This window comes from Lutra lutra, chromosome 5, assembly GCF_902655055.1.
Source record: "Lutra lutra chromosome 5, mLutLut1.2, whole genome shotgun sequence".
Taxonomy (NCBI): Eukaryota; Metazoa; Chordata; class Mammalia; order Carnivora; family Mustelidae; genus Lutra; species Lutra lutra.
In genome coordinates, this window is record NC_062282.1 from 439,901 (window position 1) to 706,221 (window position 266,321).

Genomic DNA, 266,321 nt, shown 5'->3' on the forward strand with positions numbered 1-266,321 from the left:
ACTACTTCTGTCTCCCTGGGGATTTTCCTTTCTGCGGCCATCGTCCTCTGGATCTGTGCCACTGCACTGTCCCCAGGAGAAAAGTTGGGTTGTGCATCCTTCCCTGCTCTCGGAGAATCTAGGACAGGTTGTAATTCTCTCTTCTCTGAATGGTTGGTGGAACTTGCTGAGGAAGTCCGTTGTGCCTGGAGTTTTCTTTGTGGGAAACCTTTGACTGTCAGTTCGATGGGATTTATGGCTAAAGGTTGTGGCAGAGCCTGTTCCCCCAGAGCACCCATCTGCTCCCTCCGTTGGCCAGCAACCCCCCACCCAGCTGGTTTGAGGCTGCGTGACTCGTTCTGAGTGGAACAAAGAGGAGCTGCTGTGCCACTGGGGGGGGGCTGCCCTCCCCTTGACGGCCTTGCTGGTGGCGTCACAAACCAGCAGGCCTGTTTCTCTTCTTTTGGAAGAGATCCCTCCTTGACCTTGGCTAGACTCCATAAAGTAAGAAATAAATCTCATTGTGTCCAGCCGCTGAAGTTTTGGGGGGTTTCTACGTAGTAGTTACTTACCTAAGTCACAGGACAGTGCATACTTTCCATTTCTTCTTGAGTTTTCGTAAGGTCTCTATCACCAAGATTTTGTTCATATTGCCTGATTTTCAAATGTTTGGGTATAGCAATCTTTTCATGCATTTTAGTGGCTTCAGCATTTGGGGTCCTATCCCTGGGGCAGAGGCGCAGGGCGGTCATCCCTTAAGCAAGACCTTGCCGTTCAGGGAAAGGGATGCAGGCGAGAGATGGCTCTGCCTCAGCTCCCGAGCCGGGGCACACCGGGGCGGCCCTAGCCGGTGATGGCACAGGCGGGACCCGAGGGCCAGCTGCAGGGTTCCCATGGCGCAGACGAGGCTCGGTGTGCGTCGTCCCGTCCCAGCAGCCTGTGTCCCTGCGCTCGGTCACGTGCTCTCACTTCCTTTCGTGTATTGCAGCTTCTGTCCCTTCGTATCTTCGCTGAAATTATGGACACATTCGGCTTTAAAACATCACCTGATCCCTTCTGTTCTGCTGTTCTGTTCTGCGGGATCAGCTGCCGTCCTGCACAGGCGTGTGTCATTCTGTTTCTTCTGTGACCGCACCCTCTCTGCTGTCGCCTTGGCCGGTGATTTTGCTCACCGTGCTCACCTCTCTGGGACTGGAAGCCGCGCGCTCTTTCTGGTGCCTTGTCACGGCGTGAGGCGCCTGTCCGGTCAGGACCGCTGCCCTCCCTGGACAGCCCCTCTGGTCTGCGTAGGACGCTTGTCCAGCGTTGGAGTGAAATCTTTGTTCCCACGGCAAGCACTTCCTTACACTGTTCGTCTGGATTTACTGCTTGTTCTCCAGACACTCCATCTGGGGTCGTGTTCCCTCTGCACCTAGGATTTCTGCTAAGGTCTGCTGGTGGAAATCCCCGTGTTGTGGTCTTAGAATGCCTTTATCTTCCTGTTTTGAAAACTGCTTCACTGATCTGAGGACCTCATTCCTGGCCCCGGGGCTGCTGTGGTCGTGTGCGAGGTGCCTGTGCCCCGCCCACCCACCCAGGGTCCGCGCCCCACCGGTGCGGGGGTCAGACCACGCCTGCTCGGCCCTGCGGCCCCTCCCAGGGCCCTCTGTGTTAAGTGTCAGTACCCGGGTGCGACTGCCGGCAAAGAGTGCGCTCGAGGGCAACAGAGATCCACATTTCAACACCTTTATTCATCACTTTACCGATTGGACACACAATGTTAACAGCAGCGAACACAGGAGGAGAAATAATGCAGACAGACAGGAGCTGTTTCACTAAAGGTTTGCAAGCCAGGCGTTGACAGCAGCTCTGACAGGTGACACCGTGCCTCGCTCTGGGGAGGGAGAGGAGGGCCACCCCGATGCCACAGACACTCCTGGTGAGTGCGGCTCTTAGATGCCCGCGGACGTGCCTTTCTGAGTCAGGACACCCACGACAGGGACACTACTTACCATTGCGCTGATAAAGTGACACACTCAGAACTCCCTAATGGTAACAAAACAGTGTAAAAATATAGTGCGTATATATATAAATTCATTTCCCTTTCCTGAAAAAAACTTCGTACAAACTAGTAGTATACGATCCCTTTCAAGTTTCCTTTGTTGTTTGGCTTGATTTGGTTTTTCAAGAGTCTAAAGGGAGAGAGGAAGGATCTCAAAGGTCAGGGTGACCACTGCCCAGCCCTGCCTGGGGCCACGCAGTTCACACGCCTGTGGACAAGGGCCACACCCTGAACCACCCAGTTCCGCCAAGTGTTCAGTAGTAAATCAGAGGTGGGGGGCTAATCAGGGTCAGTGTTTTAAGGACATCCTATTCTATCGGTAACTTCACAGTACAGCTGAATTGTCAACCTGGCCTGCATGGGACAGGTGACGATGGGGGGTCCGGTGTGGTGCGGGCTGCAGGACAGGGGAGCTGGGCTGGGTCCCCAGGGCAGGGCCAGCACATGCTTTCCCCATAAAGGGCCAGATGGTGAAGATGTTGGGTTTCCTCCCCACCGCCTGGGGTGGCACAGAAGCAGCCACACTCCGTGCCTGAGCACGGGGGAGTCCAGGGGCTGGGAAGGGGGCACCAGCCTCTGCCATTGCCACAGCCCCTGTCCCCCGAGCGGTCTGAGCGGCGCCCGTGGCCTGTGCTGAGCTCCGGCCATGGGCCGTGCAGGCAGAGCAGCACAGACCGGGTGCCGGGGCAGCGCACCTTCTCCACGTCCCTGTCCCCTGGCTTCTCGCATCTGATCCGATCTCATCTGCCTCAAGCTCAGGACTGAGGATGGTAGAGGTGTCAAAATACTCCAGTATAAATATATACCTTTTGCTACAACATTCCAAACGTGCGTGGTTTGAAGTGCATTTGGGCCAAGCTAACTGTCTTACTGACCGCCGCCTGGTTGCCTGCCCCAGCACGTTCAACAGCGACGAGCCAGTACTCGGCGTGGTGAGCCTCCCGACACGGAGACGTCGCCCAGTCCCCTGGACAGAACGTGCCGTGTGTCCTGCTCCGAGCTGTCCTTTCTTCACAGAGGGACGTGGGGTTTTTAGGGGGCCATGGTTAGTAGAAGCATAAAAACATGCAGTAAAGACACACACCCTGCGTGTTCTCGCTACTCAGACCCCGACGGGGGCGCGTGCGTGTGTGCAGTGTGGCCCCAGCACAGGTTCTGTGCCCCAGGGCCACGCAGTGCAGGGACGGACAGCGTGGGTGATTTCGAGCCAATGGAATGGTGACTCCTGAAGCCTCGGGACAGAGTCTTTCCCGCCTCTCCCTCCTGCCTAACATGGGGCGGGGGGCCATGCTGGGGGAGGGTGCTGTCTGAGGAGCCCCGGGGTCGGGACGGGCAGGGGGCTGGCGAGACCCCAGCACCTGTGTGGCCAGCCGGGCCACGGTGCCGGGGGGTGGGGGGAAGCTGTGTGCACTTGGTTCTCCCTCAAGCCCAAAGGGAAGGCGCTGTTGGAACAGTCAGGAACGCGCCTGGGAACGTCCGTCAGAAGTGAGCCACTGGTCTCCCATCAGGCCGCTGCGTACCGCTAGGCCGCGGCACTGGTTTATGGTATAAATGGGGCCTCCCGCTGGGGGGCGGGCACCGTGGCAGGGTCCCCGGGGACAGCTCTGTGGCTTCTTTTGTTTGGACCGCAGTCTCCCGGGGTGCTCTGCCTGGAGACCTGACTCGCCGAGAGGGGCCAAGGGGACAGCCACTCCCTCTACAGGCAGCGGCACGGGGACCCCCCTCCCTTGGCTCACCGCGGGGTGTGCACACCGTGGGGGCCAAGGTCTTGCTGGATTCCCACGTCACCAACTGTGACAGTGGGGACTCGGCTGCTGATGGGCAGGAGGAGGAGCCCCACGCCCCTGGTGCTCGGTGCTCCCAGCTCGGTGCCTCATGGGGCCCGGAGGGGAGGCCTGCTCCACAACCACGAAGGAAAACCCCTTCGGCTCTGGACACGGAGCTTTCTGGTTTGTGATACGCTTGCTGTGGAGAAACCCGTGTTGCGTTCACAGTTGCCTGCAGGTGCATTTCCCACGCTCTCCTCGCCTCTGGGTCCTCAAAAGGGTCCAGCCTGGGGGAGGAGGGGGGGGGCGGGCCCAGGGTGGGGGTCCCGTGTCCTGTCTGCTGCTCCCTCCCCCAGCACGCACGCAGTCCTGCCTTCCCGCCGCGGCGTGGAGGCCTTGCCAGGCAGCTCAGGATCCCCGGGGCAGAAAGTGGACAGCGGTGCGATGGGTTTTACAAGTGACTCGGAGCTTTGGCAAGTCCCTGATCCCCGGGGGGAAGCTGCTGGCGAGGCCACTGCCAACTCCGGGCGGAGGCCCTGCCAGGGGTCTGAGGGGAGGCCCACGCGCAAGGAGCCTGGTGGAGGGGCCGTGCTGGATGGGAGCGGGGGGACCGTCTCCAGCTCCAGCAGTGACCATCGTGCCTGTGGCGCCACGGTGCTGGTCTTTTCAGCTGGCTGCCCCGGGCATGTGACAGCGGTGGGGCAGGTGGGCTCCGGAAGCCTCTCCCTCCGTCGGCTGCGGCCTTTCCCAGGACCAGTGCCAGGACCGCACAGCCCCACCAGTCACTCGCGGGCTTGGCTGCACTTATGCAAAGGGACACGTCCCTGTGGGGCCACCGTGACAGGAGCCCCAGTCCTCTGCCCTCGATAGCCTCACGGAGAAAGCAAATTCCAGCAACACTGTGGGCCTCCGGGCCCTCCCCTGGCCTGGCTGTTGAGTGGTTTTCAGCCCTTGCAGGGTTGGGAGAGGCCAGGGAGAACTCGCGGTGGCGGCGGGGTCCCGGCAGCTGGCGCTGGGTGCTAGCGAAGAGGGAGCAGCCACGCGGACCCGCAGCCCCGGGGCACCACGTGCGGGGCAGGCCCCGGGCCGAAGACCCCCGCCCCTGCCAGCAGAGCGCCTGCGCGGGAAGCCTCAGCCCGCAGCGGCCCCCGACCCGGAGACGTGGACGGCAGGAGAGGGGCAGCTCCAGGGCACTCCCGGTCTTCCCTGCTGTGCTGAGAATCAACACGTTTCTTATTTCTTCCTCGAAAAGCGCAACGAGCGAGTCGCCTTGCTGCAGTTTGCGTCTTGACATCCTCGGGCGCCCACTCCAAACCGCGCCTTTGGTCCACTGAGGAGCCTCCCGCCGGCTCCCGTCCCCCCTTGCCCACCAGCCCTGGTTACGCGACGTGGGTGTGCGAGCACGTGGGTGTGTGTTTGCAGGCGCGTGTGTGCACGTACAAGCACGTGTCCCGCCTCCCCACGCCCGCACGGTCCTGTTCTGGGCTCACTTCATTCTCGGTGCGGTTAGTGAGTTAGCTCTTGCCGCCCTGGAGGCTCCTGGGAGGGGTCTGCAGGCCAGGCCGTCGGCACCACCTCTGACAGGGTCTGTCCCATTCACCCCCGTGGCCCACCGGCACCTGGACAGTGTCCCTTTGGCCTGTAAGCCGGGTGGCCAGTGTGGTCTGTTCCCGGGAGACACTGGAAAAGGCCACGTGTTGATGGCCAGCACTGGACGAGGCAGGTGAGTTACAAAAGGCCGTGAGTTCAGGGGCCCCACCTGGGGGTCAGGGAGAAGTGCGCCGGCCCCCAGGCAGGGGGAGGCCTGGGTGTCACCCCACAGCCACCCGGGCCCCAGACTCCTGAGTTCTGACCGGGGAGCACAGGAATGTAATGAAGTGTGAGGTGGTGAAGGCCTCGGCGGGAGGGGCCGCTCCTGGGCTGGCTACTTGCCCCCCTGCACCTTCTGGTCGTAGGTGCCCGCGTGCTTGTACCCCGACACGTAGCCTGACTCGTCCACCAGGTCCACACGGCCTGCCTTGCCCTTGCCCCGGCCCGACGGGTCGAAGCGCTCCTTGTGGGAGCCCGTGAACTTGGTCGTGTCTGTGAGCCGAGATACGGTGGGTGACGAGATGGCTTTCTGCAAAGGGGGAGAGTGGGGCACGCCCAGGTGAGCCCCGGGGGCTGAGGCCGTGGGCCGCTGCATCGGCCCGCCCCCGGGGATGAACGCTTCCGCCCTCAGACCCCACACCCTGAGGGCTGTGCTCCCCCGGGGAGTCCCTGCCAGCCGTGCTCACCGTCACCCCTGAGATGACAGGGGACTTGCCCTCGATGAGCCTGTGCACCTCGCGGACAGCCTCCTCGCTGCTCTTGTCTTTGAATCTCTTCTTGGAGAGCTCTTCCAGCGCCTCCTTGAACTGCTCGAACGTGATGGTCCGGCAGGACTTCCCTCTGAGGGAGAGAGCACTCAGGGCCGGCCAGGACCGCTCCCCTCCACGGGGCACAGCCCTGCCCAGCAGCGCCCCGCGAACCTGCTGACCTCGGGGAACCCCGGCCCTTCCTGGGGACCTGGTGATGTCGGGGGGGCCCCTCCCCCATCCAGGGGCCTGGTGACATCGGGGAACCCCCATCCAGGGCCCCACTGACATCGGGGAGCCCCCGCCTCTCTCCCATAGCGGAAATCGTGTGCACCGTAAAAATACAGAATCTGCCCCTCCCCCTCCCTGTGGTGCACTGTTTATGCCCGACAGCCGGTCGCCATGGCAACCGCACCAAATATAAGTTGTCTTGGAAAAAGTTTCAAGGAGCCACATCCTTTATGAACGACTGACGTCAAAACAGACCTGCCATCTGGTTCTCAAACGGGGCGTGTGGCGTCCACCCGACGCAGGAGGGACAGTCAGGGCACGACGTGCTTGGCACCTGAACCATAACAGGGGCCAAGTCCTGCCTGGGGCCGTGACCACGCAGGGATGGGGTGGGGGGGGGAGGCGCCTCCCCAGGACACCCAGTGACGTGGGCTCAGGGCCTGGCTCTGACTCGCAGGACCCCCAAGGCCCCTGCCTGGAAGCCGCTCGGGGCCAGGCCAGGGCCACCCCCCTGAGGGGCACAAAGGGGAGCTGGGGGCAGGTGCAGCCATGTTGGTCCCCCCGCAGTGGGCCATTCACGAGATCACATAAGGCTTCTGAACTGCCTCCGCGTTTTGACAGTTTTAGCTAAAAACCACGTTTGCTACTCCCAACTGGCTTTCCCGTGCTGACCCATTCAGAGAGGTCCCGTGCAGGCGGCTCCCCACAGACACCCTGTCCACCCTGTCCTCCCTGACACCCTGTCAAGCAGCGTGCTGGGTGGGACGGCCCCATAGTACCCGGCAGGCGGCTCTGCAGAGGGCCCAGAACAGCCAAGAGCAGGCTGAGGGACTGAGAGCCACAGCCCCAGGACACAGCCACACGGGGGTTCCCAAAGAGGAGCAAAGACCGTCCGGTGGGGGACGACAGCTGGCCGCCCAGCTCTGAGCGGTGCCTTGCAGCCGCTAGCCCTGGGTTCATCCTAGATCCTAAACTACGCTTCCCTGAGTACCTCAGAGAACAACTCTGACCTCGGGGGAGGCAGAGATTTCTGAGAAATACCACCAAAACAGTCCATAAAAGAAAAAAGGAATTGGAATTCGTCAAAATTTTGAAAACCATGTCTTTCGTTCCAAGGCCAGCCACAGACCAGGGGGAAACGTACACACACACCAGAAAAAGACACCCCTTCAGGCTCAGCAGCAGGAAAACCCAGTACAAAATCCAAGCGGATTCCGAGCCACGTTGTGCAGGAAGATGCCAGCGGCGGGCCCCACTGCGAGCCCCACTGCGAGCCCCACTGCGAGCCCCACTGCGAGCCGGCCGCCGGGGAGAGCTGCCGTGAGGCCCCCCGAACGCCCGCCGGCCGGCCGCCAGGACCAAAGCAGTGACAGCGCGAGGCTGCGGGCCACCAGGTGCTCGGACACCGCTGTTGGGGTTCTGCAGTCCTGGCCCCCATGCCCCACACCTGGGCCCTGTGTGGGAGAAGCCACCCGGAGACCCAGGCGAACTACATAGCTGGGGTCTGAAGGCACGCACGGGGGCTCGCGGGCCCATGACACGGGATGTGCTGACTGGTGACCCACAGTCTGGAAGGGCACAGCCCTGGCTGTGACCTCACAGCAGGGTCTGGGGACCTGGTGGACGCGGGGCTTCCTCAAGTCCAGCAGTGGGTGGTGGGTTCTGCTCCCAGAGCAGTCAGCCTCTGAGCAAACTGGCCCGGGCCGCACGGTCCCCAGAGCTGCTGCCCGCACAGAGAACCCCGCGTGCCCTGGCTGAGGCCCTGTTTGTTTGTCCTGGGCCATCCAAGGCGCTCCCGTCTCCCATTCACACCCTGCCCGGGTCGCATGTGGGGGCCTGGCCGCCGGAGCACACAGCCCTCTCTGGGCCCCGCGGCACCAGGCGCCACCAGTGTGAGTCACTGGGGCCGGGGGCGGGGGGCATGGCTCACGGGGGCTCCCGTCAGAGGCCACATTCAGAGCTGGTGGACTTGCAGGCCTACGGCTGTCTTGCCACTCCACCTGGCTGGGCTGGGTGTCCCCAAGTGTCCCCACCGTGGCTGCCCCACAGGGAGTTCTCCCCAGGGGCCCCAGTGCCCTCCTGCAGAGCGCTGTCCCCAGCAAGTTCTAGAATGACAATGCCTGTCTCTTCCCCAGAGACACTGATCACATCACACGCTCTCTGGACACAGAGTGATCCTGTTCTCCGGAGCTCACACAACTAGAGGGTGTCCCCACAATGAACCCCCCTCCTCCCGGCTCCAGCCCGGCCGGCCAGCACCCTGCTGGAAAGCCAGCCTAGGAGTAACAGGGTCACTGGTCATAACAAGGCCCTGTGAGCTGGGGTTTCACTTGGCTTCCCCAGCCCTGTGTCCCCCAGGCCTCCAGACCTAACTCCGGGTGGGCAGGGGGCTGGACCCTGCCAGTACCAGAGGTAACCCAGGAACACCAAGGGCATCAGGGAGCCAGGCAGGGGACCAGTGCAGTCCTCCAAAGATAGATGCATGTGCAGGCCACCCGGGCCAACACCGGGAAGGCTCCCGAGCTTTGGGCCACCACCTCCTCACCAGCACCTCTGCAAACTGGGACCGAGGGCCCTCCTGGGGGCACCTCTCTGATCGGCGGCTGGGTCATCACAGGCAGCGGGCCGCTCAGGGTTGGGAGAAAGCTGCTAGGTCTCCTTGCCCCCCCGAGCAGCAAAGCCAGGGCCCTGTCCGGACCCGTCCGGACAGCCACCTGGCGGGCCTGGATGCCAGTGGGAATCCACTCCAGGCCCTGATGAAGTCCGTGGGAAGAAGGGGCCTCTGAGATGCTCCCAGCAGGGGTCAGGGGAGCCGGGGGAGCTTCGCTGTGCAGGTGGCCTAGAGCAGCTCCCAGGCCAGGTGCTCCAGGGGGACCACCGATGGCAGTCAGACCCTCCTGGCACACAGTGGTTCCCTCGCTCTGGCCCCGGGCTCCCCCTGCCACTGACGACCATGATGCTGGGGGTCTGTAGGGGCATGTGCAGGCCCTGAACCTGCCTAAAGGGGCAGCTGTGGCCCCAACTCTGCATTCCCTCTCCCCAGGTAGGCAAAACCACCCTAGCGTCCCCCGAACGTTGTGCTTTCTTCGTGCGGGTGCCTGGGGCTGGGCTTGCCCTGGGAGGGCGGCTCCCCCACCCCACCCACTCCTAACTGCCATCCTGGCTGTGGCGGGGCAGGAGGGGGTGCGGGGGGCTGAGGGGACAGCTGCACCGAGGCCACTAAGCCATTTCTGGTGTTTGGGGAAGGTCATCCTCTTAGAAGGCCGTCATGCACTGGGACCCAGCACCCTCATCAACCTGGAGAGGGAGCTGTGGGCCAGGAACTCCCTGATTCCTGTTCTCTGTGGCCTTGACCCTCGACCACAGACGCGCCAGGCCACCCACTGCAGGGGCTCGTACTGCCCCTGGGGCCACGAGAGGGCCCCACAGAGGAGGACTGGACCAGACGGCTGCTCTGACCTCCCCGCTGACCCTGAATGCCCCCTAGCCTGTCAGGAGGAGCCCAGGGCAGGAAAGGCCCAATGTGGCGGAGGCCCTGAGCAGACGCGGCGTGGGTGAGGGTTAGCTCTGTCCCTGGCCATCGTCTCGACATCATGACACACCAGCTCTGCCAGCTCTCCCCTGTGGGCACACCCAGCCCACCATCGTGCTGTCCTGGGGGGGCCTCTCCGCAGGTGCTGGACGGCGGGGGACGGCGTCTGTGCTCTAGGCCGAAGGCTCAGGTCTGCTGTCCCAGCTCCCTGCCTGAGACGGTTCCCACCGTGTCCTGGCAGGGGCATGGGGTGTGTGGCAAGAAGGGAGAAGGTCGGTGGCAGACGGGCCCCAGGGAACCCACCCAGCCTCCTTCTCCCTAACCGGTTCAGGCGCCGGCTCTGTGTCCCTCCATGAACCCACAGCACCCAGCAAACAGGCGTGTGTGTGGCCAGGAGAGGCTGCAGCAGGGACGCCCACCACGCCCTGTGCCCTTGGGCCAGGCCTCTCCACCTGTGCCTGGCTGCGAGCACGCAGGCAGGATGGGAGGGGGCACATCGTGGTGGGGACCCGTCTGTCGGGACGTTCCCGCTGTGCACGCCGAGGCTGGGCTAATTAGTATCTCAGACGGACGGGCTGTGGCTCTGGCCGGGCGGGCGCAGAAGCCTTTGTCTCGGTAACAATAGTGACAACAGTGTTCTGTCAGGACCACGCGGAGCTGCGAGAAACTCCACCACATGGTAACATCAAAACAAACAAGGGCCGCCATGGCGACCGGCCCCAAACAGAGCCCGCAGGGCCCGGCCGCGCCGCCCGCGCCGCCATGGCGACCGCCCGCAAACAGAGAGAGGGCGCCCCTCCACCGGCCTGGCCGTCCTGCTTCTGTGGCTCCCATGAGGCAAAGGCCCTTCTGCCGTGGCTGCCACTTGGAAAAACCGTGGCCCGAGACCCCACAGCCCAGGACACGCCCGTCCCCGCCCCACACCGCCGTCCTCACAAGGCCAGACAAAACCAGTTTTTAACAGGCTCCTCGAGGCCTCCCAGTGTCCTCCGGCCCATCCCTCGGGACCCCGCTATTTCCCCCTCAGGGACGAGGGCATGGGTCCCCCACCGCGTGCTCCAAGCTGACCAGCAAGCCCATCCGGGCAAGGGCCCGGGCCTGCCCCCTGGGAGGGGCCCCCGTGGCTGTCGCAACTCAGGGTGGCCAGGTCCTGACCTTGTGGGCTCGGGCCACCACGGCCCGCTCACCAGACCGCTTCCCCTGCCGGGAGCTGAGACAGAGACACCGGGGTCCCAGGCAGCCCCGTGCTCCGCATTAGGGAGCCCGCTGTGCCCAGGAGCCAGGGGCCAAGCCTCACCCAGGACGGGAAGAGCAACCAGATGGGCTCCCTTCCTGGTGCTCACACGAGTGATGCCAGTGCCCCACGGGGGCTACCAGGACCCCATCCCCCTGCCTCGGTGCTGGGCTGCCCGTGCCTGCTGCACACAGGGTCTTGGGGCCTGTCCGGAGCACCTGTCCTTGGAATGAGCCATCTCCCACCACCTGTGGGGAGCCTGAGTTTCACCTGAGAGTGCGTGTGCAGCCCATCTGTGCACACATGCGTGAGCTCTGACTGCAGGTCCGCACACGTGTGCAAATGCCTGCACGCGGCGGCCTGGAGGAAGGAGAGAAAGGTGATGGGAGGAAGAGTCGCCATCACCTGTCCCCAGTGGGTCAACAGGCAGACGGCCACCAAGGCTGTGGGAAAGGTGAGCCACCGTGGACGTGCCACTGCCTGCCTCCTTCCCAGCCCTTCTGGAACCTTCCCCAAAGGACATGGCTCTGAGGTTCCTCTGCTCCCGGGTCAGCTCATGCCTCCGGGATGCACAGGGTTTCCCAAGGCCGATGCTCAAGGCCTGGAGGACATGCCCAGGAAAGGGAGTGGGGAGACCCTGTGGGGCCCTCATAGGAGCTCCTGTGGCCTCCCCCCTGCCTGCAGCGTCAGCCCATCTGCTCTGCCCGCGGACGCCTGCAGGGGATCTGGCCACTCTCCCTTCCCTCACCGGGCTGGTGTGTGGGGCACGTCTGCTCTGCTGAGTGAGCTCTGGGCCACCGACGCTTCCGACGCAGCCACAGGCTCTGGGCTGGCCCTTGGGGTCGGCTGGTGGCGGCACCACACGCCCGAGGCTGGCTGGGCTGCCTGGACCGTCCCCAGGGAACCACACGGCAGAGCTGGTTCCCATTCGTTAGCGAGGACAGCCCACCAGACACCCCGGTGCACCTCTGGAGCTGCTCGGCTGAGGACTCCAGCCAGACCCCGTACCCTGCTGCCCAGAGGACCTCCACAGTCTCCCAGCAGACCCCTTGGTCACAAGCCTGGGGCCTCAGGGGCAGCAAATGTGGAAATCCTCGGCTGGGGCCACCGAGAGCTGGTCCCTGCAGGCTGCCAGACCGGTGCCTGGGGTGGGGGTGAGGAGACGCAGGCTCCATGTGGCTCCCTGGTCCCCAAAGGTCCCGAGGCCCCCTACTCGGAGACGCAGGAAAGGACAGGATGCAGCCCCCACCAGGCCCCCGCCCCTCCTGGGAATGTCCTTGACCACGAGGCCACACCCCACAGAGACTCCTAGGGTTTGGCCCCTCTGCTCCCATGTCCTGGGGCCCCTGCTCTATGGGGGTGACCCCACGGGTCCAGGCCAACTCGGCTGAGCAGCACACCACTCTTCATCTCCTGAGGCAGCCTGTCACTGAGCAGAGACTAGCAGAGGTTAGGGACCCACATTCCCGGTGTGTGGGGTGCAGGCAGGCTGGGCCTCTGTAAGAAGGGGACAGCATAAGTTGGGGGGAGCAGGTCTGCAAGCAGGGCTGAGACGGGCTGCTGAACCCCACATGGAGCCCAGGATGCACGGAGTCAGTGGGACCTGAGTGTCCAGTCGGGGACACACGTGGGGTCTGATCTATCCACACTCACTCCTCCACGGGCTGTGTCTTCAGCCTCCGCAGGTGAGTGTGCAGGGAGGGGGTGGACACTGACTGGACTCTTGGGCCCAGACGGCACCACGTGAATGCCTAGTCATGGGAGTGCTCTGTCCTGTGCAGAGCTGTCCAGATTTGGGGACCACGTCCCATCTGCACGAAGTCTGCACAGGCCAAGGAGCTGAGGAGGGACCCCAGAGGTCTGGAGAGCCCACCTGCCCTCTGCATGGGCCCTGCCCCCTGGACCGAGCAGACGTCAGCAGATGGAGGGGTCGGACAGCCGGGCCTGCACTGTTGGCCTAACACCTTCCCCTGGGCTCCTGGGACCTCAGCCTGGTCCCGGTGATGAAGCCTCTACCTTGGGCCCCACAGCAACCACAGAGCGGCTCTTCCCCCCTCCAGTGTCACCCCCCTTCTCACCTCTGCCCACCTGTACCCGCCTCACCTCCTCCCCCACCTGCACCCCTTCACCTCCTCCCCCACCTGCACCCGCCTCACCTCCTCCCCTACCTGTGCCCCACCTTTCCATTCCTCTCTGACCATGGGCCTTGGGAGTGGAGGGCTCACTAGAATCTGGGATCCCACAGCTATGGTGTCCTTAGGGACTCTGCTTGGACTGGACATCTGACTGGTTCCACCTCTTCCCCAGGACCAAAAAAGTCAAGTCCCCTCTGCCTGGTGAGTGCTCTGCACCACTGGGTCCTAACAGGTGACTTTCTGGGGCTGCCCGCAGGGCTACTGCACCCTGTGTAGCTCCACAGTGCCTGATGGCGACGGCAGCACCCCCGGGCCTTGGGTCAGCCCGGGAAGTCAGGGACACTGCTCCTGGGATGGAGGCACACTGGTGTCTGGTGACAGAGTCACGACCACTGGGGACACGGAGGGAGGAAGCCATCCATGGCTGAGTGCACGGAGGGGCCCAGCCATCAGTGGGCGGTGGGGGGCACGGGGGCGTCCTGCGGAAGGTGCCCAGCTGACAGCGATACCCTGACCGAGATGGCCACGCTCAGAAACAGGCTGAAAGCTATTTTCCAACGACGGGCAGCAGACAGCAGCACAAGTTAGGTAGCCCCCAGGGCGCTGTTCCTCCTCTCAGGGAGGTCGTGACGTTTGCAGGACACAAGGCGCCCAGCGGTGATGCCGGACGTGCTCCCAGCACCCGGGACAAGGGACAAGGGACAAAGGACGAAGGATGGCCCGCACACGCCGGAAGCACGTGGGCGCGCCGACGCCAACCGCTCTGTCTGCGGCGCCCGAGCCCTGGGCGCAAGGGGCCCGCACAGCCCACCGCGCACGCACCCCCGGAGCAGCCCACACCGGCCGGCGCAGCGGCCCCCGGGCAGTGCCCCCGACCCGGCACCCCGGCCTCTTACCCCGAGAAGGGGGCTCGAGCACCTCCTCATGCCGGCTGCGAGGGGTCCCGAGAGCAGGCCTGGGTGGCACTTACTTGATTTTGCTGAAGACGATGTCCACGTCTGTGACGGTCACGTTCCTCCCGTCGATGACCTGGCAGTCCTTGCACAGCTTCGACCAATTCTTGCCGTGCATCTCCCTCCCGGTGGCCCTGGTGTCCCCGTGCACGGCAAAGCGCCGGAAGGCCTCCTCCAGGGCGCTGAGCTCCGGCGCCGCGGCAGCCGCCCCCTCACCGGCCCCCTCCGACTCCAGCGACAGCCTCTTGGCTGCCCTGTCCTTTGCGGGGTCCCCTGGGGACTTGGGGGGTGTCTTGTTGGCGGCCTTGGCAGACTTGGCCTTGCTGTCGGCCATGTTGCTGGAGGAGGGGGGAGAGGAGAAAGGAGTCACCACGCTTCTGCCGGGCCACATGTGTCAGGAGGGGCACCCGGGATGTGGCGGCGGCCCTCAGAAGGGGGCAGAGATGCCACCAGAGGGGCTGTCCCCAAACAGCACAAGCCCTCCACGACAGCCCAGCCACCCGTGGGGCTCAGGTCCCTCCTGTTGCTCCCTTGCCAGCCACCACGTCACTGAGCCCTCCGTGCAATGACACCTTTCCTGGGGTACCCACCACGTGATGAGGAGGGGGACCCAGAACCCGTCGCCACCACCTCAGTGGGGCCCCTGGGTGGGGACCGCATGTGCAAGGGAAGCCACCCAAGAGGCCCCCGTCAGGACCTCAGCAGAGCCTGCCCTAACCTGCCCATGAGTCTCTGCTTTTGTGGGGCCTCTGATCCCCAAAGCCGGGCAGATCCCTGGGGACCACACAGGCTATGCTGCCCCTCCCACGTGTCCCAGCCAGTGGCTCCTGTCCCCGCAGCCCCCGATTCCCAAGCCTCACAAAAGTGTGCCCCTGAGTCTCCAGAAGCCACTTCCCAGAGGAGCTGTGGGTGGCCGTCCCTGCCTCGGGGGGCTCAACAAAGGGGGACAAGCCCTCGGGTTCAGGCAGACTCCAGGGCAGACAGCAGCGCTGGGGACAGCAAGCACACGCACAAGTCCGCAGTTCACGGGGGCCGCGCAACCCCGTCCCTCGCCGCTCCAAACCTGAGTCCTCAGCACCGGCTTGCCCAGCAGAAGCTGGGACCAGCACCAGGGGCTGGGGTGGCCAGGCAGACAGCGTTCGCACAATCCGCCACCCTCAGCAAGGCCCGCGCAGCTCAGCCGCTGCACTGAACATTTTCTAGGCCCCCTGTGGCCCTGCCGTGCCCCTGCCCCAGGAGCAAAGCTTGAACCACTGGTGAGAAAACTGGGAACAGCGCAGACGGGGCGGCACCAGCAGGAGAGTCGCGCCCGCACGCATGCCTGTCCGCGCGGGGCAGGGAGCACCAGCCCTCCCAGGGACCCAGGACAAAGGCGGGGACACCCAGTCGTCTCCAGTGTTATCGCTGACACCATTTCTTTGTCGGAAACAGGAGCTTCTTGGGGCTGAGGTGGGAGGGCTCACATCCTGTGTGTTCTTTTCTATCCTTTGATAAATCTACGTGCTATTTCGAAAATGAGATAATAATGATAAAATTCGTTTTTAAAAATCCTGAGGGCTTCTGCAGAGGCCTGCTGGAATACGGAGCTGTCCAGAGAGGCCCTGCTGATCCCAGGATGGCAGCCTGTCCCCACAGGAAGGCCTTCCCTGCAGGCACGGACCTCCCCATCAGCCCGGAGCCCAGGAGACGCAAATCAGCCCACAGCGGGAGTAGAGGCCCATCCACTGTGACCAGGGGTGGCCAGGGACCATTCTGGCTGGCCAAAGACTGGGCAGTCCGAATGTCCTGCCCTTTCCCTCGATGTGAGGGTTTGCAGTAGCTCCAGAACACCCCGGGAGCTCCTGTGCCCAGACACCCCCTCCCTGTGGATTTCTGGAGTCTCTCTCTTTGGTCTCACCTGCTTTCCTGGGATGGGTATGAATTTGGGGGGAAGGAGGAGGAGAGAGTGAGCACAGAGCTGGGGTCCATAGTGCATAGAGGCTCCCAGACACCAAGGGACGCGCCTGGAAAGCGCCCCAAGCATCGTCAGCATCAGGCCCACAACAGGCCAGCTGAGCTCCCTTGGGCCCCCTCTGCTGTTGGGCTCAGGGGTCCCAGGCAGCAGGGCAGGGGTAGCGGTAGTGGGTGAAGGGGGCCCTGCAGAAGAGCAGGAGGGGGAGGAAACCAGGGTGGTGCACTGTGAGTCCAGTACGAGCCGTCCCCCCTCGGCCAGAGGGCTCGGGAGCAGGTAGCTGAGAGAGCACGCGCGAGGTGTGGGGACGGACTGTGTTACTGGATTTGCATTTTCGGAGAGGCCCTGCCAAGGTGGAATTACAGAGCTGGCTGGGAGGAGGGCCCAAAGGGCCACCCCTGCCCATGGCCCCACACAGACTTCAACACACCTGACCCCAGTGTCCACCAGACTTCAGGATTATACCCCTGCCAGGAAAGGCTGTCTCTCAGACACCGTGTGTCCTCCCCAGCCCAAAACCCCTCCGGAGCCATCTAGGCTCCAAAGAAGCCATGGGCCCCATGCCAAGGGCCCTACTTCCAAAATGAACTGGGTTCCATTTCAGAATGACTCTCCCTGGCAAGCTCCTTAAGACTCGACCACCATGTGACGCTAAACTTACAGAAAAGGTTATATAGGACAGACCCTGAAAAGCCACTATCAGCCAGCACATGGACATCAGCACACAGAGCCCCAACTAGGAGCATTGGAAATCCCTGTTAGTGATATGCCTGCAACAGGGCCAGGTGTGCGTGTGAGCGGAGCCAGGTGTGCCTATGAGCGGCGACACGTGTTTCTGTGAGCAAGATCAGGTGTGCGTGTGAGCGGGGTCAGGTGTGCGTGTGAGCGAGATCAGATATGCGTGTGAACAGGACCAGGTGTGCCTGTGAGCGGGACCAGGTGTGCCTGTGAGTGGCGACTCGTGTTTCTGTGAGCCGGGTCAGGTGTGCGTGTGAGCAGGCCCTGCAGGTAACCTGCACCTACCCTGGGAATGGGGCCCAGGGATGGCAGCGGACTGGGGCAAGGTGGAGGCCAGCAGGATGCACGTGTCTGGGAAGCTGGACAGGCCTCAGAGAGGCACAGAGCTCACCCAGGACCCCTGTCCCCTGCCCCCAACATACCGCTGGCCCTGTCACCCTCCCTGGGCACTGGAGGACCCCTCCACTGAGCCCCTCTTGCTGGGAACCTCTGGTGGTGGGTAAAGTGGTACCAACCAGCCTCCCATGGACCCTCTGGGGAAATGCTGGCCCTTCCTCCCTGCCCATCCTCCCCTGGCGCTGCTCTGAGGCCCCCCGGCTCTAGCCCCAACCTGCACCTCCAGACCTCCGGAAACTCAGTACCCACGTCTCTGAAGGGGCCAACGCTGCCTCAGTCACAGCCACGCAGCCTGTGACGTCTGCTGGCAGGACGAGCCAAGGTGGCAGAGACGGTGGGCGAGGGACGAGAACCAGTGTCCTTGGGAAATACCCTGCAGTCACAGCATCTGGGTTCCATGAGAAACCCCAAAGAGGCCAAACATTGTTTGCTCACTGGGCTGGGGTGTCCTTTGGACCTGTGCACTTCCTGGCGAATTCCTGACCTGAGTGGGGCACGGTGATTCAGAGACCTGTGGGCCTGGGTGGGAGCTGCTCCCCATGAAAGCTCCCTGGTCGCACACCGCCCCCGCCCCAGCAGCTGGAAGGTTAACCTCTTCCACTCGAGGCAAAGCGCCAACCCCTCTGGGCGCCCGGGAGTCTGTGGGACGCGCTCTGCTGCAAACTGAGTTGAGAAACAGGCTCTGGCTCCAGCAGACACCACAGGCCCTGCGCGGGGAAAGGATTCCCAGGGGTGGGAGCATCAGAAGGAAGCTTCTGGAAGTCACTCGGGGTCTCCCTGAGCTCCTGCTCAGGGTCCCTGGTCTTCAGGCCCCTGGGGTCCATCCCCTCCATGCTGCCCCAATCTTCACACCAGGGCCTGGCCCAGGGGGAGCAGTGGGTGCAGAAGCCCCAGAGTACAGCGGGGACCGCTGACGGGACCCCGAGGCCCAGGGTCCTGACCGAGATCCCGTTTCTGTGTGAGAAACCTCGAAGGCCCCGGGAACGCGCATCCCTGCGGACCGGAGAAAGCTGGCTCAGAGCAGCACAGGCATGCGCCTGGGGACGGGCAGAGCGGAGGGCACCCGTGAGGAGGCTCTGGCTGCTGGAGGCCCCTTACTGGACGCCGCCAGATGCTCCGGGTTGCCCCCGAGGCTGTGAACAAAGCGCACAGACGGAAAAGAATGAGACTTGGAGGGGAGGAGTGTGTCCTCCCTGCTCCTCGAGCTTCCCTGGCAGGCTGCGTGTGATGCCGGCGGGCGGGGCACCAAGGCTCCCGGGACCGCGCGCGCTCCAGAATGTTCCACGGGGCTCGCCTTTCACCAGCGCCCAGGCCCCAGCATCAGGGTCTCGAGCTCTATCTCCCCCAGTGCTGCTGCCCTGAGGGGGATGAGGCCAGCAAGGCCTGGTCCCATCCCCGCGCCGCGTCTGCGGCCCCATCTCTGAGGGCCCTTGCGCACAACACGGCCCTCTGGCAAGCGTGCACACTTTCTTTCATAAGTGGCTGCCTGCTCCATGGCTGCCTTGGACACTCGATGTGAATGACCACTCGTCCCAGCTGAGGGCGGTGCCAGGTGGTGAGAGCCTTCCCGGGGCGGACAAAGCGGCCTTTCTGAGCTGCACAGCCCCGCCGGCCACCCCCGCCGGCCACCCGGGACAGACAGGAATCCCACTGTGTGCAGAGTACAGTCCTGAGACCCCGGCACGGCCCCTCTCAGCCCAGTGCGGGAGCCGACCCCACCCAGGGCTGTGCGAGCAGGACATACGCAGGCCCCGGGGCCCATCACCTCAGGCCACTGGTCCACACAGGCCCCTAAGCCAGGCATCCCCGAGAGCCACAGGTCATGGCTGCCCCGAGGAGTAAAGCCCACGCCCCGCTGCTCCCCGTCCAAAGACCAGGAGTCAGGCGCCGCAAGCCCAACACCTGGGGCCAGGGGCCCATCCTGGCTGTCCTGCAGCAAGGTCACTGGGGGACCCCCATCTTGGACCTGTGGAGCTGCTGTCCAGCTGGGGTGGCGGGGACAGGCTGTGGGACGACCAGCACAAGGGGCCAGGAAACTGGGACGGGGGCCCAGGACAGGAGGTGCACTCTCCAAAAGACAGCCTCGGGGGACAGGTACCTTTCCAGTAGGGGAAACTGAGGAAGGCCAGAGCTGCTGTGGGGCAAGGGCATTTCATCCCCATCCACCCAGCCACAGGGCCCCTGGGTCGCCTTTCCCTTCCCCATGATAGCAGGACATTCTCTGGCCACCATAAAGTCAGGGATTTGGGGGGGACCTGCTCAGGCAGAGCCCCCACTTCCCTCAACAAGTTTTCCAGGGGATCCGAGAACACCAGTGCCCAGGAGTGTGCACGGAGCACGTCTGCATGTGGGTCGAGACAACGAAGCATGTGGGGCGAAGAGAGAGCCCCCAGGGGAGACGCGGTTGGAGGGGCGCCGCAGAACACCCCATTCCCGAGAGAGGGCCTCAGAACCAAAGACAGCGAGCAGCAGGCTGGGCCCACGGCCCACCGGTTCGCGGCAGTGAGGTCCCCAGAGCCACCCCAGACCACCGCCCAGACCAGGATGAGAACTGACCTGATTCCCAGGCTCACCGTCTGGGCTGCACTTCCCCGAAAAGCTCTCCTACGACGCTCCCACAACAGGGCACCCGGCACAAGGCCATGCCAGAACCGAGCACACGGGCCACGCTACCCACGCTGCACACGCTGGCCTCGGCGCTTGGATTGAACCTCTAGACAGGGGCCTACCTGGCAGGAGGGAGGGCACTTCTGGCCGCTGAGGCCTCTGTCCGACCCTCAGCATGCCACCCGGCCAGCGCCTGTGGGACCCGGATGCCAGGTACGCTCCCTACGCAGAGGGCAAGCGTGGTGGGGTGAGTGGTGAGCCCCCGAAAGGCATGTCCGCACCCCAGAGCCTGTGAGGGTGACCCTGTTTGCAGGGGTCAGGAGGCCAGAGACCTCCAGTCGGGGTCTGGACTCCCTGGGGGGCCCTGAATCCAGCAACACATGTTCTTGGAGGAGGAGAGACAGACACGAGTCCTCGCGATGGCTGAGCCACAGGCCCAGGGACGGACCTCTGGGCCCTGGGGTGGGGGTGGGGGGCAGAAGAGGAGGGAAGGACCCTTCCCTCGACCCTCTGGACGGAGCATGGCCCTGCCCACCTGGATCTCAGGCTTCTGGCCCCAGAACTGAGCCAGGATATGTGTCTGTGTCACAGCTGCCCCAGGGCCCTCACACGGCCCGCCCGAGCGGAAGAAGCAGCCCTCACAGACAGCCACCCTGGAGGAGAAGGGCCAGCGCTGGCGGCCGGCTCCAGGGCCCCCAGAGGCTGGGCCCCCAGTGGGGAACGGCCGTGGGACGCCGGCCTGCTGAGAGGCCCATCTCAGCCCCAAGCTGGAGGACCCTGGGCAGAGGGGGAGGTGGTGGCCCCCAAGCCTGTGGGTTTAGGGGAGGCTTACAGCTCCGTGGGGCCCGGCCTGCACAGCCCTCCTGCAGGGGTGAGGCAGCCGGGCCGGAGGGGCCGGGGGCCGGAGTCCGCTCACACCGAGGAACATCCACGAAGCTGCAGATATAAAAACTTCTCTTCAAGATCCTGAACGAAACAGTAACCAAAGTAGCCAAGGAATGCGCTCAGCCGTCAGAAGGCTCCGCGCTCCACAGTCGAGCGGGGCCTCGAGACCAGCTCCGGGGAGGACCCGCCGCGCACGGGAGTGCAGGCCGGGCGGCCGGTGGCCTCAGCGCGGGCTCGCGGCGCAGGTCCTCCGGCAGCGAAGGAGGCAGCGCGTCCGTGTGCGGGAAGGGGAGCCTGCGGGCGGCTGGATGCGGGCTCTCGGAGGAGCGCCTGCGAGCTTCTCTCGGGTCGGAGCTGGGCCGCGTCCGCGTCCGGGACAGGACAGGCCGGGCCGCCGCAGCTTCCGGACGCACAGGGGGCGCACGGGGTCCGCTGCCCTCCGCGTGGCCGCGCAGACGGGCCGTGCAGCGCGTTCGATAACGAGCCGGTTAAAATACGGCGAAGGCGCACCGGGTCCTACAGGACGCGCAGGACGTCGTGGGACACGCTGCGGCCGGGCGGAGCCGAGGGTCCGAGCGGCGGCTTTGAAACGGGGCCTGGAACCCAATGACAGAAAGACGTCCCCGTCGCTAAGCTCGGCACCGTTTTCACTCAACCCAGACGTGAGATTGCACGATGCTCCCGCCAGGGCCTCCAGGCGAAGGGCTGGGGACACACGGGTCATGAGGCAAGAACGATACGGGCTCCACAGGCGGTGAGACGGGAGGGAAAGCTCTGGGAACGAGGTCGGCGTCCTCCGGGGCTGGGCGGGGACTCGCCGACGGGATGGGACCAGCGCACACGGGCCGGCCCAGGTGGCCAAGTGGGACCCCAGGCCGGCGTCAGGCCAGTGAGGGGCGTGAAGGGCCGACGCGTTCGGAGACCGACGCGCCAAGGCACTGGACGGCCTCGGGGCACGGGAAGGTCCATCAGCGGCCACTCGGAGGTCCCTGCCCTCGCGAACGCCACCAGCTTGAGACCAAGAACTTCCGCTCATCCGCAAACATCACGGGGGTAGAAATAATGCGGGGCCGGAGCAGAGGCCGGTCAGGAGTAGCCAGCCCGGGCCTGTCTCCCGAAACTCTGAAGGACCCCCCAGCTCAGTAAGGAAAAGACACGGGCCAGGTCCCCCGGTCAGGCCCTTCCCGCGGGGTTGCTGCCAAGGAGGGAAAGCCCTGGGAAGAGCAGGCCAGCCAGGGGCCAGCGGATGCCCACCACAGGCCACAGGCCACAGGCCACAGCAGCACCCAAGGCCGAGAGGCACAGGGTCGGAAGCAGGGACGGCACAGCCAGTCTCAAGCACCAAGAAATCATCTCCCACCCCCGAGCCCCCCGCCTCGAGCCAGCACTAGCTGGCACCCTAGCTGCCGGCACCACAGCACACAGCCCCACGATGGAGACTTGGCTTCCCTGCTTCTCTCTTGGGGCAGGTGAACCTTCTGGAAAGATCCCACACAGAGACGGGCAGCCTGGCACTGGTGGTCCTGCCCGGACAGCAGACCCCAGCCACCGTCAGGGAACGGAGGCCACCGTCCACACCAAGTCCTGCAGGGTGGCAGATCTGGTGGCAAACCAAACATCGTCCCTGTCTTAGCCCCCTGGTTTGGGGACAGTCCGTTGTCCAGCATTAAATGCCTAGAGCGGGGCTGAGGGTCGGTGTGAGCCTCGAAGCACACGCACTCAGCAGCATGTACACCTGCACCGAGAAGGGGGCGTGAACGGGCTTCACACAGACAGCTCGGACCCAGGGCCACAGGGTCAGCCTGGAGGAGCACCCACGTCATATCGACTCAGGGGCCACACCCACACACCACGCCCCACAACCTGCCCGCCCAGCTGACCCGTCCCAGATGCAGATGGGACACTGGGGCGCATGAGGCCGCCGTGGGGTCATCGGAGGGCTCTGGAGGCTGTGTGGCCTCCCCACTGTGTGGGCTGTGTGGGAACCCCACAGAGTTCCCCAAGCGGAGGCAGCGTCTGCTCCCCTGATACCTGCCAGGTGCTCCGCAGCCGTGCAGTCACGTGGGTGTGACAGGACGGGGTCTGGGGAAGCGTGGCCCAGGGCAGGAACTCACTCAGAGCCTGCAGGGAGCGCAGCACTTATGCCAAAAATCAGAGACACAGGCACACTGGCGACACGCTGGGGACATGCACCAACACATAGGACATACTGGGCACATGATAGGGACACGCTGGGAACACATGAGGACACATGGGGACCCACTATGGACATGCCAGGAACATATGGGAGACATGTCAGGACATGCTGGGGACATACAAGGGACACATGGGGGACATGTGGGAATATACAGAAACATGCTGGGGACACGTGAGAGTGCCGCACCACAGAAGCAGGAGGAGAAGAGGAAAAGGCTCCAAGTGGTTTTAATGTCTAGGCTTGAAAAAGGTAAAAACCTGTCTTTCCTTGCCATAAACCTAATTTAAAAAAAGAGGAAGGCGGGAGGAAAGTGCTCCTGGGAGGAGAGGCGCAGGCTCTGGACGAGGGCCGGGAAGACGAGTCAGAAACTGTCACTTTTCACACTCTGTGGAAGACCCTCCTCTTTTCAGCGAAGAGGGTCCTGTTTGGACGGCAACTTACAACCCACGGGAGCCGCAGTAGGGTCCCTTGCTTGGGGGGGGGGGGGCGTTGGCAACTGGCACCTGCAACCAGACTGACTTGGGTCGGATGAGCCCTGGAGACAGCAGCCCGGCTCCCATGGGGAGCTGCCCTTCCCTATTCTGCCAGCCCCTGGGTTGGTGGCTCCGGTGGACGCGGCACTCAGTGCCAGACCAGGGCGCCAGGCTGGGCGGAGGAGGACCTGACACTTCAAGGCGCAGGAGGGCCCCCTGCCCTACGGCCCCAGGATCCCCAGATGGCACCTCCCGCGTGCTCCTCCTGCCTCCCTGGCCACATCACTGGCTATAAATAGGTCTGGCTCCCAGGCAGCACTGCCTCTCCCAGAGGAAGCTTTTAATTCTCAGCCTCTCCTGCCGGCAGCGCTCCGCTGCCCTGAGGACAGTCTGGCTGCTAAAAGCCTCCGCTTACATGTCAGCAGTGATGAATGATTTCAGTTTCTTAAGAAATTCTCCCGTGATCTGCCCATTATCCACCGTGAGAATTATAACCTCGTATGCAGCCACAAGTTATTTACTGCACGTTGGAAGCATCCAGGAAGATGAGAACATGGCCAGCGCCGCTTCCTCTGATGTCCATCGCTTCGTTCCTCCGGCCCACGCAGAGCCATTCTACGCAGTGGTACCCGAGTCAGGGAGCGCCCTGGCAATCACCAGAGCCACAGGGCCTTTCCCCAGGAGCGCGCACAGACCCTCTGCTTTCAGCAGACGCGCCCAGGAAATTCAGCAGCGCCCTGCCCCCCACCCCGGCACCCCTCAGGGAGCCGTGTGATTTGGACCATGTGATGGGAGCAGCGGCTGGTACCAGAGCCCAGAGCCGGGGTCATGGAATCCAGTTTAACGCCCCCCCCACCTCGTCAAGGCTGGCTGCTCACGGCCCCACCCCCACTTCCGGCCTGTTCCAAGCTCCCCCGCCCCCAATCACTCCATCCCCTATGGTCCCTGCTCTCGGGATTCGGGTCAGCCTTTACCAATCACCTCCCAGGAACCGGGGGCTGGCCTGGCTGGTGCAGAGGCCCCCCCACCGCACCCGCGGGGTCCTCCCTGAGAGCTTGGCCGAGGGGCGCGCGGGGAGGCTGCAGAGTGTGACCGCGAGCCGGGTCCTGTTCCCGCCAGGTGAACGAGCGCATGAGCGCGCAGACGGGCGACGGCAGGGCCAGCTGGCCCAGAAAGGTGCCCGACGGCCGCAGACGCAAAACGCCTGTCAAAATGCGCACGACCGGGCTGTGCGGCACGGATTTTCCTGCGCCCTCCCCCCCACCCCATTTCGGGGCTACGTTTGCGGCCGTGAAGCCGCAGGATCAAGGGCTTCTCCGCCTTCCCCGGAGGCCGGCCCCGCTCCCCAGCGCCGCGGAGGCCTCGGTCGGTCGTGCCCGCGCCGGGAGCCCCTCCTCGAAGCGTCCGCGTTTGCGCAGCGCAGGCCCGACGCGCTCACCTGCGGCGCGGACGGGGGCGCGGACCGGGGCGCGGACCCCGCGAGCGGCGGACCCAACGACGGGCCCGGGTCTCCCCGAGTTCGCGCCGCAAGACGGTGGCCCCTCACACCTCTCAGCCCCGAGTCCCCGCCCTGTCGCGGCCGGCAGACCCCGGGCCTGGGCAGCGGCAGACGCGGTCCCCGAAGCCGGACGCGGAGGGCTCGGGCGGCGGCGGGGAAGGGGCTGCGAGGGGCGTCTTCGCCGCGCGAGCCCGACGCCGGGGGAGGCCGCGGCACCTGCGCCCGCCGCCCGCGCCCTCCGCGCCCCCAGACCCACGCCCCCGCCTCCAACCCCGGGCGCACGCGCACCGCGGGGAAGCCCAGGACCGGGGTCGCACTGACGCACCGAGGCCGCAGCCGGGAGGGGGCGCGGCGGGCGCAGGTGGCAGGCGCGGCGGGGCGGCGGCGGGGCGGCGGCGGGGGAGGGGGTGTCCTGCGCCCGGCGCCCCGGACCGAGCCCAGCGGACCCTTACCTCGGAGACGCGGCCACTGCAGCGGGCGCCTCGCGACTCGGCCGCGCGCGACCGGGTGTCCGGCGTGTGCCCGCGCCCCCGCAGCCCCGGGCCCGCCAGCCCCGCCCTGCCGCCCCCGCAGCCCCGCCCCCTCCCCGCCCCGCGCGCTCATCGGCCCGCCCCCAGCCCGGCCCTCCCCGCACGCTCATTGGCCCGCCTCGGCCCCTCTCGGGCTCCCGCCCCGCCCCCGCCCAGCCCTGCCCAGCCCCGCCCGTCCCGGGGAGCGCGCAGAGTGCGCGGAGGCCGGTTCGCGCGCCGCCTCTGCCTTACAAGGCCCGCGCGGCGCAGGGGCGTGGGAACCCCGGGGGTGGGAGGCGGGCTGGGGGCGGGGGGCTGGGGGCGGCAGCCCCTGCCCCTCCCGGAAGCCCGGAGGCCGGCCCTCACTCCTGCGGCCCGCGGCGCGCGCGTGGACCGGCCTGCGGGTGGGGCTGCGGACGCGGGCGTCTCCGCGGGGACTCTCGGGCCGGGGGGCGGGGGTTGGTGCTGGGACCTCGCCCACCGCGCTCAGGTCGGGGCGCGCAGTGGGCCACGCCCTGGGGCTTGGGGGCCTCGGGAACGTGCGGCCCGCGCCTGGGTGGGGTCGGGCGGTGCCGAGCACCCGGCGCTGGACACCGGGCGCCACCGAGCCGCCTTCCCCGAGCACGAGTCGCGGCTGCGTCCCCAGCCCGGCCTTGAGGCCTCGTGCTCCTCGGCTCCTGGTGGGCCTCGGCTGGTGAGCTCGGGGGCAGCGGCCATCCTGAAATCCTCTTCCAGTTTCTCTTTCTCTTTCCCAGCCGACACCTGCGTTCCTTCCCGGCCAGGCAGGCTCCGTCCAGTGACGGCAGGGGTGTCCCTGTCTGTGCCCTGGGGGACCCCCTCCAGCGCAGAAGCCCAGCCTGGGCGTGGGGGTTGACTTTAAGGTCACTTCCAGCTTCACTGCTGAGCTTCCCTCGGACCTGTCCAAGGGACCACTACCCCAGCGTCTGCCCCCTCCTCCTGATGGCAGACCCCACCCTCGCCGGCACCCATTCCGGGCTAGGCCCTCCCTCTCCCAGCTACAGAGACCCCTCCACACTCCACAGGCACACCCCCCGCCCGGCCCCACAGGCTCTGCCTGGCTCTCAGATGGGGGTTCGGAGCCCGTAGGAGTGCAGCTCTGGGTTGCAGCTCCCGTTCCAGCCAGGTCACACACAGCGCCTGCCAAGACAGCAGAGCAGACTGCAGCGCGGCACCGGAGAAGGGGTCCCATGGCTGCAGAGAAGGGGTGCTGGGGCTGGCTCTCCAGCAGACCATTGGCCCATCAGGTGGGGGGACACTGAGAGCTAGGGACAGGCAGCCCTTGGTGGCCCAGCCCCATCCCATCCCCACAAATGTCCTGAGTCCCACATGCCTCCTGTCAATCCCTCTGGTTTCTACTGCTCCAAACTGCTGGAAGACAGGTCTGTCCAGGGGTCTGCTTCCCAAGACTCGGGGCTCTGTCCGTTCAGGCTGGGCTGGCCACACGTCTGTGTCCCACTCAGCCCTCAGCACTGCCTTCCCCGGGCTGTCGTAACTCAAAGTGCAAGGGAAGGAGGGAAAAGCGGCACAGTCCCACGATTGTCATGTTAGCTACCAGCGCCTGCTGAGTCCACTGTGCGAACCCAGCACCCACGCCAACACAAACACAGTGCAGCTGGCCAGCGGAGGTGAGCTTCAGGCCTTAAGAGCAAAAATGCTGAAGGTTCATGTTCTTTGGGGTGGAAAGGCAAAGTGTGGGGTGATGGGCAGAGCACTGGGGAACCCCCAGGAGCAGCCGGGCAGAGCCACAGCCCTGCCCCTATATCGCAGGCTGGCCTGGCACCCTGCTTCTGGGCCAGTCCGTGGCCAGAGCTGGGCTTGCGGTCTGTCCCATTCCTGGACTTTTACTGGCTGTCCGCAAATGAAATTTTTTGAGCTCACAGGTGTGCTGCTCTCTGAAACCCGTGCAGCGCTCACTGACAAAATCACTGAGGAGTGGCGGAGAAGGTCTTCACAAGTCAGGAGCTCCCCACCGCATAGAATTGCACCCTGGTCCAAGGGTCACCAGGCCCCTCCTCCAGCCGTGGCTGCTGGGCCAGTGCGCCCTTTGTCGGGGATGCTGCTGCCCTGGGCTCCGGCCCACCAGTGACTCGGGCGGCCTCCGTCTGCCCTCCAGTTGTTAAAACCCGACTCTCAGTTGGCAGGAAAGCGTTCGCGCACCTGTGTGGTGGCCGCAAAGGCATAGTCCGCAGCCCGGAGTCATATGCATTCGTGGGGTGCTGTGCTTGTCCCCGGGGCTGCTGGAACAAAGGGCCACACACTGGCAGCCGAAATCCTCTCCATTCTGGGGCCAGAAGTCCAAAGTCCAGGTGTGGGCAGAGCTGTACCTCCTGCGGAAGGGGGCAAGGCCGTCCTGTTTCCTGCAGTGGCTGGGGCTCCTGGCCTCCAGGCTCGGCCTCTGTCTTCGCACGGCCTCCTCCTTCATGGCTCACTGGCTTAGGGTCCACCTGGATACCCCTGCGTGCTCTCTAAATGTATCCGCACAGGCCCTTCCTCTCTCTAGGGGAGATCTGAGTTTCAAGGGGCCGTGATTTGCAGGGGCGGCCTCCCCGCAGCACAGGGGCTCTTCCTAGCTCTCCTAGGGGTGGCCCAGCAGCCACAGCAGGTCATTGGGAGACCAGTTGTCCTGGATCCCCAGGGAAGTTTTGTGGCATGCAGTCGGGAGAACCAAGGACGGGACCGCTGCCCCCACGTGGGCATGCTGGGCTGGCGTGGGTTCTGCTGGGCTGGTGTCTCCGCGCCTCAGCCACCACAGTCCCATCTGGCTGTCATGGGCTCTGGGTCCTGGGTCTCTGCCCCTGAAGGAGGTCGAGGGCCTCTGTGTGCAGGGAGAGGGACATCACAGTGTCCTTATTTCTGGAACCCGAGCACATCCTCTTGGTGAAAATGTGTCCTCGACCGCAGGCTGTCTGAGTCCCATCCCCGCAGTCTCCCTGCTATGGGAAGTCCGTGCGTGGAGTGAAGGCTGCACTCAGGTAGCAATGGGGGGAACTCCTGGACCCCCAAACCACGACTGGGATGCCGTGCGTCTCCCCCGCCCCGCAGGCCGCCAAGCGCTGTGGGAGCTCTCCCTCACCGCCGGCTCCCTGGCCCCACTCAGAGCGCGTGCGGTCTCCCCACAGACGAGCTTTGCCGGGCCTTCCCGTTTACGCCGCTCAACCGTGGGGAATGGCCCTTAACCCAAATGAGACCAAATGGAGCCAAAATGACCCTGCATGGCTGAGGCAGCTGGCACCCAGGAGCTGGGGGACGACCGCTGGCCTGTTCTGGGCGTCTCAGGGCTGCCCAATGGGCCCCGCTTGGGCGGGGAGTCTTCCTCAGACGGGCGGCCCCTCCAGTGTCAGTTGCGTCAGGCTCTGCTCACATGCTGGGGACAGGCGTCCCGGTCAGGGCTGGCTGCACATATGGGACCCTGTCAAAATTCAAATTCGGGCCCTTGTACAAAAATTAGTAAGGCTCTCAGGAGGGCAACAGTGCAGTGTCCAGCAGGGCTCAGGGCCTTCCAGCAGCCCCAAGTGCACACAGTCCCAACAGCTGTCCCGCTGTCAGCCGCTCTTGGGACGGAGGAGCTCACCCAGGGGTGCCCAGTGACATCGGGCAGGTACCCACAGCCGGTGTGTGAAGCTTACCTCAGAAAGTTGTTTTGGCTTGGAATTTATCCTTACGATCGTTAAACTGGGGATAAAGTCTTATTTATTCCCTAATTTTTATTCAAATGAGATTTTATTCAAATAAGATTTTTAGGACTTGAGGTCTGTCACTGATTTTGCTTGTAAGAAAACTCCAGAGGCACCAGCCCGCCAAGCAGGGGTGAAGGCACGCCACGTCACCTTGGGCTGGGGTTCCTTGAGTCTGAACTCCCCACCCCCCACCCCTGCACTAGCCTACAGAGCTAACCCAGCGATGGGCCACATGGGCGGTGACAGATGCTGGGGTCTTCCTGGGGGCGTGTGGCCACTGAAACTGGCTACATGTGGCTGCGTATTGTGCTCTGTATGTCCACCTGTGCCTGCCTTCTCTTCTTTCTCCCAGTCCTGCGGGCGGACGTTCTGGCACCGAATGCGCCCAGCTCAAACAAGGGCAGACCCCCGCAGGACAATCCTGCCCCCCAAGTCACCGTGAGAGGCAGCTATAATGGGTGCACCGAGGTAGGTGCCTCTGTGAAGGAGGCAGCTTTCTGTCAGGCCCCTCTGGGAGGTCATAGGGGTGCACGAGCAAGTGAAGACAACAGCCCGTTCGCCACCGTGGAGGTCAGAGCCTGTTGGGGAGCTCCTTCCCTGCGCGTGTGAAAACCTTCAAGAAGACGCTGGTGGCAGCAGCTGTGGCTTCACAGATTCCAGGACCAAGGGGGCCGCAGGATCCCAGGACGCTGGCATCAGGGGCAGCTCCTACTTGGTCATAAAACCATCCCCTAGTACAGTCCAGATCTTCCCCAAATTAATCTAAGCGAGTGTTCCGTGGACACAGCGATCCCCGTGCAGGTTCCACAGTCTGCGCAAGACTGTGGCTGCTGTGCCCTCAGTTCTGAACACAGCTGTCCCCTCAAGAATGGTCATCACTTCCCCGCCACTCGCAGGGCGGGGTGCCTCTCCACCATCTGGTGACTCAGCGGCTGAGCCTTCGAAGGTCCATCCACTCTGCTCCTGCAACTGCATTTCCAACTTTGGGCAGCAGCATCGAACACGGCAGATTGTCACAGAACACATTTTTGTGTTGAGGTGAAGTGACAGGAATTAGGTGTGCTCTCACGTGGAGCAAGGCTTGCAAAACGCTGGGCGTCAGGCAGCAGAGCCCAGGACCCTGAGGGGCGGGATCCCCACCAATCGCCTGGGTAGTGACCGAGTGCTATGCGGGGAGGGGACCCAGGCAGAGCCTGGCGGTCGCCCCGGGCGAGCAAACAGAGTTGAGAGACTCTCTTTGTCTCTCCGGGAGAGAGAACTCACGGAACAGAGTCCAAAAGAGGACAGGACCCAGAGATCTGCAGAAGCCCCACAGCCCCGCGAGCATACAGCTGGGTCCAGTCAGCGCGCAGGTGGGGAGAACCGTGAGGCTGGACGGGAGCCACAACCCTGCCCGGGGATGCACCCACGGTTACAGGGTATGCCTGTGGCCGCTGAGCAGAAGGCTCTGCCTCCGGGGGCACTGGGTGAGGCCACAGGGGAAGGAGGTGGGCTCAAGGCTGGTCATGAGCCCCAGCCAAGGCGCAGAGATCAAACTTCTAAAATAATTGCATCTCTGAATACATTTCAAGAACATTGAGAAGAATAGAGAAAAATTCAGCATCCCCAAAGGTAAATGTAAGGATTCCTGGTGTCCACGGAGAACTATCAGGGTGCCAAGACACAGGAAAGTAAGACGCGTGTGACAAGTGGTCGGTCGTCTGGAACTGAGCCAGTCCTGCACCAGGCATGAGCACAACCTCATAACTGCTTCCCACGGGGTCCGAAAGTTACACGGAGACGGGAGTCACAGCAGCACCCCAGGTGGAGTCTGTAAGGTTGTGAACTCCGGCGTGTGAGATGGAAAATGCGCCAAGTGGGTCAACGGCAGATGAGACATGAATGGGGGGAAACAGCTGAAATTGTCCGGAGAGAAACAGGGAACAGAGACTGAACAATCAACCACCAGTGTCTGTGGGAACAGCCCAACGTATGTTTAATGGGAGTCCCCCCAAAAGAGGAGGAGATACTGGGGGCAGGGGTTCAGAAAAAGTGTTAGAAAAATAATGGTTAAGGCATTTCCAAATTTGATGTAAACTCTAACCCACAGAGGCAGGAGGCTCGAGGAGACTCAAGCACCAGGACCCCCGTGCAGACGGCAGCGGTCACAAGCGGGAATACGGCCGCAGCTGGGGGCCAGGCGCCGTGTGCGAGGGCTGCGGGCCGGGCGCAGTGGCAGGCCCGTGGGTGGCCCATGGGTGGCCCGTGGGTGGCCGAGAGGTGGGATCTGCTGAGGCAGCATGGGGTGGCACACACGGTGTTACGAGAATAGGTCACGTAACCAAGGACACCATGCGTGTCCTAGAAAGTGAGCCCAGGGCCCTGCAGACGTCCCACGAATCAGGCTTATTACTCGTCCAAATCTGTTTTCCCTCTGTGTAACCCAGCGGCCTACTAGGAAGCCGGGAAGGGTGCGTTTTGCATTTCTCCCCACGGCTTCTGACCAGACGCTTCACACGCCTCCCTCCTTTCTTGTTCGACGTCGTGGTGCTGCAGGCTTGTCATCTAGAAACATGGTTCTTGCTCTTTTTCCTACATACAGCGTTGCGGGGCGTGTAAGTCTAGGAGGACAGCTGTTTATTTCCCGCCCTTCCTTCCTTACCGCTGGGGAGTCTGCCCGCTGTCCGCTGTCCCCGCCGGTTGTCTTTCATTCTGGTTGTATTTAAGGGCAAACCGCCGCAGGGGCACTGCCTCCCCTACTGGACGGCGAGTGTGGGTCTCTTACTCTGAGCTTCTGCTCCCTTGCATCCATGTCTTTGTGCCTCCTGGGCGATCCTGGTACCAGAGTGTGTCCCTTCTCACATTCCTTGTCCCCCGGACTCCAGCTGGACGCATCTGAGGTCTGTCTGTCGTGATGGGGACATGGGAGCAGAGGCAGGGGGGTTCCCATGGGTCAGCTACATGGCATGTGGCTGCCTGGAGACACCTCACAGGTGGGCGGTCCTGGGGAGCAGGTTGAGTTAGCACGGGGTGCCTGTTGGAGGAATCTGTTAGGGTCCGTGATCAAAGGAACAAGACTGATATAAAGTGAAAATCAAACAAAGCTTTATTTCACACCAAGCGTCAAAAATCAAACTGACTGGTAGGGGCCGTCTCTTACGAAGAGACGACGATGACCCCATCAAGGTCACTCCCAAGAAGGCCCCTCTGCATGAGGCCACTCCAGACGAGGCCACTCCCAGGATGAGGCCACTGTTGATGAGGTCGCTCCCCAGACAGGGCTGCTCCCCGGACAAGGCTGCTCCCAAAAAGAGGCCACTCTGGAGGAAGCCGCTTCCAGGACGAGGCCTCTCCTGACGATGAGGCGGCGATGACGACAGCGACGATGACAAGGAGGACAACAACCCCGATGACACAGACTCTGCTCCCCACGACGCCACTCTGACAAGGCTGCTCCCCAGAGGAGGCCGCCGCTCCGGACAAAGCCGCTCGCCGACGAGGCCACACCCCAGACGAGGCTGCTCCAGACGAGGCGACTCGACGACAAGGCCGCTCCCCGGAATAATGACGCTCTAGCGAGGCCCCTCGAGGCAGGGCCACCATTCCAGGTGTCGAGGCCGCTCAGGGCGGGGCCGAGGCTCGAGGCGGCAAGGCCGCTGGGGGCGGTGAGGCCGCTCACGGCGGGGCCGCTCCTCTGTGACGGCGAGGCTACTGGCGGCGGGACCGCAGGCGGCTCTCACAGCTCTGACAGCTCCTCCTTCTGCCTCCAACGGCCTCGCAGACCAACCTTTATAGGGGTGGTTTAGCCCCGCCCACACACCGGTGGCCAACTGAGTTTCAATTCACCCTCGTGGATATGCGCGTGCCCCACTGATTGGACGTCTTCATCCGGCCTGGCCCGGCCCTACATCCAGGGTTTACAAGTAAGCTCCTCTGGGAGGGGCAGGCCCTTACAGAACCGAGGTGTGGAAGGTAAAGGAGCCTGCACCCGAGCACACCTCCTCCAGGAAGCCTGCCCGTGGTGGTGTGGCATGGGGCCCGCAGGTTCAGACTGGAGCCACAGCAAACTGCTCAGCGAAACAGGTGGCCGCCACGGGGCCCACAGAGGGTCACTGCCCATGGCAGGCCTGACTCAGGCGAGCACCACCCCCCCAGGGGTGGGAATGGGCTTGGGAGCCAGTTCTGCAGCCCCAGACCCAGGCCTCATGCACACGGGCCTCGAGGGGCCAGCGCCAGACTGCTCAGATTGGGGTGGGGGTGGGGGTTGGCCACAAATCCTCCCCATCCCCCCCAAAAAGCCACCTAAAGCCCAAGAATGTAAAGTTTACCAGGACTGACTTAAAGTTGATTGCCAATAAAATTAATTTCTATTATTTGCTATAATATAATTCCTAAGTTCTGAAGAGTATCCTTAAAAACTGCTTAAGTTCCTGACAGTTAACTTTGCTCATCATCCCAAGAGAAAACAGCACCCCAGGCCTGTTTCAAGTCCCAGCACAACCCGGGGGGCTTGTTGGGGAAACCATCACAGCTCTCGGCACGTGGCTGCCCCTCCCAGCCAGATACAGGTCTCTGGGAAAGCTGCCCATGTGGCTCCGCTTCCCCTCCCTGCCCTGACTCCCTTCCCGCCCTCTGCGGGAAGCCAGGCCACAGGCTCCCCTGGGGTCTGCGTGGACAGGGGATTACTCTGGGACCTTCGGGACCTCAGAGGATGTGCCGCTCTCTGAGTGCAGCAGTGAGCCCCTGCCGGGCCGTCAGGTGTCATGATCTCAGGCTTCCCCAGGAGGATGCAGGGAGACCCCAGCCTCTCCCTGAGCCACGGACAGGCCCTCAGCCGGGCTGGATGGCACAGTGCTGGCCTCTGCCACCTCCGGTGTCCCCTCCAGAGACTGGCGATCCTGGAGATGGTATGGGCCCGCTCCCAGCTCATCGGTGAACATGGCAGCCATGCCACCCTGGGCCTGGGGGCTCCCTGGGCAGGCGTCCCCCCAGGACAGCAGATTTTGGCCTCCGCACAGCAGCGAGTACGAGAGTATGAGGTTCTGCAGGTCTGACTCCCAGGCTGGGGTCTCCAACGAGGGGGGCTGCTGGGTAGAGCCATTGGCCAGTGTGCGCTCCTGCGTGGGCTCCTGTGTGGGCTCCGGGGTTCCTGCAGAGCAAAGGAAGCCAAGTGAACGCTGGGGGCAGGTGCGTGGAGGGCCCGCCCTTCCGGTGCAGCAGGGAGCAGGCAGCCCTTCGCCAGGATGGCCGAGGTGGGGCAGCCGGTGCAGCGAGTCCTGACCTCTCGCCGGGCGGCGGTGGGGGGGTGGGCTGCACAGGACCCCTGCACACAAAGCTCATGAGTGCCCTCCTCCCCAGCGAGGCTCCCTCCTGCTCGCCCCCGCTGCACGATGAGGGGCTGCCAGGGCTGGGCAGGACCGCAGATGCCCACACAGGGCATCTTCCATGAGAAACATCCCACCTGTGGGACCGTGCGGAGCGCACAGGTGCACATCCACAAGAATCCAAGACGAGGACCTCGTAGGCCAGGGGCCCCTGTGTGTCCCACAGACAAACATGCGGGCGGCTTTCCCTCCATTCCCGCGGGAGCCGGGTGCTCCCCTCCCCCAAGCCTGACCTCGTCCCGTCGCTGCCTCGTGGGGGCGTCCCCAGAGGGCCTCCCGTTGGGGACATCTCAGTGGCTCGCACCAGCACCATCCCGGGCCCAGCCTCGCATTCCTGGCAGGACCGACTCCTGCGCCCCTGACGGGACATCAGGCCACCACACGTGTTGCAGCCGAAGCTCCCCGACGACAGGACAGCTGTGCTCTCTTCCTGTTTGCGGCTTCTGGGCCCCCTTCCGTGAGCTGCCCCTTCAGCGCTGGTCATTTGTTTTTCTCATGGGGTCGCTCTGGACACTGGTCCTGTGTCAGTTATGGACACGACTCACAAACATGTCTCTGGCTTTGGGCGCGACCCTTCACTTTCCGATGGCTCCTGACTACCCAGAAGTCCCTCATTTCCACGTGAACTCACGTCTTCCTGTGGGGTTGATGCCTTCCAGAATATCTCACGTAACAAACCCTCAGACACCAGGAGGACATCGAGCTACTCCCCAATATCATCTTCCAGTTTTCACAGCTGTCCCTTCCCGCACACATCTTCAGGCCACGTGAGATCCATTTGTGTAAACAGTAAGAGGAAGGGCTCGAACGCCGTCCGTGCTCTCCCCACGTGGCACCAAACCTTCCAGCAACATCTATGAGCGCCCTGCCCCGGTGCCTCCAGCCACCTCTGCCAGGAGCTGAGCGTCTGCACGGATGAGCTCGAGGCTTGGAAGCCTCCACGCTGGCCCCGTGGGGACCCCGGGACGGCGGTCAGGCCGGCTTTCATCAACAAGCTTCCCAGAAGCGGCGCAGCTCGCCGACCTGAACGGCCCTTCTTCTCAGGGCTCTTGGCGATTCCCGACCCCTGGCGATTCCGCACACATTTCGGCAGCAGCGTCTCCAGCGGGCGCCCAGCCCCACCGTGTCCACTCCGTGAGTGGGTCCGCGTCCGCCTGCCTTCGGGCTCCTCGGAGGGTCCTAAGTCGGGCCCGTCTCTGCAAGTCTTGCGTGTCTCCTGCTCGGTCTCTTCCTGGGGACCTCACTTCTGAAACACCGTTGAAAATGGCCCGTTCTCACTCCCTAGCACTCCTTCCTGATGTAGAAACGCCTACTCCCCCTTCGCCCCAAGATGCGCACCAGCGGGAGGACAGCCCCCCACGCGGAGGTTTCCTCGGGATGAGTGAGGTTGACGATCCCCCCTGGAAGGGGCTCTGTCTTGAGTCACCGGATGTTGGAAAACCCGCCTTCTCTTTGCCTCTGGTGTTTGCTGGTTGACCGACGACCTATCTAGAAGATGACCTGCTGCCCCCCGGCTCCCAGACTCCAAGAGCCGCACCTCCGTAAACACCTCCCCCACCCCGCCCCCCCGCCCCAGGACCCCAGTCCCCGCGTGGACCCCAGCCCCGCCTTGCTCATGGTCGTCCACGTTCTGCTCCTGCCTTCGTGTGCCGGGTGACCCCCAGCTGTGGGCTGAAGGTCACAGGACCCGGCTGATGGATGATGGGCCGCGGACCCTCGGCGAACGGGTGAGCCTCAGTGGCGCTCAGTTTTCTTCCACTCGTTCTCAGATATGCTCGTCACCTAGACGACAGTTTTCACTTGTTTCACTTTGCCTTTTGTCCCCAAAACAATGACCACAGTTACTTTGCGATTGGCCCGCGAGCCGGGCACCCTCGTGTGTCTGGCTCTGCTGCGGCCTTGGCTTTCCCGAGGGCACCACCGTGTGCAGGGGAAAGGGCTCCTTTCTTCCTTGCTCCCGGCACCGGCGATGACAGGTCCAGAATCGCCCCAAGTGAACCCACAGTCTGAGGAGTTTGGGGGAGTCTGTCCTTCCAAGCCATTGGCAGAGGATTTTCTCGGCTCCTCTCACCCTGAGGTTTGAGATGGCTGATTACTCTGGCATCCCACGGGGATGGAGAATGGGGTTCCTTCTGGCTCGCCGCCACGATGTGACTATAGCCATCATTACGGCTAAGTTCTAGGCCTCCCGTTCTGGCTGTGCTCTGGGCTTGGTCATCTCTGTCCCTCCTGGAACGCTGTGAAAATCAAGCCCCCCAGGGAAGAGTGCCCATGGGGTCTCCTCTGGGTTTCTCTTTGCCTCTGTCCCTGGCCTGAGGACCCCTGGCCTCTCCACTGTCCCCGAGCCCCCACACCCCGCCGTGCGGTGTGCGCACCCCCAACGGTATAGTCCGAACAGGTGCGGGACCTGCGGCCCAGGGGCCCCGTCACACACAACACCTGTTTGTAATTCATGATCCTTAAGTCCAACTTGAGTCCTTCTGGAATCACATCGAGATCAAGCCACCCTCTCAGCCTCCTGTTCTGGAAACAGGAGCCGCTGACTCGCTGCCATGGGCATGGTGAAGGGCGGGCCGTCTCAGGCCTGGGGCTCTGAAGGGAGGCGTTGCCTGGGCGAGGGTTTCTTGCACGAGGAGACGCCATTTCGGGAGCACTGTGCAAGGATCCCACATGCGAACAACGATACCCCCGGCAGACAGCGTGGGTGGCCGGGCGGAACCTCCGCAGGTCATGCTGGGCCTTCGGCTTCGACTGGCCATGGGCTTCGCTCTGCGTGCCTGTTAGCAGACAGGCGGCCGCCGCTCCTCCGGGCCATGGCTCAGACTGGCAGCCACACGTCCACTGGGGCTCCGGCCCCACCGTGCGGCCTGCGGCCTTGCGGCACGCGGGGCAGGTGGCAGTTGAGCATGGGACCCTGTCTGCAGACCCTCTCCGTGAGCTCAAGCTTGTCTTCTGTGTCACTGACAACACAGTGTCCCAGCCCCCCCATTGCTGATTTCTCCCTTTTTATCTCCCCATGGGAAATCTTTAACTCTAGAGCATGAACTGCGTAGACCCCCACACCCAGGCTGTGAGGTGCCTCACCTTCCTCCTGCTCAGGCGGCCTCGGGTCTCACTGCAGACCCTCTGAGACCTGCGGGGAGAGGAGTGACAGGGAATAAGGATGCAGCTCTTGTCACGCTGCCAGAGTTCTGCCCCGGCGGGCTCCAGGACGCAGCCCAGCACCTTGCCACCTGGGTCCGGAGCACTCACTGCAGTGGGGGGCTGCTGAGCAGACCCCATGGTAGGAATGTCGGCTTCTCCCTCTGCACGCACATCATAATGGAGACAAGTAGTGTCTGATGAGTGGGAAGGTCTCATGGGGGCTGAGGGGGCCCACTTGGACCCCCAGCATGAGGAAGGGGTGACAAGGACACAGCCCAGGCCACCCCTTGCCTGGCGCCTTCCCCTCACAACTCTGATTGCTGGTGGCAAGTCCTGGTGACCCAGGAGCCCCGAGCGTCTTCACATCACCTCCTGAAAGCAGGAAGCATATTCCTTGTCCTGGTGCTGCCAGGCTGGGCAAGAGGTGACTTATCACCCCATTCCGTGGGCTGGCCTATGGTGGGGGGGCACAGGTCTCGCCAAGGGGCCAGGGACGGCGCTCATCCTAACGCTCAGGGCTGCATGTGGCAGGGACCAGGCACTGGGGCTCTGCACAATCTCCCCTTGGAGGTGCTGACAGACCCCACGGACAGATGTTTCTGGGACACTTCTAAATCGGGAGCCTTCCGGAGCCAGCACTTGAGAATTATGGTGAAGATACAAACTGATGCTTGGATGAGTAAAGACACAGCTTTATAAGAAACAGAAGGGAAGCCCTTATAGATGAAGACCAACCATCCCTGAAGAGGAGGAGGGGGACGGGAACAGACTGTGGAACACCAAGGTTTGAGGAGCTGTCGGGGCAGAGAGGCCCCCGGGATCCACCTAGAGGCAGTGATGAGGGCTGAGCGGGGTCAGGGCTCTGACGGGTCACTGGGGGCCCCACAGGCTAAGCAGCCAGGTGGGTGGCTGCTGCCATCAAACTTCCCAGTCCACAGGTGACAGGAGGGCATCCACCCAAGATGGCTGCGGAATGGGCAGCAATCCCAGTAGAGGGGACAGGGATCAGGAAGCCAAGGTGACTGAGGTATTACTGAAAATATAAGGATTACACTATTGGTTTAAAATGAAAGCAACACCAACACAGAGCTGGGCAGTGGGATGGTGAAGGGCCACAGGCTAGAGATTTGTGGGGAGCGTGGTGACGACTGTGTCGGTGCAAACATCAGCGGCCTTCACCAGAGGACACAGTGCCAGTGCAGGACGCACGAGGGACCCAACCTCCTCGGAAGGAACCACGATGCTCGGGGAGCCATCAGGACCAACTCTTCCAGACTCTGGAACTGGACCAGAACTGTGACAACATGCAGCACCAGGGAAGGGATGCTACCCGTGCCTCCTAAGTGAGCGGTGTGTGCAAGCCATCAGCCACCCACCCTCAGTCCCCCTGTGGCTGCTGGAGGACAGCCCTTGTTCCTGGAGCAGTGAATGTCTGGGAGCCCGCAGGAACTCTGTACTCCAAAACTTGGGCGAGGTGCCTTTTGGTTGGTCTCTTCATGTCCTTGGGGGCCTGCTCGGTGTTCTCTTGTCCTGGCCACTTTGGCAGCAGTAGCTCCCTTCGGGTGCATCTACTGGAACATTTACTCCCCCTATTTGCAGCCTGAAGTTTAAGGAAATTACTGGCTGACCACAAGATACTCAGAGAAACTTCACAACGGGCAATACAGACTTAGTAGCATCACAATCTGATAATCCAAACACCAACAATCCCGAAGCAGTGGGAGAATCTGGTGTCCAGATTTGCCACATTATAATACTCAGAATATCCAATTCTCAACAAAAAAATAATAAAACAGACAAAGAAATAGGAAAATATGGCCCATTCAAAGGAGAAAAAGAATTTGGCAGAACTTGCCAGAAAAAGCCCAGACATTTAATAGTCAAGAATATTATATCAGCTGTCTTAAACATGCTCAATGAGCCAAGGCAAAGAATGAAAGGAAATCGGGAAAATACTGAATAAATAAAAAGTATATCAATAAAGAGATAGGAACTACAAAAAGGAACCAAACAGAAATTCTACCACTGATAAGTGTGAAATTAAAAATTCACTAGTGGAGATCATCACATTTGAGCAGAAGAAAGGGTCAGTGAGCTCGAAGAGAACTGAAATTATCCAGTCTGGGGACCAGGGAGAGAATGGAATGAAGGAACATGAACAGTGCCTGGTTATTTAAGGTCCCAAAGGAGAAGAGAGGGGGCAGAGGGAAAAATATCTGAAGAAACGCTTGCTACATGCTTCCCAAATGTGATGGAAGGTATGGATCTACACATCCAAGATGCTCAACTAAGTCCAAGCAGGAAAAACTCAGAAGGGTTTGTCCAGAGGAGGTGCAGCACTGCTGGACTCTCAGAAACCCAAGAGAGGACTCTGGAAGCAGAGAGAGAGAAATTATTTGTCTTGTAGAAGGAGCCTTGATAAGATCAACGACTGTGTTCCCATCAGAAATCAGGGAAGCCAGAGGGCACATTTAAAGTCCTGTAAGGAAAACAAAATATGCCAACCAAGAATTTTAAATATAACAAAATGATCTTTTGAGGATAAAGGAGAAATTAAAACATTCTTAGATAAACAAAAGCTGAGAGAATTCAGGACCCACAGACCTTCTCTATTAGAAATACTAAAGGGAGCTTTTGGGGCTAAAATGGAGGCTTTACACAGTAGAAGAGATAAAGAACTGGTAAAGACAACCACACAGGTTAATAAATGAGCCAGGATTGTTGTACTGGGAGTTTGTAGCTCCTCCTCTTCTCTGTGTGATTTAAAAGACATATGCATAGGACAATAATTATAAATCTCTCCTAATAGGCGCACAATGTGTAAAGATGTAATCTGTGACATTAGCGATATGGAGGGAAAGGGATGGAGATGTACAGGACTGGAGTATTTGTATGGTATTGAAATTGAGTTGGTATGATTCAACCTGGACTCTTATAAATTTAAGATGTTAATTATAATCCCCAATATAATCAGTAAGAAGACAACTAAAAAATATAAGAAGGAAAGAAGACAGGTATAAAAATGAAACAGTATGCAAATTCAACTAAATACAAAAAAGGAAGTAGTGAAAGCATTGTGGAATAAAAAAAAATGAGGCATACAGAAAACAGATTACGGGGGAAAAGAGGGTCCACTCAATGTTTAGTGAATGGAGCTGGGATAACAGAAACCCACATGGGAGAGAGGAAGCTGGATCCCTACCTCACACCAACCACACCAGTGAACCATAGAGAACACACGTCTCAAAATTCAATGCTGAAAACTTGTAGTAGAAAGTACAGATGACTCTCTTAGATGCTTGGGTTAAAGGTCAATCAAGACCAGAAAGCGTTATCATAATGCATAACACATAACTCACATATACGTGTGAATATATTGAAAGCTATGGCTCTGGCTCATCAAACGTCTGGTTAAAGTAAGCATGGAGTCAAGTTGCTCTGTAACACTCTATCTGTAATGCAACCAGCTAATGAGGGGTTTGTATTAAGAATATATAAAGAATGCAAACAAATCCTATAAGAAAAGCAGAAAGGGCTGGACAGAAAACTGGGCCAAGGACAAGAGCAAGCACTTCCCGTGGGGGGAAACCTACATGGGAAACTCACATTCAGCACCGTCAGTCATGGGGGAAAGTCTGGGACAGACCGGAAGCCACCGGCCGGCACCACTGGATTTGTGGCCCCAGGTGTTGAGGAGGATATGGACCAACTGGGTTTCATATACGCTTCTGTGGGAGTGCAGACTGTGCACCCTATTTAGAAAAGGCCCTGGCCTTATCACGCAGACTTGCTGCTGGTTAGAGACCCGAGCAGGGGCGTCCATCCTGCATGCCCACAGCAGAGGGGATGAGCGAGTGTGGGGCGAGAAGCATCACAGAAGGAAGGCAACTGGACCCAGCAGCACAGACACGGAATGACCATCTAGACTACTAAGCAGTGAATGAAAAGATGATTCCCCAAATTCCAAACATCACAGACACACTGTGTCCCTTCTGTGAAATAAAGAGCAGCCGATGAATTGCATGTGTGTATTTTCTAGGAACAGGAATGATCTTGAAACGCAGAAGTAAGCAGAAACACAAGAACAGAGAGCGCGGCTGCAGATACAGACCTGGTTGGTGCTTCATCTGACACCAAAGATAGAATACGGAGCAAATATAGAAAGCAGGTCATGCATAGATCAGCGATGAGTCTGTGTCCCAGACGAGATCATGATTCATATGCACCAAGGTCTAAGGCATTGGGGTGGGCTAGTGCTTACTGAGCACCAGGCCAGGCTGAGCACCGAGGAGCAGTGCTCACTGCCCCTCACCGAGTCCTTGCTTGTCTTGCTCTGGGAAGTGACAGCCATACGTCCTAACCTCCTGGAGACCCAGGGACTCGGCGTCGGGGGGTAAGAGACTTACTCTGGGGTGCGGAACCAGTAATGTCTCCACACCAGAAGGGCCCAAAGTCCAAGCTCACCTTAGGGGGCCCATTCCTTTGTAAGCACTCTGCGGAGAGCTACAGGTCTGGGGTCACCCACAGAGAGGTGGGCCTGGCGTGAAGCAGGGCACACAGAGTGTGGGATCAGATGTGAGTTCTGGACCAAGCCTGATGTGAGGAGAAGGTCCCAGGCTGGACTGGGGTATGGACTCAGTGACCATGCATGGACATCTGAGGTCGGGGTCTGAGTTCCCTTGGTTGGGAGCAAGCTCGCTGAGCTCAAAGCCAAGGGTTCAAGAGCATTGTCCTAACCCTTAGGCCTCCCTGGCTGGGGGGCAACATCCTTGGTGCCTTGGAGCACGAGTGCAATCAGTCTTCAGAATACAATGCAGACCCCAGCTGTGGGGGACCCAAGCCCTGAGGCGGGCTCTCACCCCTACATCTGAGCTGGGTCATCAGCAGCCCTGGGCTCACCTTCAGTGACAGGGTGCTCCCGGGGCCAGCGGTGGTGGTGGCAGAGCTCACACCTGAGGACCTAGACAGCGACAGGAGCACCTTCCGCCTGGGTCTGCTAGGGCGGGACAGGAAGGAGAAACACGTCACCGAGGAGGCCTTCACCCTGTGGGTGAGCGCACGGGGTGAGCAGGACGTCCCCCTGCTAGGGTCCCCTGTTGTCTGTGGTCTCAAGAACAGGCAGAGCCTGGGAGGCTGTTGGAGGGCCTGGGGCAGTCAGGCCGGAGGCTCCCGTGGGGAGCGCCCTACACTTCCACCGCTAGCAGAAAAGGAAAACCGAGTCCTTGCGTGAAAAGCCTTTAACACCGGACAGAAGGAGCTTTGTCCGTGGGGCAGGTCCTCCTGACTCATGTTCATTCTGTCTGGCCGGTTTCCACACAGTCCAAGAACTGAGTATCCCCAACAGAGAAACAAACCCGCAGGTCCGTCAGACCATCAGGAGGAGACTCTGCACGACCTTCTACCAACACGTGGCCACGATGGGTGCCCCCCAAGGCCCTGGGTGAGCGTGTCCTCCACCGGCCTGGCCTCTAGCCCCGAGACCACACCGGCTATGGCCGATGAGGCCCAAGGAGCAGGGTCGGGGGTGGAGGGGGGTCTCCAGTGCCGACTGGTCTCCTGGATCCAAACCGTTAAGTCACCACAGAAACATTCAGCACAACAAGAAAGGACTAATAGTGTTCTAGTTGCCCCGGAGCCAGGGCTGCCGGGCTGGGACACAGGAAGCCAGCTGGGTACAGGACGACGCCGGGCACCCTGACCATCCAGGGGATCTCAGGGGCCCCCGGGGAACCTGGACCAGTTCCCATGGGCACCATGTGTGGGTCTGTCTTCCGAGCAAGAGGGCAGCCTCCCTCACGTCCCCTCCAGTATCCTGTCCTCATCCCTGTCCACGTCCCCAGCATGGCCTGCTGACTCCATCAGCACCATGCCCCTCATGGTCCCAGCAAGGCCCCCCACAGAAGGCAGGGCCAGGGCCATGGCAGCAGGGGTGTGGGAGAGCAGGGGGCAGTGCAGGGGAAGGGGCGGGTGCTTCCCTGGGGGCTGCCTCTCCCACACCCTGCTCCGCAGGTGGGGGCCATGCCAGGGTCGAGGGGGTCCAGAGCGAGGCCTGTGTGTCTCTGTGTTTGGTGGGTGAGAGTCAAGGAAATGCCTTGTCCTTTTTAATTTTATTTTAAATTGCATTCGATGGCGCTGGAGGAAGGACTCGAGATCTCCAGACCAGCCAGGATGGTGTTTCCCAGCGCTGTCCCCTCAAGGACAAAGGGAGCCCGTGCTCGTGGTGGGCTCGGGTGAGTGGTGTAGAGAGACCCAGCCCTCACTGACAGTCGCAGCGCAACCCTCTCCTGTTGGCTCACTATTGCAGGGAAGGGTGACCTGTCCTGCTGCAGTTGGTCAAGGGGACAGAAGTCCCCTGATCTCACCCTTTAAAACGTGTGCTGGAAACCAGGCCACAGTCTGTCCAGGGCCACTTTCCGTGCCTGCGGCACAGAGGGTCGAAAGGCCATGTGCCCCCGGGGGCCTATGTGCGCAGCTGCGGGTGCTGACTTCACAGCCCCGCAAAGACCAAGGGCCAAAGGACAAGCCCTAACTTGGCCCAGTGCCATGGCAACACGGCAAGGGCCTGCGCCCTCCACCCGCTGCCCCTGCTCACTCGGGAAGAACAGCGGACCCCACTGGGGCTTGCCACCAGCTCTCATCGCAAGGGACGACACCAAGGAGCGCCGCCTTAACTCTCCATGTGAAGCCAGTGCGATGAGTGGCCCAAGAGGCTGTCCACGCCCATGACCTCGGGGACACAGTGTTGTCCCCCAATCCATGACCACAGCACCATGAGGTCTTCCACCAGAGCCTGTTGCCCTCAGGAACGGCGGGTCAGACGGGCACGCGGCTGTTTTTCAGTCAGAAGAAACCATCCGGGACGCTCGCACACTTACCCAAGGGCAGGGGACGTCAGCTTGCTGTCCGAGTCCTGTGAGGGTGTAAATGATGATTTGCGACATGAGAAACAGAGGAGTGCTTGACGCAGAGCTCACTCTCAAAACCCAAGTCATCAGAAGCTCATTTTGGGTCCAGGGAAGGGGTCAGCACAGGAGAGCGCCTCCCTCCCCGCCCTGGGCCCCCGCCTCACTCTGAGCCCTCCTGCCTCTCACCCGGCGCCCCGACACCTGGGAACCCTGAGTGCGCCCACGTTGGCGATGGGGTTCGTACGGAGGGAAATGTTAAGTGAGGTCACCGGGTGGCCCTGACCCTGGTGATGGGTCTGCGTGTGAGGCGACAGCGGCAGGGACGGAGGTGCACAGAGAAAGGGCTCTTTGAGGACGCGGGTGGGGCATGGAGGACAGAGGCATCAGAAGGACCCAACCTTCACAACACCTGGGTCTCTGGCTTCCAGCCTCCAGACTGGGAGATCTGAGATTTGTCACTTAAGGCACCATCTGTGTCTGCGGCGACAGACACGACTCTGTTGGTCAGCACTGACGGGCTCTGACAGCCTTGTGCCGCCGTCACTCTAGTGGGGGCAGGGCCCTCCTGCGGTGGCTGCCGCCTGCTTTCCCGCACCTGCCATGATGCTGAACACCGTTTCACCTGGGTTTGTTTAACTCTGAGCCAGGCTTTTGATGAAGTCCAATGCACCATGTTTCCTTTTCCTTCTTTTTAAATTGTAAAACAATTTTAAATATTATTTCATATATTTTCACTCTAAGAATCAGGTGAATATACCTAACCCGTTGCAAAATAGAGAAAACTGAAACTTACCCAGAGTTCCATCATCCGAATGCATTTCTCAGCATTTCCTGTCAATCTTTATTGCCCCATTTGTAGGATTTGTTTTTGTTTTATACAATTGTAAATTTGCCATAAATGTAATTTCATACTGCTTTTCCCCACTTATTATATCATAAGCATTTAAACAGTGTTATTAGAGAGGCACCTGGGGGGCTCCGTCGGTGGAGCCTCTGCCTTCGGCTCAGGTCATGATCTCAGGGTCCTGGGTGGGGCTCCTGCCCAGCGGCGAGTCGGCTTGGCCCTCTTCCCTTCCCCGCTTGCGAGTTCTCTCCCTCTCCCTCTCAAGTCAGCAATAAAATCTTTTGAAGAACTCATTACATAGTTTCCACAGCCAGACTCTCCAGCGGCTGCATTATCTTTCCAAGTCACACATTCAGCCTATGCTGCTTAATGACTCACTTGACTTTGTATTTTTTGATTGTTACAGATTTTTGGTTATTATAAACAATGTGATAGTAAACACCTCTGCATAAAGCTTTGCCCACATTTATTTTTTTTTATTAACATATAATGTGTCATTTGTCCCAGGGGTACAGGTCTGTGATCCACCAGTCTTACACATTTCACAACACTTGCTATAGCACATACCTTCCTCAATGTCCATCACCCCGCCACCCCATCCCTAACCCCAGCCCCCAGCAACTCTCCATTTGTTTCCTGAGATTAAGAGTCTCTTGTGCTTTGTCTCTCTCTCTCTAGTTTCATCTTGTTTCATTTTCCCCTCCCTTCCCCCATGATCCTCTGTCTTCTCAAATTCCTCATATCAGTGACACTTGTCTTTCTCTGATTGACTTATTTCACTCAGCCTAATACCCTCTAGTTCTATCCATGTTGTTGCAAATGGCAAGATTTCATTTCTTTTGATGGCTGCATAGTATTCCACTGTGTATATACACCACATCTTCTTTATCCATTCACCTGTTGATGGACATCTAGGTTCTTTCCATAGTTTGGCTATTGTAGACATTGCTGCTATAAACATTCGGGTGCACGTGCCCCTTCGGATCACTACGTTTGTATCTTTAGGGTAAATACCCAGTAGTGCGATTGCTGGGTCATAGGGTAGTTCTATTTTCAGCTTTTTGAGGAACCTCCATGCTGTTTTCCAGAGTGGTTGCTCCAGCTTGCATTCCCACCAACAGTGTAGGAGGGTTCCCCTTTCTCCGCATCCTTGCCAGCATCTGTCATTTCCTGACTTGTTAATTTTAGCCATTCTGACTGGTGTGAGGTGATATCTCATGGTGGTTTTGATTTGTATTTCCCTGATGCCGAGTGATGTGGAGCACTTTTTCATGTGTCTGTTGGCCATCTGGATGTTTTCTTTGCAGAAACATCTGTTCATGTCCTCTGCCCACTTCTTGATTGGATTATTTGTTCTTTGGGTGTTGAGTTTGCTAAGCTCTTTATAGATTTTAGATACGAGCCCTTTATCTGATATGTTGTTTGCAAATATCTTCTTCCATTCTGTCAGCTCTTTTGGTTTTGTTAACTGTTTCCTTTGCTGTGCGAAACCTTTTGATCTTGATAAAATCCCAATAGTTCATTTTTGCCCTTGCTTCCCTTGCCTTTGGTGATATTCCTAGGAAGATGTTGCTGCCTGTGTTCTCTTCAAGGATTTTGATGGATCTCTTTCTCACATTGAGGTCTTTCATCCATTTTGAGTTTATTTTTGTGTGTGGTATAAGGAAATGGCCCGGTTTCATTCTTCTTTGCATGTGGTCTTCCAATGTTCCCAACACCATTTATTGAAGAGGCTGTCTTGGACATTCTTTCCTGCTTTGTTGAAGATGAGTTGACCATAGAGTTGAGGGTCTATTTCTGGGCTCTCTATTCTGTTCCATTGATCTACGTGCCTGTTTTTGTTCCAGTGCCATGCTGTCTTGATGATGACAGCTTTGTAATAGAGCTTGAAGTCTGGAATTGTGATGCCACCAACTTTGATTTTCTTTTTCAACATTTTTCTGGCTATTCAGGTCTTTTCTGGTTCCATACAAATTTTAGGATTATTTGTTCCATTTCTGTGACAAAAGTTGATTGTACTTTGATAGGGATTGCGTTAAATGTGTAGATCTCTCTAGGTAGCATAGACATTTTCCCAATATACGTTCTTCCAATCCATAAGCATGGAATGTTTTTTCCATTTCTTTGTGTCTTCCTCGATTTCTTTCATAAGAACATTATAGTTTTCTGAGTACAGATTCTTTGCCTTGTTGGTTAGGTTTATTCCTAGGTATCTTATGGTTTTGGGTGTAATTGTAAATGGGATCGACTCCTTAATTTCTCTTTCTTCTGTCTTGTTGTTGGTGTATAGAAATGCAACCGATTTCTGTGCATTGATTTTATATCCTGACACTTTACTGAATTCCTATATGAGTTCTAGCAGATTTGGAGTGGAGTCTTTTGGGTTTTCCACAGAAAGTATATCATCTGCAAAGAGTGAGAGTCTGACTTCTTCTTTGCCAATTTGGATGCCTATTATTTGTTTTTGTTGTCTGATTGCTGAAGCTAGGACTTCTAGTACTATGTTGAATAGCAGTGGTGATAACGGACATCCCTGCCGTGTTCCTGACCTTAGGGGAAAAGCTCTCAGTTTTTCCCCATTGAGAATGATATTCACAGTGGGTTTTTCATAGATGGCTTTGATAATATTGAGGTATGGTCCCTCTATCCCTATGCTGTGAAGAGTTTTGATCAAGAAAGGAGGCTGTACTTTGTCAGGTGCTTTTCTGCATCTGTTGAGAGTATCATATGGTTCTTGTTCTTTCTTTTATTAATGTGTTGTATCTCATTGATTTGTGGATGTTGAACCAAGCTTTCAGCCCTGGAATAAATCCCACTTGGCCGTGGTGAATAATCCTTTTAATGTACTGTTGGATCCTATTGGCTAGTGTTTTGGTGAGGATGTTTGCATCCATGTTCATCAGGGATATTGGTCTGTAATTCTTGTTTTTGATGGGATCTTTGTCTGCTTTTGGGATCAAGGTAATGCTGGACTCATAAAATGAGTTTGGAAGTTTTCCTCCCATTTCTATTTTTTTTGAACAATTTCAGAAGAATAGGTATTAATTCTTCTTTAAATGTTTGGTAGAATTCCCCTGGGAAGCCATCTGGCCTGGGTTCTTGTTTTTTGGGAGATTTTTCATTACTGCTTCAATTTCCTTCCTGGATCTGTTCAGTTTTCTATTTCTTCCTGGTTCATTTTTGGTAGTTTATACATTTCTAGGAATGTATCTATTTCTTCCAAATTGTCTAATTTGTTGGCATATAGTTTCTTATATGTTCTTATAATTGTTTGTAATTCTTTGATGTTGGTTGTGATCTTTCCTCTTTCATTCATGATTTTATTAATTTGGCTCCTTTCTCTTTTCTTTTGGATAAGTCTGGCCAGGGGTTTATCAACCTTATTAATTCTTTCAAAGAACCAGCTCCTAGTTTCATTGATTTGTTCTACTGTTTTGGGTTTTTTTTTGTTTGTTTGTTTTTTTTTTTGTTTCTATTTCATTGATTTCTGCTCTGATCTTTATGATTTCTCTTCTCTTACTGGGTTTAGACTTTCTTTGGTGTTCTTTCTCCAGCTCCTTTAGGTGTAGGGTTAGGTTGTGTACTTGAGACCTTTCTTGTTTCTTGAGAAAGGCTTGTATCACTATATACTTTCCTCTCATGACCGCCTTTACTGTGTCCCAAAGATTTTGAACCATTGTGTTTTCATTAACATTTGTTTCCATGAATTTTTTCAATTCTTCTTTAATTTCCTGGCTGACCCATTCATTCCTTAGTAGGAGGCTCTTTAGCCTCCATGTATTTGGGTTCTTTCCAATTTTCCTCTTGTGATTAAGTTCAAGTTTCAAAGCATTGTGGTCCAAAAATATTCAGGGAATGATTCCAGTCTTTTGGTACCAGTTGAGACTTGATTTGTGACCCAAGATGTGACCTGTTCTGGAGAATGTTCCATGTGTGCTAGAGAAGAAGGTGTGTTCTGTTGCTTTGGGATGGAATGTTCTGAATATATCTGTGATGTCCGTCTGGTCTGCTTTCCCCACATTTATAATTGACTCCTTCAGGTAATAATATTAAACAACTGAGTGGTTCCTAAGTTATCTTCATTTAATCCTTACAAAATCCTTATAGGGAGATAATTTTGTTGTCTCCTTTAGAGGAGGAAACCAGCACAGACAAATTAGGTTCCCTGCTTAAGGTTACAGGCAGAGCCAGGTTGAATCCAGGAAGCCTGCATTCTCAGGAGCACAATTCCTGGGTCAAAAGCTCATTAACAGATTTACCCAAAGGAAGACTTTTAAAAATAAACCTATCATCATGTACATCATGGCAACTGCACATCAAATTTGCTAAGAGAGTAGATCTTAAGCATTCTCACACATACCTACAGGAAAGGTAACTAGGTGAGACGATGATGTGTTAATTTGACATTTCACAATAATTACATATACCATATTTTTCTTTAGTAGATAGTGCTTTTTGTATCATATCAAAGAAAACTTTGCCTAACACAAAATCACAATTTATCATTTCTCCTAGAACTTTTTAAGTTTTACCTCCTAAATTCAGGTGTATGATCAGTTTTGAGTTACTTACATAGGTGAAGTATGGTATTAAGTTATTTTTATTTCAAGGTGGGTATCTAGTTGTTTCAATACCATCTGTTGAAAGTATCATTTCTCCCTAATGAATTGTCTTGGCACCTTTGTTTAAAATCAATTGACCATAAACGTAAAGGCTTATTTCTAGAATTTTTATTCTATTCCACTGACTTGTCTATCCTTATGCTAGTACTACACTGTCCTGATTCCTGTAGGTTTTCAGTAATTTTGAAGTCAGTGTTGTACAATTCTTGCAATTTTGTTCTCTTTTCAACATTGTTCTGGCTACTCCAGGTCCTCTGAATTTCCATACACATTTCATGATCAACATGTTGGTTTCCTTTTTAAAAAATAGACCCTCTTGGATTTTTTACTCCAGTTTTGTTAAGTTTATTATTTTTAATGTCACTGTTAATGGAATACTTAATATTGCCTTCAATTTAATTTTTGCCAAATATAGAACTATCATTGAACTTGCTATTTTTTTTAATAAGACAAAGTCAAAAGAGATTTTTTGGAGCAGAAGAGAGAGAACGAGAGAGAGGAGGGCAAAGGGAGAGGGAGAAAGAGAATCTTAATCAGGCTGCAAACCCAGTGAGGAGCCTGATTCAGGGCTCAATCTGACAACCCTGAGATCATGACCTGAGCCGAAATTGAGGGCAGATGCTTAACAGACTGACCCACCCAGGCACCCCAAAAGAGATTTATTTTTTAACAACTGTTTCCATTCCAGAAAACGGTAAATTACATACATTTCTAGTTCAACCAACGCAACTGAAAAGTTTCGACTTTGACCACAGCTGAAATGATTTGCTGTAGAGATGGCTGGAGGCACACGGAGGTTCCTAGAGCCAGGTGGGGACAGTAACGGATTTCAGATGTGTTCTGAATAACACTGAAGATAAATGTCCTGCAGCTTAGTGGAGAGCTCTTCAGCTGCTTCTTACAAAGCTATTTTATTACCAGTAGTTTCTTGCTTTGTTTTGTTTTAGAACCATGTTGTCTGTGATTAACACAGTTTAACTTTTTATTCTTTATTCCTTTTTTCATTTTATTTCACTGGTTGGAACTTTAGTATGATGTTAGATAAAAGTAGTGAGTGTGGACATCCTTGCCTTGTTCCCAGTCATAAGAGGGATAGTATTCAGTCTTTCTCCAGGAAATGCATTGTATTTCATAGCTGTTCATTGTCAGAATGAAAATCTTTTCACTTCATTCCTAATTTGCTGAGAATATTTTTTTTACCATGAACGAGAGTTTCTTTTTTTTTTTTTTAGATTTTTATTTGTTTATTTGACAGAGAAACACAGAGAGAGGGAACATAGGCAGGGAGAGTAGGAGAGGGAGAATCAGACTTCCCACCAAGCAGGGAGCCTGATGCGGGGCCGATCCTAAGACCCTGGGATCATGACCTGAGCCAAAGGCAGACACCTAACGACTAAGCCATCCAGGTGCTCCTGAACGAGAGTTTCTTACTGGCAACTCCTTTTTCTGAATTGACATCATTATATTATTATTGTCCTTCACTGTTAATATTTTGTTTAAGATCTACTGGTCTTCACATAGCCATGGTACTTAACTGTGTTGCTAGATATGGTTTGCTAATATTTACTCAATGGTTTCTGTCTATATTTTCTTGAAGGATCTTGCTTCATTGTATTCTTTTGTGATGACATTGTCTTGTTTTGGTATCAGGTTGAAACTGGCCTCACAGAACGGGTTTCCCTTCCTCTGTTTTTGAGAGAGCTTGTGTACAACTGTTGTTATTTTTTAATTAGAATAAAAATTTAGAATTCAACAGTGTAGCCACCAGGGCTGGGGATTCTCTATTTTTATTTGTTTAGGCTTGCTAATCTGTACAAACTGACTGAAAAGGGAACTACCTTTCTTAAGTGAGAATGCATTTTTCAACTTTGGAAGATTTAGAATTAAGTGTACAAATGTTTAAGAAACCCAAGCCCATGCTGTCACTACTGTTGTATTAGAAAGCCCTATATTCATATTTGGTATTTACCTTCTTGGATGACAAAGAGAATGTGTCCTCCTGGGTGTGAGGGGGTAGGGTTTGAGTTATTGAGGTCTCAAAGCTCTGCCCACAGTTAGGAGGTGAGCCCAGCCTTATCCAATCTTTGGCATCAAAGTGGAAATGATGGTCTGTCTCAGATAATCCGCAAAGGGGTTAAATGTGATGAGGGATGACAAGTGTCCAGAAGGGTGGCCATGAATGGTCAGGGCTGCCTTGGATACCTGAGACAGGATGGGGATAAGATGTCCCTGAGACTGCTCTACCATGCATTCTGGAGGGGAGCTCGAGAGCCAGACTTGGGAGAAGAGGGCTTGAGCACATTCATCTGGACACACACTACAGCTAGGTGGGCCACGCTGTCAGTACCTGCCTAGTCATCGTGACTTTGCTTCTTGAACACTGTCCTTCCTGCCACTCAGAAGAAGCTGTGTGGCACCCACCACCCAAGAAGGGATGGTAGGGTGGGATGCCAATGGAATGGAACGAAGTGCCACCATGGTCTCCAGGTATGGCAGGAGGCTGGATGGGAGTGTCGGGGAGGGGTCATGCCACATTGTGTTGGCCATGGTTTAAGCTGACACTTGGCCAGTCACACCCAGTCCCCACTGAAGACCGGCCTCCAGCATCTCCCACATGGAACTCTGAGTCCCGGCTGCTAACGAACAGAGCGGGCTGTGTATGTTGACCTGGGAAAGCAGCAGGGGAGCCCTCGCTGTGGGAGGATTGCTGGGATCCTCGGGGACAGGCCAGAAGTCTGCCAGGAGCTGGCTGCAGTGCTGGTTGCAGATGTCTACACTCATCACAGCACACGTGATGCTTCTGTTCCAGTCACACCCACGTTTCGATCATGTTTCTCTACTCAAACACGTGCCCCACAATTTAGAACTTTTGTGTCTTCACCTTACTTCCCTTATACTGTCCCTGTCGGAGCTGCATCCCTAAGAACGCTGTAAATACTTTAAACCAGACAACCCTGCCCTCCCCTCAGTTGTTGTGGGGAGGCTTAGACCCTCCGTTGGCTCTCCCCCCTGTATTTGAGGCTCATGCATGGCCGTCCCTCACCTACCGTTGGCCACAAGTTCTCTGGGAACACGGTACTGGACAGCTGATGGGAGAGCATATCCGACAGCAGGAGCTCCTTGGACTTCACTCTGGTGGGATGGGGCAGGAGAAAGGGGAGACACACGTCAGCAAGAAAGGAAAGGCAGACAGCTGCTGACAGCCGCAGGCCACAGCATGCCGCGGGCCCCTTACTGTGGTTTCCCCTTCTTCCACAGCCTGCAGGCCTGCTGCGCGCTGGGAGACCCCCCGCCCCCTGAAAGGAGGGGCTGCACCAGCAGCAGGGACTCTGAACGAGGACGGGCAGGTGGTGCTGTGTGTCCTGGACCTCCACCACCATGCCAGGAGGATGCGGAACTACATAGGAGGGCCGGCTGAGGGCCCTCCGAGACACGAGGAAGAATGATTTGGAGACATCCAGCCTGGCACCATGACTTGCAGGCTGAAGGGGACAGTGTGACTTCTCACAAATTCTGTCAGTGTCCCAAAGGAGCCTACAAGTGCATTCCTCTCCAGCACCTCCCGGCATGAACGCAACCGCAGCCACACATTGACTGTTGTCCCGCGAGACTCAGGGCCCCAGTGTCACTGTCCTGAGCCTATGATGTGGAACAGGCGTCTGGAGCCCCTGCTCGGGCTCACTGACTGGGCGGCTGCAGGATGGGCCCCGGCGAGGGCTGGTGGGATGGAGGTCCTGCACAGTTCTGGAAGCTTAGCTTCAGATGTGTGGCCCCCTCCCCTCTCTATTTCTCCGTCTGGTCAGTTCTGTGGGGCCGCCTGTGGAATGTGCTCCGGCAGGCACATGGCCCAGAAGGAATTGTGCGAATGAGACAGGCCGATGGCTACCCCCAGAGAGTGAAGCTTCGGTAAGCCCGACCCCGAGCTTCCTCTAAAATGAGCCTGCGATTAACGTCGGTTATGGAGTTATGACTCCATCAGCACCCACAGCTGCTTACACACAGCTCTGAGCATCAAGAGGTGTAGACAGCAGGGTCTGCAGGCGCGGGCTCCGGTCTGCGCAGTGGGCGTGACCTGAAGGCTGCGGGCACACCCAGGCCCCCACCGGCCCCATCCAGCACGAAGTCCCTGTTACCCTAGAAATGCTTCCCGCCGCAGAGAACGGCTGCCCAGGTGTTAGCGCTTGCCACCTCCAGGGGTCCGTAAGGCCACCTGTGCTCCCTGACATGTTAGTGATCCCCTCCCCCAAGTCTCCCAGCTTTCGGGGCACAGAGGCCAAACTGTGTCCAAGCAAGAAGATCCCAGTGGTGAGAAGCAGGGTACACCTTCCAGATGGGACAGTGAATTTGGGGTGCTTCCTTTTAACACGATGAACCTCACAATACACGGAATTTTAAAGCAGGCCCCTAAGGAGGTAAACAACAGGTTTATAATTTTTTAAAAGAAAAAGTTATGTGTGTGATGCACACGGAGACACTCTACGTGGGAGACTCGAAATGCACCAGTCAAAACGCCAGCGGCGCACACTGGCGGGCAGAGGGAGGAAAGACTTCCGTCCGTACACTGCGCATATTTATAAGTTCCAAATTTTCTAAAGTAAGTACTCAATAAGGTGGCAATCTGAAAAATTTTTAAGGTGGAAATTTATGATCCTGGTGCACTAATTTTCAATTATTCTTGCTGGAAAGGGACAAAATAGGAAATGTGGAGAGACAGAAGGAGAAAATTGCCATCCGCAAGCCAAGGAGAGAGCCCGACAGGCCCCTGACCCTGTCTACCCCGTGATTTCAGGCTCCGGCCCCCAGAACAGTGAGACCACACAGTCTGGTGGCTTATGCCCCTGACTTTGTGGCCCTTTGGGGCAACAGCCCTGTGAACTAAGACACTCACTGGAATGGGAGCACATTTCCTGTGTCTCAGTGACTTTTCACAGCAGCACAGTCCTGTGTGCAGACAGTGCGTGTTCTACAATGAGTAGTAGCCTTGACTGTGACCTTCACCATGGGCCACTTTCTGCCTTTGTGATTTCATGTGTGTGTGTGTGTGTGCACGCGTGCGGTGCTCCAGGGCTCTCGGGAGCAACATGAAACCAGGTATTAAGAGCCGTCCTAAGGAGGCTCGGACTCAACTCCCCACGTGTCCTCTGACCGACATAATCAGTGAGCTCTGACTTCCGCCTGTCCGTTCAGAAGTTAACGGTGTGGACGGACTGGAGAACAAGGTGGTAAATCCGGGTTAGTGTTGAGTGCGACGATGTACACATTATTTAAAAATATCCCATCAGAGATGAATTACCTTCCAAAGTCATTTGAGTTACGAAGAGCAGGCGGCCCACATTCACACACATCAAACGACTCTGGCGAGTGTACAACGTACCTCTGTGCGGATGGGCTCTGGCTGCTGCTGTCTGTGTGCTGCGTGAATGAAAATGAACAAAAGGGGGAAGTCGTTGATACTCACGTTCTTTCAGAAAATCCAGTCCATTTTTAGTCAGTGGGGAGTGACCCTGTGTCAGAGACTAGGACGGTCCCCCAGAGGGACAGCACCCCTCCTCCCACACCCACCCCGTGAGCACAGGCAGCCGCGGTCCTCTTTGGTGAGAGCCCGGGAACGGGACCGCTGGTCAAACGGTAAGAGCAGAGTCCAAGTCTTAAGAAACGGCCAAGCTGCTCTCTGAAGTGGCATCACTTTCCGGTTCCCTTGTGTCTTCCAACTGCTGCCCCTCGGCTTCTGCTTCTCAGCGTCCTGCCGGCGCTCAGTGCCATCAGCCTTTCCCACTGGGTCCTGCTAACTGGCAGGGCTGTGGCGTGGATTCGCATTTTCCGAATGGTAAACGACGTGGAACTCCTTTTCAGGTGTTTATTTGCCTCCCATATATCCTGTTTGGTGGAGTGTATTAAAATCTCTTCCCCATTTCAAAAGTGGGGCTGTTTTAAGGAAGACATCCAGATGGCCAACAGACACATGAGAAAGTGCTCCACATCACTGGGCATCAGGAAATACAAATCCAAACCACCATGAGGTCCCACCTCACACCAGTCAGAAGGGCTGAAATTAACCAGTCAGGAAATGACAGATGCTGGCGAGGACGCAGAGAAAGGGGAACCTCCTACACTGTTGGTGGGAATGCAAGCTGGTGCAACCACTCTGGAAAACAGCTTGGAGGTTCCTCAAAATGTTGAAAATAGGGGTGCCTGGTGGTTAAGCATCAGCCTTCAGCACCGGTCATGATCCCAGGGTCCCAGGATGGAGCCCCTCAATGGGCTCCCTGCTCAGCCGAGAGCCTGCCTCTCCCTCTCCCACTCCCCCGCTTGTGTCCCCTGAGTGTGTCTCTCTCTGTCAAATAAATAAATAAAATCTTTTTTTTTTTAAGTTGAAAATAGGGTGCCTCGGTGACTCAGTGGGTTAAAACCTCTGCCTTCGGTTCAGGTCACGATCTCAGGGTCCTGGGATCAAGCCCTGTATTCGGGCTCTCTGCTCAGCGGGAAGCCTGCTTCCCCCTCTCTCTGCCTGCCTCTCTGCCTACTTGTGATCTCTGTCCTTCAAATAAATAAATAAAATCTTTTTTTTTTTTAAAGTTGAAAATAGAGCTATCTTATGACCCAGCAATTGTACTACTGGGTACTTACCCCAAAGATACAAACGTAGTGATCCCAAGGGACACGTGCACCTCAATGTTTCTAGCAGCGATGTCCACAATAGCCAAACTATGGAAAGAACCTAGATGTCCATCAACAGACGAATGGATAAAGAAGATGTGGTATATATACACAATGGAATACTATGCAGCCATCAAAAGAAATGGAATCTTGCTGTTTGCGACGACGTGGATGGAACTACAGGGTATTAGACTGAGTGAAATAAGTCAATCAGAGAAAGACAATTATCATATAATCTCTCTGATATGAGGAATTTGAGAGGCAGGGCCGGGGGCTTGGGGGCAAGGGAGGGAATAAATGAAACAAGATGGGATGCGGAGGAGACAAGCCTCTCATAAGAGACTCTTGATCTCAGGAAACAAACTGAGGGTTGCAGAGGGGGTTAGGGACAAGGTGGCTGGGGGATGGACATGGGGGAAGTTATGTGCTATGGTGAGTGCTGTGAATTGTGTAAGCCTGACAATTCACAGACCTGTACCCCTGGGGCAAATAATGCATTAGATGTTAATTTTAAAGATGGGGCTGTTTTCCTTACTCAGTTTTGAGAGTTCTTTATATATATTCTGGATGTAAGTATGTGGCTGGCAAATATTTATTCCACCTGTGACTTAACGTTTTCTGTTTTCGTAATGGTGACTTTCAAAGAGCAAATGCTTTATTTTTTATGAAGTCCAATTTTTCATTTTTTTGCTGAGTAGTGTTTTGGTATCCTATTAAAGAAAACTTTGCCTCACTCAAGGTCACAAAGAGCTTACTCTGTTTTCTTCCTAAAGTGTTAAAGTTTACCTCTTAAATTCAGGTCTATGACTGAGTTGGAGTTATGTGTGTGTGTGTGTGTGTGTGTGTGTGTGTGTGTGTGTGTGTGTGTGTGGTATGAAATAGGGTATTGTGCTCTTTTTTTTTTTTTGCACCTGGTTATCCAGTTGTTCCAGCACTGTTTATCAAAAATACTCTCATTTCTCCCTCCATTGAATTGCCCTTCTTCCTCTGTTCAACATCTGCCGCTCAGGTTTTATTTTGGGAGTTTCTACTCTGTTCCACTGGTTCATACATCTAGCTTCATGCCAGACCCACACTGTCCTGATTCCTGTAGCTTGGTCATAGATTTCTTTTTAATAAAATGTTCTGGGGTTTTTTTTTTAAGATTTTATTTATTTATTTGACAGACAGAGATCACAAGTAGACAGAGAGGCAGGCAGAGAGAGAAGGGGAAGCAGGCTCCCTGCTGAGCAGAGAGCCCAAAGTGGGGCTCGATCCCAGGACCCCGGGATCATGACCTGAGCCGAAGGCAGAGGCCGAACCCACAGAGCCACTTGGGCACCCCCGGTCATAAATTTTTAAGGCAAGTTGTGTGAGTCCTCCTATTTGCTGCTTCTTTTTCCAAATTATCTTGGCCACTCTAAGTCCTCTGAATTTCGATATATATTTTAGAATTGGCTTGATATTTCCTTTAAAAAAGCTTGCTAGAAATTCAGTAGGGATCACAGTAAATCTGTAGGTCAGTTTAGGGGAAATTTGCTCTCATGATAATGTTCTGTTCTCCAGTCCATGAGTATTCTAAATCTTTCTGTTTACGTAGATTGTGTTCGATCTCCCTCAATAGTTTGTAGCTCTAAGTATACAGATTTGGCTCTTGTTTTATTACCTTATTTTTATTATCTTCAATGTTATTTCACATGGAATGGTTTTCTTATTATCATTTTCAGATTCTTCATTGCTAGTTTACAGAAATATAATTGAGATTTTTGTATCTATTTTGTATCCTACCACCTTATGGAGCGATCTTATTTCTTTTTTTCCCATCATCTTATTTCCACCAGACTTTTTTTTACAGATTTGCTAGAAGCATGTTCCATGCAAATAAATATGTTTCATTTTGAAATCTATGTCTTTCATTTATATTTCTTGCTGTGTTGTATTGGCTGGAACTTCAGTGAAACGTCAAATAGAAGTTTGAAGTGGACATTCTTGCTTTTGTCCCAATCTTAAGGGGAAAATATTCAGAATGAATGAAGTGTGAATTAGTTACAAGATTCATTAGGCGCTCTTTACCAGATTATGGGCATTTCCCACGCCCCCGGGTGTGGAATCATTTTTGTCATATATAGATGTGTTATCACGTCAAATAGATTTTTCTGGTTGACCAATATGCTCACATGTTTAAAGTTCTTTGTTTTATTAATATGCTTATTACATTCATTTATTTTCAGATGTTAAACCAGCCTTGCATTCCTGGAATAAACTTCAATTAGTAATGGTATATAATCCTGTTTCTCTGTAACTACATTTGGTTTGATAATATTTCGTTAAAGATATTTGCCTCTATATTCACGAATGCTTCCAGCTCATGCTATTCCTCCTCTCTGGGAATGACACTGTCTGGCATTGATGTCATGCACTGACACCACAGAGAACTGGGAAGTGCTGCTTCCTTCTCTGGTCCTGGTCCTGAAGGTCTGTGCATGACTGCTGTTATTTTCTTCTTAAAATATCAGGTAGAATTTATCAATTTATTAGGACCTGAAATCTTCGTGAGAAACTTAAATTAGCGGTTGTCTTTGTTATACGTCTATTCAAATTTTCTATTTCTTTTTGAATGTCAACTAAGTAGAATGATAACTCCCTTTCTTAAGAAGGCATGTTTCAACCTTGGGATGTTTTAAGTATAGAAAAATTTAAGAGACCCAAGCCTATTATGTTACCATTTGTGTAGTAAAAAGTCATTGTGCATATTTGATATTCTATGTTCTTGAATGCTGACAAGAAATTGTCCTGCTAGGAGTGGGACAGAACAAGATATCAGCTCTCCGAGTCTTAAATGTCTATGTGCATCTAGGAGGTGAGGTTGGCCTGATTCTATCTTGTTGGATGCCAAATAGAAATAAGGAATTTGTGTCTGGGAGAATCTTTTGTGGGATTTAACATAATGATCAATGGCAAGTGGCTGTCACTGTGGCAGCCACATGGTCAGGGCTGGAAGCCAGTGTCACATGGGACAGTCCCAGGCAAATCGGGACAGAGGGTCACCCTGGTTTTAATGGCACCAAAGAAAAGTCTGTAGCCATCTGCTCATGGCTTGGGGTGAGGGTCGGCTCTTAGTGGCTGAGTCCGGGGTGGGGGAGAGGCTGGGCACATGATAGTTTCCACTAAATGTGTTTCCAAACTTCCAGCAGGTGAGCAACAAGGAAAATGACTTCGTTGACAATATCACTGTTACTAAAGGTGGGTTTCAACACCTTCCTACTTCGAAATTATTACAAGGAGCCCTCCCTCTGATGCCCTACAGGGACTGTGGTGAGACGGAACTCCTCCCACAGAGAATGTAAAGTCACCTGTGACCTACAAAAGTCAGCATAGCCACAAATCCTGTTTTAAAATAACCCACCAGGAGGAGTCAAGATGGCGGAGAAGTAGCAGCTGAGACTACTTCAGGTAGTGGGAGATCAGCTAGATAGCTTATCTAAAGATTGCAAACACCTACAAATCCAACGGGAGATTGAAGAGAAGAAGAACAGCAATTCTAGAAACAGAAAATCAACCACTATCTGAAAGGTAGGACTGGCGGAGAAGTGAATCCAAAGTGACTGGAAGATAGACTGCAGGGGGAGGGGCCAGCTCCCGGCGAGCGGCGGAGCAACGGAGCACAAAATCGGGACTTTTAAAAGCCTGTTCCGCTGAGGGACATCGCTCCAGAGGCTTAACTGGGGTGAAGCCCAGGTGGGGTCAGCGCGGCCTCAGGTCCCGCAGGGTCGCAGAAGGATCGGGGGTGTCTGAGTGTCGCAGAGCTTACCGGTATTAGAACGGGGAAGCCGGCTACAGAGACAGAGCCGAGGAGTGACTCTCAGCTCGGGGTTACCTTGAACCGGTCGCAGGCTCGGTCAGGTCGGAGCGCGGCCGGAGGCCAGGGTGACGGGAGTAATTGGGCGCTGTTCTCTAAGGGCACACTGAGGAGTGGGGCCCCGGGCTCTCGGCTCCTCCGGGCCAGAGACTGGGAGGCCGCCATCTTTATTCCGGTCTTCCAGACTCTACGGAAAGCGCTCAGGGAACAAAAGCTCCCGAAAGCAAACCCAGCAAACCCGAGCGGATGACTCAGCCCGGCCCAGGGTAAGGGCGGTGCAACTCCGCCTGGGGCAAAGACGCTTGAGAATCACTACAACAGGCCCCTCCCCCAGATCAGCAAGAAACCCAGCCAGGACCAAGTTCACCTACCAAGGAGTGCAGTTTCAATACCAAGGAGAGCGGCGGAATTCCAGAGGAGGAGAAAACAAAGCACGGAACTCATGGCTTTCTCCCCATGATTCTTTAGCCTTGCAGTTAATTTAATTTTTTTTTCTTTTTCAATTTTTTTTCTCTTCTTCTGCTAAATTTTTTTTAACTTTTACCGTTTTCTTTTTTAATGTTTTTTAAATAGTTTATCTAATATATATATATTTTTTTCCTTTTTATATTTTTTCTTTATCGACTTTCTTTTTTTAATAGTTTCTTTTTTTTTTTCTTTCTGAACTCCTTTTTATCCGCTTTCTCGCCCCTCACGATTTGGGATCTCTTCTGATTTGGCTAAAGCATATTTTCCTGGGGTTGTTGCCACCCTTTTAGTATTTTACTTGCTCCTTCATATACTCTTATCTGGACAAAATGACAAGGCGGAAAAATTCACAACAAAAAAAAGAACAAGAAGCAGTACCAAAGGCTAGGGACCTAATCAATACAGATATTGGTAACATGTCTGATATAGAGTTCAGAATGACGATTCTCAAGGTTCTAGCCGGGCTTGGAAAAGGCATGGAAGATATTAAAGCAACCCTCTCGGGAGATATAAAAGCCCTTTCTGGAGAAATAAAAGAACTAAATTCTAACCAAGTTGAAATCAAAAAAGCTATTAATGAGGTGCAATAAAAAATGGAGGCTCTCACTGCTAGGATAAATGAGGCAGAAGAAAGAATTTGTGATACAGAAGACCAAATGACAGAGAATAAAGAAGCTGAGCAAAAGAGGGACAAACAGCTACTGGACCATGAGGGGAGAATTCGAGACATAAGTGACACCATAAGACGAAACAACATTAGAATAATTGGGATTCCAGAAGAAAGGAAACAGAGAGGGGAGCAGAAGGTATGTTGGAGAGAATTATTGGAGAGAATTTCCCCAATATGGCAAAGGGAACAAGCATCAAAATCCAGGAGGTTCAGAGAACCCCCCTCAAAATCAATAAGAATAGGTCCACACCCCGTCACCTAATAGTAAAATTTACAAGTCTTAGTGACAAAGAAAAGATCCTGAAAGCAGCCCGGGAAAAGAAGTCTGTAACGTACAATGGTAAAAATATTAGATTGGCAGCGGACTTATCCACAGAGACCTGGCAGGCCAGAAAGAGCTGGCATGATATATTCAGGGTACTAAATGAGAAAAACATGCAGCCAAGAATACTATATCCAGCTAGGCTATCATTGAAAATAGAAGGAGAGATTAAAAGCTTCCAGGACAAACAAAAACTGAAAGAATTTGCAAAAACCAAACCAGCTCTACAGGAAATATTGAAAGGGGTCCTCTAAGCAAAGAGAGACCCTCAAAGTAGTAGATCAGAAAGAAACAGAGACAATATACAATAACAGTCACCTTACAGGCAATACAATGGCACTAAATTCATATCTCTCAATACTTACCCTGAATGTTAATGGGCTAAATGCCCCAATCAAAAGACACAGGGTTTCAGAATGGATAAAAAAACAAAACCCATCTATATGTTGCCTACAAGAAACTCATCTTAAACCCGAAGACACCTCCAGGTTTAAAGTGAGGGGGTGGAAAAGAATTTACCATGCTAATGGACATCAGAAGAAAGCATGAGTGGCAATCCTTATATCAGATCAATTAGATTTTAAGCCAAAGACTATAATAAGAGATGAGGAAGGACACTATATCATACTCAAAGGAACTGTCCAACAAGAAGATCCAACAATTTTAAATATCTATGCCCCTAACGTGGGAGCAGCCAACTATATAAACCAATTAATAACAAAATCAAAGAAACACATCGACAAGAATACAATAATAGTAGGGGATTTTAACACTCCCCTCACTGAAATGGACAGATCATCCAAGCAAAAGATCAACAAGGAAATCAAGGCCTTAAATGACACACTGGACCAGATGGACATCACAGATCTATTCAGAACATTTCAGTGCACATGGAACATTCTCCAGAATAGATCACATTCTTGGTCCTAAATCAAGTCTCAACCGGTATCAAAAGATTGGGATCATTCCCTGCATATTTTCAGACCACAATGCTCTGAAGCTAGAACTCAATAACAAGAGGAAATTTGGAAAGAACCCAAATACATGGAGACTAAACAGCATCCTTCTAAAGAATGAATGGGTCAACCAGGAAAATAAAGAAGAATTGAAAAAATTTATGGAAACAAATGATAATGAAAACACAACGGTTCAGAATCTGTGGGACACAACAAAGGCAGTCCTGAGAGGAAAATATATAGCGGTACAAGCCTTTCTCAAGAAATAAGAAAGGTCTCAGGTACACAACCTAACCCTACACCTAAAGGAGCTGGAGAAAGAACAAGAAAGAAACCCTAAACCCAGCAGGAGAAGAGAAATCATAAAGATCAGAGCAGAAATCAATGAAATAGAAACAAACAAACAAACAAAAAAAACCAATAGAACAAATCAACGCAACTAGGAGCTGGTTCTTTGAAAGAATTAATAAGATTGATAAACCCCTGGCCAGACTTATCAAAAAGAAAAGAGAAAGGACCCAAATAAATAAAATCATGAATGAAAGAGGAGAGATCACAACGAACACCAAAGAAATACAGACAATTATAAGAACATACTATGAGCAACTCTACGCCAACAAATTTGACCATCTGGAAGAAATTGATGCATTCCTAGAGACATATAAAATACCACAACTGAACCAGGAAGAAATAGAAAGCCTGAACAGACCCATAACCAGTAAGGAGATTGAAACAGTCATCAAAAATCTCCAAACAAACAAAAGCCCAGGGCCAGATGGCTTCCCAGGGGAATTCTACCAAACATTTAAAGAAGAACTAATTCCTATTCTCCTGAAACTGTTCCAAAAAATAGAAATGGAAGGAAAACTTCCAAACTCATTTTATGAGGCCAGCATCACCTTGATCCCAAAACCAGACAAGGATCCCATCAAAAAAGAGAACTACAGACCAATATCCTTGATGAACACAGATGCAAAAATTCTCGCCAAAATACTAGCCAATAGGATTCAACAGTACATTAAAAGGATTATTCACCACGACCAAGTGGGATTTATTCCAGTGCTGCAAGGTTGGTTCAACATCCGCAAATCAATCAATGTGATACAACACATTAATAAAAGAAAGAACAAGAACCATATGATACTCTCCATAGATGCTGAAAAAGCATATGACAAAGTACAGCATCCCTTCCTGATCAAAACTCTACAAAGTGTAGGGATAGAGGGCATATACCTCAATATTTTCAAAGCCATCTATGAAAAACCCACCACGAATATCATTCTCAATGGAGAAAAACTGAAAGCTTTTCCGCTAAGGTCAGGAACACGACAGGGATGTCCGTTATCACCACTGCTATTCAACATAGTACTAGAAGTCCTAGCCTCAGCAATCAGACAACAAAAGGAAATTAAAGGCATCCAAATCGGCAAAGAAGAAGTCAAACTATCACTCTTTGCAGATGATATGATACTATATCTGGAAAACCCAAAAGACTCCACTCCAAAACTGCTAGAACTTGTACAGGAATTCAGTAAAGTGTCAGGATATAAAATCAATGCACAGAAATCAGTTGCATTTCTCTACACCAACAACAAGACAGAAGAAAGAGAAATTAAGGAGTCCATCCCATTTACAATTGCACCCAAAACTATAAGATACCTAGGAATAAACCTAACCAAAGAGAGTAAGAATCTATACACAGAAAACTATAAAGTACTCATGAAAGAATTTGAGGAAGACACAAAGAAATGGAAAAATGTTCCATGCTCCTGGATTGGAAGAATAAATATTGTGAAAATGTCTATGCTACCTAAAGCAATCTACACATTTAATGCAATTCCTATCAAAGTACCATCCATTTTTTTCAAAGAAATGGAACAAATAATCCTAAAATTTATATGGAACCAGAAAAGACCTCGAATAGCCAAAGGAATATTGAAAAAGAAAGCCAAAGTTGGTGGCATCACAATTCCGGACTTCAAGCTCTATTACAAAGCTGTCATCATCAAGACAGCATGGTACTGGCACAAAAACAGACACATAGATCAATGGAACAGAATAGAGAGCCCAGAAATGGACCCTCAACTCTATGGTCAACTCATCTTCGACAAAGCAGGAAAGAATGTCCAATGGAAAAAAGACAGCCTCTTCAATAAATGGTGCTGGGAAAATTGGACAGCCACATGCAGAAAAATGAAATTGGATCATTTCCTTACACCACACACGAAAATAGACTCAAAATGGATGAAGGATCTCAATGTGAGAAAGAAATCCATCAAAATCCTTAAGGAGAACACAGGCAGCAACCTCTTCGACCTCAGCCGCAGCAACATCTTCCTAGGAACATCACCAAAGGCAAGGGAAGCAAGGGCAAAAATGAACTATTGGGATTTCATCAAGATCAAAAGCTTTTGCACAGCAAAGGAAACAGTTAACAAAACCAAAAGACAACTGAGAGAATGGGAGAAGATATTTGCAAATGACATATCAGATGAAGGGCTAGTGTCCAAAATCTATAAAGAACTTAGCAAACTCAACATCCAAAGAACAAATAATCCAATCAAGAAATGGGCAGAGGACATGAACAGACATTTCTGCAAAGAAGACATCCAGATGGCCAACAGACACATGAAAAAGTGCTCCACATCACTCGGCATTAGGGAAATACAAATCAAAACCACCATGAGATATCACCTCACACCAGTCAGAATGGCTAAAATTAACAAGTCAGGAAATGACAGATGCTGGCGAGGATGCGGAGAAAGGAGAACCCTCCTACACTGTTGGTGGGAATGCAAGCTGGAGCAGCCACTCTGGAAAACAGCATGGAGGTTCCTCAAAAAGCTGAAAATAGAACTACCCTATGACCCAGCAATCGCACTACTGGGTATTTACCCTAAAGATACAAACGTAGTGATCCGAAGGGGCACGTGCACCCGAATGTTTATAGCAGCCATGTCTACAATAGCCAAACTATGGAAAGAACCTAGATGTCCATCAACAGACGAATGGATAAAGATGTGGTGTGTATATACACAGTGGAATACTATGCAGCCATCAAAAGAAATGAAATCTTGCCATTTGCAACAACATGGATAGAACTAGAGGGTATCATGCTTAGTGAAATAAGTCAATCTGCAAAAGACAACTATCATATGATCTCCCTGATACGAGGGAGAGGAGATGCAACATGGGGGGTTAAGGGGGTAGGAGAAGAGTAAATGAAACAAGATGGGATTGGGAGGGAGACAAACCATAAGTGACTCTTAATCTTACAAAACAAACTGAGGGTTGATGGGGGGAGGGGGATTGGGAGAGGGGGGGGTGGGGTTATGGATATTGGGGAGGGTATGTGCTATGGTGAGTGCTGTGAAGTGTGTAAACCTGGTGATTCGCAGACCTGTGCCCCTGGGGATAAAAATATATGTTTATAAAAAATAAAATTTAAAAAAAGAAAAAATAATAAAAAATAAAAATAAAATAACCCACCAGAAACTCCCAGACAGCTGTAGAAAGTGGATCCAAAAGGAAGCGGCCCTACTGCCCTGATTCTGTGAAGAGCAGATGCCCCCCCACCCCTTACTCCATGTCTCTTTCCTACAGTGACTCCCTAACATTTTTCAATGAAAATTTTCAAAGATCTATAAAAGTTGAAAGGATTGTACAAGAATGCCCAAATACTCAACACGAGGTTCTACCACTGTTAAAGTTTTGCTGTATATTTTTTAACCCTATGATTATCCATCCATCATTGTACATCCCGTGTGCTCCAAAGCCTGTCAGATGCAGACAGCAGCACCTTCAGTAAAGCGCAGTAGATCACAGTTTTAGCAAACCCATTTTTGTACTGCGTTTCTCTCTCTCTCTCTCTCACACACACACACACACACAATACAAGACCCACACTTAAGAACATTTTCTGTCCTTCGCTTTTTCTTCTCCTTCCCTCCCTACCTTTGCTCCCATGTGAGCTGCACCCCTGGGGACCAAGCAAATGCTTCAAATCAGTCAAAGAAGCCATTCCAAGCACTTTCTGTCCGCATTCCCGGGGAAGCCAGAGACCCTCCTTTTGGCTCTCCTCCTTGATTCAGACCCCCTGCCCTGTGGCTCTGAGCTCACCTTTAGCATCAGGGAGCCCTCTGGGTGGATGGCAGTGGTGGAACAGGGACTCGGGCACTTTTGGAGTAGCTGGGGATCCTTGTGTTCTTCTCTGCAGGGATGAGGCAAAAGGAAGGAAAGACTCCTCTCAGCAAAGAAGGGCCCTGCGTTGGGCAGTGAGTTCAGAGAGCGCCCCTGAGGCTGCCCAATGCCATTCACTCGCCATTATTGTGACGCCCTCATCTGCAAAGCCTCTGAGCCAGCAGCTCTTGGGAGGTTGTCTGTGTGCTCTGGGGTCGACTACACAATGTGAGGAACCCTGTAGCTCCACCGGTAGAGGTCTATAAGCGCTTGCCAGCGAGAGGCCACAGAGCCACTCCTCTTACTGTGGTGCCCCACCCTGGACCCCTGCGTTCATGAGCCTGTGGGGGGTGGGCAGCAGGGCTGAGTTATGAGTGGACAAAGGATGGGCCTTGGAGCCCACAGCATTCCAGGCTCCTTTGTTGCAGCAGCTCTAGAAAATGAATGCAGGAGATGGTCCTTGGTTATCCAAGTATGTCCAGTGTAATCTCATGAACCCTTACAAGTAGAGAAATGAGGAAGAGGAGGAAGTCCAAGAGATCTGAAGTATGAGAAGAGCAGACCCCTGTTACCAACTAGAGACCGAGGGGCAATATGGAAACTGTGGGAAAACAACAAATCTGCATTCTGAATCGGCCTAGAAGAAATTCTTCCCCATTCCCTCCAGAAAGGAAAGCTGACCTGGTGAACCGTGACAGCGCCTCCAGAGGCACCAGGCATGGACCCCACTGCACTTGCCCAGGCAAGTGATCCATGCACACATGGAGATAATGAGTCTTGCTTTAAGCCACTGGATTTGTAGATATTCGTCATGCAGCAACAGAACATTGATACAAACCACTTGATGGACATTAGCTGAGTGGAACACCCGAGAAATTAGGCAAGAGAGGTCTTTATACATATGATCCTACCTCCACAGCAGATAAACAATCCAGAAGAAATACTCCCAATAAATTGATCTTAACGACTATTAGAGAAAAGCACTTGAGAAAGTCCTTCACAAAGTTCTAGAAGGCCCCAAATATACCAGCAATCAACATCGTGTCATGCCGCTAGCGTTCTCTGAAGGTTTCATTTTTGGATTGGCATCAGGTCAAGGGATTTAAACACACTCCTTGATCTCCAGGAACTGACACCCTGACACACTACAGCAGGCTTTGTCTGGAATATAAGGCCGGTGGTGTCCGGGCAGGGACTCCTCGTGGTCAGGTTCCCCTAGGGACACTTCTTCGGTAGAGAAAGGCTGCTGCTCCACGCTGCCCGGCGCCCCGAAGTCCGCCCGACCCTTCTGCAACAAGGGGCCTTGCAGCAGGACCGTTAGCTCCTTCTCCAGTTGGAGAGGACAACACTGGGTGGGAAATAAACATTCCAGAAACGAGGAATATGGTTCCTCCCAATGACAGAATAACTTCTATTCATAAAACCCGTTTCTTTTTCTTTTGACCATTGGGATGGTACATGGAATTTTTTTAAAGGGCTTCTGAAGAGTTGCACAATGTGATTACGACTTCTAAAGACACATCAGTGTGTGCGAGACTCACGAAAGCGCTCGAGAACGTCACTCGGAAGACACTGCTCGGAGCGCCAGCCCCTGCCTGGCTCGCCGCACCCCGACTTCCGCGGGTCCCCGGCCCCCGCCCCTCCGGGACGCGAGCGCCTCTCCGCACCGGCTTCCGGCCCGCTCCCCCGCGGGAGACCGATTTCCGGCTCGGGGCGCCGCGCTGCGACCCCGTGACCCCGGGGCCTCGCGCCTGCTCCCGTCCGGGGAACGCTTCGGGTTGCCCCACTTCGACCTCCGCGTGTCTCGGAAGCGCACGAAGCGGTTCTAGGGTTCGTGCGGGAAAGTAAAGCGGGAACGAGTCGTCCAGAGCCACGGAGAGCGAGCGGCAGGGGGCGGGGGCGCGGCGGGCGGGGGTCGCGGGGCTGCCGGAAGCGGGTCTCCCCGGGGAGCGGCCGGAAGCGGGTCTCCCCGGGGAGCGGCCGGAAGCGGGTCTCCCCGGGGAGCGGCCGGAAGCGGGTCTCCCCGGGGAGCGGCCGGAAGCGGGTCTCCCCGGGGAGCGGGGCCGCCGCGCCCTTGCTGGGCGGTGAACCGGCAGCGCCCCGCCCCCGGGAGCACAGACGGACGCGCAGTGAGGGTCGCGCAGTGAGGGTCGCGCAGTGAGGGACGCGCAGTGAGGGTCGCGCAGTGAGGGTCGCGCAGTGAGGGACGCGCAGTGAGGGTCGCGCAGTGAGGGTCGCGGGAGCCCAGCCGAGGGCGCGGCTCAGCGCGGCAGAGACTCCGCCAGCGCGCGGAGGGCGTCCGTGCAGCTCGGGGGAAGGTAGTTTTCCAGCAGGCGGGACGGCCCCGGCGCCGGCGGCCTCTGCTCGCGGCGGGCGACAAACCAGAGTAACAAAACGGCAGAGGAGCGGACGCTCGCACAGAGTTCGAGTCGGTGGCTAGTTAATCCTGGGCGGTGGGACTTCGGAGGCTGCTGCTCCCGAGAAGTGTCGCACTGGGGGCGGCACTCTCGTTACTCGAGGACCCGTGTGTTCCCTTCTAGGGTCAGAAGGGTCCCTTCTAGGGTTAGGTCAGAAACTGGGGGTGGGGTGGCTGACGCAAATGGTAAGTGTGGGTTTTACTTTTTCAGAGATTTTATTTGACACCGAGAAGGAGCAAAAGCAGGGGAGCAGCAGACTCCCCACTGAGCAGGGAGCACCATGTGGGACTCGATCCCAGGACCCCTAGATCATGACGTGAGCCGAGGCTGCTGCTTAATGGACGGAGCCACCCACACCCCCCCAGATTCTACTTTCTAAGAAAATGACAAGCTGCTTCTCAGAGCGACCTAATTGGACTCCCCACCAGCGAGGTGTGATCTCGGCAGCCTCCCCGCCCTGGCTCCTGTTCGTCCTGGGCACAGCCGGTCTAGTGTTGTAATGGTCCCTGCGCACCGTCTTTTCGTGGGCTTATTTGTCACCCATCGGCCCTCCTCAGTGAAGAGTTGGTTCAAATCTTTTGCCCATTTAAAAAATTAAAGCACTGGATCATTATCGAAAGTTCTTTATATATTCTGGACACAGTTACATGATTTATAAGTATTTCATTTATGTCTGTGGCTTATATTTTCATTTTCTGAATGGTGACCTTTAGAAAAGCAAATGTTTTTAATTTTTATGAGAAGCAGGTGCAGAAATATGTGGGCCTCAAAGGAGTCAGCCCTGCTGGCTTGATTCTATAGATAGTGAATGTAGAGATGATGTAACACACACGCACGCACACTGCATCGCACACCATGCAGACTCATATACAGTCAGTCAGAGGACTGTGCCAACACACAAAGCACTGTGCTTGAGAAGTCCCAGCTACAAGGTGACCCTGGGCATTCTCCCAGGCCTAGATAATAGGAGTGGTGAAGGAGGGGGCACCTCGGTACCTTTGGGAGTCTCGTTTGGATGGACAGCTCTTCCTTCTCTGCTGCAGCTCTTGGAGTCTGTTGCTGGCGGCCCTGTGTCATGTAGTCAAACGTGCTCAGCTTCTTGGCCACTAGAGAGGAGAGTGAAGGAAACACACAGTTATGATTACACAAGCAAGCAGGGTGGCCCACGTGCCACAACCTGGCCTTCCAGGGCTCCCCCAGGGTGCTGGGAGCTGCTTCTTAACCTGGAACACTGGGGGCTGCTGGATGGCCACTCCAGAGCTCGTCTCGCCTGTGGGCAGCAGATAGCAGTTCCTTATACCCCCAAGGCCTGGGGCCCCCCCACCCTGGGAGCAGCTGCCCTGCCTCCCTCCCAGGCCTCCAGAGTCCATGTGGACTGACACTGAGGGCTGTGTCCGGTATCGTGGCAGTGGCACCTGAGGCTGCTGAAAGGACACCTGCGAGCTGTTTCGTGAAACGGGCTCTGGGTCCTTCAGCCACGCACCTCAGGGGAGGTGCCCAACTTCCCATTACCCTTTTCCTAAAACCAACAAACAGGACAGATGGTTTCTATTTATTTCCGGAAAGTGAGAAAGGCCACCCACAGAAGCCTGTTTGCAGCTCGAGGAGCAGGCGGAGGGCGGGCCGCTCCCCACGCCCTGTGGAGCCCCCAGAGGCTGCTTCCCAGGTGGGGTGAGTGGGGCAGAGCAGAGTCCATCTCCTTTCCTGGTGCTTTGTGCAAGCACTTCTGCTTTTGTCTGCTTTGGCTTCTCTCTCTCAAGTCCTCCTGGCCCTTACTGCATTCTTCACACTCCCTCAGAACCTGCGTCGGTTTGAGGGTACAGAGCCGCACTTGGCTACCTGCTAATGAAAACTCTCGTCCCTTCACCTGGATTTGCCCAGCCACCATCGCCATCGGAGGGTAAGCACACGCCATGGGTCTCCCAGAGCTCATGCTCCTGAGCTTTGTGGCACACTTCCATCTGACAGGAACAAGAGGAGAGGCAGTCGAGGAAGCAAGGCCAGAGCACAGTGTGCACCGAGTGTCCCTCGTGTTCGCTCTGGCCTTAGTAGGCTCTAGCGTGGGAGCTCAGAGCCACTGTCCTTCGGGAGGCTCTCCCCAACCTGTGTGAAGGTGGCGTTCCCTAACCCCTGCCGCTGGCACTCCCGCATCTGCGCGTCTTTCTGGGAGAGCTTGCCCTCACCAGCATTCCCACTCCTCCTCCTGTGCTGCAGACTCATCTGGGTGTCCTTTTCCCAAGCTTCCAAGTGGAGCATCTAGCTGCTAGCCCCCAGGCCCCCCACCTCAGGGCATTCATGTGGTCCCATCCTCTGGAGAGCAGGCTGACCCCAGTGCCTCGCAGAAGAGGTGATGGGGTGTCACTCCCATGACTGCGCTACAAAAGACTGGCTCTGCCTTGCTCCTTCTCTTGCCTGCTCCGGTGAAGCCTGCTGCCCTGTCGGACGCTCTGTCGAGCTGGAGCATCCACACAACAAGGAATGGCAGGAGGCACTGGCTACCAACACACAAGGAGCCAAGGTCAGGAGCTGACCTGCCACTGCCCTGCTGATGACCCTAGAAGTGGATTGTCCCGTCAGATGAGACCGCAGCCCCTCCTGGCATGTGATGGGACAAGGGACCCATAGAAACTGCCAGGAACTAAGACTGTTGTCTCAAGCACCTACATTTTGGGGTAATTTTACTGTGCCTACAAGAGCTAATATCCCCACTTTGTTCTGGAGGTCTGTTCTCTGATGTCCAAATCCCCTATCCGCAACACCTTGAGCCCTAAGCTCAGTGTGCTTCTCCCTTCCGGGGGTCTCCTGTGCACGCCACCATAGTGAGTATGGCACCACCTCGCTCCGGGTGCCTGAGCTAGAGCCTGTTGCTCCCTGTCCCCAGATTGCAGGTGACCAGGAGCCCTGTGGACTTGTCCTTCAGTCTTGCATCTGTCCATCCTGATTGGCTGCAGCAGGCTTCTGGACCTGCCCAACTAGCCACCTGCTAGCTATCATGTATGCTGTGACTGTGTCCCCAAATGCACCCCGTCCCCTTGGCCAGTGTGTGGAAGCTTTAAGAAGGGCCTGGGTCGATCTGGCCCCGGCTCCACAGAAGACACAAGGATATTCCCTGCACCAGACCGACTCCAGCAGCTGCACAGGGCCCACCGGTGCTGGCCTTTCCCACATCCAGACCACAGAGCGTCATCTACATTCAAGGAAGGGCTTCATGGGGTGCAGACGTCCTGTCCCTGTGCCAGGGAGCAGTGGAGCCACAGCATGCAATGCCATGTGGACACCAGAAAACCACCCGTCTCCCTGCGGCAAGGTTGGCCAGCAGAGACTCCGGCCCTGCTCGGCTGTTTCTCATTGTTAGGATTTGGTGCTTTTCTAAATCCCCTGTTCTTTTTTCAAAGTGCCCTGTTCCTGCCTCAGATTCCACTCCTTTATCTCTGAACCTTCTAACTCGAGGTCTCTGCAGGTCTCAGAACACAACCAGCCCTGCCGTCCCTCGAGGGGTGTCTCTTCTCATCTTGTCTTTTGTGCTCCTCTCTGGCAGCGGCCAGCTGAGCCATCATCTGCCTTGGCACAGGTAGACATACGGGCTGGGACACGTACTTAGATACAGATGGAAGACAAGCAGGTGCCCCAGCAGCAGGAGGCCGATGACGTCCAACAGCAGCACCAACACCCCAATGCCCAGGACCACAGGGGTCTTCACCTTTACAGGGAAAAGGGGGAGGAACAGCAGCCAGGTGTTCTCGTTGGAGACCTCTGTGGAGGCAAGGGAGACACGCACGATGTCTGGCACCCAGGGCATGGCTGCGCCTCTCCTCAGGAGACAGAGCGCGGTGGCAGGAGGAGGAAACCAGCCCCAGGGAGCCCCTCTTCCTCACCCGGGTGTGTGCCCTGCCTTACCTAAGTGCCATTGCAGCTCTCTTCCATCCCACTTTATGGGGCTGGAGGAGGGGGACCGAGTGTCCAGGTCCCAGAGCCCGGCCCCGTGCCCGGCCCCCACACCCAACCTGCCCATCAGCCAGATCCTCGTCGGTCCTTGCCAGACTGTCCCCACCCTCAACCAGCCAGGCTCTCTCTCCCAGAGACCCTGAAGGCCGCAGCCAGCACCTCGGGGCATTTCCAGAGCATGGCCGCCTGCACTGCAAAATTAAGTGTAAGGAAAGCGCTGAGGGATCTGCAGGCAGGCCCAAGATGGAATTCCGGCTGAAATGCCCTGACTCCGGGCCCTTGTGTGGAGCCCCAAAATGTGGCGGCCAGGCCTGCTGTGCTGCGTCACTGCAGGCCTTGGGGGCTGCAGAGCCATGTGCGTGGAGCTGGCCGACCCCACGCTTGTCCCCTCAGCTGGAGATGTTTCGATGACTTCCCACCAATGACAGCAAAGTGTCCCAGGGAACTGGCGGTTATGCAGCCCCGTGGAATCTTCCGGAACAGCACACCCAGATCATCGCCTCATTCCTCAGGCATTCTCACATGTAGCTGGTCCCAGTGTGGTTCCAGAGCCAGCAGGTCCCAGAGAGAAGCCAGGGTCACTTGGCCTCTGTGCACCTGCTGCGGCCACAGAGGCTGCTGGGCTCCGGCAGTCACCCCACCGTCTGTCCCCACAGCTCACTGCAGCACGGCCCGGCTAATGCCCAGGACGGGAGGCCATAAGGAAACGCGCCAAGGTGCTGCTGGGGGCACTTGGCTGCACAGAGGTTGCCGCTCTCCAGGTGCGAGCCACGTTTTGGAGCATGGAGGGGCACTGAGAGACCCCGTGGTGGGGAGGGCCTTCACGTGGAACCCCCGTGCCCAGCCTTGACTGCTCTGGAGGCTGCACGTGGAGACTACTGGGAAAGCTGGCAGACGGGGGGCTCCCACCGGCTGTGCACAGAGCCTGAGCCGCCGGTCTGCTGAGTGGGGACCAGCCTTGCCGAGGCCCCGCTGCTCCGCTGTTCCACAAAAAGGACCCAGATGCGTTTCCAGGCAGAGGCAGATCAGACAATCCATGCCGCAAGGGCTCGGCTCTGCCAGGGGCTGTGTGGGGCCTCGGGGCGAGGGTGCACGGGGCACAGTGCCCCCAGGAAGAGGCGCAGGGCAGCTGGGCTCTGGGCTGGACGGCAGCAGGAGCCCTCCAACAGCACAGGCTCCGGAGAAGGGAGATCGGGGTCATCACTGGCCCCGTGGGCTGGCTGGCCACTCACTTCCCCGGGAGGAGGGCGCTGTCCAGACCTGCTCCGGAGCCCGAGGCTGGGCCTTGCAGAGATGTTAGAGCCCGGGCAGAGTGGGGGGTCCTGGAATGTTCTGAGCTGAGTGACAAGGTCCTCTGTTCTGCTCTACGTGCTGGGCCACGATGAGCTCTGGAGAGAGGCCTGGGCTGAGACAGGCAGCCTTGGTCTGCGCCCTAAAGGCTTAGGTCCCCCAACACTCCAGACAGATGCAGGTGGTCCACTGGGGGACCTTCATCAGTATCCGGGCCGCTGTGGCCCATGGCCACACACTGGCCAGGTCAGACAACAGAGATGCTGTGTGGAGGTCAGGGTGTGGTGGGTCCCAGCTCCCTCCAAGGCTGTGGGGGACAATCTGTCCTGAATCCTCCAGCTCCTGGGGCTCCAGCCACCCCTGGGCTGTGGCTGTGTCCCTCCAGTCTCATAAAGATGTTCTCAACAGACCCAGCGCCCCTCCGCACACACTCCTGGGTACTCAGTGATCATTTCAAGATCCTTTCCCCAGGTAAGGTCACAGTCATGGGTCTGGGGGTGAGATCATGGATGTATCTTTGAGGCCACATCCAACCTCACATCTGTTCCTAAGGCTGGGCTCCTGCCCCCACTTAGCAGAGACCTGCAGCCATATATCACCCAGAACCCATCCCTGGGCAGCCCTGCCCTCCCCAACCCTACCCTGCTCCCCACCCAGACCAACTGCAGGGCACCGGGGAGGAGGGCTCCCCTCCAATGCCTGGGGCGACCTGGGAGCACAGCCCCCAAGCAGCCGGCACCCGCGGGTCCCGCACCTCCTCCTGGTGTTGGGGGCCGCTGCTCTCCTACCCGGCCACGCCGCTCACCCAGCTGGGGGCAGGCCGGGCTGGCGTCCCCCCGGAAGGAAGGCTTTTACCCCAAAGATGGCTGGAGGTACAAGCTAACACTTGCGAGTGACCCAAGAGGGAGCAACGTCACAGAGGAGATGCTGTGTACTTTTGTAGCAGGGGTGCGTGCGGAGCTCCGCCGGGTCGATGAAGAACTGGATAGAGACGTAGAGCAGGACGGCCATGAGGCAGAGCAGCCCGGCCAAGGCGGAAGCCACGGAGAGGAAGAAGTACCTGCGGGAGAGGCAGGGTCAGTGCTGGGTGCAGGGCCGAAGACCCGCAGCCAGAAAGCACAGCAAGTGGTGCGGGGTGGCCTGGCCCTGAACCCAGGACCCTGCCTTCTCCCGTCTCCTGCCCGAGCCCAATGGGAGCTCTCCGGGGGATACCGCCACTTTGCGGCCGTCCTGACGGCACCTCCATTTCCTGTGCCTTGGGATCCTCACATGTGCCCCCTTGAGCCCCCGCAAGGTGGAGAGGAGGGGCCGCCTGGCTCACAGCAGGGACACAGAGGCTCTGGGCCCCGTGGGGCGGGCACCGGATCCCACCACAGCACGGCCACCACTCCCGGCAGTCACAGAACTGCGGAAAGTGAGCCTCGTGGCCTCAGCCTGGAGTTGGGGTCGTGACGGCTGCTGCTGAACAGAACTAGGTGTGGACACACGGTGGGGTCCTAGCACTGTCCTCCATCGAGGCCATCCCGTTGGTTCGGGAGGCCGGTGGGGTGCACAAGACAGGTGCCAGGCCGGGTCTGGTTCGTGGTGGCTGAGCTCCACGCGCCCTGGGCCTGGCTTTGTGCTTTGCCATCAGACTGAAATCACTCCTGCCCCCCTTGCCTGTGCTCAAAAGACCCTGAGAATGGTCCGTCCGTCCAGAACATAAACTGTGGTGGGCATTCTTGGAATTTGCTCCCACAGTCTTCCCGAGGGCTTTCTGCTCTCGTGACCTTAGAGGAAACCACTCCTTTAACGTTTTCGGCCTCAATGTTTTCTTCAGCTAAAATTCTGTTGATCCCATGATGCTTTTCCAGAACTTCTGGAGGGCTTTTACACACCTCTTTAGGTGGAGAGCTAAAACGTGGGCACTCCCACAGGGTCGGCTAGATGTGGAGCATGGCCCAGGGGTCCAGGGGAGATGCCGTCGCATTGTGGCCCCTCACTCAGTTCCCTGAAGGGCGTCTCCTGTGCGATCCCACGCAGGCCCAGCCTCCTGGGTGTCCCTAAGCTGTAGGGGACACAGGCCTGGCCCCACACCTGGTTCTGGTCTCCAGGGAGCCCTGGCAGGCGGTGAGTTTGCCCCACACAGGAAGCCCCTAGGCCGTCCGATCGGGCCATCAGCTGGCCAGCTGCAGCCCTCCCACTGGGCTGGGGGCCAGAGCCCGTCCCGCCAACGTTCAGGACACGAAATATGGCTTCCTCGCCTGACTCCCGCGTCTGCAGAGCCCCGGCCCCCAACCCAGCACTTTCTCCGTGAGGACCTGCTTTGCTGGTTATGCTTTGCCGTCTTTTTTTGATAAACAAAGGGACAGGAGGGACTCTGGGGCAGATGCAGATAGACAGTGGCCCCATGCTCCCCCCACCTCTCCCCTCACCACCATGCTCCTTCCGCGGGAGGCAGCCTCTCCTTGTTGTGCACTGGGCACCTGCTCCCCCCCACCCCAGGCCAACACTGTCCACTGGATGCCGGGATGGCTTCCACGGCTCCCCCATGGTCAAGGGGCTTCTCGGCCCACAGGGACCCCCTCAGCCTGTTGCTCCCGGGCCCCGTCAGGACCCCTGAGCTCCAGCCCGTGTGCCTCGGTCCTCCTCCGTGGCAGGGCCTCCCCTCTCCCAACGGCTGAACCTCAAGGGGACCAGCTCACGGCCGCAAGGCCTTAAGGATGTGTGTTCAGGGCGAGAAGAGAGCCCTGCTAGTGTGAACAGGAGCTACCCTACCCTGGAGGGCCAGAGGCTCCTCTTTTGCAGGGAGGAGGCGGGACGGGGGCTCCCAGGCACCCCTAGTCACCGAATGCTGATTGGGCGTCTCTAATTAGGAGAGCTTTACAGCTCCTTCTGCTCCTTCTGGCCTGAGCCAGCCGTGCACTTCTCAGGTGGTCTTCCCACTCCGAGACGGGTGCACACGGCTCGTCGGCAGGGGGTGGCGGGTACGCAGGGGACCCCCTTGGCAGCCACATCACCAGCCAGCGAAGGCCAGTGTGAACGAGCATGGGGAGCGCCGCTCCTCTCCTGGCCATGCAGAGCCCAGGCTCCAGCCGCGGGCTCCTGCTGACACTCACAGGCCCTGGCCCTGAGCCCGACCCGGCCTGGACGCTTGCTCCCAGGGCAGCCCAGTCCCGTGCTCTGTGCTCGGATGGCATCCCTGGGAGGAGGCGGCCGCGCCAGGCCAGCACCTCAAAACCCCGCAGCTCCACCCCTGCCCCTCTGCAGGGCTGGGACCTCTCACAGCCCCCAGTGGGGGACCGAGGGGGCAGCGTGTGAGCCCCTGCAGCCTGCGGCCCGCGTGCTCACCCTGTGAGCCCCCCCCCGCCTGCAGGAGGGCTCTCCTGGGGCCCTGCCCCCCGCAAGCCCCCGCGGCCGCTCACCAGTAGTTCCTGCCCCCGACACAGTTGTTGAGCCACTTGCAGTGGTGGTCGAAGCCCGAGACGCACTTGTTGCACGCGCTGCAGTGCTTGGCCTTCGGGCTCCTGAGAGGGCGAACGTGGGAGCATCAGCCTGCCGGCAGCGCCTGAGGGAGGGAGGTGCGGTCCGCACCCCCGTCCGCCTGCAGGGGAGAGGCAGGGAGCACGGAGGACCGGGCCCCAGAGGGATGGCGTTCCCTGGCCACGCCTGCTACAGGTGCTCCAGCTTGGAGGCTGGTTTCGGACCCCACCCTGAGCCACGGGCCTCCCGCCCAGGCTGCCCACGGAAGCCACGACTAGCCCGGGCAGAGATCTGCTCGGCGAGGGGCCCAGCGCGTCCGAGAGCCACTGCTCCACGTTCAAGGACAGCAGCGCCGGCCAGCAGCCTGGGAACAGGCATGTCCTCCACAGGCCGGCCACCGCGCTGGGCAGGGGACCGTTGGCCCCACCCGCGCCCACACCCGGGCACGCACACGGTGACCTCACACAGGTGGCAGTACTGGTCCTGGATCACATGTGCGTGTTTGGACCGGTCGAAGGTGGGCACAGGCTCCGAGTAGTTCTCCTTGCGCCGGACGTTGGGCTCGGCCGGGTCGATCGAAACTGCGAGCAGGTGGACGGAGAAGTGCAGAAAGAAGAGCCCGCCGGTCACCTGGGGCAAGCGCGTCAAGGAGCGCGGCTGGGCCTGGTCCCCACCCAGGGCGGCTGCTGGCCAGCGCCGTGGGAGCAGAGTGCTGGGCTGAGAGCCGGGTTCCAGCACTGGCCCAACTCACACCCCCCGCGGTCGACGGAGTGTGCCTGTTCCTTCCTCCACGACGGACACTCGCACTGGAGAGGGGATTTCCAGCAGAAGTGGGCCCTGGGGGCACCTGCCAGTGACCTGAACGTGCAGCGCGGGGGGTGCCCATGCTGGGTGCTAAAGGAGGCGTGGGGGCTTTTCAGACAGCTGGGAGAGCATGTGTGGGGTCATCCAGAAACAAGGATGGGGAGGGAGGGCTCCCACACCCAGTCCCCGTGCGACGCGGGGCTGCCCTGTCCGCCTCCGTCTGCTCTCGGCTTCCCCGCCCCAGCCCCTCGGGCTCTCCAGCACCCACTCCCTCCATGGTGCCCAGGGTGAAACCAGGCCCTGGGACCTCATCCTCTCCTCCTCCTCCACCTCGGGACCAACACACTGTCCCCATGGAAACCAAACAGAAGCGGGGGAGGCCGCCTCCCTGTCCGCCCTGCCCTGCTTCCCTGGCCGGCTCTCGGCTCAGGGCTCCAGGCCGGGCTCCAGGGTGTGGTTCGGGAAATGGCCGGCCGTGGGCACCCGGCTCTGCCATGATTTGGAGGGGAGGAGCGGGGGCTCTGAGCAGGGGGCGGAGGTCATAACTCTGTCCTGCAAAGCTCCCGTGGGATCCTTCTCAGGCTCTGCCCCTCTTGTGATCTGGGGTCAGCCACCCAGCTGGCAGCGGTTCCGACCTGCTCGTGGGCCTGTGGCCACAAAGGCCGCTGCACCACAACCCCGGGCGGGAGGCTGCTTCTGGCCAGACCTGCTCGTTGGCCCTTTTCCTCTAGCCTCAGCGCCAGTGTAGACACAGGACTCTGATGCCCGCTGTGGGCATGGAGGCGAAGGGGAGCCAGGCCTGCTGGGCGAGCGTCACTGTCAGGGGGATGGGTAAGGATGAGCGGGGGGTGGGCAGTCAGACCAGGAAGCTGGTTCCCAAGCCGGGGGCAGGTGGAGGGGTGGCTGAGAACTTCCCCTAGTGGGGAAGGGACTGACCAGATCCCTCAGGGCCATGGAGAGGAGGGAGTGACACTGGGACACTTCATGTAGCCACCGGACCCTGCAGGGCTGGCTAGGGCGTGGGCCTCCCCTGCTCCAAGGCTGAGCCGACAACGGCCTGTTCCATGCAGGGCGTGAATCAGCGAGGGCGGGGTTGGGGGGGCAGTGGCGGGGCCAGACTTCATGGTCACAGTTGGAGACAACTGCTGGCGTGCCTGCCCCCTGCACCTGCTCCCTGAAGCCCGAGGCGCTGGCCAGACCCTAGGCATGTTCGTGTGGTTACCGGGGCAACAGGAGGCTGCCGGAGCAGCGGGCGCAGGACAGTCTGACGCTGCAGGGGGTCCAGCTGCTGGCCCAGGTGCGGGCCCCTTCCTCCGCCTGCCTCAGAAACGGGTGGGCAAGGTGCCGGGGAGGGAGCACAGGAGGGCAGTCGGCAAGGCCAGGGCTGGGATGTCCTTGAAGTCCTTTGCCCCCACAGCTACACAGGGCTTGCACAAGACCACCGCCGGGGACACAGTGTGGGGACAGCACGGCTCGTACTCTGACCCTCCAAGTGCAGGTGCCCGAGGCCCCTAACCCGAGCCACTGGGCCAGCCACATGGAGCTGCCTGCCGCTGATTCCCCCAGATGTCCCAACCCCGCAGGTGCTCCTAGAACCTGCCTACCAGGAGCCAGGGGGTGCGGCTTCCAGCCCCCCCGTGCGGTAGGCTAAGTCCCCCCACAGCCCCCTGAACACGAGGCTTTCCAAGCAAAAACACAGCCCACCAGCTTGTCTGACCTACTGCCTCCCAGCGCTCAAGCCGGTGACCCCAGGTAAGTCATGGGAATGACACGGACCAGCAGAAGGCGACCGCACTCTGCCTGGCCACTCGCTGGGTCAGCTCCTCACTCCCGGTGTCAGTGAGCACGGGCTGAGCACCGAGAGTGTCATGGGCGGTGCCACGCTCACTTTCAAGCGCCATCGCCTGAGTGTCTGGGGCTCCAGTGAGTGACAGGTCGTAAGAGCGGGATAGGAGGTCCCACTGTTGGCGAGCGGGAGGCCCTGGCCCGGAGGCCTCAGTCCCCTAGCAACAGTCTCTGTTTGGTAAAGTGGCAGCGGCGCCAGCCCGGACACACGCCCTCCCGTCCTTCCGGTTCTGCTGCAGTTAGTGAGGCGCACCCCTGAGCCCCCGCTGCCCCAGGCACGTCCGCCTCACGCCCGCACTGGACTCAGAGCAGGATGTCACCGCAGGGTCCCAGCCACAACACAGGCCCCCGGACCGCGTGGAGTGCCGTCCGACGCCCAGCCCTCTGCACAGTGGACCCTATGGGTGGCCCTGCTTCCTTCCCTCTGCAGTATGGGGGGAGCTCAGACCCCCAGGGTCGGCCAAGGCCTGCGGCGGGCTGGGCTGTCTTCCGGAAGCCGCGACCCCACCCAGCCTCCGCCTGGGTCCAGGCCCGTCCCTGCAGACACGAAGGACCGCGGCGCCCCCCAGTGGCCAGAGCGCAGGCCTCTACCGCAGGCCTGGGGCAGGGCCCCGTGTTGCCCGCTCCACTCCTGTGAACCAGACACGCTGGGGGCCCCGCAGGCGGAGGTCAGCCCGGTCAGGGCCCCTGACACGGAGACACGGGTGGCCCTGGGATCCGCAACCCACAGAGTAAGGTGTGAGGAGGGATCAAGGCCGATGTTGCTGGTGGCTGGGGGGTAGGGCGAACACAGCACTGGCAGCTCCCGGACCCTCCCCCGCGGCGTCTTTGTGACAGCCCCGTGTGCATCCACGTCCCCAGCGTCTGCCCACCCAGCCTGGAGCTGCTCTGGTGACACACTGGCAGCCTCCTCTCAGGGCCGCCATGGGACTGGCGGCCTCCACCATGGCCTGTGTGGTGGGTCCTAGCGGCCGGCAGCCTCCCTGTCTGCAGGTCCAGCCACTGCCCACCGGCAAGGGCCCAAACAAGAAAGAAGGGGGACGAGCAGCTGAAGACGGGCCATTGTCACCATGAGTGTCCCCTGAAAACACCCCTTGGGTCCCCGGCGTGCCTCTCCCACCCAGCCGCTGGGATCCAGTGCACAGCGGACATGCAAACGTCCCCGGGAGACAGGCTGCGGGCCCTGAGCCGGGTGGGCTGCTCGAATGCGACAGAAAGGCTTCTTCCCAAGCATCTGCTTGTGCGGCCCGGTGCGTGGCTGACGCGGGACCGAGCCCGTTTGTGTTTGCAGGTCTGTCCTGGCCGTGTGGCTCCTTCACGTCCTCAGGGCTCTCCGCCCCACCCCGGGGTCCCTCTGCCCCTCGCCACCGGGAGCGTTCTCCCTGAACAGACGGAGGGCAAGTCTTGCTTTTAGCTGGGATCCCTCTCCCGTGAGCTGCACGGGAGCACACGGAGGGATCCGTCGGTGCTGTGGCCACGGGGGCTCTCTGGGGTGAGGGAGGTCAGAGGGCAAGATGCCGCACCCGTGGGCGACTGGGAGCACAGGATGGAGTGGCAGGGGGGCCCAGAGGGCACATGTGGCCCCTGGGAGCTCCCCTTGGACACATTAAAGGATACACCGTAGGCGACGTCCTTCCAGTCCCATGGCAGGAAGGGGATGAAGATGCCAAAGTTGGCGACGGCCAGGATGAGGACCGTGACCCAGGCCACCGCCTGGAAGGAGTGCAGGGGCCTCGACCAGCCATTCACTCGGGACCTGTTGGGGGGCGAGGGCCGCTTGCCCCCTGCTTCCGGGACGACCCGTCTCCAGCTCCTGCCGCACAAATCCATCTACAAGACGGGAGGAGGGCCAGACAGGTGTGCATGGACTCCTCCCGCAGCTGCATGGCAAGGGGGCCCCGGGTGGTCCACCTCTGGGGGCAGGTGGCGGGTGGAGGACCCTCCAGGGTCCCAGGGGAATCCTGCGTCTGTCCAGCCCACAGCAGAGAGACAACTGCACTAACACTCTTGAGCGTGTGCAGCCCACATGGCAGAGGACCCAGGAGAGGCATCCACCCCGACCCCAGTGTGGCTGTGGCCGTGGCCGTGGTCGCCTCCAGGGATGGGCACGGGCTTTGTTTACAGATGGACTTGGACTCAGGAGGAGACCCATCACAGGCAGGAAGGAGACCCCCATCAGGAGGCCCTCATTGCCGGGGAAACACAGGAAAAGTCTGCAGGAAAAGCAGACCTTTGCTTCGGTGACCAGGTGACGCTTCTATGTGCCTGAAATCCTCTGAGAATCTTTCTACGATTTTCCCTTAAGGACAGAACAAGATCCCACATTCCCAGAGAACCGCACTGCTCTCACTGCAGGGTGGAGACCTGCGGGCCAGCGGGTTTCCGGGGCCTCCAGGAGCTCCGGGCCACCAGGGTTGAGGGGAGGGGCTGGGAGGGAGTGGCGGCCACTTCTGGCCAGGCGGAGGGCGGAGGGAATGGGCGAGAGACCCATCACAGCCATGGGAGGCGGAGCCCTGAGGGTCCTGGGGACGTCGCCGCATGAGGGCAGATTTCGGCTGCTCTCCACAGGCTGGCCACTCCTTTCTCAGGATGTGGGGCCAGGAGGGGCTTCCCTAGTCAGTGAGACCCCCAGGGGCCCACAGAGAGCATTCCCCATGGACAGCAAGACCAGCACACTGGGACTGGGGCAGGGACCTGCGCTGCCACGTGATTCCCATATTGTTCCCAAAGCAACACTCAGATGCGAGCGAGAACCAACAGAAAGGGAGCGGGAGTCAGATCCAGGGCATGCGCGGACCTTGGGACAGGGAGGCCGGATCGAGGGCACGCAAGGACCTTGGGAGGGGGAGGCGAACCAGTGACACGAAGGAAGAAATCCTAACTGATGGTGCAACAGAGGTATAGAACTTATCTTGTGGAAGGAGCAAGACATGAGGACGGAGGTCAGACCCAGGGCCACCTGCACTGGCCAGGATGAGCACAGCCCCCCATCCTGCAGGGGTTCCCAGGACGGAAATGTCACCATGACCTGTGGGGAAGCCCCAAATTCAACAGCCACAGGAATTCGTGAAATTTAAACAAGCGACTCCTGAGGTTCTGAGAGAAGTCTGAACCGAAACAGTTCCAGCCAAGGGTCTCAAGAGCGCGGGGACTGAGCGCGAGGCCTGCAGGGACATGGGTCCCCACTCCTCAAAGGGCTCTGAGAAGCTCCCCGCATCACACCCGCAAGTGCCCCAGAGAAGCAGGGAGGCGCCAAGGGCCGGACCCCACGGCGGACACACGCATCCGGGTTATGGCACAGGCGTGAGGATGGCGCACGTGAGGCATCACCCCGGGGCCCTGCGCGGGGCACCCACTTCCCCACAGTCACAGGAGCTGCGGGGCAGGTGGGGCGGATGGGGGTCCTGGGGAGAGACCACGTGGGGGCCACGGGGCAGCTTCACCCTGGCCCCTCCCGTGGCAGGCCTTGGCTCACACACCCCCGTTCACGGACACCGCGTGGTCCCTCACCCGCTCTGCAGTGCGAACCTTCTTAGCTCCTGGGGGTCACGTCAGTTCTAACCCACAACCAAACCCCGGCTCCCGACAAACGTGACGCTTCCGGTCTCCTGGGGTGGAATGGGCACGGTTCACACGGGCTCCGCGTGTGCAGACACCACCGTGCCGACACGCACACGCCACGTGTGACACCACACGTGACACCACAGCACGCACAGAAGCGTGCACCGCACCGCGCAGCCCGCAGGCACACGGGGGTTCTGGACTTCGCCTCCTCGGCCTTCCTTGGGCTCTTCCCTGGGCTTGGAGCTGCGTCCCCTACCCCCGCTCACAGCCCTTTCTTGCCTTCTGCACCTGTCCCAGTGTCACCCTCTGGGTGACCTCCCTAACGCCCCCGTCCAGTCTGAACCGGGCCCTCACCGACTCCTTCTGTAAATGCCATTAACGAGCCCCTCGCCTTGGTCTGCAGGAAGCGAACGCCGTCCTCCACTACTGTGCAGACGTGGCCGTGGGCTCGGGCAGGGCCTGGGTCCCTTTCAGCCCCAGCGGGGGCCCTGGCGTTTGTTTTGGGTCATGCCTAAGGGTTCTAGCAAGACGTGTGGGTGCCTCGATGCTCCTGGACAGCGCGGCCACCGCTACATGTCCAGCGCAAGCAGGGCCAACCTGTAGGAGCTACATGTGGGCGCCGCTATCCCGGACGACGGAGGCAGGAGGCAGGGGCTGGAACCACCGTCTCTCCATGTCCTACCTGTTCCCCTGCGCTCCCTAGAACACAGAGTCCTGGGTGCCCCCACCTGGGCACACGTGACCCCCTGAACCCCGTCACCCGACACAGGTCCTCACAGCTCCCCAGTCACTGTTTTGCTCTCCCACTTGGGGTGCGCCGAGGTTATGCCTACCTCCCTGGTTGCCACAGCAGCAATGGAACCCACTGGCCCAGGCCACACAGAAAAGCACGGGCCCCTCTCTTGGCTCAGACCCTCGTGAGGACCCCTGGTTGCCACGGCAGCAATGGAACCCACGAAGGTGCCTCACAAAGCTAGGGCTGGCCTCCCAGAGCCCCGCTGCCTGCTGGGGGGAGGGGACGGGGTGCAGAGAAGGCATGGGGGCCCCTGAGAGGCCAGGCCACCAGCCAGGAGTCCGTCTACACAGTCCCAAGCTCTGACTACACTGCCACCCACGGCAGGCCCTCGGTAGCCAGCGCAAGGCTCCTGGCCCCCCAACCTCCTGCTTCAGCGGCCGGGTCATCGATCTCACAGGTCCTCAAGACACCTGACCTGTTGGCCTGTCTGCTCCGGGGACCCAGGCTGGCACACTCCATCCAGGTTGGGAGGGATGGCAGCATCCGGAGTCTGCCCCTCAGTGGCCAGAGGACCAGAGTGGGAGACAAGGAGGGGGTGAGGGGCACGTGGACAGGGTGCCAGAGGGGGTCTCTCCCGAGGATGGCTCAGCACCCCCTTCCCTGCCTCTCCCTCAGGGTCTCAACGGTCCAGCGCAGGAGATCTCCAGGCCCATTTAGGTCCAAGGACCCCCATGTGGCCTTCTCAGATCCCGATACCCTCCTTGGTTGGGGGAACAGCAGAGGCTCCCCTGTCCCCAGAATCACACGCCTCCCTGAGGAAGCCAGCCCAGCCGGACGGGCTGAGCCGCCTCCCAAGCGCACCGTGTGTGGCACCTGTGGTGGCCGGGGATGTGCCTCCCATGGGGCAGCTGGGCCAGGCCCAAGAGAAACCAGTGGGCAGGAGCTCGGGGCCGGTTTGGAGGGAAGCTTTACCACGTAACATGCAGCCAGGAGAGCCCTCCCAGGGAGCCTGAGGACCTCTCTGCGGGGCAGGGAGCTGGGCCACGAGGCTGAAGCCAAGGCTACTTCTGGTCTGGGTCTGCTCACCCGTTCCCCCAGCCCAGCATGTCCCAGGAGATCTCAAGAACCAAAGCCTCCATTGTGGGTGACAGGACCCTGGTCCTGGCAGCCTTGTCTGACCACAGGAGCACCGGAGGAGATGGGGCCCGACACGGGGGCCCCGTGGAGTGAGGGGGCCAGAGGCCGGGAGCCGGCAGTGGGAAGTGTGTCGGCAACGAGGCTGCAGGCCCTGCTCCTGGTGCGCCGCTCAAGCCGCGAGGTACGGTCTTCACCTCGGAGAGCTTTTCGGGAAACGATGATGAGCGACCTCTCTGCCTCCCGCCCAGAACTCGCTTCTCCAGACACCCCTGTGTACAGGCCGCCCCGTGCCGGGGGCCTGTGTGCCCCCCCAGCTCAGCAGACCCTGAACCAGGCCGCTGCGGGGCGGGGCTGGGAGGTGCTAGCCCAGGGCACCCCAAGACTACAGGCAGCGGGGGCCTCCTGGTCAACCCAGGGCCGTGACCACCGCAGCCACTCACATCTCCGAGAAACGACCTTCCCTCAGAGACCCCTCTGCTCCGTGAAAATAACTTCAGAACCTGCAAACGTTAGCATCTGTTCGCCACAAAAACACTGAGAAGACAAAACCAGAGCCTGCGGAGCCCCAGCCCCTGCCCGGGGCAACCAGGACCTGCCCCACGCACGGTGTGTCCAGAAAGTCAGGACACATGTGCCACGGGGCTTCCCGAAGCCCGTGATCCCACGTGCACACGCCAGAGACGCCGCCTCCTGGAAGGCCAAGCCCGCGAGCGAGGCAGAGTGTAGGATAGGTGGGCGCAGGCGCTCACATGCGCTGATACGCGCACACACGTGCTCACACACACACACACACGCACTGACAAACGTGCTCACACGCACACGCACTGACATAAACGTGCTCACACGTGCACACACAGACACCAGACACACAGCACACACACAGCGCACACGCACTGACATAAACGTGCCTGCTCGTGCTCACAGGAGGACCCGCGTGCATGATCAAAGGCACCTATGCGCCCGCACGAGCACACACCCCAACACGGGCATAAACTCCCCCCGTCGCTGGTCTTGCTTTGAGTATAGCTTTCAGCAGAGAAAGAGCAGGACAAGCCCCAGCATACGGCGCCAACCCCACAGATCACCTCCCCACAGCGTGGCAACAGTGTGGGTGAGGGGCCGGGGTCCTGCTGTTCGATCTGTGGCTAACGCCTGGTCAGTGTGGCTCTCGGGGACGCTCCTGCTACCCTGGGCATCTGCTCAGTATTCTGACCTCCGTGCGCATCTGTGGTTCTGACTGGGATCCCGCTGGATTCCTGGAGCAGAGAGCTCAGTGACAGGACCCAAGCCCCAGGACCCCTTTCGTAGCCAGCAGCAGCCTGAGCCCGGGCAGGGTCCATGGCAAGGGCAGGGGCCCCTGGGCCCATAACGACACACTCCGCATAGAAGAACTTCAAAACCGCTGTGCTGCGGGGAGGAGGCCACGGAGCGGGAGAGCCCACCACACGGGGTTCCGGGCAGGAAGTTCACGGGAAACAGAAGTGCAGCGCTTACTGGGGGCTGCTGGGGGCTGCTCTCGGGGACAGGCTTTGCTTTCGGGCCAAGAGAAATACTCCCCAGTTAACAGAAGCGCCGGCTGCCAACACTGCCAGGGCACCAAACCACTCGGGTGCACACCTGAAGGCGGCCGGTGGCTAATTTTACGTCTCGTGAAGTTTCTTGAGATCCTTGGCCAGAGGGACCTCCTGTCCTGAGACGCCGCCCTGGTCCTCCCTTCCGCGGGCTCGTGTCTTCTGAGCGGCAGCCGCTGGCTCTCAGGAGGCCGTGCCCAGGGTGCAAGCGTCCCCAGCCTCCCAGGCCCAACTGCCCGTCTGCGGCTCCGGCCTGCGGGCAGGAGGCAGCGGCGTCTCCAGCTACGGGCACAACTGCTGAGGCCCTCGAGGCAGAGAGCTCTCCCTTCGGGTGGGTCTGGGGCTCTGGGCCTCATCCTGTCTCAGCAGGTCCTGCAAACAGGTGCCGTGTCCACGTCGGAGGCATGGTCGGGAACCGCAGTGGAGGGCCACGGAGAGGCAGGGGTTCAGCAGGGCAAGTCCAGCCCCAGAAATCGGGGCCACGCCCTGCCCACAACCTCACCTGAGAGGAGTCCACGCCAAGGTGGGGAAGAGAGATCCCCCTCCTGACGTCCTGGCAGCCGGGGCACTGAGGGCAGGCCTGCAGCCTGCGGGGGTGTAGGCTCCGTCCCCCCTCACTCCTCGGCCAGCCCTGCCACGGCTGCTGCCTGACACTGGCTTGTGTGACGCTGTGCTCCCTCCCACCGACGGCCACGAGGAGCCCTGCTCACCCAGCAGGCAGTGGTGCCGTGGGCTGGGGCACGTCTCAGGCACACACACACCCTCTCTCCCAGGACAGACTCCGCCCCAGGACGGAACAGAGCCCCCAGTCTGGTTTTCAAAAAAGGGACATAAGCAGAAGTAATGCGGGTGGGTGAGGCGAGACGTTGCGGGGGCAGGCCCGGGCCAGACGCAGAGGAAAGGGGGACGTCAGCATCACAAACGGACATGGTCGAACTCTTGTGACAAAGGCTTCGCTACAAGGCCACCCAGAGACGATACTCAGGGCGCTACTGGCAAGTGCATGCAAACCCTCGGTCCTTTATTGAGTCCTCTGTGTTCTGCAAATGTAAACACGCATCCAGTCAACACAACCGGAATAAAAAGGTCTCCGACACAGCCCGTGGCCGTGTGGCCCTCCAGCAGAAGGCAGGCTTTGCCCAGCACAGGAACCAGCAGCGCGGGGCCTGTCCCAGGCCAGGAGGGCGCTGCCCTCCGTGACCTCCTTCGGAGACGCAGCGGTGTGGGGGGCGGGGCAGAGAACACGCAGGAACCCTGCCACAGGCACGTCTGCTTCCCAAGGGGCTTCTGGGAAGGGCGCTGGGGCAGACAGCGCCCCATGGGCGGACCAACAGCTCAAAGCTCAGACACACACGGGCTCGGCCCCACCTGGCCACGCACTGTGTGACCTCCACTGTTCAGGACTCCCGGGGCGATGCAGACACACTGGGTCCGTGCACGGCCGACATGATACCGGAGATGACCCCCCACATGCCAAAAGGGACAAAATCAAAGTCTTTGTCTCAAGGCAAAAACTCAGTTACATGCAAATAAAAAAATTTAAAAAACGGAAGACTATCCACAAGGCTAGCTCTTTGCGGAAGCCGCAGCCTCTGGAGACTGAAGGAATTCGTACGGGTCGTGGGTCACCTCCGGCTGCTCCCCGACACTGAGGCGAGAAGGGCTTCCTGCAAGTGTGGGAAAGACGGGGCTCACGAGGGGTCCGCACGCATGCTTCAGACGCGGCTGAAAACGTGTCCTCGCTACTGCGGTCAGCCCGAGCTGCCTCCTCCCAGGGTCCAGGCCACCCCCTCACCTCCCCGGCCTGTCAGCTACATCTGTAGCTGATAAGCACCCCCTAACCGCCCAAAGTCAAGAGGGGCTCTGCACAGTCAGTGCCAGAATCAGAAAACCGGAACCGTAGCACAGGCTGCTCACTGAGCAAATTCAAAATGTCAGGGAGCAACACCTGGTCCCCTTCCTGGAGGAGCCAAAATCCCGCAGGGTCCGTGCACCGACCACCCTGTCACCCATGGAAGAGAGAGCCCCAGGCCAGGGAAGGTCACCTGCTCTCCCCAAATCAGGGTCCTAGAGGAACAAAACACTTTTCAACACCCCATTTTAGGACTAAAAACGGGAACAGCAGGAAAAAACAAACATCTCCAAACTTGAATTCAAGCATCTGGGCCCTCATTCTGCCCCAAGGGCCTTGGGATGTGGCCAGCTGGGGCGGCTCCTGACACAGGGACGGCCAGCATCTTATGGCTAAGACCTGCAACGCCTAACAGAGTGACCCTCATGCAGCCGCCTGGCGAGGGAGACGTTATCTCAGAACCCCAGGGGCCAGGGGGCGTCCTGGAGAGGGAGCAGGGCCCACAGAGTCCTGGGGGCTGGACACGCAGCTCTGAAGTGCCCAGATTGCCGGCGGCCTGCCCTTCTCCCAGGTGCCGCCGGATGCTGGGGCCTGGGGCCACCTTACCCAGGTGGTGCTGGTCCCTGTCGGAGGGGGAGGTGTTGGACAGGGAGCTGAGGTTGGAGGACGGCCGGGAGCCCCCGCGCTCTGCCTGTGCCTCGTGCAGATCCTGCAGAAGCTTCGCTGTCTCGTCCAAGTTCAGGTGGCCGTCATCGGCGTCCAGCTCCTTCTTCACCTTCCCTGTGCAAACAGGCAAACGGACGTCAGGCACCCAGTGGCCCGGCCAGCGCTGCACGCCGGCCCAGTGTCTCCCTCACTGCTCCGCACGCGCAAGAGGAGAGACGACATGCGCAACGATGGGGAACACAAGGAAGCTCGGAGGACAAGGCACGATGCCCGGAGTGGACAAGACTCCAGAGAGCTGTCGTCCCACCGGTGTAAACAACCAGAGGCAAGACAGTGTGTGCTCGAGGCCGGGACAGGGCACGGGCCAGAGCCAGCGGGGACCGGGCTGTGGCAGGCTGAGAGCTGGTGAAGATGGGCTGCCTGGCGAGCTCCCGGGTCCAGGCCGAGACGGACCTGTGTGTAGACGGTGGGGCACAACCTGGCCCGGGAGTTCCCACAGGTCCGTAACCATCCACGGACTAAGTCTGCAGGAAGCTGCGGCCCGCGGGGAGGCTATGCCCTCCGCACTGACTGTGGCTCGGGACCACCCTGAGAACACGCAAGCAAAACACGGACAGGGTCCCACGGCTCCATGCTGCACACGGGCTGTCAGACGAGACCCAGCACACTCCAAGGCGTGCGAGCCAACACCGCGCTGATGGCTGAGCTCTGGTCTGCGGGGAGGGGGACGTCCCGAGGACGGCGGCCAGGCTCCTGGAAGCAAGGGCATCAGCCCCGTGCCCCCGGGGACCGCCCTGCAGACCAGGGTAGCACCAGGGACAAGAACACAGGGTACGCTTGCTCCCGCCCGACGACGTGAGCACGCCCAACGCAACGTACCCAGGGAGCCGAGCGCGGAGATGTCCAGAGAGGCGTCCGAGTAGGACTTCATCGACATGAAGTCCAGGACGGAGCCGCCGTCACCCAGCGAGTCCCCAGCCTGCGGGAGACAAGTGAACCAAGCAGAAGAGGAGAAACGTCACCGAGCAGGAGTTAACACCAGCCACGGAGCCCGCGGGAGCGCCTGGAGCTCCCGTGTCTGCAGCCCAGGGTGGGACAGGCCTGCTCTGCCATATCCACGCCAGGAGGCCAGCCAGACCACGCTGTCCAGTCCACACTGCAGCCCACGACCACTGGGGGTGAGCTCAGGACTGGGTGCCACTGAGGGACCGTGTGGCAGGCCCCGACAACAGGGAGGTGCCCGCGGCTACTTCTTAGGACCGCACCTGACGGCATGGCGGCCGCCCAGCCAGTCTGTCCTTTGTCCTCCTGCGGCCGCCCCAGGCCCTCCCGACCCTGTCCTGTGTCGAGTCCCTGCTCTGCACCATCACAGAAACAGCGCGTGCTGCCCGAGACCTACTCCCCAGCACGCGCAGACCGTCCGTGCCCGTCTGCTGCTCAAGATGCTGGGACGGGACCGCCAGGACCGCCACCATACGGCTGCTTTTTTAAAATGAACACACTTCACTGGCGTCTGCCAAGTCACACTCTGACCTTGGCGCGGGATCCTGTCACTGCTGGAGTTACTGTGCAGCGACAGCACGCTGCCCGCCACAGCCCGGGGGGCAGTTTCTTCACCGCACGGTTACAGAGCGGGAAGCCCGCATCACGGCAGAGGCAGACGTCTGTGGGCCTGGCTCGTGCAGGCCCATTTCCCACGCCCCCCAGTCCCCCTCCACTCCCCAGAACTTGAAGGCTCACACGGGGTCCCCACAAGCCTGGACAGCAGGGACAGGTGTCCACCTCCACCCAGCGCCTCACAGGGACACGGGGAAGGGGGAAGCTGCGGCTCCTGCTACTGAGCAAGGAAGGGGTCACCAGACCTGAGCCCTCTCCTGTCAGACTGTCTGGGGCTGGTGTGAGCCCTCTCCCGTCAGACTGCCTGCTCGGGGCATGAGCCCCCTTCGGCTGGGCTGTCTTGGCCAGGTGACCCGGGAATTCGCTGCTTTCTCGACTTTCACAAGAGCCCTCCCTCCGAGCCCTGACACTAACTTCTCTTGCCAGGAAGCATACGGTGACGACTCCGGGCACCAACACAGAGCACGGCGGCGGCCAGACACCAGCGGTGAGCACTACCGTCCCGCCACCGTCCCACCGATACCACCCCGCTCGGCAAGCACACACGGGGGCTTGGCGCTGTTTGCCCTCCTGCTCAGGGCCCAGCACACGGCCCTTGGGGGACAACCACCCCCCAGCTACGACTTTCAAGGTTATCACGGGTTGACCTGATGGCCCTAAAACACAAGGCAACTTGGAACTTTCAAAAACCACCTGAAAACAGCTGGTTTGCTCACAACTCATTTCTCTAGAAACCACACAGCCACAGCCCCCCACACAGCCCAAGAGGCATGCCGGAGGCCAGAGGCCCGTGGCCGCCCCGCAGGAGATACCCGGGGCCCAGCTCCCCATCCGCCGGCTCTGCGTCCTTGCTACGTGCGGAGGTCTGCGCTCCGAGGTGGCGTCGGGAAGGACGAGGGCGCTGGAATCCGTCTCCGTGTACAGGTGTAAGCAGGGAGAGCAGCACGCGTGTGCGCTTGCAGAGTCGGCCGGGGCCCCGAGGGGATGGCAGCGCCGCCACGGGTGCCGTGAGGGCTGCGGGCGCCGGGGGAGCGCAGGGAGATGAGGCGGAGGCCGCCCCCCACCGGGAGAGCCGCCCAGCAGCAGGCTGCTACCTGAGGCTTGGCGGTGGAGGGGACCGGGGCGTGGAGCTCCCGGCACAAGGGACAGCCTCCGGGGCGGGAGGCCCCTGCTGAATGCTCCCGGGTTGTGTGGGCGGAGGCGCCACTGGGACACAGAGGGAGGGAGTGCTGGGCTCCCGGCTCAAGATGGCCTAGAGCACAGACACCACACGGGACCCGGGCTCCCAGCTGCGGCACGTCTGCCTGACCCACAGACCCTGAGCGGGGAGCTCTGCTGCCCTCAGGTATGGCCACACTGAGGGACGCACCCACAGGGGAGACAGCACGCCGCCCTCGCCGCCCTGTCACTCAATGAGCCCTGCCTCTGGGCACCTGCCACACCTCCCAAGAGCGCGCCCTCTGTCCCCCAGGGCAGAGAGCCTCTGTGACCCAGGCCCCACAGCCCGTCCAGAGGCCCGGCGCGCCAGCTCTGACACCGGGGCTGCGTTCAGAGCCCGCTGTCAACAGGCTCGCTCCCAGTCCCTCCCAAAGGAGAGGCAAAATGGGGAAAACGAGGCCGGACCCCAATGAAGTTCCCTCAGATCCCCGAGTCCTGGGGGCGCCCTGAGGACGCGCATCCGCCAGGCTGGCCTCACTGCCGGGTGTGCGGAGCACAGGCACGCGGCTGACAGCCCCCAGGACCCGCCGCACCGGAAACGAAGCCTGCTGCCCGCGCGACAGGCCCCGGTGGAGGCAGAGCCCCCAGGCGGCCACAGCTCCGCGGCGACTGTGTGTGGCCTGGAGGAGCCGTGCTGCGGCTTTCCACCTGTCACCCGAGCCACCAAGAACCGAGGGCAGAGCAGACTACCACCTAATGGGTTTCTCAGGAAACGCCGCACGCCCCTCCTCTCAGCGACCCCCGTGTCAGGGGCTGAACGTGACCGCTGCCCAGAGACGCTCACGCTTGGGTTCTCACTCACCTGTCCGTACAACCCACCTTCACGTCGTCTGGAGGCTTCGCCGGAACGTTCCGCCTCTGTAAATCAAAACAGGTTAGAAGTCAGTTTTTCCAGAACGTTTTATAAAGAACAATGCATCTGTGACACGTACACACAAGTGAACCACAAACAGTTTATTCGCTGCTGCCGGGGACGTCCCTGTGACGCTCCCGCCGTGCCGCGAATCGGAGCTGGGCCGTGCCCGCGTCCATGGAGCAGAGACGGAGCAGCCAACGTGCACCGTGGGGGGCCGATGCCCACAACCCCCGCTGAGACCCCCGGTGGGCTGAGGGCCCCGGGCATACCCTGCACGGACGGAGAGCAAGGGAGAGCGCAGCCCACCTGCTCCTGCGGTGCCGGACAGCTTCCAACAGTCAAATCCAACACCGTACCCTGTGTCTCCGGGACAACACGGGAGACACGGCAGGCCTAGCGGTCTGAGCAGTACCACCTCCGACGGCCGGGCTACGGGGCCATGCACCCTTCTCCTCAGGTGCACAACACCGAGAGGCTGACGCTGGAACCCAACTGTGTGACCACAGCCCGAGCGGGACCCAAAGTCACCTGGGGCCACAACCATGGGGCCACAACCTGTGGGGGACACCCGGCCACATGTGACCCTGTGTGGCAAGCACAAGCCCAACCTCACTGTCCTACAATCTGGCAGGAGCATCACCTTCTGAACGGCCTGGCTGCGTGCGCCGGCTACGAAAGCGTTCGGCAGGCGGACTCGCGCATCCGAGACCTCTGCTTCGTGCCGACGCTTTGGAAGCCGGCACGGCACTGTGTCTGACTTCAGCAGGACAGTAAGTATCGCCACTATCCGAGTGTCCCGCTCCAAGCAGCACAGAGCACAAAGACAGCTCAGACACCGTGCCCAGGGCCAGCCCCGGGACCAGCTTCCAGACCGCAGTGCAGGACAGCCCCCGAGCACTGGGGCACACCGCGGAGAACAGCGAGCGTTCACGGGCCGGTGGGGCCGAGTCTGGACGGGGGACACTGCTCCCAGCAGGGGCTCCACAAATCCGGGGGGGATAAACCCAACGGACCCTAACCCGTGCACACGCAGACGGGTCCCCGTGGGGCCGGGCACGCATGGGGACACACGGCCCAATTCCACCCACCAGAGCAAAGCCCTCAACGAAGCTGGGGGAGACCCCAGAAGGGCCATTCCTTAGCATCAGGGCCAAACTCACCCAACTTCAAGGCCACCAAAACCCGCCCTGACAAAGCTTAAAAACAAACCCCAAGAGATGAGGTGACTCACAAGGACTCCGCCAAAACGGGCACCGGTGGTCTTTAACGGACCACGACAAAGCCAGCACCAGCCTTGCCCAGCAGCGACAGGACGTGGTCACAGGCCGAAGTCTAACTCTCTGCAGCCAACGAAAGTTAACGTCCGCGCACAACTGACGGTAACGTATCTCGGACTAAAACATTTTTTACTTTGACGTATGATCCGGATAAACCCAAGAAGTACTTTCGCGTTTCATTTTCTGTTCCGGCCGCTACAGTTATGCTCGTGGCTCACGTTCCCAGCACATCCGCGTTCCAATGAGCCGCAATAAGGCTCGCACCAGCCGCTCGTGGCTGCCGGCTGCTCGGTCGGCACAGCCCGCACCGCACGTTCAACAGCGCGGCCCCCAGAACCCGACCGCCGCCTGCAGAGGGAAACCCGCTGTCGCGAACGCAGAAGTGACAGAGGGGAGAGCGGACGACCTGAGAGGCCGCCGTGGGAAGCATTAGAAATCGGTCCAAAGACCGAGAGGAGATCAGGAGCACAGAGCCAAGTGCGGACGCAAGAAAGTCCCAGGCAGAGCGAAGACGAATGCAGCCCCAGATGAGAGGTTCCCGGGCAACAGGAGATGTGGACGTGGCCCTTACCACGTCACGTGACTGGAACCACGGCTCCGGAACCCAACTCCAAAGGAGGGAGATGAGTGACAAGGAACAGAGCGTTCCAGACGCAGAATGGGTCAGGACCGCTAGCACCTGTGCGGACATGCTGGACAGATGACGGACGTGGGCTGTGGGCAGAAACGGCGTTTGAGGAAATAACGGACAAACGCCTCCTGATCTGACGGAAACCGCACGCAGACAGGCGCGAGAAGCTGGGCAGCCGGTGGGCGGAGTGCACAGAACGGCACGAGCCACGAGCCGCCGCACGGCGCTCCACGGGCTCCAGTCGAGAAGCATCCACGACGGGTCCGTCAACTTCCTCCAGAGGCCCGAAGAGCAAACACGCAGGGCCTCGCGGGCCACGTAAGGTCTGTAGCACACCCCTCTTTTGTTTACAGCCTTTAAGGAAAGTAGAACACGCGAAGCTCACAGGCCCACGTCTGCCGATCCCCGATGGGCCCAGAGGACAGGGGACAAGCGGAGAGCAGATGAAAAGGCCACAGACACTTCGGACACTGCGCTCAGGCACCTTCTCAAGTGGCCGGGAAGATGCCCCTGTGATGCCAGACCCAGGGAAGACGGACTCCAAAGATACAGGAAAAGTAAAGACGTTTTCCGGATAATAAGAAGCTGAGTGAATTCACCGTCAGCCACGTCTACAACAGAAGACACATTGCTAAAGAAGGTTCTTAGACGAAGGAAAATGACAGCAGACGGAGACAACTCGGGCATATGTGAAGTTCTCACGGCTGCCAGAAACCGCAAACGCACGGTCAACAGAAACAACTTTTTTTGTTTTCAAGTTTTTCTGAAAGAAAGTTAAGTGCTTACAGCAAAAACCATGAAAATAAAGAACGAGCAAGGGCAGGATGGCGTCAGTCCAGACGGGATCCTGCGATGGCAGCGGCGCCAAGGATGAGCGCCGAGGGCACGTGCGTGCCCAGCATGGGGGCCGGCGCGGCGCACCCACCTGCCTCAGCTGGAAGAGCAGTCGCGAGTGGTCCCCACCGGTGATCTGGTCCAGCAGGTCGTCCACCAGTTTCCTGCTGTAGCTCCCAGCGTCCTTCACAAACTCCTGCAGGCTGGAAGGGCCGGGAGGGGACACCGTCAAACGGGCGCTACGTGCTGCAGCCTCCCACTCCTCTCACCGGCGTCGGTAGTCCTGGGCCCAGCGCCTGCCCGGGCAGCCCAGCCCTCAGACGCGGCCCCGCGGCGAGCCTGACCGGGAGCGGCACACCTCCCGGACAGTTTCGGGGAGGGGTCGGGGAGTCTTCATCAGACCTTTAACGTGGCCCATGACCCAAAAAGGTTAAAAGCATCTCAAAAGAAGATTATTTCTGAACACCGCAAACAACTGTGTACACGCATCCAGCGGACCCTTAACCGCGTGGGGCGCGGGGCACGGGCCCCACAGCTGAACTCCGTGCGTAACTCCCGAGCCCCGGGTTACCCGGAGCAGCCGACTGCGGATGCGGACACGGACGGACCCGGACCGGCCTCCTGCGCGCAGCGCCCGCGCTCCCACAACGAAGCCGAGGGCCGGAGAGCAGGACCAGAGGGAAAGCGGCTTACGGAGCCGCAGCAGGGTGCCCAGAGGAAACGCCCCGCACGGAAGCAGACGCGCACCACTGAGAGCCGCTCGAGGGTCAACAGGTGTCTTGCGCCATTTCCTGGAAGGAGCATAACTTTATCTCTTTTTTTTTGTTTGGATTTAAAAACCTCAGTCGATTGAGGAGAGGTGCTCGCCGCGGGGAAGGAGGACAGGCGTGAGAGCAGGTCCCTGCTCGTACGGCCTGGAGCTCGTTTCGATGTTTCGGTCACGTGAGTGCTGAAGAAAATAAGTAAATAAAACCTAAATGTTTCAAAAGGAGGCAGAGAAGAAACGCCGAAGTCCTAGCATCCAAGCCTGGGCAAAGGCTCCGCAGGGCTCCCAGCTGCCCGAGCGTCACGCCGCCCGAGTCTCCACCAGCCGCGTTTGAGAAGGAACCATCGAGCAGAGGTGTGCAGGGACAGGACGCAGCTGGAACCCTCAGGCGTGGTCTGCATGTGCCCGGGAACAGCGCCCACGGGGAGGCGACATGGGGACGCCAGCAGCAGTGTGGTCTGCCCGCCTCCCCGCACTGACCACATGACTGTGACTGTCGCCATCTGGCACCAGAGTCCAGATGTGTTCCGGGAGCAGGCGCTGGAGAAGGCCACCACAGTCTGGGCACCCTGTGCCACCCGAACGGCAGGCGGCTGTCGTCCCCAGAGGGCTGTGACAGGGCAGTGGCATGAAGGAGAGGACCACCACTCAGGACGCTGTCCTCGACTACAACACATGCCCTCCTGCGTTTTCCACTTCTACTCTGATCTCACGAAAACCTGGTCAGGCACTCCCTGTGGTGAGGACCAGCGATTTTTAAAACAGACTGTACTGTTTCAGATCACACAAAACCCTAACACGGAAAAAGTCCATTTCTTAGAGGTCGGCAGAACTTCACTTTCCTCCTGGACAATCACAAAAATTCTGTAAGCGTCACCCACTTCTCCCTGGCACGCAGAGCAGCCAGTACACCCGAGAACGGTCCTACAAACACAGTCCTGTGTCTCCGGTCTGAAAAGCACGTCTCAGCCACTGTGAGGGACCGACTGTGGCCCATTCTCCTTACGCTGGACTCCGGCCCCAGAACCTCAGAACGTGACTGTGTCCAGACCCAGCGCCTTGAGGAGGTGATAAGTCAGAGTGAGTTCTTCAAGGACAGCCCTGACCCGTCCTAACTGGTGTCTTTAAACGAAGCGGACAGCAGGACACAAACTCACCCAGAAAGATGGCCACATGAGGACTCAGGAAACCATGGCGTCCACACACCAAGGACAGGCCTTAGGAGAACCCAGCCTGCCCGCGCTTGGCTCTCAGACCGCCAGCGCCCAGGGCCACCACACGGTAGTGCCTGGCCCTCCAGCCATCAGGCCCGTGGGGCTTTGTTCCAGTGGCCCAAGCAGACCCACACAGCATGTAGCTGCGTCGTAACAAAGTCACAAATTCCACGTGACATGCACAGCACAGGTCACGCGGACTCTCGTCCTCCTCTACGCTACAGCCCCAGTCGTCACCAGCTTCCAGTGCCGGCCGTCACCTGAGTTTCAGGGTCAGCCTGCCACGGCCCCGAGGTGTGTGGGAGACCGCTCGGAGAGCTCGGCTGCTCGGACCTGCTGCTGGCGGCCGTGACCCCCCACGCGCAGAGAGACTGCCCGCCTGGCACTGGGGGCCGCCCCCGCCACGCCAGCCCTGCTCACCTCAGCGCACACTGCACGCCCGTCTCGTCTCCGTAGGCAGAGTAAAGCAGCTCGGTTTCATCCGATTTCAAGTCTCCGAATACTGAGTTGTGCGTCGACAGTGCGGTGGTGGCACTGGACAAAAACGTCACTGAGAGCACAAGAGGGAGAGCACAGGACGTGAGATGCCCCCAGCACGAGAGACGCCCCGAGGCTGCGCACCCCCTGCCCGGCCGTCCCGTGCCGCTTCCTGTGCGCAGCTGCCAAGCCCTGCCACACCCTCACATCACAGTGCAGGAAGCCGTCTGCGTTCTGCAGGGGCGTGGGCACCAGGCTCCCGTTCCACCGCAGACGGCGCTGGGGACGGAGCCTGCAGAGGGATGCAGGCACCCACCGAGGGCACGTCAAGGGGGTCAGAAGGTCTACGTGCCCTGAGGGAGGCATCGCTGGCACCCGCACGTGAAGTCAGGGCTCGAGAAGGGTGCTGCGGGGGAGCACTCCCGGCCTCTCCCCACTCAGGGCCAGGAGGACCACAGCATGACCAGGAAACACCCCGGACATGGCCAGCTGTCCCCCGGGAACGAAACGGCTGCTTGCCCTGACACACCCCAACTCGCGAGCTGGCCACCACCGTCTGCCAGACAGAGGCAGACACCTGCACGCCAGTGCCGTGTCCCTCCCCAATGTGCCCCCCATGCCCACGGTCACTGCCTATGCGCCCCCGCGTGCCACCACCCGGCGCCAGCGCGGCAGCCCCCGCTCTCTTCCTCTCCCCTCCCTGCAGGTGACCTGCACTTGGCCGCTCCTTCAGAGCCGGCGCGCGGCCCTAAGCACAGCGGAGGGGGAAGGTCTTGGGGGAGGACTCCGGGCGCACACCCCACCCCTACCTGCCCACCGCACTCACCTTTGCCCCTTCTCTCGTCTTTGAAGCCCAGCGTGGTGAAGCCGGGGAGCAGCTTGCTGGAGAGCGAGCTCAGGTCCACGGGGTGGGTCTCCTCCTCTGCAAAGGGGACCAGGCTGTGAACGGGCAGCTCGGGGCAGCTCCCGGCCCCCGAAGTGCCACACGAGGGCACATGACGGAGCACAGGGAATCTCCACAAAGACCCGCTAAAACTAAAATTACAGAAGCCACTACAAGTCTCAAACCTTCACTTCCTCTCTCCAAGCTAGGAGTGACCGGCCCGTCTGTCCTCTTACAAAGAATAATGGCACTCGTGTCACCAGAGGCGGCAGGTGGCCAGCGGGCACACGGGGTACCCGTCGGAGAAGGCTAAGCGAACGGGCCTCCCCAGCGCCGCACGAAAGGACGCCACCAGGGGCCCCAGGTCGGGGGAGAGGTCCCACCCCCAGGAGGCTGGGAACAATGGGGAGTATTTTGTTCTCCTCTGTGTGTGAAAAACGTGTCCCTGTGCAAGTGAGCTTGGCTTTAATTCAAAGCACGAGCCTCCGAGGCACTTTCCTGAGCCAGAGGAGTGTACAGCGCTGCTTGCACAGCACAGAGAGCCCCGCACCGCTGAACGGGTCCATCTGTGTCTCCTTCAAGGTCTGCCTTAACATGACTACCGAACGGGCTATTCCCTCTAGAGCTCCCTCATGCCGGGGACGGCCGGGCAGAGGAGCTCCGACCAGGACTTCTGCCCCCATGGACGATGGCCTGCTGTCCGTCTATCACGCACAGGCCGCGTCAAGGGGCATGAACAGGAGCATGAAACCAGACGGGGCCACACTCTGCCAGGAAGACGCTCAGGCCACGAGGCTCTAAAACCCCCAGCGGTGCAGAGACCAAGAGCAGCGCGCAGCTCGGAGACGCCCAGCAGCGCAGGGGACCACGCACCGTCGGCGTCCGGCTCGGCCGTGTTGACCACGCTGTAGAGCAGGCCACCGTCCCCGTTCTTCCTCAGGTAGCCCATCTGCAAGAAAGCGCAGCTGAGCGCCGCCCCAGCAGCAGCCCGCGGCTGTGGCTGCCACGGAAACGCCAACCAAATGAAGGCCCTCCGGCCCAACCCACCCGGGAGGATGCCCGAAGGCGCAAAGGTCCTGGCCTCCCCGCGGAAAGGCTCCAGAGGCCCATCTCCTCCCGCCCGGACGTCCTGTCAGACCCGACCCGTGTGCAGGATGAACTCAGGCTTCCTGGGACCCTTCTAAAGGCGCCTCTGCAACCGGAGGCTGGACCCAGAGACAAGTGCTTTACGAGACATCACAACTGGAACCAGAGGAGTGGGAACGAGACCCTGGTCACCCGGGTCGCCAAGGGCCATGTCAGGGCACAGCCTGGAGGCTCTCTAAACCACGAGGGGCTCAGTTCCACTTCGAGACCGTGCACCGAGCAAGAGCACTTCTCCTCCGCAGGCCCCCAGGGAGGTGCCGGAAGAGGGGCCCCTGCGTGTCCGTGTGGGCACGTGTGGGGAACGAGGGGAGGGCAGCCTTTGGGCTGGCGTGAGTGCAGGGCCGGGAGGGGAAGGGAGGCGGGGCTGGCCAGGTTTCTCGCTGCGCCATTCCAACAGTGAAAGGAAGAAGAGCGAGGTGGACGCAGTACCAGGGCACTGGCGGTGTAGGTGTGGACACACGCTTCTGGCCAGTACACACAGATCAGCACGGGGTCTTCCCGACCCCACAGAGGGCCCCACCGAGACCCCAGGGCTGGGCACTACAGGGGTGCAGACCGGCGGGCCCAGCAGCACAGCATCGTGAGCTACACACACAACTCCAACCTCCACACCAGCAAGGCTTAAAGGCAGTACAGAAAAACCGACCTCAACGGTCTTACGTAACGTCAGCGCTCCGAGTTCTTTGTGCACCACTCAACGTGCGTTTTAAAAACTTTGCATGGGAAAAAGGACGTGCACCTAACGGTTCTCACACACGACACGTGCTGACAGAAGACTGGACGTGCCGGCTCAAGAGACAGGCACCAGGGTTAACGTCCCTCTGGCCTTGGTGTCACAACTACCCGGTCTGAAACTTCACGCAGCGCCGTCGCCGTCTCTACTGGGCCTGCGGGTCTGTTGCTGCAGCAGAGGGTGCTCAGAGGACAGTGGGACCCCGCCCTGAGGCCCAACAGCTGCTGGGATGGCTCCCACGGCCCAGGCCTAGGGCACATGGAACCCCTGGGCACTGCAGCGACGGGAGCAACCGGGAGAAGGTCCCTGCTGCAGCGCAGAAGCCTGGCGGGCCCAGCCTCCACCAGCGGCGACCACCCCTCCAAAGGGTGAGGCCATCCACGGGTGTCCACACACGAAACACGGCTTCTGGAAGGGTCCTGTCTTTGAGGTGCCCCTGGAGGCCCCCTCCCCCGAGGAGATGAAGCCAGGGCCTGGAGCCAACACGACCCTGTAACGCCCGCCGCATCAGCAGGACGCAGCCCCACCCGGCCCTCCTGCCGCTACCTTGCCCCCTGGGAGGAGCCTGCTGACCCTGTCCCGAGCCTCGTCGGCCGCGTGTTCCGCCAAGGCCAGCACGTGCTCCTCCGCGGTGCTGTCGGTCAGGCTGCAGGCATTTCCTTCCGGCTCGAACATGCAGCTACGAAGGCAGGAACAGCGCACGAGTCACCAGGAGGCCGGGGTACGCACTGCTCCCGCCTCCCTGGGGCCAGGCCCTCAGCCTCAAGGCCACCAGGGGCTGGCGGCACGAAGCACACCTTAGCCCTGTCCTTTTGGCACACCAGACGCGTCTGCTAAGGGCAAGACGAATCCAAATGGTCACGAGGCGTGCCTCGCCTGCAGTCACTCTAAGAGCCACTCGATGGGTCTTACTACCTGCCCAGAAGCTCGCAGACCTACAATGTCACTTGAGGCACCGTCAGAAAAAGGGGCAGAACTGTGTGGAGGGCACAGCACCCACATCCAGTGTGAGCGAGGGACGCAGGCCGTGAGGCCCAGGAACATCCCAGGCCTTCAGCACGTGGGCACGAGCCCCCCGTGAGGGAGTTCTGTGCTGCCGTCAAGAGTTGGTGGGCGTAGCACAGAAGAGTGGCCTCTCCTGTGGAAGATTCTAGAATCAAACGGAGAGACCCCTTCCATGGTGCGGTGGGAGCAAACCCCGCCTGGGGACCCCGAGGCTACAAGAAGGCCCTCCCTCCGGCCTGGGTGTACAGCTGCAGGAACAGGGGCTGGGGGGGTACGATGAGAAAGCGGCTCCAGCGCCACACTCAGCCTGCCCGACGCAGCACGGCTAAGTCCCAGGCCAGGGACAGCCAGGCCAGGCCACCAGCATGCATCCTGCACGGGAGCGAGCCTCTTGGGAGTGAAAGGCCAACAGTTATTCACAAATGACACGCACGTGGGAAGAGCTGTGGCCAGACAGGCTCCCGCGACACACCTAGGACCGAGAGCATGTGGGGCGGCGGGGCCATCCCGCCTCTGGCACGTTATGTCCAGCAGCCTGACAGTGACTCTCCGGCAGGACAAGTCCAAGCTGGTCCAGGCTGCTTACCGACCGCCTGGGGACACCTGAGGCGACAGCTGCCCCAGGCCCCGGGGGACTGTGCACTCCCCCAGAGGCCGCGCCCGCTGCTCCAAGGCCACGGGCTCCGGCACGGGCTGCCCCTCGCCTGCCGTCCCGAGGCACGTGTCCCTCGCACCGCGCAGCACGCTTCTCTTCACCTGATGACCTCTCTACTCGGCCTTTTGGATTTCCTGGCAGTCTCTACTTGCACGGGCGTCACCTCGGGCACGGGCTCCTCGACGGCGGGGTCTTCGCTGCCCAGAAGAGCTGCCTGCTGGGAGAAATCCACGTCCTGCATAAACGGCGCGCTGCGCTTCAGAGCCAGCAGCCGCTCCTGCGATCAGAAAGGACAGAGCGGCAGGGCTTAGCCTCGCTGCCCGCCAGGGCGCTAGGACGAGGGGCGGGGTGGGGGGCCGCAGCCTCACCTGGCCTGACGGCTGACGCCGCCGCGCTACTGTGGGGGGGTGGGGGGGCGGGTCACACCACAGGTGCGGCCGACTGGCCGGGAGCGCCTGAGGCTGGCCGAGGGCACAGGCCTGAGGGCACGGGGGCCGCGCCTCACCTATAGGCTCATCAGGCACAAGACACTGGTCCTAGACGCGTGACGCATGCGACCTGGCTGGTGGGACAGATCTGGGAAGCCACGCCGGACGGCAACGTCCCGTCCGGATTCAGCGGGCAGCCACGTGAAACAAATCACGGGCCGGCTGCAATCCAGTGAGACAAGTGCCCAGGCTCAGGTCGACAGATCCAGAACTTTCCACCAACCCTACAGGAGAGCTTACAGCTGGATCGTGAGCAGGAGCAGAGGGGGAGTGCCTGGAGGGGAGGGTGGCCTGGGACGTCTACGCTAGAGCAGAGGGGTCCACACCGCGGCCAGGGACGGACGGATGGAAGCGGGTCGTTCACTGGGGGTGAGGTTCTGTTCAGACATAAGAGCGCAGAGGAGAACGCTCGTTTCTGTGGCTCCGCGCCTCCGAGGGCTTCTTACTTTGCTCATCATCTTAAAGCCCGCGTGAAGGATCTTCTTGGCTAACTTGTAATACACGGTGTCTGGTCTGTTGTAGGTCATGGCGTTATCACACATCAGCTTAAAATCTGCCTGAAAAAGAAAAAAAATCGGGGACGCCTGGGTGGCTCAGTTGTTTAAGCAGCTGCCTTCGGCTCAGGTCATGATCCCAGCGTCCTGGGATCGAGTCCCACATCGGGCTCCTTGCTTGGCGGCGAGCCTGCTTCTCCCTCTGCCTCTGCCTGCCACTCTGTCTGCCTGTGCTCGCTCTCGCTTCTCTATGACAAATAAATAAATAAAAATCTTTAAAAAAAAAAAAAAAGAAAGAAAAAGAAAAAAAATCGTATCCATCCAATTCGAAACGCCGCCAAGACATAAACTGGATTCCTGTCAAGAGGCTAAAAGTGAGGGCAGAGCACCTGGGGGGCTCGGGGGTTAAGCCGCTGCCTTCAGCTCAGGTCATGATCTCGGGGTCCTGGGATCGAGCCCCACATCGGGCTCTCTGCTCAGCGGGGAGCCTGCTTCTCCTTCTCTCCCTCTCTCTCTGCCTCTGCCTCTCTGCCTGCTTGTGATCTGTCAAGTGAATAAGTAAAATCTTAAAAAAGAGGCTAAAAATGAGTGCGAAACAACTAGATTAGGCTCTTCGGTTTAACAAGTGGTTTCTACACCTTCAAAAACGTTCCTAATTATTCACTGGTCTTTCCCCGCAAACAGTGAGGCGCCAAGCCCCGCATCCTCCTGAGCGCGACACACCCATGCCGCGAGGGCAGGGCGGCCCCCGCTCTCCCATCCCCCGCTCTCCCGCTTTGGGAGGAACTCGGATGCAAACGGGAAGGAGAACTGACAGCCGCGTTCTTCCAGTTAAGGCCAAGGGACGAGCTGAGACCCAAGCAGTCGTGTCCTCCAGCTCTGGGAGTTCTGCGCGGAGTCCCGCATCTTGCCTCCGGGAACTGCTCCGGAGGCGCCCGAGCAAACACTTCCGCCCAACAAGGCGACTCTTACTGAACCCCTGATGCTAGAAGTGACCTTCAGGGTTTTGTCACCAAACTACACTCGGCATGCACCTGTCACAGACGAGTCCGCCGTCGGGCCAGGCGATACAGCGCGAACTCTCCTGGCACTTCCCGAGCCCTAGCACCAGCCCCACGCCAAGGTCTCCAGGGCTGGGCCTGAGGCCGTGAAGCCCCCGTCCTTCGCTGGCCCCGAGGTACCAGTCATGAGGACACAGGGGAGGGAGGGGACGCGGCTCACATCCAGGACGGTCACTGGGCAGCAGACCGAACTGGGACCCGAGCTAGTGAAGCGGAAGGCTTGTGGGCTGCCACGAGCCATCTGCCCTGGGGGCAGCACCGGGCGCTCTGGAGGAAGCCGCACCCCACGCCACACCCTTGAGAGTGGGCTGCTGCCACAGCTCGCCAAACCCTGTCACGACAGCAGGACGTGAACGTAAAAGAGCCAAGCCTTCCAAATTTAACCAAAACTCGGAAACCTGACGCCCGTTCCTCAATGACGACTGCCAAAGCGGTCGAGCGCTCACGTTATCCACGCCCTCCGCGTTTCAAAGCCAAGACGCGTTTCTACGTCAGAGGTGGTAGCGAGAAACAGATTTAAGAACTGCATACTCAGCTGCTGCGAGGATTTATTACTCAAAAACAAATTAAATTCCCAACTGCTGCAAGATAAAACTAAAAATTAGGAAACCGTGTTTCTAGAAATGCCCAGTCTGAATCGGACCAAATCAACACACTCCGGCCTGACCCAGCGTGTTCCCGTGGCCGCGTACGGTCGGGCTTCCGGAAAACACAGAGGACACTTCAGCCAGCCCATTCCCCCAGTGCCGCGCGGGTGACCTCAGCCCAAATGCACCGGCGCCCACAGAACCTCGACCGCAGAGAGCGAAGGCGGACGGAGTTCACCGGGCGTCGGCGCGCACAGCCTCACCGCAGCCGTTTCGGGAGCTGAGACTGTTTACCTTAAATTCTGTGACCGACTTGTACTCGTTGGCCCCAATCTTGTCCTTCATCGTGCCGAAATCCATGGGGTGTTTTATTATCATGGAGTAACCAGGCGCAATCGCATCCGTGACCGGAAAAGCAAAAAATCCGTGAGGATCTTTCCTGAAAACACAAACAGCTTTATTCAAATTGCGAAAACCATAAATCTCGACTTCCAAAAAATACGAAACCCCGCACAGCAGACGTCCCACACCTCTCGGGGTTTTAACCCGCCACCTTAAAGATAAAAGCAAAACCTACGCGCCCCAGAGCTGCGGAATTTTGGAGAACTGACCACGCCCCAGCCGCCGTCCTGCCTGCAGCTAGGACACCCGTATCGTGGCAGCCTTGACCCGCCCGCGCTGACTGGCCGCCGGGGCTCTCCCTGCGCACCTCCCGCGCGTGCCTGCCCGCCCCCCACACTGGGCGAGTGTCCGCTTCACAGCCGCGGGGGCAGCAGCAGGGCTGGGGAAGACGGCCCCGAGCGACGCTTTACCTCTGGAGCTGGCGCAGGAAGTGCTCCAGCAGCTGCCGGATGGGCGTGCTCTCCTGCTCCGCTGGCGACACAAGATAGGGACGGTCGGGAGACTGCCGCGCCCGTCACTGCAGAGCGCCCCCCCACGGTGTGTCTCCAGCGGCTCCACATCGCACGGTGTTTCGAGTTCCAACAAGACTGGGAACAAGGATCCACCAGACCCAGGCCCGGCCCCAGGAAGCCCAGCGGGGTGGGAAAGGACCTCCTCGTCAGCATCCGTCCCAGAATCCCCTCGGAGCACCGGCACCCTCAGCACGACAACAGGGATGACCGCTCATCGGCCTGGACCGTCCAGGTCACCGCCGGGCCCGGCACGTTGCAGACGAGAACTAAGGCTTGGGACACAGGAGGAGCTTCACCCATTATCCTCTGGAGACTCCTAACGCTCTGGTCACGCCGGCTGCTCACCTGTGAACCAGGCACAGCAGCACACACGGCCCTGGGGTTCCCGGGAGCGCGGGTGCTAACTGCCGCTGCGCCCGAGTGAAAACGCGGATTCCAGTGAATGCAGTGAACCCCGATGCCTGCGTAGGTTTTGTTCTCTCGGCTGGGGCTACGCGTGGGACCTTCCTGCCTGCCACCCACCGAGGGCCACACCCAGCCCCTGACAGCCTGGGTGCTCGAAGGAACCAGGGCTCCGTGGGAAGATGGCTGGTCCCAGGCCTGAAGCACAGAAGTGCAGATCTCAAGTGGGTCCTCGACGGCAACAGTGACCAGGACAGATGTGAACATCCGCTGTTCAGACGCGCGGGAGGGAGGCACTGCACGTGACCTCAAACGAGGGGTCACTCAGACTGAGCTCACGGGGGCCGGCGACTGTCCACATCCCGCAGACGCGTTCATCCAGCGAACGGTTTCACGCCTGACCTTCTCTGTGCCCCACCATGCCTAGAGGCCCCGAGTCCACCACAGCAATGACCTGCACAGGGGACGGGGCCTGCCAGAACGCAGCAGCCCCCACAATGACTGCAGCACACGGCCCCCCAATGCTCGGTAGTCGACCCCAAAGTCGAGGAAAGAAACGCCTCAGAAACTACCTCCCGTCGGCACCTCCTGTGTGGGAGCCCCAGAGAAGTGACCGCACAGACCACAGGGTCCCAAGCATTTCGGACCCCTTCCTCTGGTGGAGCTGCCGCAGCCCTCGCGACCTCTGACGCCCCCATGAGCTCCACTGTCCTCCCCTCCACGCTGAGCTCAGGGGTCTAAAGAGGAGCGCCCCGGGGAGCGGGAGCTGGAGCCGGCCAGGCCCTGCGCCAGGAGCCCGAAGGGGACAGCGAGAACTCAGGCCCCGCGCCGCCTCACGCTGAAGGCACAGCATCCCCTCCTCCCCGTGCTCCTCCCCAGAGGCCGCAGGCCTGCACCAGCCCCGCGGCACGGAGGTAAGCGGAGGCTCGGGAAAGCCTCCCCAGCACCACACTCACCCGCCTGGGTCCGGCAGGCGCGCACGGGCCGGTCGGGGGGCGGCTCCACCTCCACCTTCTTCCCCGGATCAAAGTCATCGGCCTCGCCCTCCGTGTCCCCGTGCTCCTTCTCCCGCTTCCGCTTCTTCTCCTCCTGTGAGGCAGGGTCAGGGGCGAGAGCCACGCGAGCAGCTGGAGACGCGTCCCCCGCAACTGATGCGGCGCACGTCTCACCGCAGGCTGGCGCTTCAGCGGCCACCCCAGGGCTCAGGCCAGAGCCGAGGCCCAGAGAACGGGAAACAAAGCACAGGACCTCCGGGTCTGCCTCCCGCCGCCAACAGAAGCCCCTCCCGCGCCCCCAGCACTTGCCACCTGCCCTGCAGGGGCTGGGGCCAGCAGGAGCCCACGACCCCCACCCCACCTTCCTCTTCCTTCTCTCTTCCTCATCGAGATGCTTCTCCTTCTCCGCTTTCTTCTTCTTCTTCTTCTTCTTTTCTCTGTGCCGCTCGCGCTCGTGGTCTGACCTGTCGTCGTAGTAACTGGAGTCGTGCCCAGACCCCGAGAGCTCCGTCACTTCACTTCCTCCGACTTTGAGGACCAGCTTCAGGGGCTTCTCCAGGGGCTTGTCTGTGTAATCTGCCGACAGAGACGTCCGGGCGTGCTCGGGCTGCGCACGCCGCTACCTCCCCTGAGCTGCGTTGGGCAGGGCCGGCCCCCCACGCGGGTGTGACCCCACGCAGGTGTGACCAGGAGAACGTCCAGGCCCCGGGAGGCGGAGGGACTGGCCGGGCTAAGGCAGCAGGCAGCGGGAGGGCGGAACCGTCCAGGAGAGAGGACGGGAGGACAACCCGGCAGGCCCAAGTGCTCTCCCCGCTCCACGCGGCATCGGCCTCAGGGAGGCCTAGAGGAAAGCAGCGGGAAGGACCAAAGCGGGACCGGGACCCAGGAGCCCGATGCCCCATCCCTAAGCTGCCGGTGGGCTCACCCTGCAGCAGCCGCAGGCGTCCCCCCCATGAGCCCGCGGCTGCAGGGGCGCGCGAGCAGCAGGCGCGCAGAGAGGCCACTACCGAACCCTCCAAGTCCCGACAAGCCGCGGAGCTGCTCAGCTCCTTCCTTCCGGACACAAGACACAGCGGACGCCGCGAAGCCCTGCACCCCTGCCCGGGGCCCCAGCCGCGGATCTCGGGACCCTGGTGCCCGGGACACACAATCCCCCCCGCAAGCCCGGGACCCTCCCCCGACCCCACCCCCCGCGAGCCCCCGACCCTCTCCCGGGCCGCCCGCCGCCTCACCCTCGTAGGACGAGCGCCACTCGGTCTTGTGCTTCTTGTGCTTCTTGCCCATGGCGGCGCGAGGCCGGGGCCGGGGCGCGGGGCCGAGGGCAGCAGCGGGCCGGGCCGGAGCGTGGCCGCCGCCCCCGCGGCCCTGGCTCGCCGCCCGCCTTGCCCCGCGGAGGTCGCCGCACCGCGCCGGAAGCAGGCGCCGCGGCCGGAAGTCGCCCCGGCCGGAAGTCGCCTCACCCCGCCGCGCCGGCGCGCAGCGCTTCCGGGTCAGGGGGCGGCGCGCGGCACTTTCGAGCGCGGGCGGGCGAGCGGGAGCGGAAGGCGGGATCGGCCCGGGCGGCGGCAGGGGCGGCGGCAGCGGCGGCGGCGCGGGGCGCGAGGAGGCGGCGGCGGCCACGCTCCGGCCGGGTCCCCGCGGCTCCCGGCGGCGGCGGCGGCGCCATGGACGAGGCCGTGGGCGACCTGAAGCAGGCGCTACCGTGCGTGGCCGAGGCGCCGACCGTGCACGTGGAGGTGCACCAGCGCGGCGGCAGGTGAGCGCCGGGGCGGGGGCCGGTGGCCGCGGCGGCTCGCCACGCCCGACGGGAGCCGCGGGGGGAGATCCTCCCGGAGCTGCCTGCCTCCGGGGCACGGTCCGGGTCGCCGAGGGTCGCAGGGAGGAGGGAGCCGGGGTCCCAGGGCCAGCGAGGGTCCTGGAAGTCTCCGTGCCGCCCTGAGAGCCTCAGGGTTTCCCCAGGAGCGTCCAAGGCCTCGGGCTCCTGCGCCAGGACCTCCCGGGCTCTGTGGGGGGGGGGGGGGGGGTTGTCCTTCCGCTCAGGGTCGTCAGAGTCCGGGTGCCGGCCCACCGTCCCGCCCGGTCCCCGGTGCCCAGTCCATGCCCGGTCCTGAGTGTCCGTCTGCCGGCCCCATGTCCCCACCGGTCCCGGCACTGTGGGTGCTGACTCAGCCTCCAGGCCTGGTCCCGGGCACCGGGAGTGCTGATCCACCTTCTGGTCAGCTGGCGGAGCGGGCGCCATTGCTGCGGCGCGGTCTGGGGCAGCTCGGGCTGCAGTCCCGCGCCCATCTGAGCGTTGGTCTTCCCGTCCGCTGTCCCAGCACCGCGAAGAAGGAAGACATAAAGCAGAGCGTCCGGAAGCTGCTCAACAGACATAACATCGTGTTTGGAGACTACACGTGGACCGAGTTCGACGAGCCTTTTCTGACCAGGAACGTGCAGTCCGTGGCCATCGTTGACACGGAGTTGAAGGCGAAAGACCCACAGGTACTGGTCCACCGTGCGGAGGGCTCCTGGCTGGCTCCGTCCGTGGCGTGCGCGGTCTTGACCTCGGGTTCCTGGGTGCGCTCGCGCCGCACGTTGGGAGCAGACTTTGCCTCCGAGAACGCACGGAAGCGAAGACGCATCTTGGACGTGTACCTGCTGCTTTGCTGGTCTGTGGTCGGAAACGGCCGGCTTGCCTGTTGGCTTGTCAGACGGGCAGCGGCTCTAGGAAAGGCCAGGGGCTGCGAGTAGACGCGCCCGCGTCCGGGCGCCCGCGGCACAGTTGGGGGACGGAGGGAAGCAGAGGCCGGCTGTAGGCAGTGGGGTGGTGGGCTCTGCTGCTGAGAGTCCCCTGCCCGCTCCCCGCTCTTGAGGTCGGCGACTGGCGTGCTCCAGGAGCGGAGGGCCATAGAGGCAGGGGTGCGGCTGCAGAGAGGGGCTTTCCTTCTGGGGGTCCGCCTCTGGCCCACCCTGTGGACTGCCTTGCCACCAGCTCTGTGACAGGGTGGGTTCGTCGGGGCGTTTCTGTCCCTTTGAGAACAACCCCGGTGTCTGTCTGGGACATGCGTCACCGGTGTCTCCGTGGTTCGTGTCTCCTAAAGAGCCCGTCTGGAAGAGTTGCCCCGGCACTGAGATTGTGCGTGCAAGGTGGCCCCTCCGTTGCTGCGCGGGGACTAGCGCTGGTGGCCTGGTCCGCTTTGTCCGTCCCACCTGGTTTGGGCCAGCCTGAAGGGAGCACAGTGGCTTTCCGCAGACGGAGGCAGCGCGGGCTAACCAGAGCCATCAGACATCTTAACGCTCTCAACTGGGACTCTGCGGGTTCCCCTGGGAGAATGCTCACCGCGTTTCTGTGATTTTGTGAAGTTACGTGAGTGGTGGCTTACGCGCGTCGTTACTGGCTGGTGGTGTGGGATGCGTCAGTCATCCGTCACTCAGGCTCTGGCTACGGGAGCGCTCCGTCCGCCCCGTCCACCCGTGCGGCAGGGCTGTGGGAAAGCGCGTGCGAGGTCCCTGTCTGCGGGCGGAAAACGTTTCCGAGCCCTGCTGACGGAACGCTGCGCTCAAAGACCTCTGCGGGCCAATACGGTGGCACGTCCTCGACCAAAACGTGGGTGAGGTCGGACGTGGGGGCTTTGGCGTTCTTCATTCTCTGTTTCTCGTGTTTCCAACAAGCATGTGACTCCCGTGGTTACACATAAGAAAGCCCTTTCTTGGGTAGGGAGGGGTGTTTAAGAAAGTGCTGACACCAAACCTGAGCACCATAGATTTTTGTACCTGGTCTAGGAACTGGTTTCTGACGTGCGTGTTTGATGGTTGTTTTTGGACGTTACCGTCTAACTTTGATGGCTCGAGTCAGGGTGAGTTGTTTGCAGTTTGTGGGGATCTATTTGGTGTCCCTTCTCACCGCAGCCCATCGATCTGGGCGCCTGCGCAGTCGCGCTGCACGTCTTCCAGCTGAACGAGGGCGGCCCCAGCAGTGAGACTCTGGAGGAGGAGACGGAGAACATCACTGCGGCAAGCCACTGGGTCCTGCCTGCAGGTGTGTGACAGCGAGGGCGGGCGGGCCACACCCGACACACAAGGGCAGACGTGGGCATGCGGCCCGGGCTCTCCACGTCCGTTAACTGAGGACTTTGTGTTGGTCCATCTGTCTGGAGGCTTCAGCATGTCTCGTTTCCTGTGAGATGGAAAGCGGGTCGCAGAAGAGGGACGTGGAGATCCCCGCTGTACGGCTGCGTTCCTTCAGGCAGGGCCCTCTAAGATGGTGCTAACTGAGAAAAAGAAGAAGGTGTTCTTCCCTGCCCAGCGGATCACCTGCTGGGCCACTCCTTCCTCCTGCCTTTTCTTTGCTTCTCCAAGGACTTGGCCATGTTCTAGCAGGCAGAGTCCTGGGGTGAAGCCAGTCCTTGGGGCTACGTCTGAGGTCCTGACAGCTGGTCTAGACCTTTCGCTGCCCTGCCCAAGTGCTGGCCGGGGTGAGTGGTGGGTCTGGGTCTGTGCTGGTGGCAGAAGTGTGGGTCCACAAACGGTAGTTACGTGGTAGCATGACAAGAAACTGTCTCTGTGCCCCATTTAGTTACCTGTCGAAAGTTACGTGACTGGCAATTACTCGGCATCTTTAATTTTAAGAACTCAAATCCAGGGCGCCTGGGTGGCTCAGGGGGTTAAGCCTCTGCCTTCGGCTCAGGTCATGATCTCAGGGTCCTGGGATCGAGCCCCACACCCACATCGGGCTCTCTGCTCAGCGGGGAACCTGCTTCCCCCTCTCTCTCTGCCTGCCTCTCTGCCGACCTGTGATCTCTGTCAGATAAATTAAGAAAAACTTAGAAGAATTCCAACATTAAGAAAAAATTTAAAAATTTAGCTTGACTGTAATGAGAGTCTGAGCCGGCCACGTGTGGAACAGTGGACTGTGTCAGTGGCTCAGAGCCGGTCTCTGGGGCCAGTGTAATGCCTGTTTTCCTAAAATCGGGTTTCTGTTTTATTCTCTCCCAGCTGAATTCCACGGGCTTTGGGACAGCCTGGTATATGACGTGGAAGTCAAATCTCATGTAAGTTGTGTGTGCCATTTTCTCAGAGGGCCGCTTGTTGGAGCTGGGACCCACCGTACTGTCTTCTCCAGCATCTCGGAGCCCTCGGACTCAAATAGGCTTTGGGAACTCAGGCCAGCAGCAGCCCGTGTCCTGCATACCTGTCCTCTAGGGTTGCTCCCCAGCAGAGCTGGTCCCTGGGGGGAGAAAGGTGCCCGGTGTGAGACAAGCGTGATTGGACCGTGCTCTTAGGAACCCATCAGGCCTGGAGAGGCAGGGCCAGGGGGCCGATGGAGCAGGCGGGCATGTCTGAGCAAGCACCAGCTCGTCGGAACCCTCTTCGAGGGGAAGGGTCCTGCGTGCTGCGGGGGACCCTGGAGGCCCACCCTGCAGCCCCCCAGGCTGCGAGAACAGTCGTGGCCTCTGTCCGGGGCCCCAGTGCTGCCACTTGCCCCCCGCTGTGTTGTCCCCGAGGCACGAGACACTTAGCACATGCCAAGTCTTGTCCTTTTGTATGATCTTGATACTTTTAGGAAGAGGCCCTCGTGTCGCCCTTTATTTTTGGTTAAACGGTAGTAGCGGCCAGCCTGTCCTCACGCTGTGAGTTTCTTAGGAGGCGTCCGTCCACTGCTGCGGGCAGCTTCTGAGGGGCGGCCCGGTGCCAATGCCCCTCCTCGGGCACGAGCTCCAGCAGCGCCTCCGCGGGGGGCCGCTGCCCCATCAGCACCGGTGACTGCATCCGCCTGTCTTCACGCAGCTCCTGGATTACGTGACGACGACTCTGCTGTTCTCAGACAAGAACGTCGACAGCAACCTCATCGCCTGGAACCGGGTGGTGCTGCTGCACGGTAAGGCGCAGGGGGTCATTCCTTAAACAACACAGACATGAATGGGGGCCTCTATACGTGTCCCGCCGGCCTTCGAGAACTCACGTTGTGTTCTGATGCAGCCGGAGCTGTCCTAGAGGGTCCCCCCCTGGGAAGCCGGTACAGCTCACCTTGCGCTTGGCCCTTCACTTGGCCACCCCCAGTCGCCGCCCGGTGACTTCTCTACGTTATCCTCCAACTTGTCAAGTAACTGCCTAATGCCCACGGGTTCCTACAAGCCTTGGGGCGGAAACCACCTCGCGCTTCTCTGTAGCATCTTTGGAGCAAAGCGCGACAACCGTGCTCTGTTGCATCGTCTCCAAAGAGAGCCTGGGCTTGTCCTTAATGTCACCGGTCAGAAGGCAGTCGAGGGAGCCCTGCAGTGAAGCGGGGTGCGAAGTAGTTAGCTCCTTCCCTGGTTCTGCTGTAGGCCGCCGCGCCCCCGAGCAGCAGCAGACCTGCTCCACGCGCCGCCGTCCTTGGTTCTGGGTAGGCGACCGTAGTGTTCAACCGGCGGCCGCCGTCCTTGGTTCTGGGTAGGCGACCGTAGTGTTCAACCGGCGGAATAGCACGTTTTCTCCGCCGCCACAGTTACGTGCTGCTGTTGTTTTCATTATCAAGAGCGTGCACAGAAAGTCGGAGCGAAGGTGCCTGCGTGTCCGGACAGACCCGGGAGGTCTGTGTGTTGGGCCGCCAGGCTCTGTGCCGAATGGCCCACGGGGCAGGGGCCCCCACCTGCTGCCATTCTGGTGTAGCGTGGGCCGTGGGGAAGTGACTGTTGTGAGAGGTGTTGGACCTCTCGCAAGGTCCCAGTGGGTCATGTAGAGGACCTGTGGGGACGGCGAGGGTGTCGGTGCCGACCAGGAGATAGAGCACTCGCTCGGGGTGCCAAGGGGACCCCCGTGCCGGGAGGTGATGCTGTGTCTGGGGTGTAGGAGTGGAGACCAGAGGAGGAGGAAAAGGGATAGACCCGCGAAGCGTGTTGCTCATGTTGGCCGGCACTCGCGCCGCGGGGGGACCTCGTCAGTCTGCAGCGCTCGGGGACCAGCGTCTGTTGCGCCGAGTCCTGCTGCCTGCCTTGTGTGCCGGCCGGAGCGCGCGGCCTGTTTGAAGACAGCTGTTGGCACGCTGGCGTAACACGTTCTCGGTTCTGTTGCAGGTCCTCCGGGAACTGGGAAGACCTCCCTGTGTAAAGCCTTAGCCCAGAAGCTGACCATTAGGCTCTCGAGCAGGTAACGTCTGATGATCCGAGGAGGGAGAGCGGCAGGACCGATGGCTTCTCGTTTGCGGCCCGGAGGTGTTTTACTTTCTCGCGATTTCCCTTGGCTCCGTACGGAGTCGCTGTGCCCCGAGTCAGGTGACGCACCGGCTCCGTGCCCGGCCGTGCCGAGTTAGGGGCTCAGTCTTCTTGAGCTGGTGGCACTTGCTTCACAGTGAGCACGTGGTCTTTCTGGTGACGCGTTTCTGCCCTCGGGGACGGGACGCTTGGATGCTGCTCGTGCTGTCTCTCCCGGAGCTCCGGCTGGCTGCTCGCGTTAGACACCACGTGGCTGGTGCTTCAGCCTCCCCCACCCCACTTTCTGAGGACCCGTTTACGTGCACATTCAATTTCCTGATGCTCCACAGGCCACTGATCGTGCTTTTTGTTCTTTCCAGGTCTAGAACCTGAATTCTAAAAATTTTTCTGTTCCGTTTTGAGCCGTTTTCCGAAATATCTAATCTTTTTTTTTTTTAAGATTGTATTTGGCAGAGAGACACAGCGAGAGAGAGAACATAAGCAGGGGAGGGGGGCGGGAGGAGCAGGCTCCCACCAAGCAGGGAGCCCCGCGTGGGGCTCGATCCAGGACCATGGCTTGAGCCCAAGGCAGACGTCCAACAACTGAGCCACCCAGGCGCCCCTCTAATCTGCTTTTAATTCTGTCCAGGAGCATCTTCTTTCGAGAGTTTATTTATTTTTCTCCTCTGAAGGTTCCACTTGCTTCCTTTTATCCTTTCCCATTCTCCGACGCCTTGCGCTTGCTGAAGCACTCCAGCCGGCGAGCAGCCGCGGTGTCTCCTTCTTCCCTGCTGGTCCCCTCGCTGTCATCCGTTCCGAGTCTGCAGCTGGCGGCTCTCCTGCCTCGGGGTCCGTTTTGGCTTCTGGTCCGGTCAGCGAAGCTCCGATTGAATGCAGACCTTGTTTCTGTTGGCTGGCCTTCTGCTGGGCATTCCCGCGACCCAGCGCGATTTCAAGCCTTGCTGGAGAGGAGTCTACACTGAAGGTGGAAGTGAGGCCCTTCCGGGATCTCCATGGAGCGCCCCAGTCAGAGCGGGTCCCGTCCAGCTTGGCCGTTGGGAACGTGAACTTCCCAGCTGCGAACACCTGGAACCGTGCGGCTCACGGCTCCCCAGCCTCATGGGATTTCCGTTTTGTCACGTGCCTGAGTGTTCAGGAAAGACCCAGAAGGACCCTGAGATGGTTGCTGGAGTTTTCTTCCTGCGTCTCCGCGTCCCCTAGAGCTTACCTGCAGCCTCCACTGCCTCAGGCTCCTTGAACTCGGGACTCTGGGTCCAAGTTGGCGTAGTGGCTACACATGTGTTGGGAGTTGTGGTTGGCAGGGACCGCAGGCAGAGAGCACAAGCAGCTGTAGGGCTCCGTCACATCCCATGTGGGGTGACAGTCGTCCATGCCTGCCGGCCAGTCCCTTCCAGACACCGTTGTGATTTTTGTCTCATTTTCTGGTCGATGCGGAGGGTTACTCGCGCTCGTTGCTCAGTGCAACTTCAGAGGAGAGACTCCGTGAGGCCCACATTACTCTGTCGCGCTGCTTCTCAGACGCGTCCCCTGGGGCTTTTAGGTTGGGAAATTGCTGTGTGTCTGCACCCTTGTCTGTGCTTGGCAGGGGGCTTGTCTGGTCCTCCTGAGTGCACCGCGTTTTAAAGATCTCGGGGCGGTTTCCTAAGACAGCGGAGGCTGAACGTGTTACTACAAGAAGCACCGCTCTCTAAAGCACATCTGAAAACGCGCGTTTAGTTTTTGGCTTAGAAGTTGTGAAAGGAAACCTTAGCGAGCCTTCGGTGCTCATCTCGTCAGAAGGCTTTAGAATTAAACTCATATTCGACCCGATCTTGATTTCGTTAGGTTGTCTCTCCCCTTCCCTCTTTCGGAAAAAGAATTAGCAAACGGAAAGCCAAGTGTAATGGTTTGAGCATGATGATTTTCCTCGTGCGGACTCCCGTGTGCGCAGGTTTCCGGCCGCGTGTGCTGAGCTTCCCTCGGGGGCTCAGGACATCGCTGTGTGCTGGGAAACATTGTCCCGCTCGTGGCGGTTTTAGAGAAGGAGGAGAGCATGTTCGGCTCCATCCAAGACTTACGACGAGTACGATTTGTCTTGCCTGCCTCGTGGCTGCTGGTGATTCTTCTCACCGCATTAGGGCTGTGGATCACGGGTAGGTTAGAGGTGAGGGAGTTTACTCTCGTTCTGATCCAAGTGAAGATGTTATCCAGAAGCCTGCGTTCACTTCGCTCGGGACCCCTGGCTTCACACCAATAGGTTTTCATAATTACTTGAGCCCTCGCGTCATCTCGAGGTGACTCAGGATTACCAGGAGCTCCGCTAGGTAGCGCGACTTAACCAGTGAGCAGGCCGTGCTAAAGAAGGAGCGGCTGCCCAGGGGTACCCGATTTGTGAACCGACCGTCCTAACTCTGTTTTCTCCTCCCAGGTACCGGTACGGCCAGCTGATTGAAATAAACAGCCACAGTCTCTTTTCCAAGTGGTTCTCGGAAGTAAGTGTCAGCGTGACTTCTGCTACACAGGCTCGCCAGCCGTGCGGGCGGACACGGCCCCTGTACGGGCCCAAATGTCTCCTCCGAGAACGTGGGAAATAGGTACCACGTGACAGCGTGGCTGACTTCAGGGTCAGAGGGAAGTTCTGGAGCTAAGCGTTTCCCTGGGAATAGTGTGAGGCCTGAGAGGTTCCTCGGCTGGTCACAGCCATACTCTGAGGTGGGACAGACTCTCAGCTCTAGCGAGGGCCACAGCCTCCACTGAGCACGCCCTCAGGGCCCTGAGCCTCTTTGCTGTCTTAGAATCGCGCCACTCGGCCCAGGTGACGTGGTAGGTGCCCCTCCGCACAGAACGCCGCCCGGGCCGCTGTGTCAAGGAGATCGTCCGGTGGGCAGTGAGCCAGGACAGGGAGCACTCGTAAGGCGCGTGCCTGCTGTCTGTGTGTTTGCGTCTGACCCGTCTGTTCCCGGTCATGGGACGGCGGGGAAGGGTAAGGAGGAAGTGCGCCAAGTGGGAGACGCCTGTGCCAGACGGCCCGGAGCAGAGCCGGTGCGGGCTCAGGCGCACTGTCCCTGCGCGTGGAGCAGGGCAAGGTGGCATGTGGGTCAGCCTCCTCCCATGTGGCCCTGGCTTCCTGGGTTCAGGGTTTCTCCTGGGGCTGTCCGGAGACGGGGGGCCCAGACTGTGGCTGGGCGGGGACCGCGGGTGCGTGTGAGCACCAGGCAGCCTGATGAGCGCAAGCCGCCACCAGAGGGGTGTTCTGCTTCCAGAGCGGCAAGCTGGTAACGAAGATGTTCCAGAAGATTCAGGACTTGATCGACGACAAGGACGCCCTGGTGTTTGTGCTGATTGACGAGGTACGTGCATGTGGCCGTCACACCTGTGACTGAAGCAAATCCCAGCCCTGGCTCAGCCCGGCCTCTGCCCAGCCCCAGTCCCGCCACGCGCTCGCCCTCGGCCTCCCGCGCGACCGGCTTCTGGCTCCGCGGGCTCACACACACCCCTTCACTTGCTCCCCGCGGGCTCGGTCGGTGCAGCTGTTGGCGGCCCGTGGGGCCAGGCACTGCCCTGTGCCACCTGTTGTCCATCCCCGCAGGTGGAGAGCCTCACGGCTGCCCGCAACGCCTGTAGGGCCGGCACCGAGCCTTCGGACGCCATACGCGTGGTCAATGCCGTCCTGACCCAGATCGATCAGATCAAGAGGTAATGCTGACCCGGGGGCCTCGCGTGAGAAGCTGCACGAGGGTGGGAGGCGCCTGCATGCGAGACCTTCCTTCCGGTTCCTCTGACTGGAAGCTCGGCTGCCGCCACGTCCGCTCTGCCTCGGCCGGCCAAGGCCGTGCGTGTGCCCGCCGCGACCCGGAGCGGTTCAGGACTTTGAGCCACCGAAGTCATAGCGCAGAACCTGCTTGTGCTGGAGACTCCGTGCCACGGAGAAGCGCGGGACGGAGTGAAACTCGCACCGCGCAAGCTCGTTGGTGCTGAGGGGCTGTGACGGGCGGGTGCGCGTCACCTGCCACCCTTCGTGGGGCCAGACTCCCTGTGGCACAGCCCAGCCTTGCAGGTCCGGAGCCTGTGGTCAGTGTAGCCTAGGCTGGTCCGGCCTGGAGGAGTGACTCCTAGTAAGCGGACTCCCAAGGAAGCAGTGCGCAGACCAGAGCCCCTCTGCGTCCTCTGCAGTGTTGCGCCGGCCGCTCCGCACTCACAGCTCCCACAGTCCTGGGTGCTGTTCTGCACCAAGGGTGCTGGACCCCAGCGCAGCGTTCGGAAGGGAGCTTACTGCATGCGGACTCGCGGGGAACTGAATTCGCTAAGGGCCGTTCCCCAAGCCTTTGGTGTAGTTTCACCACCGAGAGGCTCTGACTTCCCCAGACGCGGCTCTCCGGGCTGGCTGGGGGGGGCCGCTTCCTCCCACCCTGCTGCCGGCCCTGCCCGTGCTCCTCCTCCCGGCTTCTGCTCCTGCGCCTTCACCGGCAGGCCGTGCTCCCTCCGGAGTTTTCTACAGCATCTGACCCTCCACTCCCAGACCACCTCAGTTTCTGCCGCCGGCCTCTCCTCTCCTCTCCTCTCTTCGGGCAGCCTGGGCAGCCCGTGCCTGGCCTTCTCCCCTCCTCTGTTGCTCACCCATCCGAGGCCTGCGGGGCCACCTGGACCAGGTGTCCAGCACCCCCAGAGCAGTCGCTCAGCTCCGAAGCCCCCATTTCCAGGGTTCCTGCCGCAGGGACGGCTTCGTCATACAACACTGCTCGAGCCCAACCCCTTCCTGTTGCCCCAGCTGTGGGCTCAGGAGGGGAGGGAGACACGTGGGCCTCTGGTTTCCCTCGTGCTTTCCTGTCCCCCTTCACGCTCCCTGTCCAGGCTCCTCAAGACGGCCTTTCCAGGCCTGCCTTTGTGTGGCTCTGACGCCCTGGGCTCCTAAGACCCCTGCACTCCCCACCCCTCCATGGCTCGCTCCTGCTCACCCTGTGCTGTGCACCTATTGCCAGACACCAGGTGAAACCTGGCCCTTCCAGGGGTTCCCCCGGCCAGGTAGCTTCCTGCGGCCTGTTGTGTGTGCCCACCACGGGCCCCGGGGGAGCCCTGCTGCATCCGCACCCCTGAGCCCCCCGGGCTGGGAAGCGTGTGCCCCAGGGTGCCTTGGGCCTGCTCTGTGCTGGTGCACGTCAGTGAGCGGCAAGGCAGCCGCGTGCTCTCGCCCAGAGCTTAGAAGCTAAAGGGGAGAGCAGCTGGTGGCCGGGATCAGCAGTTTAGCTCCGCGGTGCACGGGGGTGCGAGAGCCGCGTGCAGGGCAGTCACCGGGGCCGCCCTGGCAGGCGGATGCGGCCATCGGGACTCTGCACGCGAGTCAGAGTTACACCGCGCCACGGTTGAGGGAGGGGAGGGAACAAGGAAGTGGGAGTCTAGGAGAACTTTCTGGAAGGCTGAGGAGCACAGGGTCTGCTTGGTGCACTGTGTGGCAGTCAGGAGCGCCTGGTGGGCGTTGGGATCCCACAGGCACTCCGGTGCGAGCCTCGGAAGACCTTGTCGCCGGCTAGGACGCTGGCCGAACGCCAGAAGCTTCACGGGACAGAGCGCGAGGGAGTCACTGAGGCAGTTGGGGGCTGACCCGCGCTCTTCTGCTTTTAGGCACTGCAATGTGGTGATTCTGACCACGTCCAACATCACGGAGCGGATCGACGTGGCCTTCGTGGACAGGGCTGACATCAGGCAGTACATCGGGCCGCCCTCTGCGGCAGCCATCTTCAAAATCTACCTGTCCTGCTTGGAGGAACTGATGAAGGTGCTGGGTGTCTCCTCACACCTCTCGCCGCCGAGTCTTCTTGGTTTTGCCCTCCCTGGCGCAGCTCAGGATAGCTCACTGCGGCCTGGAGGGCCCCGAGTGTGGCGCTACGGTCTCTGGCCGGAAGCTGCAGCTGTGCTGGTGGGCGGAGCTGTTAGTTGAAACTGCGGCTGCCGACTCAGTGTTCTTGTGCTTTTGGCACAAAACGATAATCATGACCATTTGGTCTACCGGCCCGCAAGGGATGAGTGGCGGGGGTACGGCTGCAGTAGCCTGCCGGCGTGTGCTGGTCCACAGGGAGACCTCCTGACTGGAGGGCGCCTTCACAGGGAGACCTGACTGGAGGTCATAGCTCACGGGGAGTCATCCAGGCCGGAGTCGCAGCTCACGGGGAGACCTGACGGGTGGTCGTCGTTTGCAGGGAGGTCATCGGGGCTGGAGGTCCTAGTTGCTAGGAAGTTCATCCTGAGGAGGTGGTCATTTACAGGCTGTCATTGGCTGCAGTGTTGATGTCCCTTTGGTCCTGTTTCCTGAGAGCAGCCGTGAGCACGATAACACTCAATCTCGTGTGAACGAGTTCAGCGGGGACGGGCCACGTGCCCGGGTGCTAGGAGCTCTGGCATGGGCACAGCGAGCTCAAGGCAGATGGTACCTGCTGCGGGGTTCACACTCCTCACACCGTGGAGTCTGGGAGTTGTGCAGGGGGCGAGCTGGCCGGCAGGCGGACGTGCGTGGTGGTGGTGCTGGTGTCTCTGTAACCGGGAGGTGAGGGTGGGCTTTCCCGCTGCCTGGCCTCGAGGAGGATGCCTGATGCCCTCAGCGAGGATGCCACAGCTTGTGACGGGGGTGGGAGGACTGGTCGTGGCGGCTGCATCCCATCCTGCTGTTCGGTGGTGTGGAGCTCTGACGCGGGGTCCCGAGAGAACTCCCGAAAGCGTCGCTGCTGAGAAGTCAGGGTGATGGGATCCTCCCGGCCGTCGTGCTCACACTGGGCCTTGCATCCAGGAGACGTTCTCACGTTTAGCCAAACATAACAGACCTTTTTCTGGGAGCTCGGAGTGTGGGGTGGGGGTGTTTCTTAGGTGGTTACAGGAAATTCAGATGTCCGATGACGTAGTGGAGATCTGGCCAGTCCTGACGGCTGTCGCTCGTGACTGGCCTGCTCCCTGTCAGGACCCTGGCAGTTTCTGGTGTGCGCCTGGGTGGCCTGTGTCGCTGGGGGGGGTTGGGGGCAGTCGCAGGGAGTCTGAGGGACTGTCCCTAGAAAGCTGAGAATCCTCCCACACAAACCCTATATTTTAAATTTCCCACAACCATCCCCACACCTCCAGAATGTACAGAGAAAGCCAATTGTCGTCTGTGTTCTTTCCTGGTTTCTGAGTCGAAAGAGTTCATGTTCGAAGTCATTTGGGTAGCGGTCACTGAGCACCCTGACCTGTGAACGCGGCCCCTTGGCAGAGGGTCGCACGTGCAGACACGGGGCCTGGGCAGGAACTCAGGGCCCAGATCCAGCCTCGGGGCTGTGCCGTTGCCCCACACAACAGCCTGATCTTAAAACATCCAGCGGAGACTGTCCTTTGAGAGGCAGGGCCGAGTCCGGTTTCTGGGCCCGACTCTGCTGCACGGGGCTGTGCTGAACCACTGAAACCCATCAGCAGCTTCAGCCTCCACAGCCGCCACTCCCTTCCCTGACACGTGAAGACACATCCTGACCGACAAACACGGAGAGGCCGGGTTTGCGGCCCGTCTCTGAGATGTGTTTTGCCGTTTGCGTTCCTCACCTGCGTTGGACGGAGCAGGGGCACGCGTGTGAGCGAAGGAGCGGCCTGTGTCCGGGCCTTCTGTGCCTGCGTTTCTGCGAGCGGGAATATGGCTGCCCACCCTCTGGGGACTGTCGCCGTGGCTGACGGCATGCACGTGGGCCTGGCACTGACGCCCTTGTCTCCGTCCCCAGTGCCAGATCATCTACCCTCGCCAGCAGCTGCTGACCCTCCGGGAGCTTGGAGATGATCGGCTTCATCGAAACAACGTGTCGAAGTTTGAGCCTCCCTTTTGAGTGAAATTCAAGGTGTGAGTTGACTTCGTGTCTGTAACCAGAGAAGCGCGTCTGTCGCGGTGATGGGCGGTTGTAGCCGACTGTGCGGCCTGGGCTAGCGGTGCGGGTCGCAGGACAGGGAATTGGTTCTGGAGGCGTGTGTCGCATATGTGCCGGAGGACTTCCAGGGCCCTCCGCCACCCCGGCCCCGGGTTCCTGGCCAGAGGGTGTGGGGCAGCTGCCCTCCCAGAGGCGGCTTTAGAAAACAGAAAAACCGTGCTGTGCTTCTCTCTGAAAAGACAAGACATTCACATTAAGGCTGTCTTGACGCACTGGTGACTCCTTAAATGGTCTTTGTTTCGCGTTGCACAGACGTGCAGGAGGGAAAAGCCTGGAAGCTTCTGTCTGAGTGCCGACCATCGGAGCACTATGCTTGGGGCTCCGGGGAGTAACACAGAGCGCAGGGCTCCTGGCCCCGGGCGGCCGGATGGGCAGCCCCGGCACCGTGGGGACAGCCGCTGGCGTGCAGGAGCCACAGCCCACAGCACCGTCGCCTCTCAGATGGCGTGGGTGCCCAGGAGCGTGAGGAGGGAGGTGGGGAGATGGAACGAGCCTCCAAGGTCAGAATTTGGGTAACTGGGAGAGGACGGGGATCGCCACGGTGCCATGTGTGCAGGGCTCCCCAGCCGTGGTCTGACCGCAGAGGCCAGCGGGTGGCAGGCCGTCTCCAGGTGGCGTTCTGACCAGAGGCTTTGAACCTCAGTCTGCAGCTGTGAGGCTTGTGGAAGGTCTTGAACCTTCCGGATAGCCTGAAGAACAGGTTATTTTTTTGGATAATCTGCTGAAAAGGTTTAAACTGGTTGAGATGGGCAGGGAGGCCGCTCAGACACGGACACGGAAACTGACGCGGACCAGCCCGTCCCTGGGGGAGCCGCGCTGCAGGCCACGTGCCCGCCCATGCTGTGTGCACTCCGAGGCCGGGGTTGCGCTAGGACGGCCACGGAAGACTGGGGGAGACCAGCCGCAAGGGAGGGGACACTCAGAGATGAGGGAACTGGCCTGAAACCGTCCCCAAACGCGGCTCTGTTCACAGGAAGAGTGAGGGTCTCAGCGGCCGCGTCCTAAGAAACTCCCTTTCCTGGCTCACGCGCTGTCGTCCAGGTGAGTCCCCGCAGCTTCCCCGCCTCCCGCACGCCGCTGTCCCCACAACTCTCTGTGGGACAGGCTGTGGCCTCACTGGGAGCCACACAGAATGTGGCTGGGAACCCGATTTGTCTCCGTGCTAAGTTGGGGGCTCCTGGGTAGGAGGAGGACTCGGCCCCGCTGGGGCCTCACACAGCTCCCAGGGCTCATGGAGAGCCCACCCCGGGCCCTCCCCGGGCTCCCCCGAGGCTGCTCGCACACAGCAGCCCTCAGCGGCGCCCCGCTTGCCCTGTGCTGGGGCTGCGCCCTGCTGCTGTCCGCGTGCAGGGGTGCTGGCCAGTGGCCCCACCGAAGCCAGGACAGCCCACGTGCCCATGTGTCCTTCCAGGCCCCCACCGTCACCATCGAGGGCTTCCTGCAGGCCCTGTCCCTGGCGGTGGACAAGCAGTTTGAAGAGAGGAAGAAGCTCTCGTCTGCATTTGAGCTGAGGCCTCCGCCCGCGGCTTTCTGAGCACGACCAGCGGGCGACGCATCCACTCAGAGCAGCGGCACCGGCCCCGGTCTAAGGGCCAGAAGCCCGTGAGGCTAAGTGGTGTTCCACAAAGTGCGCTGTGTCTACGTGTCACTTCCACGGTTGGGAAGGATGGTAGTTGGCGTTCTGTCCCGGTAAAGACTGTCCCGACGTGCTCATTCCGTCCTGTGTCTGGTCTGTTGGGCAGAAAATGCTGACAAACGTTTGAAAAGGGCAATGACCGTAGGTAATTAAGAAACAAAAGGGGAACCTAGCGCCTTAAATAACAACGTAGCCCTGGCATCAAGACGTCGGCCTCGCTGAAGACAGAGGCAGCTTCCCCACCTGACCGTGTTTGCGGGGCGCTGCACACGCTTCAGAGGCCGATGACTAAGAAATCCTGTCCCTATGTGCTAGAAACGGAGAAAGAAATTCCAGGTAGAACACTTTTCCCAATAATCAGTCGCGGTGCTATTTGTGAGAAAGGTGCAGCCTCACCGTCCGGGTGACCGCGGGCCACCGCCCTGGCATCCGCCACAGGCCCCAGCACGTGGCACTCATACCTGTCGTTTTGTCCCTTCAGCGAGGTTCCTGCGGTGCAAGTGTGTGGTCACGGTGGCCATGGACACTGGCTGATGGCTGGGTCTCGTGGGTTGTATTTGGGGCTGCCTGTTGCTAAGCTTTGACGTTCGTGGTTTATATACGTTTTTCAGGAACATGTTCTCTTCTGTTACAGAACTTCTTAAGTATTAAAACTTCTCCCCGAGAATTTTCTCGTTCTGATTCTCTTATCCTCCCCACTGCTCTGGATTTATTGAAACGTTATTCATACGATTATTAGCTTTTAGCCTGTTTCAGGCTCTCGGGTATAAGAACCACTGTCTCTTGGGGGGTGACCCAAGAGCCGGATGCGGAACCTGGACCCACTCCTGTTGGAGACCAGAGCCTGCGTCTGTGGTTTCCCTGGAACCCTGCATGGGGGGTAGAAGTGGAGTCTGCAGGCACCAGGGTCGGGAGAAGAGGGGGGACCACACCCGGGACTGGGACCCTGAGACAACTTCATCTCGTGACTTTGCTACTGAATGCTGGATATCCAGGTGCCCAGATGGAAGGAAGGGGCAGGGACCAGGCTGGTGCCGACGGGTGGAAAAACAGGGTGAGGGAGACAGGCAGGAGAGAAGCCTAGAGGGACAGACTAGTGGGGGGTGCGGCCCTACAGCCAGGCCCTGCGGGCGGAGGACAAGCTCTAAGGGTGGGGAAGTCCACAGGACCAAGACCCATTTCGCAGGAAGTGGGGTTGCCGGGGCCTCTGCTGTGTTGCCCGTGGGCCACTAGAGGGCAGCACTGTCCCGTGCAGTGGGACAGGCGGGGCCCCCGGGGCAGACCTAGTGCTTAGCGAGGCGGTCAACCCTGCCAGGCCCGGTGGCCCCTCCCTCGACCTCCCCGTGCGCCCCGTACAGCCTGAGGCACAGACATGCCCCTGGACACACGGAGCCAGGGGAGCCCGGGTGCTCTTCGGCCGGTCGTGCCTCCTCGGGGCCTAGTTCACCCGGCGGCTGGACGAGAAGGGCCGTGGGCCCACCCACCGGGCCATCCCGAGGGCCCCGCTGGAGGTGGGTGGCCAGGGTGTGAGGAGGGGTCACACCTGGGCTCCTCACAGGGGACACGGGCCCTGGGCTCCTCCCCAGCACAGGCTGTCGTGGGCCCTTTGTGAGCGGTGGCCAACACCCCCCCAGGGTGCTTCTCGCTGAGCGTGGCCGGTGCTCCCGCGGGCGCGGGCTGGGAGGGGGCTGACCTGCGGCAGGCAGCCACTCCTCACGGGTGAAACAGGCTGAGTGCTGTCCCCAGGAGCCCACGGGGGCCGTGACATCGAACGTGGAAGGGGGAGCACCACACCGGCAGGGCAGCGTGTGTGTGACCACCTTCCGGGCCTCTCCAGAGTCCTCCAAGTCAGGGGACATGACCTGTGGACCTGAGGCACCACGGACCGCTGTAGGCATGACACCATGCCTGACACGGCTGTGGGGACCAGGCCAGTGGGGGCCACCACTTGGCCAAGCCCCAGGGAGTCCACAGCCGCCACGGGGTTCCGGCCTTGAAAGGACCAGGCAGGGGCGGACAGAGGGACGGCCGCTCCGCTGTGCCCTTCCCTAACCGCATGCTGTTGGTTTTCAGTGAACCGTTGGGGCGGGCGGTCATTCCGAGGCTTTCTCTGCCTCCCCGCCGCGCAGGGGCCCCACGTAGACGTGCTGTTTCCTTCCCAACGACACACACAGCTGGGAGATGCCGGTGGCTCCTGTGAGCACCCGGCCCCTCCCGGCACAGGCCTGGGGCCCACCTACCCCTTCCCTGGCTGCCGTGGCTCTACGTGGCCCCGCTGGGGCCTCTCCAAGCCTCTAAGGCCTCCGGCACGGTGGGCCTCTTGTGCTGGGAGATCCAGGCCCCGGGTCCCGAGGACGCACCAGGAAGTCCTGAGTCACAGACATGTCCTTGCCTCTGGCCCCCCGGTGACATCCCGGAGTCTGGCCCACGGGCTCCCTCAGGAGCTCAGTCTCGGGTGTGATGTCTTCCCTCCCCTGGGGGCCCGGCAGGTCTCCAGCTGGCTTGTGCCGTTTCACCCTAGTTCCGGGGCCACTGCTGCTGGCTCAGAAGGCCCGACGAGCCTGGGGAGTTTCAGTCGGGGCCGTTCACGCAGATGCGCTGTCCCGGGTCGTGGTCTGGACACCCCCCCCCAAGGCCCGAGCATTGTTGTCTCAACAGAACACTCAGCTGTGTGGAGTCCAGCTGCTTGACCACAGGATTCTTCACTCCGCCGCGCGAGCTGTGCTTCCTGAGCGTCCGGACACTCTCCGGGCCTCGGGCTCCTCCACGGTTGCTGTCGGCGCTCCTGAGCTCTCCCTTCTGCATGCAGGACACCCCCACACCTTAGTAATGACCCCCCCCATGCCACTGTCCTTGCGTTTGTCCTTTCCTCCAAGCACTTCACGGATAGCTCTGGCCGGTGCCGCTCCCGCGGCGCAAGTGCAGGGGACACAGCCGCCTCTGTCCCTGCCGGCCGAGCGCCGTCCCCGCAGGCAGGGGCACCCCATCGGGGAGGAAGCAGGACTGGGCGTGGATGCCTTCCGCTGCCAAGAAGACTCAATGGTTTGGGCTTTGTCAGCCAATGGGGCCGCTGGAGCAAGGAGCCCATTGGCAGAGCCGCTGTCAGGAGAAAGGACCTGGTCCCTCAGCCACTCCGGTGGGTCAGTTAAGAGCGGACACGTTTCGTGGATGCTGGCGGGAAACTCAAGACTCCCCGGTGGGAGAGGGAGGTCTCCGGCTCTCGAGGCACAGCAAGCAGCCTGAGTGCCATGCTCCCTTGTCCCTCTTGTCCCCGCAGCCCGCAGGGCCGAGACCTACGACTTAGCACAGATGTGACCTCTCTCCCGTGAGTTATCACTTAGGACCAGAAACCTTCTCTGTCAAGTGAGGTCCCATTCGTGATTGGAGACCCGTGTTCTCTGTCATGTGCCACCATCGTTCGGCCAGGATTCTTCCGTCCCTCCGCGAGTCGCCCGTGAGCGGACAGCTCTGTCGCTGTGGGCCGTCACTTAGGGCAGAGCCGGCCTCCCGCTCCCATCTTCCAAGTTCGCCCGGACCTACGACCCGCGACGGGAGACTGTGGCCAATCACGTGAGCTGCCGCTTCTCCTGGAGCCTTTCTTCAGACTCGTCCTTGCTGCCGCTTGGGTCTGGAGAACCCTCTGTGACCTTCGTTGTCATCTTCCGGGAGATTCTTTTCTGCCTCCTGACTCGCGTTTACGAGGAGCTCCACTGCCGTTTCCGCTGGGGTCTTTCTCTCCCTTCAGTGGCAGTCGGTGACTGAAACCACCCGTCTCTCCCGTCACCCACCGACAACTGAACACTCCCTTCCTTACCAGCTTACTGAATGTTCCTTTCTGGAAACTTTTTTCCCCTATTGTTCCGGAGTCATTATTTTTGCTGAACGTGTCCCCTCGGGATTGCTGGGTCAGAGTCCACGACTGGCTTCCTTTCTGTCTCTAACCCCCTGACTTATTGCCCATGGTCAGACGCCCTCCTTCCTCCGTGATTTCTCATTTGTGCCCGGGAACCTTCCTTCTCTGTCACTCTCATGAGCCAGGTCCCTTGGTCACGCTGCAGAGTCCCCTGGTTCCCGGAGCACAGACTCGTCTGCCTGCGACCCTAAAGCAAAGGAGGCTCTCTCTCAGCCCCTCGGTCGGGGTTTCGCCAGTGGCCCGGCACAGTTGGTGTTTTGTTTTCGCTTCGAGATTTTCGGAGACTCGCGCTGTTTCCTGGCTGTTGTCAGTTTGCTGGGTGTGGTCCCCACAGCTGGCTCCAGCCGCTCCAGCTGGCCTGGGTCCTGGCACATGTGAGCCCCACGCTCTCCCCCGGTGCCGGGGACGGGGGGACAGGAGCCCAGCCTCACATGTGCCCCATTGCCAGGCTGCCTGCTCCCGAGAGGCTGTGTCAGCCCCCATAGGAACAGAAACGCACGATCGTAACTCCACGATTACTCCACGCCAACCCCTAGGGCTGACCACGTCTGCTCCCAGTTGCCCAGAGCAGCAGAGCAGTCCTGAGAATGGCCAACCAGTCTGCTGGCCCCTTTACGCTGGATTCAGTTCCCTAAGATGGTCGTGTGCTGTGCCCTTCGCCTAGCTGTAGGGTTGTCCTTTCGCCCAGCTGCTGAGGCCTGGGACGGGACGCACCTGAGCCCGTGCTGCCCCGTCTCTGACCTTTGCTGCTGCACCTGAGCCCCAGGACTAGAAGTGACGAGGGTGAAGGACGTCTGGACGGAGCACCAGCCCTGATCCTGCACCCATGTACTCCCTCCCAGCCCTCCCCTGGGTACCTCACAGAGCCTGGGGAACCTGGGACGGCAGATCCTCAGGCACAGAGACCCCTCCCTGTAGCGCAGGTGGTGCTGCCAGCATCTGTCCCTCCCCCACTTCTGTCTCCGCCGTGTCCCCTACCCCAGGTTCCTTTCCCAGGTGGCTGGAACGGGTTCACTTCTCTGGGGGTCCGGGCTGGGTTAGCTGTCATTGGCGAGTCTAACAGAAGGTTATTTTACAATGATTTGCGAGCTTTAAAGACCCAAGCTTAGACAGGCACTTGTTGGGAACCATCTCCATTTCTCCTTCTGCCTCAGCCCAACTAGACCCATCTAACGTACACCCCAAATAAACGAACCAGCTCCGTTTGGAGCCGAAGAGAGAGGACTAGCCCACGATAGTGGTGTACTGGTCCCCTCTCTGTGTGATGTCTGAGGTGGTGGTTTTTCCATCCACAGATGTTACCTTCATTAAGCCTGTGCCAACGTAGTGTTTGCATGTCGAACTTCCTGCAGGCGCCCAGGGAGCAGACGCCATGAACCTTCCCCATGGGAGCACCTTCCCCGGGAGCACCTTCCCCCGGGAGCACCTTCCCTGGGAGCACCTTCCCCTGTGATGGGAAGAACCACAGTCTGAGTTGTTAGAGGCGAAGTGAGCTGGAGCAGAGCACCTGGCAGGAGTTTCACTCTGTGCTTTGGGACCTGCTGCTAACACTGGGTACATCAGGGGGATGGGTGAGGGTGATCTCCGGGTGTGCTGGGCAGAGCTGAGTGCTGGCGGGACCTGGCCACCCCAGTCGATAGCGGGTTGTTGTATTTTCGGCCGCCACACAGCTTCCTCTACTTCCTGTTTGGAGAACACCTGGCAGACGGTCTGGTTAGTTTTTATAGAGCTTTTGGAACAAGAGGGAAGGACAACCTGTTGTTTAAGTCAGACGCGCAGATGGGGAGACTCTGCCCACATCCTGATTGAGAAGACCGACTTCCAGCAGGAACAGTGACACAGGACAAGGGGTCAGCCCCCTCCTTGTTCTGAAATCAACCCGGAGCCAGTGAACGCTCCAGTGTCGTCCTCTGGGGCATGAGTGGCTGCCTGTTTGCTTGGTGAAATGTGGTCACCAGAGCATCCCTCCCAGCCAGCAGGGAACGAGCCGTCAGCTTAAAATGGGCAAAGACCTTGATCTCCGGACGTGTGCGAGTAACGGCCATGCAGGAGCCCGATCCCCGTGTCTGCCGACCCCAGACACCTGCACGTTCGCATCCTCTGCTCCGACAGCTGGGCGTGACTCAGCCCTGCGCGCGGAGAGGTGTCTGGTGTCAAGACGGGGTCTCCGCCGTGTGGGACACGAGGGCCGTTTGGCCCCCAGCTGCGGTTGGCCCCCTCTGGGTCAGCTTCCATGTTCTTCCATGGCCAGCCTGGAGAGAGGGGCGGCTGGCAGGGGCCCCTCCCACGGAGCCCCTCAGAAGCGGGACCATGACGCGGTGGCCTCGCACCGGGAAACAGTTGTGACGAGCTCAGGACCAGGGCACTGAGTTATCCAGCTGGACAGGAGCAGCGTTAGGAGGTGTCCTGCAGACACAGGGGAGCCCCTGCACCGGGCAGAGCATCAGCCATACACGCCAGTGTGCCCAGATGTCCGCCCTGACCGCCCTGCAGGACGGAACGCTCGCCCACTTCTCCACGTTAGCGTCAAGCCCTCTGTCCCCTGCCTGTCCCTCAAACATCCCCTTCCTTGGGAAACCACTCAACGGGGGGGGGGGGGTCTTGATGCTGCTGGCCCAATTCAGCATTTCCACCCCCTCCACTGTGGGGCACTCCCACTCCCACTCCCTCCCCTCCCACCAGTCCTCCTCCCCACTCCTCCCCCACCTCGGAGCCGAGGGGGCCTTTGGGACACAGGGCTGATGCCAGCACCTCCTCGGTGAAGGTCTGGGAGGCTGGCACCCATTACCTGTGTCTCATCTCAGAACCTGCTCAGTGATACCCACTCTGCTCCTGCCTCCTTCTTGGTCCTGCCCCAAGGCCTGTGTGGGCTGCCCTCTGCCTGGAAGCCTGTCCCACAGCTCGGCTGGCTGCCTCCCTCCTGCAGGTGTCGTCTACTCACACGTCACCTCTCTGGAGGCCCTTTAAGACGCCTGCCTGGACCTGCAGGCCCTGCCCACTCATCTCCCTCCCAGCTGCGGGGCTGGTGCTCGGACTGCGTTCTGCCTAATTCGTGCGGCTGGACGGCAGGCGCCCGGCTCCATGCCTGGCGGGCGGGTTGCTCTGAGTCTACCTTGTCGAACTTCTCCTCCAGGGGAGAGCCAGCCTTCCTCGCTCCGGACGCTCCTCCACACATGACGTGACCTGCTCGAACAGAGCGCTGCCTTTTGTCAGGACCCTGGCCGGGGCTGCCTCTATGCAGAGATGCCTCCGTGAGTCGGGGTGCAGGGCCTTGCGAGGACCCCACCTGCACCCCCGCAGCCTTGGGGCCCCTCCGGGCTCTGCAATGACGGAGTCCCTTCCGTCTGTGCTGTGCTTGCTGGAGTTTGCCCGGGGCCACAGGCAGCCTGCCGCAGCCAGAGCAGGAAGGGATTTGCTCTCCTTTCCCTCTGCAGCGTCTTCCAGGGAAAGCATAACTAGCGCTGAGCTCCCAAATCCGAGAAGGGAGAGAGCACACGGTGTGCTAACCGCGGGAACTGAACCCGGAGAGGACGTCGGCGTCACCAGGCGCCCTCCAAGAGGCCAGGCATCCTCTTGGAGGGCGTGACTTCAGAGCGCAGCCAGGACTCAGCGGCCCTCCCTGCCCTCAGGGCTCGGGAAGGGGAGGCTGTCTGCCTTTGTCCAGGCACCCCCATCACTGAGGCAGGATCCCTCCCCAGGCCTCAGCCTTCCTGTAACCCTGGGTCTCAGGTCCCAAGTCTGTATGCTTCTTGGACTTGGCCTTTTGCAGGAGCTCAGGGACAGGGGAGGCCTGGTGCGGCTCTCTTTACTTTTCTCCCTCCCTCACCCTGACTCTCCAGAATGACCCCCTGAAGCTGCATACCATATCGTCCTGCCTATCCCTGTCCTCCAGGACCTGGGCCACCTGGCCCTCCTCCGTCACCGCCCCACCTCCGGCTCCACAGAGAAGCTCCTCTCCACATGCTCTGGTCTGCAGCCTGCAGTCTCCCTTGAAGGCACCCCAGCCCCCTACCTGCTCCCCAACCCCCCAATTTCTCCCCATCCCCATGCCTCTCCCAGCCCTCCACCTGCCCGACCCCCACCTGCTCCCCTGACCTGCTCCCCAACCTGCTCCCAGCCTCCACCTGCTCCCCCCCACCTGCTCTCTCACCCTCCCCCGCTGGACCGACAGCCTCGATCGGTACCCACAGTGCCTGGGGTAGGGCCGGCCCAGGTGTTGTGAGAAAGTTTCAGGTAGGCACTGACCTCTCTTCCAGACCAACAAGATGCCGCCCATAGGCTTTACACTTGGCACATTCTAGCACATTCTTTGTCTCCTACAGGTGAGGTCAGGGTTTCATGCTCAGTGTTGGGGAGCAGGATCGTGCCCCTAGTTCCATCCTGGGCACCTGGCCTATCTGACCAGCACCCTGTCCCCCAGTCCCCATCCACTCCTTGGAGAACTCTTCTGGCCCCCTCGGTAGCCACACCAGGCTCAGTGTCAGCCTCACACGACCCAGGAGGCGTCTTTCCCAGCTGCCTTCTGGTCTTATCCACCACAGTCAGCAGGGACTAAGCTCCTGAGCTGTCTCCTCAAGCCTGTGGCCCACACCCTCGTTGCCCAGGACAATAGTCTGGCCTCCCTGCCGCACACCCATCACTCAGCAGTTCCACCGGCCCCTCAGACCATCCAAGGTGGGAGACCTCTTGTCCTTGGCCAAGCCATGCCCGTTGCTCCAGGTGCCAGCTTCTCAGTGGGCCTCTGCCCTTTGCTGCCCACATGGCCAGGAGAGTGCCTCCCTCCACCCTGGAACTGCCCCGCTGCCCCAGGAGTCCAGGTATAGCCATCGACACCCACAACCTGGCCTCCCTCTCCCTGCTGTCCCACTCTGTGGTGTTTCAGTTGTGGCTTCCTGGGCCCAGCCCCTGCCCGTGGGTGTCAGCGTGTCAGGGGGCTTCAGGCTGCTGCCCGGACGGTCTCCCCCTGTCTGTTTCAAACCTGTGCCCTCCCAGCCACTCATTTAATCCATCTTCCCAACACCGAACTGGCTGCCTGCCCACCCCCCGCCCAGCCAGAGCTGGATGTCTGAGGTTCCATGGGCTCCCGCGTAGCTCCCGGGTCCTTCACCCGCTGGTCCTGCTCTGTGCTCACCAGGGGCCCCTCCAGGCGAAACGGGATCCCCCCGCCATTTATGCCGGGCCTCCTCAGACCCTCACCCATCCTCTGCTCTTGGCCACAAGCCCCTGCGGGCTAGTGTGGACGGCAGAACCTTCCAGGCCCACCCACTGCAGAAAAACCGTTTCCCGGTGGAAGCAACACAAGTCACGGAGTGACCCCTTTGCCCTGGGTGGGGGGGACTTCAGGCTGGCCCTCCTTTGCGCAGGGAATCTTGGAGCCTAGTTTTCCAGAAATGGAATAGGGTTTGCAGAAACATCTTGATACAGCTATGCTTGTTTTGAGAAACTTCCCGAAAACAGGGTAAACCTCAGGTAGCCAACCCCCAGCCAGCCGGAAGCCTTCCTGTGTGAGGTCCGGCGGCGTGTCGTGACCTCCTGCCCCCCCACACCCCGTCCCCTGCTCCGTGTAAGGGGGCGGGTGAAGCCACCTCCCTGCGAGGCAGGGCCTTGACCGCCCAGGTTGTGCCCTGGGACACGTCATCACACGCTTCCCGTGAGCGGCAGGACATCCCCCAGAGGGCAGTGTCCAGACAGCGACCGCAAGCCCCAGACCGGTCTCGTCCTGCTGCGGGGCAGCTGAGGGCCGGGAGCATCGTTCCTCTCTCTGTCATGTGGGGACATGGCTGTGACGGGGACCATGGCAGTCCACTGTTCCATGTCCCCCGAAGGCGGCACGCGTGGTCCACGGGAGGTTTCCGGGCATTTCAGTAGCTGTTGTGTACGTCACCAGAGCTGACTCTTTGGCAATCTTGTGTGTTGTTCACAGGCGAAACCTCTTTCCCCCGTGGGGGACGGGTGTGAGGCTCTGCCGTGGGGCGGCCCGTGCGGCAGTCAGGCCTGCAACACAGCATTCCGCTCGTATACACTGTACAGTGTCCATGGACGGGCAGCCTGGGCGGGCAGCGTGGGGGGCCGCCCCGTGGACGCCCTCCTACCCACCGCAGCCCGTGTACTGGCCTTCACCGGTGGGCACCTGGGGTCCCTCTGTCCCTGGCACCTACTGGCCTCTGCTTTGCTCAGGACACACGGCCCGTACCACGGTGTGATTTGAAAACTCCAACGCTGTGGACCCAGGGTGGGCAGCACTGCTCAGGAGAGGTGTGGGCCAGGTGCCTGCCTCCTGGACAGCTGCCCCTGCCGAGGCACCGAGGTCGGGGTTAGTGTGCCACAGCCCATTGCAGTGGACTCCCAGCTACGTGGCGGGTCAGACATCAGGACCTCTGGGTGTAGAAGCATTCCTGGGACTCACTATCCGTGTGGCCGGAGCTGGGGAGGTGGGGGCCACCCCGGCCCCAGCCTGGAGGAACTCACTGCCACGCACCGTCCTGTGGGCTGGAGTCCGACTCGCTCTCCCCGTGGCCCTGGCAAGTCAGGGCATGGCTTGAGGCCTCGCTTCCCCATCTGTAGCTGGGGGCATGGGACACGGATGCCGTCCAGTAGAACGGGACATGCTGCCCAGGGGTCATTGCTGGCCACATCTGCGCTTGAAACGTGGCCGAAGCAACAGAAAAGCATATTTCTAGTTTAAATTTAAATAGTGGCACGTAGTCGTGGCGGCCTCGTGGACCGCTCGGGTCCATCTGAAGTGTAGCGAACCCTGTGTGTCCTTCCCGCGTTTCAGGAAACTGTCCACCAAGTCCACTCAGAGAACGTGTCGCCGGCGTCGACGAACCCTCCTCGCCTCCGGGTGTGCGGGAAGCTTTGCTTTTTAAACTGTCGGGAATCCCTGCAGACATAAGAGGTTATCTGACCGTTCACACCGGCGTTTCCTCTGCTCCTTCTCAGAGCCGTCGGGACCAGGCGCATCTTGTCTCCCAGAAGAAGGAAACAGCCTCAGGCAGGAGCGTGAACTAAGAGCGGAGGCACGGCTGTCCTCATGTCCCCAGCCAGCACCACGCTTCGCCCGTCGACAGCGGCGAAGGGGACACAGCGGTTCCATGCGGCCCCGTCCAGAGAGAAATCCATCTCACGCACAAAGTGAAAGCAGGGGGGGGACCCCGGGCCATGGGCCACGGAGGAGCCCACCCGCGGGAACACAGAGGGAATCTGATCAACCTTTTGGGGTCAGGGCTCTTTCTTACACACCCTTGTGAAAACGTCCCTCAGAGAGTGAGAAGGGCCTGAGCTTGTGGACAAGGAGGAGAGACTGTGCCCCAGTCTGCTGGCGGGAGACCCCCAGGTCCAGACCCGCAGGCATCGGGGTGGAGGGCCCGCGTGTGCCTGTGAACTGGGCCAGCCAGAGCGACTAAATCTGGCCAAGATGGCGGGATGGGTCTGCCCCCTGGTCTGGACAGTGTAGGGGACAATGGTGTTCGTAGACGATGATCCCTGAGAGGTCGAAGCCAGTTCCCAGGCCACAGCACGGAAGGAAGGACACCCTTGGTCTCAGGAGCCACTGGAGGGGTAGGGGCTGCCTAGAGAGTGGGGGGCAGGTCCCCACAGGTCCACAGCGGGGCTGAGCTGCAGGCAGGTGTGAAAGTTGGGAAGGAGGCCGCTCGAAATGCGTAGACACCCAAGCCCTGGGGTCCAGACGGGGGGGCGGGCACCGTGCAACCCATCGGCCCTGCACGACCCAGCGGCGTCCTCAGGGGGCGTCACTGAGGGACCCGGCTGACTGCCTGGGCCAGATCGGCCCCAGCCCTGTCCTCACAAAGCTTCAGGGCAGCCGCAGTGCAAACAACCACCGTCACAAAACACTTGCTGTGTAGAGCGAAATCAGCCGGACGCCGGAAGACCGACATGTGCAGCGTCCGTGCGGAACCGCAGGCGTGGCGCGGAGGAATCGTGACGTGTGACCAGAGGAAACCTGTACAAAGCGGAACCTTGGCCGGGGATGGTGGGACAAGCCCGCAGAGACATCAAAAACCGTGATTAGAAACACGCTGCACACACTCTCGAGCAGGGGGAGGTGAGTCACAGGGAGACGGGGAAGTGCGAGAAGGAAGAAAACGTAAACGCAAGTTCTAGACGTGAAAACCAGCTGTCGGGACGAGCAGCACACAGCGGGGCTGCAGGCAGGTGGACGCGGCAGGAGAGAGGTTAGGGACCTGGGGAGCCGTCCACGCAGGTGGCCCCGGAGCGGAGCCCGCAGAGGACAAGAACCTGACAGCGCGCACGGGACAGCACCAGCGGCTGTCGGCGTCCGAGAGGGTGGGTGCGGCGAGCCCACGAGTATGCGGGAAAATCTGGGCCCACGCTTTCAAATGCGAGTAGAGTCTACACCACAAGCCCCAGACTCTCCGTGCACTCCAAGCACACACAGAAAAAGCACGTCCGGGCGTGTGACAACAATCAGATGGCGGAACCTGTGTAAGAAGAGCGGCTCCGGGGGCGCCTGGGGGCTCCGTGGGTTGGGCCGCTGCCTTCCCCTCGGGTCATGGCCTCAGGGTCCTGGGGTCGAGCCCCCGCATCGGGCTCTCTGCTCATCGGGGAGCCTGCTTCCCCCCTCTCTCTGGCCTGCCTCTCTGCCTGCCTGTGATCTCTGTCTGTCAAATAAATAAAAAAAATCTTAAAAAAAAAAAAAAGAGCGGCTCCAAGGCAGCCCAAGGAAGAAGACGGTCCAGCCTCCTGCTGGGGGAGCGGGGCAGGAGCACCGGGCGAGCTGGGCACCGGGGCCAGCCCGGCGGATCAGTCCCGGGTCGGGGGGCATGTGACCTGGGTGGGATCCGCTGTCTTCACCCCGGAGTCACTGTCCTGAGTTGTCTCCCAAATGACTGGGAGAGGCCGCACGGTGTGGGGGTCCTGCCCTCCGGGCTCGTCCCTAGGCACCTGCCGTCTCTTTTCTGAGTCAGATCTTTGCTTCAGGAAGACGTGTTGGGTGTCCTCACAGTGTGGGAGGGGTGGGAAGGAGCAGAGGGGCGGGGGGCGGGGGAGCACGGTCTGGTGGGGGCCCACCCCTGGGGGGGTTGTAAGCCGCTGTCTCCCAGGACACTAGGAAGGTGCTTTCATCGGAGGGAACAGTGCTTGTCGCCTGTCCCAGGCAGTGCAGTCCTCGGGTCCTGGAGCTGTGACGGGAGCGAGTCCTCCTCCTCTCCCGCCAGCCTCTCCGCTCTGCACAGGCACCATGCCTGACACGTGGAGCCTCTGAGTGAGGACAAACAACCCCAACAAACGGACTAAAATGCACGGTTCTCCATCAACTTCGGGATTCGTCATCCTCTGCAGTGGAAGCAGAGACACACCTGATACAAACGAGAGGAAAGAGAAGTCCAGGGGCTCCCGCGGGAGATTCTCGAGGTGTCAGCGGGGGAGGGGGGCAACGGCCCAGGCCTTTGGGGGACGGGAGCCCTGTTTGTGTTCTGGGCCCTCTGCGGCCAGCAAGGTGAGAGGACAGCAGCGGGGTTGGGAAGGTCGGGCACGTCGAGCACGCGTCTCCAGGTGTGTGGGGGGTCCTGGCCCCCGGGTATCTGTGCCGGCTTCTCACCGAAGGCTGGTGAGGACGTCTTCCCTGACGTCTCGGGGAGCGCACGCACTAATTCGGTACGGCACGCGTGGGAGGGCTGCCGGGCGGAGTCTCCCACGGGCGTCCCGGGTGGGCGCTCCCAACCCCCGTGTTGCAGGTTTTTGGCCATTCCCGACACACGCTGGGCGGCCACCCCCCAGCAAGGTCCACGTGTGGGGTCCTTGGGGACTCTTTCAGGGGTCAGGGTGTTTTGGGGGTGGAGTGGGTGCTGTTAATCTCCCTAGACCAGGGTAAGTGGGGTTTGTAATATATCCACATCTTTCCTTAATAAAACAAGCCAAAGCATGGCGAATCACGCCAAGGGTGAGACGGTAGGGCGGGGGTCAGGGTCCTTTCTGTTGCCCGGCCTCATTTGGGAAGTAAGTTCTGGCAGAACTCTGGTGTGTGGACAGACGGACGTGTTTATTTCAAGAGACCCTTTGATCCCTAAATTACTGCGTTTCTAGACATAAATTCCAAACTGGGTGATTACACAGTCTGATTAAACAGCCCTAACGGAGAAGTACCAACGGACAGAACCTGGAAAGGCCCCTCTCAGAGCCTGCAGCCTTGTAATTCTGCAAAGAAAGAGGCCGGAAGGCATCTGCACCCGCCGGGCAAGCCTGCCGCCCCCCTCCCGGGCAGCTGCGGTCTCGGGGCTGGATGGCCCTCGGGGCCGAGCGCACGGGGATCGGGACCTTGAGCACGTCTGAAACTGTCCCGCCGCGGAAACAGAGCCGCAGCTTCCAAGCAGCCCCGGCAGTTCCTCCGAGCAAGACTCCAGCCCATAGCGCACCCAGCCCCCCGCCCGCCCACCTGCCTGCGCCTCCCGGGTTCCTCGTCCAAACAGACCTTGGAAGGAGCATCCTCGTCCTTCGACACGTGCGGCAGAGGCACCCCCAGCCTCCATCCGGTGGCTTTGGAAACGGCCCTCGGGTTGCCTGGCTGGTGGGGGCTGGGGCTGCTTCTCATTGGGAGATGCCTTGGAAGCAGGGACCCCTGCCCATCCTGTGAATGGGGCTTCCCGTTCCCTCCCTGCACCCGCAGCCCACCTCCTGCCCTGCCCCTGCCCTGCGCTCTTGACCTTGACCCTGCCGGCCCTGGAGCTTGTGCTCACTCCTCTGGGGGACCCCGACCTTGCTTTTCGCCCTTCCCCATGATGGTCGAGTTCTGCATGCTGACCCCAGATCCCCACCTGCCACCCCACATCAAGCCCACCCATGTCCTGCAACCCGTCTGACAACCCAGCAGGAGCCCAGGTACTCCCCAAACTGCCCCGAAGTGGCCTTGGCCACCTGCAGCCCAAGCCTGCTGGGCGACCACCTGGGGGACCCCCCACTCTGGGCCTCTCCTCTGTAGCCCTCAACCTCCTCTCTAAGACCCACAGGCCCTCACGTGCCCTGTTACTCCACCATCTCCTGCAGGCTGCTCCCTGCCGTGGCTCCCACCTGGCTCCCGGCACCCAGCTACCTCCACCCAGCACCCGGCACCCTCCAGCTGGCTCCCAGCACCCAGCTCCGAGCACCCGGCACCCTCCACCTTCCAGCTGGCTCCCAGGGCTGCCGCTGCTGGCAGGACGAGCCCCAGCAGAGCTTGTCCTCTGCTCCCCCACACAGCAACCCTTCGCTTCTGGGAGCTCTGAGGCTGGTCAGGCTGTTGTCGTGGCTCCTTGCCACCCAGCCATGCCACGCAGCCACACAGCCACACAAAGCCACCAGCTGCACCTGTCATGACAGGGGGCGAGGTTCGGCTACATGCCTGGAGGTCAGGAAGCCTGCCAGGCCCGTGGGAAGCCCTGACAGGGAGGGCTGAGCTGGCGGAGGGCCGGGCAGCAGCGGCACAGCCGTGGACAGGTGCTCCTCCGACTTCACGGGGACACTGGCGAACGGCAGCTTCTAGGTGGCATCTGTGTTACAGGGCCACCTTCCCTGAGGTTCCGGGAGGCCCCAGTGGCTGTTAAGTCAAGAGCACTTGGTTCTGGAAAATGGCCAGCAACACATCTGCCTGGGGTTGCTCCCCAGCTCCCCGCACCTGAGCTCCCTGCCCCCTGCTCCCCTCCACCAGGGCCCCTCCCCCCTCTCCCCCCCATCTGGGTCTTCCTCTCCCTCCCTGCCCCTGCTCCCCCACCTTCTCTCCCCCTCCCTCATCTCTCCCTCCCTCCACCCCGCTTGGACTCTCTGCCCCAGCCCCAGCCCACCTCCTGTCCCAGGCCTGCCCCTTACATTCTAGTTCCTAGGGGTCCCAGGAGCTCCAGGTCATGAGGGAGCTGCAGACCCCACTGTGTGGGCCACTCAGCAATTTTTAATGCAAAAGAAGGGGCAGTTCCCAGAGCAGCAGTGGGCAAGTGTGGCTCCCCAGTGATGGCAGGGGGGCTCCCCCCAGGCCTGCAGCCCAGCTCTCCATGGGGACAGGACAGAATGTCCTTGGATCCTTGCTCCCGCCCCTCCCGACTCAGCACACAGAGCAGGTTTCCGGGCAGGAGTAAACATTTGCCCCGGGGAAGCCGGATTCTCTGGGGAGTCCCCTTAGAGTCTCTGGGAGCCATCTCCCGCTCAGGACACTCTCACGGGGGAGGGGGTGTCTCCCCGTTACGCTCAGGACACTCTCACGGGGCCTTGGGTTACAACGGACCTGTCCAGGGTGCCCAGTGTTAGTCTGCGGAGAGCGGGCTTCGAAGCAGATGCTTTCACGGGTTGAGAAGGAAGAGGTCTTCAGCCCGTGCCACTTGGCTGTGCAGTTTCCCTCGAGTCTTCCCAGGAGTCTGGGAAATGGGTTTCCAAGGAAAACAGACCACTCTCAAAACCCAGGAGTATGTTTCCTAAAACCACAGGTGCAGGACGCCCAAGTTTGAAAGGCACACCCTCTCTCGCTTGTGTCACAAAATGCTCTCCTTCCAGTGACCCCATCACCCCCACACCCACGTGGCCTTAAATAGGGCTGGTCCCCTGGATGGCCAGCATTGCCACAGTCCCAGGGTGTGGGGGGGTTCTCCAAGGGGCAGGGGATGTGGCATGGGAACGTGCAGCTGGACCTTCTGTCTTCTCAGGGCAGACCTGGAGCTGAGAGTCCCCTCCCAAATTCCCAGCACCTGTGCCCCCACGGGCAGCTGTGAGAGCATCTGGCAGGCTCGCCGGGGCAATCCGGGCCCCTCCAGGACCCATCCAGGCCGGGGGACCGCTTGAAGGGAAGACGAGGACCTCGGGTTTGTACTGAGCTCAGTGCAGAGTCTCAGCCGATGTGGATGGTGGCCTCTGGAGCCTCCTCTGAGAGGCCCTGCAGGGTTAGAGGGACGGGGATGGCACTGGGGGGGATGGGTGGCCGAGGCCACAGCCACCCACCTGTGACTTGTAAGGGACGAGCCGGGCAAGTGACACATCAGGCTCTGGTCCTGTCCCCGGTGGCCAGCAGTGCCCGGCTGGTGCTGGACAATGTGTGGTGGCAGACAGAGGCAGGAGCGGAGTCTGGGAGAGAGCTTTCCTGGGGATCAGCAGGACACCTGGCCAGCACTGACTGGGTGGGCTGAACTGCCCCAGAGGCCCCTGTGGCAGGGACAGAGCCACTGCTGGTGACGGGAGCAAAGAGGAGTGTGCAGAGACCCTGTGCAGGGGGGGCCAGCAGGCAGGGGTGGCCAAGGCAGACGGGAGCCAGGCAGGTGGGCAGGGGAAGGGGAGCGAGAGGTTGGGGAGGGGTTTCATGTTTATCTGTAGGAAACTGGGGCCCCTTGGGGGGAGCGAAGGGCCTGGGTGGGCAGCTGCTGCCCCGCTGGCTGGGGAGGGTGCTGCTGCGGGAGGCGGGCCTTCGGTCCCCCCAGGCAGGGCAGGCGGTGGACAGCCAGGGGGTGGTGGGAGTTTCAATCCGTCCCAGTGAAAGCTCTCAGCCCTTGGTTTACCCAAAGCAGTGGAGATGGAAGGTTTTGTGTGACCTTTGTGATCAGGACAAATCTTTCTGGAGTTGTCAGTCACAGGGACCAGAATTGTTACCTTTCCCCACAAATGACGCCCTTTTCCCTATTTGACCCCCTCTGTGCTCCAGGGGGCTCCTGTGTGCTCTGGCATCGGGGTGGAAGGAGCTCTGTCATGGAAGGTGGCCGAGCTGGTGTGGCCGCCCCACACCATGGCGCCCATGTTGGTGTGACCCCCAGTGGTGACAACTGCATCCCTCCTGGGGTACGACCTCGTTCCCGCAGGAGACCAGCCGAGGGTCTGTGCTCCGGCCTCTGGATCCCATGCCCCTCACCCACTGTGGGCTCCGGTGCAGCCATGGAGGCAGCCTCGGGGCTCTGGCTGCCTCATGGGGGACGTTAGTGCCTTCTGCAGAGTTGCTGTGTGCCCTGGGTCCATCCTCCTGTCCACGGGGCACAGGTCCTGCTGTAAGCCTCTAGAATCCTGCTGGCTCTGAGCACGTGGACCCTTAGCCTGGCAGGGGCCTTGGGGGATGCGTGGAGCAGGATGGTCAGAGCCCCGGGGACCTTCCAGCGGGCAGGTTCCTGTCCAACCAGCCGGGTCCCATGGGGGAAGTCTGATGGGGCCTCAGCCAACCACCCTTTGTGACATGATTTCTGTTGTCCTCACGCTCTGTGGACATAACCGTCCGGTGCCCAGTCCTTCCCCGGGGGAGGCCAGCCTCACGTAGGCCGCGTCCCGGGATGCCCATGCCCCCTCGCTCGTCACAGAGGCGGGGCCTCAGCCTCACAGCTTGCTCTGTGCTGCAGAAAAAGGTTAACCCCAAACCAGGTTTGGGGAAGTGGCTGGCACCTATCTTCACATCCACTGGGGCAGGAGCTCAGCCCCGTGCCGCAGGTGAGGCCAGGCTGGGCTTCTCAGACCCCCGGGACCCCCTGTAGCGGCACAAGGGCCCCACACGCTCTTGGACTCCTCAGCACTGCAGCCAAAGCTCGCCCTGCGGGGTTGGCCGGTCCTGCCAGGACCCCGCACTTCAAGCACATGGATGCTGCCCACAGCCTGTGAGCCTGGGGCAGGCTCCTTCCTGGTGGCCGGACGCACCTGCTGTACACTTGCCCCCCAGCCCGCGGATGTCCCTCTGGGCCACCCTCCCCGGGGACCCCCTTCTGCACGTGGAGGGGCCTGTCTGAGCTGGTCCTCCCCAAACCCGGGCCAGTGGGCACCCAGGGTGAAGGGGGCCTCTGTTTCCCTGGGCCCAAGTATTTTCGGTGCATTTCACGTTTCTCTTCAGCACCTCCCGCTGAAGCCTGTACACGTGGGTGAACGTTCCAGGTTTCTTCATGATTTTTGCTTTGTTCTTTGTTGGGCCTCGAGTGCAGAACACAGACGCTGGAGAGGCATGACACCTTACATACTCCAGCTTCGAAGACAGCCCGTGCCCCTTCTCCTCCTGCTGGTGGACACAGGCCACCCATGACGGTGTGGGCAGGAAGGTGCCAGAAGGGCCTGGGCGGCAACCGGACCTCTCACCAGGCGACCTGAGTAGCGCGGCAGGGGTCTGGGGACCCAGAACCCACACACGGGCCTCCGTTCGCTCCCTGCGGAGCCGGTGCCTCAGGCTGGCGCCTGTGGTTCCCCACGGGCCTGGGCCAGCGCGAGGAGGCTGCCAGGCCGCCCCTGGGGGCTCCCGATGCTTTGGCCACACCTGCGTAGGGCCCGGGGACGAGGCTGCTTGGTGGTGAACAGTGGCCCCCCGAGCTTGCCCACACCCGACGTGCCCCGGCCAGCGGGTTGTCGCCCGGAGTGCCCCGTGGGAAGCTTCCTCACCCCCGTCTGTCTGGGCAACAGGAGGAGAGCTAGAGCGGGGTCCTCCCCCACCACTGCGGTGCTGACATTCAGGCCCATTTGCGGATGGGAGTGGGGTCCTGTCCCCTCCCCTGCCCATGGCCTGGGGGTGGCAATGGGTCCGTCGGGAACCTTCCACCATCCCTTGCTAGGACCCTAACCAGGCTGTGGTAGAAGGAGGCCCACTCCGCCCCTGCTACTGCCGGGGGAGCACATCCGGGGGGGGGGGTCGGGTGCCCTCCTGGGGGAGTGTCCTGGGTTCCTTGCCAACTTGGACCCCAGGCTGGAGTCTGCGGCCCCGGAGACATGGGGGCCCCAGTGGCCTGTCAGCAGAAATGGTGCAGCCGTAGGTTCCCGAGGACTCCAGCTGCGACGCAGCAGACGCGGCCTCCCCTTCCTCCCTCTGCTGGCTCAGAGCCAGAGACGTCTGGGCAGCCCCGGGCACCCAGCCACCTGACAGCCACCCTGGGAAGGGCTCTGCTTCCTGGGGTGGCCAGAGTCCATGCCACCAGGGACCCTTTGATCCAACGGGGCCTCCCTGATCTCACCGTTGCTGTTCCTTCTCCATGTCGTCCACGTCTGTGCATTTCGGGGACTGTGAACCTTCACTCTGCGGCTGCCCTCCCTAAACCACCTTCCGGATGAGCAGGGATCCCATCTTTCTGAGGCTGGTCTTGAGATGGCTGAGGAGGCCAAGGGGCTTCTGCCTGGCAGGCACCCCCAGCCCTTGCCCCTGTTGTCACAGGAGGCGCGACGAAGTGGCTGGGGGGTGAGCCCTCGTCAGCACCCGCTGAGCTGGGACAGGCCTGGGCTCCTGTCCCAGAGGATAAACGGGCACTGGCCGTCCACCCATCCCCAGAGCTTGGGCACGAGGTGCTGCCCAGCGGACACGTACCACACGGACACGCCTCTGGGTCCTGGCGTCCAGGGGGAAAACTGGACCGTGTGGGTGAGGAGGGGGAGCCGGAGAGGCAGTCGCCCTTGCAGGGGCCCCTCAGCCTGGACTGGCCTACCAGGGACCTTCTCACTCTGTGTGCCCGCGCGGGGATGGCACACCTGGCCCCCACACCTGGCCCTGGCTAGCCTGGCGGAGCCTGCCGTGCCTGTGGCTCTGAAGGGTGGGCTCTCGGGTGAGGCCTCAGTGGAGGGGGTCAGAGGCTGGCGAGGCCTCTGTGGCTTTCCAGCCACACCTACTGCACCTGCTACCCACGTCCCCATCTGGGCCCGGGAGGGATCCTTCCCAACCCTCTCCTCCCTCCCACGGCGCTCCCCACAGGGAAGGCTGAGACCCGCGGTGGTGCAGGACAGATCTTCAGCTCGATGGAGAGAGAGCAAGCCGAGAGGGTCCAAGAGAAATGGACGAGAAGCACCTTAGCATCAACGTAGGCCTTCGCTCCATCCGGCCCTCGGGAGGCTGCGGGTGGCGGGGGCGGGTGTGTCACTGTGGATTCAGTCAGAAGTGGGCACTGTGACACCAAAGAAGTTGAGGTGCTTCCCGGGCATGGGAAGGATACAGAAATCCGCCTGGAGCTGGGGGAAGGGCTGGTCTTCCGGGGTGGGGGACAGGAAGGCCCTTGGACCCCAGGGTGACCCTGCCCACCTCCATGTCCCCGTAGGCACTGCAGTGTGACATCCCCATGGAGGAGGACAGCCACCAGGAGTGGACGTTCACGCTCTACAGCTTCAATCACAGTGGCCAGGCCATCAGGGAGTGACGTGCCCACCGCCTATGGGCGGGCCCTGGTGCCCTGTCTCTGGAGGGAAGGACAAGCCGGGGCCTCTCCCAGGAGGCAGGTGTTTCCAGGAGCCACTGTCCGCGCTTCTGACAGACCCCTCCAGGCCTCTGGCTCAGGATGGATTCTCAGGATGGGGCGGGCGGGGAGGCCGCAGGGCACCGGCACCCTGTCCCCTACCAGCCTGTGCAGCACATGACATCTGACCACTGAGGGTTCTGAACACAGATTTGGTTTCAAATTTAAGCACCCTGAGATGGGATCCCAGTAACAGCCCGGCTGTGCCCGGGAGGCCTGGGGCAAGCACATAGCTGGGTTCGGGGGGACGAAAGGTCACTGAGACGGGTGTGTGGGGGGCAGTCGCTCGGAGGCAGCGGAGGGCCACCTGTCAGTGACGTCGTGGCCATCCTCAGGCCCTGTCCAGCCCGCTGCACGCCATCCACCAGGCCATCGATGCCCCCGTGAGCCGCTCCTGTGGCAGCACCCAGACCAGACCCTCCATATGAAGCTGTCAGCCCCGAGTCTTCCTGTGGGAGGAAGGAGAGTCGCCCCGCAGGCCAGGGTGAGGGGCTCCCCTGCTCAGACACCCTGGCAGCCCCCACCCTCACACCGTCCCCACAGCGCGCACGCCCTGAGCCTCTGGTTACCGGTCCGTGCCCCGTGCCCCAGGGGCGGGATGTCCGTGTGGTCAGGGGTGGGTGGGTGGGCGAGCGGGGGACATGCCTGGTCGCTCCTTCAGCCTGGGAGCCCCTCGCTGCAGGCTGGAGGCCGAGCTCCCAGAGGACCCCAGGGGGCCCACAGGAGGCCACGCGAGAGGGGCCAGGGTCCGGCTCCGCCCTCGGGCTTGTCCTCCGTGGGAGCAGCCCCGCCCACTGCTTGCTGCCTGCAAGGCCTCAGCGCTGTGCCCTCAGGACAGAGCCCCAAGCTGGGCACCTGGGTGCAGAGACCAGGCTGCTGGCCGAGGGGCTGGGCACGGCCGGGCCCCGGGGTGAGAGTACCATCTCGGGACCTCTCTGGCTGGAGCTATGTGTGTGGAGCTATGCTGGAGCTTCGGTGTCTGAGAGGTGGGCGAGGTTCAAAGGGCAGTCAGTGGCGGACTGTCCCCGAGACCCTCCATCGCTATGCTCTGGCACTCTGGGCATGTCACGGTGACTGGGCATTCTGGAGGGCCTGAGCTGATCCTGTCCCATCCACGCTGGCCCTCCCCCTGCCGTAGGCAGTAACGCTGCAGCACTCCGGACCCTTGCAGGGCACCCTGATAGCGGTGCTGGGGTCTTGCTGGGGGCCCCTGGGGCTGGCTGGGGGCTGTGCCATCCTCGATGGCCTTCCTCCTGTTCCCTCGGGGGCAGTGGGTGCTGGCTAAGGTCCCCGCCCAGGACCCTGAGACCGCCCACTGCAGGTGTCCCTTCCGCTCTGAGTGCCCGCTCTGGCCTCAGGCGGCAGCGAGAACTCAGGCCCCCATCCCCGCGTGACACACAGGAGGCCGGGCGCTGACCCCCAGCCCTGCTGCGAGCAGGGCCCCACTGCGCAGACGAGACTGCAAAGGGGAGAAATCACTACCCGACCTGGCCAGTCAAGAACTACACGTCTGAGTTCGGCCCGGTAGGTGCTGGAGACCAGCCCCGGTAGGTGCTGGAGACCAGCCCGGGCCCGAGGCCGTTGGGAGCCGGAGCCCTGTCTGTGGGTCCTCGGGTCCCAGCAATGAACCCCGTTCAGGTGTGGGGGTCGTACCCGCCCCGAGGTGAGATGTTGGGAGCCTGCGTGGGTCTCACGGCACCCCGTCTCTGCACGGCCCCCGCCGGCAGGGCAAGCAGGAGCACCCGGGTAAGGCCACGCACCCCCAGGGCAGATCCTGCTGGCAGGAGTCAGACACACACCCAGGTCCCAGGTGCTAGCCAACCACCCACCGGCCACACAGCGCACTGCCGGGGCCCTGGACGTCCAGCCCTGGCTGAAGGGGCAGGAGAAGTCGCTCCTCAGGGCCCCCAGGAGCTCAGCATGGCCTCCGGGGGCACCCAGCAGAGGCCAACCCAGGAGAAGCTCTGGCTACTTCCCGCCAGCTGCCCCACCCCGGGCCCCCGGGACGGCCTCCGCCACAGCCCCAGGGCCACAAGCGGTCCTGGGAGGAGAGCAGGGAAGGGCACTGGCCACTCAAGGCACTGCCCGGCCGGCCCGCGGGGTTGGAGCACGAGGTGGTGCGGGACCTGCGGGCAGCGCTGGTCGGGGAGGACTAGCGGGCCGTGGTCCACCACAACTATGCACCCCAGCGCGGGCGCCATGGGCCGGCGGGGGCTCCTCAGTGGTGGCAGCTGTGGGGGGAAGGTCTCCTCCACCCCTGCTCCCCTCTGCGCTCCACACAGACGTGGGTCCAGAGGGACACGGGGACGTAAGTGTTCTGGAAACACCCAGTGTCCGCGTTTGTCGGATTTAGATGAGGCCGCGGCAGCGTGGAGGGCCCCGTTCAGATGCGCCCCTGCTGGGGTGCTCAGGGTGGAAGGGGTCCCTGTTCGGCAGCCCTCCCCGTGATTTATTCACTATCACAGAGGTCAGAGGAGCTGGGCTCCGGGCAGCTGTCCCCTTGAGTTCAGACGCCACGCGGCCCCCACACCCTGACGGATGGAAGGAGGGTGGCCCTGTGGGGCAGGGAACTGTCAGGAAACGTGGCGGGAGGCAGCGGAGCGGGGCTGAGGGCCCATGGGATGCCCCTGGCATCTTCGGGGACACAGACGTGACAGCACACAGTCTTCTCATCTTGGGGGACACAGACACGGACATGGAGATGCTTGGGCACAGCCTCGGTGAAGCTCCCCTTTGGGACGATGGGGTTTGCTCTGAGGCGGAGGAGAGGGGCAGCAGACCGGTGGGGACCCGCAGGGAGCCCTGGAGCACGGGCAGTGGCTGCTTCCGTGTTCCAGGGGTCACATTGACGGCCGGCAATGGGTGGGTCTGTGTGTGGACACTTCTGGAGCCCTCATGGGGAAGAGCTGACGCGTGAGCCCCCCACCCCGGGCTTATGCAAACACGTTCTGTGCTGTGTCGTGCCTGTGCCCCAACAGGTCGTCCAACGCGTCTGGTCCCCTGTGCCGCCGTGTGCTGAGCAGGCCGCCCCACGGGTGTCGGCCCCTCCGCACGCGCACAGGCACTTGCACACTCCGTACTGAGGGATGAGTGTTCCCCGCGCTGTGCAGCAGAAGCACACAAGAAGCCCCAACACCCAACACCCAAGCCCCAAACTGGGCTCATGGCAAGGGGACACTGGGCGCCACATCTGAGGCCGCACACACCGAGGCTTCGCATCACGAGACCCCGGCTGCAGAGGAGTGGCACCTGCCACGGGCCCCTCCTCCTGACATCCTGGGCCGGGCTCTTCCAGAAGTCCTCGGGATTTCTGAGTATCTGCTGTCTTCCCCAGGGCCTCCACACCCCCTCGCCCCACACCAGGCCCCGTCCCTGGGAGACCCCCCCACCGCTCCCCCACCCCTGGGAGACCATCCTGTTTCCGCCTTCCTGTTCCACACCCATGCATGTCTCCTCACTTGGGGAGACACGTGTCCGCGGCAGCAGCCAGGCTAACCCCTGCTGCGGAAGCTCGTTCCATCTGTTCCCGGATACCAGCCTGCGAGCTTCGAGGCCACACGCCTTGTCCTCGGTCCCAGACACCTCACCACACACAGGGGGAGCCCAGAGGGCCCCGGAGAGTAAGGGAACGAGGGCCCCACAGCGCGTGCCTGCGAGAAGCCACGCTCCGAGCCAAGCCCCCTCTGGCCCCTGTGTGGGCTGCCGTGGGAAGGGCCCCCAGAGGCTAGGAGGACGGGGAGGATGGGCCCAGGGATCCAGGGAAGGTGGGAGGCGCAGGCGCTGCTCGGGCGTGCAGGTGGGAGTCAGGGTGTCTCGCCTGCCCTGCCCCAGGGGGTTTGGGAACACAGGTGCCCCCGTCCCGCAGAGCTGGGAGGGCGGGCAGTGCCGGGCACAGGCTGAGGGTCCCAAGTTGGGGCTGTGGGCAGGGGCGGGTGGACGCGGGCCTGGAGTGTCAGGAAGGGTGTGGGGCTCTGGGTGGGGGTTTCGGCCAGAGGTTCTGGAGAAGAGCTGTGGTTTTAGGAAGAAGGGGTCTCGGAGCACAAGAGGAGGGTAGGGGCAGGCACCTGGGGAAGGCAGAGGGACCGCCCGGGATGAGCCCTAGATGCAGGACGGTCTCCCGGACAGCCGGGGGGAGGGGAGGGCGGCGCTGCCCCAGGAGGCAGCTGGGAAGGAGCCTCTCGCTTCCTGTGGCGTCCTCAGATGTTGGCGGTGCCCGCGCTGGGGCTGAGGACAGGACCTGGAGAGGGCAGCCTCTGCCCAGGGAGGAGCACCGTGGACAGGCCAGTCCCCACAGCACACCTTATCCCCAAGACCTGGGGTCATGGCCAGGCTGTGACCGGCGTCCCTGACAAACTCCCAGGAACCTCGATGTCATTGGTCCAGAACCACGACTCAGAACCACCGGAGAGACTCTGCACACGGCGCGTGACAGTCCCCACTGGACACCCAAGACCCTCCCCACACCTTCTGCCTGGGAGCACCAGAGTTTGGGCTGGCGTCGTCTATGCAGGTGCTTCTGACCCGGCAGCTCTCCCCGTGCACAGGCACCACCTGACCCATCCGGCCCAGAATGGAACAAAAAGGCCGAGGAAGGACCGATTCAGCTTGAGCGGCGTCCCGGCTACTCCCACGCACCCCAGAGCTCCAGGATCTCAGGACTCCGGCCTCGGAGGTCACGGGACCCAGCTCCTGCATCTCCGTGGGCTACAGCGTCTGTTTCTCTGCGGAACACTAACACGAGACCACTTACACCAACCCCCAGATGCCAAACGCCTAGATGGACAGGATCTCGGCACCGGCACCGTGACTCCATCGGGACTCATCTGGGAAAGATGGAAGTGGAGGGGCGTGGCGTGTGCGTGGGAGGGTCAACGCAGGTGGCTCGAGACCGTAACTCAGTCCCGGGTACGCGCGCAGCCAGATTTCTGATCCTAAAATGCACGGGAGTGCTAAGGGGTGAGAACACGCTCAGCACGGTGAAGGCCCGGCCCGCCGGGACATGCCGCAGCCATGGCAATGAACGTGGTGCACTGAGGCCAGGCAAAGCGAGTCCCGGAGAGGGGCAGGAGGCCCGACACAGCCCCTAAGTACAGCCACTGAATTTGAGGCCCTATGGAGGTTGGGCCGTATCTTTCCCCACACGGTGATGGGACAACTGGGTCCCCACGGAGAAACGGACGCCTGACCAAAACCGGATCCCTCCGGCGAACACGGCACGTGCAGGAGGCCCCAGGGGGCTGGCGGGTGGGCGTGCACGGGTGCGAGCGCCAGGAGACACCTAGAAGCGTGAGTGGGCGCCAACACCTAGCGGCTCCTCTCCTGGGCGTACGTTCAGGGGCATGCATGCGCCCACGGGGGGTTCACACGGGTGTGCCTCCCGGAACGGAGATCCACACCGCCCACCACGCCTGCCAGGGCCCCTCTCTCGGGACAGACCCCCTGCGGCAGGCAGGGCCGCTGGAGACCACCCACCAAGCAGCCCCAGAGCAGACAGGCCTCCCAGCCACGTGACCCCACCCACCCGTCAGCGACCACGGGGGCAGACTGGGACCTCTTGGCTCCTGTTCCTCTCACCTTCACCCCTGCCCCTCCCTCGGGGCAGCGGAGGTCACCGCAGCGGGGGGGAAACCGCAAAGAAAAGCCAGAGGAGCCGTCTCATGCCCTGAACGCCTGTTAAGGTCCTGGTGAAAGCGTGGGGACTGCCTGGCCCCCAGCTGCCCCAGGAGAGGCAGTGGCAGGGCCGGACCCCAGCGCCTGGGCACAGGAGCCGAGGCACGGGGCCAGCAAGGACCACATGCAGGGTCTGGCCCGGGGAGGAGGGGGCCCCAGAAGTGCCAGGCATGGGTGATACCCCAGGCAAGCGGTGCCACCCAGCCCAGTCCTGCCAGGAGAGGACGCCTGTCCGCCTGGGGCGTGCATCCTGAGTTCATGTGGGCCGGTGACCTCATGGTCTCCACTGAGGACACATGCTCCGCTGTGACCGTCTCCGCCTGGGAGGAGCGCTGGAAACCAGCAGCACACAGCCCTCTCCTTACCACCCCCGCCCCGTGAACACGGCCACGTTTCCAGTGCCACTGGCTGGGCCACATCCACCGTGCAGGCCAGCGTCCCCCAACCTGCCCTGGCCTCCCGTCCCTCCCGTCCCGCCTGGGACCACAGGTCAGAGGGGAGAGCCTGCAGCAAGGGCCCAAGGCCCAGAGGCCCTGCCCCATGCTGAAGTCTAGCCCCTCCCTGCCCTGTTGTGCCCTGACCTGACCGGTTTCCAGTAGGGCCCCTGCCTCCTGCAGTGGGCACCACAGCCTCCAACGTCCACACCGCAGGCACGGCTTCCTGCTGCCCGGTGCGTCCCGCCTCGGAGCCCCTCCCACCTCAGGCCGGGCCTGCTCAGGGCCTTTGCACCTGCCCCTGCCTGTGCCTAGAGAATCTGACCCTCTCTCTCCTCCGCCATGTGTCCCAGCTTCCCCACACCCAGGGAAGTGTGGCTGAGGCTGCCTCCCCGGGCCATGGACAGAAGACTGAGGCTTCACAGCTGTGCAGAAGCGTCTCGGTCACAACTTCAGGGCACAACGGCCACTCCAGCTCGTGGGGGCTGGAGTCCCTCTTGCCAGTGACAGGGCTTGCCCACTTCTCTGAGGCGCTGTCACACGCCGTCTGAAGCCCCAGGGCGGTCCCTCTGCTCTGCTGCCCACACTGTCCAGACTCCCGCAGCTACAGAACTGCCCCGAGGGCACTGGGCACTGGAGGCAGAGTCATGACCCCCGGATTCTTCCAGGTCCTTCCCCCTGCATCTCCACCAGCATCCCCCCAATCCCGCCGTCTCCGTGCCTGTGACATCTGGGTCCCCAGCCACAAAGGCCAAGCCTCCCAGTGGGACTGAGGGAGGGTCACTCCCCAGGGTGCCCAGCTCCTTAGTTGTTTGGAACATGCAGATTTCACACACCCCCATGGCACACCTACGTCACCCCCTAAGCAGCCCCGTGCCTGCAGTCACGGGTCCCCACTGCGCCCACGTGCCCCACCCAGGGGCAGTCACCAGCTCGCTCCTGGCCCCGTCCATTCAGGTGGGCATCACGCGTAAACGTTAGCCTAGGACGTGTGCCCTGATGGTCTCGTTCTGCGTGACCCCACATCCTTGAGGCAGCTAGAACTTAGTTCCCTGGAGTGCACAGACCCCGTGGCTTCCCCCTCACCAAGGGCTGATGCCAGGCGTCTGCACGTTTTGGCTGCTGTGAACACGTGGGGACACCAGGTCTCCCGGCTGCGGCTCTGGGAACGGGAAGGTGGGGTCGGGCTGGTCTCATGGTTTAGGAACAGCGGCGCCTGCACACGCCCCCAGCCACGACGGTGGGCTCCGGGATAGCGTGGTAAGCACTCAAGCCTGGGCCTGGACACTGGAACAAGGGGTCCCCTCCAGTGCCAGGTGTTGCCCACGGAGCCCACCCTTCTAGGAGGTACGACCTTGGCACGTGGCTGCATCCCATTCTCACGCTGAACATCTAAGTTCTCGGACTTTCCCGCGGACCCAAGCCCTTCCCTCCTTTTGCACCAGCGACGCAACCTGAGACAGCTGTGGTCAGACTGGAACACCTGCAAACCAGGGACCCAGGCGCTGTCCCCGCCGGCCCATCTACACGAGACCCGTCCACCAGCTCAGGTTTTGTACCATTTATTCTTCTAACAACAAAATCATACAAAACCAAGGCAGCTACAGAACCCCATGGGGCCCTGACCAGCGGCCCACAGGCTTCCTCGAGGCTCAGTGTGGACAGGGGTGCATGCGGCTGAGCCCCCACCCCCACAGCCACACAAGGTTTAGGTCATGGGTACAGGGTAGGGGTCCCGGGGGTCCCAGGGCCATGCCTCCACCCCCGACACACGAGGGGAACCGAGGGCCAGGGAGATGGGTTTCGCCACTGACCCCGGTGCAGACCCACGGCAGGGAAGAGTATGGACACCCAGAGCCCGGTGTGTTGGTTTGGCACACGCTCTAGCCATGGTCACTCTGACGCGATGTGGACACTCCGTGCCACCCAAAGGCGCCTCAAAGCGTCTGGACACACACTTAGCCTCCACACAACCCGGAATCTACAGACCTGGCTGACTTCCCTGGGGGTCCAAGAAAGCCAGGAAGAGCCCAGGACGAAGCCATGGGCTTGTTCACAGAACTGGTCTCTTTACGGCACCCCGAATTATCACTGGAGAGCCCCGAGGTGCTTTCATAAATAAGTACACCACGCAGTGAGGCCCGGGCACAATGACCACGACAGCCTCAGACCATCCCAATAGCCCCCAGTGCCCTGCGCGTGGCTGTCACCATCCTGTGTGCTGGCCAGAGGGGACAGGCACGCGGGCTCCGGCCCCAGTCCCCCAGGACCTCACGTGGCCCCGCAGCCCCTCCGTGGAGCCTGGTGCGTGGCGATGGAGGATGATGGGCGTGTGCATGCCAGTCGGGGAGCCATGGGGTGAACACGCAGAAGCCGGGCCTGGTCGCCTGTGCAGGATGTGGCTCACGCCCCAGCTGCAAACCCAGCCTGGGCCTCTGTCCGTCAGGCAGCTTCCTGGAGCCGGAACTCCCAGAACATGCCCACTCATGATGACCACCCGCGTCCTCCTGCAGAAGTTCCAGCACTGGGCAGGCATGCTGAGCAAGGCCACCTAGCTGAGCCCGGACGGACAGCTCTCCTCGGCCGTAACTTACAGGAACACGGGCACTCATAGGGACAGGCGCTGAGGAGGCTGACCGAGGGACTGAGGCCCTCGGCCACCTTCCTGAATAGACCTGAGGCACAAGACGACCCTAAGTCTGAGCGGGGTTTCTCGGGAGTGTCCTGGGTGGGGCAGAACTTAAAAATAACCATGGCAACCGGGTAGGTCTGGCCACAGAAACCACTTTTGGAACCCACAGTCTGAGTGTGTGGCCAGTGCTACTGGTCTTGTCCCACGTCATCACGAGCCTCCCTCGGGGGCACATGACATGCTGAGGGCATCCACGCCTCCCCTCCACACGAGGAAATCTTTGCAGCTGCGTGCTGGCTCTTGGCCTAGGGAGCAGAGCTGTGGGGCTATTCTGGGAACTTCTGTAGGAAGCCACATGTGGCACGATCCCCAGCCTGCCCAGTGTGCTCTTGGGTGGGCTGAGTGTCAGGAGTAGATGGTGACCACCTCCCGGCCACTGCCCCGGACCAGAAGGACCCTGTCAAGCCCCTCGGTCAGGACCTCGAGGAACTCCATATCTGGGGTGACTGAGTCAAGGACACAGCTGGCTGTGCCAATGGTACTCCCCGGCAGAGAGATCCGCACACGGGAAGACGGCCCCGCATGCAGGCTGTGACGCCAACCCTGCCCACCACGGGCCACAGCCAGGCGCCCCACAGATGCTCAGGGTCAGCAGCTCCCCCGCCCGCCCAAATGGGAATGGGAGGCCGCTCGCACCCGGGGCCCTGGAAGCAGACAAAAGAGCCTGCCAAGAACCCACGGCCCGCCAGTCCCAGTGTGTCACCCACTAGGCACAGGCACAGAGTCCTCCAGCTTGTGGTCAGATCAAGGCTCGCAGCCCAGGAGCCACCTGCTGGCCCCCTCCCCTGCCTCCCATGGTCAGAGGGGAGGGCAGGGGCATTACCCCGAAGGACACACAGTTAAGGGCGTGAGCCCAGCTCCGGGTAGAGCCAACCTGTGACCTCCAAGGTCAGGCCTGGCAGCCTCCACCCAACCGGGAGGCACCCCAGCTGAGAGGGGCTGGGGGCTGGGGAACCACGTATACTGTGGCTTGTCTAGGACAAACGGGACGTGGGGCTCCACATCTCAAGGACGATATCCAGCAAGGGAGCCAACCAGACAGGAGCTTGAAGCCAGCACCGAACCTGTCCCAGGACCAGAGGTCCTCACTGTGCCGTGGCGGGTCCGGTCCAGGGTCAGGGATGTGGTGATGGGCCCCATGGTGGGCATTTCGGGGCCGGGGCTCTGTGTCTGCGTTTTGCTCACTCGTGGTCTGAGGCCCTGTGTGTCCCAGGGTCTCTACTGAGGGTCTGAGTGGCCCAGGACACCCCCCAATTATAGACACTTGAAACCAATCAAGAACCATTCACCTAGGGCCCCCAGATGCTGCTTTCTGGTACCCAGACCGGGGATGGGGGGCCAGTCTGGCCCCATGACTCCGAGGTCGCAGGTCCAGCCCAGGGGTGGAAGTTCTGGGCCCCCTACCCCTACCCCCACCCCAAGAACCCTCGAGCAAGAGAAGCCGTGCCCCACATGCCCCACCCATCCCCGGGGAGCGGGCTGTAGCACAAAGGATACAGTTCTCGTCCCCCTGACGGTTCCGGGGGGGCCCCGGCATGTTGAGCAGGACCAGCTGCGCACCCCGGGACCTGCTGAGGACGACCCCGTTGAGCTTCACGGCCGTGTGCATTCTCCGGACATTGGACTGGTTCCTGTGGGAGAGGGTCACCCAGGGCTCCAGCCCAGCCCCGGGGAAACACAGCAGGAGTCAAGTGGGGTAAGCTCCCCACAAAGACCCACGGGGGAGGAGCCTCCATGTGTGAGGCTAGGAAGCCCCGACCAGATGTCACCCGCCCATGAGAGTGCTCCAGTCTCTCAACGTTCTGGGGTGGGGGGCATCACTAAAACCCCAAGCTTCTGCATCTACGTGTGTCCAGCGGACACTGCGCGTTGCTGGGCATGAAAGGCTCTCACTCATGCACCCCAGCCAGAAGGCCAGGCCCAGCCCTGCCGCGCATGTGGCCTTGAGCTAAGTAAGCCCCCCAGCGGAGCACACGGGGCTTCTCACTGGTCCCAACAGGGGCGGGAGTCCCCGGGGACCCCCGAGACGCCATGCAGAAGCAGCCCAGGCATCCGGCACCCAGGCCAGGGATTTCGGTCAGAAATGAAGCCAAGAGAGTCCACACCGGGTCTTGGCCGCCTGGACACTACTGCCCTCGGCAGAGGATGGATGGACAAACTCTTCTAACCCCTTGTCACAGGCTTCCGCCAATAGTCCTCCAAGCATGCCGGGCAGACTCCTGACCGCTGCCCGCACTCCCTGGCGCTCAGGCACCCAGGGGGCCTCGTCCTCATCTATCCCACGTGCACCATGCAGCCACGGGTCCCCGCGGTACTGAGCATGTCCCAGGAAGCACTCAGGAGATGCTGCCATGGAGGGCCGACTGCCTCCAAGATGTCCACCGCCCCCTGAGCTGGAAAACCCTGGAAATTCCACCAGTTCCCGGTGAGCCGCACGAAGGGATCCGCGGGCAGCCCTGCCGAGAGCAGGTCACTGCACCCTAGACGGGCGGACAGACAGAGGCCACTGCATAGTGTTCGTCAGGGAGGCCACACCCTGTCACCGGCTCAGCCAAACACACCCCATCACAACCACCAGTTCCCAGGAGGAAAACAGGGAGCTGGACCCCCTCTGTCTAGTTTCTCCTGATAAAATTATAGACTGGGGACCTGTCCATGGCACAATCAGGGACCTTCCATCACAAGAACCACGAGTTAGCTGCCTGGACAGACCACAATTACCAGTGTTTGGGGACAAGAGCCACTCCAGAAATGAGCATCTGTGATATCGAAGAATCCCTTACGGCTAAAAGTCTGAGAACACATATAATCTTAAAATCAGGGGTTTGGGTCTGGCTGGAAGGGCCCTTGGCTCCAGGATGACGTGCCCTGTTGAGGTCACAGGGGTGCGGAGATGGCCAGCATGGCCCCCGTGCTTCTAGGAAGCCAGCAGAAACCTGCTTCTGCTCCCAGCAGCTGGCCGAGAAAGCACCAAGGAAGGGGACCGTCACCCTCGCACTGAATGTGGCACCGAAGCACTTTCGAAACAGCCTCCAAGTGGACTCTGGGGGTGGTGGGCTGCCTGGGGCCGAGCGGGGGCTGCCGGCCATGTGCCGGCACAGCAGGGACCGTATCACACAAGCAGCTGTGTGGACAGAGGCCCCAGAGCACAGCCAACCACCCCCGCCCGTCAGTCCCGTGCCACCTACAGGCCAACCTCCGCTCCTCCTGCAGCTTCCCCGGGCCGAGCCCTCAACCGGGAGCCCCCACGGACCCCGGCGACGGCATCAGCAGGCCCACCACTCACACGGTGTTCTGGGGAAGAAACCCTATCCCTGCGTCTCCGTGCTTTTGTTTTCTTGAGAGTTCACGCAGGGAGCGTGCCTGGTTTGCAGGCGACCAGAGCAGACGGGGAACCGTGCACCCGCCTGCCCTGCAGATCCCGCCACACGCACGGCTTCACACCCTCCACGCCCACGTGCGCCCATCTCCGGGGTGCGTGCTCCACGGGGGCTCCAAGGGCTACAGAAGAAGGGCAGCCACCCGCCGCCCCTCCACAGGGGACACACTCGCAGGCGCTGGGGGGCAGGGGGCACAGCAGCCTCAGGGAGGTCCCCCACCTGCCCACCCAGCTGCCCCCCAGCACTATAGCATGCACGCGGTCCGCCCACGCCCCTCCTCACACCCCGCCAGCAGCTTCCTGGGTGAAGAGGACCCAGGGCCAGGAGCAGGAGGTTCTGCACCCCCCAGAGCGGAGAGACTACCCACATGCTCTAGCCCCGGGGACACTCAGCCCCCCAGATGCGGACGGAGCCGCCGAGTGCGCCCACTCCTCTCTGCTCTGCTGCCAGCTCAGGACCCGCCTTCCCCACGGCACCGTCTGTGCCTGGAAGCATGGAGCCTGGCTGTGCCCTGAGCCGTCGGGACAGTCGGGAGCCAGCAGCGGCCCAACTCCGCCCCAGGCACGTGCACACACGCGCACACGGCTGCACACACACACGTGCACACATAGCTGCACACACGTGCACACACGCTTCACAAGAGCCACGTGGGGCAAGCATGCGAGGGAGCAGGTCTGAGAAGCACCCTAAATAAATGAGAGCACTTACAGGCTTCCCCATTCTCTAGGCAGGAGAGAAAACACAAAGAACGAGTTATTTCGGGACTGAACGTGAAGAACGCTTGTGAACACTGGGCACATCCCCGCTACCCTCCCCGAGCCCTCCTGGTCCTTCTCCATGAGGGGGCCTGACCCCCTGACCTATGCCAGCCCTGGGGGTGCCTGGCCCCACGCCACAGGCTGAACTCTGGCCCCCATGGGCAGGCTGCACAGACGGCGGGGTCACAGCTGGGAGTCCCCAGCCCCCATGAGCGCTGACCGCCAGCTGCTGGGACCCGGCAGAGACAGACGCCGGAATCCCCGTGACTGCTGTCCCCAGGAGTGCCTGCAGCCAGTAACCCTGAACCATGAACCCTCTCCTCCCCAGCCCCCAGGGCCCGTGGGCCAACACTCACGGCTTCAGGCTGAAGAGGTCCTTGAACCCGGAAACGCCCGGCTCCTTGTTCTTGTACTTTTCCGCAATCAGCTTCTCCTTGGTCCAGGTCATCTGCACCTTGTCTGGGGTGGACGGGGCCTGGGTTCTGGTGACCACCACGGAATGGGATGCGGTGTTCCTGTCATGGATGAGCTGAGCCTGGCGGGAGAGCAGGGCACGGTGACAGGACCCATTCTGTGACCTCCTCGCTCTAACTCACTCCCAAGACACAGGAGGATGAGATGCCAGGACCCAGGGACCAGCCCTCCCTCGCAGGGGTCACGATGCCACTCCAGCCCCAGCTGGTCCCCCTCCTCCTGGGCATCCACACCAAACTCAGCCCTCTTCCTGCCCCGGCTCTGAAGGCCACTGAGAATGGCCCACGCCTCCATGACAACACGAGGGAACATTTGCACCTGAAGTCTGTACTTTATACAGCACCACACACACAGCCCACCTGATCTGTCCATCTGTCTCTCGGTCCTTTGTTCCCCGTTTTTCCGTCCACCCACCTCCCATCGCCCCCACCACCCACCCCCTCACTCGTCAACAGCACAGAGAAAGTCAGGGAGCCCCGGTCTCGGGTGGGGCAGGTGCGGGATGAGGACGTTGGCATCGCCAGGACAGGCTGGATAGGCCATGTTCAAACAAGACCACGACCCAGAGGTGCGCTGAGGGGGTTGGGGCCAAGGGGATGACAGGAACCAGGACAAAGAAACCGCAGGGTGACGTAAGGGAGGTCCAGGATGGCGCACGGAAGAGGCTTAGCAGGCTGGCTCTCGGGCTCACCGTGGCTCCCGGCCAGACGAGGGACAGGAGGGAGGAGGGAGGCCCGGTGGGGGCCACTGCGGTTCGGGAAGGAGCAGAGCTGGGATGGCCAGAGGACACTGGCTCCGGGCAGACCCGTGTGAGTGGACAGGGGCCCCGACCCTAGCCTGGGTGTGAGAGGTAGCAGGGGCAGAACGGAGCCTCCCAGACATTCAGAAAACCAGGCGTGTGGACAGACGGTTCCTGTGATCGCCAAGACCTGGTCCTGCAGGTCAGGCCTATGCGGTGCAGCTGGACACTCCCAAAGACGCGGCTCAGGGGGGCTGTCACCGCTGTGCGTGCGTGGGGGGCCAGGCACCCGCCCACACTCTGCGTGCGCACCTCTCTCTCCTGCTCTGTCTTAGACAGCTGCATCTGCTTCAGCATCTGGGACCGCTGCTCCATCAACAGCGTCTTCTCGTACGTGAACGCCGAAATGTCGCTTTCAACCTGGGCAGTGGGGGAAGAGCACACGCGATCACGTGCTCAGGCTGCCGAGCGCTTCCGTGGCCGTTCGGGTTGTGCCCGGTGTCCCCCGCCCCCGTCCATGTCCGTGGCTGCACCTGCCCTCAGCCCCAGTGGCCCCTGAATGGTGCGTGTGTGGGTGACCACCATAGCTGCACTGTGTCTGCTCCTGCGCCTATTCCCGATGTGCGCCACGGCCCGTGGGAGCCCCACACCAAGTGTGCACCCCGCCCCATCCCGCACGCAGGAGGCACAACGTACAGACGCCGTCTTTTGCACAGGGCAACCGATGGCCTGCACAGGGTGTGCCTGGCGCTCGGTGTGCCCGGGGACCACAGGGCCAGGATCCTCTCCAGCCCCTGGCCTGACGCTAGGCAGGTGACCCTGGGTCCTCCCGCCTGTCCCGGGTGGGGTCCGCGTCGGGCAAGCACCACCTCTGCCCTCTCGGGCCTGAGAGCATGGAGTGCCCTGAGACCCTCTGTGGGGCTCTGGGCTCCGGTCCAGCAGGGCCACCCACCACTCCCACAATCTGGCTCCCGTCCCACAAACGTGAGGGGAGGGGCTCTGACTCATCGTTCCTGCATCAGTCCCCCTTACTGAACTCAGTCTTTTCTGGGGTCTTCCAGATAGTTGGGGGACATCGTCCGCATAAACATCTCCTGCCTCTGACACTTTGGCTCCAGCACCAGCTTTCTAGAAAGGGATATGGGCGTGGGCAGCCACCTATTGCCAACCTCTGGGGACATTCACGGGGGCTGGTTGTGGCCCAGGAAACCAACTCTGCCGGCCAGACAGCCATGGACCCTGACTCCCCTGGAGCTCCTTACAAGATCTGTGAACTCTGCTCGTTGTGAAACAGATGTTAACGATAAGCCCAAACCCTTCCTGCCCACACGCCCTGGCTCGGACGGCTTTTTCTAAGTCATGCTGATCAAAGCCATCTCCCTCATTAGGGACCCTGGCTGGCATTTGACACTGGCCTCCCCTTCACCACGGGGCTCCCTGCCTCCCGAGAACGGTGCCCTGGGCCCTCGCGGGGCACGGGGTGCAGGCTGGCCCAGAAGCAGCGCAGGGACCCTGCCCACCTCCCAGTGGAAGGACCTGGAGAGGGGTTCCAGCCACGGTCTGCTCACGGCTCTCACAGGCACGTGTGGCCACGTGCGGCAGGACAGTGGCCCAGTCTCACGAAATAGAGGCACTGCGTCCCTTAACGCCACTCCCAGCGAAACTTGTAACTGTGACTGAAATCAAGCAGCGCCACGGGTTTCTGCGGCAAGTAATTATGCACCAAGTACAACTTGTGACCCTGAGCGAAATCAGCAGCTTTAAAACACAACTACAGGGCGCCTGGGGGCTGCAGTGAAGCGTCTGCCTTCGGCTTGGGTCCCGATCCCGGGGTCCTGGGATCAGGGAGTCTGCCTCTCCCTCTTCTCCCTGCCCGTGCTCCCTCGCCAACTCTGTCTTTCAAATAAATAAAATTTAAGTCTTAAAAGTTAAAAGAACTACAGTTACTGTGAAATCACGTGCGTTCATGCCCCATGGTGCGATCCTGCCACACCCACCCGACTGCCTCCATCTCGGTCCTATCCAGCTCCCAGGACCCAGTCACATAGACACTGAACACGGGCGGGAAGGGCTGGCAAAGTGACAGCAAGGGACAGAGGAACACAGGAGCCACCTCGAAGACGCCAGGGAGACCACGGCAGCACAGCGCAACAGAACCACCACATGGTCCAGTGTAAGGCCTGAGGTGGGGAGGTCGCATGAGTGCACGTGGACGTGACCAGGGGAAGACACCCTGAGAGATACTGCTGGCAGGAGAGCGCGCCCCTGCCCCAGGGGGCCCGCTCCAGGGCACAGTCTGCAGGCGGAACACTGGGAATTTGCAGACCAAGAGCCTGGACCACAGGTTCATGACCTGTGATGGGCTGGCTGCCACGGCTGCCACGGCTGCCCGCAGGACACACTGAGGAGGGTGCGTCCCTCTGCTCTAAACCCGTCAGCCCAGGGCAGCCCTGAGCCCAGCCAGGGTAAACCAAGGCACAGTCTGCACAATGTGCCACAGCTCCGCAAACTGGCCGCAGCCCAGAGGAGCCACGGAGCGTGGGGCCCGGGCAGGCGCAAGAGGGCAGCGGGCGCAGAACCTCAGGGAGCCCCGCAGACCACCTCACCATCTCCACCACCTCCACCTCCGCGCTGATCCTCAGGTGGTACAGGAACACCTGAAGGTCCTTCTTCATCTGGATGCTGTTGTCGTCCACCTGGGCCACCGTGAAGATGCGCATGCGGCACTTCCTCCACACCTGTGAGCGGGGCGGGGCAGGGGCGGGGCTGGCAGCTGAGCAGCTGGCGAGCCCCGCCCCCGACAGACCCCGCCCCCAACCAGTCCTGCCCCCACGCTGCCCTGGGACCCCGCCCACCTTGTGCTGCCGCAGCAGGAAGGGCAGCAGCATGAGGAGGCCCCCGTCGTGCACGACCCACCACACGTCGATGTCCCCGTCACTGAAGCGCTCCTGGTTTTGTGGAAACAGGTCCACGTTTTTGGCCACAAGCAGGGCCTGCTGGGCAGCCGTGGTGTCTCGGACGGTTTCTGTGGACAAGCAGGTCGCCCCATGGACTTGCGGGCTCTGGCCGGCACGGGAGGCAGGCAAGGCCACGGGGTCCCCGTGAAGCCCCAACTGGCCGCACGCTGAAGGCAGCCCACCCCGGCCGGCCATGGTGCCACTGGCCTGAGAGGGGTGGGACCCCTGGGATCCGCCACACCGCAGGGCTGGCCCACCCGGCAGCGAGGCTACCGAACCACGGGGTGCTTTCCCACGGGACCCCACGTGGCCCACGGGCCTGAGTGCAGTACCCACCCACGAAGTTCTTCCAGGAGAAAGTGTTGTCCTCCTGCTTCCAGGACTCGGGCCAGGCCATGAGCACCGTGTTGTGCTTCATGCCTCCCAGGCCGGCCGATTGGATCAAGTGGGACATGCCGTCCCTCAGGTTGGAGGACACCACCAGCTGGCAGAAGCCCTTGGTCTTCTCCACGCCCATCAGAGAGCGGATGTTCTGCGGAGACAAGCTGGGTCGGTGCCTTCTCGGGAAACTGGGGGGCCAACCGCATATGGCCCCCAGCCTCCGGAAGGCCACCTTGCTCCTGCCCCCGGGAGATGGGACGAACTCCCCCTTCCTCACATGTTGGCTGGCCCATGAGCCAGCTCCACGGAGGCTACATCCCAACAGGACCCAGCCCGGCCCTTCCCCGAGAAGCCCCCACTCAGCGAGCAGGGACACCAAACAACGGTGGGAAAGGTGGGGGACAAGGTCAGGCCCGGCCAGCTGCTGCCACTTATACAGCAGGATGAATGCCATGTGGTCCCCCCACCCAGCTGAGATGCTCCTGGTCAGTCCAGGAATCGGGCCAGGTGGCAAGCCTGGGTCCTTGTCCCAAGACAGCCACTGCTCCACCACGCCCACGGACGGGGCTCCCCTCCCTTCAGGGACACCATGGATCTGGGCCCCCGCTGGGGCTGCACATCTGGGGTAAAACCCAGCTGGACCTCCTCACATGTGCTCTCTAGACTCCTGGCGTAGGGACAGAGCCGAGCCACTAAGACACGGCAGAGCGGGGCCACAGCAGTCCCTCAGACACGCTCACGTAGACTGCCAGGTGGACCAGAAAAGTGGAATCTGGCACAGACTCCGGGAGTCCATGCCACCACTGACCCCACGACATCCTCCTACAAACAATCCCGCAGCAAACGAGACGAGTCCACGGGCTACTTACCAGACCGCTCACAACGCGGAGACCCCAGAAACCCTCCCAGCTCGAGCGCAGGGGCCTCGAGGCACAGAAGCCCAGACACGCGCATGACAGGCCGCGAAGCTGACGCCAACACACACAGTGCTCACAGAGAAAACCGGTGTCTCACCGCCAATGCCGCGAGAAACGCGATTTCGTGGGCAAAACCAGAGAAGTCCGGACCTGTGTGTGTGCACGGACGGCAGTCCCTGGTCTCACAAGGGGAACGGACGGGGAATGCAGCCGCACCACAAGCGACCCAGGCCGCGGACACCCCCCACCCCCACAGTTGCCCAGAACAGCCCCCGTGCGGGGAGAGCTGCAGCCGGCGACCGGTGACCCCGCGGCCCTCGTGCTCCGAACCAACACCATGGCCTCTCACACACCGCGGTGGCTTGGGGCCAGAGCTTGTTGCCATACGCACGAGGCCATCCACGTAGCCAATGCACCCAGTGAGTGGCTGTCCCGCCAAAAACACGACAGTGTGGAGAGCACAAGGACAACAACGTCTGAACCCACAGCTTGTGGTCAGCAATCTCCAGTCCAGAACCCACGGGCTTGGGGTCCCGTGGAGAACGCTGGAGCTTCGGGGACATGGAGCAGCACCGAGCACATCTGTGGCCTCCCGGGCCCGGGCTGAACCCACAAGCTGGTGACAGCAAGGAGCTGGCTGTCTGGCGGAGGAAGGCGCCAGGAAGGTCACACACCACTGCCCTGCACGCCCTGCTCGGACCCAAGGAGCCTCTGGCTGCAGCCTGATTCGGATGCACAGACGTGTGGACACAGCCCACCCCGACACGGGGCTGCTCCGCCATCCGGCGACAGGGACGCACCTGAGAGCAAGAGACTGAGCTGCGCCGCCTGCACGGGTGAGAGGGGAGCACGGGCCAGCAGGGGACAGAGCCCAGGCTGAGCTGTGGGGGGCACAGGGGAGCGGGCTGGTGGGCGGACGTTTCCAGGGCCAGGGCCTCCAACCTGCAGACGCTCCACCCCATGTCTCAGTGCAGTCCTGACCGAACCCAGAAACCACGGTCCTCCACAAAACCAGACGGTGGGCCAACACACAAGGCCATGCTCACGGGCATAGAGCCTCAGACGTACAGAACCTGCTGGTCCGACCTCCCTGCACAGGGCAGGCAGCAGATGCCGCCCTCACCTGCCCATCGTCCCCACGCTGCCTGCCAGCCGGCCGGCCCCGCTACACCTGCCCACCTCCTCGGCCCTCTGGGCCTCCACGTGCTTGTCCAGGTAGGTGCCCTCCAGCACGGAGCCCACGATGGTCAGGCCCTTGCCGGCCTTGAGCTGGGCGGTGAGCGACAGGAGGCGGGGGTGCTTCACGCGCTGCTCCTCATCAAGGCTCAGCATGACCAGCACCTGGGGCCTGCGGTACAGGCGACGGTCACCCCGCGCTCTCCAGCAGGGGACAGGCCAGCCCAGCCTCCGGGCGCCTCTCAGCACAGAGATCATCCCTGTCCTCCCAGAAGCACGGACACGTGGCTGGCGGCCCACATGCTTACTCCCTTCCTTGGCAGGACCCCAGGGAGGGCAACTCACCCCGTGCCACACTCACCACACTACCTGGGTCAGGCCTGGTGCCCAGAGGCACGCTGACCACGCCCCGGCCCACCACTGTGAAGTGAAGGAAGGTGCTAGAAGCTCTCGAAATAACCACTCCCCAAAAAGCAGCAGCAATGGCTTTTGTCTCTGAAGCGTAACACTAGAGACGACACTCCGTGCCTTCAGAGGGTGTGAGGCCGGTCGGGGAGGCTGGGGTGCTCACCTCCAGTTCTTAGTGTGGGGGGGGCCGTGCTCCACACGCAACAGGGCATAGTGGGCTGCGTTTAGTGACAGCCCCCTGATGCCATCACCCCACTCCTTCTCGGCCCTGCGAGGAAGGAGCAGCAGTGAGGTACTCGGGAAGGGACCCCAGGGCCAGGGCCCAGAGCTTCATTGGACCACAGGCCTCCTGGGCAGCCTCCCGGAGCAGCCGGCGTGGGGTCTGTGTGGACACGGGGGACACTGACAAGCGCAGCTGGCTCGGTGGCCCTGGGCTCACCAGGAGTGGTCACATCCGGACACTCCTTGACCAGCCTGGGAAGAGCTGGAAGGGGGCCTCCAGGCAGTGGCCAGGACCCCTCTGACCCCACCCCCCAGAGAAATGCCACAGGGATGGACTGGGTGCGCTGGGATGTGCTCTGGGATGCAGTGCACTTTTGGGAAATTCTGAAATCCATCACACGTCACTGCTCTCGTCAGATGGATTTCGAAGTTCTCAGAAGTGTCACAAGTCGCAAGGAATCGATTCAAAGTAACAATATGGGTCTCGCCTGCTGGGACAGAGGCATGCGGCTGGACAGAGCAGCCCAGCTGGGCCCTGGGACAGGGGTCTGACTCTCACTGTGAGGGTCCCCAATCCCCCGGGCTATGCCGACCCCATGGGGACACCCCACACCCCCCACACGCCAGGCGATGCAGAGCCCACGCGGACACCCCGCAGGGAGCCCGGCCCCCGGCCACGGTGCTCACCCACGGTACTCGATGTACTTGTAGATGCAGCCCGCGATGAGCATGGCGATGAGCGCGTAGTACCATGAGCAAATGAACATGAGCGCGAGGCACAGGCTCATTCCCAGGAAGGACAGCGCCCTGTAAGGACACACAGTTGCTCGCCTGCCACACCCAGGACCCCTGAACGAGGACTCCACTCAGCTGCAACAAGGCAGCAGCAGTGACACCGGCGACCACGTGCCCCCGCCCCCCTTCCCAGGGCGCTCGAGCACCCCACGGGCCACAACGCACAGCAGGCTTCCCACATCCGCCATGCACCCTGGCGGCACAGAGACTGAGCAGCCCACAGTAACAGGTGCTGAGGCTGAGCCCCCAACGGGGACCATGTCCCACTGGATGCCTGAGGGGCCTGGGTGACCCACCCGGGCCCTGGGTCCTCCCCAGCTTGGCTGTGGCCGGTTCTACAGAGACCATCAGGGCCCCTGTGGCCAGCGGGCGTGCTCACCAGTGGTAGTATCTGAAACGTGGACGCCAGTTAGGCGTTCGCAGCAGGGTCTGCACGGCGCACGCCAGATTCACGAACATGTAGCACATGAGGAAAAACCTGGAGGCCCAACGCCAGGACCACAGAAGCCAGGTCAGGTCCCACGGTCCCAGCCTGCAGGAGCTACGTGGTCTTCCCACCCTTCCCACTACAGCACAGTCCCTCCTGTCCCCCTCCCATCCAAGGCACCGTTCCACGAGGGTCACGTGGCTCCCATGACCGTGTGCATCCACTCTCCCCAGAGCAGGGCCGCATACGCTTCCTCTTGGACAAGCGGCAGCCCCATCTCCGTGGCCCGTCCCCTTGCACCTCCTGCTGTGCCCGCAGCCACTCACATGGACAGGATGGGGGCCACACTGTCCAGGGAGGCGATCAGGATGCCCGTCTCGCAGATGAGAGCCGTGAGCAGCAGGGCCCACGTGGGCTCCCCATTGGCCTTCCCGTGGCCAAACACCTGCAGGAGAGAGCAGGTGGGCTGCGGGCATGGGGCAGATGCCACGGGAGCAACCACCCGCGTTCCAGAAGCCCAGCCTCTCATGTGCAGCCCCAGCGCGGCTCAGACAGGACGGAGCCTCCTGGATCCTCCCCAGCTCAGGCAACAGGAAAACCCAGCATCCAGAACCACCACCAGGCTTCCCAGCGCTCAGGTGGGGGGTGAAGGTGACCCCTCCATGTGCTGGAGGACAGCTTCCCAGGCATCCTAAGGCCAGCCTCGCAGGGGGAGATGCAGGGTCCCCATGGCACAGGTACTCAGAAGAACTCCATTAGGCCCCCCCTGCAAGGGGCCTGGACCCTTCGTCCATGGCTACACAGGCAGGACCACGTGGAAGCCACGCCTGTCTCTAGGACTCCAGCTTCCAACGCTTTTCTAGCACAGTCCCTGCTGCCTGGGGGCTCTGGGGAGAGACGTGCACAGCACACTGCAGAGACACATGTAAGGACCCCAGAAACAAACACGGGGGCTGGGGCACCAGGGACACCGCAACTGCCACCTTCACTCCTGACAGCAATGCCCGATCCAGGGTCGTGGGGCAGCCAGCACGTGAATTTGTCTGCGCCCAAGCCCATGATGGGAGCTGCGGAGTACGCTGGAACCTTCCCGGGAGTGCAGGTGAGGACTGCACCCCAGAGCAGGGAGACCAGCCCCACACCCAGATGACAAAGGGGCCTTCCGTGCCCCAGAGCCTCACAGAGAAACCCCGGCCCCAGCCCCTCAAAAGGGACTCGACTTGTGTTTACAGATGTAAGCTTTACAGTGACTCAGCCTGCCGGGGCAGCCCTAACCCAGATGACCGGCGTCCTTGTGAGAAAAGGCAGAGACAGAAGCACAGGAATGCCAGGTGCAGACTCGGGGCAGGTGGTGTCTATACACCGAAGACAAACTTGCCCTGCCCACACCTGTGTCTGGAACTTCCTGCTCCCAAAATGTGAGCAAATCATGTGTTGTCTGAGCCCTAGCCTGTGGCCTCTGAGGCACTGGCCCCAAGACACTAAGTCATCAGCCCCTCGAGCTCATTCCAGAAGCCTCCGACCTCGGGGGAGGACACCGCATCCCAAAAGGATGGACGCTGGCCCTGCAGGAGGTGGGGGCTCCCCGGGTTGCTCCCACAGCCCTGGGGGAGAGGGGCCATTCCCCGCCCCACTCCCACACGCACCTGCACCCTCAGCCCGTGACCACCTGGGGCAGGACTGCCGGCAGTGGGGGTGCGGGTCCGTCTGTTAACCGTGAAGCTCGACCTCTGGACACACACTCAAGACCCGGAGACACACCCCTTCCTGCGGGTCCCTGCTCTCTGGGCGGCTGCCCCGCTCACCTGCAGGAAGGGGATGATGCCATCACGGGCGATAGCTTGCAGCAGGCGTGGTGCCCCCGTGAGGCTCTGCAGGCCAGCTCCGCAGGTCGAGAAGAAGGAGCCGATGACGATGACCCAGGGGGACGGCCAGGCCAGCATGCCGATGACCAGCTTCCCCTGCAGGGCCTCCCCGAACCTGCAGGCGGACAGGCTTTCAGATACCAGCTGAAAACATAAACGTCTTCCCACGTTTTGAGCCAGAATGAAGGCACTACCACCCTAACCGTCCTCTCTCACGAGCAGGGAACCACGTCACTCCCGAGAATGGGCGCCGGCACAGCCCTGTTGTCTGGGGCAGCAGCAGCCCCACGCTCTCAGGGAGAGAGCTCCCCGGCTCCAGGCTGAAGCAGGACAGGACACACGCCACGAGCTGAACAGAAGCCCCCAAGAGGGGCCACAGGGCTTCCTGCTCTCCCCTCAAAGCCTCAAATCCTGGGGGAGGTCCCAAGGTCAACGCTATCATCGTCTATGAGAAAACAGATGCTGACCCGAAAGCTTGCAGAAGCCGCAAACGCAAACCAACATACTTATCTCGTAAGACCACGCCTTCAATGCAGGCCCCAAAGAGCACGATGCAGGACAGGTCTGTGTCGGGTGTCAAGGAAACGGCGGACCCGACGTCATCCGCAAGGTCCTGGTTGCAGATGCGCCTAAAACGGCCCTGCACCCCTCCTGCCCCCGCCCAGCGCACTGCTGTGACCCCACAGCCCTCGGAGTGACTTCATCACTGTCCCACCCTGACTACCGTGGGTCAGGCTGTACACGGTCCATGGCATCACAGCCATGGGCGCCCAGCAGAGACAGAGCGTGGTGGCCAGCATGCCACCGCCGTGACTGTACACCGGCCCCACGCACCATGCCTGCAGTCACAGGTCACCGCCACATGTCAGCTTTGATGACACGGGGGCTACCCGCAATTTAGAGAGAACAGCTCATGCGCAGCCAGCCGAGAGGGTGGCGTCCCCGTGGCGTCTTCACTGTCCTCCAGCAGGCAGACGCCAGCTGGCTCCTCAACCCTGGGGCGACAGCGGGCAGAGCATGGGCACCTGCACCTCGGCCCCTCTGAGGATACAGATGAAGGACGTCGTCACGATGGCCAGGATGGTCCCTGTGGGGATCGACTTCTGGGCGTCCCTGAGGTCCCCAGACCGGTTCGAGCCCGCCATGATACCTACAGAAACCGCCGAAGGGCCCACGGTGACTACAAACCCGCCGAATGCTGCCCGCCAAGCCCACGACCCACGGGGAGGGTGCCGCGGGACTGAAGAGACGCACCGGGGACCCGCACCCAGCCCCTGAGCCACGGAGTTCCGGCTCGTGGAGGGGAAGCCCAGGCGGCAGCCAAAGGGCCCAGCAGAGGCCAGACACGCAGACGGCTGCAGGCGCCAGGCCATGCGGAGGCCACCGAAGGGCATCCCGGAGGGGGTGAGGCACCAGTGCGCGCCAAGGGTTGTCCCAGAAGGTCAGCCGACTGTCGCATAAGCACAACCCGAGGGTCCACGTGTAGCCACCACGGTCTGTGACTTTGAGTGACACTGCTCCACGGGGGGTGCTCAGGACAAAGCTCCTTCCCACACCCCAATCAGCATGCAGGGAGCAGAGACCCCAAGGCCCGCTGCCTATGGGATGGGGGCAGGTGTGTACCGTAGGGGGACAGGGCGGGGCCTCACCAGTCACGGAGGGGAAGTAGATGCCGACCAGCACGGTGAAGTAGGTCATGATGTCAGTGAGGACATAGGGCAGGCCACTGGTCCTGCTCTCCTCCGGCACAGACACTGACAGCGAGCCTTTCCTCTCCACCAACGCTCCCTTGTCCGCATACGTGCTCCACAGGTTATCTGCAAGCAACAGGCCAGTGGTAAGATTCTGGAAGGCAGCAGGGGTGAACGACTGACCAGCTCCCATGGGCTTCCACCCAACGGGAGGAGACACAACCTGTCCCAGAAGAACCAGACAAGCCCCATCATCCCTACCACAACCCCGTGTGCGCCCGGCAGCAAACCCTGAGGAAGGAAGGGTCGGCTGCCTGTGGCCCCACGCGGAACCCCGGGGCACTCACCCAGCAGGACGCCACTAGCCACGCCAGGGATGCCCTGGATCTCCGTGAGGTTGTTCTGGGTGAAGTACTCGTCGCAGGTGGCGTTGGGCATGGAGGTGTTGCAGAAGAGGCCCCAGAGGGCAGTGGGCACCGTGCCGTTGTTAGCAGCGTGGAACTTGGCACACACGTCGAAGCCGCGTCTGGACAAGGTACGGTTCCCCAGCAGACAGACCCTAAGGCGGGGAGTCTGGCGTGAGGGGGCGCACGGGCCCTTCTCGGGCCACTGGCGTTGGGCGCAGCAAAGCCACTTGTCACTCCACCCTGGACGCCAGGAAGGCCACGTGAGCTGTGCGGGGCGGGTGCCGCAGCAGGACCCCGGTGGTCCCTCGCAACCCTGCTCCCGTTCTAGGCTCGGCCCAGTGCGGTGCAGAGCTCAGCACAAGCTGGGGCGTCTGATGCCGGCGTCTCCCTCCGCACAAGGAGCTGGGAGGGGTCGGCACTGACCACCACCCAGCTGGCCAGGCCCCTGCAGCGTCAGCCCTGTGGGTGTGGGACCCACATGCCAGCCTGACAGACCACGTGCCAGACAGACCACAGCCCGCTCCCCTGTTCTGTGACCTTAGCCCCCTTCCTTGGGACTCGGGCTCCACATCCAGAGGACAGACAGAAAAGAACCCACGGGGGTTCCTGGGAGAACCAGGGAAGCCGGGGTACAGGGAGCACAGGGGGATGGGCCACCCCACGAGGAGCTCAGGGCTGCCTGAATGCCCTTGTGGTCAGCAGTCCCCATTGACCTCGACCGTCACCAGACCCATCCCACCTGTGCAGAACGGCACAGCCACACAAGAACCCTGTCGGCTCAGCCCTGAGCTGGGCCAGAGCAGGGCCGTCCGCACCCCCAGCACGGCCACCCAGACCGCCCACATGGTCACAGGCACACGCGAGGCTGGAGAACTCACTGCCCAGGCCCCAGACTCACGGGATGTCTGGCGGGTCGAAGGCGGTCTTGATGACGCCGGCGTAGATGGCGAGAATGGACAGCACCACGCAGGCCAGGAACACCAGGGCCAGCTTATTGACGTACTTGACGCCCACAAAGACCACCGTGGCCATGAGCGCCAGTGTGCACGTCCCATACACACGCATGTTGTGGAGCATGGCCGCGGCCTCGCCTTCCGCTGTCTCCGCCTGGATGATGGCCGCGCTGGGGGAGATGTAGGTCTGCAGAGCACGCAGGGTGTCAAGGAGGGCTGCCAACCCCCCACACCTGGACAGTGGCCCCGCAGGGCCGGTGCCCCTGTCTGCAGGGCTGGCCCTCCCCTGCTGTGGGCCCACCCGCCTGGACGCGTTGACAGCGGGCCCTGGACAGCGGACAGACATGGAGGCTCAGAGACGCTGCCCCTGCAGCCCGTGTTGTGGACGCCGGCCCCTGGGCAGCCTCAGCTCACCTTGCAGGCCGGGGGCCACCACGACCTAACAACCTGGGAGTGAGCTTGTCTCTGGGGGGCCCTACTGTGTGCACACAACAGGACGGACCGATTCCTCACTGAGGAGCCGTCTCCTGGCTGGCCCTCCACTCGGGCCTGCAGCCCATCACACACCCGGATGTCGGCCTGGCAAGAGCCCTGGCGGCCGAACCGAAGGGTAGCTGGGGGGCCCTGGGTCACTGCCACCAGCCATGGCCCAGCACGGACAGTCAGGCAGCCAAGGGACAGACCTTGGGTCACTGCCATCATCCATGGCCCAGCACCAAGAGAGGGATGCAGCCAGGCCCCGAGAGCCCAAGGAGGCAGGTGTCAGAGTGAGGGGGCTGGTTGTGGGGGCCCGTGTGCCTCAGGAGGGACTCCTCGGGGTCCAGAAAACCAACCCAAAACAAGAACTTACCAAAAAAATCTCAATGGTCCCCAAAATATACATGGCCCCGGCGAAGGTCGTGCCCAGGTAGAAGCAGAGGCCCACGGCGCCCCCGAACTCAGGCCCCAAAGACCGTGATATCATGTAGTACGAGCCACCGGCTGCCAACGGGACAGGGAGCAGCGGTTGGCATTGCCCGCTTTACCGCGATGCCCGCGCTGAGCCCAACACCGCGGTTCTGTGCGCTTCGCCCCATAAAGGCCACGAAGTCTGTGGCTGCTGGGCACCGTCTGCACCAGAGCACGGCCGACCCCAGACCCCAAGGCCAGGTGGCTCAGCCAGTGGACGGGGACACGGCCACTGTGGATCCACACTGGCCACACCAGCGGCCTCCCCAGAACCTGGAGGTGCAGCACAGTCCCTCCCTGTCCTGGCCTGCAGCTCCCACTCACCCAAGCCACCGCGGTCCCTACAGGCAGCCGAGCCTCCAGGGCTCTGAGGCCAAGGCAGCTCCCCACAGACCGAAGGCTGTCCCCACCCGCGGTGGCGCTTCGGTTGGTTTCTAAATAACGAGGGTCTGGGAGAAATTAACTCCAGAACCAGGAGCAGGAAGCGTCTCCGACCACGGAGCTGATGCGAGATTTCCTAAGGAAGCACCGTCCCCACAGGGGCAGAGTCCCACTGTCACAGCAGCTCTGAGTGCGGAGTCAGGCACTGGGCACAAGGGTGCGCCTTGGTCTTAAGACGGCCCACAGTGCCCTTGGGGAAGACACCCAGGACACCAAGCACCAGCTCTCGGTGCGTCCGGGCACCGCTGAGAGCCAGGAACCCACGAGCACCTCCGCCTGGAGGCAGGGTCCCTGCGGACGGGGCATCCAGGAGAGCTGGCTGTGCTGAGGGTGTCCCCAGCTCGCCTGCCTCTCCGTACCTCTGCCCGCCAGATGTGGAGGTTTGTTTTCTGGGCTGGCCAGCAGGCGGGTGAGGGCACGGGCACACTGGGGCCCTCTGGGGCAGAATGCCGGCCGCCTCAGCGGAGGCCTGTGGTTGGGTCCCCAGCAGGGCTCAACTCGGGACCCCACGCGGCCTGCCCTGGCACCCTTACCTGGGACCACACCGTTGGTGGCGATGGCACTCATGGAGATGGCAGTCAGCATCGTCTGCAAAGACACAGGTGATCCTCTCAGAAGAGAGGCCACTTTGGGGGCCACACCTGGCCCCATCACAGACAGGCTGTCCCACAGACAGGAAGACAGGCTCCAGGACGCTCAGGGCTACCCCTGTTTTCCCCCTCAACTGACAAAGCTGAGCTCCTACAGGACACCCAGGAGTACCTAACTCGGGACCCCACCTGGAATGAAAGGCTGGGCACCCGTCCGCCGTGAAGTACGGGGGATTGTGTCTGGGCGCTGTGGGGTACGGGGAACCTGTCTGCATGCTTACCCACCGTGGGGTACGTGGGGGACCCCATCTGAGTGCCCTCTGCCTGGGGGTGCATGGGGGACCCCATCGGAGCACCTGCTCTGGACAATGGATACAGAACGCCCCGAGCTGTCCCCTGGGGGCTGCCTCTAGCTCCCAGCCTGGCTCAGGAAGTGGCCACGCCAGAGGCCGGTGGGCAGTTTGCAACCGAAGGGCCAGAAGGAACGGCCTCGGGAAAGCTCAGGGCCTCAGTGGTCACTGCGGTCCTGCCGGGTGCAGCCTTGGCCGGGGGTCCGAGCGGGCGTGCCTGCTCCCTCAAGAAGTCCCTGGTCTTTCCCCCGCCTTTTCTCTGGTTTTATGGCAATTTCTCCAGACATGTCCAGAGTACTGCCAGGGGACACAACTGAGACGGCCCCACCCGTGAAGCCGCAGGGGGACGGGCCGTGGGGCCTAAACCCTTGGGCTGGAGCCCTCCAGGGGACGCCTGGGGGACCAGAGGGGCCAAGGTCCGCTCCCCACAGTGAGAGCAAGGCAGGAGAGCCCGGGACGCGTGGGAGCCATGGCCGACCCAGGAGCGGTTGGCGGGGGGGGGTTGCCGTGAGCGCCAGGGCCACAGGTCGGGGTCTCCGGCGACTCACACAGGTGCAGCACATGGAGACGATGAGGAAGGACTCGAGCACGCCGGCCGTGCCCACGATCCACGTGAGCCGCAGGAAGAGGATCACACCCAGGATGTTCTGCAGGCACGGCAGGTAGACACCGATGAAGGTGCCCATGCGCGGGCTCTGGAAGAGATCACAGCGGTGCCCGGGAGCCCAGGGGCCGCGGTTGGGGATGCGGGCGGCACGCTCCGGCTGCACGGGAGGGAGCCAGGCCACCCCGAAGGGAGGCTTTGAGAGAAATCCTCCAGAGCGTGGGTTCCAGGAAGACCTGAGACCATGACACTGCCAGGGAGCGGGACGGGGTGCCATGAGGGCACCCACGGCCACGTCAGGGAAACTGAGAGCAGGACGAGCCAGGCCCTGTCCAGTGGACAACAGCTCAGGGCTGCAGAGGCCCAGGCGGCCACTGACGCAGGAGGAAGACGGGCAGCTGCTCCCCAACTGCATCAAGGGCCCCGCAGAGCCAAGTCCTGCAGAGTCTGCCGCACCCTGAACCCGTGGGAGAGAGTTCAGACGGGACATGCAGCTGCATGAGCTGGGGGACTTGGGACGCGGTGCTGGGAGGTGCCCAACAGGGTGTCCTCTGAGATCCTGGAGGTCCCAAGGCTCGGCACACCAGCTGGGTGGGCGGCAACCAGGCCAGAAGCCAGCACGAGGGCAGAAGGCACCGGGTCCCAACCTGTCCTGCCCCGCAGCGGGCGAGACACCGCAGGCAGGGGGCACACCCAAGGTCTCCGGGCCGACGAGCCACCAGAGAAGGCGAGATGATGCTCCACGGGAAGGTGAACAAAATCGGCACAACTGGGGATTTGCTTTGCAGACATTTGCTACCAGCGAAGAGCTACAGGAAGGCATGGACGTCAAGGGCGCGGGAGAAGGCTCTGCGGGCTCGCCAGCCCCAGCAGGCTGCACCCACACTCAGGGAGGCAGGCAGGCTTCCCGGGGCCAAGGACTGGTGTGCACCCAGAACGCCTGTCCCCGCGCCGGGACAGGGCAGGGCCACCGAGCACCAAGGGATCCCCCGGTGTGGTGTTCCCAGTCCACACCTGCCCCCCCATGGGGCACCTGTTTCTCTGTGAGCTCCTGGAGTGGTCCCAGGGGAGACCCAAGTCACCAGGCAGGCCAGGCCTCCCATTCTCTCCTACAGGCAACTCTGACAGACCAGCCTGGCTGACGTGAGGAACCCTGGAAATGGTACCCTGCAGTGGGGGCTGGTCTCTGGGCGCAAGCTCCTGTGTCCGGGGGGACACCGGAGACAGGAAGGGCAGTCCCCACACCCCAGGACCTAGTCAGCCCCGAGTGGGGTGGCTGATTCATCCCACCCAGAACCCATCTGCCTGTCTCCAGGACAGCTATGCTGCACCGCTGTGACCGCAGCCCTGCCCCTGCGCCCCCAGGGAAGAGACACCAGACAGGGCCCCTGCCTCAGGGACAGGACCTCCCAGTCCCAATGTGGCCACGGCACCAAGCCACGTGCTCCACAGATTCACCCCCGCGGACGCTTAGATGACATCTTGGCGGACACGCCCAGAAGCCTAGGGGTGCACTTCTGAACACGGTGCTGGGCTGCGCCAGGCAACAGGGAACACCGGGGGCAGTGCGGGACAGCAGAGGGCAGCTGCAGGGTAGCGGCAGCAGGACAGCGGGGCGGAGATGGCAGGGGCCACAGGAGGTTCTAAGAAGCAGTAAGACCCAGGCCACCCACAGGAAAGCCCCATTCCTGAAAGCAGTGGACAGTGCCCTGGGACACGAGCTCCAGCGCACAGAGAAACAGATGTGTGCCGGCTGCATGGGAAAGGCCTGCGCCTCCCAACATCTGGGCCCGAGAAGAGCCCAAGAAGCCATAGGCAGTGCCCGGGAAGGAGCAAAACCCCAGAAACACACCAGTGAGCATCTCAGCTGCAAGCGTGGCACCCGATGCCACAGCACCCACAGCTGTCAGCTCCCCACACGGTGTCACCTGGGCCCAGCGTCCCCACACCCCTCTGCCCCAGGAAGCCAACCAGGGCGAAGCTGTGCCGAAGTCTCCACACCCCAGGTCTACCGCTCAGTGCCGAACGCAGAGCAAACACCTCCAGTGTCAGGAAACCCAGCGTCTATCCTGCTGCATTTACAGTAAGAAATCCCTTCTACGGCCCGACTTCCTAATGGTCAAGGTCAGGCTGGACATGCATGCTCAGGGAGCAGGCGGACGGACCCGTGTGCGCCGAGGGCCTGGCACCTTGGGCATGAGGCTGTACCACAGGCAGGGTGGACAGAGGAGGGAGAGGCAGGCAGGGAAGCAGCCATCAGGACACCCAGGCCTTTCACCAGCTCCCATGCTACCCCAGCCAGCTGGCAGGGACCCCGCAGAAACGCTGACCCCTCAAGACCAGCCACTCAGACCTCTGCCTGCCCCTGTTCGTGGAGGTGGACAGTTTCCACTCTGAACTGAGCCTCAGGCAAGAGAGAGGAAAGGAGTCACCTTTCAGGGGACTTGGGGACGGCCCCAGGGAGGGAACAGAGCTTGGGGGAGGGTGAGGACAGGGGGACATGCGGAAGGAGTAGAGGAGTGGAAGGGATGGGGTGGGAGAGGGCGATGGGATGGGGCCTGGGGGGATGTGGGGGAGGACAGGGGTAGGGCCGGCCGGGGGCAGGGCGCACCTTGACCTCGCGCCTCTTGCTGTCCTCCTCGTGCTCCTCGTGCTCCACGACGCCCTGGCTCAGGTTGGTGTAGTTGGCCAGGTTGTTGAGCAGCGAGGACACCATGGGGTTGCTGTCCATTTCCTCCTGCGTGGGGGCCGAGGGAGGGCTAGTCCCCCGGGTCCCCACACCCACTGGGGTTCCCATGGGGCTCCCGGCATTCCAGCTCCAAAGCCATGATCCACGGGGCTGAGGTGGGCCCACGTCACCCGACCCGTGCACACCAGGCCCCAAGCCAGGGGTCCAGGGCTCCCCAGACAGCCCATCCTATGCCGGTGGTAGCCACAGAGGCTCCCACGGTGTGCGGCGTCTGGTCAGGCAGGCGCCCCCGCCCCACCCCCAGCTCCTCAGCAGACCACAAGGTCTCGCGTGTCCCAGAGGAGGGAGTGCAAGTCACCTCAAAAAGCGCCATGTTCTTTCCTTCCAAGAAGCTCTCCTGGTCCACGTCCGTGTGGCTGATGAACGGGCTGTTCTCTCGTGGGTTTCCATCTCCTAGAGGGGTGACCACTCAGCTCAGTCTTACAAGCCCAAGGGCCTGAGGGGGGCCTGAGGGGACACTAGGACCCTTGGCTCCCCCAAGCCAGGTGCAGGGCAACGGGGGCGGCCGCTGAGCCCCCAGAACACAAACGCACATGTCACCTGCAGACGTCACCCCGTGCCTGGGACCCCACCAGCGACGTTCCTCGGGGTCGTGGCCCTGGCTGCTGGGACAGCTGCTTGTGCCCGAGCAACCCAGCCCTCCCTGCCTCCGTTTCCCCACCTAAGACATGACTCAAAGACACGAAGAGTGAGATTAAGTGACAGAAGGATCACCCTGTCCCAGGTGGGGCAGGGCTGGGGCGAGGTGCGGTGAGTCGCAGTGCCCAGGGCAAGAGGAGGCCAGGCGTGGATGCGGCCAGGCCCACGTGGAGCAGAGCAGGCTCAGCAAATGCAGAGCTCAGGGCCCCATCCCTGCCAACCGGTGGCCTATGTGTGGACAGATGGTGACAGCCAGTCAGGCCCTGTGTCCCGCCCCCCCCATATCAGACCCCCACAGGGGAAAATCACATCATCCTGTAAGCCGGACCTAGGTCTGGCACATTCACGCCCTGGCAGGACCCCCACCCCCAGCAGGACCTCCTGACCCCCTTCCCCATCCAAGTTGAGCCCCCACCGATTCTCCTGGAGACCCAAGCTGGATGCCAGGGTTGGGGGTTGGGATGTTACCACCACACCCAGGACCCCAGCGGGACAGCGGCCTGACCGCAGGGAAGACAGACTACCTTGTGGCCGTGGCGCCCATACAGAGGCCCTGGGGTTGGGCTGAAGCGCCACAGAGCCGTCCGCCAGGTCAGCAGCCCACACACGGGCGCGTGGGGTGCATCCCCGTGAGAGACAAGCCTGCAGTCTGCAGGAGCCCCACTGCCCAGGGCTGGTGACTGCTGACCTTTGTTCCCGAAGCCGGGGTCCTGGCCCAACCACCCGGTGCCCTGCCTACAGGCACAGCCTCCCCCTCAGGACCCTGCACCCCTCCACCCTCCACCAAGAGCCTGCCCACCGCACATCCGTCACCCTGTGCCTCTGAGGAAGGAGGTGACCTCCGTGGGGGCACGGGTCATGCCCAGCCCCGAGGCATGGCCGCGGATTCTCCCGTTTCTGCGAGGTGGTTCCAGGCCGGCACCGGCTTGCAGCACGCAGCCATGTCTGCAGACCCCAGAGCTGACCAGACAGCTCCAGCCCGAGATACCCCGTGCTCATCAGAACAGGAAAAACCCGGCACCTCGTGGCCCGTTAGCAGGCACTTGGGTTTAGATGTGGCTCGAGACACAGTAAGGCTCTGTGGACACAGCTGCCAGGGAAAAGCAGAACAGGATGTGGTCCGTCATGGGGGTTCAGCCTCTGGGAAGCACACAGCGCCCGCTCCCAGGTGCCGGGCTCCCAGGCAGCGCGGGCCTATCCGCAGGGGGCCGAGGAGAGGGCCCCGGGAGCACCGTCCCCTCAGGAACGTCAAGTCCTGAGACGTCCCTTGGGTCCCACGGTGCCCCCCGACTCCTGGGGACTCACGGCCCCGGCCTGGCCAGAGCCGCTCCCAACAGGAAAGCCAGCATGCTCACGCAGGGCCAAGAGGAGAAGCGATGCCGCCAGGCACGCAGGAACACGGAGTGCTCAGGTCCCCACCCAGTCCGTGGGTTCCCGACCCAGTCCGTGGGCTCCCGACCCAGTCCGTGGGCTCCCAACCCAGTCTGTGGGCTCACTACCCAGACCCCGAGACCAGGCACTGCATCATGGGGTCCAAATGCAAGCAGAGGGACAAGCTACAACCCCTGGGTGACAGGAGCCCCATCACAGCCCCATGTCACCCGGGACAGTGATGCTGCCCCACGTGCAGGAGCCACGGATGGGGACAGGTGGTGTGAGCATCCCGGGGACCGCACCCTCTTGCCGGGAGCCCCCCGTGTCCCCCAACACCGTACCTGCCTAGGAGTCACCACCCCCAAGGAGTGGGTGCTCGTGCCCAGATGTCCAGAGTTCAAGGAGGCGACCCTACAGAAGGCCAGACACCTGCATGCAGGAGGACCCCCCCTGGGGTCCAGTCCTCAGTGAGGCAAGAGACCCTCAAACCCACAGCACCGGCTCGGGCCACCTGGGCCTCTGACCTGTGACCACTGATGCCAACTGGACAGCTCCCCAGCGCGGAGGGACAAGTCTCCACAACCGGCATTCTCAGGCCCTGCGGACCCCCGCACTGCGCAGGGACTCACGGCAGGTCCTGTCACTCCAACATCCTGACAGAATTCCCACAAGGGCCTCACAAGCGGGTAGGCGGGCGTCAGGGGTCCTGCGAGGGCCGGCCGTGGGGATGGCGGGTCCTCGAGGGTCACGTGTGGGCACTGTGCTTGTGTCTGGGCTGCACAGTCTCCGATCTCAAGGGTCACTGTTAAGACCTGTCAGCCGCCGGAATCTGGTCACTGTCCTCCCCACTCGGGGGTGGGGCTGGGGAGGTCCCCAGTGCATCCCCACAGCAGCTCAAGGTGACAAGGGTTAGCGAGAGCGGGCCGCCATGCTGGGCACAGGAGAGAACCCCCATCCTCCCCAGCCGAGCAGCCCCCGAAATCCAGGCACACCCTGTCCCTGATGGCACACCCAGCCGCCCAAGGCCCCCCCAGACCCTCAGGGTCCCAGCCGTGACACCCGCCCCCCACAGCCCCACACCTGTGGCTGCCTGCCTGGTCAGCGCCACACGGCCTCTTCAGGACCTCAGCCCCTGCACTCGTCAGGACGGCGGCTCCCTGCCCGGCTCCTGAAACTGCACCATTTCCCACACCGAGAAGAGACCAGGAGGACGGACAGAACACCAAGCAGAGTACAAACGACCGTATTCCAACCGACCGCCATCATCACCGCACACGGGGGGTCAAGGAAACGGCCCCACGCCCTGAGCACAGGCGAAACCCTGCAGTAACCGCCCCGGAACACCGGGGCCCGGCGCGGGTGCCCCTTGCACACACTCGGGTGAGCTCGCCCAAGACCAGCCTGTGTGCCAGCGAGCGCCCCAGGCGTGGCCGTGGCTCCCTGCCTGGCGGGGGCTCTTCCGCCATCCACACCCCCTGCCAAGAGGGCCGGCGTCTCCCAAACCCCGAGCGTCAGAGTGAAAGGTCACAGCACACACCCAAACCCCACGCCGGACAGGGGCAGGCACACCCACCGAGGACCCGGTGCAGCAGGGAAAAGCCCCCGGACGACCGCAGTGCCGCCTGCGCCACCCACGAGCGGACAGGAGGCCCGGGCCGTGGCACCTGCTCCTCGTCACCAGGCGAGCACACCCGTCTAACCAAGGTCACGGTCAGGCCAAGTAAACACCAGGGTCACAAGCCAGCCAACACCCGGAAGCGAAAACGCGTGACAGCGAAGACTTCAGGAAGCTTGAGGCCACCCAGACAGGGACCCAGAGAGAAGCTGTGCCTCAGGTACGCCGCACCCTGGTGGACAAAGACAGGCGCGGAAGGTTCTGGAAGCTGGGAGACCAGCGTCGGGAAGGGGGAGAGCAGCTTGTGTCTGGGGTTCCTCTGATAAAGGACAGCACTGGGCCGGCTGGTGAAGCCGGAGGAAGCGTGGTCTCGCCTCCCAGTGGCTCGGGGACACCCTGCAGGGCAGAAGGGGGCAGAGAGATGCCGTCAATGTCGGTATTCGGGCAACTCGGGCCAACAGGTACGCGGGGATCCTCCAAGCGCTCCCCACGCCCCCAACTCCCGTTCGAGCAAAAGCCAAGCTTAGAAACAACTGTTCAGGCAGAAAGGAAACGGTTTCTAGCAGAGCCCTCGCCAAAGGGAAAGCCCAGGCCGGCCGCTTGGGCCGACGGCTCAAGGCCCCCAAACTGCCAACCGCATGGGGCCCGCCGTCCCCTCAGCAACCCCGTAGGCGCGGCCTGAGCACGCCGCGTCATTCCTGGGCGTCGGGCGCGCCGACGACCGTGTGCCCAACGACAGGGGCCCGGGGACAAGCCTGAGCAGACGGCAGCCCGGCCCCACGTCCTGCCAGGACCACGCGGAGGGACAGCAGCAGGGGCAGTGGCACACGCAGCCCGCCCAGCCGGCCGCCACGCGGGGTCACAGGACAGGTCCCCGCACCGCCCCCAGCAGGCTCCTCTCCCTTCCTGCCGCGGGGAGCGCCCTAAGGACTGAATCTGGTTCACAGAAATCTGCTGAGAACCTGCTCGGTGTACCCGCCCTCTGGCGGCGCTTAATTCCCAACACTGCTGAGCCCCGAGATCCCCTCAGAGCGAGGCACAGCGCCCCAGAGCGCCCCAAGCCAGAGCAGGGCACGGTCCTCCATGGAGCACGGGTCTCGGGGTGGGAGGGCGAGCCCCAGGACCATCCCCCGAGCCCGCCCCTGCCGCTCCTCTGCTCACTGGGGACAGACTGGGTTTACGATCATTTGGCCCGCACCTCCCATGGGGAACAAACACACCCGGCCCCACGTGGGCTACTCCCCACAAGCTCGACCACAGACTGGGGTGGGGGAACAGGGCAGGCGTGGCGGAGCTGTGGGAATGGCGCACAGGAGGTGCCCAGGACGCTGGCAGAACAGAGGGAGCTCCCTTTAAGAGGGCGAGAAGCGGGGAGCCACCCACGGAACGGAGCCAGAAACAGACCAGACATGCTGTCTGCTGGGCCCAAAACAAGGTTTCAGGAAGAACTGGAGCCCGGAAGGGGCACCGGTGGGCACAGGGTGCGAGGGCCTGGGTGAACCACCATGGCTTCACCTTGCTCTCTTGTTACAAAATGTGCCCCACACGTTCCGTGAAAGCCCCAGCACCCCGACGGTGGACATACATCCTGATGCCCGTCTGCACTCACGGCAGTGACCAGTGCCCTGTGTCCCTGACCCCGCAGGGACAGAGAGCCCGGGGAGTCCCCCATCAGTTCTGACGCCCATCTCTGACGCCACGAAATGTGAGGGCCATGAGCACTCGGCATGACCAGGGGCAAGGTCATCCTGGCCAACCGCGCCCCCTTCCCCAAGCCCAACTCTGGGCACGCCCCAGACTCCAGACTTGCTCTCTGCACAGCCCAGCTCCCCGTCCCTGAAAGCAGCGTGTGCATCCCTCCCACTCCCAAGCAAACACAGCAAATCCAATGCCAGGAGGGAGGCAAGGCCCGGGGCAGAGCTGGGGGCTCGCAGAGGCAGGGAAGCGGCCGTGACCCTGGCGGTCTGCTCCTGAGGCCCATGCAGAGCCCTCATTCCCGCAGAGGGCTGAGGCCCCATGCAGCCCCAAGCGCCCCCATCTCCGGCCATGCTCAGGTTACAGCCTCCATCTGCCCATCCACCCACCCCGCCTCCTCCGGAGTGAGCCAGACATCACTGCCGGGCTCCTTCCGCTTCTGCATGTGTAACTGGGATGTCCCCCACCTCTCCCCGAGGACGGGTCTCAGAGCAGCGGCATAAGAGACCTCGTCGGGACAGCATCCTCCCATCCTGCCCCCGCAGGATGGAATCCCGTCAGGTGACCCCCTGGTGCATCCAATGGCCAGACCCCGGGGCAGCCCTCGTGGCCGGATGTCTCTGAAGTGGTTCCAGCTGGAATGAAGCGTTTCTGGGTTCCACGACCCGAACAGTGGACTCGTGACACCCCCACCCCACCACGCTCCACATCCAGGACCACTGCTGGAATCTGAAATCCAGGCCAGCAGGATTCCCCCTGTGGTGCAGAAAGACGTCTGCCTTCAGGCCAGGAGACCACTGCCAGGCTCAAGGTCAGAGTCCCCATGGCTTTCATGGCAGATTTCTGGCTAAAACAAATACTGTGTCAAAATCAGAGCAAGTATCGTGAGGACAAGAGCCCTCAGAGGGCCCACGGCAGAGATGGAGCTGACACCGCGCAGCCCCTCTTCAGGGAGGACGGACGACCCTTTCCCGTCCCGGGGCTCCCTGAAAGCAGAAGGAAGGACGCCTCCGGAGCGTGCCTGGCCAGCAAGGAAGCAGAGAGGAACTTGGGCTGATGGGAAAGGGGACGTCCTTCCTGCCGGCCCAGCACCAGCCCATCCCAGGGCCTCCTCAGTGCCCAGGGCCTGCAGGGCCACCCCTGGGGCGGAAGCCAGAGTCACTCTTTCCCAAGTTCCACGCAACAGTCTCACGTCAGCACATTAAACCTGGTCTCCTTTGCCCCACACCCCGCACGCTCCCCCAACACAAGGCCCTTTACGTAAGGCCAATCACGCTTCTGCTCTGGGGTCCCTGATGCGGGACGGAGGCACGGCTTGCCCTGACGCCAGGGTCCACCCACGCATGAGGGATGTCCACGTGTGCACGGCATCTCCCGGAGCCCAGCACCCCACAGGGGCGCGTCCAGCCCACAGGGGCAGCTGGGCCTGCGTGCTGCTCCAAGAAGGCTCCCCGCAGGGACACAGCCTCGCTTGCAAAGCATCAAGCACTTCCTGACCCAGCACGCTTGCAACGGCAGGAGTGACCGGAAACCGCCACCCGCCAGCAGCCTCATGGCCAGAGGGCAGCGCGGCCGCGGGCTCCAGGCCTGCTGCATCCAGGGGCCTCCCGCCATGCCCCACCGTCTCCCACGCACCCCCACTCCAGAGGGGAGGCTCCCTCAGGAAACAGTTTGGGGACCTCTGGGAGAAGGGGTTGGGAAGGTTCCAGACACCAGAGGAACACAGCCACCTTCCAACACAGACCAAGGCCACCACGGCAACTCACTACTGCTACTTACAGGGCCTTCGGTCCCCAAGACCAGCCAGTGGCCCCATGTGCAGCACGTTTCCTTTATGTCTGACTCGGTCCAGAGAAGAAGGGGCATCCCAGGACAGGCTCAGTTACTGAGAGGCGGCAGCGCAGAAACACTGGGCCCGGAAGATCCCGCGGGCCGGACACATGCGCATGCATTCACACAGCACACGCACACACACTCGCACATGTGTTCTTATACACGTGGACATGCGGCCTCTCTGGGGACCTGCACCCTGAAGGCCTCACCAGACTCTCCCCCAAAGGGTGTGTCCCCAGCGCCGGAAACGGGGGACCCCACTCCCCAATCAGTCCCTCGTCTGCACCGATTCTGGTCCAACCTCTCCCACGACCTCTCCCGTGACTTCTCCCACATTGGGACCCGCCATTGACACACTGAGCCCCAAGGAGGGGGTGGTGAGTCTGCCAAAGGCACCAAGCCCTCCCCCTGCCTCCTGGGGCAGCTCCTGTTACGCACGCCGGCTCCTGTCTGGCGGCCACCAAGCCGGGCCCCTATGGCAGAGGGAGGAGGAAACCCGAGACCGGCCTGCAGCTCCTCCCGATCTCCGCCCCACTCGATCCCTCCCCAGTGACTGTCCGGGCTCCCTGGGAAGCAGCAGGCCTGCGGGCACCACAGCCAGAAGAAGCAGAGAGGTCACAGCCACCTCAGGGACAGACCCGCTCCTGGACGGGGAAACTGAGGCACAAGGCGCATGCACTCCTCAGGGCCCCCAGGAACACATCTGGCGCACATGGGGTGTGGGACAGCCAGTGCCCATAAGGAAAGTCCCCACTCGTGCCAGCACCCGGCTACCCCCACCTCGCAGGCGGCGCCAGGCCACGGCCACCAAGCGGACACGGGCTCAGCTCCCAGCTGTGCACACAGCCCACAGCAGCCCCTGCCTCGCGGAAGCGAAAGCAGCTCTAAGTGGCAAACACACCGAGATGGCCGTGGGCTCTCCTCCCCCATGCAGAGCCGCAGGCCGTGAGCCACACCGGCAGAGGGGGGCCACATCCCGGGACGCCGCTCGTGTTCCCAGCCCAGACCACACAGGGCTCAGGACAGCACCTCCACCTCCTCCAACTGTTCCTCAAGAAACCACCCAAGAGCAGAAAAGGAAACAGGCCCCAGGCACGCCAGGGCTCCAGGGCCTGCCAGAGACCCAGGCCAAGGTTCCAGCCCTAACACCTCCCCTCCCAGCGCGGATGCAGCCTCCCAGGCCCCCCCGGTCCCCCCAGGACACAGGGTCACCTGCTTGGACCCCACCACAGGGGCCTGCTCACCGGGACTCCTGACAGGAGGTTCAAGGACCCACATCACGGCAACAGCGGGGGTGCAAACAGGACAGGTGGCCAGGGGACCTGGCTTCGTCTGTCCCCGATCTTGGTCCTGCTGAAGCTGCCTGTCTTATCTGCACAGTCCAGACCTCTGCTCTGAAGAGGGAACTTCCCTCTTTCTCGTAAGGGGAAGACATTAACCCTCTGTGCTCTGCTGTTTCAGCGACAACACTGGCCCAAAGTCCCCCCGGTGCCCACAGGTAGCTGCCTGACAGCCTGGACGGCCCTAGGCCCGAACTCCCACGGCTCGGGACACACCTGCCCTGCCCAGCTCAGCTGGGGCTACAGCAGCAGTGGACACAACCCGAGGAGGGCTTGGCTCGCAAAGCCAGCGGAGACGGAAAGCGCCTGGCGCCGGGATCGGGAGTTAATACCTAACATCAAACACTCGGCACGCGTCTGCAGCAGCTGATGGCAGAGTTCATGTCCCAACTTGGGGGACAGCAGGAGATCCCAACACAGGCCGGCAGCACACACGCGACCAACAGAACATGGGCCCCATGTCCCGTGTCCTCCCCACTCACAGAGCCCGGCCCTGCTGCTGCCCCCCACGGGTGCCGTGGTGAGGATGGCGGCCCTGGAAGGGGTCCCTGGCCCAAGGTCACCTGTCCCTGATGCAGGAGCCTGGGCCAACCCAGAAGCCACCCTGCCAGTGACCCTGACAGAGGGGACTCCACTGGGCTGGGAGGGGAGGATGGGCGCCTGCACAGTCCCACCTGGCACCGCACCACCGGACCCAGTGCAGCCACCCCGTGCCTCACTGACCTGCTGTAAAGACCCCTGAGCCAGCCGCCTTGCCCGCTCCCGGTGGCTTCAACCCTGACCAGCTCCGCGCTCACACGAGGCACCACCCTCTGCAACGCCCCCAAGAACCCATCCGCATCCCCGAGACATGCGGTGAACCTGCCTCCACCTCTAGGAAAGGAAACATCTGGGGCCATTTACCTGAAAGAAATCCCCTGACATCCACAAGCACCGCCACCGCGGGGAGAGGCGTGGGCCACGCCACGTGGCTCCCAGACCCTCAGCAAGGGCAAGGAGGGGCTCCTGCCCCCCGACAAGACCCAAAACACCCACCACTGAGGCACCACCAGTGGGTTCCCCAGGCCCACCCGGCCCCACCGTCTGCCCAGCGCAGAGAGGCAGGTGAGGGCGTGGGAGGACACACAGCACGGCGGCCCCTCCACACCCAAGTCCTGTCGCTTCAGAGCCTGCTCCTTCCTGGAAACAGGTGTGAGGGGCCCCAGACGCCTGGGAGCTGCACACCCCGCGCCCCTCCAGAAGCGGTGAGGCCCCACCCCTGCTGGCCCCTCCACGGAATTCCCCTGGGCCATCTCAGTGTCCCGTGGCTGCAGAGCCTGACTCATCGTGCCTGTTTGGGGCAGGCTCACCCCACCGACCAGCACTAGGGGGCAAGCTGCTGGTCCCCGTCACCATCCCACAGTCTGACTCCTGAATGTGGGGACAGCCACACCCCCACGTGCCCACGTCACCAGAGAACACTGAGGGAGCAGAGGCTCCGTCTGTGGGGTCAGCTGCCTTCCGCTCTTGGCCACAGCTCCCCTTACTGAGAGCAGCAACTGGTGGGTGGTGGGATCCCCAGGATGGCCCGGTTCCAGGCTCCGGAACATCACCACCCTACGGGCAGGCTGCAGCTCAGATGTCCCGAAAGTCCGGAAGCCACACAGCAGGGGCCACAGAGGCCCCAGAGCGCATGGTCTCCAGAAGGGCCTTGCCCTGCCTCCCAGCCACCCTCACTGCTGGAACCCCCGTACCCAGCACCTCATGGCTCTCCGTCTTCCCCAGTGCACCACAAATCACGTGCTGGTCTCTGCAGCCTCTGTGCCCCCAGGAGAGCACAGACTGCTCGGCTCACCGATGCACCCAAGGCCATGAGGGACCTGCCAGGCTGCAGACTCCATAGGCTCAAAGAATAAACGGCCATGGCCGGTCACCAGCACCCAGCAGACCCCAAGGTGCGCGGCTGCCCTGGGAGCCAGACCCTCGGAGGCGTCCCTCATGCCCACACTCAGGGCAGACACCGCACCCCCCCGCCCAGCAGTGATCACCAACACTGGTGTCCACAGCTCAGCTATCTGCTCCAGCACAGCGGGTAACAAACTCAGGTCTGTAGAACTTTTCAGAACAACAGAGACCTGGATCTTTGTAGCGAGGCTCCTCGTCCAGGTCCTGGGAACAGAGATCAGAGGCACAGACGTGTCTCACCACTGCTTCCGAAGCCTGACCTGATGCCCTGGAGGCACACCTCCAGCCACTCCACGGGGCGGGTCCACTGAGGGCAGCAGCCCGACACCGACACCGCGTGACCACCAAGCCCCCGCCGTACCCACCTCCATGAGCGTGCACACACATGCACACATCCACACACAGGCCCACACGCGGGCATACACACACACACACAGGCCTGCATGTGTACACAGCAAACATATGCGTGCGCCCCAAAGACCGGTGTGTGACACATGTAAACACACGCACACACCCGTGGGCTCTGAGAGGGACTTACTCAAGAGGAGCGCCTGTCCCCAGGGGACCACCAGGTGCTTGGAGGACAGGGGAGCCAGCGCCCAGCCACACGCTCTGCTCGGTGTTTCCGCTCCCTGCTCCTCTGCCACTGACAACCGCATCTGGTACGCAGAACGCTGCTGTGGCGGCCCCCACCCACCAGCGGCCATCACCAACATCTCCCCACACAGCCTGGGGACCACAACAGCTTGTCCCCGGCAGCCGGCGTGGCCTTCCCTCCAGCACCCAAGGCTCTGTCAATGGAATGGCAGGAACACCGGTCCTTTCTGCTCCCACAGCCTCCCACAGCCGCTGTGACACCTCCCTCCCTTCCGGCAACCCGAGTCCTCGCCCAGCACAACCAGACCGTGAGGAAGCCACGCTGTCCTCACTCCTCCACCGCGCCCTTCACGCAAGCCCCTGCCCAGCCCGTCAGCGGCCACACACTCACAGAACCACAGCGTGAGGTCCAGGGCTGTGACCTCAGAGTGCGGCCCACACTGCCTGATGGCTGGCCTGCCACACACCCTGGCAGTGCATGGGCAACGCTCCCCGGGATCGTCTGGTTCAGTGCCTCCGGGAAGCACGGGCCCACTTCAGAGAGTGAGGGAGAGACCCCTGGGTGCCCAAGAGGAGCCGAGCCACAGAAAAGTCACCCACAGGACAAGGAGGCTGGAGAGAGTCTCAGCCGGGGACAGGGGACACAGGGCGGTCAGTCCAGCCTCCATGGGCTGAGCCCTCGACCTCCACCCGGGCCCACAGCCTGTGGTCACGGCTCACTGCACACCTGCCCGCTCCAGGGCCCACCCATAAGGCCCAGAAGGGCCTCCACCCAGGCCCACCAGTCACACGGCTAAAAACCCCACGCGTGGGACTTAGGAAGACAACCTAATCCTCACCACCCCTGCTCCAAAAGGTGTTTCTCCAAGAAACACAGCACAGAGGGACGCAGAGCCCCTCCCACTTGCGATCACTAATCACAAGCAAACGCAGGACGAATGTCCCGGAAGACCCACAGGACCCCAAGGAAGGCAAACCTGTCATTGTGGAACACACCCCACCCCACTGGCCCAGGGTGGGGAAGCCGCTGCGGATCCCGCCTCCACCCCCCGTGCGTACCCAGCCTCCCTCTGCCCAGGCCTCCACGGACCACCACTGGCTGTGGCTTCCCATCTTTCCGGCTCTGAAGCACCAGCCACGGGCCTGGGGAGGCCAGTTAGGGTCAGTGCTAGGCTTCCTCCCGCCTCGGCACTGAAGGCCTGTAGCTGGGGGGCCTCCCACGGCCCGAAGACAGGACCCGGCCTCTTCCTGCGCCTGACACACAGCGCTTGCCTAGGGCGCGTGGAGCAGGAGCCTGGGGGCGAGGGCGGTGTTTGGGCTCCTTCCAGCTCTGCTCCACGGTTCACCAGTCCTCACTGAGGCTGGGCAGACCCCACGGTCCTGCGCAGCTCCGCCAGGCTGCCCAGGGCAGTGCCGCTCCTCCCGACCGTCAGTCACTCTCAGCACACCCTGGGCCCTCACCCTCCAGTGTCAGGATTCCTCTTTCCAGACAACTCAGGGCTTCCAGAAACACCCCAGGAAGGTCTCCTGAACCTCACTTCACTGTCACCAACTCCAAGAGGCCCATCCACAAAGCCAGGACCTTCCCTGGGGTACTGGCCGAACCTGCGGCAGGGCCAGATGTGGCTGCTGTGGAGACCCCAGGGTGCACGGAGGGGCTCCGGCCTGGTCTCCCCAGGCCCCTAACCATGCTGGTGACTTGGTGCCAGTCACAGGGTCACTCTGAGCCCCAACTGCACTCCAGGACCTTAGAGGAAACGGCAATGCCCACCCTAGCAGAGGCCCCAAAACACGAGTGCAGTGACACACACAGGACACCACACCCCCAACCCCTGTCCGGGGGACAAGAAAGAGCGTAGCACACAAAATGTCAGACCCAGATGACCTCTCTGCAGGCGCGGCTCACAGGGCAGGCTTCATGGGGGGAGGGGGAGGCATGAAGCCCCCATCCGCATGTGCCCACGCTCTGGGCCAGACATCACGCAGGGCCATGAGATCCCAGGACAGCCCTCGGCAGGAAGGGAAAGGGCGAAAGCTGAGAGAGCGGGCGGCACTCAGTGAGGCCAGCTGGGGGCTCAGGAGCCCGGCCGCCCACCAGCCCGGATGGGCAAGCCGCCCAGCCCTCCTGGCAGCCGCAGCGTCTGGCTCCAAGCCCACAGCCCCAGAGCCCAACATAGAGCTCCTAAGTGGAGGGACAAGGAAACGAGCAGAAAGAAAATTACCCCGGCCTCCACACAAGAGCCACTCCAAATCTGGAGAGAACGGACCCGGTCCGCCCAAGAAGGGGCCAGTGGACGGGGAGCAGGGCAGGCAACAGGGAGCCTCCTCTGGAAACACGAGGCACGTCTGGAGGCTGCGAGGACACGGCTCATTGGGAGGACGATGCCAGAGCGCGCTCAGAAACAAGGAGAGGCTGGGTGCACAGACCCTGCCTTCTTCACCTGCCTCCTGTCAGGAGTCCTCAAGCCAGGCCCCAGGACACACACAGAGCTGGATGGGGGCCTCACCCCGCATGCGGGAAGGGACACCTAGGGAGGGGGGTGCACCTCATGGCGGGCGCTCTCAGAAGGGCCGGCCCTGCCAGCCAGGGCAGGGGGCCTGCAGGGGTCTGGACCATGGGAACGGGGAGCCTCTGCCCAGACACAGTGGAGAGCCACGACTGTGGACTGCTCTCCCACGACCCCCAGTTCTAGAGAGTAGCTACCGGAGGTGACCCAAGGGTTTGGAGCCTGGAGGACAGAAGGCGCGGGCCTGGGGGTTGCCCCCAAGAGAAAGTGAAAGCGCTGGGCACCTCCCGAGTCCAGAAACAAAGGCGGGGGAGAAGGACCCTTGGCCAGAGCACGGTTCCGCTGGGATGGGCGGCCCCTCCCCCAGCCCCGCCGGGACCGGCCGACCTTCCCGTGATGACCCCGCGGAAGAGCGGGTCCGTGGGCAGTCAGGCGGTGCCCACAACTGGGCGCTCGGCCGGGGCTTATCGGGCCGGAGGCCTTTGCCCCAGCGCGCAAGAGCAGAGCAAAGGCAACAGGAAGGAAGCAGGAAGGCACGGGGGCCGCCCTGGCCGCGGCCGCCCGGGACCGGGGGGCCCGGACGTTCTCACGCAGGGGGAGGCCCCTCCCCGTCTCCATAGCTACCCCGGGCGTCCCGGCCCCGCTCGCGTCCCACCCGGCGAGCGAGGAGGAGGGAGCCGGCGGCGGCCCAGCGGGAGCGGCGCTCGGACCCGCAGCCCCGGGAGCCCTGGGCGCGGCAGGAGCCCTGCGCCCCCGGGACGAGCCTGGGGACGGGGCTCTGCAGGCCGCTGCAGGGGTGCGGGGGTCGAGATCGGGCTCGTGGGGGTGAGACGTCGTGCGGAGGGAAAGGGGCCGCCGGGGGGACCCTGAGGGAAGGGGGCGCGGACGGTGCGTGGAAAGTAGCCCTCCCGGGCCGCCCCCTCCCCAGACCCCGCCCGGGCCTCCCCTCCTCCCGGCCGTCCGCCGACCCCGCGCAGCCCGGCCCCGCCTTTGTCCCGCGGGCAGGTGCGGCCGCGCTCACCCGGGCTCTGGCAGTCGGGCTCGCCCTCGGGGGGGCCCGGCGCCTCGCTCCCCTCGGCCCCCTCGGCCCCCTGGACCCCTTCGGCCGCCGCGGCCGCCTCGTCCGGGCCGCCGTCCGCCCTCGCGTCCACCGGTACCACAGTGAAGTTGGTGGGCATGGCGCCCGCTCCCCGCTCACTCCGCGCTCCGGCCCGCGCTCCGCCGACGCGCCGCGGGACTTGGGCGCAGGGGCGGGGTCCGCGCGGTCCGCCCCCGGCCCGGCTCGCTCCGCCCCCGACCACGTGACCTCACCTGCCGGCCCCTCGGCCTCCGGAAAAGTTTGCGCGCGGCGGGGCGGGGCGCGGCGGGGCGGGCGCCTCCCGCAGAGGTCCCCTCCCCCCGCCTGCGCTCCAGGACCGCCCGCGCCCCCGGGTGCCCCCTTCCCCGGCGTCGCCCCGCCCAGAGCAGGCCCTCGCCCGCCCTGTCCTCTCCAGCACCGTGCCCCCACCCCCGCTGGCCCCTGCCAGCAGGGTACCCCCCACCCAACCAAGCGGGGATCGGGTCTTCCCTCTCCCTCCGCGCCTGACTCAGGCGCCCCCGACGCCGGGGTTTCCAACCCGAGGGAGCCGTGCTTCGTGGGGGCCAGGGGTGGAGAGCGAAGGCCACTGTGCGGGCGGCCTTCGGGGCTGCTGCGGGGGTTCCGTCCTCAAAAGACATAACCCAAACAAGTTACCAAGGGTCCTGGCCCACAGAGGACCCCAGGCCTTTCCCCTCCGCTCAAGGGAGTGCTTCCCAGCCTCTCTCCTGGGGATCCCTCCCTTTCCTTCCTCGAGGCCAGGCTGGGGCAGCCATGGAAGGGAAGGGAGGCCAGGCGAGGGAGGGCTCCGGACCCTAGCCAGGCACCCCCCAACCCCCCAAACATCTGGCGCGCTCCTGAGCAAAGGACTCATGGAAAGGAGGGAGTAACAGCACGTCCATCCAAGTGGAAGTCAGTTCTGGCCTCCGAGCTGTGACGGCGCCCAGGAGCAGTGAGCCCAAAACGCAGGTCAGGGTTAGGGTTTCCCAGCCAGAAAGCAGAGACGCGGGAGGGCAAGCAAGGCCACATCACACCAGTAACCCAATGACCAGGAGGGGCCGATCACAGCTGGAAAATGTGCCTAGAACAGCCAGAAGGAAGGCCCGCGGCTCTGTACCTCGGGTTACAGAGGCCTGGGTTCTCTCTGCACGGTTCATATTCACAACAAACGCTATAAAGCCAAATTCAGAAAGTCCATCCTCAAATCAAAGACAAAAGAAGCCGGTCGGGTGGCCAGGCTCCCCTTCCGTCCCAGGCTCCTGCCCCAGCCGGCTCCAGCACCCCAGCCGGCACTAGCACCAGCTTGCCCAGGGGGCCCAAGCCTGCGGGACTGCACTCGGGAACCCTCCTGGCCCAGTCTCCACGGAGAGATACGGACAGATACGGTCCCGTGGCAGGGGTTGGGAGTGTCAGATGGCAGAGGTGCCCTCAGCTGCTCTCCTGGGGCAGCAGCAAAAAAGGTGGGGAGAAGGTCGCCCCCCAAGGACAGAAGGGTTTCCAGGTGTCCTGCTTGGGGAAGGCCAGCTTCGCTGAAGAAGTCTGGGGTCCGTCAGCAAGACTGCAGAGCACGGTGCTTAAGGGCAGGCGTGTGCGAATGGAGGTTTGCCTGGCCCTGAGCCCCGGTGACAGCAGGAGCGCCCCAGAGGAGCCCAGTCTTCACTTTAGGATGAGGACGTGAGCCCCAGAGGTGCAGGGTCATTCTCAGGTGGCTGGGGGGTTGGGGGGGCTCTCTTCTCTCTTTTTCATGGCCTATGGCAGATCCTCCAACTCTCATGGCCCCAGAGTTCTGCTCATCCTTCCCGGCTGGGAGCTGGGAGCGTGCTGTTGGGACCCACCAGGGAGGATGGGCGAGGGACGGGGTGCTGACTGCCCCGGGGTCCAGGGCAGACACCAGCCTGGGAGGCTGAGACCACCTCTCCCAGGAAGTATGGGCCTGGGCCAGTCCTGAGGAAAAGGCTACCTCTTGCCCCAAAGGGAGAAGATGCCCCAGGACACTCCGTCACTGACTGTGAGGCCCACCAGGAGGGCGGCGGGGAGGGAGAGGGAGGAAATGAGGGGCAGGAAAGAAAGGAGGGGAGGAGGAGAGGCAGGAGGAGAGAGGGAGAACAGAAGAAACCTGAGAGGCTCAAGAGGTGGGAGGAGGGGCGGGAGACCCCTTCACTTAAAACCAAGTGTCTTCTTCTGAGCAGACCGTGTGCGTTGAGCTGTCCCTGGCCGGGGCAGTACAAGGACAGCAGGGTACAGAAGTCTGGGACGGGAGAGGTCACTTCAGGAGCCTTTCATGGTTCTGTGGCTACTGGACTCTCCTGGCTGGCAGGGCGGGCAGCATTCCCTCTGCGGCGCCACCCAGGGCCGGCGTGGCCTCTGAGGTCCGCAGTTGGTCCGTCCTGCTGAGGCTCAGGAAGGGGCTGCTGAAGTGCAGGCGGTGGGAGGGGGTGTGGACGGGCAGGCCAGAACCGGGCATCTGCCCCTCCCCCGCCCCGGCTGCAAACAGGAGCCTTCGGCCCCAAGCGCACACCCTGTGACCAGCCCTGTGACCGCTGGCATCTGGGTGGCTTCCTGGATGCCCTGCAGCCTGCCCTGGGGACATGACTCTGGCCCTGAGGGGGGTGGGGCAGGCTCTCTGTCCTGAGCACTGAACCGGTCTGGGGTTCTGCAAACAATGGCCTGACTCCTCCAACGCGTCATTGTCACCTGAGGACACAGAAGCAAGAACCGGCCAGGCCAGACCAGGGACAGCTGTGAAGGACGTTATGGGACCAACTGGGTGGTGTGACAGCCCTCACACTAGTCTTGCACTTTTCTGTAGCTTGGAAATCTTTCAAAATAAGATAATTTTAAGGGCTCCTGGGTGGCTCAGTGGGTTAAGCCTCTGCCTTTGGCTCAGGTCATGATCTCAGGGTCCTGGGATCAAGCCCCGCGTCGGGCTCTCTGCTCAGCGGGGAGCCTGCCTCTCCGCCTCTCTCTGCCTGCCTCTCTGCCTGCTTGTGATCTCTGTCTGTCAAATAAATAAAATCTTTTTAAAAAATAAGGTAATTTTACAGCTCTAGGAAAATCTTCTGGTTTTCAAGAGACAAATGGCTGTATGTTAAAAACACTAAGCTATGCATGACCTCCACTGCCCCCTGCAAGGTTCTCATGGCCACTGCCAGCTGTCCCCACCTCAGGACGTCCTGCAGGGGACTCTGGGGCCACTGGCCCAGGCGGTGCTGAGGGAGGGCCCGCAGCCTGGAATCGGAAGCCAGGAAGCCGCCATCCCACCTCCTGAGCTCCGGAGACCGTGCTGGGCTGTGCTTTGTGAGATAAGCCAGTAACGGTAAGAGGCCCTGGAAGTTAGAAAGCGCTAACCAGGCTTTATAAGCCTTTCACAGAGCACAATTCCCCTTCAGCCACGGCTGGGCACCCCACCATGGCTGGCTGGCGGGGGGCCTTCCTACCGCCCCCAGGGCTCCCCTCTGCTGGGAGCTGGTGGGAACCCTGTGCCCCTCTTCCCACCTCATTGTTTACAGAACAAAGGCTTCCTTCCCACTCTCTTCAGAGCGAGAGACACCAAAACACTGCTTTGGCCTCACACCCTGTTCTGGTTTCACACGTCACTTCTTTTCAAATAAATGTCACTTCTTTTCAGATAAATCCTGGTGGAAACTCGAGAAGCCTCTTGCAACACAGGTGGGGTTTGAAAGCCTGTGGACAACCGAGCTGAGATGCTGGTCCCTGACGGCTGCGGCCACCTCCTCCCCACCCCACCCCCCACCGCAGCCTGGACTCAGGGCACCCACAGCCCTAAGCCAGCACCAGGCCCAGGCAAGGACCCTTAGGCCTCCCCGCACCCCATGGCACTCCCCAGGCCCCTGAGGGCCGTCGGCTGGACGATGTACCCCCACCCCCAGAAACGTCTGAAGCCACGTAGCCTCAGAGTGACTCTGTAACCATTCCTGCCCGTCTCCCCACGACAAATGTCCTGGGGCCCACGACAGTCAGTGTGCTGGCCTCAGCGCCTCCCGTGGGAGCGGGGGTCATGGATGGTGGTCAGGAGCCGCAGAAACCGTCAACAACAGGGTTTCGTACCAGGACTCTCTTGTCCGCCCCTCCCCCAGACCCTGCTCCCCGGGGCCCTTCGCCCACGCTCCTGGGCACTGCCGTGTGGCTCCCCGCATGGCTCCTGCTTCGGGGACTATCAAGGAGCCAGGAGCACCCCGTTCCCCTGGACCTCCCCCAGGGAGTTCCTGGGAACGGGCAAGGTGGGGACAAGAGTGTCTGGCTTTGGGCTTTTTGGCGCTCCTGACTTCCCTTAAGGCACAAACGCCTCGTTGTCCCCCCAAGGTCCACATGCAGGCAGTTCCCAGCCACTGCTCCCTCTGAAGGCTTCCCACATGACTCCCAGGTTCCAGAGTTACTCCCAGATCCATCAGGATGTGATAAGGCGGGCCGGGGTTCACCCCTCAGCCTGCCACAGAGCCCCCTGCAGACCCGCAGGACACGCCAGGGGACCCCTGCGCTGGGCTGGGCCTGGGTATGTGGGGACGCCATCAGGGAAGCCCCAAGCTTACGGGAGCACAGCCTAGAGTCAGGGGCCGCAAGACAGATTTACCCTAAAAATGGTGGCTGAGGCATTCCCTCATGGCCTCGAAGGCTTTCCTGACGAAAGTGCCAAAGTGGTTTCTGATCCTCACAGAGCGGAAACGTGGGCCCCACAGCGCCCAGACTGCTGTCATCCAGGTGGCCGGCCGGGCGTGTCCAGATCCCGTAAGGACACCCCACCGATCAGTAAGAAGGTGCAGAGGGCAGCCACTGCCACGTGCAAAGACGTTGGCCCATGGCCGCACACCAGCCCAAGTGTGCACATGGGAAACGTGCAGCCATGTTGGGAGACCCCCACATGCCTTGGCGAGGACCCCCAGTCCTCCTCCCCACAGGGAGTTACAGGCACCAAGGACACGTGCTGGGATGCTCGGGGTAGCGCGCTCCTGTCGGCCACCGTGGAGGCGGACCACGAGCCCGTCCACACAATGGGAGGAGGGACAAGAGTATCCACAACAGGGGCCGACCACATGTTGGTGAGAGGAGGCTGTGTGACCTGTGCCGCTGGCAGCTCGGGGCAGGCAGGGCCAGTCCAGACCTGCGTTAGGATGACAGCCCCGAGGCGCCTGCTCGGGCGTGGGGCACAGAGCTCGCCAGTACAGCCCCAGGAGGGCACCGCCGTGCAGGCCATGCCTCGTGGGAGAGAGAACCACTCTTCCTGATGCCCAGAGATGTGGCTCCACTCCATGAGGGAAGGGGCAGCAGCACCTGAGCCCCGGGCCCCCCGGCGCACCTTCACAGGCCCGAGTCCCTCATTTCCCCACGCAGGGGTCCGCCCGGGGCCATGCCTCCCACCACCTCTGCCACCGCGGGCCAACGGAAACTGTTCAACCACAAGCACATCTCCAAAGAGCTCCGTCTGGCCCCACACGGTCACAAGGCTTGGAGATCCCTGGTGGGAATCCTGCAGGCACAGGCGATGGGCTCGGAGCCCCACGGATGGTCGGCCCGGACGGGGGCCAGCACCGAGGCCAACGGGACAGCCAGGCACCTGCCCCTCAAGTGGCTTAGAGCCTCGTGGGGGTGGGGAGGCCGACGTCCGGCCCCCAGGTGCTCGTTTCCCTCATCCTGACCCCAGACCCCATGTGGGGACTCGCCCAATACTCACCATATATCAGGCACCACTGTTTCTGTGCGGCCCCAATTAGTCACGGAGAAAGAACAAGACGACCATCCGCGGGCAAGATAACGACCTCCGTTCCGGGGGTCCCAGAGAAGCCCCTCGGCACGCTAGACATCACCCAGCACCCGGCGAGGCTGGGACCAGAGGAGGCAGCAAATGGTGTATCCACAGCCCCGCAGGCAGTGAACGCAGGTCCAGACGGAGCTGTGCCTTTCCTGGGACTCGGGCCCCCAGCCCACCCACGCCCAGCCCGGGTCCCGAGGCAGGGAGCCCCGGATGCCCGTCCACAGGCCACCCTCAGAAGCCGGGTGGGCTCTCCCAGGAAAGGGTGGTGGTGTCCGGACAGGAGGGCAAGGGTAGGGGTCAGGTGGCCCCCAGGGCAAGCCAACTCCTTGGCTGACCAGTCCCTCCATGGGCTCGAGGCTCCATCCCTGAGAACCACCGTGCCAGGCCATGTGGCCATCCCCGGACCCACAAAGTGGGCAAGTGGGCCTGCATCCCAGGCTCTGTCTGCGCAGGAGGCGAGGTCCGCAGGCCTCGAGGAGGGAGGTGGATGGTATCTAGGGCTTCGGGGGGCGGCCCCATGGGGGAAGGGGGCCCTGGCCACGGGCCTGCAGGGCTGCCGGCTTGGAGACCGGGCCCAAGCAGAGCCAACTTCAGGGTTCCCCTATCCAGACAATGGCATAAGGAGCTAGACAGGAGGCCTCCAGGAATGCAGGGAGGCGGGGGGATGGGCCACACCAGGCCCTAGAAGAGGTCCTAGAGGACCTGGTCCCTTGGGGGTCTGTTCCCGGGAGCCTCAGCCCAGGGAGGCTGAGTATGGCCCAGAAGTCCTCGCACAGCCACCCCCAGGGAGCTGTCCGAGGACCCTCCCCACTCCCACGACCAGCTGCAGGAGGAACCCTGCCGCCCCACCCCGAGCCCGTTCCTTCTTTGGGCTCACTGTACACCGGGAGAGCCACCGGGAGGGCCACACTGCCCTGGGGTCTCCAGGCAGCCCCGGGCAGGGGCCATCACTTCGGAGACTGCTTTCGCACCGCAGCTCGGCCCTCAGGCCCACGGTGAGGGCACCCCATTCCCACGAGCCCAGCCCTCCTGAAGCTCCTGAAGGGTCTTCCAGAAGGCCAAGGGTGGGGCAGTGCCACCAAGAAAGGGCCTGGGCAGGGCTGTGCCGGCCTCGGCTATTGTCCATAGGAGCCCGTGGTGACACCCGCGGTCCCCAGGTCCCATGGGGGAAGGTCACTAGGTCATCCTAGAGTCCCCGGGACCACACCAACGTCCCCTCTGAGGACAGGATCCCCACGCACTGTGGTGGCGATGGGATGAGGTGTCCTCGGGAAGGGGACAGCCTCGCGCCTCACCTGGCATCGGAACCTCAGTGCAGTCAGTGGGGGTGGAAGCCGTCCCCTTGGCACCGAGACCATGTGTGGGACGCCCAGCCCCGTGGTCACAGGGGCTCTGAGTCCTGGTGCCATGGGGCTGCTGGGCCTCCATTCAACCTCGGGTCCTTGACAAAAATGTCACTGGTTTTGACTTTCCTTTCCTTTTCTAAAAATCTGTTTTTGTGAGGCGCCTGGGTGGCTCAGTGGGTTAAGCCTCTGCCTGCGGCTCAGGTCATGATCTCAGGGTCCTGGGATCGAGCCCCGCATCGGGCTCTCTGCTCAGCGGGGAGCCTGCTTCCTCCTCTCTCTGCCTGCCTCTCTGCCTACTTGTGATCTCTGACAAATAAAAAAAATAAAACTGTTTTTGTTTAATTGTGGTAAAACATACAGAATGTTAAATTGGCCGTTTTAACAGTATTTAGCTGTGTAGTTGGGTGGCATTAGGGAGGCTCACAAGTGTTAGCACAACCGAGGAAGCCGCTGGCTGGTGTGGCCCTGACGCCCGGAGGGGACGGGACCTGTGAACAGCCTGCGGCCTTCCTGGACCCGCCAGCCACTCAGGGTCCGGCCAGTCAGGCCCTCTCCTTGCGTTGTCATTTCTAAAAACCCATCTCTTGCTCCTGAGAAAACTCCTAACCACTTCTGCTCAATCGGGGTTTGCTCAGATGAACTCCTAAAAAAATTTTAAAAATAGGAACGTGTCTCAGTTTACCTTTGAACAAACGGTTGTGCAAACTGTCGCCACGGTCCGTCTGCAGAACGCTCACTGTCTTGCAAGACAGAATCTGTCCCCAGGGACACTAAGCCCCGGCCCCGGCCCCTGGAAACCACCGCCTCCTTCTGTCTGACAATGGTGACTAAGCACATCACAGACGCAAAATCGCGTGGTGTTTGTCCTGGTGACCACCGGTTTCACCGAGGCCCGGCCACGCCACAGCCGGTGTCCGTGCCCTTCTCCGTAAGGCTGAATGACACTCCAGCCTGGGGCCGGGCCGGGTTTTGTTCATCCAGTCGCCCCGGGGGTGCTCTGGGTCTGTTTCTACCTTTCGGCCACGTGAATACTGTTTGTCTCACTAAATGATGCCCTGCACGGAGCGAGGCGGACAGCGGCCGGGGAACACGCCTGAGCAGGCACAGATGCATTGGAGGTACGGGTCACACCCCACGCACGCCATCCAGGAGGAGACGGGACGGACAGACAGGCTCCCTGGACCTTCTGCTTCGGTGGCCAAAGCCCACACGCCTGGACAAAAATACTTCATCATTTCAATTAAGTGGCTGCTGTCCAGAGATAAGCAGGTCACGCTCCCGCGCCCCGGGCGGGGATTTCTATCCTATTATTATCCGCAGCACAGATAAGGGGACCAAGAGCCTCTCTCAAGGTCACACCAACCAGCCCAGGAAGGGGGGGACCTGCCCAGGGCTTCTGCAGTCCCTGTGGGGGAGGGGGGGGACTGCTCAGACGCCAGCCCGAGGAGGGGGGAGGGGTCCCCCCCCCCCCGTCCTGCCCCTCAGGGTGGGCCCTGGCCACCCCCCACCCAGCCGCCACGCCCCTGGCAGCTGACCTTGGGAACTGAGGCAGAAGGACCCTCCATGTAAATAATTAAAACCTCGCGGCCGGTGCGCCCCTCTGACCCGGCACAGCAAGGCCATGGGGCTGAAGGCCGAGGCCACCCCCAACCAGGGGCTGAGAGACCTGGCCTGGACGTCAGGGGCCCGCAGAGCAACGCCCCCCAACCCCCGCTGGCCTCCAGCTGGACACGGACGGTTCTGATCTGCCACCGGAACCCAAATCCATGTGGTGCTCTGGACTTTCTTCCATTCCGCCCGGAGGAGAGGGGAGGGGCCGGGCGTGGGATCTGAGCTGCGGAGCGAGATAACCATCTCCCGGCTGAAGTGCCTCGTTTCAACGCAAAATATTTGGCCTGAACCGCGGGAGAGCCCACGGAGGAACGCGCTCGCGAGCCTGGCTGCCGTCTACACAGAACTGTTTGTGTAAATACCACAATCGTTAATTTCTATTTTCTCGGGGCAGTGAGCTAAAAATACACTTTAAAAATAAGCTTGAAGGCTGCGGAAGTATACCAAGGTCACTTGGGCCTTACAGCTCAAAACCGCAGAGTCCGTGGCCCTGGCAGGTGCCACGTCCTCCCAGAGGCAGCCGTGCCCGGCCCAAAACGTGTGCAAGTATGATGAGCACAGAGAAAATCCATAAAACACGGGCTGACGAGGAGTGTGGGGCGCGGCGCTCTGCTTCTGGGGACGAAGGACTCGCACATCCAAAGGGCAGAACCAGGAAAGTCTGCCGCTTCGGCAAAGCGCGCGAGGAAATGGCAGCCGGCCTTGACGGCCAGGCCAGCAACACAGTCCTGGCACACAGGGCGGCGGAATAGCCTTTCCAGGGGACAAACCTCGCCCGAGCGGCAGGCGGACGGCCCTGGGAGATGCCCAGAGACACGGCACCGGCAGGCCGGTGAGGAGGTCGGCGGGGGTCTGACACCTGCCCGGCCGTGGCCCCGTGGTGCAGCCCGCTCGTGTGCAGATGTGGGGTCCTGTGTTGACCGGAGCTCCCCAGCGGCCACACAGCGTGGAGAGAACAGGGAGCCGGCGGGCGGGGAGAGCCAGGACCGCAAACACATGCCGAGCCCAAGAGGGCGGGAGAAGAGGAGCCCCCCAGCTCGCCGAGCAGGCTGCACATGGACCGGCCCTCCTGAGGGCACAGGCTCCACGCCGTCGCCCTGCACAGCCACAGCAGACACAACAGCCTCGCCGGCAGGGGCTCAGACGTGCCTCTCAGGAACCGACCGGACAAGTGCACGAGGGGAAGAAGCCTGTGGAGGTAACGGAGCGGCACAGCACACCTGCCACGAGACTGACCAGACCGACAGCTGCTAGGGACGCCCAGCCCACCGCCTCCACAGCCCTGCGCCAACCCAGGGCCTTCACAGAAGTGACCGAGGCAAGGTCACGCCAGGTACGTGGGCCCTGCGCCAGTGCGGCTGGCGGCATCAGAAGGAGAGAGAGACGTTTGAAAATGTGCAGGGGACAGGGGCAGGCTTGTGGTGGCCGCACAGCCACTGCCTGGGGACGCCCGGGGGCCCTGGGAGCTGGAAGAATCCAGGCGAGATACCCTCGAGCCTCTGGAGGGAGCACCCGCCCCTTAACACAGGCTCTGTCGCTTCGGGAAGGTCAGAGGGGAACCTGCTGTCGTCTGAAGCCTTGGGTGCATGGGGACTTGGGGCAGCAGGCCTCAACGGAGCTGCGGGTCGTCAGGAGACGCTGGGAATCACACTCTGAAGTTGTATGCGACAGAGACCAGCTCCTGGGGGGAGCAGGGCACATGTTCCCAGGGCACAGCCCACCCAGATTTTCACAAGAACAAGGCGTTCTGAAGAACGCGCTGTCCCCCGGGGAGACCCAGACCTACCCCCGCACCCCTGCTCAGCCCAGACGGCCGTGCCGGCGTGACTTCCCAAACACGGGAGGAATCGTGTTGATCACAGTCAACTCCTCCAGACGGCGGAAAGAGAAGAAGGAATGTTGCCCAACTCGCTTTCTCAAATCAACATTGGTCATCAAGGAACCAAAAGATGCGACCAGGGCGAGCCATCCTACGCCCGTGAAGACAGCGCAGCGCTGTGCTCGACGGGGGCCACGCGGCCCTTTCGTCCTGGGGCTGGTTTCTCAAGAGATCAACTTGTGCTCATTCACAAGAGAAAGCAGGATTTGTGCGTTTCTGATTACCTGTGTTACCTGTCTGTGCACGTTCACTGAGAAACGGATGTGTCCAGGGACACGCGCATGGCTCTCTGTCAGTTAAGCCTCCGTCTCTCGGTTTTTGGCTCTGGTCATGATCTCTGGGCCGTGGATTCCAGCCTGGCGTCGAGCTCCGCGCTCACTGGGGATGCTGTTTGTCCCCCTCCCTCTGCTCCCCCGACTCACGCTCACTCTTTCTAAAATAAAAATAAAACCTTAAACAAAATGGATGTGTCCCGGGGGCAGGACAGATGGGGACAGTGGTGGCAGGGGGACGCTCTGGCTCGCCACTGCAGAGCCGAGTACGGCTGACAACCTGTCCCCATGCCAACCGGCTGCGCCAAGGCAGGAGGTCAGCGGCCCGGGAGGCCCGGGAGTCAAGGTCCGGCAGGTCCTGGCTGCCTGGATAAAGCGTCTGCTGTCCCGCGGCGGGAGGAGACCCGCAGGTCCACGCCGCTCTTGCGCACAAGCCCCCGGGGCTCGGGGGCCATGGAGACCTGCCCCAACTGAGAAATCTAGCGACTGCCAGCTGATGCGGGGCCTGTGCCTGCGCCCGGTCCCCAGCCACGGGGTCTCCCGACGCCAAGGCACGCCCACGTGCAGACGCCCGGGGCAGTAGTTTCTTTGCTCCTCAGCCTGCTGATGGAAGGTTCTAGAATCAATTCTCAGACGCAGGAATGTGTGCTGCCCTCCATCACTCCACGCGGCCCCTGGCAGTGCTCAATAGTTATCCACTAACTGATGAGCTTGTCTCTCTGAGACGGGTCCTGCCGGAGGTGGCAGGGGGCGGCCCACCCAGTTCTCACTGATCCCCACATGGTGCGTGCATGCGTGTGTGTGCGTGTGCGGGAGCGTGTGTGAGCCCATGAGACTGAGCCACCCGGGCTCTGTCCTTCCTAGCGCACAGCCGCATCTTCTGGACATTAGGCACCATCCCGGGGCCCTCCTCCAGGCACCTCAAGCTCCACCGCCACCCGCCTTGCTGGGGTGCAGGTGGCCGCTGGTGTGGAATCCACTGGGTGCCTCACGGCCTCGGGAGAGCCCTGCCTCTTGCCTCCGAGGTGGAGACCCTGCACCCGGCTTGGACACGCCCAGGTGGCCCCAGGTGCTACTGGAGGTGTTTGGAGAGTAAACAGCTCTGTCTGAGCTAACAGGGCCACGGCTGGGCTCTGTGGCCGCCCACCAGCTGCTGGGCAGGGACGCGGGGTCCCGGGTCCAAGGAGCAGCCCCAGCTGTGGGTGGGGGAGGGACACAGGGGGACGGTGAGGTAGGACGGGGCCACGGAGGAGTGATGGATGCCCAGCGGGGTGTTGTGTGTCTTTTGCCTCGATTCCATGTAGCTCCAGCTAAGCATCGGGAGGGCAGCGGCTGGGCAGAGCCCCTGCAGTGAACAGCAGAGCACGCCGGCACCCGTGCCCTCTCCTCCCCAAGGGGTGGGGTCCCATGGAGCCCCCACCCCCGCCCGAGGCCATCAGGAGTCACCTGGGGACCAAGCAGGGTCAGCGGAGATCCCAGGGATTTCTGGGGCTTCCCATGTGCCCTCCAGCCCCCTGGGGCATGCAGACCCCACCAGCCCAGGAGAAACCGTAGCACCCTCAGGGTCCCACTGGGCTTGACCAGGGGCCTGGCCAGAGCCGCCAAGCCGCACAGGGGTACACCTGCAGGCCCCCAGCAGCCCACGACAGGGACGCTGGCCCGGGGCAGAGCCCCAGCCTGGCCCCTGGTGGGTGTTCTGCGGGAACAGAAGGGTCTGGGGGTGACTCACAGACCCCATGGAGCCCTGCCCGGACCGGGGCTGCTAAAGGAAAAACCGCTGGCTCGGAGGCGGGAGGTCCCGTGCTGCCCATGGTCACCCGATCCTCAGGGCCCTGGGCTCCCGCCACGGGGCCCACAGTACGGGGGTCGGATGCCCAGGGAGGGGCGACCAAGCGGGGGCAGCCCCGCACATGCCCCTCATCCTAAAGAAGGAGGTCAGCAAACCTCCTCCATGACTTTATTTCTGAATATGGTTGAGAAAAATATGCAGAAAATCCCCTAAGACTGATTTGTTTGGTGTCCACGAGGCTGTGGTGGCAACCATCCGGCTGTTCCCTTAAGGTGGCCACCGTGGACAGCCTCAGGACCCTCCAGAACCTTCCGGAGGCCACAGCACTTGCTCGGGCCTGGGGCAGGTCCCCAGGGGCGTGTTCCACAACCTCGGGGCAGCTTCACGGACCCTGGCAGAACCCTGGCCAGGGAGGGTGTCCTGGGGTGGTACAGCCCAGTGCCCTGGGATGGGGGTCGGAGAGACACCAAAGCACAGTGGGGGGGGCTGGCCTGGAACTTTCTAGGACTCCTCTTCGGACCCCCGGCCTCCCAGCAGGATCTGAGACGAGCAAGGGGACAGCGGGGTCTGGCATGCGGACAAAGTCTCAGAGGTGACCCAGGGACAAGGAGGCCTCAGGGGAGAGCAGGCCCCTAATGCAGAGGGCGGGGACACGGGTCTGACATTGACCCCACCTCCCGCAGTCCGTGCCTGCCCCCTACTGGCTGCCCTGCTCCTCGCTGGCACGGCCTGGGCCCTGCCCTCCGCTTCCCCAGGAGCCCGCAGGACAGGCAGAAGATTCCAGAAACCCAGCCTGGGCTGCACACAGACCCGCCCAGCCCCATGTGCCCGTGTGGACCGACACCACAGACCCTGAGGGCCGCAGAGGGGGCCAGGCCCACTGTCTCCACTCTGCACAGCCCCGACCTCTGGGGAAACGGGCAGCGTGACCCCCACGGCACCAGCTCCCGTCCCTCTCTTGCCCTTCTGCGGTGGCACCCCGGGAGAAGCCCTCGCCGGCTCTGTGGCCGGGCCCTGTTGCCCACGCTCGCTGGGCTAAGGCTGTTCCAACACCCCCGCACGTCCCTCACTTGGCCAGCTAGCTTCCGCTGCATGGGCTCCTGGCCTCCTTCCCTTCAGGACCCAGGGGCATCACCAGCCCTAAAGCCAGGTCGACAGGAGCCCTGAGGTCGGAGGGTGCCCGGTGGGGGTGTGCGGCTAACACAGGGCACTCGGTCAAGTTGGAATTTCAGATTAATACTGCACTTTGCTTTGGTGAGGTGGGTGCCACTTCTTGCTTATGCCAAGAATTACTCGTGTGTGCCGAGACGGCCACGCCACGGTGTCCCGTGCCGGCTGCTGGGTCTGGCCACGCTGTGCTCGGGGCATGAGGTGGGCAGGCTTGGCCTTCGGAGGTGGCCTCGGGTCCCCGCCAGCCTGCCTCTCCCAGGGAGTGGAAGATTTTCAGGTGCTCCCTGGACACTCTGCCCCGCAGGTCCCCTGGGGAGGGAATTAGGCAAGAGCCCTGCGTGGCCTGACTAGCAATTACGCTCCTGTTTTCCTCATGTTTTAGAGTCAACAGAATCTCCTGCAAGACAGGCAAAGCTGCCCCCAGCACATGCCTCCCAGGCGGGCTCCAGGTGCAAAGGACGGCCACAGCCGTTGCCGTGGAGCCGCCTGGCCGGTCACCTCGCCCGGGACTCAGCATCCAAGCAACCTTTCCTCCGAACGGAATCCCCTCCCACGTCCAGTGATCTGAGAGAAGCCATCGGGGCCTGGAGAGGGAAAGGGAGCAGGAGGCCCCTGTCTGTCTGCGTGGTTTTTTGTTTAGACAGAACACGGGTGGGGAAAAAAGAACTCGCCAAGCCCGCAGAGGAGCCCCTGCTCCTCCCTCCAGTTTCTCCTGCTCAGCAGGCGTCTGCCTCCTGCAAACCGTGCCCCGCACTGGTGGCCACAGGGCCTTTGCTTTTGGAGAAGGTACTTCTCTGGGGCTATCGTGGATGTGCTCCATGGCGCACAGCCAGCCACTCTCCACCATGTCCCCTCCACTGCAGGCACTGTCCACCCAACTCTCAGAAACCTGAAAACAAACCAGCAAACAGAAGTCCGTGTCCAGGAATGACCCAGAGCCGGCTCCCCTCACCACACCGTCCTGGACAACAGGACCGTGCCCACAACCTTGACAGCAATCGGTCCAGACAATCAAGACTTGGTCAGTGACCGCCCCACCTCCAACTTAGGACCAACCACTGAAGCCAATTCAAGCCCTAACCAACCGCACACCTGACCAGACCCAGACTCTACACCGTGCTCTGCCAGAACCCACCCTGGGCTGTCTGCACACCCAGGTCCCATCCTGACATCGGCACTGCCCCAGGGCCTTTGCACGGCTGCCCTCGGGCCGGACATCTGGGGAGCTTCGGACACATCTTCCTGGAAGTGGCCTTTGCACTCAGGGCCTTTCCTGGTGTTCCAGCCCATCATCTGAGCTCATGGTCGGGGCTGAGAGGGAGGGGCTCCCCATGCCCGGATCTGAACCAGGCCTGCCCCCTCGCACCGGGTTCAGGGCCTGACCCTTGGTAGGAGACACACACATTTCTGAGACGGTAGAATAGATTCTGCGGGGCCGTTTCCTGTGGCCACTAAAGCCACACGTCCTTCATTTGGGGTGGGCGGTGACTGCCACCTAGGGCTGAGAAACCCGTCCAGAATGCGACTTGCAGCGAGAAGCCCCAGCCCCATTCTCCAGGCGGTGCCCCACACCCGACGCTGCGACCCAGACCCACCAACTCTGGGGTGATGGGTACCCGCCAGGGCCTCAGCCATCCCCAAGCTCCTGTGCTGTGCCCTCCTCACACGGCCCTGCTCGTACTCCTCCGACCACCCACTACCTGCGGGGGACTCTCCTCCCCCGCCTCTCGGCCTGGGGGGCCGCCCTCTGCAAAGTGGGTCAGAGCCCCTTGCGGGTGTGCTGGCCCCTCCCAAGACGACCGCACACAGAGCCCCTTGTCCCCGGAGCTGGGTGAGCTCACACCTCGATGGGGTGCCTTGCTCTGCCGATGGTCCAGGCTCTCCCCCAAGCAGCCCCCGAGCCAGGCAAGGAGGGAAGAGCGCCGCCCACCGCACAGCAGCCGCCCACGGCCGGAACATGTATGTCGGCACACCGAACCCACAGACACTTTTGGCTCCGAACACAGCGAGAGACATGCACAAGGCGTGCTGTGCCCTTCCTGCCCGAAACCACCACAGGGGCTCTGGGCCGAGGTCACGTTCTCCGGCGCCGGCACGCGAACCGGGCTGGGCGTACAAAGCTACGAGGGACAGGTGGCCTGTGGCACAGCCCCGTGGGCTGCCGGCACCCTGCGTCCTTGGTCCTGCTCGGGTTCTGCCACGGACTCCGCATCAGTGTCCCCGCGGGGGCTCAACGCTGCGGTCCCAGCCAGGCCACCCTCGGGGGAGCACGGGGAGAGGAGTGGACTCTGCTGCTGGGAAGGTGGTGGCTGACGGGCCGACCCGTGGAGGCCCGCATTCCGGAGCACGTCCGTGCAGGTGCCCGAGAGGGGCAGGCAGGGCCGGCCACGTTGCTTCTGCAGGGGACACCATTGTGGGTCCTGTGGGGTCTGCATGGGGAGGGGGTTTTGGTTGAGCCGGTGGGGGGGCGTCTCCGTGGTGGCCGCAGACCCGGCACGGGCTCCAGGGCTTCCCAGGAGGCTGGAGGGCGGCCTGCACTCTGGGGTCGGGTCCCAGCCTCTGCCGGCCCCCACCGGCCGCTGGCCCCACTCTTCGCATGCCACTTACAGCTGTCACCGCTCCTCCAGATGGGGCCCAGCCTGCCCCTCCAGGGGCTGCCGGCCACAGCCCTGCGAAGCCCAAGAGAAGACCTCCATAGGCCTGGGCACTCACAGGGACAGCCCAGCTCCTGGGCTGAGGGTAGGCGTTCTAGGAGAGGCTGGGGGGCGCTCGTCCTCGGCTCCCTTCCCCCCCTGCGGATGTGGACAATGGGGGCCCCGGGACCGGGACACGCTGGGGGAGGGGTGGGGCTTTCTTCTGCTCTCCTTCCTCGCCTGCAGCCCCAGGGCCCAGGGAACATTCCAGAAACCGCTCCCAGGTGAGCCCAGCCAACCCTGCCAGCACCATGGAGAACCTGGACCTGTACCCCGGGGTGGCCGTAACCCAGAACCACAGACCGTGAGGCTCTCAGGGCCCTGGGGCCCTGCGTCTGACAGCCAGGTGTCACAGGGCCCCACTCCCCCTGGAGGCCACAGGGGACAATGCCCCTGCCTGGTGGCCCCACTCTCTGCCCTCTGTCTCCTTCTCATGCCATCTCTCCCCTGTGCATCTGTGCCTTCCTTGGTGTCTCTTAGAAGGACATCTGTTGTTGGACTTGGGACTACCAGGTAACCCAGGATGACCTCTTCACCTCCACGTCCCTAACCTAGTCACATCGGGAAGGACACTTCTTCCAGACTAGGTCCCGTCTGCAGGAGCCAGGAGCCAGGACAGGTGCGTCTCTTCTGAGGGTCACCACTCAGCCCACCACCAGCCTCCATGCGCACGCAGTGGAGGTTAAGGTCCAAACCTGGAAACACTTGGTTCCCAGGAAGGGGGCTCCAGGAGGGTCACACCCCAAAGTCCCTCCGCGCCTTCTGCACACAGTGGGGCCATCTCGGACAGTGAGACGGCTGGCAAGACCCCCCCGTTGCTGTCGCCTTCCCATTAACTTGCCCGGAATGCAGGGCTCCCAGCCACATCCTCATGGTTCTCAGTCATAAAACACGTGTCCTCAAGGGACCAGCTCCCAGGCAGGAGGTCCGTGGTGTCCTGTCCCCAGTGGGCACCCACCCACCATCGGGCCCTCCGGAGGGGCACAGCCAGGAACCCAAGTCGGTCAGGGCTGCCAGGGTGGACGGCCTCAGGCCACGGCAGGTGCGTTCCGGGAGTCCTGTCTCACACACGCACAGTCCGTGGCGGGAAGAGCTGGAGGAGCACCTTCCTGGGCTGCAGCTGGAGCCTGGCGAGTCTTCCCAAGGCTCGGGAGCCAGGCCTGTGACACCACTGTCCCCAGGGACAGTGACCCGTGGGCCCACACACAGAGCAAGGGCTGAAGGCAGAACATAGGGAGGGAGGAGGGGGCAGGGTGGAAAGGCAGCCTCATTCTCAGGAGGTCCCAGCCCCTGGCCGAGAGCGGGGACAGCAAGGCCTGGCCCACCTGGGACAGTGGCTCGCTCCGAGAGAGGTGGTCCGCAGAGGCTGGGCACAGAGGAACGGGGGTCAGGAAAGCTCCAGCTCCTCTCGGCAGGCGTCCGCTCAGCCCTTCGGCAGACAGCACGGCCCCTCCCACCAGTGGGCCTGCGTGCCTCAGGGAGGTAGCGCGTCCCGTGGACTCCCCCCAGCTCTGTCACGAGATGCATCTCATTCTGGCCTTCTGGAATACCTGGGTGGGCTCTGAAGCCTCCACAGCGCCTTCTCCATGTCCCCAGAGCCGCTTCTGATGCATGTGGCTCAGGCCACCTGTCCTGGGAAGGGCTCAACTGGGATGACCTCCGGCCGCTCAACTGGGATGACCTCCGGCCTCAACTGGGATGACCTGCCCGACAGGCCGCTGTGTGCCTGAAGACACCCACCCACCTCCTCCTCCACCTCCCAGGACGACCCTGAGTCCTAGCATGTCCAAGGCACGGGACAGGATTAATGCCCATGGAGCAGTTTGAGCCCAGGGGGCTCCGGGGCGGTCGGCCAGGGGCTCCCTGCTTCTCTGCCCCGGTCAGCACTCCCGAGGGAGCCGTCCTCACAGGCCTCAGGAACACAGTTCCGGATCAGGGCCTGGTTGCACGGACCTGAGGCCCACATCTGTGGTGGGCGGGCGAGCTCCCAGGGCTCACTGGGCCCAGGCCGGATTCACAGGTGCCTCAGAACCCTGAAGAGACGTGTGCACGTGGGAGCAGGTCCATACTTCCTGTGGGCCAGTGTGCGGGGCTGGGATGTGACCTCGTGATGGCTCCAGGGGGCACCCAGACCCACAGGACCGTATGCCCCGTCCTCCCGGAGTAGGGAGCCACAGGCCGGCGTGTCAGCTCAGGCAGGGGGCTCTCCCAAGGAGGCAGCCCCTGATCTCAGCCAGCTTTCCCTAGGTGGTGGCACGGGGGGCGGGGGGAAGCCTCTGAGGGGGGATCCTGACCACGGATCTGCCTCCCCAGGCCCCTCTGTGTCTGGTCACGCCTCAGGTCATTTACACCCCCAAGCCTGGCGGACAGGCCCGGGGAAGGAGGCTGGCTGCTGGCATCCCCTGCTCCCTTTAAGCCCCTCCCAGCAGCCCCCCAGGGAGGCAGAGGAGGGGGCTGACCAGTGTGTGCAGCGGGCCACCGCGCTCTCTGCTCTGTAGTCCAGGGGGATGAGAACAGTCAGGTCTCCAGGCAACAAGAGGCAGCGAGCTGGAGCCCGGGGCCCTGGGGAGGGCTCAGGTGGCCGGCGGGGGGAGGGCCGGGGGAGCCAGATGCAGGTGGCTGTGGGAGTGGGGCCTGGGTCCAGGTGAGGCAGGTGATGAGCCCCTGGCCAGGGACGGCCCAGGGTCCCTGCACGGGCTCTGATGGGCTCAGTGGGCTCACGGCGGACCGCGGTGAGGGGGCAGCTGCTGGAGCGTCGTCGTGGGGGGGCTGAGCTGACATGGGCCCCCCTGTCGGGACGGGGCTGGCGTGCACCGGCTGCATGAGCCCAGAGGCTTATCTTAGCTGCAGCGGACGGCAAGCACCAGCTGGGGGCACAGACAACACACATGCACTGTCGCATGTCCTGCCCCTGCTTCCCCCGAGGCCTGTATCTGTGGCCTGTGTCCTCATGTGGTCACCCCTCCGTGGCTCTGTTCATCACCTCTTAAGAGACCATCTCCAAGTGCAGTCTCGTTCCGAGATGCTGGGGTCAAGACCCCCAGAGCCTTCAGCCATCTGGGCTGCCCCACCTCCCCACGCCCCTGCTCACGGGCCGTGGCCTGGAGCACGAGCTTGGGTGCGTGCTCCCCTCTGCCCCCAGCATGGGGCCTGCACTGCACAATCCAGCAGCCCTTGAGCACATGTGGTGTGCTGGAGTTTCAATTCAAATCAGTTAAAAATGCAAAAAAATCTAAACCCACTTCGTGGTCGGCCACATTTCACGTGCTTCACAGCCACCCGTGGCTGGCACCTGCCGTGGGAGGCGTGTGGGACTGCTCAGGCCCCCCGGGCAGGGCACCACGCAGAGAGAAAGAAAGGAGCTTAGCTCTAAGTCACGGTCACTTTGTGCCACAGGGAGACCACGTGGGTCCAGCTGGAGTACATGGCAGCCGAGGACTGCATCGCCCTGGAGACACCGCCATTCCTCGAGCCCACGTGAGCATACCTGTCGTGTCCCTCCTGAGCCACACCCGCGCTGGCCTGCCAGCCCATGGGCCCCATTGGCCCCCAAGGACGGGCCAGCCCACGCTGCCGACCCGCACGGCCTCCACACGCTCCCCAGTCAGGGGCGACCCCACGGGGAGGCGTCTATCTCCGTCTGTCTCCCCCTCACTGAGCTTGTGGCCCACAGCCCCTCCATGCCCCCGGCCCTTCTGGCCGCTCCTGCTCGCTGGGCTACCAGCGCGGAGTCCAGAACACGGACAATCGGACTTCACCGGCCCATTCTGCACCTTGGCGGGTGGGTCCTGTGGGTGAGCCCGGGGAGGCTAGGAAGGTCCCCTCCCAATGCGGGGCGCGGGGTGCAGGCAGGAGACAGCCGTGGCGGGACACGCGCACCCCCAGAAGCGATTCCTGGACGGCAGGGTCTTCCACCGCCCGGGAAGGTGAGGCTCTGGGGAACACCCCACAGCACAGCGCTTGACGGAAAACAGGAGACGCACGGAGTGAGGACGCCCGCGTGAGCTCCGCTGCCCTTCTCCGGTTCTCGCTGGCACCAGGCCCGCATGCCCACAGTGGGTGTCCTGAGCCTGCTTCCCAAGCTCGGGCAGCGTGGCCAGCCCCTGCACACCAGGGTCCTCACAGAGGGCACCAAAAAGGACCCACCAGCCACCCCTGAGGGCAGTGCAGGGGTGCGGGCGGCGGAAGCTGGAGATGCCCAGTCCCACCGGTTCCGCGTCACCTCGGCCCCCAGGCCAGCCCCAGGGTGTCTTCAGCCACCTGGCCACTGGGACCCACTAATGTCCCCCATTCCAACCCGACTTTGAATGGCCTCCCAGCCAGGCCCTGCACAGCCCAGCCTGCCAGCGTTCGAGCATCGGTGTCCCAGGGACTGAACCAGAGAGGGGTGCATCCAGCCCCAGCTGCGCAGGGGTGCAGGGAGGCTGACTTCCCACGGGCACCTGCCGAATGTCGCCCAGGGAGCAGATGCCACAGCCCCGCGCGGCTGATTAAGCGCAAAGTCTCATTGTCCAGCATGTGCCCGGGTCACGGCGGCGGGGCCAACAGCTCACAACGAAGACACGTGGCAAGTTGCCCAATGGTGTTTCAGAAGAGACCGTCTGAGTAAACAGGAAAAACAGTCCCTAGTCCCAGCCTCCCACCGGCAGCCCGTCCCCGTTCTGCCACACACTCGCAGCCCCCGGGCCGGTCTCCTCTCTGAGCCTCTGAAGGCAGCAGGCGTCCCGAAGCTCGGCCACTTAAAACAGACTCCACGAGACTAGGGTCAGCCACAAACAGGACAGGTCGGGGATGCCCAGGCCCAGGGCACAGCGAATGTGCCACCACCACTGGGGCACACCTGCCAAGGCCGGGGGCAAGCCCCAGTCCCACGCGGCCCGCTCTGCTGTCTCCAAGGTGCCACAGGTCTCAGCCGTGGCCGGGGACACGTGGGAGCACCCTCAGCAGGGTTCATGGGGTGGAAGCCAGTCCCTCCTGCCCAGCGGCCGGGGAGATACAAACATGGGTTTCTGCTTCTCCACAGGAACAGCCAGCAGCGCGGCGTGTGGGAAGAACCAGAAACACCCAGCAGGGCTGGTGGACAAGTCAGCTTGGCCGTGGACACACTGGAGGCACTGGAAGCCGGACGTCTTCCTGCCTCAAGCTTTGCGTTCTGCTGGTTTTCTAATGCCTTCCTCTAAAAGCCAGAGCTGGAGAATAGAAATAAAGGCATTTTTACCCAGAAAAAGCACTTCTAATACCCTAAGAGATAAGGCTGAAAATAGCATGGACACCAGGAGAAAAAGTCACGCGTGCCGACGTGCGTGTGCACACGGACAGGCAGAGACAGCCCAGACGAGGCTTTTTCACGGGGACTATTTCTTTCCATTATTGTGACGGTTCATGGTACGGGCCGGCTCCCCTGGGCCTCAGCTCCCCTGGGCCTCGGTGCCCAGGTATGAGGTCAAACATCATCCTGGTTGTTTCCGTGAAGACGCTTCTTAGAGGCAATTCCCACCAGAGGTGACGAGCTCTGAGTCCCCCTGACGTGGGTGGGCCTCATCCAATCAGATGAAGGCCTGGCTAGAGCAGGGGCTGACCCCCCTGGGCAGGAAGGAATCCTGCCGGCAGGAGGCCAGTAGCCACAGCGGCCCTCCCTGGGGCTCGCCCAGCCCGCAGACTTTGGACTCACTAAGCCACAGGCGTGAACTAAGAAGCCAATCCTTGGAGTCTCTCTGTCTCTCTCGGCACACATCTCGGTGGCTCCACTCCTCTGGGTCTCCCCCATATACAGCACTTCCCCCATTTTCTCAGACTCACATCACGGCTCTATCACGGCTTCCGGGGAACTTCCTACAGCCCCTGATGCCCTGAGGCACCCGCTCAGCCCCCCGGGGAGGCACTGGGCCTGGGGCTGCTGCAGAAGGAAGGGTTCCCTGTGCCCAGCGAAGACAGGGGCCCTTGTCTTCCTGAGAGAGACAGAGGGGCAGAGAGCGCACGCAGGGGCAGGAGCCACGATGGGCAGAGACAATCCCAAGCAGGCTTCACGCCCAACGCGGAGCCTGATGTGGGGTTTGGTCTCACCACCCTGAGATCACAGCCTGAGCCAAAATCAGGAGTTGGACTGCAGCACCCAGAGTCCCTGCCTGACTCTTGTGGACACCGTGCAGGAGCCGGTCCACCAGGAGGCAAGCCCCTCCCCTGGCTCAGCCAGCGGGGGACACGCACACGTGTGCACACACACTCCTGGCTATGGTTGAGTCACAGCAGGACCACCTATGAGACCGTCTGGGGCCCCTGCTGGCCTCGTCCCCTGTGCGGGACTCAGGTCCCTCCACGGGCAGGAAGCTGGGTCCCCAATCCCCACCAAGGCCAACTCAGGCAAGAAGCCACTCCGTGCTGTGTCTGGAAGGGGGAAGTGTGGCCAGTGGCACTGTCCCCACGTCTAGGGACTGGACAGCACACTGAGCAGAGGGCCGACCCAGAAGCCCTCGTGGGGGAGGACCCATTGGCTGCAGGGGTCACCCTGGTGCCGTGCATTTGACCTTCCTTCAGACTGGAGGGCTCAGCCTCCCATCCTTCAGGAGAGGACAGCAAGTGACAAAGGTGAGAAGGGCCACGGGCCCAGCAGCCAGGACAGGTTGTCCCCCGATGTCCAGGGAGAAGGCCGGGGGGTGGTGGGAGGTGGGCTTGGAGTCCCAACCCCAGTGCGGCAAGCCCGGCCCATGGCCCCTTTTCTGCTCTAGGACCAGCCCGGAAGGGCCACAACCAGTGCTGCTTGAAACACAAGATCCCTGGACAAAAATATCTCCCACAAAAGGCCTGAACTCGTACCTTACAGAGAGTAATTAGATGAAAAGAACCCCTGCGAGGTCCCCGCGTGGCGAGAATGGATTTAATCAAAGTGGCCTCCTTGTCCTCGGGAAAACCGGACGCCAGGTCGCCTGGCTGGCCGGAAGGAGCAGGTCAGGGAGGGGACAAATTCACTTTCCTCGCACCCTCCTCTCCTGTTAGCTCTTCTGATTGTCGTAAAATCCATGTAACCTAAAACTTGAAACTTCCAGCCACTCTGTGTATACAGTGGCACTCAGCACGTGCACAGCATTGTGCAGCCGTCCCCTTCACCCCTCTCTGGGGCTTCCATCCTCATGAAAGCCTCTCTCCCAGCTGGTGTGCAGCCCCTGGCACCCACGTCCTCCCCTGTGTCTCTGTGGACAGGACCCCTCCCGGGACCTCCTGTGAGCCCTCCTGGTCCCCCGTGACAGCCCCTGTCACCAAGCACAGTGTCTGCAGGTTCATCTCTGCTGTAGCAGGGGTCAGGATGGCCATCCCTCCTTTGGAAGAAGGGACAACACTCCAGTGCGCGGACAGACCACGTCTTCTGTCCACCTTTCTGCCGCATCCCCCCAGAGCCACACGGTAGCCAACACCTGTGCACACACGTCGGGAACCCCCAGCCCGATCCCACGCTGGCATGGGGCAGCCCCCGCTCGTGGGGACGGAGGCCAGGGTGGGAGGAGACGCAAGCAGGGTGACTGGGGCCCCGGCAGGCCTCACACATGGGGCGGTCCCACTGGGGACCTGGGTCTGCCGCGCAAACCCCCGTGGTTAAGGATCCCCCGTGGTTAAGGATCCCCCGTGGCTGTGGATCTCGGGACACAGACTCACCGTGTGACTCTGATGTTTATGGGCATTTCGGGCCTCCACTGTGGCTTTACCCCATGGAAAAGCCGCCAGGGAGGGACGTGAGGGACGCGCCCTCGAGGGTTTTCGTCCCCGAACGAGGACCAGCAAGGGAGAGCTCCCTGGCCAAGGGACGGGGCCCAGGAGTGAGCGCTGAACAGAGCTGCTCCGTGAGAGCCAACGTGAGGGTCACGCTCCATGAAATATTTAAGTAAAAGGAAAACCGACTCTGCCCAGCCAGGTGGCAGCTTCTCCGACACCAGAGCTGGGCAACCTGCACCCTCACACCGGCCTTCCTGGGCAGCTGGGAGCTGTGTGGAGCCTCCCTCCAAGCAACATCGACCAGGGGAATGGGACTTGGCCCTGACGTGTGAGGGGAGCAGGAGTGTCCGAGTGGGGAGGGGGCCTCTCCCAGGCTTCACAGACCCACAGGCTGAGCCGGGGAGCCAGTTCCCCGGGGACAGCAGTGTCGGGGGCCAGCGGCATGCCTGACCACGGCTCCCGGACTCGTCTCGGTTTCTAGGCCCCCAGGTCCTGGCTTGTGAGGGGGTTTCCCGCTTCCGAGACACGATCCCTCTCTGCCCGCGCAGATGCTCAGGCTCTGTGGCCAGCCCTCCCCTCCCCCCGAGCCATGAAGATTCATGAAGAGCCAGACATGCAGTGACACACAGACACAGACAGGAGACACTCACAGGCACGCGGCTGTGGACACACACACACACACACACCCACACTGTAGTGTTCTGAACAACAGGCCTGTGTGACCGGCCTCCCAGGTGTCCTCTGAGCATCTGTGGCACTCTCACGTCCCCGCCACGTCGGCTCCAGAGAAACAGAGACGTCCCACCGGGGGCGGGGAGGCTGGAAACAGGCCTCCTGGCTTGATGCTGGGCTGCCCCGGCCTCCCCGGGAACCCGGGCTCACAGTGCCCGCGGACACAGGGGTGGGTGTGAAGTCCCATCCAGGGTCAGACCTCTGTCTGATTCCCGTGGACCCGCCCAGACCTGAGACAGGGAGGGGCTGAGGGGAGTCTGGCCTCCGGGGAGCTCCTGAGGAGTGTGGCCCTGAGGGGAGGGGAGGGGGCAGATGTGTGGCTGTGACCTCCCCGATGGTCACTGTCCTCACATCAGCCTCCTTTTGGACCAAGGATCCCTCTGCCTGCCCTCCCTGGGGGTGGTGGGGCGGGTCCTCCGGGGTCTTGATTCAGATCTGGGGTCCCTTTGTGAGCCCACAGAGTACTGGCACCAGGACCCGGCACCAGCGCCTTCTTGGGAAGTGGGGGACAGCCACAGCTCAGCCCCTCACCTTCTGGGACCTCACCCAGCCCCACTCGGCCCAGGCAGGCCCCCAAGCCCGTCGCCCTCTCGTCGGGCACCGCAGCCAGGAGGGGCAGGCAGGCGGCCTGGGGAGAGCACCCCGCCTCCTCTGGGCCAAGAAGCCTTCCCTCCCCCCAGCACAATCCCACCACCCTCGAAGAAGGATCTGGTGCGGGGCGTGTGCCAGGGAAATGCAGGCTCCCGAGGACACAGGGACACAGGGACCGGAGCTAGGGTCAACACCGGTCCCCCGGCAGAGAGAAGGGACGTCCCACTCCAAGCACTCGTTAAGCACAAATGCACAGCAAGCAGACTCACGGGAGGGGAGCTGGTCTGAGGGCAAAGTCAGCGCTCAGCCTGCTGATTCCCACCTCCCCCCCACCCCTGCCGCGACCCCAGGGGGCGGGGGGACCCTGACGCAGCTTGAGGAGCCTCTGTGCCAAGGGGCTGCACGTCCCCCAGCTTCGAAAGCCCCCTCATTCGCACACAGAGGCAGGACAGCCAGGCAGGACGGGGCCCCACCACGCAGAGGCCACAAACCCGAGCTGCTAAACTTAACTCACGTTGTCTTGTGGGCAGCTTCTCATCAAATAATCGGTCTTTTGTTCTCCTGCAACGGGCGCGGCACACAATCTGTTGATTGATTGCTGGCTGGAACCGTGCCCCCCTCCCCCCGTAAGTGCCGCCCCACTGGGTCAGCCAGGGACGAGGGCACAGCGGTGGCCCTGGCTCAGGACAGTCCCACTCCAGAGGGCTGGGGTGGCCCGAGATGGGGGGAAAGGGGGAGGGAGGGAAGTGTGATGCCCCTGGACCGTCGACCAACGAGAAGAGGTGAAGGCGGGAGTGGGCAACTGTAGGGTTAGGCGGGTTTCCCTGGCCCCAAACAGCCCCCGTCCCCCATGCACCACCTCGAGGACCCTGGGACAATGCCCTTCTCCCACGTCAGCATGAGCTCGGAAGGCAGAGGACAAGCAGAGACCTGAGAGTGTCTCCTGGCACCAGACCCTTTCCCAGGGGCACGGGTCAACATGCTGGAGGCCCAGGACAAGCAGGGCAGAGGGGGCCAGAAGGGGAGGATGAGGTTCAAGGAGGACCTGGAGGAGTGGGACCCTGCGCCCTGCTGTGGAGAACAACTCCACGCCGGGACAGGGCCCGCTGAGAGCCCGTGTTCCCGCGGGGGAGACCATGGCGGGGCCTCGGGGCCTTCGGACCCAGAAATAATTAGTTGTTCTGACTCATATAATCGATTAACAGCAGAATCACTGCTCACAGAGCAAAATATGAGGATGGCGCGCCCGGAGAAGGGGGGTACCGGCAGGAAGGTGCCCCTTTGCCTTGCCCGTGGCCACACACAGCCCTCCTAGAGCCCGACAATGGCTCCCAAGGTCAGGAGGGCGATGGAGAGGGGGCAGGACCTGGGAACCAGGTGCCAGCAGGTGACAGGTGCCATGGCCACACCTGCCCTAGGCTCAGAGCAGAGCTGTCAGAGACACACCCCCCCAGTGCCCACTACGTGTCTGGACCAACGCAGTCCTTGAGAGAGGGTGTGTGGGGTGTGTGTGCACGTGCACACACACATGTACCCCCAGTGCCCCAGAAGGTCTGCTGCTCGTGGGGGAAGCTCGGCTCAGAGTTCACCCCAATGTTAAAGAATTTCCCAAGCAAGTCAACAAAGGCCTTGTCGGAGAGAGTCTGAAACCCCTGGAGCTCTCAGCTCTCTGTTTACAGCAGGTCCTCACTGCCCGCACCGGAGCCCCTACGTCGGGGCTGGGGGGCAGAGGGACAGCCACCGACCTAGCTGACCTGAAGGAAACAACAGGGCTCCTGAGAAGCTGAGGGTGGTTGAGATATCAGCCCAGAGGTGAGGGCTTTGGCCCCCAAAGGCGCCGGCCGCCCACAGGCCGGGGGCAGCTGCGGGACCGGCTGCCCCCAGGAGTGGCCTGAGGCTGGAGGGCAAGGGCCGCTCAGAATCCAGTCAAACCTGGAGCTGCTGGAAACCTGCCTTCGCCTGTCCTCCTGTTGGCGCCCTCCCCCACCCACGCTGTGGGGCGACGAACTGTGCCAGGGGCCACGGTCCATGCACCCCCCCAACCACTCCCAGCACACGGGCTGAGGGCAGGGGTCCCCGAGGTGCTGGCGGGCACTTCTTAGTGCCTTTGGACTACAGTCCTTAAAACCAAAGGAAAGTCGGAGTAGAGGTTTGGCGATTAAAGGCATGGGTGTGGGGAGTGCACCGGGGGCACACGCCAAGTGAGCAACCAGAGGGCTGTCCGGGTCCCACCGACTTGCTGAGCCCTGGGCATCTCCCCAGACAGGAGGAGCCCCAGCGTTTGGGGGGTCTCCGGCACACTGGCAACGGACGCCTGGGGCTCCAGGGACAATGAGGTCAGACGGTGCCGGGAGCTTTCCCAAGGGCCCAGGGAGTCGAATCCTGCTCCAGGGCGCAGGGCAGGGTAGAAATGGGGGCATGGGGCCGTCGGGGCCGAGGCCCCGGTCCCCAGAGGAGCCCCCAGGACACGCCCCGCACCAGCTTGACCCAGCGCTGACGACGCAGCCACCGCCGCGGTCTGCAAGGCCAGGGACCCGGGCAGCGCTCGCACCAACCGGGGGGCCTGGTCGGCGACGCCCCTGCACGCCCGCTCGGCTCTGCCGCACCGACGGGGAGGCCGCGCGCCCTCGATGGGCGCCCCGCGTGGCCCACACCTACCGTAGCGGCTCGGCTCGCGGCAGTAGCGCAGGATGGGCAGCGCGTCCACCCTCGGCGTCTCGGGGGCGGCCGCGGGGTCGAGGAACTGGCTGCCGCCGCCCTCCGGGATGGGCCCCGCGTCCCCCGCCCCCCTCGCCGCGGGGGTCACCACGAAGCGCTGGGACATGGTGGCCGAGCGCCAGCCCCAGCCTCTAGATCCCCGGGCGCCAGCAGAGCTGCGGGGCTCGAGCCTGGCCGGCGCGGCCGCGGGCGGGGCCCAGGTCTGAGGGGGGCGGTCGGGGGCGGGGCCGGGGCCGGGGCGGGGCCGGCGGCGGGGGAGGACCCGCCCCTGGGACCCGGCGACGTCAGGCACGGAGGGGGCCAAGGCGCGCGGAGGAGGGGACCTGGCGGGGTCCACTAGGAGAGCGGCTGGGGGACAGTCACTGGGGCATGGGGCACACTCCGTCCATGAGGCAGGAAGCCTCCCTGTCCAGGCCAGAGTGTCCCTTCGGAACAGCAGGGTCTTGGGGGCCTTGCTCTAAGACCTTGGAGACACCCCTCCCCCAACCCAGGCAGCCGGGTCAGCGCCAAGGCCTGGGACACCATGCCGGCGGATGCTGGAGACCTCTCCTTTCTGGGACAGTGACCACCCCCAGCGGCAGAACGGCAGCCAGGGGCCAGGTGCCAGAGTTTCAGGGAGTGAGTGAAGGCAGCAGCCTCCTGGACCATGGGGTCTGGGCCACGCACCCTCTGCTGGGCATGTTCCCATCCCCCTACTGTGGCCTCTTGACCGTTAGGTGTTCAGCAATTGGCCCAAGAGGTCAGGCAGCTGGCCTCAGACTTCTACCCGGATGGAGGAGAGGTCGGGAAGGAGTGGGTGAGACCAGGAGGTCTGGGAACGAGGCGCCAGACAGGAAATGTGGCCAAGAACTAGCCTACTCTGTCTATGGGCACCACAACACAAGTCCCAGCCACAGGCTAATTTTGTGTTAATGTTGCTACTCCTTCATGATTTCGGTGTAGCACTTTACAATATTCAACATCTTCTGCACATTCATTTGCTCAACAAATATTTACTAGTGCCTAGCTACGCACCCTGCAGGTATCAGAGAAGACAGAAATCCCTGCCTCCATGAAGCATGCATTCTGGAAAGAGGCAGAGACAAGAGCTGTGAGGAAGAAGCAAACAAAGAAGGGGTCTATCTAGGGGAAACTGTGAGTGGGGTGTCCAGGGTGCTCCCAGGAGAAGATGATCTTTGAGCAATGACTTCAAGAAGGTCAGTGATCAGCTGTGTGTAATTTCTACTCATTTGCTTCATGGTGCATGAGAGCTGCTCCTGGTCCAGCCATCACAGTTACACTCTGGCAGTAGAGAGAGGAGACCAGAGAAAGGCAGGTAGGCCCCACTTTCAAGAGAGCAACCCAGAAGCCACACACAATACCTGTGCTTGACCCATTAGCCAGAACCTAGTCACATGGCCATGCGGGCCCATGAAGAAGGTTGGGAAATGTGCCTGCTGACATGTGGGGGCTCTGTTAATGAGAAAGCATGAGAGGTCAGGTATTAGGCCACATGGAGCACAGGAGGAAAGGAAGACCCAGGGTGTTGGATGCTGAGGACTCCTTTCTGCACCCCCCTTGCATCCCCCACCCCCACTCCCACAGCGCAGAGGGAACAGCCAGGGACCAAGCTCTCAGCACACCTGGGCACACCTGGCAGCCCCCATCTCGCTCCTGGACAACCTCCTTGGGTTCTTCTGGGGGCTCTGGAGGCTGTCCAGGCATGGGGTGCTCTCCAGGACTGATGGGGATGGCAGCCCTGCCTTTCCCCCGCCCGTTCACATTCAGTACTTTCTCTGCCCCTTCTGCCCATTGCATGTTTGCCCAAGATGAACATGTGAGTTATTTTGGGAAGGTTCCTCCACCCCGTGCATTTAGCCTTTTCTTGGAAGGGCCCCGGACCAGTACAGAGTTCTGCTGAGAGCCGGCACGCTCACGGTGCGTGTTCCGTCCCAGGCCTCAGACAGGCTGTTGGTGGACTCCGTGTGCACGTGCTCACACTTGTTGCTGTTGTAAGGGGTGTTGCAACTCTGCTGGTGTGTAAAACCAGAGCACACAGCGAGGGCGCAGATGCTTGGAGCCTGGCGTGTGGCAGAGCCCTGTTCTGCCGTCCAGCCGGCTCTCAGTTCGGCCCCTGAGTTCCACAGGGAACCTGCCCACCTGGAAATCACCAGCCGTGTCCTTCTTCGCTGCGCCTGCTCTGCTTTCTCTCCCCGTCTTGTCTTGGTCTTGTCTTGGAATTTTCTGGACATTCCCGGACAACATGAACTACCACATGGGCTGGAGCTGCTTGTCCGGTCTGAGCTGAGACAGGAGCAGTCTGGGGCCTCCCGGCGACGCAGGGTGCCGGCCAGCGGTGTGGAACAGGGTCTCTTGCTCCCCTCCGCTGGGGCAGGGCTGGGGCTGACAGCACTGGTGGCCCTCGGTCGTCAGAGGCCCCCGAGGTTCACAGAGCAGGGGGAGGGCCCGAAGCTCCGGTCTGTCCCCACAAGACCCTGCGATAGGTAGCAGCGGGTGGGCCTGAAGGACAGCCTGGAGTAGAGCGGCCGAGGCCCTGCTGCTGGGTTCTCAGCCCCTGACACAGGTCTCCCCGTGCCCGCACGGCCACCAGGGGAGTCCCCCCCAGACAGTCCTGGCCTCGCCCTGGCGGGCAGCCTCTTCTGGAAACTTTCTCAACATCACCATCTTCTATCGAGTCTCTGATCTTAATGTCTTCGGCTGAGAAAGTGTTCACAGTCTCTAAGTTTCACATTTATGTGCGTGTGTGTGTGTGTGCGCGCGTGCACGTATGTGCGCATGTGTCTGTCTCTGTGTGAGTGTGTAGTGTGTGTGTGTGTGTGTACCTCCGCGTCCATCCGTGTGTGTTTGTATGTGCGTGCGTGTTTATTCGGTGGGTTGACTGTTGGTTGAGGTCTCAGGGATAAACCGTCAGACTCATCATTTCTGGGCAGAGTTCCGTGGTCCTGCCCAACAGCACAGCGGGACGGTGCACTGTCTGCCCCGGCCCTGCCCCCCTGCAGCACCAGCCACTTGGTTGGTCACGGAGGGGAGGGCCAAGGCAAGGAGGACACGGAGCAGAGACAGAAGTGGGAGATAAACAGAGGGAGCGACAGTCAGAGAGACAGGGAGGAGGCAGGGCCCCAGCAGCCTCTCCGCCTCTTCCTGGAGCCAGGCCTGCATGACTGCCGGATGCCCCTGTGCTGGGCCGGGCTGTGCCGGCGCCTCAGGTCAGCTTGGGCCCTTGTGGGGCTGAGACGTGGGCAGCCACGTGCAGCCAGAAGCTGCCCGGTGGGGCGTGAGGCCGTGCCTGAAAGCTCGGCAGCAGTGTCTGCGTGGCCGGTCTGGGCGGCGGGCGCGTGCGGCCCTTGTCTTCCTCGGACGGACTGAGTTTGCCGACCGAGGTGCCTCCCGCCTGCGCCCAGGTCGTCGCAGTGGCAACACTTCTCTGGTGGAACATCGCATTGTGTCTAGACCGCATCTTTGTCCGTTCGCGTCGATGGGACTGCGGCTCCTCCCGCATCTTGGCTACTGTCGAAAATGTGGCTGTAAACATCGGGGCGCGTGCATTCCTTTAAACTAATGCTTTTGTGTCTTTGGGTGAATAGTGGGTGTGGAATTGCTGGTCGTAGGGCAGCTCTAGCTTCAACTTTATGAGGAACCTCCATGCTGCTTCCCAGAGTGGTGGCACCAGCTCGCATTCCCGCCACCAATGCAGGAGGCTCCCCTTTCTCCGCATCCTCGCCAGCACCTGTCATTCCCTGAGTTGTTAATTTTAGCCAATCTGACTGGTGTGAGATGGTATTTTATTATTATTTTTTAGATTTTATTTATTTATTTGTCAGAGATAGAGAGAGGGACAGACAGACAGAGGAAGAGGGAGAAGCAGATTCCCCGCTGAGCAGAGACCCCGATGAGGGGCTCGATTCCAGGACCCTGAGATCACAACCTGAGCGGAAGGCAGACGCTTCACCGACTGAGCCACCCAGGCGCCCCTCACTGTGGTTTTGATCTGTATTTCCCCGATGATGAGCGATGTGGAGCATCTTTCCATGTGTCTGCTTGTCGGTCATCTGGATGTCTTTTTTGGAGAAATGTCTGTTGTCTGCCCATTTTTAACCAGATTATTTGTTTTTTGGGGTGTTGATAAATTCTTTGTATATATTGAACACTAACACTTTATAATATGTCATTTGCAAATGTCTTCTCCCAGGCATCCCATGCGTGGAGGGATGATGGCTGGATAGAGGAAGGGATGATGGAGGTGGATGGATGATGATGAACATATGATGGTTGGATGGAGGGAGGGTTGGAGGATGGAAGGATGGAGGGATGATGGAGGGAGGGAGGGATGGTGGATGGACGGCGGGTGGGGGGACGGTGGGAGCATGCGTAAATGTCTGCAGCTCTCCTTTTAGAAGGGTTGGCAGTCAGTGAATGTTGATTCTCACTATTATTTTCTTCTGGAAAGTGTTGGAATGGCTGCTGGCTCATGGCTATTGGCCTTAACTTCTGCATGTCTCACTTGAATTGCGTGCCGAGGTAGATTAAACCCTCATGGAGTTTGGTCAAGACGAGGAGAGGGAGAAAGAAAAAGGTAAGGAACCAGGCACACGGGAGGGCACGTGCGGAGGGGGTGTGCCGGGGAAGACGCAGGGACTGGCTTCCGAGACGGCAGCTGACCCTGGAGGCTGGCTGGGATCGTGCAGTGGGGTGGATAGAAACCAAAGCAAGGGACCAGTGGAAGACCACGTGGGAGGGGCAGGTTGAGCAGCAGGGAGTGGCCCCACTGCCCTTCATCCCCGTGGCCATCCCTCTCGCCCACCTACCCTGCGGGGAAGACCACGTTTATCCCGACGCCCCCCTCCCTGGAAGGACTCCAGGAGGACCCGCAGTCTGAGCCCATCTCGGCAGCCCCACCCTCCTGCTGGGTTTTGGTGCGGATCGGTGAAGAGCGTCTAGCCAGTGAGCCGTGGGGATACGTGTGAGGGGCAAGGGTGGGGGAAAGAGGACGTTTAGGACGATTCTGGGATTGATGTCCGTGCGGCGGCCGGCGCGGCCGTCTTCTCCTCAGGCCTGGGGCAGGGCTGTGGAAAGCACCGTGCGGGGTGTGTGTCGCGGCTGTGGGGCCCCCCCCACCGCACCGGCACAGCGGGAGGCAGCCCCGCCCACGTTCGGGCTCACTCCGAGGTGGCCTCAGCTGCTGTGGGGCCCAGTCGGGCAGGTCACTGCAGACTCTGAGATCAGTCTCAGAGGATCCCTCGCTCGGAAGCCCAGACACCCCGCGATGGACACCTCGTGCCTTTCCTACCCGCAGGCCCCAGTCCCACCCTCGTCCATGTTGCTCCCAAATCACTGGGCCAGCCTTTCGCCATGGGCCCCTCCCTACGGCGAGACCTGCCCCGCTTTGGACATGTAAACACGGAAACTTGGGCCACCGGAGCTGCTGCCTTCCTCGGTACAGTGACCTGACCCTTTGAGTTCTCTTGGCCCCTCAGTCCCCTGGGAGCTCAGGTTTCCTGGGCTGGGCATCTCAGTCTACTCAAACGAGGTGTGCCCAGGGTAATTCTGGCCCTGAGTCTCCCTGGGCCACCTCCCAAGGCTTGGGGGCACAGAGTGTATCAGACTCAAGAGGCTGCAGACCCCAGCTGGGTCTGCTTCCTGTTCTGGGTGGCCTGGGTGCTGTCCATGGGCAGGTAGCCCGAATCTCAAAGACTCCTTGCGTCCTAGACAGACTGCTCATTGAGAACGGCTGAGACAGAACATTCAGTATGCGCCATCACCCACCCACCCATCCGTCCATCTCTCCACCCATCCCCCACCCATCTGCCACCTTTCCACTCCTCCATCCATCTGTCCATCATCCGTCCCTCCACCATTCCTCCTCATCTACCTACTCTCCCTCTCTCCATCCATCATCCATGAATGCATCCATCATCCTTCCACTCCTCCATCCATCCGTTCTCTCTCTACCCCTCCTTCCCTCCCTCCACCCATCATCCACCCATCCACCATCCATCACCCTTCCACTCCTCTGTCATCCTCCTTCCCCACCTCCATCCATCCAGCATCCCTCCACTCCTCCATCCAACCATGGTATAGGGAATGTGGAGGATCATTTGCTGCACAGGCTGGGGACACAATTGGGAGCCCTGTGGTGGCTCTCCTGAGGTGCCCGCCATCAGGAGGAAAGCAAGGAGAGCCAAGGGTATGTGTGAGGAGCCCAGGGAAGGGCAAAGTCATGGTGGGCGGTGCAGCGGGGAGGGAGCATGGGCCCATCCTGCCCACCAGGAGAAAGATGGGGGTTCGGAGCAGTTAGGAAGAGACAGAAGATGTCTGTGCAGCTGCAGACAGCTTGGAGCGAAGGGAGGACGAGAGACTGGTCCTGCTCCCTGCTTCCTGGCCACACTCTGCCTATGAGGCTCCGGAGCTTGCTCTTCTGCTCTTGAGAAATGTTCGGTCTGCGCGTCTGCCGCTTAAGGTCCAGAGGGTGTTAATGAAAACGAGTGAAATAACTTTCTCGTTCCAGGGCTTCCTTTTTCCTCCACTCAGGCCGCCCACCACCTGGAAACGTCAGTGGCTCCCATTTTCCAAGTCGAACCGCCGTGTGGCTGTCAGGGCTCCCTGCGGCTCCTCCCAACTCGGCACACTCACCCCCCATCTCACCCCCCTCTGAGAATGCCCTGGACTGCCAGCCTTGCCCCTGAGGGCCCCCACTCTAACCCCCGTTCGCCCCCTGCGCCGCGGCGCTTCCTCCTCCGGGGTTGGCTCATGCCCAGCTTCCCCTCGCTCCTCCCCGACATCTCCTGTTTCTTCAGCAGCCCTGCCTTGTCCCTGTGCTCTGTCGGGGCGTCCGACCCCTACGTCTGCTCCGACACGCCGGGGTCCTGCCTGCACGGACCCCGCTTCCTGCACAGACTCCCCACGGGGGGGCTCACAAACGGTGCCGCTGCAGACTGACACGCCCGGGCACGTGGGCGCTCCAGGAAGGGCCGGCGCTGCCAGCGGACAGTTCCAGGCAAGAGCAGGGATTTCTGCCCGAAACGCCTGCCTCCCTGTGGCCCCGGCGACACCGGGGTGGATGGGGCCGCCAGGGGGGCTCTGAGGCCAGGGCTCCTCTCTGGCTGCGGTTTGCGCGAGAAGATGCCCACGGGCCTCCATCGCTGAGCTCAGAGCTCGGCGGGTCCCATGCCTGTGCAGCTGCCATGGACATGGGACGGAGGTGCACCGCCGCCCGGAAAGTTCTCTTGACCCCCAGGTCAGCGCTGCCCGGTCCCAAACCCCACGGGAGCTGGGTCATGCCGTGGGACGCCGGACACACCCCCTTGCTTCCTGTCACCGAGCGGGGCGCCGCGCCGACGCGCCACAGCGGGTTCACCGGTTCTCCGGTTGACGGAGGCTGGGCTGTGGCCCGTGGGGCTGCCAGGCCAAGGTCGCTTCAGGCCTGCCTGGGCCAGCATCCCCAGGGGCCCTTCACTGGGTCCGTCTCTGCTGGCGGACGCCTCGGAGTGGAGCCCGTGGACTCCACGTCTGTTTGATCTTCCGAGAGGGGCCACACATTCTCCCGGAGTGCGTGTCTCCCTTCACACCTTGGGTCCCTCCCCCTGTTCCAGGAGGCAGCTTGTGGTCCACACCCGCCGTTGGCCACTCCCCAGTGTCGGCACTGGGTCGATGCCATCGATCAGGAGCCCCACTCAGCACAGTCGGGCCAGACAGGAGCTTGCCACACACTGGGCTGTTCTCACAGAACGTCTTGATTCGCGGACGGGGAGACTGAGGCCCTGGGAGGGGGGGTAACTCGCCCGTTCCCAGCCGGTCGGAACGGAGCAGGCTTGCCCTGACCATCTAACCTCAGAGCCCGACTGGGAGGGGTTAGTCCTCCTCAGCCTGGAGTCGGGCCTTGGTTCTCCTGCCGTTGGCCTTGTCCACGAGGGCTTGGAGCCCCTCCGCATGGACCCGTGCAGTCACTCTGATCCACTTTTCAAGGTTCGTCTCCCTTAGGAAAAGTACCTCGTGTGGCCCTGGGCTGGGCTTGCTGGCGGTTGTTTGGGTGACGAGCGGATCAGCCCGGGGCAGCCCACATGTGGCCACAGTTCTCCCTCCCATCCGTGGGGAAGGGTCCGCTCCGCACGCACACACTGAAGGAGGTCACGGGCAGAGTGTGGGCCACAGCTGCTGGCTGAGGTCTTCTGTCCTCTTGCTTTCGTCCAAGGACCCCAAATGGCACTGTGAGCCCACGGCCCCGGGGCCTGGGGGAAGGTCCGGGAGTGGCTGGGGTTACCCAAACCAGGACAAACAGCAGGGATGGACGTGGCGCCCAAGAGGCCCTGCCCAGATAGGGTCTTGCTGGAGGGGTCAGCCCCCCTCCCAGGGGACCAGCAGGGCCTCCGGCGGCCCTCAGAGCCCTGGGCGTGCGTGCCGAGCCCCTGGGATGCTGTCTGCCTCTTGCCAGGTGGGGAGGAACTGGGGGGACCAGCCTCCATGCAGCCGCGAACGTGGTCCAGCCCCTGGAGAAAGGCGCCAATTGGTGGCCTCAGGCATGTGGCAGGAGGTTCTCCATCCTCGTGCCCTCCCCCATTCAGCCCTAATACTGCCTGGGGGCACAGCAAACTCCGTACTTATCCCCCCATGAGAGGTCCCAGGCAGGGCAGCTCCCACAGAATGTCCGGACCCCGCCACAGAGCCTCAGTGGCCCCGTAAGTCCTGCTATCCACCTCCCACCCTGACCCCAGGGCCCCTCCCAGGAGCCGAGACCGGCAGGAGCCCCATGTCCAGCCCAGGGCCGAGCACACAGGCCCACGGAGGTTCTGGCTTCCCCTGTAGGGCCTGGGGGGCTGCACGCGGCCGACACTCGCCCTCCCGCCGCTCCTCTACAGAGCATGGCTCTCTCTCCCCTGCGTCAGCCTAGGGCTCTGGCCTTGCTGGCTTCGGGGGTGGACCGGCACCCAGCCTGAGGACAGGGATGGATGGACGGACAGGGGGTTGCGGCGCCTGGGGCTGAGACGCCCGCCCAGCCCTCTGAGGCGGGGTCAGCTGGTGAACCCGCGGGACCTGGTGAGCGGACAGATAACATTTTGCGAAGGTGACTTCTTGTTTGCAGTTTTTCAACTTGAAGAAGTCGCTCCCATGTTGAACCGCAGACGCTGAGCGGAGGCCGCACTCGTGTTCAGGACAAGGGGCCTCTTCACGCCTTCTTCCCCTGGTCAGCTCCATCCCACGTACACTTGTCTGTCACCTCGAGTCCGCCTGGGAACAGAGAGGGATCTAGAAGCTGCCCAACCCCCTCCGACATCCCTGGCGCCCCCGGCCCCCAGCAGACGCGGCATGGCGGTGGTCAGCGCTCACCAGCCTCTGGCCTGGCCGCCAGGGCATCTCTGCAAAGTCGGGGGCCCAGACGGGTAGCTCTGCAAAGCCGCTTGGGCAGAAGGTCCTGCTGGACATCTTGGCCGAGTCCCACAGGAAGTGGACGACAGACGCTCGTTACGTGGTAACAGGGGCGGACGCTTTCCGTTCTTGCTGGAGAGCCGGGGCTGAGAGGGGCCCCCGGTGCGGGAGGGACGCCTGACGGAGGGCCATCCGCCCGAGAAGCCGAACCCTCGCAGGCCGGCTGGCCAGCCTGGTGGGGAGGATGGGCCTGTATCCCCGCCTGCCTCAGCCCAGGCAGGACCAGACGAGCCCAGCGCGCCCCACCCCGCGCCGCGGCCAGTCCAAGGGCAGGGACCTGTGGCTGGTGCAGTCCCCTCGGTCTGTAGGGCAGGAGTCCCCATCCCAGGACGGGTATGGGGTTACCTGGCATCTTCTGAGAGCTTGTGAGAACTCTCGCCCCCAAGAGGGGATGGAGGGCTTGAGCCCGGGACACGAGGGGCCCCCTGGGAACTTGGAAGGACACGCAGGAGACCAGAACACGCGCACTGGCCCACAGTCATCCGACAGAGAGCTCCCATGCTGGCGCTGCAGCCGTGGGGACAGTCACGCTCCACGTGCTGGGGGCGTCTACAAGGTCGGAATAGTAGGATCCGAGGACCCGGGCGCTCAAGACATCTCGGCCCCAAGCAAGGGGTCTTGCCAGTGGGCGGGATCCAGCGCCCCAGGCGTCCGTCCAGCGGCTCCGAGCAGGCCCAGGAGCCGTGGGTGCTGGGGTGCGGTCGCTGCCCTCACCCTGGGGAGGCACTGGGCACCCCATGGGATCACAGGTCTTCCGTGGAGTAAGTCGGAGCTGCAGATTATCTGGCGGCGAGAAACCTGTTTCATAGGTATCGCCGCCCAACTGCTGCTCTCCCCAGTCCCTGCGCTGTTTGGGGAGGGGTCTTTACGGAGATCATTGGGCCACAGTGGCGTCTTTGGGTGGGTCTACTCCAATGTGGAAGAGGCCAGGGGACAAGACCAGCACCGGGAAATGCGCAGAGAGGGCGGCCCGGAGCCGTGGAGAGACAGGGGCACAGGCCCCTCCTGCTCCCAGCCTGCTCTGCATGGGTCTGGGGGGGACTGAGTTACCTGTGCCACAGGCGGGGCAGGCACAAAGCAGACTCCGTGCCCAGGGCCCTGCGCAGCAGACACTGCATTGGAGGTGCCCCAGCCTCCGGGGAGCGCTGTGGGGGTCCTTCCGCTGGACGGTCGGCCCATCGGCATTGCGGGGCCTTCACGCCCATCCCCAGGACCTGCTGGTGCCTGGCCCCGACCAGCAGGGCTGCCCACTGGGTGCTCGGGCTGGGATAGTGTGCGCCTCCCTCACCCCAGGCGCACCTCCGCCACCCGCAGGCTCCTGACTTTGCCCTCATCCAAGCCCCGACACCAGGCCTTCCCCGGACGGTCCTGCCTCCAGCCTTCATTCCTCCGGGCTTCACTCAATGTCTTCCGTCCAAGGCCTCAGCCCTGGTCCCCTGGTCTCCAGGCCGAGGGGACAGCAGTTGGCCTGAGCCTCGTCCCACCAGCCTGGGGGGCGAGGGGGTCCTGTTGTGGGCTGACCCAGGCCTGGGTGGGTCTCCCGGCCTCCCCATCTGCACGTTTGTTACTGAGGAATCTGCGTCCATGGCACACACTGTGTCCCACCAGCTGGTTACTGTCCTCCCATCCCACCTGTCCCAAGGGATCTGGCTCCCTTCAAGCTCAGACTTTGTGGGAGGCCCTGGATGCTCTCTGGAGCTCGGGTCACCTTCCTTAAGGTGGAATGTTCCAGAATGCAAGGATCCCCCAGAAGGAACTGTGATACCTGGGAGCAGAGGGCAGAGCAGAAGGGTCAGACATGCATGGGGAGCCAAGCACCTTCAGGCGCCACCGGCTGTGGATGCTGCGTCCCCCCTGGCCCCCTCCCCCGGGCTGGGGAGGCCAGGGCAGCTTCCACCGCAGGGCTCTTGCAGCAGGCCTGGCTGGTCTTGGACACGAGCCCCGAGGCACAGGAGCATACCTGGAAGGCGGACAGAGAGGTCACAGGAATGTCCCTGATGGCCAAGGGCCACATGTGCAAAGAAGGTGGTGTCTCTCTTCTGGCCCTCGATCAGTGGCTCATGCCATGTTTGAAGCAGGAGGGACAGGCTGAGGGCCAGCTGCCTCGGAGTGACTTGTGCCCAGACCCCCTCCCACCACCCCCACCCTCACTACCCACTCTCAGTGGCCGTCCTGGCTGACCTGATTCCTGAGAAGGGCCCTGGGTGTGTGCTCAGCTCCGGGCTCCCCTGTCCACCGACCACCCCTCCCCTGTCTCCGGGGGCTTCCGACGGCGGAAGGACAAGGTTCAGCAGCCCCTCCCTACACTTGGTCACCCTCCAGAGCCTTCCCTGCAGCCCCTGACCACGTGGCTCTGGAGGGCGCGGGGGTCTCTCAAAGACGTACAACCTGTGCAGGGCCCGCACCCTCTCCCAGGACACGCAGAAGCCACCCTGGGATGAGCGGGGACAAATCCTTGAAGCCATGGGCCACCCCGGTTCTAGAGAAGGACCTGACCAGGCCCTTCCAGGTCTGTAGACTCTGTCTCTGTGACATCCTGGGGGAGGAAGTGAACACAGGCTCCCTCCCATGCCATCAGTCCCCACCGGCTGTCCCCACAGCAGCTGCTCGAGGCCCCCTCCCTGTCCCATTCTGGGGAGTCGGCGACACATCCCTGCCTATGGCCCACCCGCCCCGTCCTGCCTCCAGCACCCACCGTGGCACCAGCACGGGAGGGAATAGCAGAGGCCCTCAGAGCCCCTATGTGGACAAAGAGAGGCACCCCCATGCAGAAAGTGGGCCCATCTGAGATAATCCAGGGTGAGGGGCTCCCCACCAGCCTCCCCAGGTGCCGGGCCCGGTCCAGAGAGCCTGGGGGTGGAAAGGGACCAGAGCGGGGCGAGGGGGAGCCCGTGGGCCACAGACACCTGCCTGAGGGCCCCGGGGGGCAACGCACATGTAGGACAAGCCAGGCCCCGCCCTGACGCCTGGCATAGCTGCGCCCGGTCTCGTGGGCACCCGGGCAGTGGTGGGACCTGAGCCTGCCCTCCGCCGGCCTCACTGCCTGGGCAGGAAGCCCAACCATGGTACAGAGCCAGCAGAAGTGCACAAAAAGCAGTTAGGTGTGCGGGGTGTGGGCTTGGGGCCAGGGCTCCGTGTGTGAGCGGACCTGCGGGCAGGCCCTCACCCTTCCTGGCCCCGCGGACCCCAGGCTGACGCGCACCAGCCCAAGTAGGCTCCGGTCGCCCCTGCTGACACGGTGCTGGGCAGGCAGGAGCTTCACCCCTGCAGGAGCTCCTGGAGCCCACGCTCTCCTGCCTCAGGCCCCTGGGCCAGGCACCTGCTTTCCCTCCTTGTCTCCCCAGGGCCCAGTGCCTGAGCCTTCCCTCCGTGGGGACACTGTCCTGTCCACTGCAGCACCCCAGTCCCTTCCCAGGAGGGCTGGCTGTGAGAGAAACAGAGACAGAGAGAGATGGTGAGACAGGGACAGAGATGTAGAGAGACAGAGAGACAGAGAGAGTCTAGAGAGACAGAGACAAAGAGATAGGGTCAGAGACGTAGAGAGACAGTGAGACAGAGACAGATATGTAGAGAGACAGAAACAAAGACAGGTGTAGAGGGACAAAGAGAGACAGAGATGTAGGGAGACAGTGAGACAGAGAGACAGAGACGGAGAGACAGACAGAGACAGAAGCTGACTATCATTTCATAATGATCTTCAGAAATACTGGAACAAGGGGCTCCTGGGTGGCTCAGTGGGTTAAGCCGCTGCCTTCTGCTCAGGTCATGATCTCAGGGTTCTGGGATCGAGTCCCGCATCGGGCTCTCTGCTCAGCGGGGAGCCTGCTTCCCCCTCTGCCCCTCCCCGTGCTTGTGCTCTCTCTCTCTGACAAATAAATAGGTAAAATCTTTAAAAAAAATACTGGGGGCGCCTGGGTGGCTCAGCGGGTTAAGCCGCTGCCTTCGGCTCAGGTCATGATCTCAGGGTCCTGGGATCGAGTCCCGCATCGGGCTCTCTGCTCAGCAGGGAGCCTGCTTCCTCCTCTCTCTCTCTCTGCCTGCCTCTCTGCCTACTTGTGATCTCTCTCTGTCAAATAAATAAATAAAATCTTTAAAAAAAAAATATGGAACAAGGGTAAGTGCTACTAATTGTTAGAAACAGTTGCGTGTAAAACCGGAATGAGACCAGGCTTGTTTCGTCCGAGTCTCTTTTTCCTGGGAGGATGTGGAGTTGGTGGCATTTCCTGAGCCGCCAGGCTGGCTGTGTCCCCCTGACGTGACAGGTGTCCCTCCCGGGGCCCCGCACACGACAAAGTGGCCCGCAACAGAAGGTGACCTGGTCCTCAATTATGGGCTTGCCCCCGCGCTGACTGAGGAAGCAGGACCCCCCCAAAACTCCACCACCTTATCCCCACGGCCGCGACTTCCGGCAGGGGTAGATCTGAAGGGCCTTCATCAGCCCGTCTGTGAAGTTGAATGTGGGGGAGTCGTGGGGACGCGTCAGCGCGCGTGTGCTTGTGGGACCCCGCAGGTGTGGGCGAGCGTGACCTCATTTTCTCTGCCTGTTTGTGCCCTCTGCTGGTTTGTCCGGACATTGCTGTCAGCGAGGTGACCTTGTTCCCCGGGGAGCAGAGGCTCGCACGACACCCCCCTGCTCCACCCCCACCAGGGCCTTCAGCCCACCCGGAGCAGATTTCTCTCCTGCTCCCTGTGAAGCCACAGAGGGGCCCAGGGCTGGGGCAGGGCTGCGGGGTCAGGGACTCAGGCCCCTCCTGACCCGCGGACTCACTGTCCACCCGCAGCAGCGTCCCCGTGGCCCAGGATGGCTGCTGAGGCTCCAGTCATCCCACCTGCCGTTCCACAGGGGTGCGGTGTGGGTGCTGGGGGCACAGAGTCAGGGTGCTTCCCTGCTCCCGGGGAAGCCACAGGCTGGGGCAAGGCCCTCCCTCCGGGGCTGCTTCCCTCCTCCCAGCAATAGTTGGCAATAGTTTAAGAACCGCTTACGCACAGCTGGGGCAGCCGCCTCAGGGGTCCAGAAGGGAGCGGGAAGCCAGCCCTCCCTCCCCCCGCCCCCGGGAGTATCCACCAGGCAGAGGACCTGAATGAGACCAGGCTTGTTTCATCCAAGTCTCTTTTCCACTCACTCTGGGGATCTGGTCACCCGCGTCACACACATCTTGTTCTGGGTGTGGCTGGGCTGCGATGGGGGTTTCTGTCCCCACGGGGTCTCCCTGGCGAGCCCTCTCCGCTCCGCCCTGGAGGGGGCAGCCCCTCTGTGTCCGTGGAGCTCTGTGACTGCCTCTCCCTGGGGACATGGCCCAGGACCCAAGGCTGATCTCCAGGACCTCTAAAAGCACTCTCTCCCGAGTGCGGCCGTGGAGGCCGCTGCTGTCACTGACACGGGACCCCCGCGGTAGCTGGGACTGGACGTCTGCAGACTCCTGACTCCAGCCAGGGGCCCAGGTCCCCTCCTTCCAGCAACGCCCTGACTCTCTCTGCAGACTTGGAACGACAGCAGTGTCGCTGGGGTTGAGACTATCACCTGTGGGACTGTCACCCGTGGGCCATTTGCCTATCTCTTGCTAGGCGGGACTCCAGAGTGGCCCCCCTGACCTGCCTGGGCGGTGAGGTCACCGGCAGCTGCCCACTCGCCTGGGGGCTTCTGGTTCTAATTGTTCTCCTGGGACCACCTCCAGACCCTCCCTTCACTTATCTCTGCCAAACAAACCATCGAAAGATGGAGGAAAATAGCTCAGAGCTGTTATTCCTCCTGACTCAGTGGTAAGGAATTTGGGCGGCCTCAGCCCTGCACCCCGCCCCCCCCACCCGTGGGGGTCACACGCTGGAAGGCCTCATTAGCATGTCTGGCACCTTGGTTCCTCAGGACCCCTTCCCCCTCAAGTCCCTCTTCCCTTCCTTGGGACCCCTTCCCCTCCTCAGGCTTCCCTCCCCTCCTCAGGACCGCCTTCTCCCTCTTCAGGACCCCTCTATCCTCTCCTCAGGGCCCCCTCTCCCTCCTCAGGACCCCCTTCCCCATCCTGGGGCCCCTTTCCCCTCCTCGGGTCCCTCTCTGCCTCCTTGCGGCCCCGTTCCCTGGTTCATCACGTCCCTGCAGGTTGCTGGGATTTGTCGCTAACAAGCCCGAGACCCTCCCTCGGTGGGGGTGTGTGGAAGCTGTGTCCTCTGTCTCCACGGTCCCGGGTTCCACCTCCGCAGCGGGCAGCTGGAGGCCGCGGGAGCCCCCTGGAGCCCCTGTGGGAGGCTCGTGCCAGTGACCGCGCAGGCCGTCCCTGCGTGCTCGGGGTTTCACTCGCCGGCTCTGGCATCGCGGCTGGGCCTCCCGGGGCCAGGGCTCCGAGCTGTGCCTGCGGGAACCCCCGCATCCAGGGCGCAGCCAGGAGCGTCGGCCGGAAGTGCGGCCCAGTGGCCCGTGCCTGGACCCGAGTTTTCTGAGGGCGTGCGTGCCAGCTGTCACCGCGAGACTTGTGTCCCCGAGCTCCCCGCCAGCGCTTGGCCCGAGGACCTGGGCGGTGGAGACTAGCGGGAGTGATGCCTGCCCACGCCAGCCGCGCTGCTTCGGCAACGGCGGTAAGCCTGTGGTTCTGGCCTTTGTACACGCCTCCTCCCCCCTCGGAGGGCTCGTCCCTCTTTCCACATCAGTCCTGTCGATGTCTCCTGAGCCGCAAGCACTAAGGCCCGATTGAAGCTGGTCGTTGCTTTGCTTTACAGTTTGGGCTGGGTTTTGGCTGAAGTGACTTAGCGTCTCCAGTGGGATCAGGCCGTGCCCTGAGGCCAAGGTGAGCCGGCGAGTTGGGCTTGGACATCCGACCCCAGACAGAGCAGCCGGGGCCAGACCGCGGGGAAAGGGGGAGGCCGCACCCGTCTCTGGGCGGCGGAGGGCCAGGGGACCGCTCTGGCACCTCTCACCTGAGGCAAGGCCAGCTCAGAGCCTCGTGGTTGCACCTGGGGACAGGGCTGGGGCTGCTGACCGTGCAGAGAGCTGGGGCGCGCGCCCGCTCAGGGCAGCGTGGCTGAGAACGTGAGGAAGCGGTGTGTCCGGACACTGCCCCTCTCCCAGCTGCTTGGACTTTAGGATGGAGTCTCTGCCTTGCTCCCCAGCCGTCACTGACCCTGCCTTTCCCAAACCATGGCCCACGAACCCCTCTTCCTTCCTCTGACCTCCGACCCCTGAGTCGGGTCCCTCCTCAGGAGACTATGGCCAGGCCCTAGGACTAAGGGACAACTGTCCCAGCTCCTCCCACGGCCACAGAGTGGACTCAGGCATTGTCCACCCCGCCCTCTGAGCCTCCCAGCCAGTGACCTTGTCCTCTGAACCTTGGCCGCCCTCCAAGGCCACACCCGACACTGGTCCTGCCCCAAGTCCAGCCTCCGCTCCTGTGTCCAATCTGACCCCCAGCCCAGGTCCCACCCGGAGTTCAGGACCAAGTCAGCCTGGCTCGCTCACGGCTTCAGTGCCCTTGGCCTGTCCCCAGCTGGACCCCAGCCAGCCTGCCTCAGGGCCTAACAGCCCGGATAGACTCATCTCCATCTCTGACCTCCCACCGATGCCCTCACCTGTCCTCATGCTCTAGAAACTTCTCCCAAGCCCCAACCTTCGATCCAGTCTGGCAGAAGGGCAGAGAAGTGGGGGTACCCCCTCTTGCCTCCCTCCTCCGAACTTCCTGAATGTGCCGGGCCTGCCCCATGGGTCCCCCAGGGGTGCTCTCTGACCCTCGGCCTTGCACGACGGTCCCCAGGAGTCTCTGCTTCATTTCCTTCCCCCTCCTCTGCCTCAGCCTTTCAGTGGAAGACGTCCACGTGCCCTGAGCAGCTGGCAGCTCCTGACAGCCTGCTGGGGCATTTGGGGTCTGACCTCTGGATGCCCAGGCCCACCCCTCTCTGCCCCCCCCCGACTCTGAGCAGGTGGGCAGAGCACCCAGCTCCCGCCCGTAACCTGACGAATTCCCGTGTCCTTCCCCTCCATTTCTGGGAGAGGTCCTGTCTAATGCAGGCAGAGGACGCTCTGCCCAGAGCTCCGTTCCCTCTCTTCGCCCACTGCCTTTTTAAGACCCTCTCCGGCTCCGAGTCGCTGGCACCCTCACCCAGGTCACCCGACCCCCAGCCCAGCCACCTCCTGCTCTGTGTCTCCGGCAGCCACGGGGAGCCCATGGGCGACACCTGCCGCAACTGTGCCCCGCGGGGGGGGCGGCTGCATCTTCAGGGACCAGGAAGTCTTCTCAATCCACTCCTTTGTCCATCTTGGGTCTCATCAGCACCCCCAAGGAAGCCCACCCACGGTGCTCCCTCCCTGGACCAGGCCTTCCCCTGCCCCCTCCCTTCATGTCCCCTGCAGCCTGCATCCCCGAGGGGTCTTCTCACTCTGCCTCCCAGCTCAGAGTGACTCCCACCCTCGGGGTGATGAACTCCGCCCCGTTTGCCCAACCCCTGGCCCCTCCTCTAGCCCGTGCTCCGAACCTGACTCCCTTGGTCATCCTTGAATGTGGGGGCCCGGGGGTTCCTCACCGACCCCTCTCCGCCCCTGCCCGCTTCCGCCGGCTCGGGAGGGGCCCACAGTGGGTATTTGCTGCCCCCTTGGGAACACAGGGCCCCTGCATGGACAGGGCAGTCAGGAGGGGCTCAGTCAGCACTGGACAAGACAGCTGTCCCGGGCTGTTGTGCCGCAGGTCCTGGGAGATCTACCCACGAGCACGTCAGTGGAGAAGCCCCCTTTTGCTCCATTATGGCCCCTTCATCAAAGAAGGACAGAGGCGCGTGGGAGTCGTGTGCTGTCCTAGCAAGTCCACAAGGACACCAGTCCACACGGTGACAGCGTGAGGACAGCTCAGCTCTCGGGACAGGCCCTGGAGCGACAGTTCCCAAACAATGGCTATGGTGACCCGTGAACTCTGTTCCCAAGAGCACATTTGCACCACTGGCCCACCTGGACTGTCAAAGGTCCACAAGGAGCCTCGAGCCAAATGTCCTTCTAGGGACCAACCCTGCTCAGGCGCAGCTGTCCCGCGACAGGGATGGTCGACTCAGGCGTGCGGGAGACCCCACTCAGCTCACCAGCACAAACGCACCAACGCGTGGGCTCCGGCCCGGCAGCCCTCCCCGGACCCGTGTCGTCTGGATGCACCTACGATCCCGAGGTGGGAGGGAGTAGGGGCAGCCCCGGGCTGGGTCCCTCAGGGTCAGGCTGGCTGACCCTGGGCGGGGACCCTGGGCTCATTCCTCAGGGTCTGAGGAGGGATTTGGGGCATCACTGAGCAGCTCGAGTGTGGGAGGGGGCTGGCTTTTGGGGGTGGGGAAGGTGTAAGGCCTAAAGGCCCCTAGCCTGCTCTGGGGAGGGGGCAGGAGGTTTGGGGGAGGAGGGGTCTGAAGCAGGAGGACGGAGGGTGTGTTGCAGGGTGCTGCGTGGGTCCCCCAGAGGGCCACCAGTGCAAAGGTGGGATTCCCGGATGTCCCACGCAGCCCGGCTCCTGCCTCGGCACCTTGGGGTTTTTCCTTGGGGACACTAGGTGGGGACCAGCGTCCAGGGCCTGTTGGAAAATTACTGGCTGGCAGTCCACTGAGATGTCGTTTTCTCAGGTTGATGGTTAATCCCGGGTGTCCCTGGAGAACAATCTGGCTGGTTTCTGGGAATGCCCTGAGCGGGAGGGGCTTGTGGCCGCAGGCTGGGGCTGAGCATGGAGGCTGCCGCTACCCCCGAAGGCCCTTGGGGCGGGTGGACGGATGTGAGGACCACCCCCACACAGGTCAGGGACCCCTGGACCCCGGTGCTGCTGTCTCCTGGGGCTTGGAGCCCCTGGTCTGGGGTCTGGGCCCTTTCACTAAGCAGCACCCCCGCCCCCCCGCGGGTCCTCGATGGGCCCTGAAGCCCCTCAGTGGGGAGGAGGTGGAGCCTTTGGGAGCGCGGCTGGACGTCCTTGTCAGGACAGCAGGGCCTCATGGCAGCCGCAGGGAGGGAGGAAGCCAGAGCTTGGTCCTGACTCTGCCTCCTGCCTGAAGGCTCCGCATCCCCAGGACTCAGTTTCCTCAGGTGCACGGGAAGGGCTGACCCTGCCACCCTCCTGCAGGGGCTCTGTGTGAGGGGAGCAGCAGGTGCAGGGCGGAGGGCTGCCGTCACTGTCCCCCTCTCCTCACAGCATCCCACACTTTGGAGACTGAATATCCTCACTGAGCCTCATGTGAAATCCCAGAGGAGACGTGAAGCCTGTCGGGAGCCCCCAGAGCCGCCGAGAAGTTCCCGCCTGAGATCTGGGCTCCGTCATCCGTGGCGTCCCCACTCCCCTGCACGGGGCGCCCCAGACAGACCCTGCCTTTGCCGGCGGTGTCCAGTCTTTCTGAGTCCAGCGCAGGGCCCAGCGGCCACACGGGGGCAGCCCCGGGCTCTGCCCTCTCCATGGTCCCAATCTCTGCTGAACGCTGCCTCTGGGTCCGGATTTCCAGCCCCCGGGGCAGGTGCCACTCCAGGCTAACCGAGGGGCTAACCGAGGGTCTCATCCCTCCCTGGGGCCTGGGGCCCTGGAACGGCTCTCACAGCTCGCTGCACGCTGTCGCCGGGCCAGGCGGCCAGCGGTCCTCCCCTTGGGCTGGGCCTCCCCTCCATCTGGGTCTCCCACCGTCCTCAGACCCAGACTCCCCGCCTTCTGGGCCTTGTTCTGATCAAGCTGAGCTCCAGCGGGGACGTGGACTTCCATGTGGACAGCTGGGAGTCCCTCCTTTCCAGCCTCGGGGTGTTTTTCCGCCGAGTGGTGGCGTTTCCCCCCAGAGGCTGGCCCGGCGAGTTGAACCGCAGCTCAGGGAAACCCACCACAGAGGACTTGTGGGCTCATCGTGATGTGCCGAGAGGTCGGGAGAGGCCCCGCCCAAATCCGACCCCACAGGGAGGAGGGGATTGAGGCTCAGAATACTGCCCAAGGACCCCAACCCTGGAAGAAGGGGATCTGCGACGTGTGATGGAAGCACTTGAGTGAGTAACCAAGGTCCCCGAGAAAATTAGGGTCAGCAGGAGCCAGATGCACACCTGATGCCAGTAGGATCCCGTTCCTACTGCTACACCGGCCAAAGTTAAGACGATGCCCGGCCCTGCCAGGGGCTATCGAAAGAGCTGCTCCTGCTTCAGGATCTTCTCAGAACGCGGCTTCCGTAGCCTCTAATCTAGTAAGTTCCTTCTAGGAAACTCTGTCCACAAGCTCAGAGATGGGGACTGCGGCAGCATGGACAGTACCAACCCGACGCCAGGATGGCCGGCGGGAGGAAAACGGGTGACGGTCCCCGTGCGGCCCCTCTCCAGGGCTTGTGAGTTTGACGCGCTCGTACACGAAGTGCACTGTGCCCACCGACCCCTGCTGGGAGTGGGGGGTCACCACAGACCTGGGTGCACGCGCAGGTGTCCGAAGAAAATGCCTGTTTCTCAGCTCCTGTGCCTTTTCCAACTATGTTCCAAAAACGTGTTACTTTGGTGATCACGATAGTTCTCAAAGTACACATGTACGTCCTGTTACCTGACAACACGACCTCGGACCGTCAAGCGAAGGCCTTGGGGCGCCTGGGTGGCCCAGTGGGTTAAGCTGCTGCCTTTGGCTCAGGTCATGATCTCAGGGTCCTGGGATCGAGCCCCGAATCCCGCTCAGCGGGGAGCCTGCTTCCTCCTCTCTCTCTGCCTGCCTCTCTGCCTGCTTGTGATCTCTGTCTGTCAAATAAATAAATAAAATCTTTAATAATAAAAAATAAATAAATAAACAAAGGGGAGGGTCTCTGCAGGGTGGACCCTGGGCTCCTCCCCCTCTCCTGGAGGTCCTGGAAGCTCTGTGCCCCGCCCACTCCCCCCCCAGCTCCTGTCACAACAAAGGCCAACTCACCCCCGCCTCCCTCCCAGCCCATCCCCCTGACAGGTCGGTGAAGACTCAGCAGTAAACAGGCAGGCAGGGAGGCGACTCCAGAGTCACTGTGCTGGCCGGCTCCATGGGGAGCTGCACTGTGGTGGGGGCCGGAGCTGGGTGTCCCTGCTCGCCATGAGTGTGGCATTTGGAACATGGAGCCTTCTGCCAATGCACTTGCTAGTGGCGGCAGGTGCGAGGGGACAGGACAGCTGGGCACCAAGACTCTGTCTCAGTCTCTCTCCCCGGCCCCCCTAGCTCCCCGTGGCCGCCTGTCCCCTCAGAGAGTGCCCTGCTCCCCCTCCCCCCTGGGAAGACAGGGGCAGAGGAGACACGGAATATCAGAGTGTGTGTGGCGGGGGGGTGGCCCTTAGAGCTTAACTCCAAGCCCAGAAGTCCATGAATGCAGGCTTGGGGGCGGGGATGGGGGCAGGGGGACATCAAACATCCCTTCTCGTGACTTCTGACTACTCAGTAACTCTGCTCCTTCAGGAAAACAAACAGCCCCAGCCCCGTTGAAGACAAAGGTTAATGACTTCGGAGATCACGGGACAGCCCAGCGCCTGCCCTGATGTGCCCTCCCTCACCGGCTCCTTCCTGTGCCCCCCCACCTGCTCACCTGCTGGGCCCACTGGGCCCCGCCCTCACCTGCCCGCCTGCCCTGAGGACTTCAGTCCCTGGGGGTGTGTCACTGATAACCAATATCCTTAGGCTATGCCTGTTGCCCCCAGGGCTTTGGGGCGCTGTCCTGTGCCCTGGGGGATACCCAGGAGCAGGGCTTCTTACTTTGGCTCCCTGCCCCACACTCGAGGAGGCCTCACCCGTTCTCCATTGATCTGAAAGGTGGGGCAGCCTCTCCTAAGACTGATGTGAAAAATACTTAATGCGGAACGTGTTCCCTGCTGAAATAAAACCTGGACAGACAGACCCCGACACTGATGGACAGAGTCCGTGGTGCGGGGCCCACGTGGGCTGCACGTGTTTAACCCCAGGACAGTAGCAGAATGTTGAGGCGAGAGTCTCCGCTGTCGGTGGCGGCGCCGTGAGAAGGCTCCTCTTCCTGCTGGCGGGTGTGACACTTGGCACATCTGTGGAGCCACGTGCGGCCCGCGTCTGCGCTGGGGACCCGCGCCCGGCCTCCTCACTCCCGCACCGCCATCCGCCCTAGATGCGGAGTCGGACCGCAGATGGACTCACGTGGCCAAGGAGGAGACGGAAACGCTCCTGGTTCTTCTGTGCGAACGGAATCCAGGGGTACAGACGGTCGCGCGTGACGGACAGCTGGGATTGCTCCAAGGATGTAGGACCTTCCATGTTTTAAAAATTAAGCTGTCGGGAGTCTGGGGCTCAGTCGGTGAGCGTCTGCCTTCGGCTCAGTCATGATCTAGGGTCCTGGGATGGAGCCCCGCGTCCGGCTCCCTGCTCGGCGGGAAGCCCGCTTCTCCCTCTCCACTCCCCCTGCGTGTGTCCCTCTCTCCGTGTCTCTCTGTCAAATAAATAAATAAATAAAATCTTTTTAAAAAGTCAAGCTGTGAAATTACCACAACGAGAGAGCGAAGGAGAAGAGCCCGTAATCAACTCCAGAATGCAGGAGAGCATTTCCGCGGGTGGGCACCTGTTCCCGACAGACAAAGGACCCCAAAGGCCGGGGCCTGGCTTGCAGCGGAAAGGAGTGGGGGTTCCGTGGGGAGACTGACATCCAGGTTTCGCTGCTGCGCGCTGAGAGCTCCCTGGACAGGGAGTGCGTCCTGGGCCGCGGCTCTCATCCCTCGGGGACGTCGTTTCAGGGGACAGAAAGGGCCCCTCGGTCCCAGGAGGGCAGGGGCCGTGTGTACAGACGTCTGCGGGCCCTCAAGGGCCATGGGGAAGCACTGGAAGCTCCGTCCCCGCGCAAGGGGCACCAGCGTCCCACCCGCAGGAAGGCGGGAAGAGGAAGAGAGTAAAAGACAAAAGGATGGGGACAGACGGACTGAAACCCGCACTTCCGGGGTCACCGTGTACTGAGGTTCTCTGTAAAACTCAACCCCCGAGAGGGTTAGAAACGGCTGTTGCGGTAAGGTCAGGACTCGGAAGCTGTCGGGAGGCCCGGCTGCCGCGCAGGAGCCACAGGAGGGCGACCGCGACCACCGCAACCACCGCGGCCCAAGACGCTTGTGACGCCCGCGTTCTGGAAGCTTCCGAGGCATCCTGAAGATTGACAGGAAGGGTCAGCATCCGGATAGAGGGGACGTCTGAAGGGGTGTTTTGAGGGAGGCTTAGCCAATGCCCATAAATGTAGGCTTGGAGCTCCGTGTCAGGCCACCAGGGAAACGCAGATGGAATCCGCAGGCCCCGGGCGAGTCCCCAGGAGAAGGGCTGCAGGCCAGGGACAGTGGGCACCTCTGCGGGCCGGAGGGGCAGACCTTCCGACCCTGGTGTGCGGTGCGGTTTCTCTGGGGGAGGGCGGAGAGCGCCTGGGAAGGGACAGAGGTGGGGGGGGGTGTTTCTGGAATGTTCTGTGTGCCCGCTTTCTGGAAGTTCATTAACCTGTAAAACAGTAATAGATGTGCCTATGAATACGTTTGTCAGGGAAAAAGGAAAACAGCAGAGAGGAGCTGCATCGGAAATTTTCTACAACGTTACTGTCTCCCCAATGCACTGGATACTCCTGTGTTCCACAGAAAAAGTGGTGTTTAAAAGGCAAATTTAATACAAAGTAATAAAAAATGAAATAAATAAAATTGCAAATTTAGTTTAAAATTTTAATTTTTTTTAAAGACCTGCAGTTGTCTAGATGGTTGCAGACAACGACTTTTTTTTTTTTTTAAGATTTTATTCATTCACTTGAGATATAATGAGAGAGAGAGAAAGAGAGAGAGCACGAGCAGGGGGAGCTGCAGAGGGGAAGCAGACCCCTCGCCGAGCAGGAGCCTGATGCAGGGCCCAATCCCAGAACCCTGGGACCATGACCTGAGCCGAAGGCAGATGCTCAACCGGTTGAGCCACCCAGGCGCCCCTAAAATTTTAAATTTAATAAAATGCTCAAAATATAATCTTAGGTAAAAGTCATGCACAGCTCGACTTCAAGCAGGGATCGAGTGTGCCGGGTCGCTCGCACACACGAGCGCACTCTAGTGACCCTGACACAACCTGGGGTAGGGGCACCGTCCCCGCATGGCAGAAATCCCGCCTCCACTTTTGACTTAACCGCCGTCGCCCGCAGGTGACCGGAAGCCGTCCCGCCAGCCTAAAGCGGATGACGGCGCCCTCCGTGGACGCATGCCTCCCACCCGGTGTTCGTCGGAGCAACGAGGGAGAGAACGAGCCCCACGGCCTCTCGTGTGTCACACGCTCTGTGCCAGGCGGGCTGGGCCGTCCCCGGTCAGTGGGAAAACCGTGTGGACCCTCGGAGCCACGAGCGCATCTCTGTAGGCGCGGCACAGAGTCTGGCCTCCCGAGCACCCCTTCTCTGGTGGGAAGTGCTGCTACGGCGACCGCGGGAGGGGGGCTGCCACAGAGGACGGGGCTGCGGGAATGGGCCTCTGACCCGCCACTGGGGAGGCCGGGTGCCATTCCCGTCACCGGTGGGGACTCTGTCCCAGGGTCCTCGCCGGCCGCAGGACATGTGCCTGTGGTGGGCGGCCGCCGCTGCCCACAACGTCCCCCATGCCCCGTCCACTGGGAGGGAGGCCTGTGGGCCCTAGGACCTGGACAGGGTGGGGAGGCGGCCTCAGGCGTCCTGTTTCCAGTCACCGCTGCAGTGAACGCAAAGGCTCCTTGAGTCTCTCTCCACCTGAGCCACCGGGCCCTTCGTCACCAAGACTGTGGAGCGCGGTCCCGCGGGGGCTTCCCCAGTGGGTGGAGTGGAGGGGGGGCCCAGCCTCCGTCCCGCTGCCTCCCTGGACGGGCCCCTCTTGGGGTGGCACCACAGGGACCGCTCGCTGGGTCGATGCTGAGCGTCCCGGGGCCTTGGGCACAGTGGATAAGCAGGAGGCGACGTCCTGCCCGTGGATGTCCCCTCCGATGGGAGGACAGAATCTAAACAACTAGAGAACAAATAAACTACACGTTCGAGGGAAATGATGCTACGAAACAGGGGAAGGAAAGTAGAAAGGGGTACAGAGGTGGGGCAGGGGACGGGCCTGCCGGCCGTGGTGCTGGGAGGGCCGAGGTCACTGTGTTGTGTCCACGCCATGACAGGAGGCCAGGGAGAGCGGCCTGGTGGATGCTGCAGGAAGACGGGTAGGAGGAGCCGTGCAAAGGTCCCGGGACAGATGTGGGCCTGGTGGTCAGGGGTGACCAAGGGGAACCTCGGGCTGGAGTCGGGGGGTCAAGGTCGGAGTCCAGGCAGGTCAGGTGGGACCTTCTGGCCACTGCGGCCTTTGCTCCTAGACAAGCAGGACCTGACATGAGGGCACAGGAGGGAGCAGGGGGGCAAGAGCCCTCCACCTCAATGGGGCTGTGGGAGCCCTGCCAGCACCCCGCATCTGCGCCCCAGGAACACAGAGCATGGAGGTCACCAGGGACTGTGGCGCTGTCACCGGGCACCCAGCCTTGTTGGCGCTCCGCTAGGACCTCATCCCGGCTCGTGAGCAAGAAGTCCTTTGCTGTGGGGCCCCCCGCCAGGTCCGGGGCCAGGGAGCCTGGGGACCCGCAGCAGCCCCTGTTCCCGTTGCCGAGACCCGGGTCCAGTCAGGCTCAGCCCCAGGCACCTGGCCTTCCAGACGTTCTCCCGGAAAGGAGCCACGGAGCTGCGTGGGACGACTGTGCTTGCGGAGGAGGACGACGGAGCTCCGTGGCTGGTCGGTGGGGGGTTGGCTGCTGCAGGGAAGGCGGTCCGGGTCTGGCTTCCTGTGGAGGCTTCCAGAGAGAGCCCCACGGAGCAAGGCTCAGGGACTCCCCTGGGAAGGGCCTGCAGGGGGCCGGGACCCTCCCCCCACACCTGGACTCCTGCCTCTGCCTCCTGTGGGGAAGGGGAGGGGAGGGCTCTCACTCTGGACACACCCAGGACCCAGGAGGAGCCCCTTCACTCCCGCCCTTCACCTGCCCTCAGGGTCCAGGCCACACCTCCCTGTTTCCAGATTGTGCCTGCCCACCCCACAGCCCTCCCCCCGGGGCCTGGGCCAGCCTGGGACACCTCTCTCCTCTCTCTCCTTCTGTCTCTGTTCCTCTGTTTCTCCCTCCATCTCCGTGTCTCTCCCTCTGTCTCTGTCTCTTCCTCCATCTCTGTGTCTCCCCCTCTGTCTCCACGTCTCTCCCTCCATCTCTGTCTCTGCGGTGGCATCTGCCTGCCTGGCCTGCATTGTCATCTTGGGAACTAGATGCCCCTAAATTCTGACCTGATCCCTCCCTTCCAGCCTCCACCCTTCCCTTGTCCCCTTGTCCTGAGGCAAAGGTCAGATTCCTGAACTCACCGCTCTCTGAGTGGCCCTCGCCCGTCCTCACCGTCCTCACGCTAACAACCCTCGGATGTCAGTGTGAACCAGTCTCACGGGGTGGGGTCGGGGTCAGGGCATACAGTGCCCAGCCTTGGGGATGTTATTGTCCAGTGGCACAGGTCCCCGGGGAGCCTGACAAGCAGACAGTCACCGTGACGGAGCCCGTCCCCCTGGGAAGGACCAGGTGGCAGGGAGAGCTTGGTGCACCGCTGACCCCAAAAGCTGGTTGAAGGCCGGGGATGGGCGTTGCCGGGGAAAGTCCTGTGGGCGGGCCGGGTACCGTGTGGCCACTCACCAGAGGCGCGGCGGCCGGCAGGCGGCCAGGACTGCGGTGGGGTTTCGGGAACTGAGTCGGGAGGGGCACCCGCCATCCCTGCACACAACCTTCACCCCAAGGTCCCTGCTCTGTCTTCAGTCTCTGCTCAGACACCAAACCCTGGGCGGGGTTCTCTACTGGCCCCCCAGCCTTGCCCCCGAGGGCACTGAGTAGAGGCCACGCTGCCATCCGCACATGCGGCTGGCTTCCCTGTGTCTCCCTGACTGACCGTTCTGGGGGCCAAGACCCCACTTCCCATTGCAGGCCCCGCCACCCAGCTCGGGGGTGTGGGGGGCCGCCCCACGCAAGGCACTGGATGCAAGGGAATCCAGCTGCCTCAGGGAGAGGCTGGGTGGCGGACGGGTGATGCCTCGGGGAAGTCCGTGGGCCAGAGAGCCCTGGAGACCAGTCTGGGTCCCCGAGTCCTAGAGGCCCTGAGTCCATAATAGCTCTGGGCCCCACATGCTGGAGCTTGGCCCAGGAGGGGTCTGGGCAGCCCCAAGCTTGGTGTGAACAGGGCAGTGGGCTGCTCCCAGGGCCCAGGGTCCCCCTCATGTCCTGGACTGGGTTGGGGGCTCAGAGATGCCCCAGCAGTCAGCCTGCTGGCAGAGAGCTGGGGAGACAGGGCCGCTCCGGGCTGCCCTCTGCTGCGGGGTGGTGGGTGTGGCCACGAGAGAGCATCCCGGGGTCGGGGAGGAGCAGCATCCCGCTGAGTCCGCCAGGCTATCCAGCTGGGGGTGTGGGTCTGGTCCCGGAGCACCCTGGGGGGTGGGGGCCGGCAGACTCGGGCGTTTACACAGCGGGAGGGGCTGGCTGGCACCTGCGGAGCTGCTTCCGAGGGTCCGAGGAGCCTCTGCAGATAAGGCATTAACAGCTGGGGCGGACTGGCCATCAGATCTGCTGACGCCAGGCGCCTGGGGCAAGGTGCCAAAGGTTCCCTATAAAGTGCTGGGGCTCTGGGCCACTGGCCACTCACCCTCCGGTTGCTGGCCTGCCTCTTTGGGGAGGGACCTGCTTGGCGACCACCATGGTGAGGCTTGTGCTACCCAACCCGGGCCTGGAGGCCCGGATCCCCTCCCTGGGCCAGCTGGAGACCATTGAGGCGGAGGAGGCCAGCTCCCGGCCCAAGTGGGACAACAAGGCCCAGTACATGCTCACGTGCGTGGGCTTCTGCGTGGGCCTGGGCAACGTGTGGCGTTTCCCTTACCTGTGCCAGAGCCACGGCGGAGGTAGGCCACGGGGCTGGGGGAACGGGGGATGGCAGACTGGGGCCCTGGGTGTGAGTGGCGCCACGTTCCCCTGGGACGCCAGCACCCCCGGGGCTGCAGGCAGGACGGCACGCATTTGTGCCTTCCCTTGGAGAGCCACGCACCTCCACGCGTGTGCCGAGGGCCGGGCTGGGGGGCCAGTGGTCGAGGGCCCTCTGCTCCCAGCTCGTGGCAGGAAGTGAGGGATGTCCACAGCCCTGACCCTGCGTGTCCAAGTGTCCGAGTGTGGGGAGCCCTGCCCTGTTCTCGAACACATCTGACCTGCATGTGGGGGTCTGAGAGGAGCCGGCCACTGCTCCGGATGGAGCCTGCCCCCCCGAGTCTGGCGGGGCAGCGAGCCCAGCTGTCTTCGTGTCCACCATGGGGCCCCATCTCTGCTCTCCCTGTGCTTTATGCATGTCCTAAGGCCAGAGCTGGGTGCCGCATTCCTGGAGGGACAGAGGAAGGAGCTGGGCAGGAGCAGGCAACCTGCACAAGGGTACCCCGGCCTCGACCCCTCCTACCCCTCCAGAGGCCTCCAGGGGTCTCCTTCCACAGGTCAAGCCTGCCCCTCCCCCACCCGTGGGTCCCCCAGGGGTGCTGAGTCGGTGTCCTCATGGCCTTGTCCCCTTGCCCACCCTCCCAGGGCCTGTGGGCTCCGGGATGGGCCCCCATGTGTCCATGTCCTGTCTGCCTTGGCCCCCAGCCCTGAGAGGGGTGAAGGCAGAGGGGTCTGGCTCTGTGAGCCAGCAGGCAGCTGCTCTGGGGATGCCGGCGCTCCGGGGACGGGCGTCAGCAGGGGCTGTTTTCCTTCTGACTCTGAAGGACCTACAGGCTCTCGCCTGCGCTTTGGGATACGAAAGTTTCCTCAGGAGAAGCAGAAGTGGTTCCAGGTCAAACCCAGCAGCCCTGAGTTCCCAGGATATGTCTTTCCCTGGTCCCTCCTGTGCTTCTGGGAGGCGGGGGACCGTGGCGCTGGAGACAGGGGGTTGAGAGAAGGGTCCCCAGGAGCAGAGCCCCTGATGTCAGCGCCACTTCCTTCTGGGACTTCCGGGTCACCTGCCCCCCGGGGACCGCCCTAGGGTCTCCCCAACCCCTCTACCCCTGCTCCGTTCCACTGGGAGCTCAGCACGGAGCAGACTCCCCCGCCCCCCCACTGTGGGCTGCGTGAAGCTCGCCTAACGGGGAAAGGGGCCGTTCCAGTGCCGTGTGGGGCCCCGGGGCCACAGGGGTGGGCCCGCTCTGTGGGTGGAGGCCAGACGCTCGAGCCCGAAGCCAGGGCAGGTGGCACCACACGAGCCACCGGAGGAACGCTTGCCAAGTAAATCCCGGAGGCTGTGGGGCCCCACAGAGAAGTCTCTGTGGGGAATGGGGGCTTTCGGGTGCCCCCCCCACTGGCTCTGATTCCAAGGGGGCAGTGTGGGAACCCTGCTCCCAGACCCCGTGGACTGATGGGACTGTCGCTGAACCAGCCCATGGGAGCCGTGTCCCCACAGCCCAGCTCCACCCTGACCGAGGTGCGGGGTCCCGGCTCCGGGACGGGAATCGGGTGGGAGCGGGGTGAGAGCAGGCACTGGGCGGTGTCGGGAAAGGCGCTCTGACTGGGAGGAACTCTAGTGTGTGGCCCCAGGCGGGGATGTCAGGGATAGACGTTTGGACCAAGGACTGCAAGCTGGTGTCTGTGTGGCCTCTTGGCCCCTCCCCCTGAACTCCCCGCCCTGGGCTGCTGGCTCTCTGGGCACGGGCTCCCCTCCCCGAACACATCTCGGGCTGGGCTTCGCTTCAGGAGATCCCCGTGAGCTCAAAGAGCACGGTTCTTCCAGGCCTTGGCCAAGGAGAGCCGGCGCTGGCCCTCCCGGGCCCTTCCTGTGCCCCCACACCCCTCGCAGCCGGCGAGCTCCGGAGGGCTGGGCCTGGGCTGTACCCCTGCCTCCTTAAGTCACACCAACCACCCTGACCAGGAGGCCCTCGGGCTGGAGGCCACTTGCTCTTCTGTCTCTGGCCCCCAGCCCCATCCTGGCTGCCGGGAGCAGTGCTCATGGGTGGAACCCCCAGCCTCTACCCCCAAGCTCTGTCTGTAGTCACCTCACGGCTCCCCTGCTGACCAGGGGTGCACCGGGGCTCGGTGGGCCCAGGGGACGGGGAAGGGGTGGCAAGGCCCCTTTGGGCAGAGCCTTCTGGGCCTAGAAGGGCCTCGTTGTGAGCTCCAGGGTGCAGGGCCCAGGGGAGGAGGACCCCAGGAGTGTGCAACCCAAGGTGGCTCCCATCCCAGGGTCACGACTTCTAGGCCCTGGACAAGCTGCCGCCCCTGGCTGCCCTATCTAGTGCCCTCCCCATGGCCGGCTGAGAGCGGGGCCGCCCCCTGGGGCACTCTAGGTGCTGACTGGGACCCCCCAGAGCAGACAGTCAGCTGGAACGGAGGCCAGGAGGTGGGCCAGACCCAGGGAGTGAGGAGCTCATGGCTGCGGCGTCATCCCCGCACAAGACGGCTGTCCGGCCTGCGGGTCTGTGACTGGCGCAGTCTGCTCAGAGCTGCGGGCAGGAGGCGAGAAGGCCGGGAAGGCCCTGGGGGAGGGGGCGAGAGGCCATCCTCAGCTGCCTTTAGGGACCCAGTGAGAGACACGCGAGGGAGGGGCCGTGCTGGTCCGTGGGTCCCTGGGGGAGGCGGCCGGTGCCCCCAGCACACCTGCTGCTCAGCCCATCTGCAAGGACCGCTGCGGATAATGGGGAAAAACCTGAGTCCGTCCCGCCGTACCTGTCGAGGGTTTGCAACCATCCCTCCAGCCCCCTGGGCGCCTCCGCAGGCCAGCCCTGACCCTGCGCCTGGCCAGGGGCTCACAGGGCTCCCCTCTGGCAGACCTGCTCACCGCCCGCCCCCCGGGCCCAGTCTCCCCGCCAGGGGGATGTGCCTGCAGGTACGTCTCCTGTGGGCACCAGCCACTCCTCCTGCCCCGCCCGCCGCCTCCACCTGTCCACCCAACAAGCCGGCGCCGGGCAGCACCAGGAGGCCCATCTCCCAGGACCTTTGGAACCACATCTGGGCGCCACTGTGCCTGCTGGCCGCTCTCCCGCCTCTGTCCTCCCTGCTTCCCTCGCCTTTCCCCACTGGTTCTAAAAGGAAAGCCGTGTGTCCCTGGGGCTTTCTCTGGAAGTAGGTATTGCTGGAGAACATGCTCGTCCTGGGGATGAGCAAGGGGCTGAGGTCCTGGGGCTGGGTGCGCCAGGCGGGCGGGCCCCAAGGGACACAGAGGGCTCCCCCTGGGGGGTGGCGTGGACCCATGCCCCCCATCCTCCCGCTCCCTCCCTCCACGGGCCATGCCCACTGGAAGCCGAGCCTGACGCACAGGGACCCACTGGTCTGTGGGCCCGGAGAAGCTCCTGTGTGGGAGGGTGCCAGGAGCACAGGCAGGGGCAGACGCGTCCTGGATAAGGGGGTCTCCCAGTGAGGTTTCCAAGTATGAATAGGAGATTCCTGCTGACGGTTGAGGGGCAGGGAGACCGGTGGTGAGAGCAGCGTCACGAGACAAGGGGATGGGATTGAAGGATGTTTGCAAACTTTGTGCTACTGTGCACTTGTTTTCTTGGTACTTTTGCTCGAAGGTTTTCAGATCAAGCCCCTAAGGAGACATTGGAGAGGAAAGTCTTTTCTTTTTGTAACTAGACCCTCACTGACACGGTGACCCTGCTGGGCTCTGAGTGGCCCGGGCTGTGCCCCCATACCCAGGGGGAATCTAGCTGGTGGCTCTTCCTCTCCTGGTACCTGTCCTTGGATTTGCTTTTTTGTCATTGTCAAGCCCACACCCCTGAGTTCCTGGAACTTGGACCCCTGCCTCTGACGCAGCCCCAGCTTCTGAAGGAGCCTGGCCCTGGAGCCCCGGCTGGGGAGTGAGGCCACTCGGGCAGTCCTATGTGTAGGACAACGACCCATGGCAGGAGGCCTGGCCCTCCCAGCATGAGGACCCCACAGACAGAAGGACGGAGGACATGTGCAGAGGAGAGAAGAGAGAGAGGGCTGTGGCTCTGTCCCACTCACACACGCACATGCAGGCATGCACAGACACATGCACACATGTGGACACACCCACCCACACACTTACACACACACCCTCCCACCTGCGCACATGCACACAGAGACACTCATGCCCTCAGGCACGGACAGTGCCGCCGCCTGCCTCCCCCCGGGGACCTCTAGGTCAGGGGCTGAGCCCCACCCTGACCAGGAGACCAGCACCCGGAGGTGGAAGCGGCTAGTGCAGGTGTGGGGGTGGGAGGAGTGGGCTTGGGGTGAAGGATATGACAGATTCGGGGAGAAGGACAAGCAGAACGAACAATTTGGGACAGGAGCAGGGGGCGTTGTGGCTTCGGGCCAGGGGCTGGAGAACATGGGGAGAAAGGACGCAGGGGCGGGAGGTGGGGAGCAGAGCGGCCTGAGGCTGTCCCAAATGCCCCTCCTCGTGGGGCGGGACCCCAAGCCGGGCAGGGGCCAGTACCGTCCCTCAGCAGGTCATGGCCGGCCCCCATAAGGGCAAACCGAGAGCCATCCTGGAGAGAAAATAGCCCAGCTCAGGGGTCTCGGTCCACAGGGGTCTAGGGAGTCCAGTGCCTGTGGCTACAAGGCGGAGACCCAAATCCCACTGTCAGTCCTGAAGCAGGAAGCGTCCGGTCTCCACCGCAGAGCCGCATCCTGGCCCGCGTCCAGGCCGGTGGGGACCACGGCTGCTCTCATCCCTGCTGGGCCATGCTCGGCACCGTCCCTCGCCGTGGCTGCGCCTGGAGAGCTTCCTGGGCTTCTAGGCAGTCTGGGGACCCCAGTGGTCGCCTTTACAATTTCCCTCCTTAACCTGCTCTCCGGCACCAAAGCTGGGGGTTTTGTGAGATGCCGGGGGTCCTGGTGACTCCACGAGGGCGGTGAGGCCCGTGCTCGCGCACGTCCAGGCTGGCCTCCCGAGGCTCAGAATGACCCCCTCTGGTGCGCCACCTCCGGGTCAGGCTCGGAACCCTGGGCTCTCGGGAACTGTCCCCTCTGACCCTTCCCCACCGCCCAGCGGAGGTTGTCGTGCCTCCCCACGCTCCGTCTAGCACAGCGACAGGGCTCACCGGCTCATTCCCAGGGGTTGCCGTGTGCTGTGACAGACGCTACCGCGGGGCGGCGGTGCAGGGCAGCTCCGTGGCAAATGGTGCCCGTGGCCGTGAGTCCCAGGCCCATGTTTGTGCCGCCGTTCTGAGGCGCTGTCGACAAACACAGTGTTCCCAGAGGGGCCTCCCACATGCTGCCCCCTGCCCGCATCACTGCCTTCTCCCCACACAGGCGCCTTTATGATCCCGTTCCTCATCCTGCTGGTCCTGGAGGGCATCCCCCTGCTGCACCTGGAGTTTGCCATCGGGCAGAGGCTGCGGAAGGGGAGTGTGGGCGTCTGGAGCTCCATCCACCCAGCCCTGAAGGGCGTCGGTGCGTGTCCAGGGCCCTGCCCAGAGCCAGGGTTCGCAGAGGCATCCCCCCTTCCTTCTTTGCTCTCTCTGCCTAATTTCGGGGACAGGAGGGGCCCAGGGCTCCACGCCCAGGCCTGTGCAAACCCATCCTTGGGATCTCAGGGGACCGTGGGCCACAGGTCCAGGCCCCATCACTCCCGGCTACCAGGGACCAGCCGGGCAGCTGAGGCCATCCTGAGTCCCAGGTGCCCAGGGCATGGGAAGGTATAGACATGCATGGAGTGTAGAGCCCCTCCTCCCCGCCCAGATCAGGGCTCAGCAATGGCCAGACTGACCAGGAGGGGCACTGACCACTGAGTTCCTTCCTAGCACTGACCCCTCACCCCAGCGCTGACCCCCTACCCCCACATTGACCCCTCCCCCCAGTGCCAGCCCCTCCCCCCCAGAGCTGACCCTGCCCAGCGCTGACCTCTCCATCCAACCCCGACCCCTCATCCTCTCAACGCCCCCCCCGCCACTCCTGAGCAGTGACGGTCTGGTCCCCCCAGGCATTGCGTCCATGTTCGTGTCCTTCATGGTGGGCTACTACTACAACACCATCATCGCCTGGGTCATGTGGTACTTCTTCAACTCCTTCCAGGACCCCCTGCCCTGGAGCGAGTGCCCGCTCAACGCCAACCAGACAGGTGAGACCTTGGTGGGGCCGGCGGTGGGGGGCTGGAGACCTGGCGCTGGCTGTGGGGGGAGCCGCGCCCTGGGACATGTGGCCCACGGCCCACGAAGAGCCGCCCTGTGATTTCCAAGTTCCGGAGCTGCCGTAGCTCAGGTCTTGCAAAACCAGAGCCCATTTAAGGCAAACGGGCATTAAACAAAGTCACGTCGCAGGAGAAAAGCCCTTAAATAGGCTGGCTTCCCTCTTCCTCTGTTGTACGGAGGAAATGGGGACACCTGCCCACCCGGCCTCCCCATGCAGGCAGCGGATGTGGGGTTCCAGGTGCCCCAGAGAGCTGCTCCCCACATCTGCAGGGCAGTGTCCTGATCCCCACTGGCCTTTCCCGCCCAGTCCCCGGAGGCTCTGTCTGCAGAGCGCTCTCGCCCCTCACCGTCTGCTCCTTCTGTGGGTGGAGGGCCTTCAGGGAAGGGGGGACCAGGCCCTAGGCTGTGGCCCGTGAGGGCATGGGGACGTGTGAGGTCACGGGGCTGGGCTATGGGCACACACGCCCATCGGGACGTGGACAGCCTGTGTTGTGAGCGTGGGCCCAAAAAGCAGATGTGGCCAGTGTGGTTTGCCGCATGGATCCCTCCAGACGTGCTGGGGTTGGGGCCGACAAGATGGGCCCCTCGGAGTCGAGAAAGGACAGGGCCCTCCCCCATGGCCTCCCTTGCTGCTTTCGAGGACCATTCAGGGCACAGTCCCTGTCTCTGGGGAAGGGGTGGGGGCCCTCCAGGACTAGATGGTTTCCCTCTTCTCGGGGTGTCAGGCTGGCCTGGAAGGGCACCCAGGACCCTGGAACCCAAAGGGATGAGACCGTGTGAGGTTGAACACCATTGCCTAGGGTGGGCCTCAGCCAGGGAACGGTAGAGACCTGTGACCCGTGCGCGGCAGAGCACCTGGCAAGGGCCGACTCCCAGCTCAGCCTGTGGGTCTCTTATGTGCCTGTAGCAGGGGCAAGAGGGAGAAGGGAGGCAGCGGAGGCCTCGTGCCCACGAGTCGTGTCTGCGTGAGTGTGCACACATGTGCGTGTGTTGTGTGAATGTGCACCGTGTGTAGGTGTGTTCGTGTGCACACGTGTGTGGGTGTGTGCACGTGTGCAGGCGTGCACAGGCATGCTTGTGTGCACAGATGTGTGTGTACGTCGTCCCTACTGTCACTGTCCCGAAGCACAGTTCGGGGCTGGGCTCCCTGTCCTTTGCGGCAGCTCGCACTCCCTGACCCGCTCTGACTGGTGGGGACGCCCGCCCCAGGCTACGTGGACGAGTGTGCCCGCAGCTCCTCCGTGGACTATTTCTGGTACCGGGAGACCCTCAACATCTCCACCTCCATCAGCGACTCCGGCTCCATCCAGTGGTGGGTCCTGCTCTGCCTGACCTGTGCCTGGAGCGTCCTCTACGTCTGCACCATCCGTGGGATCGAGACCACTGGGAAGGTGCTGGGGGGGCCCCGCTCAGCCGCTGCGAGGGCCCCACGTGCCCACTGTTGGGGAGGGGCCTCTGCTGCCCCCGTGCTCAAGAACGCACTCAAAGGGCTGCGGGCAAGTGGCCACGAGAGCTCTGACCGGGGAGCCGGACCGCCGCAGGTTCAGGAGGCGGGTGGCATGGGGAGTGGGTGCCTCTTCCTGCCTGCAGCCTGGGGGCCGGGCATGCAGGGAGGGGCGGGCTGGAGGTCCCACGCTGTCGCCCCTTCTCCTCGGGAGCCCGCTTGGCTCCGCCAGCCCCTTGGCCCACACCTGCCCTGTCCGCAGGCCGTGTACATCACCTCTACGCTGCCCTACGTCGTCCTAACCATCTTCCTCATCCGCGGCCTGACGCTGAAGGGAGCCACCAACGGCATCGTGTTCCTCTTCACGCCCAACGTGAGTCTCCCGAGGTCGGCCCAGGCCCAGACGGCCCAGCGGAGGCCAGACTGGGGGACGGCCAGCTCTGGGCCCCTTGTGGCGTCCAGGCAAGGCCTGTCTGCTCGATGGTGACCATGTGGACCAAGGGCGGCCACCACCGGGCCATGCACCAGCTGTCCCCTCCAGGAGCCCTGCGTCCCTGTCCCCAGACCTTCCGAGCGCAGCTGAGGGTCTCTGTCCGGCTGCAGGTCACGGAGCTGGCCAACCCTGTCACCTGGCTGGATGCGGGGGCTCAGGTCTTCTACTCCTTCTCGCTGGCCTTTGGGGGCCTCATCTCCTTCTCCAGCTACAACTTTGTGCAGTGAGTGTTGGGGGCTCTGCCTGCCCGCCCTGTGCCTCGGCCTCCCCACCCCCAGGGAGGGTGAGTGGAGGAAGGCATAAGGGTGGCCCTGCTGACCCCGGGTCCCTGTAGGGCTATGGCCATGGGTGCAAAGAGGTGTGCTGTGGCCTCAGGAGGGCTTTCAGGAGCGAGGCATCCCCAGGGAGACACGTTTACGACCCGGCCTCCCCTGGGTGCCTTTGCCCCAGCGATCACAAGTGCTGGTGTTCACCCCCCAACACTCCCTATCGTGCCTCAGCACCCAGGACCCCAGGAGGGCCGGCCTCTGCCGTCCACCATGGCCTGACACCCTCATGGAAGGGGTCCAAACTGCGAGGGACCTTCACCTCCACAAGTATTATGGGGCACCTCCCTGTGCCCCACCTGGTGCACCAGGACCGTCCTGCTGGGACCCATGGTCCAGCAGAGAGACAGACAAGCCACGGGAGTAGACAGGACGGGCGTGGGGCCAGGTGGGCTCACCCGCTGGCTGTAGTGTCAGTGGGACAGGGGAGCAGCCGAGGGGACGGACCTGACAGCAGGTGCTTCTCAGCTGGGGCCATTTGCCCACTCAGTGCTCACCAGCGGCTGGTGCAGTCACATTCCCAGCTGTGCCAGCCCCGGCACCAGCCCCAGAGCACGCCCTCGCCCCGAGGGAGACCTGTGCCGTGCGCTCTCGCACCCACCCCTGCCCCCGCCTGCTCCCTCTCTGGGCAGACTTGCCTGTTCCCGGCCTTTCACCCCATGGATGGCCGGGAGCCGTCCTCCGTATCTGGCTTCCGTCCCTGAGCACGACTTCCTCGGTGTCCACCCCTGCTGCAGCCTGTGTCACACATCCTGCCCTTCACGGCCGAGGATACCCAGGCGTGGATGGGCCACACTGTTCGCACCCCCCACCCCGATGGACACACGAGCTGTTTCCACCTCCTGGCGATGGCGAACATTTGTGTCCAAGCTTGGGGGCCGACATGCCTTCGCTGCCCGTGGGGCACCCGGGGCGGGGCTGCTCTGGAGTTAAGGGCTCGAGGGAGTGTTTTCCACGGAGCCTGCCCCACTTCACATCCCCCCAGCCATGCAGCAGCGCCCGATCCCTGCTTGCCCTCACCAGTGCTTGTCATCTGACTCTGACGCAGGCGGCCGGAAGCATCCGAAAGGGTGTGGGCCCTGGCGGGGGGGCTGGGGCATCGGGGCTGAGTTCTCGAAGCACTGAGCCAGGCTATGGGCTTCCAGTGTCCAGTGCAGGGGGCAGGGCCCAGCCCGTCTCCTCAAGGTCTCATGACCCGGGGCAGGTCTCCTGGGCCAGTGTGGCGGGGACCTGGGGACACGGCGGGAAGGGAAGAGCGGGGTGGGCTGTGTCCCCCGTGGCTGCACCCTCCCCACCGGGTACCCCGTGCCTGTGCCTGCTGGGTGCTGACTCCGGCCGGGGGGGCGTCCCCGTGGGCCGTGACCAGACGCTGTTCTCATGCAGCAACAATTGCGAGATGGACGCTGTGATCGTGTCGGTGATCAACGGCTTCACGTCCGTGTATGCGGCCACCGTGGTCTACTCCATCATTGGCTTCCGCGCCACGGAGCGCTTCGACGACTGTTTCAGCACGTACGTGGTGGCCCCCCACCCCGGAGCTCACGCGTGGTCTCCGGGGAGCCGCCGGCCTGCAGCCAGCCCCCTGTCTTCCCAGGAACATCCTGACACTCATAAACGGGTTCGACCTGCCCGAGGGCAACGTGACACAGGAGAACTTCGAGGAGATGAAGCTTTGGTGCAACAGCTCGGATCCCGAGGCCTTCGCGAGGCTGCACTTCCAGACCTGTGACATGAACAGCTTCCTCTCAGAGGTCGGGCCCCCGGGGGGGTGCTCCGGGGATCTGCGGGCTGGGGCAGGGGGCAAAGGCGCCACGCTTCCCCCGTGAGCCGAGATCTGATGGGCCCAGAGTCCCGGGCGCCACAGAGCCTGTGCCCCAGACCTAAGGCCGAGGCTGGGCTCTGGGGCCCCGGCGGCCTGGCCCCCCACAGTGCCGGCGTCAAACACACCAACACCCCCACGTCCACGAGTACTGGGATTCCTCCTACAAACACGCCAGCCTGTGCTGACCGAGCCCACACCTCGCTTTACTCGCGGGCACGGCTGACTCCGGGCTGGCTGACACCGTCCGCTGTCCCAAGGCAGAGCTGTCCTCCGCAAGCCGTCCTCTGAGGCACAGACGGCTCTGAATGCCAGGCTCGATGAGCGGCGAAGCTGGCACGTGGTCAGGATTTATGGGCCAATGTGACTTAAATTTTGTAATTTTCTACTTTGGACCCATGCACTGTCTGGGGACAGGTCACACATGTTCAGGGCCTGGCACGGAGTCCAGTGGCCGGGGGTGACAGGCTCCACAGGAGCGAGGTGTGCCAAGAGTGAGCGCAGCCAGCAGAGCAGGGGGGCGACTGGAGGGTCTCCTCACCAGGTCTGTCCCCCGATACATGCCGGACAAGGGGTGGCGTGGTCCGAGGGCACCGGAGACTCTGAATTCTTTCTCCTCTGGAAGCTGAGGGAGGAGTCAGTGCTCGGGGCTGTGCGCTGAGCATCCCCGGGGCGCTGAGTCCCAACCCCACCACCCCGCACCCGCCCAGGGTCCCGCCGGTGCTTCTGCCCCGGTTTTGCCTTCTCAAGAAGTTCTGCAGAGAGAATGGAGAGTTTGTGTCCTGGGGCCGGCTGGCCCCTCACTCCCGTCCACCCATGGGGGTGCGAGATGCTCCCCGGCGCGACGCACAGATGCTGGCCGCTACCCTCTCCTCCTAAACTCCCTGCGCGGCCCCGGGGAGGATCTGTGCGCAGAAGGCAGCAGCCATGTCCTCTGAACTTGGAAATGCTGTGAAGTTGCTTTGGGAGCCCTGACTTGGGAGAGAGTCCCGGGGACAGGGGCAGGACGGCAGGGAGTGCTGGGCCCGGGGCGCCTCACTCAGCCACCAACCCCGCCGGACACACCTGGGGGGAGGGGCCACAACAGGGGTCTCGCAGACCCATTTGGGGCTTCCGCCCCTGCCCGGCGTTGGAGCCCACGCCCTGCCCGCGGCCGCTCAGCCGGGCCACTGGCCGCAGGTCCGGGATGTCAGCTCTGGGCACTGGCTCAGGCCTCGTGGAGGTCACCTCACACCCTTAGCCCATCTGTGCGGCATGTGTCTCAGCGAGCAGATGGCCTCTGCAGTGGCTGCGGGTCTGTCTGGGCAGCCCGGGGCCCTGACGGCCGCTGAGCAGGGCAGCCCTTTCCTGGTCGTCAGACTGGTTCAGCTTTAAAAATACAGCGGGGCCTAAAACACAGGTTCTGGTTTTTCTCCAAATGGCTCGGCTCAGCCCTCTGCTCGCCCGGTGGGGCTCGGCGCCTGTGGTGCTGTCTGGGAAGGACGGGGCCTGGGAGGGGCCCTGGGGGACCTCGTACCTCCGTGACACCGCCCCACCCCTACAGGGCGTGGAGGGCACCGGGCTGGCCTTCATCGTCTTCACGGAGGCCATCACCAAGATGCCCTTGTCCCCGCTGTGGTCCGTGCTGTTCTTCATCATGCTGTTCTGCCTGGGCCTGTCGTCCATGTTCGGGAACATGGAGGGCGTGGTCGTGCCCCTGCAGGACCTCAGGATCATCCCAAAGAAGTGGCCCAAGGAGCTGCTCACGGGTGCGTGGAGCCGGGGCGGCGAGTACGGCTCCCGGGGCGCGGCCAGGGCGCGGGGCCTCAGTCCGCAGCGGCCTCGTTCTCTGCCCCGCAGGCCTCATCTGCCTGGGGACGTACCTGCTGGCCTTCGTCTTCACGCTAAACTCCGGCCAGTACTGGCTCTCCCTGCTGGACGGCTACGCGGGCTCCATCCCGCTGCTCGTCATCGCCTTCTGTGAGATGTTCGCCGTCGTGTATGTGTACGGCGTGGACAGGTAGGAGGGAGGCCGTGGCGGCAGGCGGTTTCCAACGGGGTCAGTGGGTCTGCTTTTGGGGTGGGGCGGGACAGTGCCGCCGTGACTTGGGGCCGAGCGTGCACGGGCCTGACGCCTGTGTGGCCGAGGGCAGAGGGGCTAGGCCACGGACGGATGTCCACCAAAGCGGTCCACACAGTGTGCCCTCCAGCTTCCAGACGCTTCCGGACCCGGCAGACGGGGCACTCGCCAGCATCTCGGGGGTGGAAGGAGAGCAAAGCGCTACCGTGGAGGGAAATAGAGACCGTGTGGCCTGAGTCGCAGGGTAGGAAAGGTCGTCACTGAACCATCAGTTGAAGGCAAAATACTACCATGTCCCGCGCAGGCGGCCCGAGTCCCACACAGGCAGCCCGAGATGCGGGCAGATGGGCCAGGTGGGCAGAGCAGCCCCGGGGCTGGGTTACAGGCAGCAGACATGAGGGCCAGGTGTGGGCAATGGGGCTCCCACTGCAGAGATCCAGGCTGCCCCATGGGGTCCCAAGGAGGCCACCAGGCCCAAGGGGAGGGAGCTCCATCGTGGGGTGCTCCAGGCCTTTCTAGACAGAGAGAAGTAAAGTGGGTGAGCAGGCTCGTCTGAGGTCTATGTGGCCAGACACTCAGGACATCAGGCCCTGATCAGAGAGGACCACAGGCCCAGAACATGGCACCTGGGCTCTCGCTGGGAGATGGGCTCCCCAGGGCCTCAGAGACCACCTGCCTGCGTCTGTTACCATAAAGCACATACAAGCCGTTGGAGAGCCTCCTCTACACCCACGAGAGCTCCCTGCACGAATGCGGATTTGCACAACACACCGCGAACCCGCCTGGGAGCCAGGGAGTGTGTGGGGGGCTGCTGCCACGACACCACCAGACACTGCAGAGGAAGGCTGCTGTGCCCGCCGCAGGTTGTGATGCAGACCCGTGACAGGCTGCATGAGGGCACGGCTGTCTGTGACCGTCTGAGGACAGTTTGAAGCCAGACGCTGGCAGAGCACCGTTCAACACGCCATAGGGAGGATAGCCCTGCACACAGGAGACTCCTGCTGGGTCCCACCTGGGGACGAGGCCTGGCCAGCAGTGTCCTGTGGACTCTCTGCGGCCCTGGACAGTGCGTGGTCCCGTTCTGCGTACTCCGCGCCGACATCTAGAGACAGTGGACTCCGGTGCAGAAGAGAGTCCGGCCCGGACGGGCGGGAGACGGTGCAAGGCTACAGCCCTGGTGGGAGGCTGGGACGGGGCTGCTGGCCGGGTCGTCCTCCGCCCTAGATGCACGGGCCGCAGCTCTGCACGAGTCCACGTGGCGAGTTTACCGTCTGGAGCTCCGGGCAGCTGCACTGCGGACAGTGGAGCATCCCGCTGACCTCCCAAGGGGGCTTCTGATGCAGGAACTGGGCTCTCCTGGAGGCGGCGGGTCTCTGGGCAGAGGAAGACGGGGCTGGGGCACCGGAGATGGCGACGCCGTCAGGGTTGCACAGCCGGCCGCCCTCTGCTGCGCCGGGGTCGCTGGCTCACGGAGAAACCCCTGATGGCTTCCTTCCCGCCTTGTGTCCAGGTTTAACAGGGACATCGAGTTCATGATCGGCCACAAGCCCAACATCTTCTGGCAAGTCGCATGGAGAGTGGCCAGCCCGCTGCTCATGCTGGTCATCTTCCTGTTCTTCCTCGTGGTCAAGGTCAACGAGGAGCTGGTCTACAGCGTCTGGGACCCTGCCTACGTGAGCCGCCGGGCGGCCGGGGGGCGCAGGGGCGGTCTTGCTCCTGTAGGGTGGGGAGCCTGGGGTGTACCTCCCCTCCCCCACAAGGGCCAGGAGCTGACCCGCGGGGCAGGGGCGCTTGCCCCGAGGGAGACCCCGCGGGCTGCTCACTGCTGCTCTCTCCCCAGGAGGAATTTCCCAAATCCCAGAAGGTCACATACCCGGGCTGGGTGTACGCTGTGGTCGTCATTGTGGCTGGGGTGCCCTGCCTGGTCATCCCCGGCTTTGCCATCTACAAGCTGCTCCAGAACCGCTGCCAGAGGCCGGGGGACCGCCAGGGGCTGGTCAGCGGGCTGTCCACGGCCTCTGTCAATGGGGACCTGAAGTCCTGAGTGGCGCAGCCCAGCGTGTGTGGCTGTTGGTGTTGGGAAGTTCCAGGCCACACACATGTGTGCACATGTGAGTGTGTGTGTGTTTATGTGTACTGTAAGATCTCACACATGTGAGTGTGCATGTGTGTGCGAGTGCATGTGCACAAGTGTGCATGAGTGTGCTTGTGCTACACAGGTATGCGGGGGTGTGCGTGTGTGAGTGTGCGTGTGCAGAAGTTCGTGTACACGTGTGAGAGTGTGACATGTAGGACTGTGCATGGGGGGCTGTAGGGAAGTGTGTGTGATGCGTGTATGTGGTCATGTCTAAGTGTGTGCACGTGTTTGAAGATTTGTGGGCGTGTGCGTACATGTGCAGTGTGCGTGACTGTGGCTCGTGTGTGTGTTGTATAAATGTGTTGGGCACACGTGTGTTTGTGCACACATGGCCATGTGTCCATGTTTGTGTGTGTACACACACACGCGCACACACGCATACACGCCTGCTGCACAACCCCAGGGCCCTCGCGCCTGCCTTTGTCACGGGTGTGGGGAGCGGGTGCTGCTGCCCGGTCCCGCCACGTCTGCGCAAGGGAGAGTCCCGGCCGGGGTGTCGTGGGGAGGCCGAGCTGCCAGCAGGAAACGGGAGCAGGATGCGGCCTCGGCCGCTCAGCTCCAGTCCTATCGACCTCCTATCGACCCTCGACCCAGGAGCTCACAGCGAGGTCGGGCACTGGTCCCCCGCGATGAGAATGGCCCTTCTCGAGCTCCTCGCTGTGAGCTCCGGAGCTCTGTGAGTCCTTCGGAGGCCTGGCCGCCCGCCCGCCGGCCTCGGCGGAATGTGGGCCCCGAGACAGCCGACCCCATTAATCATTGCTCCTGGCTGCCGCGGATAGGTGAGCGGTCGACGAAACTCAGCTCGGCCTAAGTGAAGGCGGAAACCAGCCTTTGAGTTTTCGTAAGAGGGCATATTCCCTGCATGAATTTTTAGCTAGGTGTTGGAAAAGGCGAGTTATAGGGTAACTTGGCCATAGCCACCAAGGTCGAGGACTGTCCGTGTGTCCCGAACTCGGCAGGGACCGGGAAGCCCATGTACTTGGCGTCCCTCGTTGAAGCTGGTGCTGGCTCTCCCCTCCCCGTCATGGGAACGGTTGTTTTCTGGGATTCGACAGCCTGTCTCAGCCAAAGTCCCTGGGCACGTAGGGTGGCCGTGTTAATGAGCTCACCTCCACTCTCCATGGAAAAATCTCGAAGTTTATGTAGCTGGGTTTTCTGATCATCCGCTGAGCCAGGGTGGGGACCTGGGTGGAGGACGGATCCCCTAGCCATGTCCCCCCTACTCGGATGCCCCAGGGCCCTGTCCCTGTCCCCCTGCCTCCCGCTCCTCGGTGACACAAAGTTCAGCCCTGCAGCCCCGCTATGAACCTCCAAACACCGGCACCTGCAGTCCTCTTACGCTGCTGGTCACCTGGCTGCCTGCAGAATCCTCAGGGGCTAACGGCGCGCCGTGCAGGGCCCCCGTCCCGCCACACTCCAGCCTCCACCCTCCTCTCGACACCCCCCAACTGAGAGAACAGCAAGCAGCCCCCCACGGATACGCCACCCGCCCAGGGCGTGGGGAGGAGACGGGTGGGTGTGGCCCGGGACGCCCATCCAGTATTCTGTCCCCTGAAGAGCGCCTTGTTTTGCAACCTGGTGTATTTGCAAGTTGTTGGAAACGTGGGATTTGTGGGCATAACATGCATCTGTCTAAATAAATCACTATTTCATAGTCTCAGCCTAAGTGTTGTCTAGATGCAGAGGGTTGAGCACACAGCGGGGCCCAGTCACTCAGGGGAGCGCAGGACTGCGGTTCTGGGGGGTCGTTTTCTCTGGAGAAGTCATGACACAAAACTGCTGCGTCCACGGCGCCCTGGGCATGGCGTGTGGCTCTGTGGAGGCAGGAGGAGGGTGGGCCGTGGGCTCAGGGCCGTGGTGCCCCAGTGAGGTCAGGTCCGCTGGGTTGGGGGCTGTACTCCTGCCCTCCCCGGGCTTCCCTTCCCTTTCTCCCATTCCCCTCCCACCCAAGAGTTAGTGGAAGTGTGTCCACCAGGGCCCACACCTCTGTGACCCACATATTCGGGCCCATGTGAGACCAGTGTCCCGGGAGGTGGGAATTTCACATCCGGGCCCCAGGATGTCCCACAGGCATCCACTGGGGGTCCACGGGTCCAGGAGACCCCGAGGGAGGCCCAGGCTGAGTCTACTGCGTCAGCCCATCACGGACCATCCCACCGCAGGAGGACCCCATGCAGAGGGGACGATTTGCATGTCCCCCTGCCTGGCTGAGCCC

The 266,321-nt window shown here is 61.7% G+C and overlaps 7 protein-coding genes and 2 pseudogenes across 23 annotated transcripts; 2 read left to right on the plus strand and 7 right to left on the minus strand.

Moving 5' to 3' along the window:
- Positions 1 to 1,688: 1,688 nt before the first annotated feature.
- Positions 1,689 to 25,489, minus strand: TPPP (tubulin polymerization promoting protein). Its single transcript, XM_047730422.1, has 4 exons — positions 25,405 to 25,489; positions 14,225 to 14,545; positions 6,063 to 6,216; positions 1,689 to 5,905 (listed from the first exon to the last, which is right to left on the minus strand). Exons 2-4 carry the CDS (start codon positions 14,539 to 14,541, stop codon positions 5,711 to 5,713), a joined length of 666 nt encoding a protein of 221 aa, XP_047586378.1. The 5' UTR covers positions 14,542 to 14,545; positions 25,405 to 25,489; the 3' UTR covers positions 1,689 to 5,710.
- On the minus strand, positions 6,224 to 14,218 carry LOC125100310 (uncharacterized). 2 transcript variants are annotated; one of them, XM_047730420.1, is made up of 2 exons: positions 13,261 to 14,218; positions 6,224 to 13,199 (listed from the first exon to the last, which is right to left on the minus strand). In XM_047730420.1, exon 2 carries the CDS (start codon positions 7,887 to 7,889, stop codon positions 6,981 to 6,983), a length of 909 nt encoding a protein of 302 aa, XP_047586376.1. In that variant the 5' UTR covers positions 7,890 to 13,199; positions 13,261 to 14,218; the 3' UTR covers positions 6,224 to 6,980. The 2 variants fall into 2 exon arrangements, with proteins under 2 accessions (XP_047586376.1, XP_047586377.1); XM_047730421.1 differs by having other exon boundaries at positions 6,224 to 13,207.
- A 6,274-nt stretch (positions 25,490 to 31,763) lies between the features above and the next one.
- Positions 31,764 to 84,442, minus strand: LOC125099661 (palmitoyltransferase ZDHHC11-like). Of its 2 annotated transcripts, XM_047728933.1 has the most exons (12): positions 82,508 to 84,442; positions 78,693 to 78,871; positions 78,184 to 78,285; positions 75,715 to 75,839; positions 73,142 to 73,297; positions 70,541 to 70,650; positions 55,331 to 55,449; positions 53,085 to 53,169; positions 44,542 to 44,576; positions 42,566 to 42,710; positions 37,607 to 37,655; positions 31,764 to 32,172 (listed from the first exon to the last, which is right to left on the minus strand). In XM_047728933.1, the coding sequence occupies exons 1-11, from the start codon at positions 82,718 to 82,720 to the stop codon at positions 37,635 to 37,637; spliced, it is 1,290 nt and encodes a 429-aa protein (XP_047584889.1). In that variant the 5' UTR covers positions 82,721 to 84,442; the 3' UTR covers positions 31,764 to 32,172; positions 37,607 to 37,634. The 2 variants fall into 2 exon arrangements, 1 of the variants encoding a protein (XP_047584889.1); XR_007127314.1 differs by lacking the exons at positions 31,764 to 32,172; positions 37,607 to 37,655; positions 42,566 to 42,710; positions 44,542 to 44,576 and adding an exon at positions 67,042 to 67,158 and having other exon boundaries at positions 55,331 to 55,432.
- Positions 84,443 to 88,900: 4,458 nt separating this feature from the next.
- Positions 88,901 to 110,097, minus strand: BRD9 (bromodomain containing 9). 10 transcript variants are annotated; one of them, XM_047728930.1, is made up of 17 exons: positions 109,902 to 110,094; positions 109,031 to 109,245; positions 108,631 to 108,763; positions 107,171 to 107,231; positions 106,653 to 106,797; positions 104,663 to 104,773; positions 103,830 to 103,942; positions 102,866 to 102,898; positions 102,615 to 102,747; positions 101,063 to 101,138; positions 100,133 to 100,228; positions 99,250 to 99,379; positions 96,941 to 97,052; positions 94,071 to 94,109; positions 91,296 to 91,395; positions 90,357 to 90,530; positions 88,901 to 89,565 (listed from the first exon to the last, which is right to left on the minus strand). In XM_047728930.1, the coding sequence occupies exons 1-17, from the start codon at positions 109,951 to 109,953 to the stop codon at positions 89,465 to 89,467; spliced, it is 1,824 nt and encodes a 607-aa protein (XP_047584886.1). In that variant the 5' UTR covers positions 109,954 to 110,094; the 3' UTR covers positions 88,901 to 89,464. The 10 variants fall into 10 exon arrangements, 9 of the variants coding, with proteins under 9 accessions (XP_047584886.1, XP_047584885.1, XP_047584883.1 ...); XM_047728929.1 differs by having other exon boundaries at positions 102,866 to 102,901; XM_047728927.1 differs by having other exon boundaries at positions 103,830 to 103,945.
- Positions 110,098 to 110,280: 183 nt separating this feature from the next.
- TRIP13 (thyroid hormone receptor interactor 13) lies at positions 110,281 to 126,054 on the plus strand. Of its 2 annotated transcripts, XR_007127315.1 has the most exons (13): positions 110,281 to 110,425; positions 110,988 to 111,153; positions 112,561 to 112,690; positions 113,647 to 113,702; positions 114,439 to 114,529; positions 115,707 to 115,779; positions 118,252 to 118,315; positions 119,087 to 119,173; positions 119,413 to 119,519; positions 121,443 to 121,596; positions 123,551 to 123,664; positions 124,725 to 124,792; positions 125,163 to 126,054. XR_007127315.1 is itself a non-coding variant. In XM_047728934.1 (11 exons), the coding sequence occupies exons 1-11, from the start codon at positions 110,334 to 110,336 to the stop codon at positions 123,650 to 123,652; spliced, it is 1,122 nt and encodes a 373-aa protein (XP_047584890.1). In that variant the 5' UTR covers positions 110,281 to 110,333; the 3' UTR covers positions 123,653 to 123,665. The 2 variants fall into 2 exon arrangements, 1 of the variants encoding a protein (XP_047584890.1); XM_047728934.1 differs by lacking the exons at positions 124,725 to 124,792; positions 125,163 to 126,054 and having other exon boundaries at positions 123,551 to 123,665.
- Positions 126,055 to 139,361: 13,307 nt separating this feature from the next.
- On the minus strand, positions 139,362 to 145,213 carry LOC125100197 (uncharacterized; annotated as a pseudogene).
- An 8,893-nt stretch (positions 145,214 to 154,106) lies between these two features.
- Positions 154,107 to 221,499, minus strand: SLC12A7 (solute carrier family 12 member 7). Of its 5 annotated transcripts, none has more exons than XM_047730943.1 (25): positions 221,319 to 221,499; positions 178,783 to 178,877; positions 178,347 to 178,472; positions 175,680 to 175,826; positions 174,725 to 174,779; positions 173,653 to 173,783; positions 172,748 to 172,989; positions 171,790 to 172,001; positions 171,401 to 171,568; positions 170,803 to 170,901; positions 170,258 to 170,315; positions 169,692 to 169,866; positions 168,213 to 168,331; positions 167,839 to 167,937; positions 167,352 to 167,471; positions 166,606 to 166,710; positions 166,038 to 166,206; positions 163,897 to 164,092; positions 163,459 to 163,628; positions 163,210 to 163,341; positions 160,916 to 161,023; positions 159,747 to 159,925; positions 159,341 to 159,355; positions 156,750 to 156,883; positions 154,107 to 155,689 (listed from the first exon to the last, which is right to left on the minus strand). In XM_047730943.1, exons 1-25 carry the CDS (start codon positions 221,482 to 221,484, stop codon positions 155,598 to 155,600), a joined length of 3,312 nt encoding a protein of 1,103 aa, XP_047586899.1. In that variant the 5' UTR covers positions 221,485 to 221,499; the 3' UTR covers positions 154,107 to 155,597. The 5 variants fall into 5 exon arrangements, with proteins under 5 accessions (XP_047586899.1, XP_047586903.1, XP_047586902.1 ...); XM_047730947.1 differs by lacking the exon at positions 221,319 to 221,499 and adding an exon at positions 192,416 to 192,434; XM_047730946.1 differs by lacking the exon at positions 221,319 to 221,499 and adding an exon at positions 186,885 to 186,933.
- A 6,031-nt stretch (positions 221,500 to 227,530) lies between these two features.
- On the minus strand, positions 227,531 to 234,226 carry LOC125100198 (uncharacterized; annotated as a pseudogene).
- Positions 234,227 to 249,305: 15,079 nt separating this feature from the next.
- SLC6A19 (solute carrier family 6 member 19) lies at positions 249,306 to 264,193 on the plus strand. The gene is made up of 13 exons (XM_047730948.1): positions 249,306 to 249,624; positions 254,951 to 255,091; positions 255,621 to 255,758; positions 257,038 to 257,219; positions 257,535 to 257,645; positions 257,876 to 257,988; positions 259,475 to 259,603; positions 259,686 to 259,842; positions 261,454 to 261,658; positions 261,750 to 261,909; positions 263,480 to 263,642; positions 263,810 to 264,068; positions 264,140 to 264,193. The coding sequence occupies exons 1-12, from the start codon at positions 249,423 to 249,425 to the stop codon at positions 264,011 to 264,013; spliced, it is 1,905 nt and encodes a 634-aa protein (XP_047586904.1). The 5' UTR covers positions 249,306 to 249,422; the 3' UTR covers positions 264,014 to 264,068; positions 264,140 to 264,193.
- The last annotated feature ends 2,128 nt before the right edge of the window (positions 264,194 to 266,321 follow it).

Excerpts from the sequence above, each read along its gene's own strand:
- LOC125099661 (XM_047728933.1), bottom strand. The coding sequence starts at position 82,720 with ATGGATTTGTGCGGCAGGAGCTGGAGACGGGTCGTCCCGGAAGCAGGG. Across the intron at positions 75,840-78,183 it reads GTCGGGGGCAGGAACTACTG|GTACTTCTTCCTCTCCGTGG; the intron begins GTGAGCGGCCGC and ends CCTCTCCCGCAG. Across the intron at positions 73,298-75,714 it reads CACGCACCCCTGCTACAAAA|AGGTCTCCAACGAGAACACC; the intron begins GTACACAGCATC and ends TTGCCTCCACAG.
- SLC6A19 (XM_047730948.1), top strand. The coding sequence starts at position 249,423 with ATGGTGAGGCTTGTGCTACCCAACCCGGGCCTGGAGGCCCGGATCCCC. Across the intron at positions 257,220-257,534 it reads GGATCGAGACCACTGGGAAG|GCCGTGTACATCACCTCTAC; the intron begins GTGCTGGGGGGG and ends CCCTGTCCGCAG. Across the intron at positions 263,643-263,809 it reads GCGTCTGGGACCCTGCCTAC|GAGGAATTTCCCAAATCCCA; the intron begins GTGAGCCGCCGG and ends CTCTCTCCCCAG.
- LOC125100310 (XM_047730420.1), bottom strand. The coding sequence starts at position 7,889 with ATGGGCCCGCGAGCCCCCGTGCGTGCCTTCAGACCCCAGCTATGTAGT.
- TRIP13 (XM_047728934.1), top strand. The coding sequence starts at position 110,334 with ATGGACGAGGCCGTGGGCGACCTGAAGCAGGCGCTACCGTGCGTGGCC. Across the intron at positions 110,426-110,987 it reads GTGCACCAGCGCGGCGGCAG|CACCGCGAAGAAGGAAGACA; the intron begins GTGAGCGCCGGG and ends CCGCTGTCCCAG. Across the intron at positions 119,174-119,412 it reads TGTTTGTGCTGATTGACGAG|GTGGAGAGCCTCACGGCTGC; the intron begins GTACGTGCATGT and ends CCATCCCCGCAG.
- BRD9 (XM_047728923.1), bottom strand. The coding sequence starts at position 109,953 with ATGGGCAAGAAGCACAAGAAGCACAAGACCGAGTGGCGCTCGTCCTAC. Across the intron at positions 100,229-101,062 it reads GGCCGAGCCGGACGCCGACG|AGGAGGAGACCCACCCCGTG; the intron begins GTGCGTGGTCCC and ends TCCCCTTTGCAG. Across the intron at positions 90,531-91,295 it reads CTCCGCGCTCGGCTCCCTGG|GGAAGGTGAAGAAGGAGCTG; the intron begins GTACGTTGCGTT and ends CTGTTTGCACAG.
- TPPP (XM_047730422.1), bottom strand. The coding sequence starts at position 14,541 with ATGGCCGACAGCAAGGCCAAGTCTGCCAAGGCCGCCAACAAGACACCC. Across the intron at positions 6,217-14,224 it reads ATCGTCTTCAGCAAAATCAA|AGGGAAGTCCTGCCGGACCA; the intron begins GTAAGTGCCACC and ends TCTCTCCCTCAG. Across the intron at positions 5,906-6,062 it reads CTGTCATCTCAGGGGTGACG|AAAGCCATCTCGTCACCCAC; the intron begins GTGAGCACGGCT and ends CCCCCTTTGCAG.
- SLC12A7 (XM_047730943.1), bottom strand. The coding sequence starts at position 221,484 with ATGTCCCAGCGCTTCGTGGTGACCCCCGCGGCGAGGGGGGCGGGGGAC. Across the intron at positions 172,990-173,652 it reads GGACCATTGAGATTTTTTTG|ACCTACATCTCCCCCAGCGC; the intron begins GTAAGTTCTTGT and ends CGTGCTCTGCAG. Across the intron at positions 170,902-171,400 it reads CTACTTCCCCTCCGTGACTG|GTATCATGGCGGGCTCGAAC; the intron begins GTGAGGCCCCGC and ends CGGTTTCTGTAG.